We start from the raw sequence: 286,935 nt of genomic DNA, 5'->3' as shown, positions 1-286,935 counted from the left end.
GTAACTTCAGGACAGGAGAGAAATAAGAGAAACAAAGTAGAAGGAAAATTGAAGATCACTTTTTTTAAAATGGGTTCTAAACGTGTTTTTTGACAAAATGGTTAAACATTATTACCTGAGCATCTGTTGTATAATTAAACCTGAGCAATATTACCAGGTTAATTTTGTGGTAAGATACCACAAAAATCATTGCCTTATAAGTATTCTATGCTATCCTTATTAAAGAGCACACATTCTTGCTCTGACAACTGAAACCTAAATTACCACGAGGATAGTTAACTTGTGGTGCACGTTATAGCAGCATGATTGGCCGTAATAACAGGAACAGTGTACATGCTGCTGTATATTAGGCCATAATATAGTTTCCCCAATATAATTTCACATCAGAATTATGTACTTTTTTAACTGTTCTAATTTAATTGTGTTAAAAGCAGAATAAGGATAGGTACAACAGGACAACAATATGTTCATTCTTCAACAGTGGTAATTAGTTTAATACAGTATAAGATGCAGTGATATTGCCCAATCAGTAAGGGAGAGAAATTGAATTTGGATGAAAATGCACAGCCTTGTTAAGATAGCAACTTCCAATATCAGAGATTTTACATCAGTGCTATTCAGCTTCAGCTATACCACTGCATGTGTACCACTGCCTATTCCAGTGAATTTGATTTGATTTGTTATACTAAAAAACACGTTATCCAGTAATTTGCATTGACAGACTTCAAAGTAACAAGTATAGACTGTTTATAATAGGTGCATTTCTCCATTTCACAGACTTTGACCATTTTTGCATTTGTGTTTATACAATTAAAAAATAAAATTTATTCAATCTTTAATTCCTTTCCTTCACTCTCCAAAAACACATTGTTCATGTAAATTCAAGCTGACAAAATCTTTGTAAGCAGGTACAGCTGATTTTTCAATTTAAGAATGCTCAGTAGTTGTTAAAGAATTCCTATAAAGTGTTTTTGATATTTAGTATGTTTTTTTCTAAGTACTTATCAGACATTAATAATTATATTTAAAATATGGCAATAATTTCTGCATCAATTTCCATGAACCTTTGCAACTTGGAAAAATTTGTATCCCAACCAATTATTTTGTGGTATTCTTTGTAAAATCCGTTAAGTTGACCTATGATATTCCTGTAGAAGTACAAAATTATGAAATTATCACTGGGGCATTTGTCTATATCAGAAAGCTTTTTGCATCTGATCTAAATATTTAACATGGTATATTTAAAACTATTTGTACTTCTTTACTGAAGTTTCCCTCCCTCCACCAATGTAACAGGTGAACTACAGTTTTAGTCAGAATTACAAAATATAGTTAACGTTTGCTATATTTTCATAGATTTAGGATTTTCATTGTTTTATATAATGAGATATCTGAATGAATTGAAACAGGAACAGAAATATCCAGTGAAATTCAATATGTCTGGCAGCACATGTGGAGTGAAATCAGAGTTAATGTTTCAAATCCAGCGACTCCTTTTCAGAACTGAAGGAGTTCTGAAGAAGGGCCACTGGACTTGAAATGTTAGCATTGCATTCTCTCCACAGATTCTGTCAGACCTGCTGAATCTCTCTGTAAATTTGTTTTTGTTTCAGATCTTCCCCATTTGTAGTTCTTTGCTTTACTTTAGCTGAATGCGTTAATTTCTAGTAACATACCAACAAAATAATTTTTATCAGCTTGCACAGTATCCTGTAGAATAATGCATTGAGAGTCTTGTTGTTTGTAAGCCCTCAGTCTAGTGAAAGGCAAAAAATATTTATAGCAATTGCCATTATAGAGTCATCAAGATGTACAGCATGGAAACAGACCCTTCATTCCAACCCGTCATGCCGACCAGATATCCCAACCAATCTAGTCCCACCTGCCAGCACCTTGCCCACATCCCTCCAAACCCTTCCTATTTATATACCCATCCAAATGCCTTTTAAATGTTGCAATTGTACCAGCATCCACCACATCCTCTGGCAGCTCATTCCATACACGTACCACCCTCTGCGTAAAAAAGTTGCCCCTTAGGTCTCTTTTATATCTTTTCCCCCCTCGCCCTAAACCTAAGCCTCTAGAAGGTCACCCCTCAGCCTCCGACGCTGCAGGGAAAACATCCCCAGCCTGTTCAGCCTCTCCCTATAGCTCAAATCCTCCAACCCTGGCAACACGCTTATAAATCTTTTTTGAACCCTTTCAAGTTTCACAACATCTTTCGATAGGAAGGAGACCAGAATTGCATGCAATATTCCAACAGTGGCCTAACCAATGTCCTGTACAGCCGCAACATGACCTCCCAACTCCTGTATTCAATACTTTGACCAATAAAGGAAAGCATACCAAATACCGCCTTCACTATCCTATCTACCTGCAATTCCACTTTCAAGGAGCTATGAACCTGCACTCCAAGGTCTCTTTGTTCAGCAACACTCCCTATAGATGAGCATTCACACTTTTCTCCCAAAATCAAGCCGACATTTAAGTTCCCAAACGCTCATAAATAATAAAAATTAGTTTCTAGGATGTACAAAATATTGGAGTGTTTTATGGACAGAATATATAACTTTTACAAATGGCTTGACCCTCACTATTATAGTTTCATGTCTTCTAAAGTGAGATGTGTTCAAGTTTTACAACTCTTTTCAGCGCAGGGCTTTGCATAATTATTATGACTACTGATAGACTTTAAGAACTAACATTGGACCAAATGAATCCTTCCAAGCGTCAAGTACTGTAGCATCAGACTTGATTATAAATGAATTTCTTGTATAAAGGTAAATATGTGAAATGTACCACATAGAGGTTCATTGGAGAATGGAACCAGTCTTGAAATTTGCTTTCTGTTTTTAGAGAGATAACACATGGAATAAGTAATTGAACTGCCAATTAACTATCTTCAGCTCAGCAATCTGAGCCATGCTTCATTGAATTGGGAACTGGAAAATGTATAGTTCCTTGCTATCTCTTCCAGTACAGACATGTTAAATAACAGATGATCATTTGATTGTTAAACTGGTTTCCTCAATGTGGTGTTGCTATGTGTTTATTGGTAACTGTGCTGCACACGAAAGGTAAATTATTGATTGCAACGATAGCTGAACAATGAAAAGTAGGTCATTTACCTCTTTCAAACTTCACTATACTTGCTGAACTATTTTGGTGGATATAATGCACACGACAGGGATTTACATGCTGAAAAATATCTCTGTTCATGAATTATGTTTTTCTATTTTCCATGAAGAAATAATTCTCAACCCGTGGGACTCAGAGATGATTCTTGACTTTTTTAAACAAAGTAATCTTACAATCACCATAAAGTGGCTGGTTCTTCATAGAAAAGGGGCTTAACACCCTGCTTTGTCCAACAAACCTCTTTAAGGACTTCACCTCTCAAAGTTATAAATGAATACAATCCTTTTCCAAAATTCAGTAGTACAGTACAACTTTCAAATTATGATATTCTCTGCCGAAGTTTGGGAAATGAATGGAATGTAAAGCTACTTGCTCTGGCAGATTTCTAAATTACTGGAAGTGAATTTGTTACTGATGTGTCAACATCTCCTGTACTGTGCTTAACCACTATTGATATAACTCTGCAGTTTTAGACAGAGATAAAATTGGTTGGTATCTATTTTAACAGCGTTATGGATCATTATGTGTCTGCTATTAAAATACAGTAATCTTATTTTTGGTTACCTAAATAGAGAGGTTTTCGTAAACAGAAGTCCCCTTTTATTGAAAATAAGTTTTGCCAATCTTTTAAAAAATGAATAAAATGACACAAGCATATGAAAAGGAACTCCTAAGACAAAACAAATACGAGAAATTCAAATATATTTTTGTGCAGAAGGCGATAGTCTGTTGTGAGATATATGCTCCTTGATTGCTGTTGATGGACATAACATTTTGCATCCCTCATTTTTAAGTTGCATGCATTCTAGATTGAGTTGAGTGTGTGTTGCTGGAAAAGCACAGTGGGTCAGCAGCACCCTTCATCAGGCTCCGGCTTGAAACGTCGATTTTCCTGCTCCTCAGATGCTGCCTGATCTGTGCTTTTCCATCAACACATTCTCAACTCTGATCTCCATCATCTGCAGACTTCACAGTCTCCCTGCATTCGAGATTGAGCCTATCTTTTATATTATCATGTTCTTAGTTATCCCTACCATATGTACTGCCAATTTACTTAGTATTGGCCTAAAACTACTTACAATGTCCAACGTGACAATGGTAGTAACAAGAAAGTGTGTCATTAGACCACTCATACTTCCACTTTGACCAGTTAAACCAGAATTAATGAAGTGTATAACCCTGGACACACCAGGTCTAGAAAAACTCTATGGCTATTCATAAAATCTTGCTTCCTTGGGTGAGTAGGGGAGGTGCTGGTGGGAAAGATAGCAACAGACAATAACTGTAATCAAAATTGCAATACAACCATAAAGCTGTTACTCTAATTGCATATAGATTAGGGAGATGATGACCTTAATTTGGAAAAGTTCAGATTTTGAGCTATAGGATACAGGCAAAGTGTATATTGTCTTTCCCTGTAATTTGAATATTAATATTCATTGCACAAGATTACAAAATCAAGATCATCAGTTGCATTTGGCTTTGCGAATTACTATTATTTGGAAAGTAGTTTGATTGTGATTTTAAAAGCCACTGCTTGCTTTGGTGAATCTTACGATTAGGATTAGGTTCCAGTGAAGTGAAGCCTATAGGTATTTCAATAAATATGTTTTTGCAAAGGCCATAACTTGAGTTGTAATGTGTTCTCCTACGTGGTTCATTTTGACCATTTATAAAAGTATTCCTGCATTAATCACAAAGCAGCTTTTCCTTGTTTATAAATATAACAGAACAATTCATAAAACCATCAATCTATTTAGTGAATCTTGCAGCAAGTGTTTTGTGCTGTTTCACATTTGACTGTACTTGTCGGGTTTCATGTGTTGGTTGCCTTAAAGGTTTGTAACCAAAAGCTAAGACTACCTTGAGCAAAAGTCGATTTGATAAATATCCAGGAAGCGATATGTAACAGTACCCATATAAAAACTGTTGCTTGCCCATTGGAAAATTTGGGCAAGTCATTTCTGTGGCATAGATGGGATCCTATGGGATCCCCACATAACAGAGTCCAAGACAATTGCCTGAGAAATTGAAGGTTCCACTGGACTGTTTCCTGTTGACTGGAACATTCTAAAAGTATCCATTTAAATCAGAAAATGGAGAGAGTTCCATTACAGTAAAGTAAATATTTACTTGGGAAAAATTAAACAACTTAAAAACCTAGTGTACCTCCTGAGTATATATTCAACTGCCCCCAACCCCCCACCCCACCAACTTCACCTCCCCAGATCTTGACCATCATCAGGACCTGATCTTCCCCTGCCTTGGACCCTAACACCCTGAACACCAATATTTGGCACTCTATCCCTTACCTACCTGGCAGCCTACACCTCTTTTGTTAGATTGAAATTAAAGAGCAAAGTGCCCATTTTTGTGTGATTGCCATTCCTTAGAAAATCTAGCCTAGTGAGCTCATTGGTTTGGTTTTGTAAGGTTTGGCAACTAGGTTTTAATAAAATTGTCACAAAGGAAAGTGGAAGGGTCGCCATGAATGAAATTGGCACAGCTTTCCTCTCATTCAAACCATTTGGGTAAGAGTGTGTTTGACATCTGAAGTTCTATGTTAACATTAGGGAAGTAATGATCGACAAGATTTTTATTTAGTAGAACCCTGGTATCTATGCTAATTTCTTGTGCATGCCTGATTGCAAAATGGCACAGGGTATGTTTCGAACTTGAATCGAGACTCATCCAAACCCATGGTAAACTCTCCAGGCCATTAACATACTGATAGTTTGGAAAAGACAGTCTTTATCCCCAGAATAAGTTGCTTTCATGTATTATCTTAAACAATCCCTTGTTGCTTTCTCCACATGTTTCTGATGCCTGCTTTGTATTCAACACAAAGCTTGCTAAGAACCCAAACCACTTTACATGGAACAATCAGATATAGCTTATGGTTCATTTAGTCCACCCTTACAGATACATTGAAGCAGTTTTGGCCTCACTTCCTTGGGCTTACTAAGTTAATACTTCAGCACTTTGCGATATATCCTGTTGCAATAAAAGCAAATATTCTCCAGAGACTCATTTAAATGAGTAAACTTGACTTGAGTTTGTGTCTTGGATGTCACATACTGTTTCACCCCATATTTTGTAGAACACCAAAACAAAATGCAGAGACTGGGCAGAATAGATCACAAATCATATCATCTGTCCTGTGAATTTATTCAATCTCTGCCTGAGTAGTTCAGTCAATGAATATCCTTGCTTCAAACCATGGTATGTACCATGTTATCTGACCTTAGGTCAGCAGTACTAGTTAGCCTTTGTGCCCCTAGGTTAGCAAGAAGAAATTAGCCAGGTTTCCCACTTTGGATCCTGGTCCTCACTTACCACTCCACCAGTATCCACATCCAAAGAATCATTAGCTGCCATGCCAGCAGGCTCCCTCCCTGCCCCAACCCAAATCAGCTTCTGCAGGGACCATTCCCTCTGGGATACATTGGTCCACTCCAACCACTTTCCCACCTACCCACAGTACCTTCCGATACCATCACAGAAGGTGTAACACCTGCTTGTTTACTTCCTCCCTCCTCACTATCTAAGGCCCTAATTACATCTTCCAGTTAAAGCATCTATTTACCTGCACTTCACTCCATTCAGTCTACTGTATTTACTGTTCAGAATATGGTTTTCTCAGTATTGTGGGAGATGATAAGCAGACTGGTCAATTGTGTTGCACAGCATCTATATTCTGTCTGCAAAAATGACCCTGAACTTCCTGGTGCCTGTCACTTCAATAGACCACCATGTTCCCTGTCCAACATCTCTGTGTCCAGCTTGCTGTGTTGCTCCAGAGAAGTTCAGTGCAATCTGGAAAAATACCATCTCGTTTTCCGCTTGGGGAATTTGCAGTCTCCAGTACTCAATATCAAGTTCACTAATTTTAGGGCCTGAGCTCCTTCAATGTCCTTATCCCAAACCTCTCACACTAAGTCTTGTCATCACAATTACTAATGTGAAACCCAACATTTCTGCAACTTGCCAATAGTTAGATCTCATAAAATCTGTGCAGAATAATATTAGAATTTTACCTCCTTGGCTTCATTCACTCTCTGTAAGCTAAATCCCTGATTGAAATACAATATTTATAAAATGATTTACCTGTCACATCTCACAAGCACACTTATTCTAATTTCTACCTCTACAAAATTTAGATGAGATTAAAAAACATACTTTTCATATCATTAAACCATCAGAATATCAAATCTCTGTAGTAGTACTTTTAAAATAGTCATTTGGTCGTATAGAATTTACATATTGCTGAAAAAGACCAATTTATCTGAACTTTTCATCTTTAACTCAGCACAATTTCCAACAAAGCTAAAGGAAACACTTATATTGTATGGAGCGTGCTGAATGATTGGCAGGTATGCTCTGGTGGAGCCATAACTAACTGGTGTCTCCAGTGGACTCCACTTGCCAATCAATCAGCACTCTCTTCTCATACAACTTGTGTTTGTTTCCTTTGTTTTGCTAGTTCTTCCTAACTGTGCTGAGAAAAGCAAGATGAAAAGCTTCAATAAAGTGTCTTTTTGGCAACAAATTGAAAATAGTAATTTGCAAATTTTCCAAAGACAGAAGTATGTAACCTTTGCATACTTTTACAGCGCCAGAGACCCGGGTTCAATTCCCGCCTCAGGTGACTTACTGTGTGCAGTTTGCACATTCTTCCCGTGTCTGCGTGGGTTTCCTCCGGATGCTCCGGTTTCCTCCCACAGTCCAAAGATGTGCAGGTCAGGTGAATTAGCCATGCAAAATTGCCCGTAGTGTTAGGTGAAGGAGTAAATGTAGGGGTATGGGTGGGTTGCGCTTCGGCACGTTGGTGTAGACTTGTTGGGCCGAAGGGCCTGTTTCCACACTGTAAATAATCTATCTAAGTATTCTATCTATCTTTTACACATTTAACTGCATTTATTGCTGAGACCACCACTAGATAGTGCGGTGAGTGCCACATTCAGAAAGAAAGCAAGCTGAACATAAGGGCTGCAGGTATCAGTGTGCAGGGAATGGAGAGGGCAAGGGGTGCTTGTACCTGGTACCTTGAGAAGGTGGTGTCAGCAGGCAGCGAGCAATAGCAAAGAGGTGTCACAGTGACCAATAGACGTGATGTGAGTGGGACGGTCACTTGCCATGTCGATTTGCTTACACAATCAATCATGGAACAAGAAATGGTCCTCTGACCTAACTAGCCTGTTGAATTATGATGCATCTTGTATCACAATAAAAGAAAATCTACTCCACCCAAAAGTCATGCAATAATCTCTAGAGAGGTGCAAATCTACAACACAATACCTATAGCCATAAACACATTATATGTAACATTTCACCATCATTGGACAGCAGTATGAGCTGCTTCTTTGTTCTGTGTCCAAATTCATAGCAGTTTAATTTTGAAGTAAATGCCTTGTACAAAAATATTGTTTTAATTTTAATTGAACTAAATTGCAGGTAGTTAGCATTACATAGTTCATCTTTAGTTTGCGCACTCCCAGTTTCTCTTTAAATTGTTTTTCTTCCCTTGTATCATAGAAACAAAGGCTGAACCAGGCTATTCATCCAATCGAGTCTGCTTGACCATTTAATACAATCATGCTGAACAAAAACTTCAATGCCTCATATGCTCACTATCCCCATCACCCTTTATGCCATTGGTAATCAAACATTTGGTAACATCAGCTCTAAATATAGTCAAAGGTTGAGCTTCCACAGCCCTCTGGAGTAGAGAGCTCCAAAGGTTCACCACCCTTGAATAAAAAATAATCTCCTCATCTTATCCTTAAGGACACATCCCTTAATTTTAAATTGTGTTCTTGGTTCTCGACTCACCATCCAGGGGAAACGTTTCACCTGCAACTGCCCTGTCAACCCTTTAAATGTTTTGTATGTTCAAAAAGAACACTTATCATTCCTTAAAACTTGAGAGAATACTGAGCTAGTCTGCTCCACATCTTTCACAAGACAGTCCTATTCAGACAAACTTCCTTCCTCGCTCCCGTTGTGCAATCATACCTTTCCTGAGAAAGGGACCAAAATTGCACACAGCATTGTTAAGTGTGATCTAACCAAGCTCCTCAGAATATAGGGAAGGCTTTACTACTCCAAAACTTAAATCCTCTTCCAACAAAGGCTCATCTTCCATTTGCCTACCTAATAGCTTGCTGCACTTGTAGGTCATCTTTATTATAGCTATCATTATCTCATTCTTAGCTAAAATGATATAGGGTGGGAAATAAAACAAGTGACTTCTCACAAGCCTTCATCAGTAATGTTCTTTAGCCAGCCTTTAAGAATATAGAAGCAATTCTGTACATTGAAGCCTTTGTTGCAAAGTATATCATTTGAGAGAGTACGGAATCATGAGACATGCCTAGATTCTGTTGATTCAACAACCCTCTCCAAAATTGTCAGCTGCCTAAGGATCTTTTTCACACTCATTCCCTAAAGACATTTGTGAACTTAAACACTATTTTGTCTCCATATCAATTTAATATTGCATATCCAGCACTTATATTGGAAACCACTGAAGAGGAAAATAACCGGTGGTTGAGCTATAATGTACTTTGCTATATTTCCATCTATGCATGTATCTGCACTGGCTGTGTTTGAATAATTGACAATTATCTGCACAGGGCAAGGAATGGCAGTCTAATTGTGCACACATGACCAGTGTTAACTTTTAATAATGTGATGTTTAGTCATTTCGTTCACATGTTTGATGTGATAGTAATTAAAATTCTGAATGTTAATATAAATTATAAAACAATGCTGCTGAATTATTTAAAGCAGAACTACATTCTGTATGGAAGAAAACAACACACTGATTCAGTGTTCAGTATGACTTGTTAACATGTCTAATGGATGTAGTCCTCGAATATAGTTATCTAACGATTGTAAATGATCAGAATTTTATGAAAAGTACTAATATTTTGCTGAAGCAATACTAAACTTCAGAATATCTACAAATCTTTGATAACACAATGTGTTATAATGAAGCCGTAAAAGCAAAATGGCAGTGGGGCTAACCATTCTAAGTATTTTACATGTGACACTAACAACAGTTTCTCAGAGCATATAAAGTTATTGTATTCCATTTAAAAGAAATTAGAAGGCACTGGAGACAAAAATAATAAGCTTGTGAATACAAGAGTTCTCCTAGTGCACTGTGGTGTTTTAAAATAAATTGTAAATTTGTCATATTGCATTTGCTCACACTTTATCGCTTTCACTCATTTATATCCATTAACTATTATTCTCTTGTGCATGGGAATTCCAATAGAGTGGTGCATCTCACCTTGTGCAATCAACCATTTGTGTTTCAATTCAATAGTTTTAGAGTTAACTTTGTACAAAGTTGAAAATGAAATAACTTTAAAATAGCATAGACAATTGGAATGCAAGCTGGAGTAAATGGCAGATAAAGTCCTATCTGTTTATCTATAACTAGTTGCATTTATATCCCTTTAGCAGCAGTCAACCACTTGAGATTAAATGATAAGTATTGCTTAGTATAGTATTAAAATGGAGTAAATGGAAGGGAAAGGGTAGAAGAATTTAAAATCTATTAAGTTACAGAACAACCCCAGCTCCTGTGAATCACTTCAGATTTGCATTGTGTTTATTCAATACATGAATAATGCTTTATACTAAATATAGCTTTACATTTAAAGCTAAAATATAAAATAATCTGTTGTTGCTGTGTGAAAGGTGTTGTTTTCTTTAAGTAGCTGGTATTGTAGCAACCATTTCTTTAGATGAATGGTGATGCTATCCTCGCTTGAGATTAAACATGAGATGTAATCAGTTTAAGGTTACCAGAATTTAATCCAGAGTGGATTTTTAGGAAGTAACTCTGCACAATTTTAAGAGTTAATCAGCATTGAGTAAAATGAATCCAGTATCAAATCCACTGTTTTTGTTATATGAAGCTGCTTGCAATATATTGGACCATCTTCTTGTCTTACACTTGGTCATGAATTTCCCCAATTTTGGCAGCCAGCCAACATTACTTCAGAAATGTGAAGAGTTGATTCTAGTTCAAATAACACAAAGAACTTATGGAACAACTATTGTGTGTAATGAAGAGGAAAATCACACAAAATCACCTTTAAATAACACAGGGCCAAATAAAAGTTTCTTGTAGTCTGTTCAGCTAGCCAACAAATTTTGATAGCCTGTCAAAATATCTAATCTATTCACTGATGACATTCCTTGTACATAATGTATTTCCAGTCATTCCTATGAAACAATAAAGTTACAAACATCTGCATGTTTTTACCTTGCAAAGATTTATGTTTCATCAGTAAGTGTACTTGAAATATGTACTATTAAGTAGCCACTTTTAATTTTCCACTTAGTATTTACTCAAAGTAGACTGGGCAGCCAATGTAAAGTGACCATTAATGTTCTTTCATATCAAACAGGGTAACAAGGATTATTTTACATTTTAGCTTGTTGATAACTTGACTTCATTCTGACATCATTCATAATCATTCTGACAATCAGGAACTTTGTGAATGTAACGTATAACTTAAATAAAAAGAAAATCATTCATTTGTGTTTTATCCCTTCTATTGTATAGTGGTCAGTCGATCACCAGTGTTTATTTGTATGCACCAGTTTTGCAATTGACATATCCAAATAAGGTTTTAATGTTTAAATTTGACTCTGCATGTTCTGTCTCTACTTTCTTCTGATCATCAGTATCGTTGTAATAAAAGATAAAAGGTGGGGTTCAATATTGCTGTTTTGTGGTATTGTATAGATTGTACAACTTTGTGTTTGAATTGTTTGAAAATTGTTCGAGATTTTTATGGTGGTGACGTTTATACTGATATCTTTGTGTATTTTTCTTGAGTTTTAACCAAAACGTCAACTATAATGCAATGTTTAATCACTGTGCTCCTATTCTGCCTCTTCTAGCATGTTTCAATGCAAAGCCAGTTATAGTGCTGAAAAGGACCTCTGCTGGACATGTGTTCCTTTCTAAAGTGTAGTTAGCAACATTAATGCTGAAATAGAAATTTAAACAAGATGTGTACACAAGCAGTAGTGCTGACTATTATATTATTTAACACCAGGATTTTAAAACAGTGCATATTTTATATTTTGAGGAAGGCTACTAAAAATGGAGGCAAATAAATGTAACTAATTTTTCATATGTATAGTTTTATTCAACCAAATAATATAACATTTGGAACCTTTATCACATTTCCTTTTCTTACTGTTTTCATTGTACTTTTTGTTGTGTGACATAACATTTTCTGGTAGGAAGAATGCCAGTGATTAGTCTCACACCCTTAAATAATCTCCCATCTTCAACATGTGAAATGAAAACCTGGTACTCAGCCTTGTAGGAATGAGCAAATGTTGAAAAGTCTGAAGTATCGCCCAGCTTAAATTTCAAGATCCCATTGCCCCTGTCCTTGTATTGTTTGGCATCTGAAATACAAGATATGGAGAGAACAGAGATCACAAACTCCGTGTGCTCACATAAAAATACCACTATAACTTTTTTTTGTTTTATAACCTCCAAATATTGATTCAAATATATGACCTTCAGCCATCAGATTCCAGGCTTCTGTGCAGGTGCCATTCCCTCTTGCCCTATTCACAACTGCATATTGGGTCAGCTATCTCAGTTGTACTCCTTGGATTTAATTTATTTCTGTCAGCTTCCATTAATCTCCAACTGATGCTCAGATTTATTTCACCTCTGTGAACTTTCTATTTCATTTTACTCATTCATGGGATGTGCAGATCACTGGCTAGACCAGCACTTATTGCTCTGGAGAAAATGGTGGTGAGCCATCGTCTTGAACTGATACAGTCCTTGGGATGTAGTACACCCTGAGTGCAGTTTGAAAAAGTTCCATGATTTTGAGCCAATGACATTAAAGAAATGGTGATAGTTCCAAGTTGAGATGATATGTGGCTTGGAGGCGAACTTACAGGTAATGGTATTCCCATGCATCTGCTGCCCTTGCCTTTGTAGATAGCCAAAGATTATGTCAAAGGCGCCTTAATGAGCTACTGCAGTGCATTCTGGAGATGCTGCACAATGCTAAAGATTGTGACTGGGGTGTCAATCAAGTGAGCTGCTGCTTCCTGGTTAATGTTAATGTCAGAAATCGCACAATACCAGGTTACAGTCCACTTCACCTAAGGAAGGAGCAGAGCCTCCGAAAGCTTATAATTTCAAATAAACCTGTTGGACTTTAACTGGTGTCGTGAGACTGCTGACTTTGTCCACCCCAGTTCAATACTGGCAACACCATGATGATGTTGATGGCCTTGAGTATTGTTGAGGCTGCATCCATCCAGGCAAATGGAGAGTATTCCACCACACTCCTGACTTATCCATTATAAATTCTGGACAAGCCTGAAAAAGTGGGTGAGTGACTCACTGAAGAATTCCCAGCTTCTGGTCTTCTCCTGTAGCCGCACAGTATTTATATTGCTGCTCCTAGCAATTTTTTTGTTTCCAGTTGCTATGTAAGTGTAAATTGTGGGAATTCAGATTAGCATTTGCAATTCAGTGTATCAATTGATGTGAGTTCTGTTGCTACTAAGAAGGATGTTATCCACAGGGACAAAAATAGAGAACTATCGTCTCTGAACCATCTCAAATTTTTCTTGAAGCTGATCTCTGTTTGACATTTGTTGGGGTGAAGGAGCAGATAAATTGTCACTTAGATGGCTGGTTAACTTAAAAATGAAACACCATTTTAAAGAAAATTTAGCCATTCTTTATTGGCCCACACCCACCAAAAAGTGAAAGACCGATGGTAACAGACTCCTTTTAATAATGTTTGAACTTTAACATGGTTTGTTGAAATTTGGGGCGAGTATTAAACGCTTGTGTTTCAGAAAGGGTTTTGTGTAATAATGTTACCATATTGCCTTACTTGAATGTAATCTTTTTCTTTTTTTGGTGTTAACAAATGCTTTAAATTATACAAGACGCAGCTTTTATTGCTATCCAGGAATTTGAGGAACATAGCTGCCTAAAATTTAATAGAAAGATCTATTTGAACTTTAAGGCTAATGTGCAACCAGTACAACTGCTATATATTGATACAAATCATTGTGTAGGTTATCTATATAACTGATGCACTTCTGCTTTTTGATTACAGTTCAGAAAAATGTATTGCATGAACACATTTTGTTTTACATAAAACTTGGTTTCAATATTGAATATACCAGTGTCTGAAATAAAATTGAAGTACCAGAGGAACTCAGCGGATCTGGCAGCATCTGCAGAGAGAGAAATAGACTGAATGTTTCAAGGTCAATGTGACTTCCTTGGGAATTCCTCAGAATTGTGAAGAAAAGCCATATTAATCTCAACACTATTTTTCTCTCCAAAGATGTTGCCAAAACTGCTGACCTTCTCCAACAGTTTCTGCTTTTATTTTAGATGCCCAGCATCCATAATGCTTTGTTTTCACCTGAACACTAATATTTGAATTGGAGAGAAGCTTGCTGATTTCAGTCCTGTCCTTTTTAGCAAAATAAACTAGTATATCTGGACCGTACAGCTTTGTAATTTGTCTCTATATGGCAGGTATACAATGGTTGCTTGTATTTATTACTTCTTACTGGTAACTGCCCTTGAATAGACCGTACTCTTATTGGATTCTTCATTAAAACATGTTCTCCATTGTTGTATTACACCTGAAAAAAGCAGCACTTGTTTTTAATTGAGCAAATTTCCAAATTGACTAAGTTAAAATTGGTGTTACTTTTCATACTGGCAATCTTGATGCAACTTATCAAATGAAGCACGACAAAAAGTACAATTTTTTTTCAAGTGGCCATATAAATGATAGATTTAAGGGTGTTGAAAATTGTCTTTTTCTGAAGATTATGAATATGAAATAGTTCTGAACATGAAAAACTGATGAAATGACTGCAATTGGCATTTGGTTTGTACAAATTTAATTTTTATTCATGTGATTAAATGTTATCTAATTTATCTTGTCACGTTAACAAAAATGGTTGTGTTCTGCTTGCCTTTATGTATTAGGGTGTATTAAAACTTGACAATAAAAACTATTTTACCAGAAATGGGGTTATGATGGTTAAAACCTATTATGTAACTTTGACAAACACAACATTAATAAAACTGGTGGAAGTAAACTGGTGTCTAACGAATATCACTCAACAAAAAATAGTATTTTCTCCCGGAAGTTACTGCTTTTAGCTCACAATTAATTTATTCTGGTTTTGATTTGAAAGAATAACAAAAGAATCTTTCTTCCATCACAACTAAATGTAGCATCCGCACTGTTAGATTATTCCAAATACATTTTATAAACTATGCCGCTGTTTCAGTGCTCAGAGTTAAATCTAATAACACTAATATTGTTTTTCTTTAGATAATAAGTGTAAATGGGAAAACATGCACCCACAAAGGAGAACATTTACTGTAACTGGGAATGTATTAAGAAATTTCAATGAATTTACAGTAATATCATAACATGAATGTTGAACTCTAAAATCACATTTATTGAAACTGTTTGAATGTCTTTAAGAAGTTCTACAATCATTCATCAATGCATGTATCACTTAAGTACATATCATGCCTAGTGCATTCAAAATACATTACTAATCAGTAGCTAGTGGATATGAAATGGACACAGTTCTGTAGGTGTTAGTGTTCCTTTAGTACCTTGCTGGGTGGAAGACCTATATACTTCAGGGTAACAAATGTATTGAAAAGAATGCAGAGATTTATAGAGTTCATATTAAAGTTCAAAACCAATTGATTTTCATCCCACTTTGAACAGAACACTAGGGTCCATGTTCGTACTTTCAGTCATTTTTGCCTGATCTTAGCCAGGCTAGTTATTGTTTGCCTCAGTTTCTTTTTATTAAGGAGGTCAAAATCAGATGAGTTTCTTCTCTTGATGGCTTTCCAGTAACTTCTGTGAGAAAAAACATTAAAGTGGATATTGATCGGAATGAGATTGGAGCTCAGTTGCTTTTCATTATTGAATATACTGCTAGTCGTCACTATTCTCCTTCACATGTTAACAATGACTATTTGGACGTAGTTGTTTTGTGGATATACTAAAACAAAGAACTAAGGATGCTGGAGAAACTCAACATGTCTGGCAGCATCTGGGTGAGAAAGCATAGTTAACATTTCAAGTCCAGTGACGACTCTTCAAAATAGATCAGGTATTATACATCATGGATAAAGTTTTCTATTGTATTCCTGTAAGAATTAGCATCTTCAGAAGAGACGGGGTGTAAATTTGCGAACACACAGATTATGTTCATGTGACAATTTGACATTCTTTATCATTAGGTATATTTGAGAAACAATAGAGAGGAAGAGGAGTAGGAAGAATGAGGAACAGGAGTAGATTGTTTAGCCATTTGAGCCTGCACTGCCATTTAACAGGATGGCAGATTCAATGTTCCTCACGTCCATCTTCCTGACCTTTCCCCATAATGCTTGATTCCCCCCCTTATCATTAGGAATCTATCTACCTCACAGCTTTGTGGCAAGGAGTTCCAAAGTCACTCAACCTTCTGAGGGAAGAAATTTCTCCTCATTTCTGTCTTAATAGTGTTCCTTTATTCTGAGACAATGCAGTCTGGTAGTTGACTCTCCCATGAAGGGAAGAATCCTTCCAGCATTTACCATGTCATGCCCCTTAAGAATCCGATATGTTTCAACAAGATCACCTCTCATTCTTCTAAACTCCAGTGAGTAGAGTCCCAACCTGTTCAGCCTTTGGTCATTAGACAATCCTTCCATGTCAGGGATCATCCTTGCAAATCTGCTCTTCACTGCCTCCAGTAAAAGGTTACCTTAAATAAGTGGACGAAAACTGCCCACATTACTCCACATGTGGTCTCACCTACACCTTGTACAGTTGCAGTCAGACTTCCTTGCACTTAAAGGGATTGGAGTATAAGGCCCAACATTTTACCTATTTTTCTAATCAATCTGTTCAGAGATGTTATTACGCACCTCTGGAGCAAGTGGTACTTGAATCTGAGCCTTCTGGTCAAGGGGTAGGGACACTACCACTGTGCCACAACAGGGCCTCTACACCAACAATCCATTTGACTTCCTATTTCCTTGATTATCTGTTGCACCTGTGTGGTGGCTTTCTGTGTTCTATGCCCAAGGACCCCCAAGGTCCTTTGTGTTGCAGCTTATTTAGTTTTTCTTTCTTTGTTCTCCCTTCCAAAATGAACAACTTCAGATTTTCCCACATTGTAATCCATTTGCTGACTTTTTGCCCACTTACTTAACCTACCAATATCTCTCATACAACATGCCTTTCCACCTATTATTGTGTTGTCTACAAATTTGATGACAGTACATTCACTTTCTTCCTTGATGTCATCAATATATTCTGTAAAACCTGTTGCAGTCCCAGCACTAATTCCTGTGGAATCCCACTGACTACCTATTGTCAACCTGAAAAAGAAACCCTGATCTCCTCTCACTGTTTCCTGCCTGTTAGCGAATTCTCTATCTCTGCACATCCTCTAATGCACTAATTTTTTGGGAAGTTACGTGGTTTAAGATAGCGACACTGGAAACTTTCCAACTCAATATCTGAATCTAACTCTCCCTCAATAATAACTTAAACAGGTTGCTGCAGATCTTTCATTGCAGAAGTTGTCTGAAACTGTTGGTATAACTCTCAGATTGAGACCCGCACATCAGTTTGTCGAGTCTTGTTGAATGGTGGTACTTAAAGGCCTGAAGATGGCACTGTGGAAAGGAAATGTCTTAAGAATCTCAAGAATTGTTTTCATGTCAATAAACCTTCTGATAACTAACTTGATTTCTGCTGAAAATCCTTGTCATAAACTGGAAGAATTATAATTTGAGAATTGCCTAACTAAACGCCAAGGCGCTATTTGAAATTACTGAGATCCTTCAAACATTATTTGATAAACCTGCAAGTCCCATGTTGTAGTTGAATTTCATCTTCAATGGGACACTAGAGCTTACTGGACCAACCTCTCCAAATGTTTATTCTGCTTTTTACTCATTCTTTTACAGGTTAGGGAAAATAATTATTACCAGAATCACATTCCTCCCCTCATACCAGTAGACTCGAGAGATCCATTCACATGGTAAGTATTTGCAAAGTTTGTAGTATTAAACCTGAATTATCCTCGATGGGTTGCTCTTCTGAGGGTCGGTGTGGATTTGTTGGGCTGAAGAGCCTGTTTCCACACTGTAGGGATTCTATGATTCATTGTTTCCTTGCAAGTTCACTTGTTGTTAAAGTTGTTGATATTTTAATTGACTCCTTTCTAATCTTTTACTGGTAATGCATTCACAGAGCAAGGGAGCAAATATTGCATAAAAATGTTCTAAAACTACAGTACAATCCCATAAAGACTGACCTCTTTTGGAAAGAGATTGTAATTCAAAATGACTGACTCAGAAGATCTCGTAAAATTTCATGTTTTGGAATTTAACAGAAGTAACCTAAAATCAACTTCAGCTAGATACTGCTTAGGGTTTATATGATCATGACTGGCATGGATAGGGGAATAGCCAAGGTCTTTTTACTGTGCTAGGGGAATCCAAAACTTACAGGGCATAGGTTTAAGGTGAGTGGTGAAAGATTTAAAAGGGACCTAAAGGGCAACTTTTTTCACGCAGAGGATGGTGTGTGTATGGTATGAGCTGCCAGAGGATGTGGTGGAGGCTAGTACAATTACACCATTTAAAAGGCATCTGGATGGGTTTTTGAATAGGAAGGGTTTAGTGAGATATGGGCCAAATTCTTGTAGATGGGTCTGGATTACTTTAGGACATATGGTCGGCACAGATGAGTTGGACCAAAGGGTCTGTTTCTGTGCTGTACAACACTATGACTCTCTGTCATAGGACACTAAATTTGCCGAGGATTCATAAGTCAGTAAGTTTTTGGCAGCAGCAAGATCTGGTGCCTTTTCTTACAGGCACAAAATATTCTTTTTGGGGGCTTTTCTTGAGATTTACATGAGGGCTATGTTTGAATTTGTTAAACATAATGCTTTCCTGTGTACATGTATTGTGGATTTTAATTTTTTAGATGCCACAGTTTTTAAATTTGAACAAAACAACAGGCATAAGTCAGCAACAAATATTTCTTTCAAAATAACTGCCGCGTGTTTTAACACAAATAAAAAATCCACCCCAAACATACCTCCCATGGTCTGGTGAGGTCAAAGCTAATATATTTCTATTACATGTGCATTAAACTAGAAAGTTTTATCTTGCCATTTGTTGCACACTTTCCTGCTCTATGATCTCAATTTCAAATTCAAATTTAAAAACTGGCAGACTTCATTACAAGAGCATCAGAATATTTGCCCAATATTGTAGTTCTTGCACAAATAGTGTTATACTAGAGATTTCACTTGCAAGGAATTCATGACCAAAGTGATTTTTCTGGTTCCCAATTGGCTGAGTATTCCTTTGTTTACAAGTTTTAAACACTGTCCCCGTTGCAGCTTTCTTCTGTCTCCAGCTTCCCCCACTCCCAAGGTATCTCTCATGCGACCTTTGTTGAATAGTTAGAGGAGCAATTTCTCACTAATTCATTATTCACCTAGTAGTCAAGTTTTCCTTTCGTGTTTTGGGGCAAACTTGCCTGTTGACCTCGTTATTTTTTTGAACGCTGGTCTCCAGGCATTCAGAATTTGCAACTTTGTTTCAATAGGGCTTCACATGCATGACATCCGAGTCCAGTGCGGTTATCACCAGGGAAAATTAGTGGTTGGCCACACTTGTCCCTTTACTACTCCACTTTGCCTTGAATTAAGTATGAATGCTAAAAAAATCCACCTTAAAGAAGTTTGTGTATATAAAATTGATAATGTAAGTTTACATACATCACATAAAGAAATCATAGAATGCCTACAGTGTGGAAGCAGGCCATTTGGCCCAGTGAGCTCACCTTCCGAACAGCATCCCACCCAGACCCATCCTCCCACCTTATCCCTATAATCCTGCGCTCCCCCTGACGAAACCACCCACCCTGCACGGTGGCTCAGTGGTTAGTAATTCTGCCTGAGCACCAGGAACCTGGGTCCAATTTTAGTCTTGGGTGTTTGTGTGGAGTTCATATGTTCTCCCTATCTCTCTGGCTTTCTGTTGGGTATAATCATCTGATCGGATGATTATAAAAATGAATTGTGAGTGGACTTGTAACAGTAATTAGAACTATTTGCCTGTCTGGAGCAAAATGCCATGCAAAAATATAGGGCTGAATAATCTGTAAAGGAGCATGTGAGCAGGAGTAAGCCTCAAACCATTCACTGAGCTGTAATTCATATGTCTTGATGTCCTTATCAAGCATCTACTGATCGCAGTCTTCCACATGTCAATTAATCAGGTACACAGAACCTTTCGGAGAAGTAAATTCCAGATTTCCACTAAAAGGTATTCAGGGCAGAGAGAGAGGCATGACAGAACAATACCACTAAGGTATTCAAGGAATTTACTCCTAAATAGCCTAGACTTAATTTTAAGATTGTGCTGCCTAGTTTTGGATTTCTAGAAATAGTGTCTTCATATCAACGAGAGAGAGAGGTTGATAACTGGGTTATGGGAGGTGTAGCAAGGTTGGGAATAGTAGAGTTTAGGGCTTATGCAGCTGAAAACATGAAAAAATAGTAAAATGACTGAAGTAGGGAATTATCAAGAAGTCATAATTAGGGGAGTGTGGAGATCTTGAGAGGAAATTTCAGGAATAGGGAAGGGTGAAGCCATGACTAAATTTTAAAACAAGGTTGAGAATTTGAGAATTGTGGTGTTGGGTATTGGGTCTTGGTTTTACAATGTAGAAACTCAAAGAATAGAGTTTTGGATAAGTTCTTGTTTATGCAGAGTGGAAAATGAAAAATTGCCCAAAAGACCATTGGACTATTGTGAGAAAAGATTTGCTAACCCACAATAGGCCCACAAAAGTAAATCGGCCTAGGATACCCAGAATTCCCGAGCAGCTCACAAACTGGGTCAGGTAGCACACAGACAATGGAATACGCTTTAATCTCCCATGGACGTGACAGAGATCTCAAAGCCCTAAGGGCACTTTCACAACCCAGCAATGACAAGCCACACAAAGAGCAGGACAGAGAGAGAGGCACAACAGGACAATGGAAGCACCTCACCACTTCAGAAAAGACTTTTAACACCTACCTGTGAAGATGAATGGAACCATGATACTGTCAGGATGTTGCATTGTGTGAAGGAACAGGACATTCATCCGATAAACTGTTTTCCAATTCGCATCCTTGCAACTAAATTACTCTATTTCCAGAAACATTGTAGTTTCCCATTTCTTAATCAGTGTCATTGTGCAGCATTACTATAAAACTGGTCTCATCCTCAGCTCTGAGAGGAGACATCTGATCCATCTTTGCAGACTGTCCGTTCTGTGTCAGCCTGAGTCAATTTCTCCTCCAGCAATATTGCTTGCAATAAATTGTCAATTTAATTTCGAGCTGTGTTTTGTGATCTCTAATCTATTGGGTAAATTTCTCCAACAACTGTGAAAAAGGAACACAAGTGGACCACTTGGCTCTTCAAGCCTGTTCTGCTTTTCAATAAGATCGTGGCTGATCTGATTTTAACCTCCACTCTACATTCCAACAATACTCTTTCATCTCTTTGGTAATCAAGAATCAAGCAAGCTCTGTGTTGAAAATATTTAAAGATTCTGCATCCTTCCTTGAGGAAGGGCATTCCGAGAATTAAAATTCTCAGAAAAAAATAGTTTCCTTATCTCAATTTTAAATGGGTGATCACTTATTTTTAAACTCTGACCCCTCGTTCCAGAGAAGAAACATTCTTTCAACATCCAGTCAATCCCTTCAGAATTTTACTTGTTTCAATTACATTTCTGGCTTTTTTAAATTCCAAAGGATACATCTAACCTGTCCAGCCTTTCCTCATAAGGCAATCCATTCTTTCTAAACATTAGTCTAGTAAACCTTCTCTGAGTCACTTCCAACGTGTCAACATCATTATGGATCCAATGGGCAAGGCTAGATCTAGCAAAGACATAAGGGTGATAACAGAAGGTGAAATGAAGTAGGTGGGGTTCAGACAATGCTACAGTGGTGGAATTAGTTTTTGGTGAGTGCATATTGTGTGGTAAATTGTTTACCTGGGGGTGGGTGGGGTCAAATACAATATCAAGGTTGTGAACAAGTTGGTTCAGCCTTAAAAAATTGTCAGAGAGAAGGATAGAGTCAGTGGCTGGGAAAATGATTTTGGAAGGGACCTATGACAATTGATTTGGACTACCTATACTTAGAAGCAAATTTTGGCTCATGCATCATGGGATTCTGGATGAGCAGTCTGACGATTTAAAGACAAGGAAATGTTCAAGAGAGGCAGTGTTGAGGTGGAGCTGGGTGTCACCAAAATACATGTGGAATGGGCTGTGTTTTTGAATGATGTCACTGAGGTGCAGGATATAGATGAAAAAGAGAAGGCCACAAATCATTCCTTGGGCAACCCCTGAGGTCATGAGTGTGAGAACTGAAAGAGCAATTGTTGCAGGTGATTTCCTGGCTTCATCGGGAGAGGTTAAAATGGAAGCAAGCAAGTGAGTGAGTACCCAGCTCAGAGAAGTGTTGCAAAGAATGTTGCCATCAAGCAAAAGGCCACAGATGGGCTGAAAGGAACAAGAAAGAATAGTTTTCCATAATCACAGTGACATGGATATAATTTCTGACTTTGATGAAAGTTGTTTCAGTAATGTGGCAGGATGTGAAAACAGATTGGAAGGATTTAACCATGGATGGACCATAAAAATGAGTTTAGATCTGAGGGGTAATAACATATTCAAATTCTGTAGTTTGCAAGTAGAGAGGGTTCAAGGATCAGATGTTTAAAATGGGATGATAAAGCAGATTTGAAGGTGACAGGACCACATCTGAAGAAAATGAACTATTGACAATATCATTTAACATGGAGGGTGCCATTTGGAGGGGATGCATTTTGGTGGGAGTAGGGTTGGCTGAGCAGGAAGTAAGCATCTGAGCAAGCTGAGCTCCAGGACAGTATAGCAACATAGCAGAGAAGCTCAAGGGAGATTCTGGTTTAGGGTGGGGCTCAGTATTTAAGCATAAGGCATAGGAGCAATAGTAAACTATTCAGTCCATCATGCCTTCTGCCGTTTAAAGGTTGATTTGATAATCCTCAATTCTGCTATCCTGCCTTTTCCTTATAATCCTTGATTGCCTTACTGATTAAAATTCTGTCTATTGCAGCCTTAAATATACTTAATGACCCAGCCTCCATAGCCTCTCTGTGGTAAAGAATTCAATACCCTCTGAAAAAAGAAATTCCTCCCCATCTCTGTCTTAGATGAGTAACCTCTCATTTTGAATTGTGTCCTCTGATCCTAGACTCTCCCACAAGGGGGCACTGCATCTTCATTTCTACACTGTCAAGGCCTAAGAGCTCTAATGAGTACAGGCCCAAACTATTCAACTTCTCCTCATAAGAAAATCCTTCCATACCTAAAATCAACTTAGTGAGCCTTCACAGGACTGCTTAATGTCATATCTTTCCTTAAATAGGAGGCCAAAACCGTTCACAGTTTCCTATGTGTATTGCAAGTAACATTTTGTATACATTTTGCAAGTCTCCTCTACCTTTTAGTAAAAAGTGAGGTCTGCAGATGCTGGAGATCAGAGCTGAAAATGTGAATCCTGATGAAGGGCTTATGCCCGAAACGTCGAATTTCCTGTTCCTTGGATGCTGCCTGACCTGCTGCGCTTTAACCAGCAACACATTTTCAGCTCTTCTACCTTTTATACTCCATTCCTTTTGAAATAAAGGTCAACATTCCATTTGCCTTCTCTATTGTCTGCTGAACTTATATGTTAGCTTTTTGTGACCTTTATACAAAGGCAACCAAATTCCTCTGTGCTGCACATCTCTGCAGTCTTTCTCTGATTAAATACTATTGCACTCCTCTATTCTTCCTGCCACAATGAATAACCACTTTGTGTTATCCTCACAACTTGCCTTCCCATTTATTTTTGTATCATCTCCAAACTTAGCAATACTTTATTCAGTTTCATCATCCAAGTTATTAATACATATTGCAAATAATTGCAATACATGCACTGCTCCCTGAGGGAGTCCATTAATTATAAGTTGCCATTCCAAAAATGTCCATATATCCCAACCCTCTGCCTCCTGTTAGTTAGCTATATAAATGCAATGGCTACAAAGGCAGGCAGAGGCTAGGAATCCTGCAGCAAGTTACTCACCTGACTCCCCAAAGCCTTCCACCATCTAAAAAGCAAAAGTCAGGAATGTGATGGAATACTCCCCATTTACCTGGATGAGAGCAATTCCAACAATATTCAAGTAACTTGATGCTATCCAGGACAGAGCAGCCTGCTCGATTGGTTCCACATGCACAAACATTTGTACCGTTCACCACTTATGTTCAGGAGAAACAGTGTGTACCGTTATGAGATGCTCTTAGCAAATTCACCAAGCCCTCTCCAATAGCACCTTTCAAACCCATATCCATTACCATCTAGAAGGACAAGGGCAACAGGAACGTGAAAACTCCACCACCTTAAGGTTCCCTTCAAACCACTCACTGCCCTTACTTCGAAATATATTACCTTCGGTTCCCTCAGTGTAATTGTGACTAAATCCTGACAGTTCACTAGCACATTCTCGGGGCCAACTAAGAATGGGCAAAAACATAGGCCCGGCCAGTGATGACCACATGCCATGAATGAAGTTAAGAAAGGCCAACCCTCCATCCAGGCTAATATATTACCTCTCACACCAGGAGCTCTACTTACTTAGCCTTTAATGTTAGTAATTAGTCAGGCATGATTTCCCCTTCATGAAGCTAAGCTAATTCTCCTTGACTATATTATTTCTAAATGTACTGCTATTACATCTTTTAAAACATTTTCCCACTTACAGATGTTAAGCTAACTTGTGCATATTTACACTTCTTTTTTCCCTTCCTGTATGAATACAAATGTTATATTGATAGTTTTCCAGTTATCCGTTGCTATTTATTTTAATATCTGAGGATACAACCGATCAATTCCAGGGAAATTGATGACTTAGAGATGCTGGTGTTGGGCTGGGGTGTACAAAGGTTAAAAAAAACACAACACCAGCAGGTCCAACAGGTTTATTAGGAAGCACTAGCTTTCAGAGCGCTGCTCCTTCATCAGGTGGTTGTGGAATATAAGATTGTAAGACACAGAATGTATAGCAAACGTTTCTGTGTGATGTAACTGAAATTATATATTGAAAAAGACCTGAATTGTTTGCTAAGTCTCTCATCTTTTAGAATGTTAATGTTGGTTTAAGTTCTTTCATATTATAAATCCCAGAACTTTTTAAAAGTTACATTCGCAAGTAAACTTTAACAATAGGTGACATGTCGGCTGCGATAATGCATTTGCTTATATTTCATTTCTCCAAAAATACATTTCTGGCATGTTTGTTTTCAGGCCATACCTCTGGTCTGGGAAGAGGTCATAATTAGGTGTAAATGCAAGAGTAGGTGATCATGCTACAAAACTAGACTAGGATTTTCAGTTGTATGTGCCTAATGAAGATGCTTTCAAAATGTAATTAGCATGTACAAGTGAAATATAAGTTCATGGAGTTGAAACAGATGACTAGTTTTATGAACAGTTCTGACTATGAACAACTAAATACAGACAAATACCAAAAATAAAACCATTGAAAGTTAGGGTAAGGGTCAAGGATGATATTAATGGAAGTTATGGAGTGATCATAGGAAACATAACAGAATGAGATAAGCAAAGCAGTCTTGAGGATACTATAAAACAAGGACAAAATATACATTTATGGTTTGCAAAATCCATGGAATAGGCAAGATAAAATAAGGGTCAGTTTTTACTTTATGGTTTAAACAAAGAGCTTGATGGACTACTGATGCAGTAGACATTGGAGAGAAACTACCAAGGGTGGATCCATGTTGACTCTGATACTCTTATGTTGTTGGTTGAGGCTTCAAGAAAAGAACAAGGCACAGAAAAGGTAAAGAAGAGAAAATGACAAGTTTGGTACATACCAGTTATGCGATCTGATCTGGACTGGGTTTTGGTACTAATCATGGTTGTATGCTTTGCTGTATAATAATTATTATATTAATCTGAATGATATATTAAAACCCAATCAAAGAACATAAAACGTTACAGCGCTGTACAGGCCCTTCGGCCTTCGATGTTGCACCGACCTGTGGAACCAATCTGAAGCCCACCTAACCTATACTATTCCATTCTTGTCTATAAGCCTATCCAATAACCAGTAAAGTTGGCGAGTCTACTACTGTTGCAGGCAGTGCATTCCATGCCCCTACTGTTCTCTAAGTAAAGAAACTACCTCTGACATCTGTCCTATATCTATCACCCTTCAATTTAAAGCTATGACCCCTTGTGCTACCCATCACCATCCAAGGAAAAAGGCTCTCACTGTCCAACCTGTCTAACCCTCTGATTATCCTAATTAATTCGCCTCTCAACCTTCTTCTCTCTAACGAAAACAGCCTCAAGTCCTCACCCTTTCCTCATAAGGCCTTCCCTCCAGACCAGGCAACATCCTGATAAATCTCCTCTGCACTTTTTCCGACGTTTCCATATCCTTCCTGTAATGGGTGAACCAGAACAGTATTCCAAGTTAAACCGCACTCGCATTTTGTACAGTTGCAGCATGATATCACGGCTCAATCCCTCAATCAATAAAACCTAACATTGCTTTCTTAACAGCACTATCAACCTAGGTGGCAACTTTCAAGGATCTATGTACCTGGATGCCAAGATCTCTCTGCTCATCTACACTACCAAGAATCTTACCATTATCCCAATACTCTGTATTCCTGTTGCTCCTTCCAAAGTGGATCACCTCACACTTTTCCACATTAAACTCCATTTGCCACCTCTCAGTCCAGCTCTGCAGCTTATCTATGTATCTCTGTAACCCACAACATCCTTCATCATTATCCACAACTCCACCGATCTTAGTGTCATCTATAAATTTACTAACCCATCCTCATCCAGGTCATTTATATAAATGTCAAACAACAGTGGATTCAAAACAGATCCTTACGGTATCCAACTAGTAACTGAACTCCAGAATGAATATTTTCCACTAACCACTGAGTTGTTTCAGCTAGCATATTTCTGATCCAAACTGCTAAATCATTCTCAATCCCATGCCTCCATGTTTTGTGCTATAGCCTACAATGGGGAACCTTATCAACACCTTACTGAAATCAATATATCAAGCTTAATATAACAACCTTAGTAATTGTGGTGAACACTATTTGATTATACTCATTATCAACAATATTGTCGACAATTAGGGAACTTAAAAACTAACAGGTAGGGCTCTTGTGGTACAATCCCTCCCTCTGGGCTAGAGGTTTGGTTTCAAGCCCACACCCGCCACAGAAGTGCGTTATGCCAAGTACAAACAAGGTGATTAAAAATAATTATAAGCTAACAAATGGAGTGTTGCAGAGAGGAGTGAGAAGGATTGATGAAACATAAAAGCATCAAGGTAGTGTTCAAAAAAGCAGACACACACTTGCAATCTTCAGTTCTAATGAAATGTTAGCTTGCTCTCTATTGCATGAACACTGCCTGACCCGTTGTTACCTCCAGCATTTTTTGTTTTTAGTGCAGATTCCAGCGTCTGCAGTAATTTGCCCCTTACACATTTGCAGGATGTGTTGTTGGTAAGCACACACCAGTGCCACATTAGTGACGTGGAATCTCTACTCAGACTGCAGACCTCTCCCAAGTCCACATGTCATTGACTGCACTCACTCTATAGACTACTTTACATTAATCCCACTATTTCATGAAATAGTGGGACTAATGTAAAGTAGTCTATAGAGTGAGTGCAGTCAATGACACGTGGACTTGGAAGAGGTCTGCAGTCTGAAGAAACCCAATAGGTTGACATTGCTCCTTCCTCCTGGTTGTTGCAAGCATCAAATGCAGGTGGACTGACATTGCTGATATTCCCTGTGGCTGTGTGGAAGAGTCAAAGAAACTAAGGACCACACTGATCTTGTGGCAATACTGAGCCAATGGGTGGCAGATCCTACGCCAGGATACCTGTGTAATGACTTCCTTAAAGAAGGGCCGCTTCTTGTACAACATTGCTCAGAGAATTATGTGTGCATTCTGCAGGGTCTGCAAACTTTATTGGAAGAATAAGACCCTTCCAGATCAGCTCCCCTTATGCAGCTTTATGTGCTCCTTTGCTGTTATTTTTCTCGTGTACACATGCTAGAGGGACGTAAATGATGCAAATACGTTGCCAGAAATCCTTTAAATATGCAGAATATTTTGATGGCGCCAAAAACATTTTAAAATTATTTATGTAATCAAACTTTACAAACTATGGAAGCAAATGCCTCATGATCAACTTATAAATTTATCCACCACCAAGAATAATCACCATTCCCACTGGTACCAGCCTCGATTTGTTGATCAGTTGAAGGTAAGACAGAGATGTAAGATAGAGAAAAAGAAATTCCAAATTTCAAACAATGTTATTTGAATCTGCTTTGTATATCTTCATTTCAATCTTGCCATTTGGAGGGCTTGAGTGCGGGCTGTATAAGTTGAAAAATTCCAGATAAATTAGACTTCCTGAAACACATTGTCCATGCTTTTCAATTAAGACTTTTATGTTGTTACCAGCCTAATGAAGAGGCAGCAGCAGGTTGAACATGTTTCCCAGTGTGTTTCAGTATCTCTCTGGATTTGGTTAGTTGCCTGTGCTTTTACACAATGGGAAGGTTGAGTATAGTATAGAATATTGGCTAACTTCTAATTCAATACATATAAGGATGCTCTCAGTATGCCCTACTGGTTTTCCAACTTGCTGTAAAGATTCAGTTTCTATCTTTCACATTGATGACCCAGCAGTGAAAAACTTGCTGTGAAAATTCATATAAAACAGCTGACAGGAAATGACAGTGAAGTAATTGTGGTATAGCTTTTGCAGTTCAAGGGCGGAAGTGTTGACAAGCAAAGCGAAAAATATGATTTTTAGTGTGGGAGGGAGTGGAGTGGAATATTACTGCTTCTTTGTAGACGCATCAATTTTTTTCCATTGTGTAATGATTAGTGTTGAGTGATTTTGGCTGAATTTTACCATAAATTGGCTGACTGTCAATTTTGGGGAGTTTCATTGGGGGTTTCTCTCCATGAGCTCGTGCAGGTTGTCCCACACAATTCTCAGCTGCTCACCTCATTATCTATCCATGAAAACTCAATGATGCCCTGCCCTGCCCTATTGTGCATTGTGCAATGGCCTCCCGCGATTCCAGGCACCTATGCAGTAGTGCACAAGGTCAAGTGCAGTCAGCCTGGAGCTGTCCTTTACAGTTCCAGTTTGTGAAAAATTGCCTCAGAGATGGTGAAGAAAGAGAAGTTAGTTTCCTGCTCTGTAGCACAGAGAAGGGCATGTCAGAGAAGACCATGGCACCAGACCCTATCATCCTGGTCAGATATTGCCACCTGAGCCAGTACAGTGTCCATAGTCTGAAGGAATGTCCACCAATGGCCCTCTTGTCTCCGCGAGGGTTAAGTGTCATAATCTCTGTTTTACTTCACACTTCCTCTTCCTCTATTACTGCCCCCTCATCCTGCCAAGGTTCATGGTCTACCATTCTGACTTTGGCCAGCTTGTCTTCCCTCTCTCACCCTCAACCCCCAATATGGCACTGACAAACTTACTTGAAGCTTGGAACAGCACACCAATGCTGTTCGAACCATCCTGATCCTGCCATGTGAACTTCTGACTGCTCCCAAAGACAGGTCAGCAGCTGCAAAGTTGCCTGGCAACAGCATTATAGCAAAAGGTGCTGGAACACTCCAAATCATAGTATTGAGGTGAAGGACAAGATTGTAAATGGATAAGGAATGATGTAGTGAGGTTGGTGCCTGGTCAGTGTTACTCTCCATGGATGGGGTAAATGGGATGCAGGCAGTCATGGAGCATAACCTGAGCTGTTAGACACTGTTTTCTAAGATGGTAAACGGCAAACTGGAGCCCCATGTACCTGCTCTGACTTTCATACTGGGAGTTGTCACTGTCTAACTTTGATCTGGTATGTAATAGAATAGGGTCACTGCCTGGTCAGACAGCTGTGCAGGGTCCCTGCTCGATGAGGCAGCTGTGCAGGTTCACTGCCCGGTCAGACAGCTGTGCAGGGTCACTGCTTGGTCAGACAGCTGTGCAGGGTCACTGCCCCGTCAGACAGCTGTGCAGGTTTACTGCCTGGTCAGATAGATGTGCTGGGTCACTGCCTGGTCAGACAGCTGTGCAGGGTCACTGCCCGATGATGCAGCTGTGCAGGTTCGCTACCCGATGAGGCAGCTGTGCAGGGTCACTGTCTGGTCAGACAGCTGTGCAGATTCACTGCCTGGTCAGACAGCTGTGCAGGTTCACTGCCCGGTCAGGCAGCTGTGCCGGTTTACTGCCCGGTCAGACAGATGTGCAGAGTCACTGCCCGGTCAGACAGCTGTGCAGGGTCACTGCTTGGTCAGACAGCTGTGCAGGGTCACTGCCCAGTCAGACAGCTGTGCAGGTTTACTGCCTGGTCAGACAGATGTGCAGGGTCACTGCCCAGTCAGACAGATGTGCAGGGTCACTGCCCGATGAGGCAGCTGTGCAGGTTCGCTGCCTGATGAGGCAGCTGTGCAGGTTCGCTGCTCCATTGTTTTCACCTCCCACATGGTGTCTGAGTTTTCTCTCTTCTTCCATTTTTAAAGTGCCATTGTTTTGAACTTTTAACCCAGGCCACTTCATTCTGTATTAGTGGTGCTGGAAGAGCACAGCAGTTCAGGCAGCATCCAAAGTGCAGCGAAATCGACATTTCGGGCAAAAGCCCTTCTTCTGTGGTAGAGATCTGACCACTGTGCCACAACAGCCCCCTATTTACTTTAATGGATTGCCACATTGTTTTCACTTGCACCTGGATGCTTTGGTACTGACTATAGAATGATAGTTATTGCTCAGTTAATCAGCTCTCGACGGCAGCCCAAAGCCATCAATGCCATCATTAGTTTATAGCGAGTGATATTTTTAAATCAGGCACTTAGTACATTCCATTGTCAGAAAAAGCCTTAGCTTAAGGTATGCTCCCTATATACTCCTCCACTTGGGGATGGGAACCTGTGGTGTGGCTCCAGTGTACAGGAGGATGTGAGTAGGGAGGACATAGACAGGATTTCACGGTCACAGGAGTGTGCTGGCACACAGCAAGCTAGTTTCAAGTGTGTCTACTTCAACACCAGGAGTATCTGGAGTAAGGTAGGTGAGCTTGCAGTATCGATAGGTGCCTGAGACTTTGATGTTATGGCCATTTCAGAGACATGGATTGAGCAGAGTCAGGAATGGATGTTGCAGGTTCCAGGGTTTAGATCTTTCATTAAGATCAGGGAAGGTGGTAAAAGAGGGGGAGGTGTGGTTTTGTTAGTCAAGGACAGTATAATGGTGGCTGAAAAATCTTCTGACGAAGACTTGTTTACTGACGTTAGATATTGGAAAGGGAGAGATCACATTGCCGGGAGTTGTTTATTGGCCTCCGCAAAGTTCCAGGGATGTGGAAGAGAGGATTGGCAAAACAATTCTGTGTAGGAGTGAAAGGACTAGGGTGGTCATTATGGGGGACTTTAACTTCCCCAAAATTGACTGGAAAAGCTTTAACTCTAGTGTTTAGATTAGAGTGGTGCTGGAAAAGCATAGCAGGTCAGGCAGCATCCAAGGAGTAGGAAAATTGATGCTTTGGGCAAAAGCCCTTCATCAGGAACTTTTGCCTATGCTATAACTCTAGTACATTGGATGGATCAATTTTTGTCCAATGTGTGCAGTGGGGTTTCCTGATACAGTATGTCAAAGGGCCAACAACAGGGGAAGCCACATTGGATCTGGTACTTGGTAAAGAACCATGACAGGTGTTTGATTTAGTGGTAGGTGAGCACTTTGGAGAGAGTGACCATAATTCGGTTACATTTAGTTTAGTAATGAAAAGGGATAGGTACATTCCACAGGGCAAGAGTTATAGGGCGATTATAATGCGATTAGGCAAGACTTAGGAGGCATAGAATGGGGTAGCAAAATGTAGGGGATGGGGACAATCAAAGTGTGAAGTTGGTTTAAGGACAGATATTGCATGTCTTTGATAGGTATGTACCTGTCAGCACAGAGAAAGGGAACCGTGGTCACTAAAGAAATTGTATCTCTTGTTAAGTGGATGAGGGAGGCTTATGTGACATTGAGATGAGATGTTTCAGATGAGGCGATGGAGAGTTACAGATAAGCTGGGAAGGATTTCAAGAAAGAGTTAAGAAGAGCAAGGAGGGGATATGAGCAGTCTTTAGCAGGTAGAATAAATAAGAACCCTAAACCTTTCAATAGGTATGTGAGGAATAAAAGGATGACAAGGGTAGGAATACGGCCAGTCAAAGACAGAAATGGGATGTTGTGTGTGGACTCTGAAGATCAATGAGGTGATAAACCAAAATTTCTCATCTGTTTTCACTCAGGAAAAGGAGAGTATTGTGGAGGAGAAGACTGAGATATGGGCCATTAGACTAGAAAGGATTGAAGTTAGTAAGGAGGAGGTGTTATCATTTCTAGAATGTGTGAAAGTAAATAAGTCCCCTGAGCCAGATGGGATTTATCCGAGGATATTCTGAGAAGCTAGGGAGGAAATGATGGAGTCTTTGGTCTTGATCTTTGAGTCATCATTGTCTACAGGTTTAGTACCAGAGACTGGAGGATTGCAAATGTTGTGCTCTTGTTCAAGAAGGGGAGTAGAGATGACCCAGGTAATTATACACTAGTGAACTTTACTGCTGTGGTAGGAAAAGGTTTGGAAAGGATTATAAGAGATAGGATTTATAATCATCTAGCAAGCAACAATTTGATTAGAAATAGTCAACGTGGTTTTGTCAAGGACAGTTCATGTCTCACAAACCTCATTGAGTTTTTTGAGAAGGTGACCGAGCATGTGGATGAGGGTAGGGCAATTGATGTGGTGTACATGGACTTCAGTAAAGCCTTTGATAAGGTTCCATGTGGTAAGCTTTTGGAGAAAATGCAGAGGCATGGGGTTAAGGGTGATTTAGCAGTTTGGATTAGAAACTGGCTTTCTGTAGGAAGGCAACGAGCGGTAGTTGATGGCAAATATTCAACCTGGAGTCCGGTTACTAGTGGTGTGCCACAAGTATCTGTTTTGGGAACACTGCTGTTTTTCATTTTTATAAATGACTTAGACGTAGGCATAGGTGAATGGGTTAGTAAGTCTGCAGATGACACTAAAGTTGGTGGATTGGTGGACAGTGTGGAAGAATGTTACAGGTTGGAGGGCGACTTGGATAAACTGCAGAATTGGGCTGAGAGGTGACAAATGGAGTTCAATGCAGAAAAATGTGAGGTGATTCGTTTTGGGAAGAATAACAGGAAGACAGAATACTGGATTAATGGAAAGATTCTTAATAATGTGGATATGCAGAGGGATCTTGGTGTCCATGTACATAGACCCCTGAAAGTTGCCACCCAGGTTGATAGTGCTGTTAAGAAGGCATACAGTGTGTTAGGTTTTATTGGTAGAGGGATTGAGTTCCGGAGCTGTGATGTCATGCTGCAACTGTACAAAATGCTATTGCAGCCTCACTTGGAATATTGTGTACAGTTCCGGTCACCCCATTACAGGAAGGATGTGGAAGCATCGGAAAAGGTGCAGAGGAGATTTACAAGGATGTTGCCTGGTCTGGAGGGAAGGTATTATAAGGAAAGGCTGAGAGACTTGGGTCTGTTCTTATTGGAGAGAAGAGACTAAGAGGGGATTAGTAGAGACGTACAAGATGATCAGAGGATTAGACAGGGTGGACAGTGAGAGTCTTTTTCCTAGGATGATGACGTCAGCTTGTACGAGGACGCACAGCTGCAAATTGAGGGGTGACAGATGTTAGGGAAAGGTTCTTTTCTCAGCATGCTAAGGATGTGGAATGCCTTGCCTGCCAATGTAATTAACTCAGCCACATTAGGAACATTTAAACAGTCCTTCGATAAGCATATGGATGATGATGGGATAGTGTAAGGGAAGGGGCTTAGATTAGTTCACAGGTCGGTGCAACATCCAGAACCGAAGGGCCTGTTCTGTGCTGCATTGTTCTATGTTCTATGTTCACTTTGTCCCAGTGGAATAGTTAATTTGCTAATACCGATGTCCACTATCTTAAAAAATGGCCTTGTCCCTTCAAAGGCGAGAAAGAGTAGAAGATGAATTTGTCAACTCAGTCTATCCTAGCTCATATCAATCAATAAACAGTCAATCACAGTCTGAATATCTAGTCTTTCCCAGAATCTTATAAATTCAGTGTAAAATTATATGAGTTCAAACCTTTTAAATCTCTCTTGCTGTTTGCTGTGGTGAATATTCTGAGTGTTGGAAAATGCACAAGTACCATTTATAAGCTTAAAATCAAACAGTTCCAGGTCAGATAGAATATCTTGTCTCATGTCACTCTTGAATGGGAGAGTGCAGAAGCTATGAGTACTTGTCTCTGATGTGCAGTAAAATCATTTCATCTTTTAGAAATTTGATAACAGAAATATTAGGGTTTTTCCACTTGGAAAGAAGTATCACCGCAGGGTATATCAGGTAATTTTAAAGTTTAGAGCATAAGAAAAGCCTGTACTGACTACATTCATAATAAATTGACAACTTCTGTAAAATGTGGCAAGATATTGCAAAACAATGATGTATAATATTTAGGACATTGGATATAGAGTGGAATAACCTTCTTTCAGCATCCACTCCCTTCTCATTTCTCATTTTAATTTAAATTGTGTGAATATATATTCCCAACAAAGCAATCTTAAGTTCTACTGACAGGAAATGATATTGATTCACAGCATAAGCCAAACATAGCAAACATTTCAGATGTACAGTTGCAAAGAACTCAATAGTTTAAAGTCCTATCTGCAACGTGAGATATTTGATTTTGCATAGCTCAGTACCAATATGGTTCAAATGAAACCCCAACTCAAAGAAACTGCTCATTCTTTCCCCAGTACAGTGCCAGTGTCTAATGAATCAGAACGCATTTTTCCACGCGCATTTAAATCATACAATTACCTCTCTAATAGTATTTGCCCTATGGCAATTTGCTTAGTTAGTAATCCAGAGATTATTGCCTTGTGATTCTGCTGTTAATTTAGCCCTGACCTGCTCTTAATGCTCAGCAAAGTGTCTTTCCTAGTGCTAACTGTGTCATTGGTATCTATGTGGACCACAACAGTTAGATTCTTCCCCTTCCACTCCAAGTTCCCCTCCAGCTCAGCAGAAGTGTACTGAACCTTGGCACAGGGAAGCAACAGAATCTTCCGGACTCACTGTCTTTGCTAATGAGAATAGTATCTATTTCGGAAATTTTGCTATCCCCAGTACTACTGCATGTCTCTTTTCTTCCCCAACTTTGCTGTAGTCAGGTTGCTCCTCCTCCTTCTTGCAGTTTGTGCCCTTGTCTCCTTCAGGGACGAGATTTTTGTATCCATTGGACAAGGGTTCTTGCTGAGACTCCTCCAAAGCTAAATTTTGGATCGCACACTTGCCTCTTTCATGGTTATACCCTCCTGTTCCTCATCATGGACTAAATTTGATCCATTTAATCTAAGAAGAGTGTCCGGATATTTCTCCTGCTCCCTGATGTGTCACAATGTCAGCACATGGAGTCCAGCTCAGCAAATCTAAGCCAAATTTCCCCAAGCAGCCAACACTTGCTACAGAGATGGCAACCACGGACCGTACTGGTAATCACCAACTCTCACATACTAAAGCTACAACATATTGCCTGCCCAGTCATCTCTATTTTAGTTAAATAGTTATTTTGGATGTTAAATATTTAAAAGTTGTATTTCTTAACTGTACTCCTCAGCTGTAATCGACCTCCTGATTTAAACCACTTGACTGATCAACACAGACATGGAAGAAATACCCATTTATGACGTTTTCCTGTGGTGTCACACTTTGGTTCTGACAGGTAGAAATAAGTTGAATAGGCTCATTCTCATTGGTTTTATCACTGACCATCACTGCCTTTCCCATGAAGTTCTGCTGTTCTCTTTATGAAGCGGCTATACCTATGCTCCCTCACATCTTTGAAAGGTGCTAACTCCCCCCTCTCCCATTGTTTCTAAAACTGCTGTCCCCACTCTCTGTCACCTTCTTGATGAAGCTTCTGTTGCAGACATTCAGGGTCCTTCTTGCTCTTGCTCTTTTAATTGTTGATGACTGCATCCGGGCTGAAATTTTCTTATCATGGGTTCCAAGGTCAAGTATTAAAATGGGTCAGAGGGGGCAAATATTTAAGAGGCGCTGCTTTAGACATTGTAGCAGTGACTGCAATGCTAGGTCACTTCAGGGACTAGTTAAGCATCAACTACAATGGTAGAACATAGAACATTACAGATGTTGCGGTGATCTGTGAAACCAATCTGAAACCCATCTAACCTACACTATTCCATTTTCATCCATATGTTTATCCAATGACCATTTTAACGTCCTTGAAGTTGGAGAGTCTACTACTGTTGCAGGCAGGCCTTCCAGGCCCATACAACTCTCTGAGTAAAGAAACTAACTCTGACATCTGTCCCATATCTATCACCCCTCAATTTAAAGCTATGTCCCCTCATGCTAGCCATCACCATCCGAGGAAAAAAGCTCTCACTGTCAGCCCTATCTAACCTTCTAATTATTTTATATGTCTCAATTAAGTCACCTCTCAACGTTCTCTGTAATGAAAACAGCCTCAAGCCCCTCAGCCCTTCCTCATAAGACCTTCCTTCCTTACCAGGCAACATCCTGGTAAATATTCTCTGAAGCCTTTCCAAAGCTTCCACATTCTTCCTATAATGTGGTAATCAGGACTGTACACAATGCACAAGTGCGGCCACACCAGAGTTTTGTATAGCTGCAACGTGACCCCATGGCTCCGAAACTTAATCCCTTTACCAATAAAAGCTAACACACTATGCCTTCTTAACAACCTGGGTGGCAACTTCCAGGGATCTATGTACATGGACACTGAGATCCCTGCTCATCTACACCACCAAGAATCTTACCATTAACCCAGTACTCTGCATTCCTGTTGCTCCTTCCAAAGTGAATCACTTCATACTTTGGTGCATTAAAATCCATTTACCACCTCTCAGCCCAGCTCTGTAGCTTATCTATGTCCCTCTGTAACCTGCAACATCTTCCGCATTGTCCACAACTCCATTGACTTCAGTGTCATCCGCAAATTTACTAAATCATTCTTCTCTGCCCTCATCCAGGTCATTTATAAAAAATGGCAAACATCAGTTGCCCCAAAACAGATTCTTGGGGTACCCCACTAGTAACTGAACAGCAGCATGAACATTTCCCATCAACTACTACCCTCTGTCTTCTTTCAGCTAGCCAATTTCTGATCCAAACCACTAAATTACCTTCAATCCCATGCTTCCATGTTTTGAGCAATAGCCTCCCGTGAGGAACCTTATTAAATGCCTTACTGAAATCCATATTCACCACATCAACCACTTTACCCTCATCCACCTGTTTGGTCACCTTCTCGAAGAATTCAATAAGGTTTGTGAGGCACAACCTACCCTTCACAAAACCGTGCTGACTATCCCTAATCAATTTATTTCTCTCTAGATGATTATAAATCCTTTCTCTTATAACATTTCCTTACACTTTACTCACAACCGAACTTAGGCTCTCTGATCTATAATTACCAGGGTTGTCTCTACTCCATTCTTGAACAAGGGAACAACAGTTGCTATCCTCCAGACTTCTGGCACTATTCCTGTAGACAATGATGACACAAAGACCAAAGCCAAAGACACTGCAATCTCCTCCCTGGCTTTCCAAAGTATCCGAGGATAAATCCCTTCTGGCCCAAAGGACTTAACTATTTACACACTTTCCAGAATTGCTAACACCTCCTCCTTGTGAACCTCAATCCCATCTAGTCTAGTAGCCTGCATCTCATATTCTCTTCGACAGCATTTTCTTGAATTTCCAGTGTGAATACTGATGAAAAATATTCATTTAGCATTTCCCCTATCTCCTCGGACTCCACGCACAACTTCCCACTATTGTTCTTGATTGGCCCTAATTTTACTGTAGTCATTCTTTTATTCCTGATATACCTAGAACATAGACATAGAACATAGAACAATACAGCACAGAATTGGCCCTTCGGCCCACGATGTTGTGCCGAACATCTATCCTAGATTAAGCACCCATCCATGTACCTATCCAATTGCCGCTTAAAGGTCATCAATGATTCTGACTCTACCACTCCCACGGGCAGCGCATTCCATGCCCCCACCACTCTCTGGGTAAAGAACCCACCCCTGACATTTCCCCTATACCTTCCACCCTTCACCTTAAATTTATGTCCCCTTGTAACACTCTGTTGTACCCGGGGAAAACGTTTCTGACTGTCTACTCTATCTATTCCTCTGATCATCTTATAAACCTCTATCAAGTCACCCCTCATCCTTTGCCGTTCCAACGAGAAAAGGCCAAGAACTCTCAACTTATCCTCGTACGACCTATTCTCCATTCCAGGCAAATTCCTGGTAAATCTTCTCTGCACCCTCTCCAAAGCTTCCACATCTTTCCTAAAGTGAAGCGACCAGAACTGCACACAGTACTCCAAATGTGGCCTAACCGAAGTTCTGTACAGCTGCAACATCACTTCACGACTCTTGAATTCAATCCCTCTGCTAATGAACGCTAATACACCATAGGCCTTCTTACAAGCTCTATCCACCTGAGTGGCAACTTTCAAAGATCTATGTACATAGACCCCAAGATCCCTCTGTTCCTCCACCTGACTAAGAACCCTACCGTTAACCCTGTATTCCGCATTCTTATTTGTTCTTCCAAAATGGACAACCTCACACTTGGCAGGGTTGAACTCCATCTGTCTCTCCTCAGCCCAGATCTGCATCATATCTAAGTCCCTTTGCAGCCGACAACAGCCCTCCTCACTGTCCACAACTCCACCAATCTTCGTATCATCTGCAAATTTACTGACACACCCTTCGACTCCCTCATCCAAGTCATTAATAAAACTTACAAACAGCAGAGGACCCAGAACTGATCCCTGCGGAACTCCACTTGTAACTGGGCTCCAGGCTGAATATTTACCATCTACCACCACTCTCTGACTTCGACCGGTTAGCCAGTTTTCTATCCAATTGGCCAAATTTCCCTCTATCCCATGCCTCCTGACTTTCCGCATAAGTCTACCATGGGGAACCTTATCAAATGCCTTACTAAAATCCATGTACACTACATCCACTGCTCTACCTTCATCCACATGCTTGGTCACCTCCTCAAAGAATTCAATAAGACTTGTAAGGCAAGACCTACCCTTCACAAATCCGTGCTGGCTGTCCCTAATCAAGCAGTGTCTTTCCAGATACTCATAAATCCTATCCCTCAGTACCCTTTCCATTACTTTGCCTACCACAGAAGTAAGACTAACTGGCCTGTAATTCCCGGGGTTATCCCTATTCCCTTTTTTGAACAGGGGCACAACATTCGCTACTCTTCAGTCCCCTGGTACCACCCCCGTTGACAGTGAAGACGAAAAGATCATTGCCAACGGTACTGCAATTTCCTCTCTTGCTTCCCACATAATCCTAGGATATATCCCGTCAGGCTCGGGGGACTTGTCTATCCTCAAGTTGTTCAAAATGTCCAACACATCTTCCTTCCTAACAAGTATCTCTTCTAGCTTACCAGTCCGTTTCACACTCTCCTCTTCAACAATACGGTCCCTCTCGTTCGTAAATACTGAAGAAAAGTACTCATTCAAGACCTCTCCTATCTCTTCTGACTCAATACACAATCTCCCACTACTGTCCTTGATCGGACCTACCCTCGTTCTCATCATTTTCATGCTTCTCACATAAGCATAAAATGCCTTGGGGTTATCCTTGATCCTATCCGCCAAGGATTTTTCATGCCCTCTCTTAGCTCTCCTAATCCCTTTCTTCAGGTCCCTTCTGGTTATCCTGTATCCCTCCACTGCTCTGTCTGAACCCTGTTTCCTCAACCTTATGTAAGCCTCCTTCTTCCTCTTTACTAGACATTCAACCTCCCTCGTCAACCAAGGCTCCCTCACACAACCATTTCTTTCCTGCCTGATAGGTACATACATATCAAGGACACGTCGTATCTGCTCCTTGAAAAAGTTCCACATTTCCACCACATCCTTCTCTGACAGCCTATGCTCCCAACTTATGCTCCTCAAATCCTGTCTTACAGCATCGTAATTTCCCTTCCCCCAATTGTAAAATCTATCCTGTTGTGCGCACCTATCTCTCTCCATAACCAAGGTGAAAGTCACAGAATTGTGGTCACCATCACCAAAACGTTCACCCACTAACAAGCCCATCACTTGTCCCGGTTCATTACCGAGTACCAAATCCAATATGGCCTCCCCTCTGGTTGGACAATCTACATACTGAGTTAGAAAAGCTTCCTGGACACACTGCACAAACACCGCCCCATCCAATCTACTTGATCTAAAGAGCTTCCAATCAATATTTGGGAAGTTGAAGTCGCCCATGACTACGACCCTGTGGCTTCTGCACCTTTCCAAAATCTGTTTCCCAATCTGTTTCTCCACATCTCTGCTGCTATTGGGGGGCATATAGTAAACACCCAACAAGGTGACTGCACCTTTCCTATTTCTGACTTCAGCCCATACTACCTCCAAAGGCAGATCCCCCTCAAACTTCCTTTCTGCAGCCGTTATACCATTTCTAATTAGCAATGCCACCCCCCCTCCTTTTTTTACCACCCTCCCTAATCTTACTGAAACATCTGTAACCAGGAACCTCCAACAACCATTCCTGTCCCTCATCTATCCATGTTTCCGTGATGGCCACAACATCGTAGTCCCAGGTACCGATCCATGCCTTAAGTTCACCCACCTTATTTCTGATACTCCTTGCGTTGAAGTATATGCACTTGAGCCCATCTCTGTGTCCGCAAGTATTCCCTGTCAGTTCTACCTTCTCCACAGCCTCCCTACATTCTTGGACATCCTGACAAACAGCTAGCTTACTTGCTGGACTACAAGTCCGGATCCCATCCCCCTGCCAAATTAGTTTAAACCCCCCTGAAGAGTGCTAGCAAACCTACCCCCCAGGATATTGGTGCCCTTCTGGTTCAGGTGCAACCCGTCCTGTTTGTACAGGTCCCACCTTCCCCAGAATGCAGTCCAATTGTCCAAATACCTGAAGCCTTCCCTCCTACACCATCCTTGCAGCCACGTGTTCAACTGCACTCTCTCCCTATTCCTTGCCTCACTGTCACGTGGCACCGGCAACAACCCAGAGATGACGACTCTGTCTGTCCTAGCTTTTAGCTTCCAGCCTAAATCCCTGAGCTCTTGAATGACCTCCCCACCCCTCTTCCTACCTATGTCGTTGGTGCCAATGTGTACCACGACTTCTGGCTGCACACCCTCCCCCTTAAGGATTCTGAAGACACGGTCCGAGACGTCTCGGACCCTGGCACCCGGGAGGCAACAAACCATCCGAGAGTCTCGCCCATGTCTACAGAACCACCTGTCCGTCCCTCTAACTAGAGAGTCTCCTATAACTAGCGCTCTCCTCCTCTCTCCCTTTCCCTTCTGAGTCTCAGAGCCAGACCTCACGCCACAGACCCCGTCACTGCAGCTTACACCTGCAAGGCTGTCCCCCCCAACAGTTTCCAAAGCTGTATACTTATTGTTTAGGGGAACGACCACAGGGGAACCCTGCACTGCCTGCTTCTTCCCCTTCCCACCTCTATCTGTTACCCAGCTACGTCTGTCTTCCGGCGTAACTATGTCCCTGTAGCTTCTATCAATCACCCTCTCAGCCTCTCGAATAATCCTCAGTTCATCCAACTCCAGTTCCAGTTCCCTAACTTGTTCGGTGAGGAGCAGGATCTGACTGCATTTCCTGCAGACGAAGTCGGCAGGAGTATCGGTGGTCACCCCTACCTCAAACATCCTGCAGGAGGAACATTCCACTGCCTGCGCTGCCATGACTGTACACTTTGTCTCCAAAACAAGAACACTGAGTCAATAACACTGAGTCGCTTACCTGTGGACTTTAAATTTAGGTTAGAGGAGGAGGATGGGAGGGAGGCCCTACGAAGTAGGGCCTGGGGTCTAGAACACACCCACTCAAATACCAATCACTTACCTTCCCGACCAGCTCTGCGCTCCAACCTCACTTCCGCCCAGCTCGCGCCGCTCTCTGCGGTGAAAAAACTGTTGGCGTCGAGGTGAGTTCTTTAAATACCAATCACTTACCTTCCCGACCAGCTCTGCGCTCAAACCTCACTTCCGCCCAGCTCGCGCCACTCTCTGCGGTGAAAAAGGAGACCTTTAGGGTTTTCTTTGATCCTATCTGCCAACAACTTCTCATATCCCCTCCTGGTTGTTCTTAGTTCTCTCTTTAGGTCTTTACTGCCTAACTTGTAACTCTCAAGTGGCCTAACTGAGCCTCCATGTCTCATTCTAACATAACCCTTCTTCCTCTTGACAAGAGATTCAACTTCTTTATAAACCATGGCTCCCTCGCTTGACCACTTTCTCCCTGCCTGACAGGTACATACTTATCAAGGACACAATGTAGCTGTTCCTTGAATAAGCCCCACATTTCAATAACGCCCATCCCATGCAGTTTACTTCCCCATCCTATGCATCCTAAATCTTGCCTAATCGTATCATAATTGCCTTTCCCCCATCTATAACTCTTGCCCTGCGGTATATACCATCCCTTTCCAAAGCTAAAATAAACATAACTGAATTATGGTCACTATCACCAAAGTGCTCAACTACTTCCAAATCTAACACCTGGCCAGATTCATTACCCAGTACCAAATCCAATGTGGCCTCACCCCTTGTTGGCTTGTATACACGCTGTGTCAGGAAACTGTCCTGCACACATTGAACAAAACTGACCGATCTAAAGATGAACTATAGTATTTCCATTCAATATTTGGAAAGTTAAAGTCCCCCATAACATCTACCCTTTTACTCTCACTCCTATCCAGAGTCATCTTTGCTAACCTTTCCTCTACATCTCTGGAACTATTCGGAGGCCTATAGAAAACTCCCAACAGGGTGACTTCTCCTTTCCTGTTCCCTATTCCTGAGATGCTGCCTAACCTGCGGTGCTTTAACCAGCAACACGTTTTCAGCTGTGATCTCCAGCATCTGCAGACCTCATTTTTTACTCTGTTTCTAATATTACCTCAGTAGACGAATCCTCAAATGTCCTTTCTGCCATCATAGTGCTGTCCTTGACCAACAATGCCACACCTGCACCTCTTTTACCATCTTCTCTTTGTGACTGAAACATCTAAATCCTGGAACCTGCAACAACCATTCCTGTTCCTGCTCTATCTATGTCTCTGAAAAGGCAACGACATCAAAGCCCAGGTACCAATCCATGCCACAAGTTCACCCACCTCATTATGGATGCTCCTGCCATTGAATTAGACACACTTCAAACCACCTTGCTGCTTACTGGTGCACTCTTGTGAGCTTGAAATTACTTGTAGATTGGCAAATTTCCTTTGCAAAGAGGACATTACCAAACTTGATTTTTTTTAATGTCAAATGTTATATGGTGACCCATTAGAGTTAATTCCAAATGTTATTGAATTCAAAATTTCACTTTTTGCTGTGGCGGGATTTGAATAAATGTCTCAGAACATTAGCCTGGAGCTCTAGATTATTATTTGAGTAACATGATCATGACACCATGTTCTCCCTGCAATTACTTTAATCTGAGATCAAGTAAAATTCTTAAAGATTTAACAGTTTTTAACAGATGTCTGGAAATGATGCACTGGGGATATAGGCATCACCAGGTACACAGCCCCCAAACTGTCATGACACATGTAAACCCTCCTGTTTAATTCACTCCTGAGGACATGGGCCTCGCTGGCTGACCACCATTTACTACTCATTCCTAGCCAGACATTGGGTGAGTTACTCGTCGCTGGATTCCTATCTAAAGCATACATAGAACAAGAGAATTGAGAAGGTATTACCTGATTTCCAATGAACGCTCCTTATTTTTGGATTTTGCAAGCATTTTCTGACCTCAACATCAGAAAGGTAGCAAAAAGTGTTCAACCAATTCTGATAAGTAGCAAGAAGGTCAAGAGAAACTAAATTATGCCAACACTGTTCAAGGGGACTTCAGTCAGAGCAAAATCGCCAGGGCACAATTGGTAGAAGATTCATTGGGCTTCCTAGACTCATGGTAGTATCCAAAAAGAAGAAAGAATGTCTGAGATTATGTATGATGGATTAAAATAAATATTTCATATGACTAAGAAGATAAAGTAGCCACAAGAAACTAAAATAAATTCAACAAGAACAAAAAGATGCGAGAATAGGCTACCAGTATTGTGTTGAAGGATGGCCAGACCAAAAAACTCAGTTGTCCAAGAGTAGATACTTTAAGCACCAAGAGCATCATATTGTCAAAAATAACTTATTAATGTATGACAGAAGTTCAATTATCCCAACTTCCCTTTGGGAAGATGTCTGGAAAAAATGCATTGGGGATATAGGCATCACCAGGCACATAGCCCCCAAACTGTTATGACTTGGCTAAACCCTCCTGCTTAATCTAAAACCAGCAACATAGAAAAGATTTATCCAGTGCAGTAATCTGTAAAAATTGAGTGGCCAAGAATTATTTAAATAAAAACTAACAAATTTATTTTTTAAAGGAAAACAGAGATTAATTAACTAATCACTGTTTACAATTTCTTTCTCTAACCTACCTTTTAACTTCCCTTCTATAATACCAGTCTGATAAAACTCACAATTAAATACTCAGCAGTGGTGACCAGAGATCTCAAAAGAGCTTCAAGATCTCATTGTTAACCCTCAAAATCTACAGGGTTGTCAGGTCTGGAAAACACTTTTATCATTGTTGAAAACAGATCAAGACAAAGTTTGCAAGAAGTAGTAAATACTGTGTGCAACAATGCACTGTACAACCTACTGAGAAATCTTCAACAAGTTGTTCAGGCAGCAAAACTGTCTCAAGAAGAAATTGTTACATTAGAGTTGAATTTAATGACAGATAATGAAATGACACATGTTCAAGTAGCACATTGCAACACTTTATCTTCCAAAGCAGTATTATGTGTACCAGTGTGAGAAATAATCTTGAGTAAGCAGCGATGGATGAGAAATGTCGGCTGTACCAATACAACAACCAGAAAGGATGCATGATGATGTCAAACCTACTCAAAGCATTTCAGTCAAGAATTTACATACCTCAACTGGCAGATTGAGAATAAAGATTTGCTTGCACAAACAGAAGATGAGCTACTTTGGGTGTGAATATAGGAGCTGTGGTTAGTAAGTTTGCAGATAACATTAAAATTAGTGGTGTAGTGGACAATGAGGTTTATGTCAGAGTGCAATTGAACTTTGATCAGATGAGTAAATGGTGGTAGGGATTGTTTTTCAGACTGGACGCCTGTGACCAATGGTGAGCTGCAAGGACTGATGCTGGGTCCACTGACTTTCAATATTTATATAAATGTTCTGAATGTGAATATAGGAGCTATGGTTAATACTTTTGCAGATGACACCAAAATAGGTGATGTAGTGGAGAGTGAAGAAGGTTATCTCAGAGTACAACAGGACCGTTATCAAATGGCTAATGGGTCAAGGAATGTCAGATGGAGTTTAATTTACAATAATGTGAGGTGCTGTATTTTGGTAAGGCAAACAAGATTTACAAGAATGTTGCCAGAATTGGAGGGTTTGAGTTATAGAGAGAGGCTGAATAGGCTGGGATATTTTTCCCTGGAGCACTGGAGGCTGAGGCATGACTTTATAGAGATTTATAAACTCATGAGGGGCATGAATAAGGTGAATAGCCAAGGTCTTTTTTCCCAGAATAGGGGAGTCCAAAACTAGAGGGTTTATGTTGAGAGTGTAAAGATTAGAAGAGACCTGAGTGGCAATTTTTTTTTCACACAGAGGGTGGTGCATGTACAGGACAAGCTACCAGAAGAGGTGGTGGAAGTAAGTATAATTATAACATTTAAAAGGCATCTGGATGGATATGTGAATAGGAAGGGTTTAGAGGGATATAGGCCAAATACTGGCAAATGGTACTTGGTTAATTTAGGATATCTGGTTGGCGCTGATGAGTTGGACTGAAGGCTCTGTTTCCATGCTGTATAACTTTATGACTCTACATGTGACTCCATGGAATCCTGGCCAAAATCCTCACATTGAGGACACAGTCAAGAGTAAAACTACCCAGCACAGAGATCCAGGATACTATCAAGAAGAACTTAACTGGTCCAGAAATCCAGAAATGGGTAAAACAAAAAGCTGTTTCATCAAGGCAGCTGCCTTTTATGAAGTGAACTCATGAGATTAAAAGATGGATCAGATGTTGTTTTGGGGTAACTATCGAATTCAACAGGGAAGAGTTCCTTCAAAATGGCTTTCAGGAGATGAAGGATCCTTCAGAGAAGTTAGTAATCAAACATCTGGCATAGCATGAAAAACATCCCCCAAAAGAGAGAGTTTACATGCAAGGTCAAAATCAGGGTTATGGTCAACATTCCCCGAGATAAATTCCTCAATATTTTGCAAAACTATATTCATAAACTAAATGTAAATACAATGAGACTATCACATTTCCCATCTGGGTATTTTCACATATTGCTTCTTCAATCCAAATATAAAACTGGAATATTTACTAAATATGACAAGAAACTATTTATATTGCAATATGAGTCGGGGCCTTCAATAAGTTAACTGGTTTGGAGTATTGCGTGTAATTCTGGTCTCCTTCCTATTGGAAGGAAATTGTGAAACCTGAAAGAATTCAGAAAAGATTTACAAGGATGTTGCCAGGGTTGGAGGATTTGAGCTATAGGGAGAGGTTGAATAGGCTGAGGCTGTTTTCCCTGGAACGTCGGAGGTTGAGGGGTGACTTTATAATGGTTTATAAAATCATGCAGGGCATGGATAAGATAAATAGACAAAGTCTCTTCCCTGGGGTGGGGGAGTCCAGAACTGGAGGTCATAGATTTTGGGTGAGAGGGGAAAGATATAAAAGAGGCATAAGGGGCAACTTTTTTATGCAGAGGGTGGAACGTGTATGGATGAGTTGCCAGAGGAAGTGATGAAGGCTGGTACAATTGCAACATTTAAAAGGCATCTGGATGGATATATGAATAGGAAGGGTGGATGGATATGTGCCGGGTGCTGGCAGGTGAGACGAGATTAGGTTAGGATATCTGGTCGGCATGGACGAGTTGGACCAAAGGCTCTGTTTCTGTGCTGTACATTTCTATGACTCTACAATCAACAGTGTGTCATGGCACTTAGACAATGGCCTTTCTCCACTGTGTCTTGGCGAAGCTGCCCCAAGCTTTAATGTGTCCCTCAGCACATTGTACTGGAACTTGGAATGTACCAGTCTGCAACACTCCATCACAGACAGCACTTTGCACTGGAAGACCAATAGGTTTTGGGCAGACCAAATTAGAGTAGAGTAGAATAGAATAGCTTTTCATTTGTCATTTCTACCATTTACAACTGATACAATAAAAATGACACAGCATTCCTCCAGGACCAAGGGTGCTACATGGACAGCACAAACTACACACTCACACACAGCATAAAGTACATAAATGCAAAACATGCAAGTTAGATTGTAATAGAAGAATGATAAATAATAGGCATTTTTCTAGCAGCAATTCAAAGTTGTGCAAGGAATTTCAGAAGGAAAAGAATCTGATCATACTGTGTTAAGGAGCCTGACGGCTTGTGGGAAGAAACTGTTGCACAGTCTGGCCGGAGACTGAATGCTGGGGTATCTTCTGCCAGATGGCAGGAGGGAGAAGAGTTTGAGTGAAGGGTGTGTGGGGTCTTCCACAATGCTGTTAGCCTTTCAGATGCAGTGTGTGGTGTAAATGTCTGTAATGGAGGGAAGAGAGACCCCGATGATCCTCTCAGCTGTCCTCACTATCTGTTGTAGAGTCTTACTATCTGAGAAGGTGCAATTTCCAAACCAGGCAGTGATATAGCAGCTCAGAGTACTCTAATTGAACCCTCTGTAGAATGTGGTAGTAGGGGTGTGGTGGGAGGTGGGCGTTCCTCAGCTTTCCTGATGATTTCCTGATGAAGGGCTCCTGCCTGAAATGTCAATTCTGCTCCTTGGATGCTGCCTGACCTGCTGTGCTTTTCCAGCACCACTCTAATCTTGACTCTAATCTCCAGCATCTGCAGTCCTCACTTTCTCCTTTTCTCAGCCTATACATAAGTAGAGGATCTTCCAGGTGCAGTTAATATTTGTCTTGGTGTGCAGCCCAGGGAATATTTCTTAAACCACAGAGTCCTACATCATAAGAGTTTCAGGATGAACTGCAACAAGAACCATTGCTTCTCTTTGCAGATATTCTTTGTTAAAGGCACAATCCAGAAAGGGACGTATGACAGATTCTTCATCAGTGCAGCTGGCTCAAGGACACCACACAATGACACACAGAAGCTTTAATCTTTTGATATCCCTTTGGGGGGATGTTGTTCATGAATTTGTTGTTCATGTTCACAGAAACAGACCCTTCAGTCCAACTCATGACACATGAAAAATCTCACAAATAGTCAGAACTCACCACGAGCAAAACCCTGTGTCTTTGTGCTTGCTGATATTGTTGTCCACTTCCTTCTTTAACAAGTTAGAGACCTTCGAGCAGAATGTTATGAATGAATTGTCCCAGATATCCCACAATACCAGAATGGTCTAATCAAAACAAACACAAGCTGATATCAATGCAAAACAGTCCCAACTTTATCAGGAAGAAAGTTACAGTAACGTTTAATGCTACCTCTAATGCAATTTGACTTCTTAATGTTACAATTATTCCTGAGTCTCTTGTGGAGTTACACAGTAGCCCTCTCTCTCTGTCTCTGGGTCTGTGAAGCTGCTTTCTTCCTCTCACCTGATTGGTCAGCTGGTCATTGCCTGTTGCCATGTTGGTTTCCTCGGAAGACTTTTTTTATTTTCAAAAATATATTTTATTCATTCAAAACTCTCTTTGCATAGGTACAGCCACAAATGCAGTTCGTTTCTGTACAGTTGCATATCAATAAAGCAAACAAAACATTGGACATGCAAAAAAAACAAAGACCTCTCTTATAAATGCATATATTTGAGGGACAAGGAGGGTCTGATAGCTGAACAGATGGTTTTCTGAAACTTTCTATAGTTGTGGCCAATCAGGAAGATACATTTAATAGTTTGAAACAGAGTCAATCATTTAGATGGTATGTGACTGTTAGTTTCTTTTTGTAGCAGGACCTGGTGCCTTTCTGTCTGGGCCCTCTTTTGTTTAGTAGATAAGTTGTTGGGGGACTGGCTGTCCAGGATAACTATTGCCTTTTACATTATGCTAATGTCATTAGCACCTGGCTGCTGTGTTTGTACTGTGTCTGGTGTGTGGATTTTGTGATTTCAGAGTTTTACTTGGCCATTGTACCCAGCGTCTCTTGCTGTTTGGCCAGGTTAGCAACCTAGTTGTGTATAAGCAACCAGGAGACTACAGAATGTTCTGGCATTGAGGCATTCTGCTAAATGGGATGTGAAAGTTTCTCAGGAAACCCAAGGAATTCTAACAGGACTAGACAAGGTAAATGCAGGAAGGATGTTGAGGATGGCTAGGGATTCAAGAGGGAAGAAGAGAGCAGTAGGGATTCAAGAGCCAGGGCTCACAGTCTAATCATATAGGGTAAGCCATTTAGGACTGAGAGGAGAGAACATTTAATTGCCCAAAGAGTGGGGAGCCTGTGCTGCAGAAAGCACAAGGCCAAAACATTGAATGCTTTCAAGAAGGAGTTATATGTATTCTTAGGGTTAAAGTGATCAAAGTGTATGGGGAGAAAGTGGGAATGGAGTACTGGTTTGGATTGGCAGCCATAATCATAATGAATGGCAGGTAAGATTTAAAAGGGCTGAATAGCCTACTCCTGCTCCTATTTTCTGTCTTTGCATGATGCATCCAACAGGTTTGAACTTTCCCTTTTCCCACAGGGCTTCGAGGACATTCCTTAATGGAATTGTGGTCAAAAGTATTTTCCTGTACAAACTTTTCCATGAGGAATAGGTTGTGTAAGGGTCCAATTTACAGTCATAGAGTCATAGAGATATACAGCATGGAAACAGACCTTTGGTCCAACTTGTCCATGCCGACCAGAAAACCTAAATTAATCTAGTCCCATTTGCCAGCAATTGGCCCATATCCCTCTAAACCCTTCCTATTCATATACCTATCGAAATGCCTTTTAAATGTTATAGTTGTAACAGCCTCCACCAATTCCTCTGGCAGCTCATTCCATACATGCACCAATCTTGTTTGCATGAAAATGTTTCCCCTTAGGTCCCTTTCAAATCTTTCCCATCTCATCTTAAATCTATGCCCTCTAGTTTTGGAGTCATCCATCTTGTCTATTTACCTTATTCCTGCCCCTCATTATTTTATAAACCTCTATAAGATCACCCTTCAGCCTCCAATGCTCCAGATAAAACAGCCCCAGCCTCTTCAGCCTCTCCCTATAGCTCAAATCCTCTAACCCTGGCAACATCTTTGCAGCAGAGAGTGGTCAGGTCTGCCAATCAAAAGTTGGTGTGGAGGCAGAGCCAAGGAGTCAGACATTGCACAGAGCCGTGGTGATAGGGGACTCCAGAGTGAGAGGGACTGAAAGGGGTTTCTGTGGCAACAGGTGGGATTTGAGGATGGTGTGTTACCTTCCTGGTACTAGGATTAAGGACATCGCAGACAGAGTGCAGGAAATCCTCAAGGGCAAAGGTGAAGAGCCAGAGGTGGTGGTGCATGTCGACACAAATGATGTCGGGAAGAAGAGGAGGAACATACTACAACGGGATTTCAGAGAACTCAGAAGAAGACTGAAAAGCAGGACATCCAGGGTGGTTATCTCCGGTTTGCTTCCAGTTCCTCGGGCTGGAGAGGACAGGTACAGGGAGATAACAGACTTGAATGTGTGGCTGGGGAACTAGTGCAGGAAGCAAGGATTTAAATTCTTGGATCGGGGGGGGGAGGTTGGTGGAGGGATCAAACTGGAAATTTAAGAAGGAAATTGAAGGGAAACTTAGAACAAGAGAAGACAAGAAAGACAACGGTATCAATGGAGCAGAAAACTCAAAAAGGGATCATGCCGTAGGGTCAAGTGAAATAGGGATTGATATGAAGGGTAAGGGGAGTAACAAATTAAAAATACTATATATGAATGCACGAAGCATTAGAAATAAATGAGCTTGAGGCTCATTTGGAAATTGGCAGTTACGATATCGTGGGGATAACTGAAACGTGGCTTCAAGTGGACAGGGCCTGGGAAATGAATATTCAACGCTATACGTGCTATCGTAAGGACAGACTGACTGGCAGAGGGGGTGGGGTGGCCATGTTGGTAAGGAATGATATTCAGACCCTTGCGCGGGGGGACCTAGAATCAGGGGATATAGAGTCAGTATGGATAGAGCTGAGAAATTCTAAGAGTAGAAAGACCCCAAAGGGAGTTATCAATGGAGCAGAAAACTCAATGGATATCAATGAAAGGCCCCCAAACAATAGCCTGGATGTAGTGTGTAAGTTGAATAAAGAACTGAAATTGGCCTGTCACAAAGATATTACTACAGGATATCACACACGTATATGAGAGATGTTCTCTCCCAAATGGGCTTTGGGGAGGGAATCTGCAATTGGATCAGACCAACACTGTGAGTGAAGTCTCAGTCAATGGGTGGGAATCAGATAGCTTCCCAGTCAGATCCGGAGTCAGGCAGGGCTGCCCTCTCTCTTCTGCCTTGTTTGTGTGCTGCATAGAGCCGTTTGTCGAGTCTATCAGAAACGATGCAAGCCTCAGAGGGGTGACTATTCCTGGCAGCAGGCCTCCCTGTACATGGATGACGTCACAGTTTTCTGCTCAGATCCACAGTCTGTGCACAGACTCGTGTGCATACGTGACCAGTTCGAACGGGCCTCAGGGCCAAGGTAAACCGAGGCAAGAGTGAGGCCATGCTCCTCGGAAACTGGGCCGAGCAATCCTCGATCCCCTTCACCGTCAGGACTGACCACCTGTAGGTGCTGGGTATTTGATACAGAGGGGCTGGGGCGTGCGCCATGTCTTGGGAGGAGCATATCAGCAAAGTGAGGCAGAAACTGGGCAGATGGAAGCTACGGTCACTCTCCATCACAGGAAAAAAACTGGTCATCAGGTGTGAGCCACTGTCATTGCTGTTATACGTGGTACAGGTCTGGCCTATTCCCAGAACCTGTGCCACTGCAGTCACCTGGGCCGTCTTCCAATTTATATGGAGATCAAAGATGGGTTGGGTCCAAAGAGACTCAATGTATAAAGATCTGGGCAACAGGGAAAAAATACACCCAATGCCACCCTCACCCTGATGGCCACCTTTGTGTGTGGCTGCATCAAGCTGTGCATGGATCCTCAGTATGCAAACACCAAGTGTCACTACGTACTGAGGTTCTACCTGTTCCCGGTGTTGCGAAGGATGGGCCTGGCCTCGCTGCCACGGAACGCTCCGAGTAGTTGGACCGTTCTATATCACCTGTCCTTCATGGAGAAGTTTATGAAGAAAAATATCTTTGACCACAAGTCCATCAGGAAGTGGTCAGCTCGTAGTGTCTTTGAGAGCCTTCGGGAAAAGGAGAGGGTGGATCCTATCGAGCAGACTGTCAAAGTCATTTGGCAGAATGCCTCATCGCCAGAACTTTCCAACAAGCACCGAGACATGGCTTGGCTAGTGGTGAGAAGGGCTCTGCCTGTGAGATCCTTTATGCACGCCTGGACTCTCAGCCGCACCACACTCTGCCCTCAAAGCGGCTGCGGGGGGGACGAGACTGTCACACACCTCCTTTTGGAATGTGCCTACGCAGAAGTCTGAAGAGGAATGCAGTGGTGTTTGTCGAGGTTCGTCCCGAGCAGCGCCGTGACGCGGGACTCCGTGCTCTACGGCCTGTTCCCCAGGACGCAACCGAGACGAACATCAACTGTGCCTGGAGGATCATCAACTCGGTGAAGGACGCTCTCTGAGCGGTCTGAAATCTGCTGATCTTCCAGCTGAAGGAGTTGACCATGACTGAGTGTTGCAGACTGGCACATTCCAAGGTCCAGGACTACGTGTTGAGGGACGCGCTGAAGCTTGAGGCAGCTGCCGCTAAGGCGTGGTGGGGAAAGACCACCGTGTAACATCTGCCTGCCTAAGAAGAACAGGGGGCCCACGCAGTCATTTGAACTCTGCTGATGCCTCAGCTAAGTATATGGATATATGATCGATAAATGTATAGACCTGTATATACAAATGATAAATTCTGATCTCTGTATGCAAAGAAATGGAATGTTTACATATGTATGGCATGACCAACTGTGCAGACCATCAAAATATTTTATGAATAAAGTATATTTTTGAAATTAAAAAAAGATATTACCACAGTTGTTATGGGGGATTTCAACATGCAGGTAGACTGGGAGAATCAGGATGGTACTGGACCCAAAGAAATGGAGTTTGTGGAGTGCCTCCGAGATGGATTCTTAGAACAGCTTGTGCTGGAGCCTACCATGGAGAAAGCAATTCTGGATCTGGTGTTGTACAACAAACCGGATTTGATCAGGGACCTCGAAGTAAAGGAGCCATTAGGAAGTAGTGACCACAATACAATAAGATTTAATCTGCAATTTGAAAGGGAGAGGGTACAATCAGAAGTGACAATATTTCAGTTGAATAAAGGGAACTATGGAGCTATGAGGGACGAGCTGGCCAAAGTTCAATGGTGCAAAACCCTAGCAAGGATGACTGTGGAGGAACAATGGCAGCTATTTCTGGGTATAATGCAGAAGATGTGGATCAGTTCATTCCAAAAAGGAAGAAAGATCCTAAGGGGAGGCAGGGCCGGCCATGGCTGACGAGGGAAGTTAAGGACCATATAAAGACAAAAGAGAAAAAGTATAACATAACAAAGACGAGTGGGAAAACGGAGGACTGGGAAGCTTTTAAAGAACAACAGATGATAACTAAGAAGGAAATATGCAGAGTAAAAATAAGGTGTGAAGGTAAACTGGCCAAAAATATAAAGGAGGACAGTAAAGGCATTTTTAGGTAGGTGAAAAGAAAAAAAATGGTTAATACTAAAATTGGGCCCTTGAAGACAAAAGCGGGTGAATTTATTAAGGGGAACAAAGAAATGGCAGAAGAGTTGAATTGGTACTTTAGATCTGTCTTCACTGGGGAAGACACGAGCAATCTCCCAGATGTAATAGTGGCTGAAGGACCTGAACTGAAGGAATTTATATTAGGCAGGAAATGGTGCTGGAGAGACCATTAGGTCTGAAGGCTAATAAGTCCCTGGGACCTGATGGTCTACATCCCAGGGTACTGAAGGAGATGGCTCTCGAAATCGTGGATGCATTGGTGATCATTTTCCAATGTTCTATAGATTCAGGATCAGTTCCTGCAGATTGGAGGGTGGTTAATGTTGTCCCACTTTTTAAGAAAGGAGGGAGAGAGAAAACAGAGAATTATAGACCAGTTAGTCTGACCTCAGTGGTGGGAAAAATGCTGGAGTCAATTATAAAGGAAGAAAATTACGACACATCTGGATAGCAGTAACAGTATAGGTCAGAGTCAGCATGGATTTATGAAGGGGAAATTATGCTTGGCTAATCTTCTGGAATTTTTTGAGGATGTAACTCTGAAGATGGACACAGGAGATCCAGTGGATGTAGTATACCCGGACTTTCAGAAAGCCTTTGATAAAGTCCCACATAGGAGGTTAGTGAGCAAAATTAGGGCACATGGTATTGGGGGCAAAATACTGACATGGATTGAAAATTATTGGCTGACAGGAAAAAAAGAGTAGTGATAAACGGCTCCCTTTCGGAATGGCAGGCGGTGACCAGTGGTGTGCCGGAGGGATCAGTGCTGCAACCGCAGCTTTTTACAATGTACATTAATGATATAAATGAAGATATTAAAGTAGGTTAGACGAGGGAAACCCAGTGGATGTAGTCTATCTAGACTTTCAAAAGGCCTTTGATAAGGTGCCACACGGGAGGCTGCTGAGCAAGGTGAGGGCCCCTGGTGTTCGAGGTGAGCTGCTGGGATGGATTGAGGATTGGCTGTCTAACAGAAGGCAGAGAGTTGGGATAAAAGGTTCTTTTTCAGAATGGCAGCCGGTGACGAGCGGTGTCCCGCAGGGTTCAGTGTTGGGGCCACAGCTATTCGTATTATATATTAATGATTTGGATGAGGGGACTGGGGGCATTCTAGCGAAGTTTGCCGATGATACGAAGTTAGGTGGACAGGCAGGTAGTACTGAGGAAGTGGGGAGGCTACAGAAGGATCTAGACAGGTTGGGAGAGTGGTCCAGGAAATGGCAGATGGAATTTAACGTGAGCAAGTGCGAGGTCTTGCACTTTGGCAAAAAGAATAAAAGCATAGACTACTTTCTAAATGGTGAGAAAATTAGTAAAGCCAAAGTACAAAGGGATCTGGGAGTGCTAGTGGAGGATTCTCTAAAGGTAAACATGCAGGTTGAATCCGTGATTAAGAAAACGAATGCAATGTTGTCTCTTATCTCAAGAGGGTTGGAATATAAAAGCAGAGATGTGCTCCTGAGACTTTATAAAGCTCTGGTTAGGCCCCATTTGGAGTACTGTGTCCAGTTTTGGTCCCCACACCTCAGGAAGGACATACTGGCACTGGAACGTGTCCAGCGGAGATTCACACGGATGATCCCTGGAATGTCAGGTTTAACATATGAGGAACGGCTGTGGATCCTGGGATTATATTCATTGGAGTTTAGAAGATTAAGGGGAGACTTAATAGAGACGTACAAGATAATACATGGCTTGGAAAGGGTGGACGCTAGGAAATTGTTTCCATTAGGCGAGGAGACTAGGACCTGTGGAGACAGCCTTAGAATTAGAGGGGGTCAATTCAGAATAGAAATGCGGAAACATTTCTTCAGGCAGAGAGTGGTGGGCCTGTGGAATTCATTGCCACGGAGTGCAGTGGAGACCGGGACACTAAATGTCTTCAAGGCCGAGATTGATAGATTCTTGTTGTCTCGAGGAATTAAGGGCTACGGGGAGAACGCTAGTAAGTGGAGTTGAAATGATTGAATGGCAGAGTGGACTTGATGGGCCGAATGGCCTTACTTCCACCCCTATGTCTTATGGTCTTAATATCAGCAAATTTGCTGATGACACAAAGCTCGGTGGCAGGGTGAAATGTGAGGAGGATGTTAGGAGAATACAGGGTGACCTGGACAGGCTAGGTGAGTGGGCGGATACATGGCAGATACAGTTTAATGTGGATAAATGTGTGGTTATCCACTTTGGTGGCAAGAACAGGAAGGCAGATTACTACCTAAATGGAGTCAAGTTAGGTAAAGGGGCAGTACAACGAGATCGAGGTGTTATTGTACATCAATCAATGAAAGCAAGCATGCAGGTACAGCAGGCAGTGAAGAAAGCTAATAGCATGCTGGCCTTCATAACAAGAGGAATTGAGTATAGAAGCAAAAAGGTCCATCTACAGCTATACAGGGCACTGGTGAGACCACACCTGGAATATTGTGCGCAGTTTTGGTATTCAAATTTGAGTAAAGACATTCTGGCTATTGAGGGAGTGCAGCGTAGGTTCACGAGGTCAATTCCCAGAATGGCGGGACTATCTTACGCTGAAGGATTGGAGCTACTGGGCTTGTATACCCTTGAGTTTAGAAGGCTGAGAGGGGATCTGATTGAGACGTATAAGATTATTAAAGGATTAGATTACTTACAGTGTGGAAACAGGCCCTTTGGCCCAACAAGTCCACACTGACCCGCTGAAGCGCAACCCACCCATACCTCTATATTTACTCCTTACCTAACACTACAGGCAATTTAGCATGGCCAATTCACCTAACCCACACATCTTTGGACTGTGGGAGGAAACTGGAGCACCCGGAGGAAACCCACGCAGACACGGGGAGAACGTGCAAACTCCACACAGTCAGTCGCCTGAGTCGGGAATTGAACCCGGGTCTCAGGCACTGTGAGGCAGCAGTGCTAACCACTGTGCCACCATGCCGCCCACAACACTCTGGAGGCAGGAAGCATGTTTCCAGTGATGGGTGAGTCCCGAACCAGAGGATACAGTTTAAAAATAAGCAGTAGGCCACGTAGAACAGAGTTGAGGAGAAATGTCTTCACCCAGAGAGTGGTGGGTGTATGGAATGCTCTGCCCCAGAAGGCTGTGGAGGCCAAGTCTCTGGATACTTTCAAGAAAGAGTTGGATAGAGCTCTTAAGGATAGTGGAATCAAGGGTTATGGGGATAAGGCAGAAACAAGATACTGATTGAGGACGATCAGCCATGATCGTAATGAATGGTGGTGCTGGCTCGAAAGGCAGAATGGCCTACTCCTACACTTATTGTCTATTGTCATCCATGTAAATCTTTTCTGAACCCTTTCAAGTTTCAAAGTCTTTCCTATAGGAGTGAAACCAAAATTGCACACACTATTCCAACAGTGGCCTAACCAATGTCCTGTATAGCCGCAACATGACCTCCCAACCCCTGTACCCAATACACTGACCAGTAAAGACAAGCATACTTCTTCTTGGAATGTTCTACAATACATGCCATCTGCTACAACACGCGTTTCGACAGCATGAATTGGTTTTAATGCAGTTTACAATTTGTGGTTATTGTTCAGATAATGCGAACTTTCTTGTGAAAGGGTATAGTGATTTTATATTAGCGACCTTCTACAAAGCGATTTTCTGTAGCAGTTTTCCATGGCAGGATTTTCTATACCGAAAGATTGCAGAGGAACACAACTGTTGCATTATAGCAGAATGACCTGTACCATGGCTAAACCCATCATTTGCAACTGGGACACAGAGAACCTCAGCACAAACTTGTTTCTAATCACTATAATCCAATTGTTAAGACATGAGTCTCTCTTGTTAATACCCTGTTGAAAGGAAAGAGAATTAGTGATAGCATCTTTTCATTCCTCCAAGAAAGGGAAAGAAAACGATGTGTAATCTATCAGTAGTTACAATCTGGAAGTGGAAATAATGGAAAATTATAACTAAATTTAAGATCAACCACTTGGAAAGATTTAATGATGTTCTATTCCCCGATGAACTTATGTAAGCTATGATTTGTCTGGTTAGCAGGCAATATAATACTTCTCCCTGTGTCTCAGTTCGTGACAACAATAAATCAAATCAAATTAAAATCAAGATGTGACAACTGATTTATTTATTTTACAGCATCATTGTCTTCATGGTTAGAAGTGAAGTTTGACGTTTTTAACAAATATCATTGATTTGACGGCTGCCTCTTATTGTGAAGAGGAGGAAGAGCAGTGGCAAAATACTTAGAAAACATTTTTGAAATCTGAAAAAAAGGAAATGTTGGCGAAACTCATCGGCGGAGAGAGGAACAGAGTTAACGTTTTCAGTCCAAAATGACTCGGAAGAATTCGTACTGGATTGGAAATATTAATTCTGTTGCTCTCTCCACAGATGCTACCAAACCTAGTGAAGTGCAGCAGCAGCGCCTTGGATATTTTTATATCGGAACAAACAGATAATTGTGTGTAAAAATCTAATGTTGACCATTTGCCTATTAATTATAACAAGGCTCCAAAAGTCCCATTTTGATAAAGCAGAAAATTACAAATGGTAGATTAATATGAATCCAAAGACGGCACAGCTCCCTCTACTGGGACATTCAGGATTCCTGTATCTATTCGGATTTAATATGTAGATAGTCGTGTTGCACGCTTTTCTCGTTAACAATTGATTGTCATGGCTACAATGGTCATTTTAAATGTCATTACTCCTTCCTCGGGGCACTGAGTTGTTGGCATTCCAGTTAGTTACTCTCCGGTGTGATTTCAAAAGATGCAGAAATTCATTTTTGATTCCCACGGTGAAACACCTTAAAATGGTGGATTTTCTCTGCTTTGTGTTGCAAGCTCATTTTTCGCGACAATTGGACTTGCACGCCTACAGTATCCGGTAACAATGCAAACAGCGTCTGTTGGCTGCTACCGAAACTTCACTGCTGAATCAAAGAGCCAAAGCAGATGTCACTGCATTTTCAAAAAAAAATGAACAGAGGGGGGAAAAATGGTGGGACTCAATGCCTTTCAAAGAGACAACTGTTCATAACCATGTGCACTGTAAGGTGTGGGTGTCATAACAGCCAGTCCCCGTCATTAGTGCTAGGGGTCATTGTCACGCCAGATGAAAAGGGCGTTAAAATGTGTGCGTTGGGAGGAAGGTCAAATATCGATTCTGCTTCGATCAGAAGAAGTCTTCACAAAAGGATCACTGCCCATTAATATTAAGGGTGGTGCTCGACTTGCTTTGTTCTCTTCCCCCTCTGGCGCTGGCAATATGAACGGAGCTGTTTATATTGATTAAGTTGCTGTGTAAAACAAAAACCAAAAACGACAGATTAAAAAAAATACAAGGGATGGGGAGGAGGAAAGAAATGTGCTTCTTAAAATGGTGGTATTTGTCGCCTCTGAATCTATCCCTTTAAAACCACGCAATGCATCCGCTCTGGTCAGTTTCACCAAGTCTATTGACGTCAGTGAAGAGCCACATGATCAGGCAGAAACCAACCAGACGGGGAAGAGTTTTTGCAATGTTCATTGCTCTGCTTCTTGGAGTTACATTATCCCCACTCAATTAACCACCAGAATCGTGACGTTTCAGCCTTTGTCTCTCTTTCTGTTTTGGGAATATCTGCTCCGCTTCGGTTCAGAGAGGTTTTGCTTGACCATTTGTTTTGGGGGGGGGGGGTGGAGTGGGGGTCACACCATGGCTTTCTTTCCCAGAACCCAGATCTAGGACCAGAGGAGGAAGGAGCTACTGAAAAGAGGGGGATTTTGTTGTTGGCTGCGGAGGACGGCGCCTCTCTCTTGGTCTCCCGGTGGTTGGGGTGGTCGACTGGGAGTGCTCGGGGTGACTGCTATGGATTTGAACAGCAGTGGCGGAGGAGGAGGCGATCACACGCAGGGCTCCGAGGAGAGGTCCTGCCTGCTAGCCGAGACCTCCGCTTCGGATCTGAACAGACTGGGAGCAGCGCCCTGCAGGCGGGCTACTTACTGTACTAATGGCATGAGGTACAAACTGCTGCAGGAAGGGGATATACAGGTGTGTGTGATCAGGCATCCCAGGACATTTCTCAGCAAAATCCTCACATCCAAATTCTTGCGGAGATGGGAGCCCCACCATCTGACCCTGGCTGATAATAGCCTGGCTTCCGCCACGGTAAGTGTCGATAGCATATACTTATCCTGTTCCCTATGATGAAGGCAGCTAAGACAGATACATTGAAAGGCAGTGTCCAAATGCAGAATCAAAGGGGACTCTGCGTTTTGTCAGTGACATTCTTAGTTAAGAGTGTTATTTGATTAAAATCAACATTGTACAATCAATGCGCAGGAAACACAAGGGCAGTCGTGATGACAAAATGCAAAACCAAACCAATTTTCATTGGGTGTCCGTGACCTTGCTTCATTCATTTGTTTTAACCTTGATGATTGTGTCCAGGTTTTCCTTTTCATTCACTTTTTTTTGTTAAAAACGAATATTTGAACTATATCCAAACGTTAAATGGCTGTCCTCTGATATTGGGATCAAACACCTGGATTCAGATCGCTCCCGGTGGCGGTAAAAGACGGGTCCCAGTGTCGTGTCGAAAATGTTACAGATTGCACGCAATTTAAATCTGTTTCCCCAGCCCATCCTTCACAAATGAAAAGAGAAAGAAAGTAAATATATTGAGCTGGGTATTTCGATCTGAACGTGAAGGTGGTCTAACGCAATCTAATGTGTTACTGTATCGAATTTAATGTTGCTGTTTTCCCCATTGACACCCAAGTTGTGATTTGATGGCAACGTGTGAGCTCATTCCAGGATAGTTTGCCCACCACAGGGGGGGGGAGACGATTCCTGTTGTTACTGATGGACAATGAGCTGGGAAATTGGCGTGGAGGGCAGTGCAGTTTGCTGTGTATTTGTTGGATCCAGGTTTGAGGGAGCAAGGGGTTTTGAGTGTGGGTGTTATTTCCAGTAGGTACATCCGGGAGCGCGCTCGCTCGCTCTCGTTCGGCTAAGCGTCTTTGTGTTTCATTTTTATTTTGGAGCGATACATTTGTAAATTAGCGTTTTGTTTTTATTAAGGGGCTGTGAGAATAATTGATGGCCAGCTCGTTTTCTGAGCAAGTCTCCTTCAGCTCGGAAACATTTCGGGGATGTATCTCTGTTGTTTAGGACCATTTGGAAGTGAACATGCTGTATTTCAGCAGACGAGTGAGCGAGCAAGCCTGTGAAGAGATGTGGGGGCTCATTTCCAGCATCTTTCGTTACCTTCTCCAACTGATTAGTGTTGGGAAGCAAAACGATGGAATTCTTGATTCCAACAGGTCACATTGTAACAAAATAAGCCTCAAGAAACCTAGAGAGGATACAATTTGTAATTTTAAGCTGTTACCGCATTCCTCGCTTCTGTTCTTACATGCATAGATATGACAGCACAGCGGCCAATGGCAATTATTGGGCAAAACGAAGGGTTTTTCTTTGACGCGTTTGTTTCCGATGGAGCCGGTCTTTCTGCTTTAGTGACGGTTGGGGGGGGATTCTCGAGCTTTCGGAAGCGCACGCAGATTAGTGTGCAGTTCATACCCTGAAGTAAATCCCAGTGGTTAATATTACACATTCAGTTCCTGCAGCTGCCTTTTCGGATCGATCATGTTCCAGCCGCATTGCTGTAGCTTTCCCAGTCTTGCCAAGAGCCCGACACTTATACACCACAATTCACACACCACACACACACACAGCTATTGAACGGGGCAAAGGGAAGAGGAAGTTCCACAAAACGTCCAGTTTATTCCGTTCAGTCACGTTTCCTTCAACTCCTTTTTGTTTGGGGAAAAAAAAGATAAATAACTCCATGGTTATGAAACGCTTCAGTTTGGCGTATTTCTTTTTAATATTAAACGTTCCGCACCAGGTGAAGCGAGTTACTTAATACTGGGACATCATCTCCACCGGTTTCAAGGTGACAGCCAAACATTTTTGTTGCAAACCCACTCAGTTTTCTTCGAAGATGGTCAAATATCAACGCTCAGATCAAATCCGTTAATTTAAATAAAAACGAGAATTGTACTGTTGAAGCTCCCTATACCAGTCTATGGGATTTCATCCAGCTTGCAGTGTTAACAACAAGCTTCACTTGGATCAGATAAAGGTTGTGACTAGGAATTGTATCACTCCAGCGAGAGCGCTATCTGCTCCCATATATATATTTTTTAAAAGACCAAATTTGACAAATCAAATACAACTTGTTATAAATTGAAATCTTTTTCTAAATTGACTACCCAGCTTCAAATTTGTATTGGCATGTGTGTACTTTTATTTACTGTCGAATTGATATTTTAACGAATGTCAAGTACAGGGACGGAAATAAAACCCTGTCTCGGTACTTGCTGAACTCTGCTGGACTTCAGGCCATTTTAACATCTCATTCCTGATTCGCAATTATAAGTAGTTAGAATTTAAATAAGAATAAAATAAGCAATTGGGTTGCTTCTGGAGACCTCGACATAATGGTGCTTCAATTGATGCTTTCTACACTCTGTTCTATGATATGGGTTCATTTTTATTGGTGGTCTGATGGAATTGTTGTCGAGATCTTTTTTTTCAAACGAGTGATAATGGACGTTGCACATTTGACACAGTTCCTGGAAGACTCTTATCCCAGTGAAAAATTAACTGTTTATCTCACCATAGATTATTGCCAAACTTGTTGAGTTTTCCCAGCACTTTGTATTTATTTCATATTTCCAGCATTATTTTGTTTTTATCTAATGAAAAGGAGTTGACCAAACAGTGTCTGAACTAAAAGCATATATAAACAGTTTTTAGATGTAGGTTTAACCAGTTTCTAACTCGCCCCAGTTCGATTTGATGAACAATAGCAGAAAATAATTCTCATTTAACCAGACAATGAAACATATCTATACAGGAGTGATAATTGTATTCAAACAGCTTCAAATCTATGTGGCAGTAAGGGAATTCTGCAGGCACTGCTGTTCTCTCACAAAGTAACAGCTACTCATCCTATTTCCACATAACCGTTGGTTCATCATGTTAGTGTACATAGGTTGTCATTGAAATATACCCAGGGACTGGAAAAATCTCATCAACAATTTAGAATTTGGCTGTCAGGATAGGGCCCTATCTTAGTGTCTGACCTTATTCTGAGTGATAAAACACATTGAATTTATAGTACAAAATAAAAGTTCTTGTATGAAACACTAGAACGTATTGTTTCACTTTTCTGTAATTTTCTCTCAATATTTCTGAAATCCTTTGGCGCTAAGATGGGATATACACTGCTTGTAACAATGCTCTAACCTATCTTCTGTCTCTTGGGTTACCTTAACCTCAAATCCCTGTGTCTGGAGTTGTTTTCATTCTTGCGGCAAGTTGAATTAAATAGAGATTAAAATCATTAGCAGTTGTGAAAAAAATTAAGTGGCTTGAATAAAAACATTTTTTGAAAAAGTGAAGTGAAATTAAGCTATGGCCCATAAATACACTTTTGTTAGTTTCTGGTTGCTGTACAAATCTTGACAAATCAATCTGACTTATTATGATGTCAATTTTTATCTTGATTTAACTTTTTAATAAAGTCTACCAAACAAAATATCGCAATTCTGAATGACAGTGAAAACAAAACCTATTTACTAACTACTAATTAATAGTAATTGGCGAATGGAAAGTGCATAATTGTAAGTTCTTAATTTGTCCCATGATTTACCACATTGTACTTCACACACCTAACATTCTTTGGCTTATTCTGGTGGGGGTTTCTATTATTAACTTAAGACTCCATGAGTCTAAGACATAATTTGTCAAATAGTTCCAAATTTTCAGAATGTGCAACCTTTCATTTCCCTTTTTTGATAGGAAGAATAACAAGAACAAATGCTGCTTAGAAAATGTGTTTAAATGAGTTAAAGCAGCAAAGAAACCCAGGGCTAGAATTAGTTAATAAGAAAATAGGGGACCAAGTATTCCGGTTCTTTTCCAGAGATCTGTAATTCAGGAACCGAAGTAATGCTAATGTGCATAGAACCTTTTTTAGACTACACTTGGATTATTGTGCACAGGTCAGGTTTCAATCTTATCAAAAAGATGTAGAGTTACTTGTGAATGTGCCAAAAAAAATCACAAGGATGATAGCAAAACTGCAAGGTTACAGTTATCAGGCAAGATTGAAGAGGCTGGGATTCCTTGGAAATGTGAAGGCTAACATGTTTGAGGTCTTTAAGTTAAGGCACATGTTGATAAGGGAGATTTGGAAAAGATGTTTCTACATTTGGAAAAGACAGAGTCCCATTCATTAAAGATAATCACTCAGATCCAATAGGAATTCAGGAGAAATTTCTTGACCCAGAGAATGGTTAGAATGTAGAACACACAATGCAGGGAGTAGCTGAAGTGAACTGTTTGTGTAAAGAGACACTAGCTAAAACTTGAGCATGAAAGAGATATAAGGAAGTGCTGATACGAATGAGAGAAGGTTCAGGTGGAGCAGAAATACAAGCAAGAACTTGTTGGATGAAATACCCTGTTTCTGTGCTGTATGTTCGATGTCATGTTGTTACTAAATTAACCAACTGCTGGCCAGCATCCTATTTTTAAAGCAATGCATTGTAAATTGGAAAATTATACATATCCCTAGAAGTGATTTATAATTACAATTCATGCTATAATTAAGCTTTGTTTTAGGCTTCAGTTGCAATATGTGACACCTTATGCACTAATTTTAAACAGAAGTTACAATGTGGCAAAAATAATTTAAAATCAGAAATAAGTCTTTCATTCCATTTGTACTTTGTATGCATGGAACATACTAGGGTGGGTGATAATAATAAAATGTCACTGAAGCGTATGAGGTACCTGTGATTTCTATTTTTCCTGGCTGCCTTTTTTAACAACCAACATCTAAATTTAGAATGTCATTTAAAGCAAAGCATGCATGTTTTTGTGGTAATTGTGTAGCAAGCTTGTATAGGTGTATGAGAAATATCAGTGCTAATTTGTTAATGCCAACCATACCGCTTTCTGGTGGAAGAGAATACTCTCTTCAAAATAAATCATGATTAAGATTTTGAAGCTATAACAATTGCGGAATTGAAATTTGTCTTTTTCCACAATAGAAGCAAAAAAGGTAGCATTAGCGGAGGAATGCTTTGTCATCTCCGAAATCTAGTGCCAATATTGACCAAATAGATAAAACTTTCTGATTGTAGCAACATTGTACCTTGGCCCCTTCCACCAAGGGAGTTTATTTGTTTATTTCCATGAAATTAAGGGTAAGTCTATCTTGTAGCTACAGCTTCACAGCCACTAGAAATGGATTTACAATTAACAAAGCCAATTTTACATATTACAGTCAAGACATTCAAATCATAATCCTGAGCTGGATTACACGCAACTCCCTCGAGGGGAAAGCACAAAACGCTAAGTTATTGTACCCTGTAGTACCATTACTTGAGATTTAGCTCATATGTAGAATTGGAAAAAATGATTCCAAGGAAAGAAAAATCTGTAGATCGGAGCTGTCTTCCAATTCCTTGTGATCCCATGTGAGTGTCCGACAATCTGTTTGCAAGCTGCATCACACACCCCGCATTGTTGTAAAAAGAGCTTGTGGAAAGAACTTGTGATTTATGTACATTTACTGAATAAAATTCTCTGAAATGTATTACTCAAGGATATTGTTTAATATCCTGGCTTTGTTAGATCTTTGAAAGATCGTTGCAACAACATCAATCATTTTTTTTTCCCCAGTGGAGACTGAATTGTGCAGACTAGGAAGGTCTTGAGTACAGTTTCTATTCTGAGCATTCTCCCAATTTTAATTGAAATGGCAGGTTGCTGTTGGAAAGGAGCAAACACAAGCCAGAACACCCGCTGAGCATTCCTGATACTTGCTGAACTTTGTGCATGTATGTGTATGCCTGTTGAAGACAAGATTACATTTTGATGCTGTATTCTGTTCATGGTGAAATAGTCCATTGATGTTTGTTGTTCAGTTCCAAACATGAAGAACTGACATTTAGTTGATGTGCAGAATGCTCAATAATAGTATGTGAGCATCTTCAGTAGGGGAGAAAAATACCTGTAATAGTCACTATCTGAAATTGTAAACTAAAGGCCAAATTATAATTAAAGGATAACTGTTAGAAACGATGAGCTTCTGTGTAATTTCATGTTGTGACCAAATATATAGCAATTACTATATAATATATAAATTACTTATGACCTTTAATTAATAAAATGTACTGTTTTGAAAACTAATGAAAAATATATGACAAAGAAGCTGGAGTTGCAGAGAATCCATGCATGTTAGCATGCTAATGTTACTACCATAGAGTTTAGAGTGGACAGGTTTTAATAAACAGTGACTGGGCTTTTGTTTAGTCAGGTTATTACACACCAGAGCTAGTAACAACGATACTGAAATCCCCTTTAATTAAGTGGAACAGTTTTACTAAATATTGTCATGGCTTTTATTAGTTTACAGCTTGTCATCAGCAATCTCAAGTCAGACATTCAGATGTGTTTATATAAACGCATGTTAGAAACCCCAAAATGCTGAATCCTTTTTAAACACAATTCCTCCGATCTAATATTTGGATCATTTAAAGTTAATCAATGAGTTGACATTTTTGTTGGCTACCTTTTGTACCTTTTACTAGTATTATCAACCACACCAGAATTCCAACAGCCACAGTCAAACTTTATATTAATTCAACACTTTCCTTTTCTCTTCCTGAGAAATAACCACATTGTACTTAACATTGACCTACTGTGGAAAGCTGTGATCTTAATTTATTCAATTATGACTATGTGCATAGTCTCATGATTTATTTTCAAAAATGTTTTGTTGTGGAATTCCATCCATTGTATTTTATTCTGGTCTGGTTGTTTTGATAATTAGTTAAACTGTCTGTACTATTTGTATTCCTGAAGGAATACATACTGTGATTACAGTTACAAATAAAACCAGCCTGATAACAAACAAAAAAAAGTCAAGTGTGCTAATTTTAAACTGGCAAAAATCAATGTAAAACCTAGAATTGGTCCCTTTAAAATAATTACTACCCATCGTTGTGAATTCCATTTCTGTTATGGGTTGGTCTTTTCAATTTTAATTCTTTCATGTTTGAGCCAGTGTTGATGTGAATGTTTAGAAAAGTGAAGTATATCAACTGTTAACAAGGACTTTTAAAATTTAGTTCTTTTTAGTGTTTGCTATGTTAAAGACGCAATATAGGGGAAATTCTTGATTTTGTGGTGTGGGTCACATTAGTAGCAGTGATCACCAATCTCTAATAAAATATTCAGGTGCTGGTGGACTTTAACTTGGGTAGTAACTGCTTTTCCAACTGAGGAGTTTTCTCAGCGATGCCAGTGAGTATTAAGAATTCAGCAAATACCTGTAATCGATGATTGGAGTTAGATGTAGGTTAATTTGAATATAAATGGGTAGCTTCCTTACCTTGGAGGATGTGAATGATCGGTTACACTTTTCAAGGATCAAGCAGTTTTTGTGTTTGTCTTTGGTGCCAGTGCTCATGTAGCAGATTTATTTAAAAATGAAATAACCATGGATGCTGGAAATCAGAAACAAAAATAGAAATTGCTGGAAAAACTCAGCAGTTCTGGCAGGATCTGCAGAGAAAATCAGAATTAACGTGTGGATTCAGTGACCCTCATTCCAAACTCAGTTTTAGCAGCAATTTCTTTTTGTTTGTAAATAGATTTTCACAATTTCTCAAAATAGAATTTAAGTTCACAATTTCTTGGTTATTAGTTCAGTATCACGTATGCATAACTTTTTTTTGAGCTAATATATTGATTTGGATTGCGTCCAAATATGTCAGAAAACTGGACTATGTTGGAGACAGGATTCAATCTAGATTGCTTTGCACAGAGTAGGTACGCAGAATTTTCATAATTTTACTGAGTATTTGTACCGATATATGTAATTTTGGTCTCAAGGAATGACGTGCCTTGAAATATTCAGATACTTTGAATATGTTCTAAACTCCTCAATCTCTGAGAATGACCTGATGATCCCTTCCAAACAAAGACCAAAATTTTATCTGAGACTTTGGCTATAGTCCCAAGCTTTGTAAAGACCTTTCTTGCAATTGGTCTTGCTCAGAGAGTCACTTAGAATTGTAATCAGATTTTGATGTGCAGTAAAAAACAAATTCACTTTTTCATCTTTTAAAAACAATTAATTCTTTTCAATTATAATGTTTTATCCTAGCTGAGACACGCATAATACTTGATCTTTCTTTGCAATTTTATAACACCAGTAGAAGTCACATTGATATCTGTAAGTTTGTAGCAGAAAACATAAAAAACATTTCAATGCTTGTTGTGCAGGAATCATGGCGAAGGAAGTTGAAACTTCAATATTGAGACTTAAACCAGCAAAATATGAATGTTAGTTCCAAGCTTTGGGACCCAAACTAAAACAGAAATTGCTGGAAAAGCTTAGCAGGCCTGGCAACATCTGTGAAGAGAAATCAAAGTTAACATTTTGGGTCTCATAGCCCTTCCTCAGAACTTAGCCTCTGTGAAGAAAAATCAAAGTTACCAGACCTCCTGAGATTTTCCCACAGCTTCTGTTTTTGTTTCTGATTTTCAGCATCTGCAGTTCTTTCAGTTTTTCCTTGGGTCCCAATTGTTTATGTTCACTCATGTTTTATTTATGTTTGAGCATATGCCATTGAGATTGACTGGAAACTTTGATATTAAATTGGCTTAATGGGTGGTACACCAGCGATAATTTTGGGTGGAAATTCAGATTCTCAGCTCTCCAGTAAATTCTCGACGCAAGATTTTTTATATCAGGGGACATCTAACGGGGAGACTTTTGGCATGTTTTGCAATTTATTTCTGAAGTAATTTGATATCTTCAATGCTATTTTACCTTTTTGTTTTAAATCTTCTTTCAACTTTGACATTTCTATTTCAGAATTTTTGTTTTCATCATGCAAAATAGATTTCAGTTTTCTAATTGAAGATCGAATCTGCTTATATTCTGAAAGTGTGACTTGCAGTTTTACGGTTTTGTAGTCAGTAAACTTCTAGTATGGGAGGCAGCAAACAGATTCTTGTTTTGGTATGGAATTCACCATGTGGCACAACAACATGTTTATCTGAGCTTGTGTCTGAATCATCCATTCTATTTCCTTTGCATTCGCATTTAACTGGATTAAAATCTTTCTGTGCCACTAGTGCAAAACCAGGTTTCCAGTTGACTAATTAGTTTGTCTCACAGTTTTCCATCCTGTTCCCAGTCATTTTGCTTTTGAACACGCCTCTTCTTTCAGATGACAACCATCTTTTTTGCCAATGTCAGTGGGTATCAGACTTCCCTGTTTTGATACAAGAAATTTGCAGGCATACACACAGCCCAGGACAGACGGTGCAGATGGTACTATTTGCCATAACCCCTGTCTCAGGAAGGGGAGGATGTTTACAGGGCTCTTGCTTGGCTTTGGGTGATATTGCCCTATCAGAGCAACGTTGTCCTTGAACGTAAGAGGTGAGGACCAATCCAAAATTCTATTTGACTTCCCATTCCTCCGATCACCGGCTCGTTCTCACCCATGTCTCCCACGTATGGGGGAGAGAACCAGCCTCTGACTGGAAGAGCAGCGGTGAGGCAAGTGGTTGTGGTGAATGACTCACTGGAATTGCTATCAGCCTAGGCCTAGGCTTCTGGGATTGCTGACCCTGGGTCTGGGCTTTATGGGGTTTGCTGTTCGCCAAGTCTACAGTACTGCGTGTGACCTGCTGCAGGGAAGGGATAGAGAAAAGGAGGAACTTACTGAGGGAGGGGAGTGAGGCTGCAAGGTGAAGGCTAGAAAGAGTTAGGTGGAGGAAGAGACTGCAAGGGAGAGAGGACAATTTTAAAATAGTTGACAAAGCAGTACTTGTTGACTGGGAAATCTTGAAATCACTGAGGTAAGTAATTCATTAAATTAGAAGCATAAAGTCAGGAATTAATATTTGGGAAAAATGTACATAAGAACATTAGAATGAAGAGCCAGGAGTAGGCAATTCATCCCCATTCAATATGATTCAACATGATCAAGGGTGATCTCATCTCGGCCTCAACTCCACTTTCCTGTCTGCTGCTCAGCCTCAATCTGAAATTCTCTCTGTCTTGTGGATTTTATTGGAATGGATTCTGTTAGTAGTTTAATTTAAATCTAAGATGCAATAAAAATGTTACTAGCTGTTTGGTTAAAAGGTTCTAGCTTTGTGAATATGCAATGGAAACATGTTAGCTGTGACCTCAGTGGTCTGTGGAAGGTGATAGCTGTTTTATTTTTGTTTGCGAGTGTTCCTCAGTTGCACTGCAAAAAAACCTTTTGTTGTTAACTTCCACTCCCTCCACCACTGATGCTCAACAGCAGCAATGTGTATACTCTGCAAGGTGCACTGTAGAAATTCATCCAAGATCACTATATAGCACTTCCAAACCAACAACCACTTCCATCTAGAAGGACAAGGACACAAGAACACCATGTTCCCCTCCAAGCCACCCACTCTGCTGACCTGGAAATATAACACTATTCAAAATGCTTGGAGGAACCAAAAGGAAATGAAACAAAAGGGGGCACTTTATTTGATCACACTGACTGGATTTTTCTTTGAAAGTGCTGGACTGAATGGCCTCCATCTGCCTCGCACTGTTTTATTGTTGGATCCAAAACATTTTACAAATTCGATTAGATTACTTACAGTGTGGAAACAGGCCCTTCGGCCCAACAAGTCCACACCGACCTGCCGAAGCGCAACCCACCCATACCCCTATATGTACCCCTTACCTAACACTACGGGCAATTTAGCACGGCCAATTCACCTGACCCGCACATCTTTGGACTGTGGGAGGAAACCGGAGCACCCGGAGGAAACCCACGCAGACATGGGGAGAACGTGCAAACTCCACACAGACAGTTGCCTGAGTTGGGAGTTGAACCCAGATCTCTGGTGCTGTGAGGCAGCAGTGCTAACCACTGTGCCACCATGCCGCCCATTTGCTTAACATAAGCTCTGAAGGGTTAGAAGTGAATGGGGTGTGGGCAGAAATAAAGAGGACTAGAAACAGAAAAAGCACCAGGGCCCATGATTTCCCCCACCAACCTGGGCACACACATTTAGCTTTCTGAGCAATGCTCAGCTGGCATTTGGAACAGAAATAATCAAACACTTGGCAGTGTTTTGACTGGACAACTCATATTTGCTGTAAGTTGCATTTGACTTTCAACATTAATTGGATGTTTCCTTTTTCAAAAAAAAAGGTCTCCTTTCATGAACGAATTCCCTACCACATGAATTAGCAGCAACGATGGTCACATTTATGTCTTACAAACAGCAATCACCAGAGCCTTCACTGAGACTGTCATTAAAAAGTTCCTGTCATGATGTAAAATTGTTGGGGGGAAAGAATTTTATTTTATTTGCAAACACGTAACATGACAGAAATCATTGAAACATGATAAATACCATACATCCCTGAAAGTTGCCACCCAGGTGGATTGTGCTGTTAAGAAGGCAAACGGTGTGTTAAGTTTCATTCATTCGAGGGATTGAGTTCCAGAGCCACAATATCATGCTGCAACTATACAAAACGATGGTGCAGCCACACTTGGGATATTGTGTACAGTTCTGGTCCCCGTGTTTCGGGAAGGATGTGGAAGCACTGGACAAGGTGCAGAGGAGATTTACCAGGATGTTGCCTGGTCTGGAGGGAAGGTCTTATGAGGAAAGGCTGAGAGACTTGAACCTGTTCTCATTGGCAAGAAGAAGGCTAAGAGGGGATTTGATAGAGACATACAAGATGATCAGAGGATTAGATAGGGTAGACAGTGAAAGTCTTTTTCCTAGGATGGTGATGTCAGCTTGTACGAGGGGGCATAACTACAAATTGAGGGGTAATAGATTTAAGGTAAATGTCAGAGGCAGGTTCTTTATGCAGAGAGTGGTAATGGCATGGAATGCCCTACCTGCTAATGTAGTCAACTCAGCCACATTAGGGAGATTTAAATAATTCTGAGATAAACACATGGATGATTTTGGGAAAGTGTAGAGGGACAAGCTGAGAATAGTTCGCAGGTCGGCGCAACATTGAGGGCCGAAGAGTCTGTTCTATGCTGTATTGTTCTATGTTCTATCTGTTTAGCCATCGTACCAACACTGCTAGAAGGAACTCCTGTCTACCCAAGAACAGAGAGGTCGCCAAATGTTTATTTTCATCAAAGCAATGCATTTTTTAAATAGCTGTCATCTACGGGGAATCCTTCCAGTTGTTCTGAATAACTGTTGGAACTGATAAAGCTGTTATAAGAATTGGAAGCTATACAGGAATGACCATTAACTGACCTAGTTAATTGGGAATGCTTGAGACAGGGTTCACATAACCTTAATGGTTTTGATCAATGAATTTGGCAGGTCTGCAACCTTTCATGCCATCTGTAGTCCATTATTAATCTGTCTTGTTCAAAGTAACCAACCAAGTGATTATCTATCACTTCTATTATAAGAACAATTGTTGCAAAGTGCATAACTACACGCAAGATTTTTAGCCAAGGTATACAAGCAAATGAGATCAAGTAGCACTTAGAAAGTCATTGTTTTAGCATCAAAGCATAATCAAACATGACATGACTTGCCCAGCTAAGTCCTGTTGGCATACTTTGAACAGGAACAAGCTTTAAACAGAAATTTCGTGGAAAGCTGTTGAAAATAAGTTGTAACATGACTGATGTGTTTGAAAAATATTTTTGTATGATTTAAGGAGCTTTGTCATGTGCATGGTTTGCAAGAAACTACAATCAATTATAGCTTGATCGGGGCTTTTGTTTTAAATTTGCATGGATGTGGCATTGCTGGTTGGCCACAATTTATTGTCTACCTCTATTTGTCTTTCAGAAGGTGGTGGTGAGCTACCTTCTTGAATCACTGCTGTCCACGTACTGTAGGTAGACCCAATGTGCCCTTAGAGAGAGAATTCCAGGATTTTGACCTAGTTACAGTGAAGGAACGGCAATATATTTCCAAGTTGGGATGGTTAGGAGAGGAACTTGCAGGTGTATCTGCTGCTCTTGAAAGGTGCTGGCTTAAGGATCTTTAGTGAATTTCTGCAGTGCATCTTGTAGATAGTACACACTGCAGCTACTGAGTGTCGGTGTTGGAGGGTGTGGATGCTTGTGGATGTAATGCCAATCAAGTGGGCATCTTTGCCCAGGATAGTGCCAAGCTTCTTGAATGTTGTTGGAGCTACACTCATCCAGGAAAGTGGTGAGTATTCCATCACACCCCTGATTTGTGCTTTGTAAATGATGGACATGCTTTTGGGGAGTCAGGAGGTGAGTTACTCAACACAATATTTCTCGTCCCTCTCCTGTTGTAGCCACTGTGTATATATCGCAAATCCAGATAAGTTCCTGGTTGGTAACCCCAAGCAGGTTGGTAGTAGCAGATTCTGAGATGGTGGCACTACTGAATGTCAAAAGCTAGAGGTTGCGTTGTCTATTTTTAAGAGATAGTCATTGCCTGCCATTTACGTGGCAAGAGTGTTACTTGCCATTGTAGCCCAAGCCTAGATATTGTCCAGATTTGCATTTGAACATGGACTGCTTAACTATCTGAGGAACCATGAATGGTGCTGGACATTGTGCAATCATCGATGAACATTCTGATCTCATGATGGAGGAAAGGTAGTTGATGAAGCAGCAAAAGATGATTAGGCCTAGGACACTACTCTGAGGAACATCCCAGGGGTGGTTATGTTGGTGTCTAGGACATCATCATACTCTGAATCATAGCTTCTAGACAATGTCAGGCTGGTTCTTGACTAGTCTGTGAGCCAGCTCTCTCAATTTTGGCACTAATCCCTAGATGTTAATAAGGAAGACTTGGCAGGGTCGATAGGGCTGTTTCTGCCGTTGATTTTTCCAGGGCCAAGGTCAATGCCAGGTGATCTGTCCAGTTTCAATTCTTTGTTGGCATTAATCACAGCGTGTGTGTGTGTGTGTGTGTGTGTGTGTGTGTGTGTGTGTGTGTGTGTGTGTGTGTGTGTGTGTGTGTGTTTCCACCCCACGAAGATTTATTTATTGAATGTCCGTACAACATCTGCTTTAAGATCAAGTGGTCAACTTGAACTATTGAGTCTGCTTTGTATATTGTTAACCACAGCAATTCTATCATTTTAAACTCAATTCCCTGGTTTTCATAGCCATTAACGTAATTGAAGAAGGTCTAATTTACAGTCAACAGAATGACAACTAACAAAGTATACATCATCCTTTTAATCACCTTAATGAATATCAAATTGTTGTCGTGATAGTCATATACTGACAGCATTTTGTTTAAAATGTTTTCTCTGGATAGGTTGTTAGCCATTTGCTGAAATTCTGAAATTGTGTCCATTTAGCTCTGGATTTCCTCATGAATGTGAAAATCCTTACTGGCCTGTCAGTGTTGAATCAGAAGATTGTTCACCTCCCCTCCAGGAACACAGCCCAGTTTTACTTTGTCTTGTGTCATAACTTAATCCCTTCATCTCAGATATCATTCTGATGAATTGTTGCTGGACTTTGTCCAAGAACAGTGTATCACTCCTAAGATGGGGCATAGGAGGCTAAACTCAATCTATTAAACAAGGTCTGATTATAACACTGCTATCACAGCCTTGTTTTATTTCTCTAAAATCCCTTGAATGAGCTGAGAATTTATTCGTCTTTTGCTTATTTTTCATACCTGTGAGCTATTCTTTAAAAGGAATATACCCGAACCCATGAAAAACTTCGTTTATATGTTGTGTGGTGCTTCCCAGTTTTGATTATACTTGCATTTCCTATTCTTTCTTTCTCTGTACTTTACAATTTTGCCTAGCCACTTAATCTATTAATATTAGTTTGCAAATTTGTGCTCCCTCTCAATTTACCTCTAACCTTTCGTTATTTGTAAATCTCATATGTTCCGAAATAGCATTTTTATAGACGCTACCACTAGCCTCCAGTTGCCAGCATGTGGAACCTTTCTCCAATAATTTCGAAAGCATGTGCATAGACCATCCATTGAACCCCTCTGTTCATCTTAGTGACTCAAATTATTCTATTTCATTTGTTGCACATAACTTATAATTTGCAAAACCATCCTGATTCTCCCTATTCAGATTACACATTCCTATCTTATTCCAGTGATTTTCCTACTGCTATTGTAAATTGGTTTGGCTCTTCCTTTTTAATGTAAGTTTTTTTTTGTTTGCTCATGGGATGAGGGTGTCATTGCATTTATTGTCAACCCTAACTGTTTTGGAGAAGTTGGTGATGAGCTGCAGCATGTATGGAATATTGTGTATTTTATGGTCCCTGGAAAACACAACTGCTTTGGAACAATATAACAAAGCATCCCAAATGGTTTATATAAGACAAAAAGAAATAGGAGCAGGGGTAATGGTCTCAGCTTTTATTTTCAATATCAGACAACATATATTGTGCAGAAAGTATGTTGTAACAAAATGGAAAAAGACAAAAAAAATGTCACCAATCTGAAAGACAGCTGTTGACACTCTCTGACCTCACTAAATTCCATTATTCCGAAAGGACAGAGATCTGTACTCTGTATTTGGCTTCTTCCCGACTGGTAGACTGTTAAGCCATCCAATGATTTTTTTATGTACTTGCCATCTGACACTGTAGAAATGGCATAAATATCTTCAATGGAGCAGAATCAAAGAGGCATGCTTTCATAAATTAGTAATCTACTGCAGAAAACATGCTGCAAGCTTTCAATTTCCTTAATGTACACATTTGCATTGTTTCTTTCCCCCATTTTTACTCACATCTTATGTGGAGGAGAAACATCTCTGACATATTTTTAAAGCTCACAATTTAGCTGCTTCTCCTTTCAAATGCTGAATTAATTAAGCAAGTTGCCCCAACTTTAATTGTTTTTCTGCATTGCACAAACACAGCTGCCTTCTGTATGGCTCAAAATATGGCAGCTTGTATAGTCAGGGATTCCTGGTACTATTTTGTTTTGTTTTTGTTTTGTTGGCCAAGAAACCGGTGACATAGTAGCAATGCACAATTCCTTCAAAAAGAAACTTTGATGACGAAACAGTCTTCAAAGCATTTTTAGTTGCTGATAAGTTATTGCCACTTTTGAATCAATAGGTGTGATAAGCAAGTGGCAAAGGGTGGGGTGTAGTGTGTTTTTAAAGTATTTGTAGAGATAATTAAAGAATGACCAATGGAAGACATTGAATAAAAAGCTGTCAAGTCATGAGTACAGATCCGGATTTCAAAAATAGGTCATCTTTCTCACATCAACCACTCCTTTAGTAGGGGGATGGTGCTAAACACATTAAGAGTTTACTCATTTATTACATCAGGCAACCAGTCACCTAGAGGGGAATGAATGACACTGCCTCTTCAAAAGCCTCATGACCACCCAGAAATTAGATTGGAAGTTCTAATTAGTCCCAATTTTAAACAACATTCATTTTATCGTGTTCCTACTTAATCACTCATGCGCAACAGGGAAAAATAGAAATGGATTATGTTCTAATCAATCTTCTCTGTGTCACTGATCTTAAAGATACATCCATTTGATTCTATAGAGCCCTGAATGATTTGGGCTATCGCAAGATTTCTGGCAGAATCATTGAAGACCAAACTCAACTTTGGGAGAAACTTGTTGCCAGGTATCAAAGGGAGTTTTTCACTAAGCAGCAGCAAGTTATCAATTAAGGGTGCTTTATAGCCTGTTAAATATTGTATAGATTAAATTGCTCGGCTCACTAATATTCAGCTTCCAATCTTTGCAAGCTAGACATTGAGAAATCCTGAGGTGGACGTCAGACCCTGTAACTGTTGATTTTGGTTCACTGTTTGCTCCAGAGGATCTCCCTGTTGGACCCATCCTATGCCCATGGATATTGGTATCCAACACATGCCAGCCTCTAAGAACCGTCATGGTACATCTCCACTCCACTGATTTGCTCTACAGTGCTGCACCTCGGAATGCCCACCACAAAAGGGGAGTGAGGAGCTGAATGTTGGGCAGCCTATCAACTGTGTTGACTCTTACTGGCCTATTATGGGTTGAGAGATACAGGCAGGTATAAAGGAGGTGAAAATAAGTGGCAGAGCTGTTACTGTCAGTGCGTGAAGCGGGGTATCCTGAGCAAGACAGGAGGTAGCACAGAGGACAGTAGTGACGTAAGAAGTTAGGGAAAGTGAGAACAAGTGATAAAAATGTTTGCAAGTAGTACTAAACATTGGTATAGAATGAACCCTGGTGGGAGGTATCGAAGAGAAGATGATGGCTTTTACTCTGCCAAAATGGAGGTCCTCTCCTGACACTATAGGGTATTCCTCCAGAGGATTATGATGGCACTGACTTAGGTGGCAAACATAGACAAGACTGGCATGGTCTAATCTTGTTGCTTCCTCTGCTGGTCTTGGAGTAAGAGGAGGTCCTGTCTCTACACGATCCTGACTTACAGAACCTACAGATCTCTGCCGGTAAAGCAGGGTGCAAGATTTTTCTTGTCTGCCATGTTTGGGAGCACATATCAGGAACCATGTGGATGAATTGGGCTTGTCTGGGCGCACATCAGGCTTGTAAAGATGGTGCTGGTGCCAGGGATGCAGGTCAATTCCCATGATTATCCCAAGAGTGGAGAGTCATTTTGGGAACGGTATGTTATCAAATGGGGATTGAATTATTCAAAAAGAAATGCAGAGTTTGAGTAGGTAAATAGTGACGTGAGTTTGATATCATAAGAAAACTCAGTGAAAACTTGACTCAATTTATACTTTGCCAAAAAGACTAAGAATCGGACCATAATTTTTGCCATTCAAAATGGCTCAATTTAAGCTTTTATTCCTAGTGTTTATTGTTGGTATAGAGCAGATAATAAGATGCAGTGGATGTAGTAATATTTAATCTTTTGTTTCTTTTGAATGATGAAATGCCATATGGCCAGCGTTGGTGCATTTTAAACACTTACATAAAATGGCACCTGTTTCTCAGGTGACCCTGTTTAATCTGATAGTAAACCAGGAAAGAGACTGCACCTTTTGTTTAAGGAGCAGAATTGTTGCATCTGGTCCAATTATTATTCAGTATGTTTCAGTCCAAACTCCAACCTTATTTAAACATCAGGCTGAAACATTCATAAGAGGCTCATTTGCATCTATTTGTCTGTCTAAAATCAGGTGTTTTGTAGTTCAAAAAGGGCATGTTCTTCCTTACTATTTATTGTTGCATATGTATGTTGACTCATTCTGTGTAGTTTTCATTTTGAACAGGCAATGTGTTTTGGAAAGTAAATGGTTGGCAGTGGTATTACAAGGTGGTAATTCAATTAAATTTGTCTTTTGATAAGCCTCGAGAATGCAGCTCGAGCAGTTTATGGGCATCAGTGTTTCCACTCAATTTGGATTACAGCCGTAAAACCACTGCCAAGCATTTTTAACATTGAAATTTTAAAAATTAACAAAATACCTTTTGTTTTTTAGGAAAAGAGAAAAGCATGTTTCTTGTTTATCTGGTGCCTACAAAATATGGTGCATTTAGAGTGATGTGGACAGCGTAGTAAACATTGATAGTGAGATAGGAGCTGGCAGTAGATTCATTCATGGCGCTAGACAGCTTCAAACCTATACTTTTATCAATCTATTCATGAAGACCCTGGACACTCAAGGTTGCAGGCAAACTATTGAAAACACTGCTCTTTGGCTGTACCTGAACCTAAGCAGTCAAAAGGTTTGCTACCAGGAAATTTGGTTGATACTGGCACAAATGATCCTGATGTGATCAGCCTCTATAACACAATCTAGTATTACTAGCATTTTGTTGGTAGCAAACTACTGTGGAACAGGCTAACATTTATGGTTTAATGTAATGTTCAAATGGGATTTGGGAAAGCAGCAACTTTGTGGTATTATCACCAGACTAGAACACAGAGTCAAAACGTATGACACAGGAATTCCTGATGAAGGCCTTATGCCTGAAACATTGACTCTCCTGCTCTTCGGATGCTGCCTGACCTTCTGTGCTTTTCCAGCTGCACATGTTTCGACTCAGATCACCAGCATCTGCAGTCCTCACTTTCTCCAAGTAATACAAAGACCCAGACTAATGTTATGGGAACAAGTGTTGGAATCTTCCCATGCCTGTTGGTGAAACTTAACTTGACCCACAGTATTGTGACAGTCTCTGAAATGCCGTCCAAGCAATCAGTTCAACCGCAGCAGTTACAGATAGGTAGCAAGTGCCAGAAATGCTCATTTCCCATATAAGGATAAAAAGAAGCGCAGAGCTCGAATTTTGCTGAAATGCTTATAGTTGTGCTTAAAAAAATAATTATATAATACTGAAATGGTTACAGCACAGAAGGAGGTCATTTGACCTATCTGTGTAATCATTCAGCAAGAACTTGGGTCACCCAAAAAATGTGAAAATATACTGAGCTATTTGTAGAAATGTCCCAAATGTGTCAAAAATGTACAGCTAACAAAACCAAACTGGCAATTAAGGACATTTGGGTCTAATTTTCAGAGGCTGTTAATTTTTCTACATGGAAAACTGTGGCCAAATTTCAGAAAATTCAGCTCAATATCCCTCTGTTCGGTAATGTTTTCTTGGTATTTTGAAAAGCATTTTTGACTTTGTTCCCATTTTTCTTTAATATCAGAATATTGTTACTCAAGTGACCTATACTGACACACAAACCAACTATTGTGGATGTTTGAAACTGCAAAATAAAAGCAGAAATCGCTAAAATTGCTTAAGCCAATCTGAATCAATAACATTTCACCAAAAACAATGCTGGCATTTAAATGTGCTTAATTTTTTACTATTATATTTGCTTATAGTCAGCTGTGCAATCTTCTGTGATGAAGATGATTGAGAATGATATTCCATTTGTGCTGTTTGGATCATTGATTAACTACAAGTTTAACTGCTTGATTCTTTTTATGAAGAAATGGAAATACTTGTTTTGCTCTTCAAAATATCAACAGATAATGGGAGACCAAAGGTGTACTTCACAATAATACTGCATTGATTCTAGATCATTGGGCAATTCTGGTGTAGAAGATATACCTACTCATCATTCCAAATCCATCTTCAGTTGTAGATACTGAAGGACGAGTGCAATAGGTTGTAACATTTCTATAACTGCATTGACAAGGGACTTTCAGAAAACACTGCTGTAAAATCTTTTTATCACAAATCTGTCTTTAATTTTGTTTTCTAAGCAGCTTTGCAGAGTGGTTACCTATGGCAACAATTCTGAAATTCAGAGCATGGTGACCTGGCACATAGGTTTGTTGAAGAGTGTTGATGTATTTTGTGTGTGATTGAGGTTGATGGGCAGTACTTTAATAATGGTAATGACCTGTTTTTACTTGTTGAAAGCACAGCTGCTGTGGGTTATATATTTTGGCAGACCTTTCGACAGGCTCCACAATGCATTCCACTTTAAGCTTCACTAATCATCTCACCAATAGAAACATCATAAATGTCCTGTACTGAATAAGGGTGGCCATGGATATTTGTAAAATTACATAAAAATGTATACCATCATAATTTATCAAGTTGTTGGTGTAAAATGATTTTTTTTGCTTTGTTGCTGTTATTTGTATTAATTGTTTAAATTATATCATTGTGGTGGATAGGGGAGTGGGGGTGCTAGAGGATTCTGTCTACAGTTACCTGTTCAGCATATCGTGATTTTCGGTGATGTCACTTTCTTAATGCTTGTTGACGATCAAAAAATTCTGACAGAATTGCTCTGTGCTTTTTTGGAAATAAACAGTGGTTATCAGGCAGGAAGTTGTGTTTTGGTGTGTTGGATCATACCAGGCTAACTACATATCGTAGTCCCTTTTGGTGATCCTCGGGGAAGAGGGCATTCATCATCTGTACTGCCCATCCAACAGAACTTCCAGGGCCCTGTCCATAAAGTGAAGCATGAATTTCCCCTTCTTTGCCACGTCAGGACAAATATCTATACACAACGGTCTGTTAAAGATTACATTGATGCCATGGATTTCAACATTCCCCCTGCCAGTGTTGAGTACATCCAGCTGTGGTGAGTGAGCGTGAGTGAGACTAGCACCAGACAGGAGGGGTCCACAGGGGCCTGGTTGGTAGTTAATGAGGCAGGTTTTGGACGATAGTGTCAGAAAACTCACTGGGCCACTGGTCAGAAAATGGCACCGCCGACATATTGGAAGCAGCCCATTATCACTTGACTTTGAATTTTTTTCTAACTCAAGTGAGAAGATTCAAAACATTTTTTGCAATGATGTGCAGACGATGAGCAGCACAAGGTCATGCTGTTCTATCACTTGATAAAAACCGAAGTCTTGCATCCTGCAGATTTGACATGGAGCTCAAATGTACTAAAATGGCTGATGACTTTAAACTGTTTTCCTTCTCTCGCTCACTGCAGTTAGGGGTGGTTTTCTGCCTAGAAATGGCACATGTTAAAACTTAAAGGTTACAAAAAGTCAAAATATTTTCTTGGTGAACTAAGAAGACAACCAAAGATGGCTTACCGCCGCAGAACTTTTTACTGTTACAGGAATATTTTTTGTCAACTCAAAACGAGAGCAGAGGTATTTGGTCTCTGGTTTGGTATAAACAACATTGAATTGCCCAACCCTGAAACTTAAGTGCATCATATCTTCATTTCACCATGTCCGGATCTTTCCATCACAATACTTCCCTTTTATGTCTCACTGGACAGCTTTATGTTGGTTAGCTTTAACCCTTTTGAGAAGGAATCTAAATGAGGAAATAATAACAAGATTATAAAGGCACTTACTAAATTTTAGTAGAATTGTTATGATAAAATGATAAATAAATTATAAAAATACTTTTAAATGAAAGTTAATGCATGAAATGACAACAGAATGGTAATTAGACAGGCATTTGACCAAGTAATGCCTATTTTCACTTAGGTAGTTCCCAGAATGGTACTTCAAGTTTTCTTTTTGCAGAAAGAAAACCCAACAATCTATGCAAACTGAAAACTACCTTAAAAACAAAGCAAGATCTTTCAATTGTACAGTAGCTGCTCTTGACTGCTCCTATCAGAAATCAAATTTCTAAAGTTATGCTGACCCTGATGTTCATGCATCGTGCTAAGTTGCTTTTGAAGGAAGTTTCTGGTGGTCCCATGAATGGACTTGAAACCGTAACACCCACCAAATGAAAGCAAATTGTGTTTTCTTAAGATTCTTATGTTTCTGATGTTGTAAAACAAAATAAAAACTTCTGCTCTGTTGACGAGTGAGGGAATGACTTCTGATGTTTCTAACTATATATAAAAAATATATAAATGTGAAGCCATTTCTGGAAAGTGACGTGGGGATAGTTATAGTGAATTCATTGAAGTATGTTCAATCTTTAAACCATTTGTGTTGAAAGTATAGGCAATTTTCATACAATATTATGAAGGGCATGAATAGGGTAAATAGGCAAAGTTTTTTCCCTGGGGTCACACAGAGGGTGTTACGGGTATGGAATGAGCTGCCAGAGGAAGTGGTGGAGGCTGGTACAATTGCAACATTTAAGAGGCATTTGGATGGGTATATGAATAGGAAGGCTTTGGAGGGATATAGGCCGGGTGCTGGCAGTTGGGACTAGATTGGGTTGGGATATCTGGTCAGCATGGACAGGTTGGACTGAAGGGTCTGTTTCCATGCTGTACATCTCTATGACTCTGAGGTACATAGATGGCAATGGCTACTTTATCAGTAAGAGGGTAGCTCATCACTATTGACAACTGAATTCGGTGCAATTTATAATAAAACGATTCCACCTGATGCTCTGTACACTTTCTCTGAAGTTATCTTTGACAGTAGGACGATACAACTGCCTTTGGTTAATAGTTTATTTAACTGTAAAATAACTTTAATCAGAAGTGAAAATACAATTGAATTGCAGAACACCACTTTTGTTAAACATGCCAATTACAGGGCCTAATTGTAGTTGTGTGTAAATCAATGGGTTTTGAGAGTTTAGAATTTTGCCCACAACAGTATCAGTTCTTGATTTTCTCATGAGATCTCTCAAAACTAGAAAAAGACAATATGCCCACAATGTTCATGATTCTTTTTGACTCCCTGTCATATTTTCCCAATTTGTCCCTTCACCTTTGCAACGTTTTTTTTCTCTCTCACTTCATGGACTCAATCAGCTGGTTGAGGTTGGACAATAAATGCTAGCCTAGCCATCTGGAGATGGTGCTTTCCTTTGTTAGAAATGAAGAAATAAAGGTTTAAGCCCTGTCCCACCTGAGCCCAGAATTTTCTGTATTGAACATTGACCAGCTGACCTGCCAAAAACAAATTGCTCTTGTCGCCAAAGAATTGGTTTCTGATAATTGTCCTTATGCGAAGCCCCTTCCCAAAAAGATTTGTCTTACTGATAGTGTAGGAATGTGAATTTCCAGATGAAGTTGTTAGAACACCTGGTCCCCTGTTGTTGATGGCTGCAGTTTTTTTTTGTCCAATAAAAATAGTCATAGAATCAGATAGCATGCAATTGTCCAAATTGATCATTTGGGCCTTAATAATTGCAACATTGAATCTGAACCTTGTAACAAAAATATAGAAAATAAATCCATTTAAATTGGACATGTGAATGAGTGGTTCAATTGCCTGAAACTACTAATTTTCTATACATTTCCATGTACTGTAAATGAGATGCTCAATAATGACCTCATCTACTTGATATACTTAATCTCAAGCCCACATAGCAGACCTTTAGTACAAATTTTGCAGTAACAATATAGTTACAACCTTTTAGTAATTTTTGACCAGTCCTTCAAGTTGTAACTTGCGGAACACATTTCAATGCACATTTTGAGCTCAAAATGGTAGGTTTTCCACCAGTGTTGATTTGAACTTGGCTAATAATGGCTCATTTTTAACAGGCGCTGCTACAGAGACTTATTCTGCCTCATTTACTATATTTGAAAATTGGATCACACTTCACAAGTTCAATTTTATTGGCTCACTAGCAAGGTATAACATGTATTCTAACTATCAGAAATGTGAATTGCTAAGGTATTGAAAGACTGAAAAATATCAGGTTAATTTTCCTTTGATTTACTTAGCATGGGATTAATTCTGCAATAATGTTTTCAGCAAACCAACTCTATCATGGCAACTGAATGTTCTTATAATAACAGCTTTTTTTTTTGACCAACTTCCTTCATAACTTTGACTAAACCTTTTACAACAGATTCAGCATTTCCACAAACCTTCTCTCAGTTCTTTATTTTGACACAGTCACATTTATTTCTTTATATTTGAAAACATTCCTTTCTATTTTCTCCAACTTTTATCATTTTTAAATCTTTGTTAGAACGCTAGTATGCTTTTCCACCAAAGTTAAATAAATGACAGGTCATTTCTCCAATTAGTCTCCATGCAAAATTTGAGAGATTATTTGCATGCACCCGCTGTTGACTTTTAACTGAAAATCCCAGTCGTAAATGATGCTGACGTAAGGCTTCCTCTTCCTCTTCCTCTTTCTTCTTCAAGGTCAGCTAAATCGTGAGATGGGAGATGCCAGTTTTGAACTTATCAGTTCACATTGTATCTGTTTTGCACAATAATGCCTTGGTTTCATTTGGTTGCCATTGAATCATAGAATCCTACAGTATAGAAGCCTTCAGCCCATTGAGTCTGCACTGACAGTAACTAGCTGAATCTACACTAGTCCCATTTTCCAGCACTTAGTCCATGACCTTTTAAAGCTATGACCCTTCAAATGCTTATCCAAGTGAGTGTTAAAGGCTGTGAGGCTTTCCGCCTCAACTACCCATTCACGCAGTGCATTCTAAATTATTACCATCCTCTAGGTGAAAAGGCTTTTCCTCAAATTCACTCTCAACCTTTCACCATCAAATTATGCCCTCTTGAAGTTGACCCTTTAACTAGGAGGGACCACTGTTTTCTGTCAGCCCTGTTCATGCTCCTCATAACACATACACCTCAATCAAGTCCTCTCTGTCTTTTCTGCTCTAAAGAAAACAACCGAAGCCTGTCCAGTCTCTATTCGTAGCTAAATGCCAAGCAAGGCAGCATTCTGCTAATCTCCTCACAAACCCTGTTCCAGGATAACCACAACCTTCTGAAAATGCAGTGACCAGGACAGTGCATTGTACTCCAGCTACAGCCGAACCAAAGTTTTGTACGTTGACAACGTAACAACCCTGCTGCTATGATCAATGAAGAGTGAGCAGTTTGGAGTATGCAATAAATGCAGTCATTTTGTCCTGCAAACAGTGATTATACAGTGTAGGTAGTGCACAAAATGGACAAGGCAGAATTGTTACATCTTATTAAACCAGTTCTATTCTGCCAGGTTGAGGTTGCCATGGTGATATTTTGCTCTGTGCCTGGGAGAATCATCAAATGAGAGTTTCAATAGGAAGAGACTGGATTACTGTTCGAACTGTTATTGTTCAGTTATCCGTCTGATGTTGCAAATTTATGGAACTAATATTCAGGATAAGGAGGAATATTTGTGTACCATTCATAGTAAATCTCTTAGGAGAAAGTGAGGACTGCAGATGCTGGAGATCAGAGCTTAAAAATGTGTTGCTAGAAATGCGCAGCAGGTCAGGTAGCATCAAAGGAACAGGAGAATCCACATTTCAGGCATAAGCCCTTCTTCAGGAATGAGGAGGGTGTGCCAGGCAGGCTAAGGTAAAAGGTAGGGAGGAGGAACTTGGGGGAGGGATGTTGGGAATACAATAGGTGGAAGGAGGTTAAGGTGAGGGTGATAGGCCGGAGAGGGGGTGGGGGCGGAGAGGTCGGGAATAAGATTGCAGGTCAAGAAGGCGGTGCTGAGTCTGAGGGTTGGGACTGAGAAAAGGTGGGGGGAGGGGAAATGAGAAAGTTGGAGAAATCTGCATTCATCCCTTGTGGTTGGAGGGTTCCTAGGCAGAAGATGAGGCACTCTTCCTCCAGGCGTCGTGTTGCCAGGGTCTGGCGACGGAGGAGGCCAAGGGTCTGTATGTCCTTGGCAGAGTGGGAGGGGGAGTTAAAGTGTTCAGCCACAGGCGATTGGGTTGGTTGGTGCGGGTAAATTTTTCTTTCTCAAAAAAATTACTTAATTTATATTGCATCATTCCACCAGGATGTAACTATTTAGCACCCAAGTTCTTGCATTAAAAGGTGAGAACATAGTTGGCGGTGTTAGAAATTAGTCATGCTTTCTATTCTTGATTGGTGACCTGTTATGAGAGTCTTTCATGATAGCCAGCCATCCAGCCAACTGGGCTAATTGTAATCCCATGTAGATCCTGTACCGTGACAAATTCCTACTGATATCCTAACAGGTAGAAAATGTTAACCCAACTGCTTGAGTTCTAAATTAAAAATATCTTGGTCTACAATCAATGAACAAATTGGAATATCAATCCTCGGTATCCAATCGAAAGTTTATTTTCACTCATGAGATGTGAACTGGATCACCATTTATTACCCATCTCTAATTGCCTTTGAGGTGATGGTGATTAAATACAGTGTTACAGGAGTTAAAAATAATCAGTATCAATTTAAGTATGCAATTGTGCATTTTAAAGGCCTAAAATGGACATATTTATAATACATGCATTCAGTATTACTCCTGAATGTGACGTTAGACATGGTTTGATGTAAAAAATGCTTTGCCACAAAGTGTTCATGCAGAGAGTGTTGCATTGTTTAAAGGAAATTCAGTCAATATTTGACATGGGGAAATATGCAGACTTATTGGAAGAGAGGAGTTAAGTGATGTTAGTTTTAGATTGCTCCAGCAAAAAGCTGGCACAAAAACAGCAGGATGAATGTCCTTTTTGTTTGTTCTGTCATCTGTGCTTCTGCGGGTTGGATGAGTAGGCTAGAAGGATCAGCCACCCGCTTCTGCCATAGCGTTCCTATATAAGTGCATGGTGTCCATATTTAGTAAAGTGTAGATAAGACAAGTAATCTTCATAAGGAAGTAAAGTTTATGAGAGACAAAATTTCATCAGCAGTAACTGTAAACAATATAGCCATTCAATGGAAAAAGGTTTTTTTCAGAAACTTCAATTCCATTATGCCGTCAGTTTGTTGATGCTAAAGTTTGTGTGATTATTGAGGTTCTGATAACCCCAATTTCAATTCTATTTACAATAATGAACCACAAAAAGATAAATAATTAATTGGTCTATTTTTCTTTCCCTGTCTCTCAGTTTCCACTGTATCTTTCTTTTTTGGAGGGGGGGAGAAAAAACTTCCTAAATTCTAGTTCCCTTTGTAGGTGTCTTTCGTGTGGCTTGTGTGAGGTACAAGGAGATATCTTCAACGTGCTCACTTCCCCTTCTCCTTGACATTTGTTAGTCAAGCGCCTCAGGGAAAGATAGACAACAGCAAATGTCATAAAAAAGAAGCCCTGACACTTCATTACTTTCCAACTACGTAGTATCTTGAGATATGCTTGAGCATTTCTTTAAGTTTGGGTTGGTAATTTTTCGAGGATTTGTACTTTTAGAAGCAGATTATTGGTTGGGTTAAAGGGTCTGTTTCCTGTGCTGTGTGACTCTCTGACTCTATCAACTCTATTAATATCCTTCAAGTGCATTCTAAGGATTTTTAACTTTGCATCAAGTCTGTTAAATTTGCTGATTCCTTTCAAATGACTGCATTTTTGACCAAAAAGATTATGATAAACGATTTATTCCCCAGTAGATTTGGTTTTCCACTTCTCCTGAACTCCAAAGCAGACAAAGTGTCCTAATTCACTCTGACAGTCCCATATTGAAACAGCTTCACATTCTTGCAGATTTCTCAACAGAATCAAAACCATCACATTTTAACATTGCTCAACATACTATTGCCTCAATATTTGGTAGTAACTATCAGGGCATTGTTCCTTGGAGTACACATTCCACCAAATAGTTCATCCAAATATAAAGTTCATGTTAATTGATATTATGAATTTTTCAGGCTGAGAAATGTGTATAACCCTCATGACATTTTAGTGAAGAATGATCCCTGCCTTTCAAAAGTAGTCCCCTTAGCTGGTCTTCCTTGTGGATTAAGCATTCACCAGTACAGTGACTGCAAGAGCTTCCATCTCACAAATTGGACACCATTGTTCCTGCGGTGTTCGTATTAAGTGTGAGGGGGCTAGCCATGGCTCTACTCTGGTGATTGTGTTTATCCATAACCATTTGCACCAGAGATCAAAAAGTAATTTTGCAGCAGGAAGTAGAACTCTCAACTCCAATCATCCCAGGGCAAGTTGTAGAAATTACAAGGCCGGATAACACTAGGATACGTTTTGAGCAATGTAGGTTTCCATCTGTAGGAAGCTTGTCAGCTTGACCTTTCAATAGAATGGTGTATGAATTTTTAAGATGGAAAACAAAGTACATTTTAGAGAGTTGCCCTCTACAAATTTGTTTACATTCAACAATATAGATCATGAATGTGTGAAAAACCTTGTTTGCATTCAATGTCAATATTTAACACGCCTGTCAAGTTTTGTATAAAGGACTCTTTTTACAATTACTAGCAAGTACAGGCCTGAATGCACTAATTTGCTTTTGATAATGATGGGACTGACTTTCGAAGAGGCCAAGCTGTATACTTGACATCGTATCATTTGCACGTTCATACGATAGAAGCATTATTTACTCATGTTTACTGGGTCTATTTATTAAAAATTGCGCCTTTCCCGTATCCTACAAATCTGCAGTTGGCAGCAAGATCTGTTGTTACTGTTGGTACAATAGCATGGTTTCAGAAAGAGTGCGGTGAGGCCAGTACACCACAATTCAGTTTCTGAAAAAGGTGTATGGTACTGAAAATGTGTTACTGGAAAAGCGCAGCAGGTCAGGCAGCATCCAAGGAGCAGGAGGATCGACATTTCAGGCATGAGCCCTTCTTCAGGAAGGGTATACAATTTTGAATGAAAAATTATTTCTTTGCATTCTGCTGAACTAAAGATATCAGACTGAATCATCTATTGATGAGGGAGTGGTGGCCAGCTCATTCCTGTCACACAACTATGGTCAGACAAAGTTAATCTGTGTAGTTCCTAATCAACAGGACTTTGTTACTTTCATATTACGTGTTTTATTTTCTCATTGCATTAAGCTATACAAAACTTAATACGAAATCAAGTGAAGGCTCACTACACTAAACTAGTGGAAGCAGTCCAGGGACGTTGCTTCTTAGTTTTTTAATTATCAATGTGGAAAGATTTCTGCACATTTACCTGTTGATTAATAAATATGGCTGTTTACAATCTCCTTTAAAGTTAGTCTTTGAAGAGAACAAACCTTCCCTTTTGTAGGCATTTTCTACTTCAGTGGAATTCACAGATTAAAGATGTAACAGATCATTCACTCAACTAAATGTGCTGTACTTTGTTCCTTTCTTTCCCTTCCTGGCTTTTAATAGAAATATAATTTTGTGTCCCTATCTTCCCCAGTTCCACACTTTGCATCATTTTGTGATTCCTAAATTAGAAAAACAATCTAGCTAAAATAAATCTATTTGTATGCTATCTTGTCTATGCCTAGCAGTAAACAAAGTAGCCAGCTATTACTTGTTATTGCAGAGAAACAGGACAGCCATTTTACATATCCACTGTTGGAAATGGGGAAAGCAAAAAGAATGCATCGTTTGTTGTTAATGATCTATCTATACTTACTTTTCATTCCAATATAATTCACAACCTGTTGAGACTTGATACTTGAAAATGCTTCAGTATGTTATGATTTGATGTAACAGTGCCCATTCAAGTTGTAAGATATTATAGAATTCCTCTCTGTTGTCTGAGTGAAATAAGCCAAATTAAAATGCTTGTTGTCTTGTGTCCAAATGTGAAAATTTTCACTGTTACAAACTTGACATTTTTGTTCCATTTTAGGATTTATATTTGTGCCTTTGATGTTACAGGTCCATTGTCCTTGGCTATAAAGTGACCACTCAGCTGTGGAAGCAATACGTTAGAGCTCTATTTAGGACAAGGATGGAGTTGAAAGAATTTATGGTACAAATGAGAGCATGACTTATTGATCTGAGTGGTCACTTATCCATCTTTTTGGGATTATACAAACATGCTTGGCAAATATTGACCCCAAGCCAACTTGAAATTTCATATATCATAAAACCAAATGCTGGGAAATTCAATAACTGTGCAGCTTTTCTTTAGACTCATACAGCATGGAAACAGTGTTTTCGGTCCAACTCTTGTTGCAATTGTACCCACCTCTACTGCTTCCTCCGGCAGTTCGTACTATTTCAGCTCCACCGTCTGTGTGAAAAAACTGCCCCTCAGGTCCCTTACCCCTCTCACCTTAAGCCTATGCCCTCTAGTTTTGGTCTTAGTGCCACCTGTAAATATCTGCCAAACTGCTTAAACCAAGTAAAAGTGTAAATCCCACACACAAACAGTTTCAGTAACTAACTTGTTTTCAAAAGTACAGCAATTCCTTGCACAATCTTTGGTTTTAAAACTTTACCATTTTCGTCTAAAGTCAAAAATACAAAAAAAATATAATCTTTATATCCTAGAGTTTCCTCTGTTGATATTGCTAAGCTCCCTGACATTTCAGAGCTGCCACCCCTCCCTATAACCCGCAACCTGCAATCTGTCATCCTTGAACCTCCCTCGAATCTTTGACCTGACCTTGTTATTTTCAACTCTTCATACTTCACTAATGATGTTCCCTGTGGTTACCTTGTGTAGTTCAGCTTCCTCCTCCTGTCCCTCCTGAGCCTTTACAAGGCTGCCTCTTCACGTCATTGGTCAGCCATGCTCAGTTTCCACGTTCACAGCCGCAACCATGATTTTACGGCATCAATACTTCCCTCGCTCTTGTCCAGAGTGCCCACAAAAGACAAAAAGCTTCCACTCAGTCCAAATTCAATATGAGGACTACTTTGCCTGCTCCATGTCAGACTTTGTGGATTTAATATTGTGAGTCCATTATGACTTACCTTTGGAACTAGATTACTTCTGATTTCCAGCAATCACAGCGTTCTGTGCTTTTTATTTGAAATGGGTGGGTGGGGGATGTTGTACCTTCTGGGCTCCACCTGTGCATCTGCCATTCTTTTGGAAGGTACACTAAAACCCAGGAAATATGGTGTTGACAGGTGATTGAGGAAATTCACCTTTCGCTTTCGTGAATCACTCATATTTAACTGCTCTCATTTAGTTGTTAGATTTGGTGTCGGCCAAAGTCCATAATAATCAATGTTGGAAAATCTATTTGTTTGCACTTGATGCTGGCACTCCCAGAGAGTTTAAACACAGGAGAAAATGTCTTTTACAAACCATGATCTGCAAAACCCAGCACTGAACAGCATCTCCTCTTTCAAAGTATATCATATGGGCAGAGATGGATGAATTGTTTAATCGTAATGCTGTGACTGTCATAGACTGGGGAAGCTTTGATAGACAAACTAGTCTTTCCCTACACATCAGCTTGTATGATTCCTTTTTCCACGCAAGTGTCTTTCAGGTCTCCTGTGTTTGGTTGAATTCCAGTACAGGGGAAACTGAATGAAAGAAACTTAGATTCATTACATTCTAGACTTTAAAAGCTGACTTGGTTGAGAGAGTACAGGGCTGGATTCACTCTCAAGGTCACATCAATTAAATTGCTCAGCACACATTTAAATATACTCTGATTTGGAAAATTTATCATTTTTTCCACTGCAGAGCAGCATCCAATGTATCCAAATTCATTAAAATTGAATTTAAATGCTGGATCTGCATCAAAAGTAGAAACTATATTTTATGGAGAAGGAACAGTACAGAGGGTGGACTTTGTAATGAGGAGGCACTGTATGAGTAATTGCCATCGAGTGTTCCTGAAAAAACATGATTGAGGCATGCAGCTGCTATCACATCTAGGTTAAATTAACTGCTTGAATGAGATATGATTTTCCAAAATAAAATTGTTCCCTACCAGCATATATTGCATTTGATTGATTAGAAACAAGGTACTCTGTACAGTTTGAGAAAGGGAATTTACAACATGAATATAATTTAGTTAGCTATTCCTCTTTGTGTCTTGACTTTGACAGCACAGCTTCTTTCTGTTGTGGGTTTGAAGGTATCACTGTGTGACTGGCATAACTTTGACCTTTTAAAAGTTCAAAGCGTTCTCACAATGCCTTCATGCTCATTGCTAAGAAGGTAGTATTGAATTTATATGGTGGGACTACTCTCTGTGCCACAAGTTAATCATGCCTGTAGCTTTCAGTGATGCCTTCTATGAAGGTTCCTTAATTTTAGTGGAAGGTATTGATTGTTGTTTTGGTTATCGAAGAAGTTAACATGCTTATGAATTAGTCAGATTTTCCATTTGTCTAAAAAGGTGTGTCACAGATAATTTAAAAAAAAAATTAGTTGACAGGAAATGGGCCTTACTGGCTAGACCAGCATTTATTGCCCATCCCAAATTGCTGTTGAGAAGATGGTGAGCTGCCATTTGAACTGGTGTACTTCATAGCTATAAATAATTTCTACAAATGTTAGATGGAGCTCCAGGAGTTTGATCCAGTGCCACTGTGATATAGCATTGCCTTGTTAAATCATCATCGTCCAGAATACTTTATCGTTGGAAGGACTGAAACTGTTCTCCAATATAATATATTTATCTATCTTGTATTTTGAGTTATAATGCATAAATTGGAAAAGCCAAATTAGACTTTGGATTGTAGCAGAGACAGTATGCGCTGGGCTCTCTGACATGTTTAGGAACTGGCTGATTCTGGAACAAAGCTTCCATCTATTCCCAAATACAGAGGCAACAATTGAGTCTTTCATATATGCTGTGATTCATCAAACATAATAGGATTTCTCCTGACTGTCGTGGTGTTGTTTGCTATAGCTTGGAATGTGCTGTGGCATGCTGGTGATGTCTTATGACTGGTATCAAAAATGCAACATAATAAAGTAAATCAAAAGGAAGAACTAGTTTCACAGATAATCAAATATACTTGAGCTTACAATATTTGTATCCTGATGAGGACTTAGAACTTCTAATCACAATCGCCATGTAATTTTCATCATTATGGTGTTAGTCGACCTGATGATTACAAAATGATTCAATACCTACCCCTACTGTCGACTTGCACTGACTTGATGGGATGAAAGGCCTTTTCTGTAGATCTCTATGGCTTCTAATTTTGATTGAAAAATTAAGGATTTATTGAATCCAACCTTTGGCAAAGACGATCCTTATCTCGCACTATTCATGTTACTTTGGCTTATTGCCCAATATGTTATTACTTTCAGCTTCAAATGTCCAATGCGGTTTGAATACATCTGTATTTTGGGATAGAAGATTAATGACAGTATTTTTAAAAAAAGCATGAGAATTTGCAAAATACGAAGTCTTATCTTAGACTGTGAATAATGAATGTGATTTAAAACTTTCTGAACAGGAATGAGGACAATTTAAATTGAAAAATTATTCTGTTGAAAGGCCTTGTATTGACCACATTCTTATTTCAATCATGGAGTATTCCAAGAAGTTCTGTAACAAAGAGTTCTTGCTTATCCTGGGATTGTGTAGTTGCTTTACTTCCAAAAGGCCTTTGATAAGGTGCCACAGGGGAGGCTGCTGAGCAAGGTGAGGGCCCATAGTGTTCCATGGAATAGATTGAGGATTGGCTGTCTGACAGAAGGCAAAGAGTTGGGATAAAAGGTTCTTTTTCAGAATGGCAGCAGTGACAAGCGGTGTCCCGCAGAGTTCAGTGTTGGGGCCGCAGCTGTTCACATTATATATTAATGATCTGGATGAAGGGACTGGGAGCATTCTATCGAAGTTTGCCGATGATACAAAGTTAGGTGGACAGGCAGGTAGTACTGAGGAAGTGGGGAGGCTGCAGAAGGATCTAGCCAGTTTGGGAGAGTGGTCCAGGAAATGGCTGATGGAATTCAATATGAGCAAATGCGAGGTCTTGCACTTTGGAAAAAAGAATACAAGCATGGACTACTTTCTAAATGGTGAGAAAATTCGTAAAGCCAAAGTACAAAGGGATCTGGGAGTGCTAGTCGAGGATTTTCTAAAAGTAAACATGAGTCCATGCTTAAGAAAGCGAATGCAATGTTGTCATTTATCTCAAGAGGATTGGAATATAAAAGCACCGTTGTGCTACTGAGAATTTATAAAACTCTGGTTAGGCCCCATTTGGAGTATTGTGTCCAGTTTTGGTCCCCACACCTCAGGAAGGACATACTGGCACTGGAGAGTGTCCAGCGGAGATTCACATGGATGATCCCTGAAATGGTTGGTCTAACATACGAGGAACGGCTGAGGATCCTGGGATTGTATTCATTGGAGTTTAGAAGATTAAGGGGAGATCTAATAGAAATTTACAAGATAATACATGGCTTGGAAAGGGTGAATGTTAGGAAATTGTTTCCATTAGGCGAGGAGACTGGGACCCGTGGACACAGCCTTAGAATTAGAGGGTGTCAATTCAGAACAGAAATGCGGAGACATTTCTTCAACCAGAGAGTGGTGGGCCTGTGGAATTCATTGCCGCAGAGTGCAGTGGAGGCTGGGACGCTAAATGTCTTCAAGGCAGAGATTGATAAATTCTTGATGTCACAAGGAATTAAGAGCTATGGGGAGAATGCGGGTAAGTGGAGTTGAAATGCCCATCAGCCATGATTGAATGGCGGAGTGGACTCGATGAGCCAAATGGCCTTCCTTCCACTCCTATGTCTTATAGTCTTTGAAAATGAGAGCCCCAGCTAACAGTGTTATTAGGCATTCAACTTAATAGGGCAGATTACTTGAGAAAACAAATGCTTAAGTTCCATTTGACTTTTGTTTAACACTGAAGTGTTCACAGACCACTGATCTCAAGATGCCACCAAATATGTCCCATTGGAAGCATTAAGCAGATGCTAGATAGTTGTTATTATCGAAGCTTTCAGTATCAATCTATGCACAGCAAGCTTGTTTTTGGAAGCCAGGCTTTGGAACTGATTCACTCTATATTCTGTGACATAGTAAGACTTCAGATCGCTGATCCAGACAAATGAATGAGAAACAAGAGTAGGCCACTTTACTCTTTGTGCTTGCTCTGGTATTCAATAAGGTTATGGCTGATTTGATTTTAACCTCAACTCTACATAGCTGCATATACCCGATAATCCTTCGTCCTCTTGATGGTCTTAAATCTATCCACTTGTGCCTCTAAAATATTTAAAAGTTCTGCATCCACCCTGTCTACTGAGGAAGGGAATTCCAAAGACACTGAACTCGCTGAGAGAAAATATTTCTCCTTGTCTCTGTCTTAAATGGGCAATCCCTTAATTTTTAATCGATGGCTCCTAGCTCTGGATAGTCCAACAAAAGAAAACATCCTTTCCACATCCACCTGGTCAAGTCCAATCAAGATCTGATCATTTCAATTAAGTCACCTCTGACTCTTCTAAACTTCTGAGGATAGATGCCAAACATTTTGAGCTCTCCCTCATTAGACAATCCACTCACTCCAGGTATTAGTCTAGTAAATCTTCTTTGACTAGCTTCCAATACATTAATAATATAATTTTAGTAATTATGGTTATTAAATAATAACTCTGTATTTCAGAAGATATCCTTACCAAGAAGATGGACATCATCTAGGAAATGGGCACAGATGGTATCAGCAAACAAAATCTGTTGTATTTCTTATCACCTGGAGAATCATATTTTCAACAAATTTTAAGATAGTAGTATAAAATTGGTCACATAGGAAGGGAAGGGTTGTGATTATTCCTCTTAACCTTGTGAAAATGTTTGCTATTTGTATTGCCCATTACTGAAGGTAGTGTCAGCAGAATATTTGACATGGTGAAATCTTAACACACCCTATTGCTAGGGATCAATAAAGCCTTTGTTATATGAAGAGTGTTTTACATGACAGTGGAATTCAACACAGGGTCAACAATTCTCCTGTTTTTACTGTTTTATGTGACAATGATTGATAGAAATTGACACCAAATAGTATTTGTTTGGCATCTTTAACACAAAACACCCCAAGATGTTTCTCAGGGGCACTTAAATCAACATGACCCTGGGCTAGATAAAGGGAAGCTAACCAAAAGCTTGGTCAAAGAGGTAGATTTGAAGAAAAGTCTTTGAAGGAGGAAGGTGAAGTACAGAACTTAGGAGAAGGAAGTCTGAAAGCAGCCATCCAATGACCTTAAGGAAAATTATTATCACTCAATGGGGAAAGAGACATTTCACTACAAATGGACAATCAAAAGAAGGTGGGTCTGAAAGGAGAGGTCTAAAGGGAACCTCATAATGTGCCCATGTATGTTTCAGAGTATACCAAAGGAGAATTTTTCTTCATAAATGTTCATCACAATAATGCTTGGCCTCTGAAGGCACTATCTGTATCTTGTAAAGAAAGACTATATCCTTCTTTAACCCAACCCACACTCTGGTCACAATTCAAAGAATGTGTTGATGAAGTTTAGAGGCTGTGACGTCCAGCTGAAATAGAACTTCCTTTTTCTCAATCTATAATACAGTACTCTCCCTGTGTTTGAGGTCATGCACTCTCAGTAACTCAAAATGCCAGAAGAGTTGAATAACAAAGTTCAAAGAAAATAATGTTAGAATACGAAAACAGCTATGACTTAACTAACTTGGACAATATAATCTGGAGTTATACGCACGTTCTTTTAATTTAGTCAATAATTTTCATTAATTCTGCTTATCACTCATCCAGGGGTGAAAGTTACCTGATGTATCAGAAAGATGAATATGATTGAGCTTCAATTTGGTAGTATCTTTTCAAGGAATCCTCTGGAATCACAAAGTGTGTCACAGCTTTTAAAGTGTAGTCACTATTGCAGTGTAGGGAGCAACAACACCTACTTTGTGCACAGTATTTCCACAAACAGCAATGAACTGACCGACCAATTAACCTGGTTTTAATGATGTTGGTTGAGAGGTAAATGCTATCCAGACAACACTTCTCTCAACAGAAATTGTGCTGTATGAATGCGGGTGTCTGCATTTGTGTGTATTTTCCTTGCTATTTAATGTGTTAATCCCCCTGTATAAAGGCTGTTATAGTAGTACCAGGCTGCCCTTCAGCTAATGTCATGATATTTAATTGTTGTTTAAGTAATTTTATTTAAGCCCTAAAACTAAAATGATTAACTCAAAATTAATGTACTTGTGCTAATCTCATGCTGATGTTGCGTAGAATTTCCAGGTCATTGCTATCATCTTAATGGTCATTGAATCCCAACAGTGTTTAAGCTGTCAGAATACAGGAATTGACTGGGTGAGAGAATGTACGCAGCGGTGATATTCAGGAGCTAACTCATTATTATCTACGCATGTTTACACATAATAATATAGTCGAGCAAAGTTCTGAATGCACTTAACATTTGTGACGTTAGTAGCATTTCAAAGTGACCAAAAATTGAGCATTTATAGTACATTACTTGTTGAATTATGTCACCACTCTTGACCAGTCAGCAGTAACCATTTTGTTTAAGTGAAGGCAGCAATGCATGTTTAATCTTGTCGAATAGCTCAGCATTGCCTCTGATATTAGTAGCTGGAATGTTTCAGCTATATTATTCTGACAATAAAGTAAAAAGCCCCTACTTTGTTTTAAAAAGTCCTGGTTTATTTGAGGCTGTTATATTTGCTAACATTAAAAAATCTGAGGCCTTGGAGTTATGATGGATGGGAATAGGTTTATGCTTAACACAATTGGGCAAAATGCTCAAAGCCAAAGGTTGGCAAGCTGAATGTATTCCTGGAGGTTTCATTACATGATCTGCAACTGCCTTACCCTGTCATTGGGTGTTCAACATGTCCATCCTTGTGGATCATTGCAAGTTGGAGAGCAACTAGATTTTTCTATAGCTGATCGGGTAACTTTTGACTGTCAATCAAATAGGTTTTTCTCCCTACATTACCTCTACTATTATAACCTGAGAACAAAAGTAGTTAGAGAAAATGAAAAGCGGCTAATTATTTTCTTCATCTGAAATTGCTCACTGCAGTGTTCAAATTGCAATATTTATGTGTTGGCTATTCTGCTCAGCTTAATGTAAGAACAGAGTGCTGAAGACAACATACGAAGAGTTAACATTTGAAGTTGGTGGCCTTTCATTGGAATTCATTGTCAGATCTATTTTAATGTAAATGGATTAATTTCCCCTATAAAATAGAAAGTAAAAGTGCTGCGTGCACTATGTAATTTAAATACTGGAGTGATCACCATTTATCTGAATGTTTGCTTGTTCTGTTTTCCATACTCTGGGGAAGGCCTAACCGTTAAGTAAAAGCACTCTTGCAAAACCTGATTTTATAATTTTTGGGTGTGTGAACGTGCTAACGTAGAAACTCTTAATTTCATATTATTTTATATTTACTGGTATTTTCTCATAGAATTTTGGTCTTTGAATAGATGTGAAGTGATTTGCCTGTCTGACCATTATTAGTTAAAGATGAAAGCATTAAGTTGTTTCCAGGGTAACTGAGCATGATTTTGTTTCCAAGGTGACTGCTTGGCAGTGTCTTAGATAATGTAAGCTAGTCTGTTACCATTTTTTTTTGTTTCACTAATCACTGTGTAGACCTACCTTTGGATACTTGAAATAAAGAGAAAAAAATGCAAATCAACTGTTACTTGAAGCAACACAAATGATTGAATTATTAATTGCTGCAGCCAAATTAATAACCTTTTTTGTTTTCTCTGTTTACTAACTAATAATGTATTAATTTGATTTGATATAATTTAACCATCTGAATTACTGTCTGTTATTGGTTTCTCATGTACATAATTTGAAAATACATCTGCTCACATCATTCTTAGTCACCAAATAACAAGAATGCTATTCATGAACATTCTGACTAACCTATTGGGTTCTTTGAATTTGAATTTGAATTTGTCAATGGAGTTTGGAACCACAGTCTACAGCAGAGTGGATAGTTGGGTACTGAAGCGAAGTTGTCTTACTGTCCTCCAAGGAGCAATGGATTATTGACCAATTAAGCTGACTCCTTGACAGACCAAGAGAGATGTATCATTGGAATTCATTCCAGCTCTAGACAAGTGAGGTGGTTCAGACTCTACATGGAGCACTAGAATTATCACTGGAAGTCTTCAGATCCTACAGGACTTCTGAACACACATGCTCACACTTTTGAGTACAGTTTAATGGAACAAATGTCCTTATTTAGGTGAATTGACTATGTATCACAAGGAGGAAATCTACTGGGGAGATCCAAATTCTAATCATGTGCATTTTTCAACTACTTAGAAACCAAACGATAAGACCACACAATTCACATATCCAACTGCTTTCTCAAAAACATTTTCCTTCCCGTTTTTCCCACTTACATCTTGAGGTATATACCATAGCAATAGGTTTTCCTGTATGAACCTGCCTAAGTTATCTTTCTACACGCGTGAGCCTAAAACACACATACATAAATAGCAACAGGCAATTTTGGCTCCAGGTATCATGGTTGAGCGATTCTACACAAATATGTTCTGCAAAGATGTATTGAAAGAACCATTCAGTCAAGAGTATGGGGGGGTGGGTGGGGGGGAGGCACCTCTAATACCACCCTGGCTACAGTCCACCAATTAATCATAGTCCAAGGAATGGAACACAAAATGTCCTGGTCTGGATGGCTTGGCAATCATTTCCTCAGTGAATCATCAGCAACGGCTCATGTTTTAATATTTTCATCTTGGTTTTAATGTAATGGAATCTGCAATACTGGTCACCAGTGGATATAGAGTTTATAAATTAAATATCAAGGGCCATTTCCAACACAACATACTCCACAAAGACAATGCTGTACTGTAAGTTCCTTTAGTTATAGAAGCTCAAGTGGCTCCTTGTTCTGAGTCAATGCCAAGTAATACTACGACATCGTAGCCGTAAAGGTGCAGATCTCAAAGCCAGTTATTCTAACGGTTAATGTGAACTTGTTCCCTTTAATTCCATTACTCTCACCTTTTATAGCCTAGTGGCTGGAAATGTTTAATCTATTGTTCTTTTGGTCGGTGAGCTGTGCATGGGCCCCTTCAGGCCATCTGTGTTTCCTGATGCCGTTCACCTCCTATGAGCTAAGACCAGTAATTGTTGCTACTACAGACACAGTTCCTGTAAAGGTTCTCCCTGATGCATACCACAGGTCTGATTTTAAGTAGCACACACCCTTTGTCATAAGGGGTGAAGTTTGCACTCAAACTAGAAAAGGATATTATCTTATGTGCAATGAATGAGAGAATGCAATGGGGGGAATAACTTCTGTAACTTCCACAGTTCGTTTCAGCTTTAGTCACAGCTTTGAGTGCTGGTAATAATTAATGTTCTGGTGATCTTGATCAAATCCTACATTTAAGAAAGGTGTTCATTTTCTTCTGTGGATAATTTATAAAGAAAATAATGTTGTTTATCTGGCAGTCAGAGTGAGAATACACTGTAGAAGTTGATAGGTTGCCTACACCTGCACAGTGCTGTTGTTGCAACTTAAACACATTAGAGGAGTTTTCATCCCAACATAATGGGTGAGGTGGGCATAGCTGGCTGTATCATCATGTGATTTGAGCAAAGCTGGAGGAATGCCACTTGCAGTGTTAACTCTTCCAGGGAATAGAGGAAATGCACAGCACTCGTCAGTTGGTCACCTGGACAGAGGAGCAGTGTTATGAGTTGTAGGGGACTGTGACTGAGGTGTACCATCTGGATCTTGATGATCTTCATGCAAAGCCAAGCATTCAAGATGACCTTATTTGTGAAGGAAATGAGCTGGCTGCTGAAGTTTTTATTTCTTCAGTAGCTCATTGCTGAAACTTAGCAAAAATAGTGCTTCATGATATATGTTTGAGATGTGTTGAATTTTAAGTGAGGTTGGATTCCAGATCGCACCACAATTTGAAGTTAATTTAATTTTTGGGTAACACCCTAGGAGGATCAATTTTTTAAAAAAAAACGCTATGTTCCAGATTCAGACAGAGTCATACAGCATGCAAAGAAACCCTTCGGTCCAACCAGTCAATGCTGACCATAATCCCAAACTAACCTAGTCCCACTTGCCTGCACTTGGCACAATTCCCTCCAAACATTTCCTATTCCTGTACATATCCAAATGACTTTTAAACATTGTGAATGTACCTGCATCCACCACTTCCTTTGGACGTTCATTCCACATACAAACCACTCCCTGTACAAACAAAACAAATTACCCTTCGTGTCTTTGTTAAATCACTCTCCTCTAACCTTAAAAATATGCCTCTAGTCTTGAAATCTCCCAGTCTTGGGAAAATACCCCTTCCACTCGCTTTACATGTACCCCTCATGATTTTGTAAACCTCTATAAGGTCACATCTCCACCTCCTATGTCCCGGTCTTGACCAATCTAGCCTCTCCTTATAATTCTCCTTCCATTCCTGGCAACATTCTGGTAAGTCTCTTCTGAACTTTCTCCAGCTTGATGATATCCTAACAGGGCAACTAGAATTGGACACAGTACTGCAGAAGTGGTCTAATCAACACCCTGTTCAACTTCAACATGATGTCCCAACCCCGATATTTAAAGATCTGAGCAATGAAAGCAAGCGTGCTAAACGTGTTCACAAGAATTTGTAACTGGGTCATTAATTATGGAGAAAAAGATGGCAATGCGTGATGGCGAAGGTAGCTCCATATGGAAAAAAGACAAATACATAAGAAAGATTCTGTTTTTCCGACATAATTTAAAACATAAACAAAATGCTGGATAAATTACTCAGAAAAGAATAAGAGATGTTTGGATGTTCAGGTGCTTAGATAATTGGGATCACTTGCTAGTCTGGAATTTGGTCCACTATCACAACCCTGAAACAAGAGCAAAATAATGTAGCAAAGCACACTGCTACACTTCTACACCGGTCTAAATTTATATTGCTCTTCAACTGCTTGGCTGCTGACTGCCCCTTCCCTGTCCTTTCTAAGTATATGTTGGTGCAGATGTAGAATCCGGATAGCTGCCACATTCTCCTGTGGTCCACAGCTGTTCTCACTGACCACAGGAACTGTCAGGGGATGGGGGAGAAATGGAAGGAGATAGCCATCCTTAGGGTTGAAAACAAAGGTTTGCAGGAAATTCTTTTGGGACCTTTGGGTTTGACTTCAAAAACAGAGAGTTAGCTGGAGAAACTCAGCTGGTCTGGCAGCATCTACAGCAAAGAAGAATCACTGGACCCAAAATGTTGACTCTGCTTTCTCCTACTGAATTTCTGCAACAATTTCTTTGTTTTTGAGGTCAAACCCAAAAGTCTCAAAAGGGGTTCCTGCATGGCACTAAATAAAAGCAAAAACAGAAATTGCTGCAGAAACTCAATAGGAGAAAGCAGATTTAACGTTTTGGGTCCAGTGATTCTTCTTTGCTGTAGATGCTGCCAGACCAGCTGAGTTTCTCCAGCAATTTCTGTTTTGCTTTTATTTAGTGCCTATCTTACATTTTAAAATATTATTAGTTTAGATTGTTGCAATTGGAAGGGATTTACTTTGATTGTCAAGTTTCACTACATTTTTGACCTTAGTTTAATTGAAAATGCTGTCTCATAGAATGTCAACTTGCAATTTTGCTTTTATGATCTTTGTTCACATTCTAGTGACCTAAAATTGTGTTACAAAGTCTTCATTTGCAGCATTCAATTTTGAGTTTGCCTCTTTTAGTTGATGTTAAAGATTTCATGGTGCATAACAAAGATGATGGAAGTTGTGCAGAAGCAGACGGTTTTCTGTAGGTGAAACGTCAAGAACGAGGGACAATAGATACAAGACTATCTTTGAGATCTAGTGGAAATCAGGAGAAGCTGCTTTGCATAGAGGGTTATATTAAAAAGACTTCCTTTCCAGAAGTAGTTGAAGCAGAAGATTTTGTTAACATTCAAAGTTAGATTAGATGGATGAAGGAAGCTTTGAGGACTCTGGGAACAGGGAGCAGAAATTAACAGAGCTGAAGCGGAAAGGAAACATAACACGGACAGGAAGGGCTGCATCCACATTTTAAGCTCTACACAAGAACTGGAAATACTCTGTATGTACCCTGGCAAATATTTTTGTTTCCTTTAACAGTCAACACCAAAATGAGATTGGCAAATAAGATCTTTCAAAATAGATGACAAACTTGTGTTTATATAATCACACATCATTGAGTTGGACTGAAGGGCCTGGGTCCATGCTGTATGATCCTCTGTCAAAGCAACTTGTGAGGTTGGAAGTACTTTCAGATGTTTCTTAGGAGTATAATTTAGGTGTTTGATATAACTTTCAGATTTTAATACTGAAATCACTCAGTTTTTCACTTTTACTGTGTTGCTATGCTAACAAATATTAAGTATGGCTTTCATGGCCATAATGTGTAATGTGCTCCCATAACTTAATATTTTTTGGTGGCACATTGTTTATCTTTGAGCACAGTTATGATGGAATTACTCCATCAGAAAAACATTCAATATTTTCCTTCTGAGGTATTTTCACATTAGGTTCCCATCCCTCTGAGTGAGGATTGATGATTTCAGTTTCTTGGTGCTGTGAGGCATTATGTGCAGTGTGAAACTGCTGTGATGTTTTGATGCAAGTAGTCCTTGATGTCAAACATATCTTTCCCAGAAGGAGAGAAGGAAGAATGGATGATGCACCATATTGCAATCCCAGCCAATAAGGCAAATATCACTGGTGTGAGACTCTTGGGATCTTGGGCTTGAGCAATCAATCCACCAAGTGAAAGGTATGGAGGTCAGATTCAGAGATGAATCTAAACAGCCTTGCTGCAGCCAGTGATGCAAAATCCAATGAGGGTGTCAAATTGGGTCAGGAGTGCTGCAATCCCAAGGCCTAAGAGTGGGAACAAGCAAGGGTGCCAAAACATCATGAGGGCCTGAAACCACAATCAGGCCACCATCAGACAGATTGCATTAGTTTGCCCTGGCATGGATGGACAGTGCAACACCACTCTTCCTCTGGTAAAATACTGGTAGAAGTAGATATGGCGACAGGTACAGGGAGAAAGTGAGGATTACAGATGCGGAGATCAGAGTCGAAGAATGTGGAGCTGGAAAAGCACAGCAGGTCAGGCAGCATCCAAGGAGCAACAGAATTGATGTTTTGGGCATAAGACCTTCATCAGAAATGAGCCCCTGACGATGAAGGACTTATGCCCGAAACGTTGATTCTCCTGGTGTTCAGATGCTGCCTGACTGTCTGTGCTTTTCCAACATCACAGTCTTCGACCATGGTTATAGGAACAGACCCTCAACCCCAAACCATACTACCAGATTTTACCCACCCTCTTCCCCTCCCCTGCTAGCTCACTACTTGCAAGAATTGCAACAGAAGTTTCTGGCTTTGGTATGTGTTTGGGAGAGATTGGGGATGGAGGAAAAGATCTTGAAAACAGGCATAGTTCAAATACATTAGAAAAATAATAATTGTAAGGAGATCATTAGCTAAATAGAAAAGCAAGAAATCATGTTTAACTGGAAGAAAATACTCATGCAGGAAAACAATCTTGATCACAGACCTATGGAATTGATTCATTTCTATTGGCACAGGATGTAACGTAACTCTGCATGAATGTCTATCCTTTCAGCATGCCTTGGTGTTGTGGTGCCTGTTATTTACATATTTCACATAACTTTCTGATATGTTTACATCTACAGCCTGATTGGGGATTCCTTTAATCGGATAGGTTTTGTACAGATACATGCAATACGGTTAGCATCCATCTTGTTAATTTAGCCAAATTGTATCAATTTGTCCATTGCATATTATGTACAGCTCTGATGTGTTAATAAGATAGCTGATTATTGGTGTGCCAGATCCCATTATTTACTTGATGTATTATTGCTGCACAGACAACTGTTTATGTAGCACCTCGCCTTGCCTGGTTGGCACTGCTCCTGACTTTAAGTCCCTTTTTACACACAGATGGAGAGTTTGGATTAGTTGTCTCATCGCCCGGATTAATATTGCCTCAGAGGGTTAGATATGTTTACTCATGTCTTGTAAACAGTATTGTGAGTTGGTTGACATGCACACAGTTTGATGTGCATTTGTAATGCACAAAATTTGTCCAATACTTTTCCCATTTGAGCATTTTTTTCCCCAAAAAAACTGTTGTAGAAATTGCTTGATCACAACAGATTGAGAGTCTTTAACGAGACTCTTTTACATCAGGTCATAGGATCATTTTACTCAGTTTCAGCTGCACTTTGAATAGAACTAATGGACTTTCCTGAACATGGCTCACTGTAAGTCAGACGTTGTTGTTAGTCAAGTGTAGCTTTGTACTGACAAGCAGCATTTATACCATGCAGCATACAATGCATTATTCTGCTGTGAAGATGTCCTGCATATAATCTCTTGACGCTACTGAGCTGTGATTGTGTCAGTTCTGACATCAACTAGAATTGAATGGCTTACCATGAGGTAGTTCTGTTGACTATCTAGTCTTATAAATTTATTGGAAGAATGCAGTTTTGATTCACATTCTTTTTTTTCTGTATTTGACATCTTAATGTGTAATGCTTGGAGTATAACGGAAGCCACTGTATATGTTTGTTTTATATTTTTATAAAGCTGGATTATGGTTGACTCTCTTCAGTCTGCTTGAGTTTCTTTTTGTTGTGTAGTTGGATTATTGAATGGAATTAGTAGAGAAAATGAAGTTGCTGATTCCAACGGAGTGGAAGCTTGGTTAATGTTGATATTTTCCAGTAGACAGGCGTTATTAGTTCTGAGTTATCAATTCTGATGAAGGGTCATTAGACCTGAAAATGTTAACTTTGCTTTCTCTCCACAGATGCTGCCAGATCTGCTGAGTTTCTTCAGCAGTTTGTTATTTTTTGTTTCAGATTTCCAGCTTCTATGCTTATTTGTTTTGTTATAATAATTAGATGTTCCATCTAATATGGATGGCATGGTGGCTCAGTGGTTAGCACTGCTGCCACACAGTGCCAGGGATCTGAGTTTGATGCCACCTTTGAGCGACCGTCTGTGTGGAGTTTGCACATTCTCCCCATGTCTGCGCGGGTTTTCTCCAGATGCTTTGGTTTCTTCCCACAGTCTGTAGGTGTTCAGGTTAGGTGGATGGGCCATGCTAAGTTGCCCCAGTGTCCTGGGATGTTCAGGCTAGGTAGATTAGCAATGGGAAATGCAGAGTTACAGTAGTGGGACAGGGACTGGATCTGGGTGGGATGCTCTGCGGAGAGGTGGCGTAGAGTTGATGGACTGAAAGGCCTGCTTCGACACTATAGGGATTCTATGATTCCATGATCTTAAGCTGTTAAAGGTAACATTTAAGCACATGTGTTTGACATGAATTTGAACGCCTGAATTAGAGTATTCAAGAGTGTACCCTATTATATACATCTAGTATATAGGATAGCTAGCCCAATAAGGACACACTGGTTGATACAGAAAGTTAAGAGAAGTGTTTCTCCTTCTCTCTTTTGGTGTAATTTTATGTTTTACCAATGATGTACATCCAGCAATGCCCAGGATAGATATATTTCACTTTACTGGATGCCCTATTCGTCACTGTCATTACAAAGCAATTTTCATGATTTTATAATTTCAAAATGCAGCTGTTAATTCTGCTACGTCACACTATCAAGCTTGCCTACTTGACTCTCATTCATATCCCCTTGATGATAAACATCTAGGAAAGCATAAAAGTAAGAATTGAATATTAATTATAATTTTCAGACTGTTGTTCAGATCTGCTGGTAAGATCCTCCAGCATTCATGGTGCGTTAATGTACAGTCAGGCTGCACTGTCTATTTTAGATGCAGGGAAAATGTCAAAATTGACAGCAAAATGTGACATTGCCATATAAAAATCAAAAGAATTGTAGATGCTGTAAATCAGAAATTACAACAGAAGTTGCTGGAAAAGCTCAGCAGGTCTGGCATTCAGAACTGAGGAAAGGTCACTGGACCTGAAACATTAGCTCTGCTATCTCTTCACAGGTGCTGCCAGATCTGCTAAGCTTTTCCAGTATGTTTTTGTTCAACATTTACATTGCTAATGAGCTTAAGTTCAGAGCTTAATTGCACTCAGGAGGCTGGGAGTAGAAAAGAGCAAATACTGTCTCACCTGTATGAGTTGGATCAAGATGTTCCTAAGACAATAATACAATAGTTTTCTCCATTTTGCAAGGATGTTCTGGTCTAATGTTGCCATGTTAGTGATAATAGTCTAATGACCATTCGCTCATCAGGGATTAACTCTTTGTGTAAATTTGTTCAAACACATTTCAAAGCAGGTATTACGACAAAACACCTGATCTCTGACTGTGGTATTTGCAGAATGACTAACTGCAGACAAACAGCCAGGCAGAGTTGTCCTAATGTACACACACAGCATGAGGCATTCTTTAGAGGCAAATTCTCTTAAAGGCTAGGTACAGGCAATAAGAAAAATAACTATCCACATAAAACTTAATTTCATCTGAGGGAAACATACTGAGCCAAAGTTAATGAGAAACTGAGATTATTTGCAGCAATTTTGTGTAAACTGTGTGTGCTCTTGGATGGTGCCTGGGAAGGGCACCACATTCTTTTTGTGATGGAACACACAGGTCCCCTGTGCTGAGGGCATTGACATGCCTACAACTACTTAACATGCTTACACCAGCACTGTCATGTTGTAGAGTGAGCACATGGCTTAGCTCGGTTTGTGGGATTCTCCAGGATGTTGAGTATCACTGATAACACACAGATCATTTTGGGGGCGCAACATGCCAACTCTATCCGTTCCCACTCTGTTGCGCAACCACGTACCCAATCCAGGAGGAATGCTGACACATTGATTTCCAGTTTTGGGAAATCCACACGGTAGGAGCAAATGAGAGGGAATGTTGATTTCACCCCCTCCTCATCCAGCCAGTACATGACGATAGTGAATCATGCAGGTCAATGCCTGTATCCTCGTAATAACTATGTTAATATGTGACAATCCATATGCTATCTATATTTGAGCCGCTGCATCAAACCAAGGCATGGCTACCAGGTGACGCAGCTGACTATATGGCAGATTACTTTGATGTGCATGATGTACAACATCATCAAATGCGATAGAGCTGAGCATTAGTGCACTGAAAATATGCTTCAGCTTAAGTTCTCTATTACACCCAGAGCTGATATCAGGATGACTGTATACTGCACAATCTCATCATCGTGAGCAGACAATCATCAACACCAATTATATGGTAACCAACTAAGGAAGAGAAACCCACACAGCCCTCCAATTAAAGACCTTGCTAGCACAGACTAGACACTATCATTGAAATGATCTGGCAAACCAATTTGTCTTCTGCCTGTATTTCAATTCATCAGTGATAGTTAATTCTGCAATGTGATCCCTTTGCCTGTACTTGGGGCTACGAAATTTAGTTCCCACAATTTCCTCTGAGGGAAATGTACTGTACTGAGTGAAAAATCTAATTGCTTTTACAAAAGAAAGTGGTAAATGGCGCACTGAACAGTAATAGGGAAGTTTATTTGATAAATCAAGCATCACGCCCTATGATTTGTAAGATTTTTGAAGTGCTGCCCATATCTTTGGTAACACCCACCAGGTATGAAAAGAATGAATCCATTCAAAGGAGGAGGATTTTCCTTTCTGCTGTATTGGCTCATTGTGACCTTATGGTAACCGTTCTTCCAATTAAAGGTATACTTCCTTTATAGAATCACTTTATTTCCACAGCTTTTTTCATGATACTTTCTAACGTTTTATTTTGCTAATGAAAAGGCTATGTTGCCATGGTGGTGTTTCTCCATATTTTCTTTACAAGGGGAATTTTGCTTGAAATGCAGATAAAATGTCATGAAAAATATGTGAACAATGTTAAAAATGAGATTATACTATTTAGGGAGTACCACACTTGTTATGTTATGATTAAATCAATTTTAGGACTGTGTGAAGATTGAAATATGTGACCTTTTCTTTAAAATAATTGCCTTTTAATACGAATGATCATACTTGGGTCTGAGATGGATATAAGATTCAGGTTGAATTGTGTGAGAGTAAATCAGTTCTGACGCAGACTTCATATTGGCTTTTTTCTGCTGTAAGTCTATAATTTCAAGGTTGCTACCTACATCTTGCCATACTACAATTCTTCTTGTGTGAATCAGACAGTGGGTAATGGCAGGCTATTTGAAAATCAAGTGTTGACCCAGTGAGAAAGTGTATAATGTATGAGCAGGTTGGGACAGAGTTAAATTTTGGATTGTGTGAGATGAAGGCTCAGCTAGAATGACTTGGATCAGATAAGAACTTGCAGTAAACAATAAGGTGCTAGAGGCAAGGGTAGTGGGTTGACGAGATGAAAAAGTATTCCTTATGCAAAGCCATTTAACACGATGAAAAAGCATTCATTATGTAAAGCCAGTTAACAAGGTGAAAAGCATTCATAGAGTCATAGAGATGTACAGCATGGAAACAGACCCTTCGGTCGAACCTGTCCATTTCGACCAGATATCCCAACCCAATCTAGTCCCACCTGCCGGGACCCGGCCCATATCCCTCCAAACCCTTCCTATTCATATACATATCCAAATGCCTCTTAAATGTTGCAATTGTATGAGCCTCCACCACATCCTCTGGCAGCTCATTCCATACACGTACCACCCTCTGCGTGAAAAAGTTGCCCCTTAGGTCTATTTTATATCTTTCCCCTCCCACCCTAAACCTATGCCCTCTAGTTCTGGACTCCCCAATCCCAGGGAAAAGACTTTGCCTATTTATCCTATCTATGCCCCTCATAATTTTGTATACCTCTATAAGGTCACCCCCTCAGCCTCTGACGCTCTAAGGAAAACAGCCCCAGCCTGTTCAGCATCTCCTTACAGCTCAGATCCTCCAACTGTGGCAACATCCTTGTAAATCTTTTCTGAACCCTTTCAAGTTTCACAACATCTTTCCGATAGGAAGGAGACCAGAATTGCATGCAATATTCCAACAGTGGCCTAACCAGTGTCCTGTTTGGCCGCAACATGACCTCCCAACTCCTGTACTCAATACTCTGACCAATAAAGGAAACCATACCAAACACCTTCTTCATTATTCTATCTACCTGCGATTCCACTTTCAAGGAGCTATGAACCTGCATTCCAAGGTCTCTTTGTTCAGCAACACTCCCTAGGAGCTTACCATTCAGTGTGTAAGTCCTGCTAAGATTTGCTTTCCCAAAATGCAGCACCTCGCATTTATCTGAATTAAACTCCATCTGCCACTTCTCAGCCCATTGGCCCATCTGATCAAGGTCCTGTTGTAATCTAAGGTAACCCTCTTCGCTGTCCACTCCACCTCCAATTTTGGTGTCATTTGCATACTTACTAACTGTACCTCTTATACTCATATCCAAATCATTGATGTAAATGACAAAAAGTAGAGGGCCCAGCACTGATCCTTGTGGCACTCCACTGGTCACAGGCCTCCAGTCTGAAAAACAACTCTCCACCACCACCCTCTGTCTTCTACCTTTGAGCCACTTCTGTATCGAAGCCAGTTAACAAGGTTAAGAACACCCATTGAATAATGCCAGATGGCTTAATCTTTACCGTTGATGCTCACTGATTGTAATGGTCACTCAATCAATACAGTTGTTGCCTTATCTGGACGCTGCTCATTGTAAATGACTATATAATTAATTAAGAATCTGCTGTTCGAGAGAAGACTGAGAATTTGTGTCTCTGTGCACATGAGCGATTGTTCTTTCTCCCTCCAGGGCCCTGAATAAAGATGAAGGAGGTAAAGCCATACTGTATCTTTGAGTGTTTGCTTTGACTGATACGGATATAGGGAAATGGGATGACACCAGAACCCTCTCATTGAAGACTAGATATTGAACAGGAGAAAAAAGAACTTTTGGTATTTTCTGCTCATCCTACCCTGGGAACACGAAGCCCAGTTGTAACACTCAACTGCTGTTCCTTCTATGATAAGTTACAGAAACCTGGGTTAACCATTTAGGTATGCATAGCCTAGTGTTTTTCTGTATATTAAACTAACAGTCTGCTGTACAGATGCAAGTACAATTCTGTTCTCTTTATTGATGTTGGATTTATTTTTGCTTTTATGAACCAAATTTTTCTTTCAATGGTTGAAATTTTAATATCCCATTTATTTGCTATTGCAGTGACCAAAAGACTTCCTGTTAAGATTTTGTTTTTACGGAGGCTGAGCTTACTTAGAATAAAATAATTAAGTCTGACTTTATAGTATCTGTTTTAATTTCCCTCAGTCATGGTGCTTTAGTTGACATTTTAAAATTGAGCTTTAGATGTTATTAGTGCTTGTGGCATTTTGTAATCCATTCAGAACCAGTCGGGACCTTTACCTGCCAATTAAAAGGTCAAAACTAGCAAATAAGAGAATGCTGGACATTTGTACAGACAGGAGCCGAATTCTTTGAAAATTCAGATTTCCGATCAGCCTTTGTGGAGCCACTGGATTGATGATGTTTTTCTAACCATACAGGTCTCTGGAATTGATTTACAGCTTTGTGCTAATACTGTTAATTTTAACTAGGTAATTTGCCTAGATGGAAGAAATATAACATCCAACAGACAGGAGCATTTAAGATTTGCATATAAGTAAAATGAACCCTTCTGTCAGCAGCCTTTCTGGCTTTTTAGATATCATCAATGATGCATGCACAAATTTAAGTTTTTAAAAAAAAATTGTTTTCCATTGTTTGTGACTGTCAATGATGCTTCCTGCCTTCGCTCTGGACTGGAAAATATCAAAAATACGTTATTTCCTGTCCTGTGATCCATCTCTAACTTTTTATTTCCTTGACGTTTATATCAATATTTTGTGTGAATATAAATCCACACCTTCCACCAGTATCTTGATTGCTACCTCTTGCTTCTTGTAGGGATTCTATTATATTCTCTCAGTTTCTGTTGTATCTATTCTGATAATATCACAAGTCATACACAAAAGTCAGAAGCTAAAATTTTCAAATGTTAGACATCTGAAATACAAAGTAGAAATGTGGGAAATGATCAGGCGGCAAACGTGGAGAAATGGAGTTCATGTTTCAGCTCAATCTCAAGAGAACTGTGGGTACCAAAAATGTCTTCCCTTTATGAAGACTTTGTTTTCAATGTGACTGACAGGGCTTCAGACAGTGCAAGTCCAATTTACTGCACGCCTACTCTTACACCTGTATCTTTTTTCCCAGGATCACCTTCAGATTCCCCTTGTCCTTTAATTTCTATTTAGCCCCCAAGCTTCATGTTCATGGATGACCTTCAATCATTTCTGCTACCTGCTGCAGCATGATATCACAATGGACATTCCTATGCTTTTCCCTTTCACAATTCTAAAGCCACAGTTGATTTCATTGTGTGCAGATAGACGGAATGAAGAGCCTATCTTTGACAGAGAAAGGCATTTGCACTGTCGGAATTTGCGTTGTTAGAATACCTTTAGCAAAATTTCTAGCTATCTTCAGACTGTCATATTTTTAAGTAAACAAAGTTAATTAAGGTTAACCTGTCATCTTGAGCAAATCATATTAAAACATATCCAAGTCATGAGATGGGTGTAACTTCATCATGAAGCTTACTCTGTTATTTTTAACAATAAAGTACTTCCATTTTTGGATGTAATCAACAATGGAGTTACAAATTGTACTCAGAACTATATCTGCCATGAAACTTGCTTTATTTCCCTCAATTTTTAAGCAAACTCATTTGTATTGCTGAATGCAGAATGCCATGAAATAGGGCAACTGGATAGTACTTTTTTTTAGATTAGGTTACTTACAGTGTGGAAACAGGCCCTTCAGCTCAACAAGTCCACACCGACCCGCCGAAGTGCAACCCACCCATCCCCTACATTTACCCCTTTTAGCATGGTCAATTCACCTGCCCTGCACGTCTTTGGACTGTGGGAGGAAACCGGAGCACCCGGAGAAAACCCACGCAGACACGGGGAGAATGTGCAAACTCCACGCAGTCAGTCGTCTGAGTCGGGAATTGAACCCGGGTCTCTGGCGCTGTGAGGCAGCAGTGCTCACCACTGTGCAGAACATTTTTTTTAAAAATGCCTTATAAACATTCATTGACATATCCCCATGAAAATTGCAGAAATTTGATAAATATGGCTGAAGCATGGCTTGATCACAGGATCTGAGCATTTTCTTAGCAGGTTCAACCTATCACTTATGAATAACCCAGGTTTAAATAACTGACAACTTTTATAAAAGCAGACTAATGCTTGTTAATGGGGATAATAGTCAGTTTCATTGTGTTTTTTTTCAGTGGCATCCAGAGCTTTTCAAACCTGTCTATTGTTGAAGATATGGTGAGGCTTGTGGATGGGCCAGCTTCTATTTCAATATACTTTAAGCAGATAGAAAAGATTGTGGAAACTGTGTATTTGCATTTAACATAATTTAGGTTTAAGATTTTATGACCCTGTGCTCGAGTAACAACTTGGGGCTACTGAGGGGAACCTCCATTCCAATGGATTTAAGATGAAGCAAGCTTTATAACCATAGAATCATAGAGATATACAGCATGGAAACAGACCCTTTGGTCCAACTCATCCATGCCGACCAGATATCCTAATCCAATCTAGTCCTACCTATCTAGTCCTACTGTAAAAATGAACGTGGAAGATATAGAATGTAGGGAAATAGATGGTGACATTTTGAAAAAAATCTCCATATTACAGAGGAGGAAGTGCTGGATGTCTTGAAACACATAAAAGTGAATAAATCCCCAGGACCTGATCAGGTGTAGCCTAGAATTCTGCAGGAAGCTAAGGAAGTGATTACTGGGCCTCTTGCTGGGATATTTGTATCATCGATAGTCATAGGTGAAGTGCCACAAGACTGGAGGTTGACTAACATGGTGCCCACTGTTTTAAGAAGGGTGGTAAGGACAAGCTAGGGAACTATAAACCAGTGAGTCTGATGTTGGTGGTGGGGAAGTTGTTAGAGGGAATTCTGAGGGACAGGATGTACATATCTTTGGAAAGGCAAGGACTTATTCGGGATAGTCAATATGACTTTGTACGTGGGAAATCATGTCTCGCAAACTTGATTGAGTTTTTTTGAAGAAGTAGCAAAGAGGATTGATGCGGGCAGAGCAATGGACATGATATAAGGGACTTGACAAGATTTCCCATGGGAGACTGGTGAGCAAGGTTGGATCTCACGGAATACAGGGAGACCTACCAATTTGGATATAGAACTGGCTCAAAGGTAGAAGACAGGGTGGTGGAGGGTTGTTTTTCAGACTGGAGGCCTGTGATCAGTGGAGTGCCACAAGGATCAGTGCTGGGTCCACTCCTTTTCGGAATTTGTATAAATGATTTGGATGTGAGCATAAGAGGTAAAGTTAGTAAGTTTGCAGATGACACCAAAATTGGAGGTGGAATGGACAGCAAAGAAGGTTACCTGAGATTACAACGGGATCTTGATCAAATGGGCCAAAGGGCTGAGAAGTGGCAGATGGAGTTTAATTCAGATAAATGCAAGGTGCTGCATTTTGGGAAAGCAAATCTTAGCAGGATTTATACACTTAATGGCAAGGTCCTAGGGAGTGTTGCTGAACAAAGAGACCTTGGAATGCAGGTTCATAGCTCCTTGAAAGTGGAGTCACAGGTAGATAGGATAGTGAAGAAGGCGTTTGGTATGCTTTTCTTTATTGGTCAGAGTATTGAGTACAGGAGTTGAGAGGTCATGTTGCAGCTGTATAGGATATTGGTTAGCTCACTTTTGGAATATTGTGTGCAATTCTGGTCTCCTTTCTATCAGAATGATGTTGTGAAACTTGATAGGGTTCAGAACAGATTTACAAGGATGTTGCCAGGGTTGGAGGATCTGAGCTATAGGGACAGACTGAATAGGTTGGGGCTGTTTTCCCTGAAGTGTCGGAGGCTGAGGGGTGACCTTTATAGAGATATATAAAATCATGTGGGGCATGGATAGGATACATGGACCAAGTCTCTTTCCTGGGATGGGGGAGTCCAGGTGAACTTCCCTCGTTTACTTTTTTGAAGTCGCATCCTCGGTGTGGTTCAGCTATTGATAGTTCCAGACAGCATACACAAATTGTCAAGTACCTGGGTAAGGAAAGATGAATTGGTTGCCTTTCTTTATGCAACCCCCTCTTCTCCACACTTACACACAAACACACACACTCCTCATCAATTGGTTGCAGTCTCCTTCCGTGTGGATACAGTGAATCATCGTAGAATCCCTGCAGTGTGGAAACAGGACTTTTGGCCCAACAAGTTCACACCGACTCTCTGAAGACCATCCCACCCAGACTCACCACCTCCCCCCTACCCAATCCCTGTAACCCTGTATTTCCCACAGCTAATCCACCTAATTTACACATCCCTGGACACAATGAGCAAGTTAGCATGGCCAAAGCAGCTAACTTGTGCCTCTTTGGGCTGTGGGAGGAAACCCGCCCAGACATGGAGTATGTGCAAACTTGACACAGTCGCCAGAGGCTGGAATAGAACCCAGATCCCTGTTGATGTGAAGCTGCAGTGCTAACCGCTGAGCCACCATGGCACCCAAATACCTTTCTACCAATTAAATGACTTTTTTAAAAAAAAGATTCCATTTAACCATGCTTTCTCAGTTAACAAAATGTGTTTATTTGTAACTGGATGTAAGAAGAAATATTTACGCAATACGTACAAATGAGAAACAAGAAGCACACCTCCGGGCTTGCAAGATTTGCCTCGAGACCATTTGTAAAGACAAGTTAATGGATGTTGATAGCTGAAGAGTCAATTTTTAGGATTCTTGGCTTAGCAGATTAATTGAAACTCTTTTGCCAGTCCTTTTTGACTGGTTTCTTGGCAGCATCTGGAATGAGAAAGCCCTCATTTTGACCTTTTGACTAACTTGCTTGCTAGCTGACTTCTAGCACTTGGAATGAGACAGGTGGATGATTCTTTAACAGTGACTTCCACTGCGCACGACCTCAAACCCAGGCTCCTAGACATGAGTGCCTCAGCCCAATGACGCGCTCACAAAGCACTTCCGCTTATTACCATACTTTCTTCCACTAACCCAACAGGTTGAACTAGCTTTTAATCCCTGATCCAGTGTGTTCTTGCAAGGGTAAGGTACAAAGCATGTCTCCGTTGTCTTTTCTTCCATTATGTCCACTATCTGAAATAACACCTAGTAGATTTACTCCCACTTGTGTTGCTCCCCATTTAAGTCCATTTCTTTGCAACTTTCTTGATACCTCATCAAGCATGATATTCCAGTCTCTCTCTCTCACACACATGTTTATGCTCTCTCTCCCAGCAACCACTGAATTTAAATCTGCAGAATTGTAGAGAATTTATTTTATTTTTAATTTCCTGTAACAGTTTCTGTCATAGTCAAAATAAGTCCTTTCAGGAACCGCACTTTTGGTAAAGTTGTGTTTGTGCCAAAATGCTTCAATGTATGTAACTCTCTTTATTCAATGTTCACAAGTTAGGAGAGACTGTGCTATCTTTTTCAGCCAAGTACACTCAGTTCCCAAGTGTAGTGGTGAAGATAGTTAGTTAGTTACAGAAATTTTGTCATGTTAAGCCTCCACCTCTAGAAGATTACAGTGGAGTACTTCCAACTGAGATTTTAAATCAAGCAGAGTCAACATGATTTCATTGAAGTTTAAGCCACATTTGGCTAATTTATTGGAGTTCTTTGAGGAAGTAACAAATAGCTTGGACAAAGAGGATTCTGTGAATATACTTTACTTCAGTTTCCTGAAAGCATTTGATAAGGTGCCATTTTCCCAGTTACTATGCAAAATAAAAGGTCATGGATTCAAATGATCCATATGAGAGAGGATTGATTGGCTAACAAGAAATAAAGAGGAAGGCCATGTATGGATCAATTTTGAGTTGGCAGAATGTGAAGAATGGACTTCCAAAGGGATTAGTACTGGGACCTTGACCATTTATAGTTTATTTCATGCATTGGATGAAGGGACCAGATGTACAGTTGCTAAATTTTTTAGTGCATCAAAGATGGTTGGAAAGATGGAGAAAATGACATGGGAAGCTACAAGCAGGTATAGATGGTTTAAGCAAGAGTGTGAAAATTTGGCAAATGAATTGAAACATAGGTAAATATGAACTTATCCAATTTGGCAGGAAGAAAACAAAAGCAGCATATTATTTTATTGGGAGAGAAATTGCAGCTCTATGAAGAACAGTGTGATCTCGGTGTGCTAGGTCACTAATCACAAAAGGTTGGGTTGCAGCTGTAGCAAGTACTTAGGAGGGCAAATAGAATGTTGTTACCTATTGAAAAGTGAATGGAATGCAAATGAAGGTCACTGGAGTTTAAATGTTAACTCTGCTTTTCCGCAGATACCGTCAGACCTGCTAATTTTCTCCAGCCATTTCTGTTTTGATTTCACATCTTCAGCATCCGCAGTTCTTTGTGTTATATAAATGTAGAAATGTTTTGCTTCAGTTGTACAAAGTGATACTGAGTCCACATCTGGGGAACTGTGTACAGTTTTAGTCTCCTTCTTTAAGTAAGGATGTAAATGTGTTAGAAGCAGTTCAGAAAAGGCTCATTTAACTAATACCTGGGATGGGTGGGATGGGGGTGGCGGCGGCACAGTGACTCAGTGTTTAGCACTGCTGCCTTACATTGGAAGTGACATGGGTTCAATTCCAGCCTCGGCAAACACCCTGTGTCTGATTTCCTCCCACAGTATAAAGATGCGCATGTTAGGTGGATTGACCATGGGAAATTGCCCCATGGTCTCCAGGGGTATGCAGGCTAGGTGGATTAGCCATGGGAAATGTGGGGTTCTGGGAATAGGATGGGATTTTGAATGTGGATGGTATGTTCTTTGGAGAGTTGGGGCGGTCTCAATGACCCTTTCCACACTTTGGGGACTCTATGATTCTATTATAGTATGAAAGGTTGGACAGGTTGCAGGTAAAGTTGGAAAATGGAGTTGAGGCCATAATCCAATTAGCTGGAATTGAAGAGTGCAAATGGTCTTCTTTTGCTCTTAATTCATACATTCAAATGATCATGACAAGAAGAGCCTGAGCAGGCTATCACGGACATCTTCTGCACTTACCTTTCCCTTTCCCTTCAAGATACCCAAACAAGAAAAGAATATTCAAGGAGATTTGGTGGTGAGATTTGTGCTAGAACTATTCACAGACTCTAAGGCCTGCATGGATCCAGAAGGAAAACGAGTATTTTCACAAAATTTTCTCTCTGGGCAAGCTACCGTTATCCAATAGAAAACTATTATTGGAGCTGGATTGTAGGCATTGCTGGCTAGGCCCCCTCTTAGTTGCCCAATCCTAATTATTCTTCAGAATGTGGTGCTGAGCCACCCAAGCCACACAAATGAATAAAATTAGACCAATAAACAAAACATTTAACTATATTCTATTTTGAATTATATAAGATTTTTAAGTTCAAGAGACAATAGTTGTATTTAGGCATTTGGATGGATAATTGAATAGGAAGGGTTTAGAAAGATATGGGCCAAGTGCTGGCAAGTGGGACAAGATTGGGTTGGGATATCTGGTCAGCATGGTCGGGTTCGACTGAAGGGTCTGTTTCTGTGCTGTACATCTCTATGACTAGAACTCTGAGTTCTAATTTAGAGGAAGTGGAAATAAAAGTAGAACATAGAACACTGAAATGTTTTCAAGTGCTTTTTAAGGGATATGGAAGTGAAACAGAAATAACAAATACTGTCGTCAGTGTACAGCTAACTAAGAAAGTCAAAAGTAACCTAAAGATGAAGGAGTTTTAATCTGTTTAGATTTACAGCAGCCATTTTGATACACATCTGGTTCACTAATGTCCTTCAGGGAAGAAAACTGCCATCCTTACCTGGTCTGGCCTACATGTGACTTCAGACCCACAACAATGTGGTTGACTTTTAACTGCCCATTGAGCAATTAAGGATTGGCAATAAATGCTGGCCTCACCAGGGATATCCGTCTCCCATGAATCACAGTCTTGAGAATTAGATGGCCTCTTACTTGAATTTTCAGAATAACTATGCTTAGGCTTTCTCAGCTTCAAATAACCTCTTCAGCATTTTAATCCACATACTTCTGGCATAGAACTTTAAGACTAACCTCCTTACACTTGCTTCTTACCATTTTGTAACAGTTCTAAACTATCTCTGCTTCAGGAGAAGCTATGTTACGCATCCAGTTTCACCAGGACTTCTGCAAACTGATCTGAAACCAATGCTTACTTCAAGTTTTGGGTTTCTCCCCCAACCCAAAGCAAAACACATTCCAGCTCTTTCTAACTAAATCTAATATACGACATTGCTTGTTTTGTTTTCTGGCAAAAACTGTCAATATAAACACATTCCCGTTAGCCTCCATTTGCATACTTTAGTTTTAAAGAAAGGCTTCAGAAAGTTTTACAAGTTAATCAGTAAACACCTTCACAGAGACAGACCATAACCCACATGCCATTAGTTAGAAATCAAAACTCTAAAATAAATGGTAATAATATATAATCATCCCACAACTTACATTATAGTACAAAAGGAAGAAAACAAACAGAAAGCAAGCTATATATACATATTTTCATTCAAAAAAATTTTAACACCAACATCAAAGCAAAGTTTCACCTTGCTTCCTAACACCATCCATTAACAGGGACTCAAGTTCAGAGATACTCTATCTCAACTCCAAGTTTCTACTGAACTGAATCCTTTCAATATCTCTTTTCTGAACTGTGAAAGCAATTTGATTCTTCTCCAAGTCTGATCGTGCCAACCATTTTGCTGTCCTGATGGTGCAAACCTTTTAAGGCTAACAATACCAATATTTCTATCCCAAGCTCTTCCAACTTGGGGAGCTTCACAAACCAGAAAGAAGTACTACTACCGCAGTGACTGGCTTCCTTTCAACTGAACTGACTCATGTTCAGAGGTAAAATGTTCTCTTCAGAACTGATCCCCACTGGGAGAGACCTTCAAAGTTTGGGAGAAGATTTGTAGCTCAGGTGCTCGTTGTTGTGGTTGTGTTCGCCGAGCTGGGAGAGACCTAGTTGAGAAGGACTTGGGTTGAGAATGGGTGGCCAGCTTCCAAACTGCAGGAAATGTACACATGACAGTGCCCAGAACAGAGGGAAATATCCAAGGGATAAAAACAAGAAGTTGATGCGTCTTCAGATATACACGCAGCTGTGAAGCAATGCCATCTTTTTTTGCGACATAAGTATTTTTTGAATAATGACTATGTCAAACATTTGTCTTCTACAGCTGATACGTTATACATTCCAGGTAAATTTTACAATACTGACTAATTACTGACAATATAAATTCCTTAACTAAACATCTTGACAAAATGTTTTCCTGAAACTCATAAGTATAGTGCTTAATCAGTCCTTTGAATTTAATTATTATATGAACCTGTTTGAATGATTTTTTTATAATGCATGTAAATGCAAAAATTATATTTGTGATGAATTGGATTTAGTAAGAGAAAAGTGTGTTGACTTTATGTTTACTTGGGAAGGAAAATCCTGGAACTTGCTACATCAAAGGTTTCCATGTGTGTTTTGCAAAGTCAAGGCAAATAGGTTTTTTTGTAATGCTTTTTTGGCACCATAGTGCTTTCTGGTAAACTTATTTATTACTGCAGCTCGTGTGCTGTCATCTTGTGCTAAATTGCTGCACAAGTATTGTTTGGATATACCAACTGCATCGTGAGTTCCCTGGAGTGCTAGCAGATGAAGGCCTCTCTAAGAGTTGATCTTGTAAATATGCAAAGATCTACTTTCTGCAATCACATCTAATCCACATCCCTGAATTTTTCTGTGTCTTGTACTTAGTTGCCTGAAACTATAAAATATTTTCCATCGAATTTGCTTAAAATCTATGTAAATCTACCTTTATGTATGTCATAAAACATTAAAGCACTATTTGAATGATAGAAATACATATAAATGCAATAATAGCACAATTAGTTGAACATTGTTAATATGTTCAGTGGTTTTGTGCATTAATTTCTACTCTGCTCAAGAAACCACTTGCAGTGAGGAATGAAAATATTTGACGTCATTGTCAGCAGCATGCATGGAGCTCTGCTAATTTGTGAATAGTTAGTATTATTGCATCAACCACTGACGATCTCCTTGCTTGGTCTGAGGTAGCATTTGATGGTTCACTGTTAACATTAAAGAGGGCACTGATAGCCGTACTCTACTTTCAGAGGAAATGGTGATTTAACAATGGTCAAGTTATCAGTTTATCAGCCAACCTTGAAAAATCCACATTTAGCCAAGTACAATTCGATGCTACAGCTGCCATAGTCAGTCTTTGTTTGAGGCCAGATTGGTCCTTTTCAAAACATAAATCTTTAAGATCATTATCAGTGCTACCTGGGAACCTAATCAATTCGAAGATAGAAGGCCTAGCGTCCGCAGCTTCAGACATACTACAATTCTAACCCACGCGAGCCTTTTAGACTTTATTAATAAGATAATTATTTTGATTAAAATAAATTACATTTAATGACTGATTATGTTAGACTTGTGAATACAGCACATGCTATAGCATCTAAATGGCAAAATGTGTGTTCTCGTCTGTTTTGATCTATGCACCAACAGAGGACATGGGATAATCTATAATCAGCATTATATTTAATATGTCCACAAAGAAGAACATTTCTGGTGTTTTTAGTCCAGCTCTGCTCCATCTTTTTCTTTTAAGTTGACCTCCAATTCAAAACTGCTATCCATGCTTGCTATAAAATGTATAGTTCTCCTTCTCGAGGTAATGTGTGTTGGTAGGCTATTCAGTTATGAATGTGTCATAAGCAAGTGTGATTTTTGTCTCCTCATCTCCACACACATACGTGTTTTGTATCCAGAGACACAGGGTAACAATCAAAAACAGAAGCATTGGTTGACGTTCCTCTCTCGAAGACTACAGCACACTGAGACCAACTCTAGCATTCCCAACTGTTATCCTATCTGAGATCCAATACTGTGGCCAGTTTTTACTTGGGACCAATGATTCTGTGCTGCATCTGGCAGCATTTTTATCTACTCAGTTATCGGGAATTTTGAGGAAGGCTTACATGTGAATGCATTGATGTGGAACTTTGCACGTTGGCAGTCATATTTAGTTTTGAATTTCAAACCTCTGGAACTCTATGTTAAAGCACAAACACTGATTTCCACGCAACCTTTGTCTTTTAAATCAAACCTGGTACTTTTCTTATAAAACCGCTAAAGCTAACATCCCATATCTTGTTTGTGGGCTGAGAGTCAAATTGAGTTCATGCTCATTCTGTAACCCACAAATGAGCAGATTTATGGATTGCAATTTCAATATTATGTGTAGAGTTTAGGAGTTCATTATTTTTGGATTGTGGTGACAGTGCCATAACCACTGTACTGTCACACCCTGCTCAACTATTACTTTCAAAAGAATATTCCTGAGTAAGTAAAAACTTGAGCATTAGTTGAATTTGCATAGTGATGGTTTGACTTATCAAGAATGGCTAAACGTAAGGGTAATATCACCATACTCCGATCAAATCACAGGGCTGCTCTCTCTCATTAGAGAAAGAGAGAGATGATTGGTGGTTTAACCAGAGGGTCACCATGCCTCAGGTGAGGGAAGAGGTTGAGAAGCAAAGTCCTCCTTGGTAACCTCAGCCGTTGAAAGAATTGAACCCACGCTTTTGGTATCAACTGCATTGCAAACAAGCTGTCCAGCCAACTGAGCTAACCAATTGCAACATATTAGGTCTTTATTCATTAGAGTTTACAAGAATGAGGCATGATCTTATTGAAACATGAGATTCTGAGGGGTCTTGACAGAATAGATTTTGAGAAGATATTTCCATGGGTAGGGGAGCCATAATTGAAGTGGCATGGTTGGAGAAGTGGCCATTCATTTAAAATTGAGGTGCAAATCTTCTCTCAGATGGATGTGAGTATCTGGAATTCTCTATCCCATAGAGTTATGGAGGCTAAATTACTAAAAGTATTTAAATAGGTAGATTTTTGAAATATCAGGGAGTTGTTGGCTATGCTGAGCTGGCACAACAGAGGAGTTGAGGCCTGGAGCAGATCATTCATGATCTTGTTGAATCATAGGGCAGGCTTGAGGGGCCAGATGGCATAATGCTGTTCATATTTCTTATGTTCTTATTGATTTAGACCTAGAGATTTGCTTACACAGGTAGTTCTTCTATAACACCATGGTTGCATTCTTGTGCAATCACACTTTAGAAAACAGCGCTTAGTGTTGGCGATGTAATCATGTTACAGCTGACACATATTTTAAAAGTTCACATTTTAGAAACAGTGTCTCCAATTCATCGATCACATTACAGCAAAGTTATGTTAATGAAATGCAAGACTCAACTGTCCTGTCCACTGATGTTGATTGACCTGTGTGTTTCCAGCATTCTTTGATTTCGTTGCTGAATTCCAGATTCTGCAGTTTATTGTTATTTGTTTGAGCAGAAAGTTAACACCTCTCTAAGAGATTTGACTGACTTATGTAATCCCTTTTTATACCACACACACTGTAGTATTCAGTGTCATATCTAGTCTCCCCTCTACTCTTTTGACTTGTCCCTTGACAACTTGAGTCAGTCTATTTTTCCTTTGAGTTTTAAGTTTCTGATTTGTCTGTTCATGATAATATCTGGATTTGTCTTTTTTCTCATAGGAACTCAGGTTAGAGAGAAGAAGGTTGAGAAGTGACTAATTTGAGACATATAAGATAATCAGAGGGTTAGATAGGCTGGATGGTGAGAGCCTCTTTCCTCAGATAGTGATGGCTAGCACAAGGGGACATAGCTTTAAATTGAGGGATGATAGATATAAGATAGATGTGGGAGGTAGTTTCTTTACTCAGCAAGTAATATGGGCATGGAACACACGCCTGCAACAGTAGTAGACTCGCCAACTTTACTGGCATTTAAATGGTCTTTGGATAGACAAATGGACAAAAATGGAATAGTGTAGGTTAGATGCACTTCAGATTAGTTTCACAGGTCGTTGCAACATCGAGGGCTGAAGGGCCTGTATTGCGCTGTAGCTTTCTATGTTCTAATCAACTTTCATTAGTTTTGTCTTGATTGCAATTCTTTGCGTACCTCAATGTTACACCACAGTATGGTGTTTGTGAACAGGTGGTCATGGAAAGGATTTTCCAAGCGGTTTTAGAGAAGATTTGTAGCTCAGGTTGATGATAAGTATGTAGTTAGCTCGCTAAGCTTGAAGGTTTGTTTTAGATGTTACTATACTAGGTATCATCATCAGTGAGAGTCTCCAATGAAGTGCTGGTGGTATGTCCCACCTTTCTATTTATAGGTCTTGGTTTTTTTTTCAAGGGAAGGTAGATAGGGTCTAAATTGACATGTTTATCGATGGAGTTCTGGTTAGAGTGCCATGCCTCTAAGAATTCTCGTGCATGTCTTTGTTTCACCTGTCCTAGGATATGTGTGTTGTCCCAGTCAAACTGGTGTCCTTCTTTGTCTGTATGAATAGAAACCAGTGATAGTGGGTTGTGTTTTTGGTGACCAGTTGGTGTACATGTATCCTGGTAGCAAGTTTCCTGCCAGTTTGTTTGATTGTAGTGTTTTTTTTACAGTTCTTGCATGGTATATTGTAAAATAACGCTAGTTTTGCTGGTGGCATCTATTGGATGCTTTAGGTTCATTAGTCGCCGTTTAAGTGTGTTGGTAGGTTTATAGGCTATCAAGTAGTCTGGAAGTCATTTCTGATATATCTTTGAATTAAGGTAATGTGGCTATAGTTTTTGGTTGCATTGCGTCTGCTTGTTTGGGTTTCTTTCTGAGGAATCAAAGGATTGTGTTTATTGGGTATCCATTTTTCTTGAAAACCTTGTATAGATATCTTCTGCTTTTTGTTGTTCTTGGGTGCTGTAGTGTGGTGTAGCTTGTTTGAAACAGTGTCTTGATGCAGCTTTGTTTGTGGGTGTTGCGATGATTGCTTTAAGAATTTGGTCTGTGTTTGGTTTTCTGTAGAAGCTGGTTTGAAGTTCTTCGTTAACTGTCACATCTAGGAATAGAAGTCTGTTGTCAGTCTCCTCCTCTTATGAATTTTCTGCCTGCCAGGATATTGTTGATGGTGTTGTATCTTCTAATTTATTCTGTTTTGTGATGACAAAGGTGTCATCTACGTAGCAGACCCAAAGTTTGGGTTGGATAGATGGGAGGGCAGCTTGTTCAAGTCTCTGCATTACTGCTTCCGCAATGAGCCCTGATATTGGTGATCCCATAGGTGTTCCATTGCCTTGTTTGTAGGTTTTGTTATTGAATGTGAATTGGAAGTGAATGAGGATTTTACCTCTTGGGGGGTGAGCACAGAACCAAGGGATTTCCTTTTTTAGGACAGGATAAGGAGAAACTCTTTGAGCATTGTGCAACTTTTGTCTTGGAAGGGTGAGTTTTAGAGATGAAGCATGCAGTTGGATCACCTAACAGCATAATGAGAAACAAGTCACATATTCTTAGCTAGATCTCTAAAATGAAACAGTATTGTTGGCCTGAAAGGATCCTCTCTCTTCATTCTTTGAAATCAATGGAGGTCTGACGTTTATTGAATTTTCATGGGAAATTGCAGCTGAGCTTCAATAGAGAAGAAATATAATCTGATAGTTCAAAATCAATTACCTCTTTTTTTTTCACTGCTGAAGATGATTCAATATTTCAGACAGAATTCCTCTCTTTTTGCCTGGTGGTAATCCCATTGTGATTTGTACCCTTGCCCTGGGCTGTTCTTGGTAGATTTAGATTTGCTATTTCCAGCTAGTTTAGTTAATGTACCCAGAATCCAAACTTCCATTGTTTCCACAATTGGTTTTGTCATAAACTATTGACACACAACAGGGACGACTAGTAGCTGTTCACACCAACTTGTGATTAACTGGTTTCATCAAACTCCTTTTTTTAACTTTTTGAGTTTGCAGTTCCCATGTCTGGGGTGAACATCATATTTGGAATTCTGTAAACATCCAAATAATGGGAACTGTAAATTCCACGAATGACCTTGCATTGTGAATATCTTTTTGAGAGAGTTCACCACCCACATTAATTTTAATGACTTTCAAAGATATGAGGCAGTCCATAACTTTACAAAAAGCACAAAAAAAATCAACTGACCTCCTGTACCCAATCTTGTTTCAAGGTACACTACCATACTCCATGCGGCTTTTTAAGAGTAAAAATATTTATTATCATCTTATGTTCACAGGTATGTGATACATGCATAACAATGATCATCTTTCACAGTATCTTCCAATTAACAAACATTCATTTTGTGTCAGATATTAATAATGTGTCTGTTTGTTGTTCACGTTTCAGCAGCTTCTAAGGGAATTATCCTAACAATCACAGGAAGCCAGGCCGAGGAACTGGCATTACAGATTTTACTTCCAGTATCAATAGAGGTGGCCTTTTATCATTTGAAATTGAGTAACAAATCAGAGATATCAGTTATCCATGTCTATTTACTGTGTAATATGCAGGAGGAGATATGATGGCCAGTCGAGAGAGAGATGAGCCATCTAAAACTCAAAAAAGGAGAAAAGGCCAAATGAGTCACAAGTAACAATCTTCTGAGTAAATTATGGGCATGCATATGAATATTTATAGTGCCTCCTTGTTGAGCTTATTTTTTATCGCCTTTGTTTCATGTTTTTAAAATAATTCTGCCTCAATTTGGTTGTTTTTTTGACATAAGTAATATTGAATAATTCGTCCAGTTTTGCTAAAGCTTACAGATGGCTAAGGCTCTATTTCACTGTTGACAATTTAACCTGGTCATCTATTAATGGTTCGGAGCATTATACAGTTCAGAATTTAAAATTAGAACTGTACAAATCAATCAATGGGATTAGTCGGATGCTAAAAATTAAACTATAATTTATCTGGTAGTTTTCTATATTTTCAAGGCTACAGTCTATGGTTTCCATTAGGATGGCTTCCATTTTAAATGTGAACATTTCCATTTCATAAATATCTCTGATAGTTGTCCACTATATTTTAGACAAATGCCAATCCATAACTAATCAAATTAGACATGTCATTATATGGTATATTAACAACTTTTTGTTCCTTTAAGCCAGTCGAGAAAAAAGAACAAAAATAGAAAATGCTGGAAACACTCAGCATCTGTGGGGAAAATAAACAGGGTTTACATTTTTGGTTAACTCTGTTTCTCTCTTCACAAATGCTGTCTGATTTGATGAATACTTCTAGTATTTTCTGTTTTTGTTTTAGATTTCCAAGATCTGTAATATTTTGCTTTGGCAATGAGAAGGAATAAACTCCCCAAAATATTGAGGCAAAAATTGATACTCCTATGGGCACAACTTTCCCCTTCCTGCTGGTGGCAGAGAAGACACTTGAATGGGTACGTTGGTTATGAGGAGATGCTTGCATCCCTTCAGGCTACCTCTGCAATTAACTGCTGGATGAGAAGGTCCACTGTGGTCTTCTCGACCTGTCCACTTAAGGCCCTTACAGCTGTTAACAGAATCTACTTAAGTGACTTGCTTCATTGGTGCTCTGATTATTTGCCTTCCCATCAGGCAAGAAATGTGGTTGGATTCCTGACTGGAATACTACAGTGGCCAGCCTACTGGATGGAGTGGAGAGGTGGGTCCTCCATTTACCCTAGTCTTAGGCCAATCAGGATCAGTTATGAGAGGTAAGGGACTGGCTTCTGAAAGCCCCTTTGAACTCGCCCCTTCCCACAATGCCCAAAAGATCATCTCACCAATTAGATGCCCTGAAGATTAGACTTCTACCAATGATCTGTAGAACGCAGAAACTGCTGGCTTCTGATTGGATGGCAGCTTCTGATGAGGGAAGACTTTAAAATGGAAGCCTACAATTCACTGAAGACTGTACTGGTTTGCTCTTAAGCTGAGTGGAGATTGTTATGAGAGCTTTCTATTTCTGACAGCCTAGCTACCAATTTACACTCCAAACTGGGAAACGCTATGCCCAGCCAATATTTATTTCAGAATAATCATCCCTTCAAAACAGTAAGATAATTTCATTCAATTTTCAGTGACACATTCTTCAACTTTGCAACAGTAACATTTATCTGTTGGCTTTCAATTGCGAACATTTTTATTTTTGATGTCAGAACTGACCTCAGGCATTCAGTCAAGTTCTGATGAACTGAGAAGGTGATGGGCTAGTGGCATTATCACTAGACTATTAATTGAGAGACCCAGGTAATGTTCAGGGGACCTGGGTTCGACTCCTATCAGGGCAGCAATAGTCAGGAAATATGAGTCTAATGATCATGAAACCATTGTTAATTGTCTGGATAAACCTAACTGGTACACTAATGTCCTCTCGAAAAGGAAATTTAACATCCTTATCTGGTCTGGCCTATACATGACTCTAGACCCACAGCAATGTTGTTGACTCAACTGCCCTTTGGACAATAATTGCTGGCCCAGCCAGTGATGCCCACATCCCATGGATGAATAAAAAATGAACTCACTCCAGCGAAGATGTTCAAGTTGCAGCCAGTCCCAAGAGTGCAAAAAATGTGGTCAATTCTTATTTTCATAGTTTTCTAAAATGGTGAAGCAGGAACTGAAGGTGGTTGATGGATTGCTTGACAAAGTGAATGCCATTCTCTTCCATTCAATGGGTGTGGGTTACTTTTATCCAACCTGTTTAATGATGTTATTACGTACTTCTGGAGTAGGTGAGTTTTGAATCAGGGTAGGGACACTACCACTCCACCGTAACAGACTGAATGGGTGTACAGAATCTTGTATGCTTTCCAGATGGTAATCAAAATCAAAGCCAAGTGGTTTGAGTGAACCACTTTGAATTAATTGGTGAATATCCTATCCTTGAATCCATCTGGTTCACAAATGTCCTTTAGCAAAGTAAATCTGCTGTCCTTATGTGGTCTGCCAATACTGATTGCAAACCCACAGCACTATGGCTGAGTTTTAATTGCCCTTTGAAATGGCCCAGCAAGCCAGTCTGTTGGTGAAGGTGATTCATCACTGTCAACTTGAGCAATAGAATTGTGCAGTTAAAGTTGTCCTGACCAACGATGCCACATCCTGTGAATAAAATCTGTTGCTTTAAGCCAATTGGCAGCGCAAATGCACAAAAGAATAAACTATATTTGCGCACATGGTACTTTATGTCCTGCCAAAAGTTTCCTACGTGTCAATAGCTAGAGATAGTACTAATGACTTTAATGTTTATGTTCAATTCATTCTGTGGCAATATAATGCGTACTGAGGAAAGGAGAGTGTATTACATGTAGTACCGATTAATGTTAATGTGTCACATTCAGTACCTTTTCAGTGAGTGTCAAATCCGGTAGCTATCCGTGTCAGTGTTTCCTTTATAATCCAGGACAAACATAGTATGTTAATTAACCAATGTTGTGGCAAGGTCAGGGATTGGTGATGAAAGAGCCTTCAAAGTTTAAGTATTGTGGTTTTTCTGAGATTTGAATAAGTGTGCTTACAATGGCATTATCTTACAACAATCCCTTCTCCAGACATTGTACTTTTGCTGTTATCTCCATTCCCTTCATGACATCCCAGTCCACAAAACTTGAAGTTCACCATTCTGATCACTTGTGCTGTAGGAAGGATGTCACTGATTGTATTTGGGGGGGGTGTGGTGCAGAGGAGATTTACCAGAATGTTGCTTGGGACAGAGCGCTTTCGTTATGAAGATCACAGCGCCTGAGACCCGGGCACATTCTCCCCGTGTCTGCGTGGGTTTCCTCTGGGTGCTCTGGTTTCCTCCCACAGTCCAAAGATGTGCGGGTCAGGTGAATTGGCCATGCTAAATTGCCCATAGTGTTAGGTATGAGGTAAATGCAGGGGTATGGGCGGGTTGCGCTTCAGTGGGTCGGTGTGGACTTGTTGGGCCAAAGGGCCTGTTTCCACACTGTAAGTAATCTAATCTAATAAGCTTGGGTGGTTTTCTTTGGTGCAGAGAAGGTTGAACAGGGACCTGATATGTTGTACTATATTGCAATTAAATTGAGCTCAATTTTAGATATTCGCTAATGTCTAAGCTTTATTAACATCTGAATTATTTAGCTAATGTTGAAGTGTAGCAACCAATAATTAGGCCCTCTCCATAAAGTGGGACCAATTTAAACAGCCATAAAAATAAAACACAAGGGCAATGCATCAGACTTCAACCTGGGCCTATAAAATTGTTCAATGTACAGATTGTGTACTTTTAACCCTTACTTAGATTTGCCATTGAGATTGCTTTTTGAATCTGCCATTATTAATACTTTATTTGAGAAATTGTAAAGATGAGAGAATAGATCCCTGAGGCTCCTTCTATTAAATGTATTAGATTAGATTAGATGATTAGATTACTTACAGTGTGGAAACAGGCCCTTCGGCCCAACAAGTCCACACCGACCCGCCGAAGCGCAACCCACCCATACCCCTACATTCACCCCCTACCTAACACTACGGGCAATTTAGCATGGCCAATTCACCTGACCCGCACATCTTTGGACTGTGGGAGGAAACTGGAGCACCCGGAGGAAACCCACACAGACACGGGGAGAATGTGCAAACTCCACACAGTCAGTCGCCTGAGTTGGGAATTGAACCCGGGTCTCTGGTGCTGTGAGGCAGCAGTGCTAACCACTGTGCCACCATGCCGCCCACTTGTCTAGAAATTTCCAACAGATTATCAATATTTGGACCACCAAAGGCCATTGCTATGACATTGAAAATTTCCAGTTTGACAAAAATGTGTTGCACCAATATGGTATACAAAATTTGAATTTTGTGTTTTTAAAATGTCAGTTTCCCATAATTCCCCAGCTGAAACGCAAGGCTGAGTCTTCAAACTTCAGGAAATGCTCAAAAGAAAGGGCAGCACGGTGGCTCAGTCTTGGGAGAGAGAAACAGTTAACATTTCAGATCAATGACTTTTCATTGGAACTCTGTTCAAAATTCCAGATATCTGACATACACTGCCTTCTATCTAAATTGGAAACAAATCAACACAAATTAACAAATGACAAATCAGGAAGAAAAAAAAAATTAATCCTAATTGGTCAGGCTATTTAAATTTGAGAGAACTAAATGATTGAAAGTACTAAAGATGCTGGGGAATATGTGTGACATGGTGGCTAAGTGGTTAGCACTGCTGCCTCATAGCACTAGAGTCCCAGGTTCAATTCCAACCTTAGGTGACTGTCTGTGTGGAGTTTGCATATTCTCTCTGTGTCTGTGTGGGTTTCCTCCCACAGTTCAAAGATGTGCAGGCCAGGTGAATTGGCCATACTAAATTGCCCATAGTGTTAGGTGCATTAGTCAGAGGGAAGTGAGTCTGGGTGGGTTATTCTTCGCAGGGTCACTGTGGACTGGTTGGGCTGAAGAGCCTGTTTCCACGTGTTTGGAATCTAATCAAATAATCTGTTTCAAGTTTGTCTCCTCTTTCCCCTCTAACATGGCTGAAATTGTGATGGTACAGTATCGTAGGAGGAAGGTTGTAATAGTGAATGGCAATTTGGGAAAGAAGTAGCTGTTCCTCTCATGTTTACTTTGACATTGCACCTCCAACACATTTGCAGGCAACTTGGAATGTTATAACTGAAGCGAGGAAATCTGGAATGGAGATTGCTTCCAAACCTGAATCCAAAGTAGAATAATGATTAATGAAGGCTGGCGTTAAAGTGTAATACTGATTGAGGTTTAGTTTGTTGGTAATGGCTTAACTTGCTTCCAGTTTTTGGCAGTCATTTTCATTATTGAATGGTTTAATGCCAATATAAACTGGGCTTAATTACTGAAGCCAAAATCTGTGGCTGCTGGAAAACTGCATTCTTATAATGGGCATGAATGTGATTGTGCTCTGGCCTGTTGCTGAAGTCATCTCTGGTCTGCATATGATTCCTGAACAACAGAATGAATTACTGATTTAGATTTGTGCACTTGTGATTGTGTGTTTAGATTGATAATGACAGATCCAGACTGCATGAAAATAAAAACTGAGTCTTTGTATTTTTGTTAAGTGTATACCTGCATGAATAACTGCTACAAAATGTGGTTCCACTTGCTCTAAACAACCATTAACTCTCTACAACTGAGTTCTCAAAGAGGAAGTTCTAATTGGTCACTTCATGCACTGAGCTTTCAGTCCCTACACAGTTTCAATTTTAAATCACACACCTAAGTATTTAAAGAAAGCTTTAAATTTTATCACCTGAAATGTGCCTTTGTTTACCTGAGCCAGTTTTAGCTTTCATTTCACAGTAGACATTCTTATCTGATGTTTTGGATATGGTTGTATAATGAAAGCCCTTGGCCTTATACCAAATAGATTGCAGAGTGCTTTAATGCACAGTCAATACACACTTCATTTAGGATTGTTTCATAATGGTGCTGCAGTTGATCAGTAATTTTCTACTGTTCATAAATTTAACTAATATTGAAAAGTCAAAAAGGATCTAAAGCCCAAGGCTTATATGTAAGATTTTCATCTTTAAAATGTACAAGCCTTTGGCTAATTTCTAACAATATATTTTAAGAGCAGAATCTAATATTTCAAAGTAATTAAAAGTGAAAGATATTTGAGCTCTTGGCTCCTATCTGCATTTACTATTGTATAGTTGCCTTTTTATTGGCAATTCTAATTTTGATGAGGGGGCAGGTGGTTGTGTAGATTTTCAATTTTGCATTTGTTCTTCCAAGATCACCTTTTCACCCAATAAGAACTTGTATTTGCATAGTCCCTTTATTTTTGCGAACACTCCAAGGCATTTATGTACTGCTATCTTCATCAAAATATAGGCTGTTTCAGTTATCTGAAACCATTTCAAAATTTCAGATTTTGGAACCTGTTCAGCAGCAGTGACATGTAAAATAATGGTTTCTTCACAAAAATATTTAAAAAGGAATTCATATTCCTATTATGAAACAAAGAACAGGCCTTCAGCACCTTGGGCCTGTCCCAACATGAGTTAGTTCATGGATGGGATTATTAAATTTAGTTGAAATGCCCATCAGCCATGATTGAATGGCGGAGTGGACTCGATAGGCTGAATGGCCTTACTTCCACTCCTATGTCTTATGGTCTTATTATTCCAACCACTAACCTTAGTTCCATGTGCCATATTAGTTACATAAAATCTGTCAAAAGCAGCACAGAAATTTTCAGTTGGGGTGATAGTAGGTTTGCTTGGGTAACAATGTTCCTACATTTCACTGTCCCTCCTGTGAAGATAGGTCCATATTTAAAGTTACGTCTCCGTTATTGTGAACTCCCCCAGCAGACTAAATAGCATCTCTCTATTGAACCTATCAAATGCTTTAATAATCTTGAACAGCCCAATTACATCTCTGGTTAATCTTGGATACTCGAGGGAATAGAAATCTAATCCATGCCGAGATTAGAAGCTGATTGTCCGAAAAAAGCTTTCGAAGTGTTAAATGATCGTAAGGAATTAATATCGCAGAACCTTATTATTGGAAATGCTAATTTTTCTACATTATTGAAATCTTTTGGATATACATGTGGTAGCAACTTTAGTGTTGAATGATGTGATTGCAAAGTCATGCTCGATGCAATGATCTCATTCCAAAGCTTCATTGAATCTCTGCATTTTTGTTCCTTGATCACTTCAGATTAGTTCAAAAGAGAAAATATTGGAAAATCTCAGCAGGTCTGGCAGCATCTGTAAGGAGAGAAAAGAGCTGACGTTTTGAGTCTAACTGATCCTTTCAATCCATCCGTGTGCAGTGGCAATCAAAGTAGACTCTTCCCAAACCCATGGTATACTTCAAGTGATGTAGAAGTCAATATTTTATGGCAGCTTGGAATTCTTTTTCATAATTTTCTTAATTGCATGCATTGTAATAGAACGTAAGAACTCTGAACAGGAGTAGGCCATTCATTACAATCATGGTCAATCTCATCACCACCTGACTCCACATTCCTGCCCATTGCCCATAAACCCTTTAACCCATTACTAATTAAAAATCTGTCTGTCTGTCTCCTTAAATTTAGTGAGTCCCAGCATCCACCACCCTCTGGTGTATAGTGATTCCTCAGATTCACAGCCCCTTGAATGAAGTAATTCCTCTTCATCTTTGTTTTAGTTCTGCCACCCCATAGTCTAAATCTAAGAGCTCCTAATTCCGGAATACCCCACAAGAGGAAATGTCTGCCCTATGTCTACTTTGTCAACCCCGTTTTGCATCTTGCATTCCTGAATTAGATCACCTCTCGTTCTACTATACTCCAGCAAATATAGGCTGAAACTGCTCAGTCTCTGCTCATAAAACAAGCCTTTCAACACTGGAATTAATCTATTGAACCTTCTCTGAACCACCTCCAATGCAATTACATCCTATACATTATAGTCTGTACTTTCATGTGCTGGTCCTTTTTTAATGACAAAAACAGCATAGTTACTTAGTGAAAATCCAAAGCATTTGTTCACATGTGAAGCATTTTTTAAATGGAATTATATGATCTACAGACATTGATCCCAGATTTTCTTTCTTGTGCCAAACCTCATGGAGTAACATATCCATTGAATAAATTAAATAACTAAAAGTAATATTTATTCAATGTAAATAAAAAGGCTTCTGAAAGCACGTTATGGCTCATTTCTCTCTTAGCAAAGAACTGCCATAAGTCATGTGAAAAAATGTTCTTTCCATTATTGCTGTGGAAATCTCTATGATGGATTGGAAGATAAATTAATTTGAGTTCCATCTATCAGTGATGGATTTTGCAGAATAAAGCATACTCTGGCATTGAAGGACTGCTTTAATGCCAACCTGATCATCTGCCAAAAGCTGACATGATCCAAGGCCATTTTCTTGGTCAGGAATGGTAATTTTCTCATTAATATCAAGAGATCATACGAATGGAAAATTCAATTTGTCTCCTGATCTTAACTGAAGCTTTATTATAGTCAGTGGAAGAGTTTGGTTCTTGATAATGTGACCTGATAATGTTCCCACATGTAAGAACTGCACTGTATGTATAACTCCACATGTATGCTGCTGCTGCTACCATCTATTTATATTGTTGAGATCTGTAGTTTGCTGCAGTGTATCTGACTTGATCATTTCCTGTCAATAATATTTTTAAAAAGGCTTTATTCTGTGAAACACGTGTTTGGAAGGTATCAGATTAGATTAAATTAGATTAGACTGGCCCAACCAGTCCACACTGGCCCTCCGAAGAGTAGCCCACCCAGACCCGTTTCCCTCTTACTAATGCACTGAACACTATGGGCAATTTAGCATGGCCAATTCACCTGACCTGCACATTTGAGGGCGGCACGGTGGCACAGTGGTTAACCTCACAGCACCAGAGACCCGGGCTCATTTCCCGCCTCAGGCGACTGACTGTGTGGAGTTTGCCTGTTCTCCCCGTGTCTGCGTGGGTTTCCTCTGGGTGCTCCGGTTTCCTCCCACAGTCCAAAGATGTGCAGGTCAGGTGAATTGGCCATGCTAAATTGCCCGTAGTGTTGGGTAAGGGGTAAATGTAGGGGTATGCGTGGGTTGCGCTTCGGCGGGTCGGTGTGGACTTGTTGGGCCGAAGGGCCTGTTTCCACTCTGTAAGTAATCTAATCTACATATTTTTGGATTGTGGGAGGAAACCGGAGCACCTGTGAGTCACCATGCCTCAGCTGCAGGGAGTGGTTGTGAAGGCAAATCCTTCGAGGTAACCTTAGCCAGTGTGGAAGTTGATGTCACTCTGCTTCACAAACCAGCCATCCCACCAGCCACCAGAGCCAAATAAATCCTTTATCGGTTACAATTGCAACAACTTGCAATGAAGCTTTCACATAGACCAAGAATAGGAAAGTGAGGTCAGCACTCATAAAATTGCAGACAAAGCTGTTAACTACTGAGTTCTTTTTGTTTGCGTTTTCCATTTTCTTTTTGCTTCTTCTTCATTAAACTCTTTTGTAGATTTTGCAGTCATCTCCATTTCTTGTATTCCATGTGCCAAGAAACTTTGGGGGGGAAAAGAATCCTAATTTGATTAATTTGCTTTTGGTAACACTCTAATGCTTCTGCCTGGATTTTATAATCACTCCAAATTCAATTTATTTTTTGTATATAACTCATTTAACACAAGTTCAGCAACTGGATTTTGTAAATATTAAATTAACTCTGTAATAACACAAAACATCATATTCAAATACTTTGAAGCACTAAATGCTGGGTGTGAAAATGTTTGGTGTGGGAGGAAAGATTTCCCTACTATGTAAATTTTGTATTGTTAATATGACATAAACATGTGCAAAATGTCATCCAGAATTGCTGTTTGGGAACTCTTCTTTATCCAAGTACCCGTGTACACCTAAAAGCTGAAATAAACATTTATTTGTCAAGTGTGACAGATACCACAGTGATATAAACACATAGAAACTGCACTGCAAGATGCTGTAAAGCTGTATCCATGGATACAGTATCTTTTATGTTTCTTAGCAACAATTTAGCATTCACCACACCACCTGTCAGTACATAACTTAAACTCCATTTAATGTTTTAGACTTGCTTCTCAATAATATAATAGTGGTGACTGATCACACTTGAAGAACTGTTTCATGGTTTAAGCTGCGAGTTTGCTCAATGCATTTGTCATGAGGATGTTGTGGGGAAGGGGTTAGCCGGTAAAGTTTCCATCGTCATCATAACAGTGAACGAGAATTTTTGGACAGGAAGCACATTTAAACACATGGAGAACTTCTGCAGAATTACAGGAAATTACAGCTCATACTTTCAATGGCAATTTCTTTGAACCAGGCATGTGTCACAGGATTTGCTCACAGAGGGATGGGCAATTTTTTTTGAGGCAGAGCCAAAAGCATTCTCTTGGCATGTGTTGCTTTTCTCATTGCCTCTCTTCAGAGTTCATGGAGTTAATTGCTAGAAAACTATGTTATGGTGGCCAGAGAACAATCATAGCAATAGCTGGAAGCCCAAAAGTTCATGTCTGTATGTTAATCAGAGGTTAACTGTAGGCTATGTGAAGCCTTTTAGGAGAAACCACTGACTGATACACAATTCTATTCATTTCAGTCTGTGGGCAAAATGTGGTTCAAACGTCCCACACAGTGAGCTAACTAATGGAAGGGTAGGTGCAGTAATCATTTTAATCATTTGCAAACTGCAATTAGGGGGCAGTTAAACACCTGTAATTGTACTGGGAGTACAAAACTAGATGCTTATCCTCCAGAATTACTGTCGAATTTGGCATTACCATGTGTACAGATCAGGGGCTTTATGTCCTGTTACTGAAGGTCATAGAAAGAAGGATGAGATTCCAACCCCTTTCACAGCTCACCCTACCTCCCTACGGAGTCATATCCAAACCCCTGCTGCCCCAGTCATGGGCTAGGCAGCCGCTACTAAGATTGCTTTTGTTAATAATAAATCAACAACGTCACATCACAGCAGCTTGTGAATACTTAAAACATGACACTTTTTAAGTGAATTGAGTCAGTGATATTGTGCTGTTCAGAGGATATCCATTGCATGGCCTTTTAAATTGTGTGCTGACAGGTGGGGCAGTCAGTACAAAATTTATTGGCTTATCCTGAATGCGTATCGTTTAAAAGTTTAGGGCTAGCAGGTTGCCAGCAGGATGTTTAAACCTTCCACAAGGTTTTAGGAGTCACAAATATGAAATGAAGGCACCAATCTGTTACCTTTTCAGGAAAACATAATGAAGGAAATAGCTGTACTGCATGCACATTCTGCTGCGGACTTGCTGATTATAACACAATAGGAGTCGGCTTAAAGTGACAATAGATAGAATTGAAATATGGACAAGGGGTTTTCGGCACCGTTGTTTAACAACTGGAATCGTAATGTGGTGCAGCACAAAAACAGGCCCTTTGGTCCAACTCGTCCATATATTCCAAATTAATCACATCCCATTTGCCAGCATTTGGCCCGTATTCCGCTAAACCCTTTCTATTCATATACCCATCCAGATGCCTTTTAAATGTTGTAATTATAACAGCTTCCACCACTTCCTGTAGTACTCTAAGAAATACTGGCACTTAGGAATGGACTTGGATTTAGTCCTCAATACATCACTCCCTTTGATGCGTTGTAGGTGTCACTGCTAATTACTTGTGTAATCTTCTCAGATCACTATGGATTTGCTGTCCTGGTTGGTGACATCCATGCTAAGACCTCTATTATCCCAAACATAACAAACTCCTCCATCAAGAATGGAGAACCCGAGTGGATATGAAGGAATACCCCACCCTCTAATTTTTCACTTCACTGAACTTGATTGGATGTAATTTTGAGTTGTGAGAATCCAACCTATTCCTTTTTGAAAGGTGGGTAAGATTAAAGTTGGGGCCATTTCAGGAAGACTATGGAGTATAAAGTAGATGGCAATTTTTCTGAAAACCCTGGTGAAGGGGTCATAAACTAAGACTACTCCAAATAGTCCCAACATGTAAACTAACAAAATTGGCTGCTCTTTGAATTGAGGATGATGTTTAGTCATGGCTCTTTATGGCATGGGTCTTCATGGGGGCTGAGCAGCATGATTCTTGAACAGCAGATCTTTGTCAAGCAGGACATCCCCTAGATCGTGCATTGCAGAGTGTAGGATTTGCTTAGTTTTCTTTGCTGCTGTGTTGCCTCATCATTCAAATGGATATAAAACATATTGCAGTTTGATGAACTTGTTGACATCATTTTGAACAAATCATGGCTGACTCCTCCTAATTATTATCATTATGTGGCTGCATTTCAAGGAGGTCCTCTGAGTTGCTTTAAGGTCAGCCTGAAATTTACTTTCTACTGTCTTGAACCTGTTTTCCTTTGTTGTGCTCTAGTAAGTTACATTGAAATAATGTTATGATATTCCTGATTTAGCTTTTACATTCCCCTAACCAGCATGACTTCTAATTGTCCCCTCCCAAGAGTGTAAGTGATTGCTTTTTAGTGCACAGTTCCCATTTCTTTGTTTTGCTCTGGGTGCTGACTATACTTGGGAAAGCAAGACCTTGTCAGGGAGATGCTTCTGGGCCTTCCCAGACATACTGTCCGGATGTCTGTAGTTGATTTTTCCAAGGGTTTTACCTGAATTATTGCAGAAATGGCTTTAAGAAGAAAAATGGTGTTTTCTCAGCAGTCTTCCTAATGAATCTGGACATTGTTATAGAGGCATTGCTGACGGGATTCTCTAGTACTCTTGTGTTGCTGACACACAATCCAGATCTCACTGCACTCATGTGTGGTGATAACAATTACATTCTGTTTGAGGACATTTTTGACTTTCAGCGGTCTTTGCTGGCAAACATACACTGCCATAGTTTGTAGAAGGCAGAGTAGGTAAAGCTAACCCAGTGCTGAATCTCCTTGTTAATGGTTGCCTTTAGAAGAGCCAGCTGCCATGGTATGATCGGTGCTCAACATTTTCCTGAATTGTTCCTCCAACATGTATGGGGAATATTTAGCTGAATAGATTAGATTAGATTAGATTTACAGTGTGGAAACAGGCCCTTCGGCCCAACAAGTCCACACCGACCCGCCAAAGCGAAACCCACCCATACCCCTACATTTACCCCTTACCTAACACTATGGGCAATTTAGCATGGCCAATTCACCTGACCCGCACATCTTTGTGACTGTGGGAGGAAACCGGAGCACCCGGAGGAAACCCACGCTGACACAGGGAGAACGTGCAAACTCCACACAGTCAGTCGCCTGAGTCGGGAATTGAACCCGGATCTCAGGCGCTGTGAGGCAGCAGTGCTAACCACTGTGCCACCGTGCTGCCCACTATAGATGTGCATTGATGTGCAAGTTTGTTTTGGCAGTGTTCTCGGGTAGAAGCCGACCTTCTTCTACTTCTACTTTTCTCTATTTAAATTAAGAGCCAAGTTTAACCAGCCGACAACCCACCTATCACAGAAAAAAATAAACTGGCGTACAAGTTTGCTGTGTGTCTATTTGTTTGACCCATTTCTGACATAGAATACAATAATCTTATAGCAACTCTTGTTTATATTTGATTAATATGTGGAGTAGTAACAATCTTTTTTGGATAGATTTTCATCAGTTTTTCCTTGACTATTAAGTTGCAGATCATGATAAAAAATTGATTTCTTTCACCCTTGAAAGTGTGGAATTTTTTCATTACACTGTTAACATGACAGTTAAAAGTAGAGTTGTTTACAATGCAAGCATTTTTCTGAAACTTTGGAGACTGTCTGTTTATCTGCTGATAGCACACTGACCGCTGCCATTGCCTCCACATGTAAACAACTTGCATCTTTCAGTGAAAGAATCTGCACCCCATTTTAATCTCTAACAATCAAACTATCCAGATTTGCTCTTGGGCAGACTTCAGAACCAATCATACAGTTCTCTTCAGTTTATTTTGGGATTGAGATTTCAGTAATATTATAAACCCCAAATTTACACAAAATGGATGGCTTCCTTTCGGGAGTGCCACCCCTAATTGGACAATAAAAATATCCTCTGGCCACTAACGGAATTCAAGCAAATATCAAATTAAAAACTGAAAGAACTGCAGATGCTGTAAATCAAACAAAATCAGAAGTTGCTGGAGAAGCTTAGCAGGTCTGGCAACAACTGTGAAGAGAATTTAGAGTTAACATTTCAGGTCCAATGACCCTTCTGAGAATGTTTTACAGCATCCACTGTTTTTTTTGGTTTTTCTTTAGTGTTTAATTCACAGCCACATCTCTTCCGTGCTTGCCCACCTTGAAAAAGTTCTGCTGCCCTCACCAATGGGATTTCAAGTTCTGAGGAAGGGTCACCAGACTTGAACCATTAACTTTGATTTCTCTTCACAACTGCTGCCAGACCTGTTGCTAGAAAAGCTCAGCTTCTGTTTTTGTTTCAAGAAAATATCAGTTGTTTATTTACAATATGGTGAGGGGTCAGGGCCACATTTGACCACAAAGCAGGGCCCTGACTTATAAAAAGATAACCATTGCGTTATATTTTGTTTGCCTTCGTTAAATTGCATCAGAATAATTGTTTAAGTGCATAATTCTCTCAGAACTGCAGTAATTTGTACCAAATGAATCTTTGCAAGTTCATTTGCTGTGCCTCTTTTAGCTGAAATAAATTCAAACTATTTCCTGTTTGCTGTACTAACATGTTTTTTCAAATATAGTGTTAAAGAACAATGATACTTCCTTTTAACACTTCCTGTTTCATGCCAGAATACACTTGCTCCTTCAAAACAGTAAAAGGCCTCATTATATCATCATCTACCAAATATCGCACTTTAAGAGTGACTGTCAGGCATTATGGTTAACGTGTGGCGTAAGTCCATTTTTACTTCCAACTGACCAAAAATAGTTCAATTTTTTTACAACTATTATTGCAGTTTATTTCATTCAATCTGATTTAACCTGCCAGGTTGTTGGTGCTTTAAATACATGTATTTATGTCACAGATGTATGAATTATGAAGCTCTTGTGCACCCTATCACTAAATCCACCACCACAAACATCCAGGGATTGTCAATGACCAGAGATCTAACGGGACCAGCCATGTAAATTCTCTTAATTACAAGAGCAGGCCTGAATTTGGGAATTCTGCCACCTCATTTCTTGATTTGTCGCCATTTACAACCTAGGATTGAGATGAAATATTCTACACTTACCCAGATGAGCGTATCTTCCAACAGTATTCAAGAAGTTCAGCACAATCCAGGTCAAAGGATCCTGTTTGATCAGCATTTCATACACCATCTTAAAGATGTTCTTCCTCCACCATCCATACAAGTGAACAATGTAAGATGTATGCCAAAATAAAGTTGTGATTTGGAGGTGCCAATGTTGGACTGGGGTGGACAAAGTTTAAAAAAATCACACAACACCAGGTTATAGTCCAACAGGTTTATTTGGAAGCACTAGCTTTCGAGGCACTATCTCTTCATCAGGTGGTTGTGGAACATGACCATATGACACAGAAGTTTTAGCAAAAGGGTTACAGTGTCATGGAGTTGTAATGATATATTAAACAACTTTAGGTAAAAATCACTCAACACTAGGTTATAGTTCTTAAATTTAAACTTCATGACACTGTAATACTTTTGCTGTAAATTCTGTGTCATATCGTCATGTTCCACAACCACCTCATGAAGAGGCAGTGCCTCGAAAGCTAGTGCTTCCATATAAACCTGTTGGACTATAACCTGGTGATGTGTGATTTTTAAAAATGAAGTTGAGTTTTGTCAAGCTGTCGACTAGGCGCTGCAGGTTGGAGTAAGTGTTTGGATGAGGGTAGAACAGTTGATGGAGTTTGAATGGATTTCAGTAAGATGTTTGACAATGTCCCACATAGGATATTGATAAAGAAGGTAAAAACTCATGGGATATAGGGTAACTTTGCAATTTGGATCCAAAATTGACTGACGAACAGGAGACCGAGTAGTGGTAGAAGGCTGTTTGTGTGCCTGGAGGCTGGTGTGCAATGATGTAACAAAGGCATTATTGCTGGGTCTCTTATTGTTTGTGGTATCTGTAAATGATATAGTTGAGACTGTGGGGGTGGTGAAAATAAGTTTGGCTTGGTGGTTGACCATGTGGAGGAAGGTGCTAGGTTACAGGAAGACATAAACGGATTTGTCATGAGCAGATCCATGTCCGATGGAATTTTACTTTGGATAAATGCAAGGTGATGCCATTTGGAAGAAGAAACAAGACCAGGGAGCACTCAGCAAATGTCTGGAAACTGAAGCTCAGAGGAACAGTGGGATCCTGGGATGTTTGTCCACAGATCCCTGAAGGTGGCAGGACAGGTAAATAGGGTAGTTAAGAAAGCATGTGGGTTGCTTGCCTTTATCAGTTGTGGTAAAGGTTGAGAGCAGGGTGGTCAGCTTGGAGCTGCATGGAACTTTGGGGCTACAGCTGAGGACTGAGTACAGTTCTGGTCACTACACCATAGGAAGGATGTGATTTGCATTGGAAGGGGGTGCAATGTAGATTTCCAGGATGTTGCTTGGCCTGGAACATTGAAGCAATGAAAAGAGACTCGACAAGTGTGGGTTGTTTTCTTTTAGAGCAGAGTAGGTTAAGTGAGGGACTTGGTAGTGGTGCATTTGGTTATGAGGGGCATGAAGAGGGTGAATAAAAAGGATCAATAACAAGGGGAGCATTTTTAAAGTTGAAAAACAGCAGGTTTAGAGGGTACTTGACAAAATAGTTTTCCACCCTGGAGGTGGAAGGTGTTTGGAATGCATTGCCTACAAGGGTAGCCTCACAGTCTTTAAAAATTACTTGGATGAGGACTCAATTTCATAACATTCAAAGTTATGGTCCAAATGCTGGAAGGTGAGACTGGCGTAGGTCCCACTAGGAGAAAGTGAGGACTGCAGATGCTGGAGATGAGAGCTTAAAAATGTGTTGCTGAAAAAGTGCAGCAGGTCAGGCAGCATCAAAGGAACAGGAGAATCAATGTTTTGGGCATAAGCCCTTCAGGAATGAGGAGGGTGTGCCAAGCAGGCTAAGATAAAAGGTAGGGAGGAGGGACTTGGGGGACGGGCGTTGGGAATACGATAGGTGGAAGGAGGTTAAGGTGAGCGTGATAGGCCAGAGAGGGGGTCGGGAAGGAGAGGTCAAGAAGAAGATTGCAGGTCAAGAAGGCGGTGCTGAGTCTGAGGGTTGGGACTGAGAAAAGGTGGGGGGGAGGGGAAATGAGAAATCTGCATTCATCCCTTGTGGTTGGAGGGTTCCTAGGTGGAAGATGAGGCGCTCTTCCTCCAGGCGTCGCGTTGCCATGGTCTGGCGATGGAGGAGGCCAAGGACCTGCATGTCCTTGGCAGAGTGGGAGGGGGAGTTAAAGTCCCACTACACTATTTTTTGACAGTACAGACTTGGTGGGCTGAAAGGCCTTACTTGTATGATTCCATGAACATTACGGACCACTCTGCCATATTTCATATTGTCTCTTGTTGGCATAGCTGTGAGTTTGGTTAAGTGGTTAAATATAAATAAACAATGACGAAACTCATAAAAACAGAGTTAATGAAATTTTCTCCTTTCTGGGACTGGCAGGAAGGAATAATTGAACGAGTTGACTCTAGTGGAAAATGCTGCCTTACTCCTCTGCAATTAAGTGCTGGGTGAAAAGGTCCCATGTGTGACGTTCTTCACTCACCAGCTATTAAAACCCTTAAGAGATCAATTAATAACAGCTTAATGGCCAGGACTCACCACCTCCCTGATCAGCTTTCTCCCCAAAGAGCAAAAAGGAGATCTGGTTTTCTGAATAGGAAAGCGCGGTGACCTACCTTTCAAGTTGGAGGGAGATGTTGGGTCTCTGATTACCTCATTCCTGAAGAAGGGCTCCTGCCCGAGACATTGATTTTCCTGCTCCTCGGATGCTGCCTGACCTGCTGTGCTTTTCCAGCACCACTCTAATCTTGTCTCTGATTACTCCTATCAAATGGAAATCTGCTGCCCAGAGATATGCACGTGTGGCCTTTACAAGCCACTCGCATCCCCTTCCCTGTGTAAAGAAGAAAATTTATCCTAGCTGAGGAGTATATGTTAACTGTTTGTTTGTAATGGCCAGAGGCAACTGGTGACCCATGGGTCCAGTGTTAAGGGCTGTGATGGGATGAGCTTTCTCATCAGTGAGCTTGACACGTTAATCTTATCTTAACATGCTCTATCTAACACTTTGAAAAATATCACAAAATCAGCATTTCCTTTTTCCATTTGATTAAATGTTCTGAAGAAGAATATTTATTTTTAACATTTAAGTTTTTAAAGTGTATCTTCCTTGTTCCATGGACTATCACGTTTTTGAAACTGAATTCAATTGGAATATAGCTGTGCTGTTTGCAACAAAGTGGGAATGAAAAAAGCCAGCATTGCTCAGATTGAGAGGTGCACAGAGAACTGCTTCGGACATACATGTGATGTACTGCATAACATTTAAATGAGGAATCGGAGGACAGTGAATCAAGTCTGTTGGGGTCAACAATAAAATCCATTTATAATCCAACTGATTTCTGTTCATGCTCAAGGGAAGATCTTGTGTGGAGAAGAGTAGCAAAGATTTTGTTGTGAGTGTTATCAGATTTTATATAGGGAAAGCAATACACATCTTAAATCAAAATGAGCAAGTTCTAAGTGTTAGTCAGATTTTAGCCTAGATTTTGACATCCTGATATTGTTTAAGTTGTTGGACAATTCAGCATGGTGTACTTTCTGGATTAAATTGCAGAACATGGATGTTCAGTAAAATCACAGAATGGTTATTGCACAGAAGGAGGAGACAGCTTTTGGCCCTTTGTCTATGCTGTCTCTGCAAAATCCACTTAGCTAGTTCCATTCCTCAGCCCTACCCACATAGTTCTGAACTGTTTTTCTCTCTTGAGAAAATTATCCAATGTCTTTTTGAAAGTCACAATTGAATGTGCCACCTCCACATTCTAAAGCAAGCATTCTGAGTCCTGATCATTCCTTGCACATGATTTGTTTTCCCTCTTGTCACCTTTTGATTTCTTTACCAGTTGCCTTATATCTGTGTCCTCTGGTTCATGAACTGTTTTTTGTTAGTGGCACTGTTTTCTAACTGTCTGCCTAGTTGCCTTATACTTTTTAAACCCCTCTCATGGATTTCCTGTCAACCTGCATTCTTTAGGCAGATCAGCCCGAGTCAATTTATGCTGCTTCCAAAATATAATGAAGTTAAAATAGTTCTACAAAATGATATAAGATTGGATGGAAATTATACTGCAACAAGTCAAATTGTGAAGTTCAGATAACATGATCTGCGTTCTAAGATTGTGTGACACGCTTGAATTCCTTTCCAGGAATTATTTTCAAAAGCTATATTTTGCAATGTTTTGTCTAAAAGCATTGAAAACTCTCTTCATGTTATGGCTAAAATGGTTGTCAGCTTTGTTAAAATGGTACTGTCTTTATGAAAAATGTGTTTGTTTGGAAAAGGCGAAAAGAGTTGGATCATATTTGTCATAATGATGCATTTCAGTATGACTCATTTTATTGTGTGTCTGTAAATAAATTATAAGATGGTTTGCCAGACACTTTTGTAATGAAAACCATATGCCCATTTAATGATTTTCTTTTGAACAGCAAACAAGTGTTATCTTCAATGAGTTGTGTGCTGAACCCAATGCCACAAAACTGACTGATCAGTATACTTAATTCCTTACATATTTTCAACCCTTGATACCAATCTCATCTTGCCAATGACAGCCTGAGTTCTTTCATGCAGGACGTAATGGTAACATCATAACACAGTTAATCATACAATCAGATTTGCACAAACCCAGCCAGTAACACTCATTCCTTTTGTCTCTACCTAACCTACCCTAAACCAACATTTTCAAATAGTTAAGTTGCTAATGATCATAAGAGCCACAGTAATGGGAATAAATTGAACCTCTTGGAATGCTCAGTTGGATGAAAAAAAAAGCCAAGACCTTCGCTACCAGATCTCTATCCTTCCATTAAAATATAAACTTTATGGGACTTTGTGCTACAATCTCCTTTGACCCAAGGAGACTGTAGTGACTGTGCAAACAACAGATGTCTGCTGCCCTTCTGCCAAGTTTATGGAAATTTGTTGGAAACTTAGGGACACTTGATACATCTGTCCCTAGTTTTCCTTTTCACTGATCCCCATCAGACAGGCAAAAGAGCAGAAAAGAAGAGAATTGAAACCACAGAAATGTAAATAGCTTTTTGTGTTAGTTTCTGTCTTTGTAGCAAGAAGCCACATTCCCAATGACCCTCATTGCTGCTGCAGTTTACCTGGCATTCCATCCTGACCTCTGGAGGCAAGCATAGCCATGAGAAAGGTTGACAAGAGGGTGCTGAGAGGAAAGTGGGGGTGGTGGTGCAGTGATGGTAGAAGGAGGAGGGAGGATGGTGGGGGGTGTGGTGATTGATGGCAGGATGGGAGATATCAGGACCATGCAACCAACCTGAACCCACAAACCAAGGTGCCTGGAGCCGAGGTATTGAAATCCAGGAATATCAAAAACAAGATTTCTTAACATTTAATGTTAACATTTGGGCGGCACGGTGGCACAGTGGTTAGCACTGCTGCCTCACAGCGTCAGAGACCTGGGTTCAATTCCCACCTCAGGCGACTGACTGTGTGGAGTTTGCACATTCTCCCTGTGTCTGCGTGGGTTTCCTTCGGGTGCTCTGGTTTCCTCCCACAGTCCAAAAATGTGCAGGTTAGGTGAATTGGCCACACTAAATTGCCCGTAGTGTTAGGTGCAGGGGTAAATGTCGGGGAATGGGTCTGGGTGGGTGTGCTACAGCGGGTCGGTGTGGACTTGTTGGGCCGAAGGGCCTGTTTCCACACTAAGTAATCTAATCTAATCTAATGTATCTCCTAAGGTCCTATTTTTATGTCATAGACATGTACAGCACAGGAACAGAACCTTTGGTCCAACTTGTCCATGCCGACCAGATACCCTAACCTAATGTTGTTCTATTTGCCCAGCACTGGTTGCCCAACATATTGCTCTAAACCCTTCCTGTTCTTGTAGCCATCCAGATGTCTTTTAAAATGTCATCTACCATCAATAAAGCTCTTCAATTCTAGTCCTTGTTAATTGTATTATTAACAAGCTGTAATGTATGCAAATAATGAATACCCACTGGAGATACAGTATAGCCCTCTAAGTAGACTTAGATGATCAATGAAGCAGCTGGGTTCGAAGGTAAATGCTAATAATGTACGAACCTGGAAATAAATGTAAAATCATTAAAAGGTTGGCTTCACCCGGCTTCCTGGAATAAACAGTCTCTTTCATAGATTCAATTGAGGGATCACCATCCCTGGTTTCACATACTGCTGTGGTCACTTTGCAGTCAGTTGACACCTTTCCGTTCACTGAAATGTTATGTGTGGTTGCAGACAGGCAACTCGACTTGCAGAATCCAAACCTCGCAAATATTTTGTAAAAGGACCCATACACTACAATGGTCATGAAGAAAAGGCCTAGTACTTTGTTGTGAGATCATTTAAATGCTTTTATCTATTGGAACGCTGAAGGATTTGTTGAACCTTGAGTTAAACAGCCCTTTTTAAAAAAAAATCTGTAAATGTATACGCTTCTATAATTCTATAATTTTTAGAGCACAAAAGCTTGAGTGCTGCCAAAACCAGCTTCAGTTTCTCATTTCTTTTGGCAGAATTCTCTGTGGCTCTAGCCTCATTGACGTAAACAATGTAAGCCTTTGGGAACTAAATGAACACCAGCTTTTTCTATTTGAATAGTTCTCCTTTATCGAAGCCATAAATTTGACTCTCTGTTGCTCTGATAGATAATCAACACATGCTCTGTTCCTGTGATCAACATTACTAAATGAACCTGAGTGACAAATTACCCTGCTTGTCAACTGACTATTAACATGACCAAGGTCTTTTTGTAAGTCCAAGATAGGATTCCAGTATTTAATTATGAAAGGGGCATTACTTTCCTCAAAATGCGTCAGGCAAATTGTTTATCCCTTAAAAAGTCCACGTTGGTTTCAAATGCTTCTACATGACAATTGTTATCACCTTAAAGGAGACAGATGCACTACGACCCTTTTTTACTTCTTTCCCTCCAAAGAAAATCTGAACCAAATGCATATTCTTGTCTTTTCAATGCAAATCTAACATAGTAAACTTTAATCTATTATTTGATTTATTAAACTGTAAACTATATGATCAGTTAGTTGTTTTCTGCTCAGGGGTGAAATGCTAGATTATATTACTGACCGTTTACTTATACCGGATCATTAAAAGTTCATTTCAGGCAATGAATAGTGAATTGTCGTCGTTGCACTTTCTATAGTTTGTCTTACGTCAAATGGAGAATGCTGGTGTTTATATGCATGTGGTGGGCAAGGATCATTAAATTACCAACAATTAAAGACATCAGGATTTCTTCACTCGTTTCCGGTTGAGCTCAGGCATTACCCCTATTTGCGACCAAACCGATTGAAGTTGGATCCTTTCAGAAACCATTAGGCAAAGCTGAATTGGTACTAGACTATCCCAAAATGTAAATTTGCACATTTGATGAAACTGAGGCACTATAATTTGAGTAACTGGGCACATCTTGTTCAGTTTAGAAATCAGTCCAATGCTAATAGAACTGTGGGGAAGAAAATGAACGAAAATTCACTGGAGACTGTTGAAGGGATAAAGAAGTTCTCCTTGCAAAGAATGTGTACACAGATCAAAGGCACTGAAATTAGTCAACAAAATTTGAAAATACTGGAAATACTCAGCTGGTTAGGCAGCTTCTTAGTGGGGTTATGAACAGAAATTGACTGACCTGACCTCTTGGGGTCAAATTGATTGGCCAGTGGAAATGATGTAGTGTTCTCCTTGGGGTGGTTTGGTCATCTACGAAATGTTTGGTCTTCATTAAATCCAGAAAAGGTCGGTTTGGTGGTGGGTTTGAGTCAGAAAGGAGAACTTTGAGATTTTATCTTTCACCTGACTGAAAGATGTCTGTTTCTCTAGGTTAAAATTCCAGTATTTCAGGGCAATTACTTTTCATTAGGATTGGGCAAAAGCTGGAGATTTATATATTTTTGAGTATTTCCAGAAGCTGGGAATAGGGGACAAAGATGGAGGGATAAAATCAAGGGGCAGGGTATTAGGGTGGCAAATAGTGACCTATTACTTCAGAAAATGAATGATGATGATACAAAAGATCTATTTCTAAAGCACTGATCTCTACTTGCCACCTTCATGTGATGTGGGCATTGCTACCTTGTCAACATTTATTCCCTGTCCGTTTATTTGTCTCTGTGAAGGTACTTGTGAGCTGCCTTCTTGAACTGTTGTGATCCAAATGGTGTAGGTAGACCTACAACTAAACAGGAAATTCCAGGGTTTGATTCCAGTGACAGTGAAGGAACAGTGATACATTTCCAAGTCAGCATGGTGAGTGGCTTGGAGGGGAACTTGTGGTGATGTTACATGTATCTACTGCCCTTGGCCTTCTGGATGGAAGTGTTTGTGTGTTTGGAAGATACTTGTCGAATTTCCATAATGATCCATTCTCTGCATCCATTCTGTTGAATTAACTGGTATCATGGAAGGACCCTTCAATTTTTGAACAACTTAGTTTTATTTTAAAGCAGCACTTGGTTATTTTCATAAAAGAAAAAAACAAGCTTTTGAGAGCCAAAGACCAAAAACAACAGGACTATTTAATATTTTTAAAAATGGCTTTGCCATCCCCCAGGATTTTGAAGGACTCTTTGGATACTTTATTGCTGGAAAGTTTTTTTTTTAAATTTTACTAACGCACATGTTTAAGCAATTAGAATCTGAATCCTTTGGCTGAGTGTTCTTAATTTACAAAAAATCAAGTACTACAGAAGCTACCATCATGTATTGTGCTTATGATCATTGGAATAGGAGGCCATTTTAGTTCCTCAAACCTGCTCCACTATTCAAGTAGATCATAGCTAATTCTTTGTTTACCTTGATTCCCATGCCCTTAAAACTTTTAAAAAATTTGCTCATGGGATCTTCATTGGCAAGGCCAGGATTTATAGTCCCGACATAATTTCCCAAAGGTTACTTAAGAATCACATTGCTATGGGTCGAGAATTACATGTAGGCCAGACCAGGTAAGGATAGCAGATTTTCTTCCCTAAAGGACATTAGTGAACCAGATGGGTTTTACATGGTTTCCATTCGACTAGCTTTTTATTGAATACAATTTTCACCAATTGTCATGATGCCTGAGACAGGGAATTACAAGTCTTATGACAGTCCACCCCTGCTTCGCAATGACATGATGCTGTCTAGTAAACTCAATGCTTTGTTAATGTTAAACTTCATGTTTTGTTGTATTCCTTAAAAAAAAAACTTTAAAGCACATTGAATCCAAAACATTGCATTACCAATTATAGAATGATTATGTTGTAGGCCTTTTCAGAATCGTTAATGTGTGGTGATCTAGTTACAATGTCTCCGATCAAGCATTGCATTGGTTGGAAGCAACATCAGTTACCTCTCTGTAATCCTGCCAATGTGTGGATTTCGCAGCCTTTTGAGGGTATCACTTGTCTATTGCAAAGATGCAAATGTTTCACAAAGGCTGCTAACTTTTTTTTTCAAAGTCCAAAAACTCTCTGTTCACAGTTGCTGCCTGACTTGTCTCGTACCTCCAGCTCTTTCTGTTTTTATATTACAGTGTATAATATTAGTGAAGTGTGGGTTAATGGATTCAAGCTGGCAACACAGGCTGGGAACTATATCTGTACAAAGTTAAAAATCACACAACACCAGGTTATAGTCCAACAGGTTTATTTGGAAGCAGTAGCTTTCGGAGCAACGCTCCTTCATCAGGCGGTTGTGTATCTGTGTTTGCATGTGTTCATGTGTAGCCTTCAATAGATTATGGGTCAGCTCTGATACAGTCCAGATTGAATAGTCTGACTCATGCCTTTATTACCTCCAGCTCGAGCTGTTCTGGTACTTTTTTGATTGATGTACTATCTTCAACCTTCCACTAACTTGGGTTCATCCAATACTCAGCTGCATGTATCCCAAATTGTGTCAGGGCCTGTTCAACCATTGCCCTAGTCTCAAGGACTTCTAATAGTAAATGATCCATCAAAGTTTAAATCTCTGTTTCCAAATGCCAGCCTTGCTTTGCCCTTTCCAAGCTCTGTAACCTCGTGAGTCCAACAACTCCTTTGAGATCGCTGCATTCTTCCCCCAATTCTGATCTTTTACAAATTTCTGATTTCAAACATTTTCACCACTGGTGACAATGCCTCTAGATACCTGGACATGAAGCACTAGAATTTCATCCTTAAATCTCTCCACCTCACATAACTTCTTTAAAGCACTCCTTGAACATTACTTCCTCAAGCAGATATTTGGTCATCTGTCCTGACATCTCTTTTATATGGCTCAAGGTATTTGACAATGCTCCTGTGAATCATTGTGGGACATTTACCACATTATAGGTGCTACTTGATGTTGGCAGGCATATATAAGAGAACACATGGAAAATGGACTTCGAGCTCATAAATATCTCTACTCTGTTGTATGTGTACTTTGCCTTTAAGAGAGCTCACACTTAACAACTCTGTGCTATGTGAGTTGTCACTTTGTGTGCCTACTGTGGGACTGCAAGCTGCATACTCTGAAATAAGTTGGTTTGTTATAATGTCTGCTTCATTACTTATTATATATTTTACTGTTTTAAATAAACTAACCCATAGAGTCAAGTCAATCCGTGATGAGCAATTGATCAATAGATCAGGTCAAATAGAAGTCAAAGGTGCTTTGCACGGACACTTACGAAATGTCACACTGCTGTAATAAGTTAAATGAGCTTTGGAATAATTGCTGAAATGCAGCTTAGCTTTTGTGTTATCAGTTAGATTCTGGTGGGAGGGTCCCAATAGAGGTGCCAACCTGCTGACTGTATTAGAAGTATACCGTGGCGTTTGAACCATGACTCATTCTCCAACAACACCATTTACGTTATTCGCGTTATGTTCGAAAAGCAGCTACGAGTGCATACAATTTGCTGTGTTGCAAAGTGCACTTGAGGCTGGAGCATTGTAAATTACGTATCTTACAAATGAGTAGACAATATGCAACCATTTTTTATATTGTGTTGACAAACGTTTGGAGAGAGTGCAGTACCTTCGCTTGCATCATCAGGACAAATTATTCACCTCCTAGCAACTGTGGTTTAAACCTGGAGCACTCATTACTCCGTGTCTTTTTACTGCCAGTACTGAAATTGACTAGGATAAAAGTTCATTACCCTAGCTTTCTTTCCAATAATACTGTTCTCCCAAATTCTTGTTGCTTATACTTAAAGCCATATTGTATTGCAGATATTAATATAGGGACTGTGTCCTCCTGCTGAAAGCAACCATCTGTAGTAGAAAAAAACTGACCTGAAACTGACATGGTTGTTTGGAGAAAAGGGAGTACTTCTGTTTTTACTAAGTATATGATTAGGTTTTTTTTGTGACAGTTTAGGGAAAAGGTTTCTTATTGTGAGTATAGCACTTGTTTCCGAATTGTGTAATGTTCAGACCACCTAAAGTTGAATTATTTACTTTCACCAACACTCTTTAACATGTGATCAGCCCGCATCACCACCCATTAAAATTAGAACAGTTGGTTCATTTCAGAATGAGATGCACATTTGTAGGTTAACTAGAAAGCTCACTATCCTCAGATGCAAAATGTCACTCCTAATATCAAGGTTACTACGAATTTTATGGCATTCTTCCTGGCAGCTCTATCTGTTAAATGTTGCATTGAAACTTGAATGACTATGGACCTCTGAGAGTGTACAGAGTTAGCACTGGTGGATTGACTGCTCCTTTCTATGGTAGAGCATAGAGCATATGGTAGAGATGGTCAGTTCACAATCACCTGCTTTACACCCTGTCAAAGTTCGAGTTCATTCATTGCCACAGTGCTGGAGATCTTTAACTTTATCTGCAATCATGTTTGGGACTTCTAGTTGGAATTTTAAATGTGAGATTTCCTTGTTGTACTTCATCCTTTAAATCTTTTAATATAAAGTTTTAACTGAAATGAATTTTTAAAAAAAATTCAAGACTGAATGATCCTCACAGATAAAAGGTGTCATGGATTCAATCCCCAATCTGACATGGATTAACGGATGTTGGCTGGAATTTGACAGCTATTCAGTGAGCTCAATGAAGGTCTGGGCTGAGCCATACCGTCTTATAAGGTTGAATAACTTGCCCACAAAAACTTTCTTGGCTCACCAACTATTCTAGGTGGAGGTGAAAATGAACACTGGCAAAAGGAATAGAGCCATTTTGAGAAGAATAATGGAAACATCCTTCTAGGAATACAACGAAGTGGTGGTGTTTTCCTGCTTGAACTTTTTAATTTAGCTGTGAAACTGTTGTCATATCCAGGGGGTCAGTTTATCTCCAAGGGTAGGAATCTGCCATTGCTGTAGTCAGTTACAGTAGTTTGACAAACTTCTGTGATAGGCTTTTACAAAACAGTCTGAGGAACAGAAAGTTTCAATCTTTAACCCTGAAAATTGTATACCGTTAACCAAATATGGAACATGAGAGTTAAAGGGTGAGTGCTTTTCAAATGTGCAATTTAAATTGCATACTGCAGTGTTCATAACATATAAATAGGAATGCCGTAGCTTGAAATGTAGGAGACATAAGAAATTGGTGCTTCATGAAAGTGTGGTTGTAATTATAGACGATAATTCATATGACTGAAGGAACAATAGACTGGATTTTTCTGAGGGCCTTGGAACTTTAATCTGGGGCCTATGAAGGCATTCAGAACTCATGATTGTGAGTAAAACAGACTCCACAATCTTCCTAGAGACAACCTCTAATTGACTTCGGAGGCTTCCAGCTCAATCAGAAGGCCAGCCACTGGATAAAAGCAAATTACTGTGGATGCTGGAATCTGAAACCAAAAGAGAAAATGCTGGAAAATCTCAGCAGGTCTGGCAGCATCTGTAAGGAGAGAAAAGAGCTAACGTTTTGAGTCGAACTGACCCTTTGTCAAAGCTAAAAAAGGGGAGAAATAGCGAGGTATTTATACGAGGCTGAGAGAAGGTGAGTCATGGCTCCAGAAGCAAAGGTAGCAATAAAGAGATGATAATGACAGTGCATAGAGGGATTATAGGGAGATTAGGAGCTGTGAGTGACCAAGGCTGAAGCTGTGGGGAATGGGAGGGAGGGGTGAAGCAGAGGCAAAATGGAAAACGGGGGAGAAGGGTAGCAAAGGGGGAAGAGGAGAGAAAAAGGTGATGAGAGAGTGGAGAGCGAGAGAAAGAGAGACGATCAAGAAATAAGAGGTACAGAACACTGAAAAAAATATTTAAAAAGATAAATAAAATAAATGAAATAACATTATCTGAAGTTGTTGAATTCAATGTTGAGACCGGCAAGCTGTAACATTCCTAATCGGAAGATGAGATGCTGTTCCTCCAGTTTGCGTTGAGATTAGATTACTTATAGTGTGGAAACAGGCCCTTCGGCCCAACAAGTCCACACTGACTCGCAACCCACCCAAACCCATTCCCTTACTTTTCCCCCTTTACCTAACACTACAGGCAATTTATTATGGTCAATTCCACTAACCTGCACATTTTTGGATTGTGGGAGGAAACCGGAGCATCCGGAGGAAACCCACGCAGATACGGGGAGAATGTGCAAACTCCTCACACAGGGTCGCCTGAGGCGGGAATATAACTCGGGTCTCTGGCGCTGTGAGGCAGCAGTGCTAGCCACCGTGCCGCCCAATAGCTTCACTGGAACATTGCAGCAGGCCAAGGACAGACATGTAGGCATGGGAGCAGGATTGTGTGTTGAAGTGGCAAGCCACAGGAAGGTCCAGGACCTGATTGTGTACAGACCGAAGGTGCTCAGCAACGCGATCACCCAGTCGGCGTTTTGTCTCTCCAATATAGAGGAGACCACATTGGGAGCAACGAATGCAATGGACCAAATTGAAAGAGGTACAAGTGAAATGCTGCTTAATCTGAAATGAGTGTCTGGGGCCTTGGATGGTGAGCATGGAAGAGGTAAAGGAACAGGTGTTGCACCTTCTGCGATTGCATGGGAAGGTGCCGTGTGTGATGGGAGTGGTGTTAGGTGTGATGGAGGAGTGGACTAGTTGTCCCGGAGGGAACGATCTCTGCGGAATGCAGACAGGGGGAGGGAAGGGAAGATGTGTTTAGTGGTGGCGTCATGTTGGAGTTGGTGAAAATGGCGGAGGATTATTCTTTGCACGTGAAGGCTGGTGGGGTGAAAGGTGAGAACAAGAAGGACCCTGTCCTTGTTCTCGGAGGGGAGGGAGTGGGTGAGGGTCGTGGTGCGGGAGATGGACTGCACGCTGTTGAGAGCCCTGTCAACAACTGTAGGTGGGAAGCCACGGATGGAGAAGGAGCACATATTAAGAGCAACACTTTGGACAGTGGCCTCATCGGAACAAATGCGGCAGAGGCGAAGGAGCTGAGAGAAAGGGATAGAGTCCTTACAGGACGTTGGGTGAGAAGAGCTGTAGTCCAGATAGCTGTGGGAGTCAGTTGGCTTGTAATGGATATCAGTGGATAGACTATTGCCGAAAGTGGAGACAGAAAGGTCAAGGAAAGGAAGGCAAGTGTTGGAGATGGACCAGGTGAAGGTGATGGAGGGGTGGAAACTGGAAGCGAAGTTTATGAAATTTTCTAGGTCAGAACGAGAGCATGAAGCCGCACCGAAATAGTCACCGATGTACCGATTAAAGCAGTCATGGGAGGGGACCTGGGTAGGCCTGGAACATACACAATGAAAAGGCAGGCATAGCTAGGACCTATGTGGGTACCCATTACTATACCTTTGATTTGGAGAAAATGGGATGAGTTGAAGGAGAAGTTGTTGAGAGAGAGAACAAGTTCAGCCAGGTGGAGGAGAGATGTGGTGGATGGAGATTGTTTGGGCCTCTCTTAGAGAAAGAAGTGAAGAGCTTTCAAGCCGTCTTGGTGTGGGATGAAGGTGTAAAGAAATTGCACATTCGTGGTGAATAGAAGGTGGTTATGGCCTGTGAATTGAAAGCTGGGTGATCGCGTTGCTGAGCGCCTTCGGTCTGTATGCGCTTAGGTCCCGGACCTTCCTAAGGTTGGCCACTTCAACGCACAATCCTGTTCCCATGCCCACACGTCTGTCCTTGGCCTGCTGCAATGTTCCAGTGAAGCTCACCGCAAACTGAAGGAACAGCATCTCATCTTCTGATTAGCCACGTTACAGCCTGCCGGTCTCACCACTGAATTCAACAACTTCAGATAATGTTATTTCATTTATTTTTTTTAATATATTTTTTACTGTCCTGTACCTCTTATTTCTTGATTGTCTCTCTTTCTCTCGCTCCCCACTCTCATCACCCTTTTCTCTCCTCTTTCCCCCTTTGCTACCCTTCTCCCCGGTTTTCCATTTTGCCTCTGCTTCACCCCTAGCTCCCCCCCCCCCCCCCCCCAATCCCCCACATATTTTGTCATACAGCACTGGCTTCAGCCTTGGTCATTCACAGCTCCTAATCTCCCTATAATCCCTCTATGCACTGTCATTATCATCTCTTTATTGCTACCTTTGCTTCTGGAGCCATGACTCACCCTCTCTCAACCTCGCTATTTCTCCCCTTTTTTAGCTTTGACAAAGGGTCAGTTAGACTCGAACGTCAGCTCTTTTCTCTCCTTACAGATGCTTCTAGACCTGCTGAGATTTTTCAGCATTTTCTCTTTTGGTTTCAGAAGGCCAGCCACTCTGGAACCTTGGTCAGAGAGTTGATGCTGCTGAAGTAGGTTGACCAGAGTGAGGGTGCCTCAATATTTAGACATCTTGAATGGTCTGTATATTAATCATCAAATATCTGGCATCTGAACCACTACATGAATTGGGTCGTAGTGGAAGTGCAAATGCAAGATTGGACTCAGCTGCAGTTGCACATATTTCAGCTGTCTCTCTTTATGTCAATGGAGCCTTTGGCTCTAATGATTCCTCTGACATACCATAGTGAGGCCTTCATCATTGAGTTGGCAGACTTCACACCTTCACACTGGACCATTCCAGTGCCAGATGAAATAGCAACAATGCTGCAAAAGTGTCTCAACAAGCATCAGTGCAATTAACGCGCTTCCCAATCTAACCTGGGAAAGATCTCCAGCAGCAAAAGTGCATCAGGGAATGCAACTCATCTCTTTTTAAATTGTTTTGAGATTGAGAAGTATTAACGATAAATGTGTATTGTTATTAATTCATGATATAAGTCAAGTCAAGTTAAAAGTTTGAGTTCAAGGCATGAGTAAAATACCTGCAGCAATGTATCACTGAGAAAGTACTGCCATGTTGAAGGTGCTATCTTTAGGGTGAGATTTTAAACTCAGGCCCTGTCAACTTTCTCACATGCCATTAACGATTTCACTATTTCAGAGAAATCTAGGAGTTTCCTATTGGATGCTTTGTCAAATATTTACTCCACAACTGCTCTCAGTAACACAGGTAACTTAATCAAAATGTAGCTTGTAAGGTCATGCTGTGTGTATCTCATAACCACATTTCCTGCATTAAACCATCAATATTCCTGCAAGTTGTTGGTTGTAAAGTTATTCCAGGGCACCCTAAGATTATGGAAATGCTACATAAATACAGGTTAGGAGGAACTGTTTCAACTAAATTCAATATCACCTAACCTTATATCAACAAACTTGCAGTGTCAGAACTTCAGAAATGAATTCATCCTAACAATGTAAATTACATTCATACGAAGGAATTTTCTATGCATCATTTTAATGGCCTAGCCTGTTCGCATTTGAGTTTTGTGATATCAGAGACTTTGAAAGTAGACCATCTGACAGAGAGTTTATTTGTAATGAGTCAACCTAACATGTGAGTTGATCAACAAAGATTTGTCTTCACAACTGCTTTGCCAGGAATTGTCCGTTAAACTGGGGAATGAAAGAGGAAGTGAAACTGCTGAAGGTTTTCTTGCTCCTTCAGTCAAGACCAAGATGATTTCCAAACTTCCCCAGCGTTTTCAGGAAATGCAGTATTCTGCTGTTGTGTACACTCTGCTAGTAACTTACAGCAGTTCCCTTGTTGGTGATCATTTCAACAATACAAAAATAATGTGCAATTATCTAACTTAATAAAACATCCCAAACTCTCAGTAGTCCTATTAGACAGAATTTGATGCTAGGCTACACAAGAAGATATTAGGGACATAACCAAAAATTCAGTCAAAAGATTAGGTTTGAAGGAGTGTTTTAAAGGAAGAGGAAATGGATAAACAACAAGAGGTTTAGAAAGAAATTCTAATATTGGAGGTGAGGCAACTGATAGCACAGATGCTAATGGTTATAAGTGAGATGTAAAAGTACACTAGAATTAGTAGAATGCAGAGATACAGTCATAGAGTTATACAACAAAGAACTAGTCCCTTTGGTTCAACTTGTCCTTGCCGACCAGATATCCTAAACTGATCTAGTCCCATTTGCCAGCATTTGGTCCGTATCCTTCCTATTCATGTAGCCATCCAGGTGCCTTTTTAAATGTTGTAGATGTACCAGCTTCCCTGACTTCCTCTGACAGCTCATTCCACACCACCCTCTGTGTGAAAATGTTGCTCCTCAAGTCATTTTTAAATCTTACCCCTCTCACCGTAAACTTAGGCTCTCCTAGGTTTGGACTCCTATATCATGGGAAAAATACTCTGTCTATTTACCCTATCCATGCACCTCATGATTTTATAAACCTCTGTATGGTCACCCCTCAGTCTACACTCCAAGGAAAAAAAGCCCCAGCTTATACAGCTTCTCCCTGTAGCTTAAAACCTCCAATCCTAGCAAAGTCCTTGTTAATTTTTTCTGAATCCTTTCAAGTTCAACAGCATATTTCCTATAGCAGGGAGCAAAGCACTGAACACATTATTCTAAAAGTGGACTCACCAATATCCTGTATAGCTGCAATGTGACATCCCAACTCCTATCCACAATGCACTGACCAATTTGTTTGATGGGCTTGAGGAACTTTTGAGCTATAAAGACACTTATTTTTGGTTTAATAATTGCCATCAGACCTTTATGAGGAATTAACAGAAAGAATAATATTGAGAAGGGGTTTGTTTTGGCTCCATTAATATTGACTATTGAAAATGTTCTTTTTAAATCACCCCCACACGCATTTTGAACTGGAGTCTCCAGTAGCTAACCTGTTCAAGATGCTCAGCATTAGCTAATATAGTAAGTTTGCTGCTAGAATCCTCCATTGTTCTCAAGGCACATGTCAAAGATATTGCAGGAAGCTCTATTCTTTATTGTCGTCACTCAGAGAGTCTGTAGTTATTGTTTCTGACAATAAACTCATTATGGAAATGTTAGAACCGGTGTCACCAGAGTGTTGAAAGTTAAATCAATACCAGGTCAACTAGATGGTCTCTGTATGTAAAATAATTGACTTTATCCAGCAGAGATTTGGGGGAGTTTCACTTTCGAGATGCTTTGGCTGAGATACCATTTTGGCAGGGTCAGTAACACCCCTGAAATACCAGAGGAAAGACATAATAATCCAGCAAGGCTTCCATTCTCTTTCTATCTGCAAATCAGCATGTATTTGAGTTGTATTTAGATTAGTGGCACAGCTAGACAAGGTTTTAACAAAATACAATTATTAACAATTGTTATTATTATGAACTGGTAACACACATTGTTTAAACAACATATATTTGTGCCATGCAATTTGGATAGGAATGTGTTAGCATGGCTTAAACTGAAATCTGTAGAAAGTTGACTCTGAGTTTTAAAGTTATAATTGCAGTATCAAGTGTGGTGCCCACAGTTCAGTTTTCAGTTCAAGTGGCAGTCCCCTGTTGAAACTTGTCGCTGTCCTGCCTAGTTTTCAGAGAAAGTGCTGTGTATGTCTGGATAAAGGACTACTTATCATTCTTGTACCTCTCTCTCCTGCCAGCAGTAACAGTTAGAAATTTCAACATTTGGATACTGGGGAAAGACAGAAGCACTATATCTAACATTTCAATTTATCACAAAGTCTACAAAAAGTGTTCACTTGATTCTGAAAGTAAACTTTATAAGTTAGATCCGACACCTTTTTGGAATTGCATTCTCCATGGTACTGAGCTGACGGGAGACTTGCCTGCTGAACAAACTCTTCTAGTCACAGAGGTCGACAACATACAAAAACGCTCTTTGGCTCATTGCGTCCACGCCAGTCAAAAACAAACACCTAACTATTTTAATCCTATTTTCTAGCACTTGGCTCTTAGCCCAGTATGCTTTGGCATCACATCTAAATAATCCTTGAATGTAATGAGGGTTTCTGCCTCTCCCACCCTTACAGGCAGTGAGTTCCAGATTCTCACCACCCTCTGGTTGAATATGTTTTTCCTCACATCTCCTCTGAACCTTCAGTCTCTTACCTTAAATCTGTGCCCTCATCCCCTCCCCCAACCGTCATTGATTCCTCCATCCAAGGGAAAAGTTCCTCCCTGTGTACCCTACCTCCACCTCTCATAATCTTATACCCCTCAATCTCCTCTGTTCTGAGGAAAACAACCCCATTCTGTCAATCTCTCTTTGTAAGTGAAATTCTCCAGCCCAGGCAACATCCTGGTAAATCTCCTCTGCACCCCCTCCAGTGCTCTCACCCCCCCTCCTATATCCTCTGCACTCCATCCAGTGCTATCACCTCCCTCCTATATCCTCTGCACCCCCTCGAATGCTATCATCCCCTCCTATAATGCGGATTCCAGAACAGCACACAATACCGTAGCTGTGGCCCTATTAAAATTCTATACAGTACCAGCATAATCTCACTGCTCGTAAACACTATGCCTCAACTAATAAAAGCAAGTATACCATATGCTGCTTTAACTGTAATAAGCAGCAGTGTTAATACATTAATGGACCGATATGCTTGCACACCAAGGTCCCTCTGGTCCCTGGTGCTTTTTGGGGTCCGACTATTCATCATGCCTTCCCTAGCTTTGTTTGTCTTATCTAAGTGCATCACCTCACATTTGGCTGGATCTAATATCATTTGCCACTGATCAGCCCATCTATATTTTCTTGCAGTCCAATTCTATCTTCCTCACTATTTGCCATCCCACCAATTTTCGTATTATCTGCAAACTTACTGCTCAACACTCCCACATTCATGTTCTAGTCATTCACATTAGCCACAAGCAAAACGGGTCCCAGCACAGTTCCCTGTGGGACTCTACTGGACACCGACTTCTTGATGGCTTTGTTTCAACGTCGGTTTGAATCACAGGATAGTTGCAGAAAAGGAAAGCGTGAGACTTGCTAAATCTTACCTCACACTCTTTAGAAATTACTCCTTCTGTGTGGAGAATTTCCTGATCCCTGTACAAAATGTAGCTGTTACTAGAATCCATGATTCTTCTTGAAACCTTTGTAATTTAACATTTTCTATAGATAATTATTTGTGTACCACTGTAAGGCTAACTCTCAGCCTCCCATTAGACTGAAAAATGCAAAATGCACATTTTCACTACTTAGATCTCTGATATTGCCTTTATAGTTCACCCAACACTTGCTCTGTTCTGTCTTAGTGACAAGTCTCTGAATTTAGACATCAAGTTCAGCAAAGTCCACTTTGCACTTAAGCTAAATCTGACCTATGGTTGCACTTGAAGGAAGGGGAATGGTCGGAAATGATCAGGTTCTGGTGTGAAACCATACCACAGTATGGCAGTATCTTCAGGTTCAAAAACTGAGAAGAAAGAAATTCTGCATAACCTTTATTTGACCTAGACTATCTACTGCTGACTCTGCAGACAGAAAAAAAGTGGAGGAGATGTTTGATTTCCAGCTTTGATATCAGGCAGTGCATTGATCAAAGAACCTTTCCTGACAAGTAATGAATAATTGCATCCTGGAATCTCAGCTATGCCTTGAAATTAATTCTTCGAAAGCTGTAAATTTGGAAACTGATAACTTACTCATACATGCCTCACTGCTGTGAGCTCTGCTTCTCTGTGAAAATAATGCCATTCCTGAAGAATGAAGTAACTGAGGAGATTGAAGCACAGCTTACTTGTAGATGTGAACATTTTAATTCACCCAAATGGTATTAAAAATAAAAGAACTTCTAACCAAAGGATTTGTGCACTGAGTGCATTGTATTCACTCAAAATCCAACCCACTAAGACTTATTTTTCAGTTATGTTGGAATGGACTTTACAGCCATTTTACAGGAACATGTTGTATTCACTAATTATTCACTTGCGTATTATGTTAAAAATATCTTCCATTTGCTCAAATTTCTCACAAACAGATTTATATTGGCAATGGTTATGTAGGCTGGGCATGCTTATCAACTCTTTTCTGCCTACAGAACATAGAACATAGAACAATACAGCACAGAACAGGCCCTTTGGCCCACGATGTTGCGCTGACCTGTGAACTAATTTAAGCCCATACCCCTACACTATCCCATCATCATCCATGTGCCTATCCAAGGGTTGTTTAAATCTCAATGTGGCTGAGTTAACTACATTGGCAGGCAGAGCATTCCATGCCCTTACCACTCTCTGAAAAAAGAACCGGCCTCTGACATCTGTCTTAAATCTATCACCCTCCATTTGTAGCTATGCTGTGCAAGCTGGTGTCATCATCCTAAGAAAAAGAATTTCAGTGTCTACCCTATCTAATCCTCTGAACATCTTGTATATCTCTATCAAATGCCCTCTTATACTTCTTCTTTCCAATGAGAACAGACCCAGGTCTCTTAGCCTTTCCTCATAAGATCGTCCCTCCAAAGCAGGCAACATCCTGGTAAATCTCCGCACCTTTTCCAATGCTTCCACATCCTTCCTGTAATGTGGCAACCAGAACTGTACACAATATTCCACGTGCGGCCACACTAGCATTTTGTATAGGTGAACATGAAATTACAGCTCTGGAACTCGTACCAATAAAACCTAACACACTATGATAATGCTGGAAAGCTTCAAGCAAGTAATGAGCCAATTTCTCATGTTACAGGCATCTTTCCTTCCCAAATTACTACAATTGATCATTTTTCAAAAACAACAAATACTACACATTTGATCCTTACTTCTATATAATATTATGTTCCATCAAATGCCCATATACTAAAGTTTGCTCCAGATGCAAATGCACAGTAAATTTCCATTCTTACATTTTACAATTGCAACATCTAAGCAAAATTCCAATAGGACCTTCAGTGCTAATTTTACAACTTGCCTGCTACAGTTGTTTGTCATTACTGTCTTTTTTTCCTACATTAAATGTTTACCCCACATGTCAACCAATGGACAAAATATTTCATCCATCATTTTCTTTTGGTTGTAGGTTTGCTCGCTGAGCTGATAGGTTTGCTCTCAGACATTTTGTCACCATGCTAGGTAACATCATTAGTGAGGCTCCGGTGAAGCACTGGTGTTCTGTCTTGCTTTCTATTTATGTGGCTTGGTCTGTTGAGGTGGATGATATCATTTCCAGTTCTTTTTCTCAGAGGTTGGTAAATGGGATCCAAATCAATGTGTTTGCTGATGGAGTTCTGGTTTGATTGCCAGGCCTATAAAAATCCTTGTGTGTGTGTCCCTGTTTAGCCTAGTAGCTACCTTCGATATGTCTTAAATGTATGTTAGTGTGGCTAGAGTGTTTGAACGTGTTGTGTCTTTTTGTTTGCTTTTGTTGTTTAAGAATCAGTGGGCTGTGGTTTGTCGGCTATCCATTGTTACTGAATACTTTTCTTCTGATGCTTGTAGTTCCTGGGTGCTGCAGTATGTTGTGATCCATTTATATAATGTCCTGATGCAGCTCCATTTGTGGGTGTTGGGATGATTGCTCCTGCAGTTGAGTATCTGGTTGGTGTGTGTTGCTTTCTTGGAGATGCTGGTCTGCAGTTCATCATTGACTGTTCTTCCCACTGTGACAGCTAGGAAGGGGAGACTTGTTGTTGTTGTGGTTTGCTTCCTCTTTTGGTGAATGTATGCCAGTAAGGATTTGTTAATGATATTATAGGGTTCCTTTAGTTTGTTCTGTTTCATGACGATAGAGTTGTCATCCACATAGTGGACCCAAAGTTTGGGTTGGATCATGGGGAGGACTGTTTGTTCTAGTCTCTGCATCACTGCTTCTGCTAAGAATCCTGATATTGGTAATTCCCATGGGTGTTGCGTCAATTTGTTTGAAGGTCTTGTCATTGAAGGTGAAGTGGGTAGTAAGGCACAGGTCTACGAGCTTGAGGATGCTGTCCTTGCTGATGGAGTTGCTGCTGTCTGGTGTTTGTGTCCTTGATTCGTCAAGTAGTGAGATCAGTGTTTCTTTGGCCAGGCTGATGTTAATTGATGTGACTAGAGCCGTTCCATTGAAGGAGACCATGACTTTGTCCACTTCTATATTAGTGTCTTTGACGTTCAGAAATTCTTGGGTGAATGGATGGATTGGCATGAGTCATCAACTAGGTGTTCTACTATGTTCTCAAAAATCACAATCATTTTCTTTCTCACTAAGAACCAAGGTGAGACAAGTGACAATATAACAAGGTGAAGGCAGATGGATGGCTGGAAGTGGAAGACAGAAAGGTGAAGGAAAGAGATGGCAGAGTGGAAAGCTAAATGAGTATTGAGTATGATGGGATTTCTGAGAACGACAGCCTGCAGTCTTTAGCCCCTGTATAGACATGGCACCTCCCACCTGAAAAGTAAAACAAGTGAATAAAGCAACCCTCAACCAAAGAAATTATCTTATTTATTTATCATTTGTTCTCCCCTTATTTCTTATCCATATAAAATCACCATATTTTTCTTTTGCACTTAATTTCATAAGAACATAAGATTTCAACATTTCCACTGAGATATAATTCATTTCTTCATTAACCTGCAACAAAATGTGTTACATAACCTTAAAGGAACATTAAATCTTGGAAGAAATTAATTTGTGCTCAAGTATGAAATATTTTATACATTCAACAAAAGAACTCAATAAAAATAAATTATGGTGTGTTCCTCACAGTTATGGAACATATGAATCCAATGGAATTGACTTAAAACTACTCTGAATTTAGCTAGCGACCTAGCTGTATTATTGTCATCACAAGGCAGTTCGGAGCAGGCAATAAGTACCTCCTCCATGATATCTCGGTTTTAAGAAGGAATAAAAATAGATGTAATGTTTCCATGTTTGTTATTGTGCCTCTTTGCATATCAGGTTCACTCATTCTGTAAATATTGTATCACACCTTACTGTTTGGTACTCTGATTTTTAATGTTACAAGGGCAAGCAATAAAACTGACAAAATGTTCACCCGTGCTCACTTACAAACGAATCTGGATAGGTAACTCATTTATTTAATTTTGATTGGCTATTTCGAGCAGTTCCCCAAAAATGAGCAGTAATAACTCGGAACAGTCAAATGTAATTCAGCTGTCCTGCATGTCATTTTCTGTGTGATAAAAGTCAGCATATTGTTTACAATGAAATTTTGATTTGACCTGTTGGCATCAGTTTGCAGGATTGGTGTTTTCATTTCAGAAGTGATATAATGTCAGTCAAATGTCTTGGGATAGGATGAGGGCTTAAAAAGGTTCTTTATAAATTCACATTGTTCATTGCAAGCGGTATTTGAAATATTTTGGAAATGGATCATCTGTATAATTATGGATTATATCTGGGCATGTTTGCAGTATCAATTTCAGCCAAAGCTGAAATACTTGTGGAAATTTGGAAAGTAACATTGGTTGGTTAAAGTATATAATCCATTCATCCATGCCTTCGATGGTTCTAGACTTGATTATTCGTATGTAATTCTGACTGGTCTCCCACATTCTACTCTTTGTAAACTACTGATCATTTAATACTCTGCTGCCCATGTCATAACTTGCAACAAGTCCTGTTCCCCTATCATTCCTACATTGGCTCACAGGAGACAGTGAGGTCTGCAGATGCTGGAGATCAGAGCTGAAAATGTGTTGCTGGAAAAACGCAGCAGGTCAGGCAGCATCCAAGGAACAGGAGATTCGACGTTTCGGGCATAAGCCCTTCTTCAGGAATGGCTTCCAAGATTCCTGAAGAAGGGCTTATGCCCGAAACGTCGAATCTCCTGTTCCTTGGATGCTGCCTGACCTGCTGTGCTTTTCCAGCAACACATTTTCAGCTACATTGGCTCCTAGTCAACCAATGGCTTGATTTTGAAGGTCTCACTTTTGTTTGCAAATTCCTTGATTACCTTTCCCTTTCTAACTTCTGCAATATTCTCCAGCTTTAGAGCCTGCTGGGATATCTCTGCTTCTGGGCTGACATGCCTTCCCAGTCCTAATTCCCCATCACTGGTGGCTATACTTTTTAGTCATATAGGCTCAGAGTTCTGCAAGTGTGACCCTGTACATCTCCAGAAAGTAAAAGAAATATGAAGAAATATTGTCACAGTATTACAATGGAGATATGAATTCTTGGCTCCATCAGGATCAAAAGCCTACTTTGGAAAGAAGTTCAACACAATGGACCTTGAGATTAGTTTCCATATAAGTACTTGTCACCTTAGCTGTCGTATGAATGCTTGCAATGAGTTTTCTTTTGTGTAACCAAACGCTTGCTAAAAGTAAACATTTTGTAGCAGATATAATTGGAATGAAATTACTGCACCATGTAATCAGTCAGGTGTGGTAACAATGAAATACAGACATTTAGTCTGTATTCTCAGCGCCAGAATGTCTAATTTCAAGCTTTGATTCGTTGCTGGTTCCTATTCATTGCCTGTGAGCATGCCTTTTTTACCCAGGTCTCACTTCCTCTGTCTCCAAATACCGATGATAAGGCATACTTGTGTCAAACAAAGCTCAGACAAGAGTTGTAGGTCAACTTCATTCTTGAGGCCCCTTGGAAAGAGAAATCTTTCCCAATGTCAATAATTTGAGGGAGAGAATCTGCTTCTGCACTTTCAGAAGTCAGTGGAGACACACAATAAGTTACGAGTTCCAAATCTGGAGTTTTGGTTTGATTGGGATTGTGTGGTTCAGTTCCTTTTTTATATTAAGCAGGAGTCCTAGGTATCTGCTGTTAATATTTATTTAAAAAATGTTTAGGGTGTTCAGTATCTTTTGATCTGCAAATTCATTATAAAATGCTTAGGGTGTTCAGTATCTTTTGATTTGCAAATTTAAACAATGTCTATAACCTATCCAGAATTATGTTGCTGAAGAGGTGTGAAGTTTAAGGAAAAAAAAATCTGTGGGCAAGCATAATTTACAACTTGACAATCCTTAGTAATGTGTGTTAGTGTGTGTGTGTGTATAATGTAGGGTTCATTTTCTACACTTTCGAACATTAACCTATCACAAGGTTCGTGAACTGTCTAGGGTTATGTGTGCCAAGTAAAGGAGTGGGGAGCATATGACTGAAATCTAGTGATTTTTAAATTATTGGTAAATGCTTTTGTTCACACTGTATTCAGTGCATGCTTGTAATTTTAAATGATTTTGAAATTCAATCAAACAGGCCGAGTTGTTTTTAACAGAGGACAGTAGTCTGCTTTTCTTTGGGATTATAAGTTTGTTTTCTGCAGTATAAAAGTAGGGCTTGGCTTGGCATCTCGTTTGTAAATCAGGTAAAATTATCCTGAACATCACATCATTCCCACGCAGTTTCCTTTTCATTTATGTGATTAGTCCTGCCTTATTGAGTAAATTCACAGAACAGAATTCAAACTCTAGGCACAGATTAATGCAGAAGAACACCAAATGACTGCAATTGTTACAGGCATAAATTATTCTAAATTCCTGCTGAATGGGTCTGTTTGTGATTGTAGAATGCCTTGAGAAGTGTTTGGGTATAAAAAGGGTGCAGTGATGTGCCTCTTGATAGTTTAGACACAAGTTGCAGCTGCATAGTCTTGGGTACGGTAAGACAATGCTGGACATCAGCACACAGCACTGTAGCCAAGGGAGGAATTTAATGTCCTCCTCTGTAGTGAGCAGTGGTGTGGGGCTGGGAAACAGGTATTCAATGGGGAGGGAGGGTGTGGGGTGCGAATTCCAACTTTCTTTTGCCTGTGCTTCAATGAAGTCTTTGACACGAAGTCCTTTTGGACTATTGTCCCTTTCCATGGCCGATAGAGGCCTTGAGGTAGACAATTAAAGCGCATCTAAGGGGCTGTTACCGATGCTTTTTAACAGTGGGTGGGAACCCACAAGTTCTCTCTTATGGCATTACTGAGCAATGGTGAACCTCCACCTCTGGTGCCAGCTCTTGGAGGAGGTACTTTATCCCCCGTTGTTCTTGACCAGTTAAGTGATTTGGTATAATTCACGGAGTCTCCCAAAAGAGAAGTTAAATGGCTCACTCACTTGACAACCAGCCAGTGGGCAAGACTCTTGTTACTGTCATTAACTATTGGCCTGAGCAACTCTACTTGACTGAAGTACTGTTATTACAGAGAGGAAGAAAGGATTGCACTGTTGTACTACCTTTAACTTGATAAAATACAAGTGCTTAACAGGAACATGTCAAGCAAAATGAGACATCAAGCCATGCAAGATGATGATAGGGCAGAGGATCAAATGTATGTTCAAAGAAGTAAATTTGAAATAGAGTCTGAAAGTGATCTCCAGCATCTGCAGACCTCATTTTTTATCTGAAAGGAGAAAAGCAGGGTAGCGAAACAGAGAGATTTAGGGAGGAAATTCCATAACCAAGGAGCTATTCCGTCGAAAGCATGGTAGCCATTAGAGGAAATATTAAAATAGCGGTTGAGAAGGTGTCGGAAAAAGGTTGTGGAGATGGCAAAGAGCATGGCCTTTGAGGGATTTGCAAGTAAAGATGAAAGTTTTAAAATTGTGACGTTGCTGATCAGGAGCCAGTGTAGCTCAGAAAGCACAAGGATGAGGGATGTGTTTTTTGTTGTCCTCTCCTTAGATACAGAATAGAAGCTTTGCAGTACAGGATGTTTGCCATACAGTCCCAAGCACTGATAGTTAGGGCATCAATTTAATATTTTGATATTTCACAAGTTGGTCCCAGTGTTGCCAGGTTGAATGTAGAATGTCATCAACATTCTCCTGTCTCACAGGAGACCTCTTTTGTGGGGGAAGGGGAAGGCTGATTGTTCAAGTGGAGCTGCACTGTAGAAGGCAGGCATGAAACAGTAACTGCCTTCAACAGAGCATTTCATGTGAATTTTTTCCTGACAGTGTTATACGTAGCAGCTTTGCAGTGCATTTTGTGATGTAATGCCTATCATTTAGAACTTAAAATTTGTTGGTGGTTTCTGTGTTTATTCCAATATATTTATCTGAGCCATAAATACCTGAAATTTTGATGCATTGGTTTCTCTCTCTCTCTCTCTCTTCATTTAAAACGGTCTGGATATGGGTGCAGCTGGATAGCCTAGTATAGGGGCATGGATCATAAGTGATGGTGGGGGATAAACAGTACATAGTTTTGGAAATGTTGAGGGGCATGGGAGGAGGGTAGGGGCATCACATTGATGATCTTTCATCTCGAATCATATCCTAGCCATAAGAGGTAGGATCGAATAAAGGTTATCAAGGCCAATCCATCAAGCAATGATTATGAAGAGTTTTGCCTGAATTGTGATAAGGAAGTCTGCAACTCCTTTCTGACATCTTCTCAACCACTACTTCAATATTTCCTCAAATGTTAACTGTACTTTCAACTGGATAGGTCCTAGATTATGGACTTGCCTCCCTAAATCTCTCTGCCTCACTACCTTAGTTTTCTCCTTTCAGACCCGATTTCAAACTTACTTCTTTGACCATACTTTTGATCCTTTGCCCTAGCATCATCTAATACCAGCAGGACAAGTACTGTATCTGCAGTGTAAATTTGATGCTCATTCAGGATTACTTGGGAACCCTGCTCGAAGAGTCTGTGGAAGCTTGTGAGAGAAATTGAAGGAATGTTACACTGGCACAGCAGATGCTGGTTGTTCTTCTGAGGTTGGGGCTGAGACATAAGTATCTGAACGGAGTCCAGGGGAATTTACACTGCTTCTGTCTGACTTGTGATTCTTGGTATGGAATGAGGCGAGTTTTATTCCCCAGCACTAATACTCGACGAGTGCAAAAAGCAGAATACTTAATAGACTTGATGCTTGAAGGAAATAACCTCTAAGCTGTGAGTGTTATTAATGACTCCATCGGAAGTTTGTTAGTTACTAGCATTTTTAGATCAAATTTCAGTTTTCTTTCTATTTTTTGTCAAGTGAGTGTACAGGTATACCCTCTGACCTTAAAGGGTTAAAAACATTACCAGTCACAAATAGGTACTGTCCTTTCTATGTATGAGTTTTTTTTTGTATGAGTTTATTGTCTTATTATCAAATTACTACTTACTACTTGCCTCCAGGTTTAAACTTGCCTATGCAGATAGTGCTGAGAATTCTGTCAAAAAAACAAATAATAGCAAAGTAAACCATCTAACTAAACGTGTTCTTCAATTCTCAAACAAGTAGAGAGCTGAATTTATCAGACAAGCACAATTTACATGTCTTTGATGTTGACTGCTGAGGCATTGTTTGATTATTGTTAAGAATAAACAGTAATTTTACTGAGCACTTTACTTCAATGGTATGCATCAAAGAGAATTGCTTTTAATTTAAACAAAGGTTTAACCACTTTAAAACAAAACAGTGCTTTTAATCCTTTTACAGTTTCCCAGTTAGATACTAATAGTGTACCTGGAGGGGATGTAAAATACTTTACACCATTTACCTTATAAATGCAGAAAATTGGAAGTAAGAGTGAGTCTGCTTCACATCACAAAGAGGCCCTTTTTTCCTCACCGTATGTCAATATGCTTATGTTTATTGAGATATCTTGTGAAGCTTTATAATTGCTGTGTAACTTTGATCCTTTAAGAAATTCAGCAGGATTTGAATACCGGAACTTTGTTAAACAGGTGCTTTCTTCACAAGAATGCTTTTGACAAATGCTGTTTGTGTTTATTGAAAAGTAATGTTTATCTGATCAAGGCATAGTTCAGTGACTCGGTTATAAGCTTCAACTCATTTAATCAGCTTGTGATTTATAAATACGTTTTTCACCCACAATGCCCACTACTTCCTTAACTATTTCCAATGCCAAAGTGTGAGAGGGGTTAACCTATATCTTCAGTAGCTGGGTGGTAATCTGGTTCAGTAGATTGTCATTCATAGAACCTATCCCTGTTCAAATATTCACTCTGCTAGATCGTGTTGCAGGTGGTGAAAATGAAAATCTACTCCTCAGTCGCTTATTGAAACATTTCTTTTTTACACACTTAACATCTATAAATTTGTGATTTTCTTTGTTTGATTGGTCACATGCAGATGCAGATTATTGTGTTTGAATCTTCTTTTCAATACTGTCACTGGGGCTATGCCAACTTTATGCCTGCAAAATAACATCATTGCATCATCTATAATTTTTCAGGAATATTTTGCATCTGGTTCTTTGTCGTTCTTTGTAAATTTTAATATTCTTTTATAGCCCCATGATTTTTTGCTCTTGAGTGATCCAGTTTCTGTGTACTTTGTGTGCTGGGAAGAATTAACTTCTCGGAAATGTACAAGTGGAATTCATTTTCTCCCTGGAACAGTAGGCTTATTAACAAAATTGAAGCTAATTTAATCTTTAATATGAGGTTTTTGTCCAATTTTTTTGTGAGAACGCAACTTTCAACATACTAATCTAATTTCTGCAGAATTGCCTCAGAAGAACTGAGTCATTTTATGCACAATTTCTTAAGGATTGTAACACAAACAACTCATGTACGAGCTGTATTCTGGTGTATGTATACTGGCCCTTCCCTTACCTTACAGTGCCTTGTAAACTAAACATGCTGGAACAAATGAAAGCAGGATGCTGTAAAAAGAAAGTGCATTTTAAATTGTGTTGCAATCCAAATTTTACAAAACTATTCCCAGTGCACCCAGTCACACGACCTTAAATTGTTTGAACAAGTTACTTTTGGGTGAATTTTAGCTCTCTTTCTAAGCTCGCTAATGTACTAAAACACACCTTTAGTATCTACAGTTAATGTAGCCTCGTGTACCACTTGAGTCATAGATAAGGCACAGATGAAAAGAATACAGCAGCACTGACAGCCAATCTGTTGTAAGTGATGGTGTCGTTTAGCAATGAGTAAAACAATTAGCTTCAGCAGTCGTAGTCTTGAAAAGAGAAAAGCAGTCAGCTGTGACTATCGTAAGGTCATAAGAAGTTGGATCAGATATAAGCCATTTAGTCCATTAAGCCCAGTCCATCATGCAATGAGATTGTGGCTTATTTGACTGTGGCTGTAACTACATTTTCTTGCCTGCTCCCATAACTCTATTGTCAATTAATAATCTGTCTAATTCAGCCTTGAATATATTCAAATGACCCAGCATCCACTGCTCTCTGGGTAAAGAATTGCAAAGACCGACTACTTCCTGAGAAAAGAAATTCCTCCTTTTCTCTGTCTTAAATAGATGATCCCTTCTTGGTTGTCACTTGGTGATTGCTGTCTACATATTCTCTTGTTTAAACATTGAGGGAAAATAGAATTGAGCTGACTCCATACATCTCAGGAGTGAATAGCCTGTTTGTAGTCTGGACTGGCATTGGGCCATTTAGGTGGCGATCTCAAGGGACATCAATACCAGGAAACTATAACTCCATCAGTCAGCACCTACATGAGGGAAGATGAGAAAGCTCACCATTAAGGTTGACTAATGACTGATAATTACAAAGCAGAAATTATACTGAGCAGTTTTAATAATTTCACAAACTGCATGAACAAAGCTTGTTCTGTCCAAGAATGTCATCAGAATCTAGGCATTGAATTACTGCTTCATGTTCATTCTAACAGTCTATTACTTCATAGTCTACATCAGATATGCCCATGATTTTGATTTTATGCAACTCTGAGCTATGTAGCTTCACAGGCTACATTTAAAGTTTAAACCAGTGTTTCTATTACTGCGCATTCTTTAAGCTCTGAGGAGAAAGTGAGGACTTGCAGGTGCTGGAGATCAGAGTCGAAAAGTCTGGCACTGGAAAAACACAGCAGAGGTCAGGCAGCATCAGATCTGATTTAACATTGATGGTCAATGATGCAGCAGGATTCAGAATGGTGTCTTGAATGCCTCTAAGCCTATAAAATTCAATCAGGATCAATCATCAAATGACAAAAAGAATGGAATTGACCTGCCAGATTATCAGAACTTGTGTGTTATCAGCAACAATGGCTTGCATTTATATAATATCTTTTAACTTAGAAACATCTCTGTAGATGCTGTGGAGGATGAGCCACATACAGGATGATGCTGAGGCAACGTTGGTGTGGGAATATCCAACTGTAGGGCTCAGCTGAAGGTACTGCTATCAACAGCAGGAAAAAGGAAGTGGGTGGGAGGGGTGTGTGCTAAATGCAGTAGCAACCGGAGTTCCAGCGTGTGAAGTTCCTGCAGGGTGTACTGCCACAGGAGAGTACAGTGATTAAAAACCAATCCATTTTAGGCGGCAATTTTTGTTTTATGTTTCGTGATTTGTTGGGTATTATGGAATTGACATGATATGAATGTAATTCTTGCAGCATGGTATTAGATCCCACAAGTATTTCTTCCACAAATCAAGTTCCAAAACTGACGCAATTCCTCTTGTCATAGATCAGTCTAATTGCACCCGTATTTTAAAATTGCATTACATACAGTCAATCAGATTGATCCTGAATTGTCCTGTCGAGTAGTTTTTAGCTGAGTTCTAGTCTAATGGGCTACATGACTCAGACAAAATCAACACTTTCCCAGGCCATCTTCTGATGCCACCAAATATTTTCTAGTAAAGTGTACAAACTGATTTATTTTATTTGCTGTTTGTACAGGTCATTTAATGCAGAGTATTTTGTGCTTTCTTCACAGCCTGCTGGTTACATGGAGGATGCCATTTCATACAGTGCTATTGAGGATGTTCAGCTGTTGTCGTGGGAGAATGCACCAAAATACTGTTTACAGCTCACCATCCCTGGAGGCACTGTTCTACTTCAGGTAAAGTTTTGCACACTGCCTCTGCGATATTCAACCACAGACATCTTACCATGAGCCAATTTGCAATATTTCATTTTGGTAGGGAGGATGGAAGAGAAGTGGGCAGGTATTTGGAAAGATGGTCAGAAATGTCTGAAGGATTTGAGAGGGATTATTTAGCTAAAGCGAGCAATTACCACTTGCCTCTCCCAACACCTGGACATGATTTCTGTGATCAAAAATGAAATGACACTTACCATTGACCTCGAGCAAAACTGCTACAAAGATGTATTGATCCCTGTAGAATTGGATTCCCCTTTTGAAACATTAAGTTGAATCTGGCAATATAGGGGGATTCTTTAGGTACTCAGGATCAGAGATGTTACCATGAAAGAGAAACAGTAAATCACATTGAAGAATTCTCATCGTGTGCAAACCAAGAAATATAGCTGATAGATTTTCTTCATCTATCAATGCTCTAGGGAGCCAGCTCGAGATAAGAACAGGCATTTTATAAACTTTGATTTTTATCATAATGGAAAAAAATAATCACAGATATGAAATTATTTTGACAGGGTCAAGGAGGTTTTCAGCACGACTTGTGAATTAGTTTGCTGTCGAGTATTGAATCTTGTGGAACAAAGATCTTCAGCGTTCATTTGCTTCTCCTTCTGGGACCAAACCAAGAATGCCACAGCTCTCTGAAATTCATTTTAATTATTCCTCCGTGTTCCAGTTAATCCCTAGGATTTCATAAGAGTTCTTCTATTAACTTTTGGCCAAGTGACTTATAACTTGTAGACATTAGACCGTCAGGAGAGAATTATGTACCATAGAATTCCCAGACACTCACTATATGACTGGTCAAGTTCAGTTTCTGGTCAATGACAGTGCCCAGAAGGTGGGGGAATTCCAGGATGTTAATGTCATTGAGTATCAAGAGAAATGGTTAGATCATTTTGATTTGAGGTAGACATTGCTTAACACTTGTGTGGTGGGAATGCTATTTAAACTTATCTGCCCAAGCCTAAATGTTGTCCAAGTCTTGCTGTTACAGGCACGAGCTGCAGTTGAGACTGGTGATAAATTTTGTGCAATTATCAATGAACATCCCCACTTTTGACCTTTTATGATAGAGTGAGTGTCTTAATGAAACAGTGGAAGATGGTAGGTCTAGAATACTAACCTGAGGAACTCTTGCAGTGGTATCCTGAAATGAGCTTATTCATCTCCAATAAACAGAACCATCTTAAATTGTGATAGCTATAATCTAGGACCAGATCAAGTGAATTGGTGAAACAGAAACCACAGAAATCTTCGATATTTTCTAATCAATCTGTTCAGAGGATTATTATTACCCACCCTGGAGTAGGTGGGACTTAATTACAGTTACTTCCACTCACCATTCCCACCTGCTCTTCCTTTAAATCGGCCTGAGCAATTCATTAATAAATTAAACCCAATCACTCCTTACAACCCAATTACAACATTGACAGACTCCCCTCTTTAGATAAACATTTTGACAACATAAACAATCCTTGAACCAAAACAAATGAAAATGAAACAAAAATATTCTTTTGTATTTTAGAGCTTCCCTTATAACCAATCAGAAACATTTTTTCATATTTTGCATAATACAATAAATTTTCCATTTCGCTCTTTCATTTCTTTAAACAATCCAAACAAAAATTGATTCGTTTTCATAGTCTTAAATTCTTTTGGTTTTTGTTTTGAAGGTCTCCAATTATTTATTAGAGCAATCACTTTTTTGTGAAACAATCTGACAACTGATGTCTTGCATCAACCCACTTTATTTTGGCATTTTTTAAAATAATATTTCCTTTCTACCAACAAGGTCTATTCTCAAACATTAATCAGCAATATCGGTTGTCACACTTGTGTTATCCCAAGGAGAGCTATTATCCTCACAACATTCTATGTATCAAACTTTTTCAGATTGCCCTTGTATAGGAATTCCTGTAGAAAATTAAGTATACCTCTGTGTCTATCATCATGCTGAAATTTCAGCACAAAAGTGTTTGTCATTTACTGGGATACCAGACAGCATGTTATTCTTTCCCACCAAGAATATAATAAATTTTGACATATTTGAATAGGTTTCTGGACTAAAAAGGACTAGCTTATCTTGAGTCACTCAAGTCAGGAAATTTGCATGTACATTTTGCTGAATTTAGTTTCTGTAATCTTTCATTTGGTCTCAAGACTTCCATGAAAGGAGTACGTTTCACCACTATGTAAGTGTGCAACAGATTTCACTGTCAAATCAAACTACATAACTGGTCTGTTTCTTTCCTGGATGCACAATTTTCTTTCTGTGAGGACACGTCTCAGTTTATTTTTTCAAGACCGACTATGATGTAAAGTAACTCCAAATTTATTCTGCCTTATTTAATCCTGTATATATAATGCTTCCAAAAGCCTGACTTCAATCTTAAATTCAATTTTTATTTTATTTACCTTGCGTCGCTCATGTGCTTTGGAGCCCATCCACAGTCAACTATTGGCGTGTGTCTTAGCAATGCCTGTCAGTTTATCATTGTGATTGTAATAGAACGTTGCTGGATCCGCCTTTAAGCTAAATGCAACCTACCTTCAGCAAGATGGAATTAATTGAGAAGCAGCATATCTTGCCACTTCATTCAGCACAAATATATTTGTTTCATTTCCAAATCTTTATAAATGCTTGGTACCACAGAACTTAAATTATTTCTAAAACGAGATGAAAAGTTGAAAATGCAAGACCCAAAAGCTTCAGTTTCCTGTTTCCTTTTAATAAAGTTCCATTGCTTCTCTTCGATATCAACTGTTCCTTTTGGTAGCTTCTCAAAAATATCTTCCTTTCAAATTTTTCATCCTGCATCTTTTAAAGTGATTGTCTTAGATTGCAAGGGGTATGTCATTTTAACAGCTAAAGGGATCTTCGAGATCAGTTTTCCTGCATTAGTGGTATCCACTCGAATAGCTTCATCACCAGAATTCTCTTTGAAACTCCAGACCACTGTCTGACCTTAGCCTCATATGTCCCTTCAGGGAGTACATGTTTCCATCTGCCTGATGTGAGGGATTATCTCCAATGTATATATCAAGTTCTTTCCAACATTTTATTTTGGCATCTTTTATCAACTCATCTTCTAACTTATTTGTTGCCACTAAAGCTTTTCAATCATAAACAAGTAGCACAATGGTGAGCAATGCTGCCTCACAGCATCGGTGATCTGGGTTCAATTCCACCCTTGGGTGACTGTGTGTTTGGAGTTTGCACATTCTCCCTGTGTCTGCGTGGGTTTCCTCCCACAGTCCAAAGATGTGCACTTAGATGGATTGGCCATATTAAGTTGCCCATGGTGTCCAGGGATGAGAAGGCTATGTGGATGAGCCATGGGATATGCAGGGTTATAGGGATAAGGTAGGACTGGGTGAGATCCTCATCGGAGGGTTGTTGTGGATGGTGGGCTGATTGGCCTGCTTCCACACTGTAGGGATTCTATGATTCTGTGAACTCTAAGCTTTATATAGTTTATCTATTTTGAGTTTTGATCAAAATTAAGTTCAAATTAGAATTGAATTGAACAAAAGTTGTAAAGAGTTTTGTTTGCTACAAGTGGAGTTGTATATCCTTGCAGGACAATCATGTTTCACTTTGTTTATGAAGAATGTTTTTATATTTTATCCAATATTGGGAAAGTGAATTACAATGGGACACGATGGTATTCATTCTCCATGCATCACAATTTACCAAGTAAATGACCAAAGATTTGTTCCAATATTTCTTCAGCACTTGAGAAAATACTTGCATTTTTTAAGAAATGTGATTACACATTAATTAGGCATGACTAGATAAATGCCATCAAGGGCTTCTTTTCCAAAAAACAGCATGGACAAATATGGACTTGTTAATGGATGAAACATATCCTAAAGTGCTTCAGGGAGTTAGAAGGAGAAAACTGAAAGAAGGCAACATTTCAAAAAGCTGAGATAAAGCAGAGGAAGCTAATAAGGGTGTTAATGGAATTGAAAAGGTGGAGGGAATTAGAAAGTGAATTCCAGAACAAGAGAGTTATGCAGCAAAAAGCAAAGCAAGCAATTCTGGCATATGGGAGAAGGGGGCTGTAACAGTGATTGTTGTTAACATTGGGATCCCTCTTGTAGGGCTGGAGCAGGTTACAGCATTCAAGAGGAAATGAGGCTGTGAAGAGATGGATAACAATAGAATGATAGTTCTATATATAAGTGACATTTGGAGATTGGGTGCCAGTGCATGGTTAATTTTTCACTTGGGATTTGGTGCAATATGGGATACACAGTAAAATTCTGAGTGAGTTGAAGTTTACAGTGAGATGTTGAAAGTGAAGACTTGGGAGAAGATTGGAATAATAGGGAGTGGTGCTCATAAGTCATGGATGAGGGTTTCTGCAAATGGTTGAAGCAATAGTGGAGAAATCCATCAAGATTGAGGTTAAATGGGGTCAAAAGCTCAGCTGGCGTTTGAAAAGAAACTAAAATTGTGAATAATTTTCATTCAGCTTAAGACGGAATGCTTTGCCACATTATCAGGATATCTCAGATGGATTTCAAGGAATGACTTGTTTTTTGACATTAGAATCGGTGTTGGTATGAAGGCAATGGCAGCAACTAACTGTACATAAAGATTCATAGAAACATTCAATTTGATGATTGATGAGTGAAATTAATTTTTGGTGGAGTAAGTTGAAGGAAGAAGACTAGCCACAACACTAAGAAACACTATTTCTTCCTTGAGTAGCAACATGAGAGTTGCCAAATCCAGCAATTTAACGTTGTTTCAGGACTGCTGTTTGATATTATTTTAGATTATCACAGATACAGAGAGGATGTTTTCTCAAATGCACTGGAGCCGGTCAATGAGCAGCTACCGAGATGTTGGAGATGTTTATTGGATCCAGATATGTCTAGTTGATTTTCTAAAAAAAAAACCTAGATTCCAACAGTGACAACATGGGGAGCTATTGGGTATGCAGCACTGGTGTACCGTACAGTTTGGACAGTAATAATAGTTGACTGCATTTCATTCATAAGGTGGGAATTCAAGAAAGAATGAAGCACTCATGACTTATTGGATGTAGATAAATCAAGACAAGTGACCAGTTGCCTTATACATCGGGACAATCTAGATATTTCTGAAATGAGCATTTCTATTTTTGAACATTAAAGCAGGAATAATTATTTACAGCCTTTTGAGGATAGCTGTGTTAATGTGAAACATATAACCATATCACTTCAGCATTTTGTCTCCTGAATCCTCAGACATTTTGAATTTTGCCCTAGATTCCACCTTCAACATTTAAAATGGAAAAAAAAGTGAAAATTGATGGAAAATGATGGTACAGTTTCCATTTAAAAATCAAGCAGCACTCACTTAAAACAGATTTGAGGTGTTTTTTTTCCTGAAGATTGCAAGTATTTGGAATTCTGTTCCTGAAAGGGTGGTAGAACACAGGCAGAGACAGAGAGATTCTTGTTCAGCAAGTGGGTGAAAGGTTATCAGGGTAGATGGAACTGGGATTTGAGGTAATAATCAAATCAGCCATGATCTTATTAAATGGGAGAGCAGGTTTGGGGGTGGGTTGCATGTTCTATTCCTGCAGCTATTTCGTAAGTACACATGTCAAAATGCAATCACCAGCTTTCTGATCCAAGTGAATTTAGAAATTAATGATTTTTTTTGTTGAAGAACTGGCTTTTAAGAAATAAAAACTTGCATTTATATTGGACTTCCACCAGCATTTTGAAGTGAATTGTGAAGTGCAGTCACTATTGCAATGTAACACCCAATCTTTGGCAGCAAATTCCTACCTATAGCAATGTGGTGATGACCAGATACTTTGTGCTTGCAATGTCAATTGAGGAATAAGTAATAGCTACCTGCTGTTTTTGTTTTAAATACTGTCAAATATTGGGATTCTTTGTACCCAACTGAAAGGGCAAAGGGGGCCTGAGTTTAATGTCTCATCTGAAAGGTGGCACATCTGATAGTGCATCGCTTCCTCAAAGTGACAGCTTTAATTTTCATGTTGAAGTCAAGAGTGGGAGTTGGATCCAAAACCTTTGGACACAAAGGCAAACATAATCCCAAACTAAACTAGTCCCACCTGTCTGCTCCTGGCCCATATCCCTCCAAACTTTTCCTATTCATGTATCTATCCAAATGTCTTTAAAATATTGTAAATTACCCACAGCCACCACTTTGTCAGAAAGTTTATTCCACAAGTGAACCACTCTGTGAAAAAAAATTGCCTCATGTCTTTTCTAAATATCTCTCCTCTCACCTTAATGCGCTTCCTAGTCTTGAATTCCCTCAACCTAGGGAAAAGACCCTTGCTATTCACCTATCTATGCCCGTCATGATTTCATAAACCTCTATAAGGTCACCCCTGAACTTCCTGTACTCCAGTGGAAAAAGTCCAGCCTTTCTTGATAACTCACACCTTCCATACCCAGCAACATCCTGGTTAATCTCTTCTGAACTCTCTCCAGCTTGATAATATCCTTCCTGTATCTGGGCGACCAGAACTGGACACAGTATTCCAGAAGAGGCCTCACCAATGTCCTGTACAACTCAACATGACGCCCCAACTCCTATCCTCAAAGGATTGAGCAATGAAAGCAAACATGCCAATGCCTTTTTAACCACCCTGTTTAAGTGAGACACAAACTTCAAAGAATTATGTTCCTGCACCCCAAGGTCCCTCTGTTCTACAACACAAGCCAAAGCCCTACCATTAATTGTATAAACCCTACCCTTGTTTGTTGTACCAAAAAGCAATCCCTTGCGTTTATCCAGATTGAACTCCACCTTCCATGTGAAAATAGACAAGTCTCCTTGGCCGGATGGGATCTATCCTAGGATCCTCTGGGAAGCAAGGGAAGAGATTGCCGAGCTTTTGGCATTGATCTTCAAATCATCATTGTCTACAGGAGTAGTGCCTGAGGACTGGAGGATAGCAAATGTGGTTCCCTTGTTCAAAAAGGGTAGTAGAGACAACCCTGGTAATTGCAAATCTGTGAGTGTCACTTCAGTTGTTGGTAAAGTTTTGGAAAAATTATGAGAGATAGGATTTATAACCATCTAGAAAAGAATAATCTGATCAGAGACAGTCAGTACAATTTTGTGAAGGGTAGGTCGTGCCTTACGAATCTTATTGAGTTTTTTGACAAAGTGACCAAACAGGTAGATGAGAGTAAACAGTTGATGTGTATATGGATTTCAGCAAGGCGTTTGATAAGGTTCCCCACAGTAGGTTATTATACAAAATGCGGAGGAATGGGATTGTGGGAGACATAGCAGTTTGGATCAGTATTTGGCTTACTGAAAGAAAACAGAGGGTTGTAGTTGATGGAACATGTTCATCTTGGTGTCCAGTTACTAGCGGTGTACCGCAAGGGTCGGTGTTGGGTCCACTGCTGTTCGTCATTTTTATAAATGACCTGGATGAGGGCTTAGAAGGGTGGGTTAGTAAATTTGCGGATGACACTAAGGTCGGTGGAGTTGTGGACAGTGACGAAGGATGTAGTAGGTTGCAGAGAGACATAGATAGGATGCAGAGCTGGGCTGAGAGGTGGCAAATGGAGTTTAATGTGGACAAGTGTGAGGTGATGCATTTAGATGGAGTAATCGGAATGCAAAGTACTGGGCTAATGGTAAGATTCTTTGAAGTGCAGATGAGCAGAGAGATCTCAGTGTCCATGTAGACAGATCCCTGGAAGTTGCCACCCAGGTTGACAGGGTTGTTAAGAATGCATACATTGTTTTGGCCTTTATTAATAGAGGGATTGAGTTCTGGAACCAGGAGGTTATGCTGCAGCTGTACAAAGCTCTGGTACGGCCACACTTGGAGTATGTGTACAGTTCTGGTCACCGCATTATAAGAAGGATGTGAAAGCTTTGGAAAGAGTGCAGAGGAGATTTAGTAGGATGTTGCCTGGTATGGAAGAAATGTCTTGCGAGGAAAGGCTGAGGGACTTGAGGCTGTTCTCATTCGAGAGAAGAAGGTTGAGAGGTGACTTAATTGAGACATACAAGATAATCAGAGGGTTAGATAGGGTGGACAGGGAGAGCCTTTTTCCAAGTATGGGGATGGCAAACACGAAGGGACACAACTTTAAAGTGAGGGGAGATAGGTATAAGACAGATGTCAGAGGTAGTTTCTTTACTCAGAGTAAGGGTATGGGATGCTTTGCCTGCAATGGTAGTAAATTCGCCAAGTTTAAGTGCATTTAAGTCCTCATTGGACAGGCATATGGACGTACATGGAATAGTGTAGGTGGGATGGGCTTCAGATTAGTATGACAGAGCAGCGCAGCATCGAGGGCCGAAGGGCCTGGACTGTGCTGTAATATTCTATGTTCAATGCTCTATGTTCCATCTTTTAGCCCACTGACCCATTTGATCAAGTTGCCTTTGTAATCTTAGGAAAAAAAATTATTATCTGTCTACTGTGCCACCAATTTTGTTGTTGTCTGCAAATTTAATAACCCTGCCTTCTTTATTCCCATCCAAATCATTTGTAATAATGAAAAGCAGAAGACGGCCCAGAAATGATCTCTGTGAAACACTGCTGGTCACAGGCCTCCAGTCCAAAAAGCAATCCTCCACCATTACTCTGTCTCCTGTTGTTAGGCCAATTTTGTATCTAATTGGCAAGCTTGCCCAGAATCCCATGTGACCTATCTTTACTAATTAGTCTAACATGCAGACCTTGTAAAAGGCTTTACTAAAATCCAAGTAAACAACGTCTATTGCTCTGCCCATATCAATCTTTTTGGTAACTTCCTCAAAAAATTCAGTCAAGTTTGTGAGACATTATTTTCCTCGCACAAAACCATGCTGACTATCCTTAATCAATTTTTGCCCCTCTAAATTTCCATAAATCCCTCCAACAACATACCAACAACCAGCCAGATTCACAGGTCTTTAGTGCCCCTGTTTCTCCTTACAGCCTTTCGTAAACAAAGATACAATATTAACCACCTTCCAGTCATCAGGCACCTCACCCATAGTTATAGATGATGCAAATATTTCTGCAAAGGGTCTCATAATTTCCTCTCTTACTACTCATAATGTTTTGGGATACATTAGATCAGGACCCAGAGATTTATCCACCTTTATATTCTGAGACATCCCGAATTTCCTCTTTTGTAATGTGAACTTTCTTAAAAAAAAATCAAAGTGTATTTCTGTACATTCTCTAGACTCCATTTCTTTCACCACAGTAAAAACTGATGAGGAATATTCATTAGTATCTCTCCCATTTTCTGGGGTTCAGCATAAAGATGACCACCTTAATATTTAATAGGCCCTACACTCACTCTAGTTACCCTGTTGCTCCAAATGTATTTGTAGAATCTCTTTGGATTATCCTTAACCTTACCTGCCAATACTATCTCAATTGAGATTCAGTTGAACCAAGTTGTCAGTGTCTAAATTGAGATTCCCTTTTATTCTTGACTAGAACCTCAATATGTTTATTCATCTATTGTTTGTTAATCTTATCAGTCTTACCCTTCACTCTAACAGGAACCAAGTGCCTCTCTACTCTTGTTATCACACTTTTGAAAGCCTCCCACTTGTCAACCGTCCCTTTACCTGAAGAAGGGCTCATGCCCGAAATGTCGATTCTCCTGTTCCTTGGATGCTGCCTGACCTGCTGCGCTTTTCCATTTTCAACTTTTGAACATTGTCTCATGCCATTAAAATTTGCCTTATTCCATTTAAAAGGTTTAACTTTTGTGGAAGGCTTATCCTTTTCCATAACCAAGTTGAAGCTAATAGAATTATGATCGCTAGAGCCAAAGTGTTCCCCACTTTTACTTCAGTCACCTCTCTGACTTATTGCCCAAATTGTCTAATTTTGCTCTTTCTGTAGTAGGAGCATCCACATGTTGATAAACCAAATAAACCAAAGGGTCTGTTTCTGTAGTATATTACTCTATGACTCTATGTTGCCAACTGAGCAGTGCTGATACAGTTGAAATAAATATGTTGCATACTATTTTGGTAATCCCATAATGGAAGGATACATTGAATACATACATACTCTTAAAATCTATTCATGATATTTGTCTTTTAGATCCAAATGGTGGAGAGTTATCATTTGGAGCATTGTTTCTGTGGAGATTTTTGGATGGACAGACAGCTAAGATTACAAAGAGAGCTTGATCAGTTGGGTCAGTGGGCTGAGGAGTAGCACATGGAGTTTAATTTTGATAAGTGTGGTGTACTGTACTTTGGTAAAACAAACAAGGGCAAGACTTATACAATTAGTGGTAGTGCCGTGGGTCATGTTGTAGGGTAGAGAGACCTACAGGTTCAGGCACATAGTTTTTTGAAATTTACATCAGAGGTAGACAGGGTGGACAAGAAGACGTTTAGCATGCTTGCCTTCATTATTCAGACCTCCTGAGTACAGGAGTTGGAATGTCATGTTGAGGTTGTATAGGACATTGATGAGACCTCTGGAGTACTGTGTGCATTTCTGGTCACCTTGCTATAGGAAAGATTTTTATTGAATTCGAGAGTGTAAGAGTTTCAGTTATAAAGCTAGGCTGGCACTTTTTACACTGGAGTGTAGGAGGTTGAGGGGGTGATCTTACAGAGCTTTATAAATTCGTGAGGGGCATAGTTAAGGTGAATAGCAAGGGTCTTTCCCCAATGGTGGGGGAGTTCAAAAGAAGGGGGCGTATTTTTAAGGTGAGAGGAGAAAGATTTTAACAAGGCCATGAGGGGAAACTTTTTTTACACAGATGGTGATTCATGTGTGGAGTGAACTGCCAGGAGAAATGATGGATACAAGTACAGTTATAATATTTAAAACACATTTGGATGAGTACTTGAATAGGAAAGGTATGGAGTGGTATAGGCCAAAACAGGCAGGTGGGACTAGTTTAGTTTGGGATTATGTTCAGCTTTTGGATTGGTTGGACCAAAGGGTCTGATTCCATGCTGTATGACTGAGTATATTATCTTTTAGATTGTTTATTATGACAGTTGCTTTGTTAAAGCATACAAAATGCTTTGTTTCCAAAGGCAATGGCATAAGCCATTGAAATGTTCTTCTGTCTTTTGGTTTGGAGGGGAGGAAGGTTCATTACAGGTTGAGGCAACACCAGTAAGTTTATCTAGTGATGCCATAAACTGTTGACATGAGCACTTGCATGATAAAAGCAATGATGTATTGTCCCAATAAAAGCACTGCAAAAGGATGGCTGCCGTGGGTATTTACAAATATTTAGTAATATTGCACACAAATAATTGTTTTGTGACATACCACCTAAGATGGCTCAAGTCAAGTAGTTATTCACCATATAGTGAACTCCAATAACAGGATAGAATGGAACCAATATGCTGTTTATTATTTTCTGAAGGGTTGGCACTTAGCTTGGTTGATTACACTCAACAGTACACTTTTTCACAGCATGGATTTCCAAAACAAAGTACCTTCGCGATAGTAATTTGTAAGTTGTTTGCCAACAGACATCATTTGCTAAAAGCCCTGTGTTTATTGATGATAGTGATAACATTGTTAAATATTAGCAATTGCAAACAACACTGGCCAGTCACTGGTTGGAATGTTAAACACTATTAATCTACCATTCTAAAACCCATAAGTTTAGGTGACCTTTTGTCATGTGCTGGATCAAAGCCTATCAACACTGAGCTAAGTATATTTTGCAGTGTGTATATATAGTGTGAATTTTTATCCAAGAGAAAGTTATTGTTCTCACCTAAACAATGTGCGAACACTGTTTTACAGGTGTTTTAAGACACTTTTGGAAATTTGCTTTTGATTTGGGAAACATGGATATAGCACCAAATGCTGGACTATTTTAATACATAAATCTTTAGTTGTATGCAACCTTCAGACTTGACTGAGACCTAAGTGGTGTGTTTGTTGTAGGATGAGGGAAGATGTTGATTTGTGAGGAAAACTTGGCAAAATTAGCCCGTGTCTATCGAAGAACACTTTTTTTTAAACAAGGAGAAACTTGCCAAAAAAACCCTAGTGAACTGCGAATGTTGGGGATCAGAGAGAAACAAATTTCTGGAAAAACTCAGCAACAATGGCAGCATCTACAAAGAGAGAGCAGGGTTAACATTTCAGGTCCAATGACCGTTCATAGCTGTAAGTTTTTAAACTGTTGTGAAGAGGAGTCACTGGACCCAAAATAAGAAATTTGGTAGGTCTGGCAGCAGCTGTGGAGAGGGAAGGAGTGTTCATGTTTTGAGGCTGGTGTGATTTTTCTTCAGAACTGAGGGTGGAAGCTGAAAAGGGTGTTTCCCCTTGGAGAGACAAGAACTAATAGGTACAGAGGTCTCCCATTGAAAATGTTGAGGATTTTTTATTCTGGAAGTCAGGTATCTTTGGAACTCTCTTTTCACCAGAGAATGGTGGAAGAGGCTTACTGAATACTCTTAAGGCAGAGGTAGTAGATTTTCATGTAACAAGGAGGCCAGGATTATTTTGGGGCAGGTGGTATTGTGGAGTTGAAGCCATAACCAAATCAGCCATTATCGAGTTGAATGGTGGAACAGCTGAAGAAGCTGAATGACCTGCTCCAACTCTTAATTCGCATGTTGTTTGCATGTTTAGCCACCAGTTTTAATCATTTTGAATAAAAAGTTTCATTTTCAGAACACTACTCAAATTGTGGAATCCGTTAATTTATCTTGAAGCCATACATAAAAGATTCCTCTGTGATACATTTGGCTTCAGTAATTATTAATTTTTTTTAAAAAACTCTCATCATTTGGAATCACTTCCTAAAATGGCCATAAAGCTTTTTCAAAAGAAATGCTTACTGCAGTTCTTTTCTGTCTATACTCCCCTAGCATTAGTTACTGTAATAATTACTAAGCTTTCCCCAAGGAAATCTGGAATGTGTGTCTTTATGCTATTTTAAAAAATAAAATAAACGGATATTGGCTCATTTCCCAGATACAGGGCATTATTCATTATGATTTGCTGTGAAGAGACAAAAATAAGAGTAGGCTTTTTTTCTTTTAATGTCTTCAAATAAATTTAGTTTAGTTTCGATTATTTCCCGAAATGCTTTTCCTTTGTGAATGACAGCCAGATGAAGAACTGAGGCAAATGTAACGTTTTTCATTAAAGGAACGTTGGAACAAGGCTATTTCATGTAGCCTCTCTGTTTGATGATACAGGGCAACAGGACTTGTGCTTGGGTAAACTCCCATTTATTAAAATTCCAATCTGAATTGTTCAGTCACAGGAAGCAGAAGGTTAATTCGAGACCAAAAAAGAGAAAATGCTGGAAAACCTCAGCAAGTCTGGCAGCATCTGTAAGGAGAGAAAAGAGCTGACGTTTCGAGTCTAACTGACCCTTTGTCAAGGATGGCTTTTCTTGAGTAATGACAACTTTAGGACATGAGCGGCCACCACTTTTTCACTTTTCCTTTTCTTCCCCAAGTTCATAACTCAGCAACAATAAATTGTAGCTTATGCTGAGTTCTTGATTTAGCTGTGCAAGTATTTCCCAGGGATTGCAGTCATCCCGTTTTTAGTTTTGAAGATTTCCTCTGGTCTCTTACCAATTTGTCAATAAGCTCTTCAATGAGCTTATCAAGTGGTTAACTGGAGTTATGTGCATTGTCAGTTGCCCTTCTCCATGCCTTTACTTTCTTTTGATAATTGAAGTGTGCAATGCAGATGTGGGATGACTGTGCCAACTGAGGGTGCTATTTTCAAAGTGCACATCCAACTGCAGTCACCCACTTGACCAATGGAAAACTCAGTCCATAGTGTGTGTTTCTTAGAAACAGGGATTGTGTTTTTAAAAAAAACATTCCTCAAATAATTTATTATTGTACCCATTGTGAAATGGCCCCTAGGGACCATATAGCCATGGCATTGAATTACTATTCCTTATTTATTTTGAAGCCAGTGTTGTAGTTGGGCTGTATATTTGAATTCCTTACTGGCAGATTCCCTCTATTTTTATGCAGAATGGGATAGTTCTGTGGCAGTCATATGGGTTTATACATCTTACTCACTGTTTGATCCACCAGTTTATAGAAGCCTTCATCATATCCTCAATAATATGTCAACCCTGAAATTGGGAATCTGGGATCTCGAGATGTGAAATTCTGCAGACATTTTCCCAGTTGTAACTTTGAAAGCTCCCCAGAGATATATTTTTCTGAATGTGGTGATTTTCATCAGTGTATTTGATCCCATCCTTTTTCTTGACTGGAAAGCGCAAGTGTGCATACTGTATTAAAGCTTTGATTCATAACATAATTAACTTGGCATTAGTGTGTTTTTAGAATAAGATTGTCTTGATACAGTGTTATTGTGTTGGAGTAATGGAGTACTATCACTCAAATTTAACTAGTCAATGTAATTAGATGTTCATAATATATTTGATTTTACTGCATGATTTAACAGCTTTTCTTCATCTTTTCAGGCAGCCAACAGTTATCTGCGAGATCAGTGGTTTCATTCGTTGCAGTGGAAGGTATGTAGATGGCCAAGTGTCCAAAAATTGCTCATAGCTAAATCTGTGTAAAAATTGACTTTTCAAAGCAGAATGGCACGGGGCAATCTGGTAAGAGGTTGTGAGCTGTACTTAACACTCAAAGCTTTGAGGCTTTGCATATTCATTCTGAAAATGTGCTGCAGAAGAGAGATAAACAGGTTCAATCCCTCAAACTTATGTATAGTAAGTTGTTATTCATTGACAGATGATAACTCTCAAAACAGAGGAAACGTTGATTGGTGTATTGACCAGAAACCACAGCAATGATGATTAGTTAAAAAGTGCACCATTGGCACTATCCCAGGAGCAGATAACATGGCAGCTGCTTCGCCAAGATCAAAAGTGATAAGTGAAAATCACAATGCTTTGATGCAAATATGCAAATCAGACTTCCCCAGTTTTGGCAATTAGTTAGTCATCATCAAACACACCAAACTGATGGGAGTGTGTTTGAGAGAGGTGAAAGTTTTGTCTGAGACAGTTTAAAGACAGCAGCCTGGAATGGATAAATGTGAGACATTGATTTTTAATTTGAACATCATTCTCAGAAATAAACATGAAATTGTTATTGGGAGCTGAAAAGATCTTTATTTTTGTATTTCAACTAAGGTGACAAATAATGCCATTGCAACAGTTATATGGGCTTTCTAACCCAGAATGCATGAAATAAGCCATGCACAACAGAAGCCAGACTTTTGCTATTAGTAAAAAGGCCATACAACAACCAATGGTTGTAATACAGAAAAAATGACATGTGAAACACTTGCTAACTAACATAGTAGTTCTAATATATTAACACTTGTTTGTTATTAATTATGACCTTCCTAGTAAATATAAATAGATGGAAATTTTGATACATCTTTTTCTAACTGAGCATCATTTAAAAGAAAATCAAGTCCTGCTTTTCCTGTTTGAGTGTTCTTTGTCATAGTTGTTACTTGTCCTTAAACTAACAACAAAAATATTTTCGCTACGTTTCAGTTGCTTTGCAAATTCATATTCATTGTACTGGGTCTGATATACAAGACCAGTGAGCATCAGGGCTCACAACTGCTAAGAAAGTCATCCTCAATGCTGTGGGGCAGCCCAAGAAGTAGTATTTATATTCCCCGTCATGTTGGCCTCATGGCATTAAAGCTTTTGAGTACAGTATTGGTGCTTTATAATGTCTGCATAAATACTGCCAGTGTCCAGTACTTATCTTGGTAGTGAAAGATTGATGGAAGATTGGTCAATTGGCTACAACTACATCCAATCCTGCCCTCAACAGGATTGGAGGTAGTTGTAGCCAACCCCCAACATGCACTTCAAATTAGGAGTTGTAGATAAGACATCTGGCAGGGAACTCTAGTTAAATTTTTCCCTCTGAATTTAAAGACTCAGAAGTCAATTACAGTGAAATTAGTAATTGCCTCAATTGACGACAGGTAACTTTGCAAGAACTAGAATAGAACTCTTGGAGCACTGAGATCTATATGATTTAGGAGATTGAGCCTGTAGGGTTAATTTTGACCTTGTATGATCGAGTAAAATGGATGACAGTCAGCCTACAGCCCAGTTTACATCTCATTCTTAACAATTCCCTTGACTTAAATGGAAATAAAACTTTGGAAAATAAGAAGGTAAGATATAGGAGCAGAATTAGGTCATTCTGCCTATTGAGTCTGTTCTTCTATTTTGTTATGGCTGATATGTTTCTCAAATGTATTCTCCTGCCTTCTCTCCAAATCCCTTGATCCCCTTACAAATCAATTACCTATCTATCTCTGTCTTAATTACACTTAATGACTTAGCCTTCACAGCCTTCTGGGGCAATGAGGGAATTCCTCCTCTTCTCATCCCATCATCTTGAGCCTGTGCTTTTGGATCCTAGTCTCTCCTTATGGAAACATCTTCTCCATGTCTACCCTATCTGGGCCTTTCAGTTTCTGGAAGTTTCAATCAGATCCCTGTTCATCCTTCCAAACTCCACCAAGCAGACACCCAGAATCCTCAACTGCTCCTCTTGACAAGCCATTCATCCCTGGAATCAGTGTTGTGAATCTCCTCTGGAACCCTAACGCACTGCAATATCCTTTCTTAGATACAAGGTCCAAAACTGCTCACAGTATTCCTCATGTGGTCTGATCAGACCTTTACATATCCACAGCAGTACATTTCTATTTGTGTATTCTCACCTTTGTGAAATGAATGCTAACTTTGCATTTGCCTTCTTAACTGCCAACTGAATCTGCATGTTAACCTTAAGAGAATCCTGAACTAGGGTTCCTAAATCTCTTTGCGCTTCAGATTTTCAAAGCTTTTGTCCCTTCAGAAAATAATCTATGCCTCTATTTCTCCTATCAAAGTGCATAATCCTCACGCTTTCCCACATTGTATTCCATCTGACACTTCTTTACCCCATCTCTTAGTCTGTCTAAGTCCTTCTGCAGCCTCCTGCACCCTCATCACTCCGTGTCCCTCCACCTATCTTCGTGTCATCTACAAACTTAGAAACAATGTTCTCGGTTCCTTCATCCAGATTGTTAATATATAACGTGAAAAGTTGTGGTTCTAACACTGACTCTGTAGAACATGACTGGTCACTGGCTGCCACCCTGAAAAAGACCCCTTCTGCCTCACACCCTGCCTTCTACCAGTCAGCCAATTCTCTATCCATGCCAGTGCCTTGCCTCTAACACTATCAGCTCTTGTCTCACTAGCAACCCCTGAAAGGCTTCCGGAAATCCAAGTTGATCACATCTACTGGCTGTCCTTTGTCTAACTTGCTTATTGCCTCCTCAAAGAATTCTAATAGGTTTGTCAGGCATGACCTTATCTTGATGAAGCTGTGCTTACTCTGCCCTATTTTACCGTGCACTTCCAAGAACTCCACAATCTCATCCTTAATAATGGGCTCTCAAATTTTACTAACAACTGGGCTGCTGACTTGAGACCATGCATTTTACACAAAGTCATAAAGTCAAAATCAGCTCCCCTGGATTCCAGAGCAAAAGGAGAGAATGTAAAACTGACAAGAGCCATCAGAAAAACTATAGTTACTAATCGAAGATTACTGTGTGTTCTTCCAGGATTTCCGAGGTATGCATGGATCAAGAGAATGATTTACTGCCAGTCTGCTATATTTGTTTGACTTGGTTAGAAAATGCATTGGGGCCATAGAGTCATAGAAATGTACAACATGGAAACAGACCCTTCGGTCCAACCTGTCTATGCCGACCAGATATCCCAACCTAATCTAGTCCCACCTGCCACCAACTGGCCCATATCCCTCCAAACCCTTCCTATTCATATACACATCCAAATGCCTCTTAAATGTTGCAATTGTACCAGCCTCCACTACATTCTCTGGTAGCTCATTCCATACACGTACCACCCTCTGCGTGAAAAAGTTGCCCCTTAGGTCTCTTTTATATCTTTCTCCTCTCACCCTAAACCTATGCCCTCGAGTTCTGGACTCCCTGATCCCAGGGAGAAGACTTTGTCTATTTATCCTGTCCATGCCCCTCATAATTTTGTAAACCTCTATAAAGTCACCCCTCAGCCTCCTACACTGCAGGGAAAACAGCCCCAGCCTGTTCAGCCTCTCCCTATAGCTCAAATCCTCCAACCCTGGCAACATCCTTGTAAATCTTTTCTGAATCTTTTCAAGTTTCACAACATCTTTCCGATAGGAAGGAGACCAGAATTGCACGCAAGCAATGATTTTGCGAAGTAGTGAGGGAGACACTGGTCATGCTCATTTGAGGATAAAGTTTAGACTGGAGAGAATCAGTTCACTGGTGCATTCACTAACACAAGTGCACTGGTATCAGCGGTTTATGAGTCCTGCAGACAGTTTTCCAAAATAGGTGTATGGTCTCTTGAATGTGGCTTCTTCAAGGCCTTATTGCCAAATATACAAGAACCTGAGCAGAAAATACACGTAACTGTAAACTAGCCCCTGGCTTTTGAAGGGATCACTGGAGGCTGCTGAAGAACATTTAAGGAAAACGAAGAAATCTAAATGTGGGGTGAGGAGCAGAATTAACTGTCCTCGCTTGATCCTTTATACATCTGCCTTTCTCCTGCCCGTGCCCCACACACAACTACACTGTTTGTGCTGCTGGACTTATCAGTATTAAAACATTAAAACCAGAAAGTGCTTAATTCAAACATTATGTATTAGGATACATTACTGTCTCACTCACATTTAAAACGTCCCTCATTTACTTTCACATTTTTATCTTGTTGTTTTCATTTCTAATCACTAATGGTTGTAATTTCAAAAGTCATACTAACTGCCGCTCAGTTTACTTTAAATTTCGGCCATATGATTGCCTCTTAAGATTGAGATTGCAATGTGTGGTGAAGCTGTGAACATTAACAAAAATATAATATTTACATTGTTGCTGCACATACTGATGAAAACAATTCCTTTTGATGGAAAAGTATGAACTAGGGTCCTAGCTGAGGGGTTCAGGCATGCACTTCACATTTCTGTCCATCCGTAAAGCAAGTTTCTCTAATTTTGTGTTAGGTGTACTTTACAATGCACTCTCTGTGGCATGTCTAAGTGTGTGGCACCCCTTTCATAGAACTGTCAGTGTTCTAGGTGATGTGCAAGTAAATATGCTGTAGGATGTTTCTTCAACTATCAAAGCAACCAGCTTTTAAAGCAATGAATAAACACTGCATCCTTGCATCTCATAAATTACCTTGTTGTGCATGACATATTTTATTAATAGGCTTGGGTATTGCACCTGAGCCTGTTGATGTGGCTTGTCTCAAGAGATACCGAGCAATGTGTATCCTAGGTACCTAAGGAGCAAATTAAACACCTCTTATCCTCTTTGTTTGGTCTGTCTACACGCTGCTTTTGATAGGCAGTTGACACAGAATTTCCATTCTCATTCTAAGTGTCAAAGGAACCAAGTGCTCAAAGGCATTTGAAAATGTTGTTTGGGACACAAAGTTGTACCATGCCTTTTTCTTACTTTATATCCATATTTCTGAAACATATCAGAGGCTCTGCATATGATGTGGGGTAAGAGGTGATAGAGTGCTAAGTGATTCTTGACTTATGAATTCAAAGCACTCTTGGCTCTAAAATCCTAAGAAATGTGGAATAAAAGGGTTAGGTGAGTAATCTTGATTGCACGTGCAGATATTCTCCTTCAGACATTGAAGGACTCCTGACTGTAAAGCACTTTTGACATTCTGCCAGCAATGAAGATTTCTTCATTCTGAGCTACTGTCAAACTAACTGTCTCCTGTACAGATTAGTGGAATATGTAGCACAGGTTTTAATCTTCCGTATCTGGCAATCTTCCTGGTAAGTTTGCCTCATTGGTCCTACCCTGAGAAGTGTGAGATAGGGGGTCAGTAAGTTGGTTTGTGATGCAAACTTATGCGTTCAATTCCCATTGGCTGAGGTACCGTGAATGGCTTTCCTTCTCGACCTCTCCCCTTACCTGAGCCATGGTGATCCTCAGGTTAAACGCCCATCAGTTGTTAATCTTTAATGAGAGAGTATTATTTCTTCTGAATTCCTTATTTGGTTTGGGGTTACTATCCTGTAAATTGTCTTTAGTTTTGTTGTTCCCAACACTCCCTCTGTGTCTACTTGAACAAAACCATTCATCATTTTAGAGACTTCTATTAGGTCAGCTGTCCAACTCTTCTTTCCAATAGGAAAGAGACTCATTCTATTCTCTCTTTGGCTAATGTGTATGATCTCACAGTTCTTTGTCATTTTGTTTTGCATACTCTCCTGTGTCTCTATATCCTTTCTATGATATAATGACCAGAACCTCTCACTAATTGTGGTCTTCCAAGATTTGGTCTAAGTTTAGTACTGGTTAGTACTGATGAAGGGCTTTTGCCCGAAACGTCAAATTTCCTGTTCCTTGGATGCTGCCTGACCTGCTGTGCTTTAACCAGCTACACATTTTCAGCTTTAGTACTGGTTCTCTACTTTGCAATATTATTCCTATTGAAATATAGCTTTATACTCAGATTTTACTTGTTATATCCTTAATCCTGAGAGTTATTGTTGCACTGCACCTGTTCAGGTAAGTATTCCAACACAACCCTGGTATCTGAATGCCTTGAAACTAATTGGCCCTGATGATTTTTAACAGGCTCTTTAAAAAAGTTATTTCAGATCATAACAAAACCCCCATGGGACTGTTGAATTGGGAGTTTTCCATCATTACACTGACTCCCTGAGCATTCTGCTAGTCTTCAGCAAGAATTATGCTGAAGAAACCTGTAGATAGTCGACAGAGGATTAGGACCATTCTTCTGGTGCAATATTTTAAATACCTACATCTCTACATCAGGTCTGAGGCATTTAATTGCATTTCTTCATTTATTTCCCTGTCTGCTTTCCTAAGCACAGTCCATTTACTGAATGCTTGTTGGCTCATAATAAAACCAATTCAGAAGAATAAGCAATACAAAGAAAAATATTGACAAAGTATGTAAGGGTAGTCTTGAAAGATGAGCCTTCCAATGAGATATTTGAGACTGGATTGTTAGCTGCGGAATCAGTGGTATCTCCAATTTGTGCTCCTGTCTCGTGTGGCTCTAACTTGGGTGGGCTTGGCTTGGATGGTGCAGGTGGAATCAGTAACTTTTATTGATTCCTTTCCCTCACCCAGTGACAAGTTTCCTTCTTGCTATTCAGTTACCCCTTGCTGGAAAGTGTATTTCAACAGATGCTAAGTGGAAATAGGATCAGGCTCAACTTTGGATTCTGTGCTCAGTTAGTCCACGGGCATGCCTTGTCAATGTCTCTGTGAGAAAAATTGCTACTTTGGTGAGGTACAACACTGTTGTTAATTCATGCAGTTGTGCACTTGAATCTGAAGTTTTAAGTATGTGAGAAAACTGGTCGAGGCAGCTTTTGTTTTATAATTTACTGTGACAAGTAAATATATATTCCTGCAAAATGTTGACAAGTTGCAAGATACATGCCAGCACAGTGCTCAAAGGCGCTCCTGTCGTAACACAGGCAGTGCTGTTTCATGGAAGGTCTGGTGAAAAGCCAAAAGGTTCTCTCTTTTCTTCCAGATTCAAGCAAGTATTTGGCTGAAGAATGGAGGAAGAATGATTTTTGCTTTGTACCTTTGCTGCACAAAGCCAAGAATGCCTTGGCTGGACTGTAAACAAGACCGTAACAGTGAATAATAGACTAGCATAGAGCATAAATACCTTGAAAGACATGCTACAACTTATAATTAGAAGACAAAGAAATATTAAGCATGGTTTACTTTACGAAACTTGATAGAAATGTTTCCGGACCTTCGGCCAATGAGATGTGAGAGTTGGGAAGCAATAAGGTTGTTTGAAAATATCCCAAGAGAAAGTTAAACAGAAAGTAAAAATCTTGCGTTCTGAATTGGAAGATTTTCTGGCAAGCATTCTGACAGTTTGAGTTTGTCACAATGTACTGAGGTAGTCTCTGAATACTAGAGTAACTCTGTGTGTGAAATGAGTCAAATTGTCTGCTCCTTGAGAAAGGCTTGAATGTTCTTGCAAATTAGCCACATGTAGCCAAAGTTAACCACAAGAGTGGCAGCCTGTTCAAAATAAATAGAAGGGAAGACTTGATGGAAGGAAAAATTTTTCATAGGACACTACACATTGATTTTTCACCTTTGGCAATGGGGTCAGGTCTGATTTAATGTAATCGTTATTTTCAGATTAATATTGTGCAGGCCATGACAGATGTCCACAAGACAAACTTTGCACATCAAATGGTACTTAGAATCCAAACTTTTCTTGGATCCCTGAAGGACAGGTGTGCGGCACTGAGAACATTTCTTTTCCCTTTCGTCCCTTTTAATGGACAAATTCGAATAAAAAGGGGAAAGGATTGCGTAGATTTAATGCCAATCTTCCAGAAACTTATGCAAACCTTTCGCTGTCAGCTTTGGATTCCCACATGGGCGTAGATCCAGAACCCAGAACTGTTGCCAACTCAGCATTGAATTGCAGTGTTATCATTGAATGCTAGTTCAGAAGGCAGAAGAACGTCCTTGTAATTCAAAAAGGGACTAGTTCTTTGAGGCTGGGTCACGGGAGGAGCACAAATCTTGGCTTACTTTACAACTTATATCTGATCTTGGGAGTGCTTAATGCTGATGGGGTTTAATATCTTAGCATTGCCGTTCCTCATATTAACAAGGACAAAGTTCACTATAAAGAGGCAAACTAGTTTGAGGTGTTAAACACTACTTTGCAGTTTGGACAAAGCAAACTGAAGTTATCGTTAGTTGATGCAAACAGAGGCAGGTACACCTTGTCTCCTCCAGAGAATCTGCTGTCCATAACTGTGCTTTGTATCAGGATAATTTGCCCGGCTCCTTTTTGCAAAACTTAAGCCACCATACATTGCATACTTAAAAATATCTGAAATTGAATGCTTTCGAGCAAAGTTTACAAAATCCAGTATTTCATTGAGAAGTTTTTGCAGCCCACACAATCCGATTCAAGGCTAAAGAGATCGGAATGCCACAGAATGTGAATATTATCAGCATCATGAGATATACCTGCACTTGGAACTTTTTGTTAAAACTTGGTACTTTCTGTAACAGTGTGTTTGACATCATCAAACCACACAATAATATACAGTTGCAAATTTTCTAAGTTATGTTTAACAAAATTGCAATTGCTTCCATATATGAATCTTAGAGAGTACTGATTAAAGCTGTTATTTTCTACACCATTAGGCTTCTGATCTGACGCAAGACTTTAAATGCTTTAAAGATATAGTCCAAACTATCTGTGTTTCAAAGACAATTTGTTTTACAAAAAGAAAACAGAATGCAACATTCAGAGATAAGTTTGACGTGGAACTCTGCTGGCTCAGTAATTATACCATAGAATTAATGCACTTTTGCCTCACTGTTGCCCTCCACATCAATGTCAGACACCACCGTTCAGATATAACATTCAGGATAAAACTCTATTTGCATTGTTGTATTGTGCTTCCATTGTGCATTGCCCAATTGTGAAATACTCACCATTTTATTTCACTCAAATACCCTGTGTTGTGTCAAACCAAAGTCTGTAAATGTCACTTTTGTACCAATGTGTGAATGTGTGCGTATCTAAACTTTCCCATTCAGGATTTAAAATCAATCACTTCTATATCTTGCAATGATTTTAATTTAGACATGGACTGATTTCTTTCATAAGTAAAATGAGCTTAAAAAGTGCTCTTAGGTTAATAAAAACAGACAAAATCTATCAGGATAATTTGATCCAGTCTGAAGTCAGGTTTCAGAGCAAAGCATTTGCCTGGTACCTATTTATATATAGGGGCTTTGGGACAGGGAATGGCCATGTGAGGTCACCTGTAAATGAATAATAATGCACTCATTATATTTGGTCATTTTATTTACCTCTATTATTTAATTGAAATAACTCAATGCTGATGAATTTAATCAGTTATTCAATATCTGCAAGAGTGCACAATAGTAGTAGTGTGTACTATCTACAAGGTACAATGCAGCAAATTTCCAAGCCCCTCTCAACCGTATATTAAAAATATATAATTTGTAGCATCTAGAAGGATAATAGGTGTAGCGACGTAGAATGCTATCACCTCTTAAGTTTCCTTCCAAGCCACTTGAAAATATATTGCTGTTACTTTACTGCTCCTATGTCAAAGTCCTGGAATTGGTGTACCTATGGGTGTACATAAACCAGCAGGACTGCAGAAGTTCAAAAGGAAGCTTACCACCACTTTTCAAGGGTCTTTGGAGATGGCTGACAAATACTTGCCCTAAGGGTAATGCTCACATCACATGAAGGAAAGTTTCATCACCCACACGTTGGCATTTGTCCGATTGGTGGTGGAGTGGAGTCCGACATGGGGTCTATGCCAGGGCCGCAACTTTTTACAATTTACATCAATGTCTTAGATCAGCAGAGCAAAGGAGTGCTGACTAATTTGTAGATGACCCCAAGATAGGCAGGGAAGTATGCCATGAAGAAACAATGGGGAAGTTGTGGACAGAAATAGATAGTTTGAATAAGTGGTCAAAAATCTGGTAGATGGAGTATAATATGGGAAGGTGTGAACTTGTTTACTTTGGAAGGAAGAATAAAAAAGCAGAGTTAAATGGAGAATGACTGCAGAATTCCAAGGTGCAGAGGCATTTGATGTTCTGGTGCACAAATCACTGAAAGGTAGTGTGCAGGGACATAGTCAAGAAAGCTAAGGAATGCTGTCCTTTGTTACAAAAGGAATTGATTGTAAAAGTAAGGATGTCATGCTTCAGTTGTACAGGGCATTGGTGAGACCACATCTTCTACACTGCAATTTTGAGCTGCTTGTTGAAGCAAGATGTATATGCTTTGGAGATAATTTGGAGGAGGTTTACTAAATTGAGAACTGGAATGAGCAGATTGTCTTCTGAGGAAGGGTTGGACAAGCTGTTTTTTTTCCCCCTTGGCAAACAATGACATGAGACAAGTGGGTCCTACAGCAGAAGCACGAAAGTATCTTGATGCTGAAGTCCCAAATGAAAAATAGCCTTGTTGGGTGCAGTCAATGATGCTAAAGCAAAAGGGTATTGGAAGAGAATGGCCTAAGTCGGAAGAGTCAGCCAAGGAGATTTTGAATCAAAACCTGACAGCACATTGTTCCAACCAGCAGACATTGGTGAAAAAACAGACAACCCCATGTTACAAGACACAAACACTTTAAAGATCATATGTGCACTATATGTAAATATCTGCACAAAGTGGGACGAGCTAGAATACCAAATAGTTGCTAACATTTGAAAATAGTACATGTATAAAGTTAGACATTTGGGTAACTAAAAATGTACATGATGTATGTTGTTTTTATTTTTTTTGTACCAATAGCAAGGTGTTTGGATTGAAATGCAACCATGTATTTGTCAATGTAGCCTGCTGTGACCTCTAACGCAAGGCTGTAGTAGACAGTATGTCTGAGTATACTTCAGTAAAATCTTCATGTTAACACACTGCTGTGTTGTATACTCAAAACAGCAGCAGAAGGTAGAACTCCGAACCCGAATTGTGAAAGAAGGAGACTTGGCCAAGGTGATTTTTGGCCTGTCGATGTTGATGAGCAATCCTCTCAAAATACTGAGAGCTAGGATCAGGGTCATGCTCGATTTCAGGCACAAACCTAAGGGTGATCAGGTACCATCAAAATGAATCCATTGTGCTAGAGGACCATGCAAATTTGTTCCTATTGCATTATTGTGTTGGTGAAAGCCACTTATGCTCCAAGATAAAGTGAAAGTGGTGACAGGTCAGCCTGTGCTGATTCTAGACCTATGAGACAGTGAGAGGGAAAGAAGTGGGAAAGTGGAGAACATGTAGTGAACAACAGAGGCTTTAATTTAGATACTGAGCCAGGATAAACTGTCTTACTCCATCTGGAAAGTTATTTAACTTGATGGCAACTTTCCACAGTTTTGATGAGAAAATAAAGAAGTGAAAAAAAGGCACATGATATCAGCAATAGAAATCAGGAAGTGTATCTCAAATGCAGAAATAAGGCTAAAGCTGGAATAAAGAAAGCCACGTGAAAGCATGAGGAAAGGATGGCAGATTGAGCCAAACAAAAAAGTAAGATGTTATTCAAATATGATAATAGTCAGGATTGACAAAGGATAGAGTGAGGCCCATAAGGAACAAAATGGGGGGTGGGGGTGGAGGAGGTGTGAGGGGTTGTAAACTGCTCACTGAAGGAAAAGGTATGGGAGAGGTACAAAATTAATACTTTGCTCCTGTCTTTACCAAATTAGACAACGGTGACAATAGCCCAGTTTAAAGTAAGTATTGAGCAACTAAGCAGTGTAGTAACAGATGAAGAAGAGTTGTTAAAAAGACCAGCAGCACTTCAGGTAGAGAAGTTGCCAGGCCCAGATGGGATGCATCCTCGATTGCTGAGAGAGGGGGTAAGGGAGAAAATTGTGGAGAAATTTTCTAGGTCTCTCCGAAGATAGGATCAGTCCAGGGAACTGGCGGATTGCAAATGATATGACACTGTTCTTTAAGAAAGAGGCAAAGGATAACCCAAGAAACTACAGATATGTCAGTTTGACATCAATAGTGGGGAAACTGACAGAAGCCATAATACACAATAATATAAATATATACTCAGAGAAAAATACGTTAATGCTAGACAGTACATATCACTTTGTCGAAGGCAGGTCACATCTGAAAATTTTTGAGTTCTTCGAGGTGACATAGACAGTGGCTGAGGGTGGTGCTGACGATATAGGGATATTCTATCTCCACTTGTTGGTGCATCTGTAATGAGGGGCACAATGTCAAGATTGTCAGCAAGAGAGCTAGGAGTGAGATGAGGAGAAGCTTCTTTACTCAGAGAATTGTTAGGATTTGGAATGCATTGCCTGGCAGAGTGAGGCAGGTGGATTCCATACAAGATTTCTAAAGAGAGCTTGATATGTAGTTGAAAGTGAGTTTAGAGGGTTACTGCGATAGGGCTGGACAATGGGACTAGCGGTAACTTTTTTTTGAGTTTTTGTATAGATATGATGGGTCAAATGGCCATCTTCTACATTGTAAAACGCTATGATCCTAGTTTCTGTTAATACTGCTTGTTTAACTTGTGTGCTTAGGAAACTCGAACCTGTTTTATAAAGGAGCATAAATTAGACTTTAGGGCCTTGAATTAGCACAGTCAATTGGTCTTATGCCAGTTTCAGGTAGATACCATGAGTGACTATGGGCATTTTGTAGATGATAGTTTGCATATCCAATACGCACTGAAAATGTGCATCCTTGACTTTGAAAGCAGATGTTGTGAATCCAATTTCTATATCCACATAGCCACATAATTTTCAAATTATCACAACCACCTATGTGCATTTTTCACTGTAGTTTCTTATTTTGTGTTTTATCCTTTAAAATAGTTCACAATGTTGGCCAGAGAGCATCCATAGGCTGTTGTCTTTCTAATTTGCTGGTATATAACAACAACAAAAAATCAATAAGACAACTGCACTTTTAGTATGTTTGTGGAAGGTCATCAATATTGTAATTGGCTCTCATTTGTAAGTATTAAAGCAAAGAACAATATTACCTATTTGACACAAGGTCATCTTTAGAAATTGTTGTTTGGAAGGAAGCTATTGGGGATGTTCCAAACTTCCTGGAACCAGCTCTGTTAAATCATTCCAAAGTCCAGGATAACCCACTTAATCAAAACTTAAACAAGATCACTCGGAAAGATTATAAATCATAAAATAGAACATATTCAAAGCTGGAGAATCACTGTGTTATTTCAGGGAATTGAGATGGAGCCAGTCATCCGTTTGGTATATCACCTACTCTCAGAGCTACTTGAATATCTGTGTCAACAAAATCAAAACTGCTGGAGAAACTCAGCAGGTCTTGGCAGCATCTGTGGGGTGAAAAACAGTTAATATTTTGAGTAATGTCCAAGTATTTCAAGTTCATGTTGGACTTGTAATATTAACTATGTTTTTCTCTCCACAGATCCTGCTGGACCTGCTGAGTTTCTCCAGCACTTTCTACTTTTATTTCAAATTTCCAGCGTTTGCAGTTCTTTGTTTTATTTGAACGCTGTGTTGTATTCTTTATGTAGATTGAGGCACCTCATTTCAGCGGCATTTTCCAGTCTTGCAATTCAATCGCTGTTATTTCCTGTCCCAATGAACTGAAAAGCCCAATGTCACCACATTGCCATTCACCGAACAACAATATTTTATGTCTGAGTAGCTTCACTGCAGCCATCTCTTTAATTATAATATGCATATTTAGCTACTCAGCTTGGAAGTGAACAAGATTTATGGCAGGAGAATGTAGGAGTCCTTACTGGACATGTGCAGTTGGGTTAACTGAAGTGGGGTGGATGAGGGAAAGATACTGGCACAACTAACATATTTACGTTCTGTAAATTCTGTGTTTTTTTCATAATTATGCATACAGTGCAAAAATTAATTTTTATATGGAGACAGAGGGTTGTGGTGGAGGGATGCTGTTTGGACTGGAGGCCTGTGACCAGCAGTGTACCACAGAGATCAGTTTTTTTTCATTTATATACATGGTTTGTTTATGAATATAGGAGCGTGGTTATTAAGTTTGCAGATTATATTAAAAAAGGTGGTGTATTGGAAATTATCCTTGAGTACAACACGACCTTGATCAAATGGGCCAATAGCCCGAGGTGTGGCAGATGGAGATTAACTTAGATAAATGCAAGATATTGCATTCTGGTTAGACAAACTGGGGCTAGACTTATATAGTTAATGATAGGGCCCTGGGAAGTGTTGCTGAACAAAGAGACCTAGAGGTTCAGGGTCATTGTTTCTTGAAAATGGAGTCGCAGATAGACAGGGTGTTTGGCACATTTGCCTTCATTGGTCAGAACTTTGGGTACAGGAGTTGGGGCATCATGTTGCAGCTGCACAGGAGACTTGTGAGGCCACTTCTAGAATGCGGCACACAATTCTGGTCGCCCTTCTATAGGAAGGATGCTGTGAACCCTTGTGAAACCTGAAAGGCTGCAGAAAAGATTTACAAAGATGTTCCCAGGACTGGAGGGTTTGAGTTACAGGGAGATGCTGATTGATTGGGATTATCTTCCCAGAGCATCAGAGGCTGAGGTTATAGAGGTTTATGCAATCATGAGCATGGATAGGCTGAATAGCCAAGGTCCTTTTCCAAAGGGAGGGGAGTCCAAAACCAGAGTGCTTAGGTATAAGGTGAGAAGGGAAAGATTTTAAAATGGGCCTGAGGGGTAACTTTTTCACACAGAGGGTGGTGTGTGTATGGAACAAGCTGCCAGAGGAAGTGGTAGATGTGATTGCAATTACAATTAAAAGGCTTCTGGATGGGTTTATAAATAACAAGGGTTTCGTGGGATTTAGGCCAAATGCTGGCAAATGGGACTAGGTCAGATTGGGATGTCTGATTGGTGCAGACAAATTGGACTGAAGGGTGTGTTTCTGTGCTGTATGACTATAAGTATCCCGTGGATCCTGCTGTGACTTCAGTTTTAACATAAACGTACACGCATTATTACTAGAAACTCCCATTCTCTCAATCTCTATCTGGTGGCAGAGTTATTTTAATGAGTGACCGAATGGTTTTTATGATGTTTTCATTGGATTAGTGCGAGGAAATTCAGTTATGGTAGAAAAATGGAGCAAAATTTCTTGTGTCCAAATTTTCTTGAAGCGTGTCTGCACAGTTATTCAATGCTTTTATTTCAGGAAATTTGGAGCCAGTGTCTTTAATGTAATGACTAACTTGTGGATGCCATTAACATTATTATGTTGCATAAATGGCTGTTTGCAGACCTTCTAATTGTAGCAGTGGCCTTTGTACAGTATCATCTTGGTTGTTAGACTTAGGAGATCAATAAGTCCCGTTTGGACTGTTCACACACCCTGTTCTCTGTTGACCTGTAATTGCAGCAATTATTCAACAGATCATAAAACATATTACCCTCTGAAAGTAGTAGTCAAGCCAACTATTGTGACCCACACTACATACAGCAAAGCACAATTCAACAAGAATGATGCCTGGGTCCTCCCAGTCCCCAGGCAATGCATTTGCCATTTGATTTAGTCCCGTTAAGTGCAGAATGAACACTTCCACAGTTGTTTTCCACCTTCAATGACATTATAATTTTGAGTGTAATGAAAATCAACATAAATGAATGACTATGTAGGAGTGGTTTAACTAAGGATACTTTTTCTGTGTTAGTCATAGCTTTGGTTATGGATTAAATCATTTCATCTGTAAATGTGGTGACGTGTTCTACATCAGGAGCAAAGGTCAAAGCTGAAAGTGATCATCCCTTCCTTTTGTTATTTTCATTTCTCCAAATTGAGAAATTACTAAAGTGAGGCAGAACGCGAAAGAACTTGGGCAAATATTCTCTCAGCAACCTAGAACTCTAAACAGCAACCACTGGTTCATTGTTCAGTCCTTTTTTTTAGGAATAAGGGCTGCCACAGTAAACATTTAAATTTTCCTCCTGTTAATAAAGCCAACATCACTTTTATGAAACAATAATGAAACTGCTAGAAAGGCTCAGGTGGTCTGGCGGCATCTGTGGAGACAAAGCAGTATTAACGTTTCAGGTCCAATGAAACCGCCCCCCAAAGAACAACCTTTATGAAAGGTAGCTCACTCAAGAGTAGGATTTTTGGGGTGCATTTTCTGAATCGAGAAAGGAGGAAAGAAAATCTTTCTATTTATCTAGTGCCTTTTGTATCTGCAAGATGCCCCAAAATTCTTGACAGTGAAGCGCTTAGAATGTGTCAAATATGGTTCTATTGTAGGGAATGTGGCAAACTGTTTATAAGCAGTAAAGTCTCACAAGCAGTAAGATAACAATAACCAGGTATAACAGAGTCAGTACTTGATTTCAGATATAAATGACCTGTATGAAATTTGTATATGTTTTGGTTTGAAGCATTATGTAACTGTGCATTTTGACAGAGTATTCCTTTCGAAACTAATGGAAAAAACAAAAATGCTCATAACAGTCAGAACCATTTCAGATGGAATGTAAATTTGATTCTTTAGAGTATTGTGAACTGGTAAAATTATCATCAAATGTACACTGTTTTCTGGCTATTCTCTTAACCAGAACTGTTGTTGGACTTCTGTTTTGTTTTAAAACAGTTGCAGATAATTTAAAAATCCAATTTGTGAAATTTTGCAAAAGCAACTTCATCCCTACTCCATTCTAAGTTTCACTTTGTGTCCAGTGAATTCTCCGTTGATGAATACACACATTATAATTTTCTTCGACATAATTAATGAACAGAAGTCATCATTAATCCATTTCTAACAGCTTTCCACTTGTGCCTAACAATCGTTTTCACCAGAAACCTGAAGATTGAGGTTTTAAATTTAATAAGAGGTTTTGATAAAGTAAACAGGGAAAAGAAGATTCCCTGTGGAGATTAGTCAGTGACAAGTTATTTATTCAAAATTATTTGGAAAAAAGATCTAGTGAGGACATTAGGATGCTTTTGCCACTGAGTTGTCAGGTTCTGGGACACTCTATGTCCAAAGATGGTGCAAGTTGACTTTCATATACAATCTTAAATAAAGAGTTCATAGAATAGAATCCCTATGGTGTGGAAGCAGGCCATTCAAGTCCACATTAATTCTCCGATGAACATCCCACCCTGATTCTCACCCCACCCATGCCCTCTACCTATAACCTTACATTTCCCATGGCTAATATATCTAGCCTATGCATCCCTGGATGCTACTGGCAATTTAGCATGGTCAATACACCTAACCCGCATATCTTTGGACTCTGGGGTGAAACCAGAGCACTGGAATAAACTACGCAGACATGGGAAGTATGTGCAAACTTACAGACAGTCGCCTGAGGGTGGAAATGAACCCGGGTTCCTGGTGCTGTGAGGCAGCAGTGCTAACCACTGAGTCACCATGCTGCCAGTTAGACAGTTTACTTTAAGAGGAACTTAGTAGAGTTAACAGGAATGAGGGACTCTGCTACACTGCTCTTTCAAAAGGCTAGCATAGATATGATGGGCCAAATGGCTTCCTTCTGTAATGTATGTTTTTTCATGTGTGAAAGATAAAGGAGTGCTTTGTAATTGTATGTCCTCAAAACGTTTGAATTACTTTACACTAAAATGGTAATATGATTTCTTTAAAGGAAGCTGCCCTAACAATATAGAGCTCCCCTTCTGATTAAGCCCCAAATTGTAATAATGCAAAAGGATTTTTGTTAACTGACCTGCTCCCAGTTATTGTCTACAATCTTGGTAATACTCAACATGGCTCAGTGTGCATCAGAAAATAAACAAATACATGTGGGTGAAGATTGGATTATCAGTCCACGGCTGCTCAACACTCTGTGGTGATATGCACTGCTGATTGCAGTTAGTGATGCAGGGAAATAGTATCACATTTCAGTCGCTCTTCCTCTGCCCGTCAAAATAGCTCACTTTGTGTTGCATTAACTTATGTTGGCACTGCTTTGAACTATTTCCAGAAGATCAGTGTCTGCGAACTGATTCCTGGCGTTCATTCTGCCAACTTCCTTGTGGCTGCCTCAGACCTGAAGCCCATATTTTATAATTCCACACCACTGCTGCAGAGATCAAGTAGCTGAATTTGGCAACATAAGCCTGGAAACCTGTTCACTTGCCGCCTTGTATCCAAACTAACATGGAGGTAAGATAAAAGCAGCTTTAAAGGAGACAAAGGAAGCCCATGACCAGCATGTCCAATGCAGAGTTTGCAGCTGTGGAGGCACTTTAATATTGAGCTGAAATTGGTGCTGTGGAAAAGCAAGGGCCAGAGAGTTGTACTGCAGAGGAATTAAAGCAAGAATTAGCCATTTTTACATGAATTGAGAAATGAACTTCAAAGCAACTTTTATCCTCCTGTTAGCACATTTCTGTTGTTAACCTTGGTGGGGAATGGTTGTGTGGAGGAGGGTGATGTCAGTGGTGAGGGCAGTAATGAGTGGTAGCAAAAAAGCCTACTTATAATAATGCTACTATTAGTTGATGTTTGTCATCATCTCTCCTGTATCAATTGCACAGATACAAAATTGCAGTAAACATCCTTAAATTAGAACTTTGAGATTCAATCATATGCTTTGTACTTTGCCACTCAAAATACAGTTAATATTATTCACAATGATTGACAAATATTGCTTAACTGTCAGCCTTCGTTTGCAAATTCTGTGGAAATTTAATAAAATTTAAACAACATGTGAAAAGCACAGCAACACCCCCATAACAATGACTTGCAACAGGACTGCTTCTTGCAGTTGGACTTTCATTGAAATATTTAATTTCTCTAAGTTGTTTAGAGCATTCTGTCATTATTTCTGTTGAGATTGATAAACCTGGCATGCTTTATTCATGCAATTCATGTTACTGTGTTAGTGCATTCCTGGTCCATATGACACTCCTAATTGCATCACCTAGACAGCTATCAAGAATAGAATGTGCTGGAGAACTCAGCAGGTCTGGCAGTATCTGTAAAGAGAGAAATAGATTTGACGTCTCAAGTCCATGAGAAGATGCATTGGATTCGAAAGTTAGCTGTTTCCCTATCCACAGAGGCTGCCAGACCTGCTGAGCTTCTGCGGCACTTCCTGTTTGTATTTCAAATCTCCAGCATCTGGAGTTTTTTTTTGCTTTAGCTGACAAGAACGTGTTCATTTGAAAAGATTTGGTCAAGTAAATATATATGGATAATTTTGCAAGTCTGTACTAATGGTGAGCAACTTTGCCCACTGACGTTGCAAGTGAATAATTTGACATGCACTACAAACATTCTTTCCAACCCATGGGTCCTATGGAATTAACCATTTGCTTTTTTCAAACTGGTTTAGAAAATTTTCATAATTGGCCTCTTTTTGTAGAGCAGCAGTTCAAGATCTCCTGGTGAACACAAGGCACTTTTGCTCTGGTTAAACAACATGAAGGATGAACTGATTAGATCAGTTTATGACAGTTTAGGTAACAGATCTAACTGCAGCGATCACAAAAGAATTGTTGGAGCACCAGCCTTGACCACATCCTGCCGTTGATTGGCATTAGTTGTTTGGCTTGTTACTGTCAGCACAGCTGTAACGTAGCACAGCCTGACTCCAGATATAGCACTGTTACGACAGAGCAACCTTTACAAGGTCAGTAACCAAATCAAGAAACAGGGTTTAGCTTCAAAGGAATAAATATGTTGTTCATATCCTGCGCAAAAATATTCTGGAGAAGACATGTTGCCAAGCATTTCAGAACACAATGAAAATGTAGTATCAACACATGTTTGCATTTATACCATGTACACTTCCATGGAGGTGGGTACAATTATAACATTTAAAAGACAGCTGTTGGATATATGATTAGGAGGGGTTTAAAGGGATATGGGCCAAATGCTAGCAAACGGAACGAGATCAGATTGTGATGTCTGGTCAGTGCAGATAAATCTGTTTCCGTGCTGTATGACTCTATGACTTGACATAAACCTCCCATTGATATCTTACTGTTATGCATCAAAATGCGAAAGATGGACTTGTAGCAGAATTGACTCATTTGTAACATATTGATTCAGGTACCTGGAAAGTTCCAATCTGTAATGGTTAGTATGGTATATCTGTGTGTGAAATGTGGAGAGAGCAAGATGGATTAGCCAGCCCGTGGTGTATTAATAAACACCTTCCAAGTTTAATTTCTCTCACAGTCTGGGAGTATTCTGAAGATTTTTAATTGTATTGCAACAGCATCCACAATAGGTGTACAATGAATATTGTCATATAGTAATTCATCAACACCATCCTCCCCAACATGGTCACACTGTTGCTGTCACGCTCACTGTCTCACTCACACACTCACGCTCGCTGTCACTCTCACTCCACAGCAGACTCAGTTAAAACTCCTCCTTTCTGTCTTTGCTAAATAATCCAATATGAAAGTAAAATACTAGATTACAGCCAAGGGCAAAATTATGCACAGGTTGTAAACTGAGCAGTGTCTTTCTGCCCAGAGTCCACACTTGGAAGGAGATAGAGTGGTAATTGGTGAACAAATGCAGTTTTAGTAACTGAACCTCTTCCCAAGCCTGCAGCACTGTACATTGCTAAACTACTCTAATATTTTGTTTTTAAAAGGAGTGCGATTGTCCTTTAACAAAAATTAACTAAAATTAGCCTGGTCATTGCAGAGCTGTAGTGAGCTATTGTAGCCAATTACTCCAAATAGAACTTGAGCATATACATTAACCATGTTTAAGCTGTTCCTCATGCTGCACTGATCAACATAGTGCATCCTCAAAGTCAGTACTTTACTCATGTAATCTTTACTCAGCATCAGGGATCTGGGTTCTATTACAGTCTCTGTCTGTGCACATTCTCCCCGTGCCTGTGTGGGTTTCTTCCCACAGTCTAATGATGTGCCAATTAGGTGGATTAACCATGGAAAATGCAGGGTTACAGAGATAGGAAGTCAGGGGCAGGGGGTTTTGGATGGGATGTTCTTTGGAAGGTCATTGTGGAAGATGGGTCGAATGGCCTGCTTTCATACCATAGGGACTCTATGATTTCTATGAACCTTGCTGATTAATACCACTTCGATTATACAGATTGTTGAAAATTTGAATTGCTAATGTGAATATACTGGAGAAAAGAATTACATGCCAACCAACTTTTTCCTTTCTTAAAAAATGCAGCACTGTGTTGGTAACAAAAATATTAGCTTTTCCTGCCTCACCCTTTTATCAAAACAATGAGCATGTCTAATACTTTTCATGTGAAAATCTGTATTAGGTCAAGTTAAGTAGAATTCTCTACATTTCACTTTTGACTGTCACCTCAAGTTTCAAAGTCTTCTAATTTATTTATTAATTATGTCCTTTCTGCTCCTTTCAGAAAAAGATCTACAAGTACAAAAAGGTACTGAGTAACCCAAGTCGCTGGGAGGTTGTGTTGAAGGAGATTCGGACTCTGGTGGATATGGCACTTTTTTCACCTCTTCAGGATGATTCCATTCACCAGGCACCACTGGAGATAGTCTCTAAGCTTCTCTCAGAGGTATGGACCAACTGTTCCATTTTGGCATGTACTATTTTAATCAAATTAACATCATTTCTGAGCCTTTTTTTTTAGTACCTACCAATTCTCTGTAGCTTTGAACAAAAGGTACAGAGCACTGGTTAACTTATTAACTTTGTATCTTGTTAACTCTTACTAACATTCAAGAACAGATTTTGATAAACAATGTTCTTGGAAATTCCTATTTTTGGTTTCTGTCCCTTTTTGGTTATGATTGTAACAAGGTCAGCCAGATGGACCTCATAGAAATGTTAATCTAGTCCAATCAGGGAACCTGGTTGACTGATCTTCTCAGGAGTGTCAGCAATTCTGCTGATTCTGAGAGCTGACTCTGAAGGAGCTGGATGAGTGTCCAGGACTTTTCACATCTAACTGAAGGGGAATTTGGCGATTGGCCTCTGTGGAGTTATTTCAGGTTGTACATTGCAGCTTCCTTGGATGTAGTTAGAACTGGGCCTGAACCTGTACAAAAGGCAGGCCTTCAAGGGCTGTTCCTGGTCTCCCAGCTTACTTGCCTCATACACATCTTACCAGGTACCGATGTTCAATTAAACAAGGGCATGATTTCTGTGAAAGTTTCAGAATCCCAAAGTGGGGACCAAATGGGGGACCCGAGTCTGCGTCAGCAAGTCCAACACTGCAGTTTCCCAGAATCAGCCTGCAGTCTCTAGGTTGCTCACGCTCTAGAAACTTGATGGGCCCACTGAGAGAGAGATGGACACTGCTGGGACAGGTGGTCAATGTGAAGGTGTACAGAGATATAATACATTCGGTGGGTGAAGCTGGTCGCCAGCTGGGAGCAGAGGAAGAAGTCTTCTGTTGGATTACTGTGGGCCACTGCAGCCCTGCCAACATGTCAAAGTATATACAGCTTTCCCTCAAATAACTAAAATATATTGACATCTCTATTAAAATAATTGTTGTGCAGAATGTCATTTACAATCGCCTGCAATACCTTTACTGCATTCTTATGTTGTCCAGAATCGAAAGCTGGCTGAGTTAAATTAAACATCTTTGTTAACTGTAGCCAGTGTAACTTTTAAAATATAAGCAGCTAATTTTAAGTTTCATTTTCCTTTTGTGTATCCTTCCAGAACCTCAAGCTAACAACCCAGGAGCATGAAAATATCATTGTGGTAAGTCTTTATGTAAGAGTGATGTTCGGAGAATTTTGTAAGTATAGAACCTGCAGAACCTTGAATATGTCTACAAGTTTGGTGCAAACTTTAGAGGTTAACACTTCCCAGCAAGGTTCCTTGTTTGCTTAAAGAACTGATTAGATGTCTAGGCATGGTCTTCAGTGCACCTAATTCTCAATTCTCTCGTTTCTACTTCAATTAAGGGAAAATCATTAGGGATTATTGGTTCAATACACTGAACCTCAATTTTTTTTTTCATCAAATTTCTTACTTCTCGTGATGTTTCATGCTGGACTCCTTTACCTGAGCCTTTCTACCTTTTAACTAATACAAGACAGATAAAAACAAAGTTTACAGACATCTAATCATAGTAGTTATCTCCAAACCGATGAGTATAACCTACTTGCAGTGCATTGGGCCATCTCTTTCAGAGCAGTGGGAGAAAGTGGGAGTCTTGATGATGTGTTTGATCATTTTGTAAGATCCAATGTGTCAAATCTGCTCCTGGGTATTTGCTTATCATCATATACATCATGCTGCTCAGTTGTCATTAAATGTGCAGGTAATCTTAATTGTTCCTCCACATTTAGAAGTTTTATCACATTTTCTTATGCTTTGACAAAATTAGACATTGGCCTGAGATTCCTGTTCTGGCAGTTTTGATTTGAATAATACTTTTCTGATATTTTATAGTGAGAAGTACACAAGTGAAAGCTGAAAATGCTTTTAAAAGCACCAAATTATGCAATTCTTGTTGGACTGGTTTTGTCTCAAAGGAGTGCACCATATTCATCCAACTGTGCATTATCATCGTTTACATTTTCATTTGCAGGAAAACAGGGCAATATGATTTGCAGGAGTGTAGTCCAACAAAAATTATATCTGAGTGGAGAAAGGAAGTATTAGGGGAAAGCAACTAAGCACAATATTTAAAGAGGGTGCTGAATGCAGGGGAAAGAGGGGTTTTACAGAGGACCATGGGACTTACATGGCCACTAGTGGTTAACCAGAGAGATTGATTAGTATGGTGGAGTGGGTGGTAATTTGTCCGAGTTAGAGGAACATAAAGTTTGAGCTGTATAAGTGGCATGTCATGGACTGTTATATTGGGGAGAGTCCAGGCCATGGAGGACCTTAAACTTAATTTGACACATTGGTGGACAGTGGTCCAATGTGATTCAGTGACAATGGGGGGAATGAGTGAACAGGATCTGGAACAGATTAGGACAAAGCAGAGTTTTTAATCAGCTCATATTTGTGATGAGGAGACATGTGATGCCATCAAGGAGAATATTTGAATAGTCAAGACTGGATTTCTTGAGGGTTTGTGACAACCTGTTCCTTTAACAAGGTGATGATGTTCTTGGTTTTAAACAGAGAGGTCATAAATGATACAGACTCCAAGTCTGGAGGTGAGGGGTTTTAGGACCATTTTGGTAATAGCTAATAGATACTGCCTCAGGCAGAAGGCTTTCAAGGTTTTAAAAAAAACACTTGTAAATGAAAGTGGAGTGACCAGTTCTCCCAGCTCAGCTTTGGTTTTTTAACAGCAGTGTGGAAAAAGCTATTGAACCCAAAGAAGTAGGTCCAGGCTAGTTCTCTTTCTTTCTTTCTCTCTCTCTTTCTCTCTCTCTCTCTCTCTTTCTTTCTCCCTCACTCTCTCCCTCACTCTCTCCCTCACTCTCTCCCTCACTCTCTCCGACTTCTCTCCTATAAGAACCTGTGTTTGATTTTACCTTTTGTGCCAAGATATTCTGTATTCTGTTCTCTTTTGTTTGTGTTTCATTTGATAATCGTGTAAATAGATTCTGTTTTGTTTAAAACTAAGTGGTGTGACCAGCTGATTATCTCCTGGAATATCCACTGTACACCTGCTTAAAGCAACTAGCAAAATTAGGGTCTGGGCTACCTTCTTTAAAATGTTTTGAAGAGAGGCTGGGGGGTGTATGGCCTAGTGCATAACAGGTTTCACCAGCAGATCAGCTGACATGGAGGTGGAGATAGGCTGATAGTGTTTAAAGATGAGGTAGATAGATTTTAACAAATATTGATAATTTGAAGGTTACAAGGAACTGTCTTGAAAGAGGAGTTGAGACCTGGGGCAGATGAGCCTTCGTCTTATTGAATGGTGGGAAGATTTGAGGGGTTCAAAGGCCTACTCCACTCCTTTACCTATTTCTTATGTTACGGATATTGAAGTAGGCGGTCCTTATGATGGAAAACATATTGTTCCAAAGCCTAGCTTGAGGTCAAACAAGAGTCCACATGTAGTAAATGTCTGGTGGCATCTGAGACAAAGGCTGGGGAGGGATTAGAATTGACTGCAAAGCAACAGATTTTGTGGTAGGGGCCAAAAGTAAAAGTTTTGATCCTCTCAACACTTCATTGGAGTGAAAACTGGTTCATTGTTGTTGCAATATCAAATTAACAAGATGGAGAATGAAGAGAATGTGTAGATCTGGGCTTATATTTTGTAACGTGTTCACATCTATGGCAGAGAGCTTTTCATTTCCACCAGTTGCAGATCTCTGCAGGAGTAGAGTTACAAAGCTGTTTGAGATCCTATTGTTGCTTAATGGCTGCTGTCTTTGCCTACATTACAGTCATTGCCTTCAAAGTTGACTTTTTGCCCGAAGTGCTTGAGATGCTTCAACATGATATCTCAGTCTAAGTACAAAGAACATGCAGTGCCATTGGGAAACTGCAATGTGAGCAACATATCTGGGCATTTGTTTAATTCACCTCCTTATTCTTAAAGAAATTAATCTGGCAATGTAACATAATGTTCAGAATTTGATGCCTATCATGATTAGGTGACATTGAGGGGAGTCAGTCTACATTGAGTCGCATTAAGCCAGACACATCCATATTGCTGGTTCATTTGTATGTTTCATATCTTCACACTTAGTGCTTTTCATTTGGGGAAAGATGTGGAAGTAGCAGGCTGAGTATCAACCAGTTTGAACCACTTTGTGGACATTTCTTCCATGGCTTACTGAGTTCTAGAGTGGGACTTGAACTTGGACCTCCTGCCTGGTCCAGCAGTGGATATTGCTGGGGAAGATGTGTCACTCAGAATTAACATTTGCCTTCCTGTGGGGACACACTGGAAGGCAAAATAAAATGTTTGAGGACTACTGCTATAGCCTGTGTTATGGAACGAAGCACATTGAAGATATTTATACTCACATATTTTGTTGTGATGTCATTTTCAGGGTGAGCCGGTGAGCAAATGGCATCAGACTGAAAATACTTTGCTACATGATTGCCTTTTTAAACCAAAAGCAAACCGACTTAAATGTTTGATTTGCCCAAAGCAAGATTGTAGAATAATTTGAATGCCTTATTTCTGTCCCTTAGGCAATAGCACCTTTGCTGGAAAACAACCATCCTCCTCCTGATCTCTGCGAGTTTTTCTGCAAGGTACTTATTTATACATCTTTGTTTGTCGATACTTGTTCGGATAGAGGGCAGAACAGGTCTTTTGCATTCAAATTTGCATTTGCTGCCAATCACTGAGGCGAGCGGCATAATTTTTTTTGTACTAGACTTAGCTGTTAATTGAAGCAAATTACGTGGAAATATACATCTTGCAAATGCAAAATTTAATCTCCGTAACCATCACTACATTATTAAACAAGTACATTCTAAAGGATTCCCTTGGGGTGTCTGGTTGTACAGAAGTGGAGAAAGCAGGGACTCTCGGATCGCTCACCTTAGAGTAAAGAAGATTAAGGGGAGATGTTCAAAATGAAGAGCTTTGATGGCAGAAGGGCCAATAACCAGAACTTATAGATTTAAAATATTTGGTAAAAGAGACAGAGGTAAGATGAGTAAGCAGTATTTTAGACAGCCAGTTCTGATGATCAGTAGCATACTCTCTGTGAGGGCAATGGAAGCAGATTCAGTAGTAACCCTGAATTGTAAATTGGATACGTACTTGCAAACGAAATCTTGATAGCAGAATAGGACAAATTGGATAGTTTTACAAAGGGTCGGTGAAGAACAAAGAGCCAATAGCCTGCACCTCTGCTTTCTGGTTCTATGATCGCATGCTCCACGTAGATTGAGTTTCAAAGATGTTCTTCTTTTGCAGCATTGCAGGGAACGGCCTCGATCGATGGTTGTCATAGAAGTGTTCACACCTGTGGTTCAGAGAATTCTCAAGCATAATATGGTATGTTTTGTACTCAATCCATATCACACATATTCGGAGCTTCCATGGTTGAAAAATATCTCTCCTGATTGAGAAGTATAATGATTCTTTCTTAGTCTGACCTGATAATGCAAATGAAACTTCTCAATTCCCCCGAATGAGCAAATACACCTTAGAATACACGGCAGAACTAATCGCTCAATTGTGGCTGAAACAGATTGGTTAGGTTTTGTAGCTTGAAAAGATAGTGTCTTCAAGCTTCAGCAGACAAAATTATAGTGTTGACGGAGAGACTTAAACATGGTCAGCACTTTGATCTCACCGTGTCATATAGGAATCCCAGTGATGTTCTCATGCTCGCTAAATTCAGAGCTATGATTAGATTAGATTCCCTACAGTGTGGAAACAGGCCCTTTGGCCCAAATAGTCCACACCAACCTCCCGAAAAATAACCCACCCAGACAGACATCTCTGCAACACTTTGATTCTATGCCTTCCAGCAGCGTAGCCTCCAACTCTACGTTGCAGGTGAAGAAAATTCTGGCCCAAGAATCAAGTGTGTTGATCTCGGTCAGCAATCTTACTGGATCAGATTGGATAAAGCTGACTGGTTTCTTTCCATGAAATATGATGGCATGTTTGGGTTTTTAATCTGGATTCATAGTTTCACAGTCACTTATGGCAAGCTTTCACTTGAATTTATTTTGTCTGCAATTGGACTGTGACAATGCTGTCAGAGAGTCATAGAGATGTACAGCATGGAAACAGACCCTTTGGTCCAACTCGTCCAGATATCCCAACCCAATCTAGTCCTACCTGCCAGCACAGTCCCATTTGAATAAGTTGATTAAGGATAGTCAGTATGGTTTTTTTTGAAGGGTGGATCATGCCTCACAAACCTTATTGAGTTATTTGAGAAGGTGACCAAACAGGTAGATGAGGGTAAAGCAGTTGATGTGGCGTATATGGATTTCAGAAAGGTGTTTGATAGGTTTCCCTGGTAGGCTATTGCACAAAACGCAGAGGCATGGGATTGAGGCTGATTTAGCAGTTTGGATCAGAAGTTGGCTAGCTGAAAGAAAGCAGAGGGTGGTGGTTGATGGGAAATGTTCATCCTGGAGTTCACTTCCTAGTGATGTACCCCAAGGATTTGTTTTTGGGGCCACTGCTGTTTGTCATTTTTATAAATGACCTAGCTGAGGGTACAGAAGAATAGGTTAGTAAATTTGTGTGAATGATACAAAGATCAGTGGAGTTGTGGATAGTGCTGAAGGATGTTGCAGGTTAGATAGGGACATAGATGAGTTGTAGAGCAGGGCTGAGAGGTGGAAAATGGAGTTTAATGTGAAAAAGTGTGAGGTGATTCACTTTGGAAGGAGTAACAGGAATCTTGGTTAAAAATCACACAACACCAGGTTATGGTCCAATAGGTTTATTTGGAAGCAGTAGCTTTCAGAGCACTGCTCCTTTATCAGTTGGTTGGTAGTTTCTTGGTATTGTAGATGAGCTGAGAAAAAATTTAAGGGCATTTAAATGGTCATTGGATAAACATATGGATGAAAATGGAATAGTGTAGGATAGATAGGCTTCAGATTGGTACAACACCGAGGGCTGAAGAGCCTGTACTGTGCTGTAATGTTCTGTGTTCTACTTGGCCCATATCCCTCTAAATACATCCTATTATCATGGAGTTGTAGATTCCCTAAAGTGTGGAAGCAAGCCATTTGGTCCAACAAGTCCACACAGACTCGCTGAAGAGTAAGCCACCCAGAGCCATTCCCCTACCCAATTACTCAACATTTCCCTTGACTAATGCTCCTAGCCTACACATCTCTGAACACTATGGGCAGCCTGAGGCAACCCACCACAGACACAGGGAGAATGTTCAAACTCCATATAAGCAGTCGCTCACGGCTGGAATTGAACCCGGTCCCTAACGCTGTGAAGCAATGGTGCTAACCACTGAGCCACTGTAATTTTAGAGTAATAGAGATGTGTAGCACAGTAACAAACTCTTTGGTCTATCTTGTACATGCTGACCAGATATCCTAAATTAATCCTGTCCCGTTTGCCAGCATTTGGCCCAAATCCCTTTCAACCCTTCCTATTCATCTAACCACCCAGATGCCTTTTAAATGTTATAATTGTACCAGCCTCCACCACTTCCTCTTGTAGCTCATTCTACCCTCTGTGTGAAAACGTTGCCCCTTAGGTCCCTTTTATATCTTTCCCCTCTCACCCTAAACCTTTGCATTCTAGATCTGGACTCCCCCGCCCCAGGGAAAAGACCTTGTCGATTTATCATATTCATGTTCCTATCTAATAGGAAGGAGATCAGAATTGCATGCAATATTCTAAAACTGGCCTAACCAATTGTCCTGTACAGCCACAACATGACCTTCCAACTCCTGTACCCAATACTCTGATCAATAAAGAAAAGCATACCAAATGCCGCCTTCGCTATCTTATCTACCTGCGACTCTACTTTCAAGGAACTGTGAACCTGCACTCCAGGGATATCTTCGTTCAGCAGCACTCCCCAGGACTTTACCACTAAGTGTACAAATCCTGCTCTGATCATTTTAATAAGGTTATTTTGTCCTTGGTTTTTTTCTAAGAGAGATCATATGGCAAAAGTGTCGAAATGTCTGGGAAAGAGCCTAGTTGAGCAATGGCAGAGGAGTGGTCAGTTTTCCCAGATTGTTTTAGTTGTAACGATGAGAAGCTGTTGTACTCCAGAGAAAGGTTCCATGCTGATTCTTGCCTGAACTTTCTCTCTGAAATCTCTCCTGCCTGTAAGAACCTGTGTTTGCATTTACCTTTAGCCAAGGGGTGTGTCTATGGGATGTTGGAATTGGAACAGCTCCTTAGTTAAGTTGTTCTATTGAGACGGTCGAGTTTTCAAATAGTTGTTATTCTAAATTCTGTTTCCTTTTGTGCATGTTTAGATATTGTATTTAAATAAATTCTGTTTTGCTTAAAGCGGAGTGGTTTGACCAACTGCATCAGTTCTGGAATATCCACTGCACACCTGCCTCTTAAAATAAGAAGAGTTAGGTTCTGGACTACCCTCATAACATAATTTGACGTGGGTCTGACCTGATCCATAATGGGGAAAAACTGAAGTGACATGGGCAATTTACTTGTTCACTTTAAACCTTGCTTGAGTGTTACCTATTATACAAACCTATAAAATTTCTAATTCTCGAAAAAGAAATTGCTATCTAAATTGTTTGTCATGTACATTGCAGGGTTCAGAATTTTATTTTTAAACTATAATTCAATGCTCTGGCTGAACTGGGACACTGTCATATTCGGAAGTTTGAGCATGCCTCCCTGAGCCTAGATTAGATACACTGAGTCATGCATATGTGTAAAACAAAAATGCAATGATTCGGGACACTCCCAAAGGAAAACAAAAGAGCCAGTTCCCATACAGCAAAAATTGCAACAATATGTGAACTTTAACAATAGAGAGGCATCAAGTCTGCAACAATGGTTGAAACTAGGGACATTGGGAAAATTGGAAACCATAGCAGAACCCTCTGTTCTTGTTTCATGCCAATGGAAGATATTCTGTTTTACAGGCCTTATTTCATACACAGAATAATGCCCTTAATGGAAGGGGGATCATGCAGATACAACCTGGTCATGATTCCTTCTGCCGCAGTTCAGTATTTGCAATGTGTTCGAATTGCTCATTACCTTTCCATCATATCAAATCATTGATATAATCATGGAGACCTGAATTTGGGATGCAATAAATTAGTGGTTTGAGACAAGGTGTGTGTAGCATGCTTAAAAGGACAGAGTCATTTTAGATGTTTGATTGCAACGTTTTCTACCATTGGGTTTTCCTTGCCACGTGAGCAGGACTGTCAAATTCTAATAGATAGAGATTGATTGCCATAACTGATCGATAGCTCCAGTATTATTTGTATAATTTAACCGTTAGGATAGTGAAAAGAAGACCAGATGCACTTAAAACATGTGTTTTGGGGGCTGTCAACAGCTGCTTATATGTTTGCGCAAAAGAGCAATATGTTCAACAATAACCATAAGAAGAAACATAGCCATAGATGGGGTTCTTGTTTTTCTCTGAGGTTTTATAGTTATAAATTAAATAGTTTATACTATCATCAAATTTCAAATAATGGTGAACTGGGTACTTAAATCTTTAACAAGGGTAACGATGCTAGAGGTGAAGTCAGCGTGTTGATTTAATGGAATATACGTAGGTGGACAAGACAGAATACAGTAATGCTGCAGAGGCCAAGGATTACATTTTCCAATTTTTTTTTGTTCTGTTGTTATTGGCAGTGTAGCTGTGCAGTTGGTTCATAGTTTGCCGGCAACCAAAGTAAAATATGTCCTGGTGGAATTGCTGTTGAATTTTCTTTGGCATTGAAAAGAAGGAATATTTATTAAAATGGAAGAGTTTCATTTGCCCTTTCCTGTATAATTGAATATAGTTTGACCACAGTGGTATTAAATTCCAGAATTCGAGAAACCTAATGTTAACTGTGTGAAGAACAGCTCAAAAATGGATTGTATTTTGAATGTTACATGGAAGCTATTTTAAGTTTCTTTGCACAAGTTGCATTAAAAAAGACCATATAAAACCCAAGTGATATTTAACAATTTCTAAATCTTGGAAATCATTAGGAATTTGGCCCAATGTTGGCAGTCACAAGGGAAGGTGCCTAAAGAATGACTGCTCATTAGAGAATTGATGTAAGATGTAACATTGCATAGTCCATGGTTTTCTTAGTTATTTATCTAGCCTTTGCTATGTTTGATGAAGTAATATTGATGGTAAAACTTTTTTTTTAAAAAATGAAGTCAGAAGTGTAGTAGATTACACTCCACTTACCTCAATGATTGCAGCTCCAACAACACTGAAGAAGCTTGACACCATCTCGGACGAAGCAGCTCACTTGTTTGGCACCCTATCCACCACCCTTACATTCGTTCCCTTCCCGACCAATGCACAATTGTTCCAGAGTGCACTATCTGTGAGATGCACTGTATTACCTCACCAACATTCCTCTGACAGCACCTGTTAAATCCATGCCCTCTGGCATCCAGAAGGACGAGCATTGGAGCACCATCACCTACAGTTCCCTCAAAGCCACTCACCATGCTGATTTGTAACTATATCTTTCAATGACTGATTAGGCATTTCATAGCAAAGGAAATGCTAAAGGTTGGTGCTAAAAGCCATGGTATATGGGTACCAATCCATAGGACCTCAAACACTATTTGATGCCATTGTTAGTGACAGGCTGAATTGCTAAAATGGTTATAATGCTGCTGGACATGTAATGCAGAGGATTGAAATTATGAACAAGATGAGTTCAGATCTCAAAAAAAGCACCCTGGAGTCTTGAACTAAATTAGATGATTAAATAATCTGATATGAAAAGCTACCACTGGTAATGAAGGCCTTGAAACTACCAGATTACCAATAAAACTGTGAATATAGCTCACCAGTGTGTTTAGCTATATGGCCACTCGATCGGGTGATGGTCAATGAGTGTTCGCCTTACCAATGATGTGCACATTGCAAGAATGAATTAAAAAATACAAATACTTCAGGCCCATCTGAAGTAAAGTATATGGTTGCAGAGTAAATTGCACCCAAACTACACTCGATTTTGCATTTAATGAGAAGTTTCAATGAAATAAATTCAGAAAATTACAAACCGACACATCATCAATGAATGCAATCTTATAGGGGTCTGAAGTGCCCAGGCTATGCCAGGATTTTTGGCAGAATTGATTGAGATATCCAGTGAGGCCTGTCTTGAACATCTCACTTTATCTTTTGACAAGCTGCGAAGTGGATTTCTTACCAGGCAGCAATGATTTGCCAGTTGAGGCGGTATAACTTGTTAAATGCCTTTATTAACAGTGCAACCCGACCTTTTGCCCACCTGTGGCCTGTTGTCTACTGTAAACAGAAATAGGGAGGGATTGAGTAGCGTGAAAGTTGTTGGCACCGCGGTTGCGGCTAGTGAAGGTTGTCATTAAATAATGAGATGCTCTGGGCAACTGAGTCCCCAATGCAGAGGCCATGCTGAGTTAGTGAAGTGGGGAATCGCAACTGAGTGAGGGAAGGTGTTGCAGGCAATAGCGAGGATGACAGACTAGTAGGTGGTGGGTACAACAGCAGAGAGAGTGAGGTCACAGGGAAAAAGAGTACATCACTCAGTGACCTCATTATGGCACAGCTGTACATTCCTCCATACTGCACAGGCAGAACTGACCCATGGGGTGACCTCAGACCAGGCTGCCAGGCTTTGATGGCTTGTCCTTAGGGAAGACAATGCCCCTCCTTTGCACCAAGCTCTCCTCCAGCACCTCCAGGTCCCTAATGGAGAATAATGCCACCACCTTCTCAAACATTAGTTTCTGTCTTTGACTGAGCAGGGATGCCAGTGCTTGTCTGCATACACAACAGCCTTTTAAATATGGTGTGGGTACCAACGTTGCTGCTCTTCTTAGTGGGAATGCAACGAGTGGCCAGTGGTCCTGGGAGTGGTGCATGATGAGATGGGGCTAAAATTGAATGTAAGAGAATTCAGAGGGGTGGGGTATATAGTTAATGAGTTGGCAAAATACAATGAGGAGTCTTGTCCAACCTCATGGCAAGGATCTCTCCAAAAAATACGATGCAACTCACACTTCACCAAAAAAAATGATAAGGCATAAGCCTGTTTTTTTTTAACCCCCTCTCACTCCTTTCACTGAGAATGTAATCCCTAATGTATTTAAGAACAGTGACCTAGTGCAGTGCAATTTTATTACTGCAGCTGAAAATAAGTATAATCATCATTGTATGCTCCTACTTTGTGTACTGATGTTGACCAGTTACCATAGGACCATAAGATGTGGTAGGAAAGACATAAGAATTATGAGCAGGAATAGAGTATATTTAGCCCCTCAAACCTGCATTGTTATTCCTAAGATCATAGCCTGTCTTCTAACTTGACTCCACTTTCCTGCTGGATTCCCTTATCCCTTGATCCCAAAGATCTATCAGTTTCAGCTTTAAATTCACTCTACAAATTTACTCAATGTTTAGTAAAATATTAGATGATTAACCACAGAAGAATTCATACATGTCAGTGCTGGCTTTTCTGAGAGCAGCAGCGTTTACTTCTGAAGCAGATTTGAGCCAGTTGAAGTTGTGGTTTGGCTTGGAAGACATGATTTGCCGCCTTAATTTTTCTGGATGGGAATAGGAGAACAGAAGAATTCAAACGCACCAGGCCAGCTTGCTTAAGGCCATTCCTTTTTCTTCCAAAGCAGCAATGGAGTAATAGAAGGTTTACAATACTCCAAACAGGAAATTGCATATTGCTCCAAAAATTGATTAGGTTGGTTAATCAGTCACTATAAACTGTGTGATCCATTAAACAGTGCATAATTGACAGTTAAATGGTGCTTGTTTTTCCCATACTTTAACCTTTTGTCTCTACAAATTCAGTTGTTTTATTTTATCCCTTCTATACTCTTGTTCCTCATTAACTTTAGAAAATATTTCAGTTCCTTTGCTCTTAGCATACTACATTCAGAGATAAAGCTACTGTTTTTCTGATTCATTATTCTTTCCCTTCTTGGATGAGATATTTCTTTTTGACTTGTTCCAATTAGCATTGCTTTGATCTGTGGAATAGTCATGGGATGGAATCTTCCTGGTACCTTGGAGTCAAAGGATGTGAGGAAAATAGCACAATACCCAGTCAGGATGCTTCCCTGATGGTCTCCTCCATCTGGGTAAATGTCTGAAGATGATCTGCCACGTGAGTTGGCCGCTTCCTCCATGCCATGGAGATGGTAGCCAGTGGCTCCACATATTGCCACAATCGAGGACTATTAACCCAAGCTGTCAGAATTTCCCTGATGATGGATAGGTTCCTCTCTGAGACTAGAGCCCAGCAACTATTTTGGGGAAGTCTACAGTCAGCAAGTTGGATAGCTGCCATATGGTCTTTCCAAACTCTGAGTAACACATCCATAAGGCCACAACAGCTGCATTTGTAGCCACAATCACTTCTGTGGAGCAGTTCTGGTCCCAACATCTCTGGGCCTTTTGCCTTGACCATCCAAGAGCATCTCCATTTTGAAGTGCCCTCAAGCTGGATTACACCTTTAACATTGTCAACCCCTCTTCAGAGTCATGTGTGTGTGGGTCATGTGTGTGGAGGTGGGGGATGGGTAGTTGGGGTGTTCAGTGTTGCAGGCCCCAATTGCATCACAGTCCCACCCTTAATTGATTAGATTAGATTACTTACAGTGTGGAAACAGGCCCTTCGGGCCAACAAGTCCACACCGACCCACCGAAGCGCACCCATCCAGACCCATTCCCCTATGTTTACCCCTGCACCTAACACTAAGCCAATTCACCTGACCTGCACGTTTTTGGATTGTGGGAGGAAACTGGAGCAGACACGGGGAGAATGTGCAAACTCAACACAGTCAATTGAACCCGGGTCTCTGGCGCTGTGAGGCAGCAGTTCTAATCACTGTGCCACCCTGCCGTCCACAATTAGCAATTGCAGAAGCATTTATATGACCAGTTCCAGTAAGATTACGATATTATGTGGATTATAGACACTGGCAGAGCATGGAGCTAGAAATGTTCCCAACCTTCCATGATCTTCTGTGTTGGGAATATTCTACCTACACGGAGGTGTAACCTGTAAGGAACGTAAATCCATCATAGAACTGAATCTCCCTTAAATGGGTCCATAGATGAAGTTGCAGCCTGCAACTAGTTCTATTTCTGGTTCTTTTTGTTCATCACAGCCTTTGAAAATTATAGGACTATGCATAGATGAATAAATTCAAGAATTGGTATGACCAAAATGGACTCTTCTCTGTTGGCTACACAGAGAGGTGTGGTCTCCATAATTTTTATTTATTAAAATTAATGAACTTACATATTTGAATATGACTCCAGGTTGATGTGACAACAGAAAGCAATGCTGCAAAGTCTATGGATTTCAGTGAAATAAAGAACAACCCAAGCAGATTAGTAGATGTGGAGAAAGTGTGAATGCTTGTACCATTATAGTTGGGTCATCGTGTAAAACCATTGGTATAAGAAATAGTACATTTGGTTACCACACTAAAAAAAATATATTGTAATCTATTGGATCCTTTTAATACATAATACAGGAAGGGTAACTTATGAATAGATTTGTTTTGCAATGTCTTATTAAATTGACAAACTCTAAATACATGGCTGTGACTATAACGTCTAGCCCCAGTAAGTAATTACTTCACATATTACAAAGATTTGCTGTGCATGAGCAGACTTTCACCTGTCACTGCAATCAAGCATGAGCAGTGAAGTTGTATTTGCAATTTCAATTACCTCGAGGCATGGATTATTGACAAATACTTGACTCTGGCCTGAACAGTTGCCACTTTGAGTTCAGACAGGTTCACACCCGATCTCTGATAGTATAGCGGTGATTTGGCAAAAGTTTCAGAAAAATATCAAGCTCCCAGATCCAGCCAATATAGCCTTGAGTGATTCAAAATTTTTTAAAAATACGCAAATGTAAATGTAAATTTTCTAATGGGCTATTAATCAGATAATATAACATTAGTACTAGCCAAACATCTTCAATACAATACATATCCCTTAATTGCCTTGTGGTATGGGCAAGCTGTGAGCCCACTTGGAGCCTGACATTAGAAGTTTACCACTTGAGGTAGTGAGTAGGGGGTATACTTTATGGAAGTATATTTCAGTGCTGTTTACAAGGGAAGAGGCACATTTCAAGGTTCAATTAATGGTGATTGGCTATGTACACAATAGGATTAATGATAGGCTTTACAAGGATTGCCAGAATTTTTTTAAACATATGTATATAGTCCAAGCAAGATGTTGGCTGAGTGACTAAAATTGCTGGTAGAACCAAATAGCTGCTGCAGTCTCTGTCGAGACAGGAAACCGAGGCCATTTTCTGGATGTGGGTGTCATTTACAAGGCAAACTTTTATTGATCTTATTAGTTGACCTAAAAAGGTGGTGATGGCAGAAGATCTTGTTGAACCTGTGTAACCAGATTGATAATCAGTGGCTTGCTATGCTGTTCCAGAAGTAGGCTAAGCATCAAGAGCATTGGTGTTACAGTGTTGTGTGTGTATATGGACCCATTCAGAAAAGAACAGCAGGTTTTCCCTTCTAAACATTAAATTACCAGTTTGGTGGCACAATAGTCCAGTTTAATGACTGGTAAAGTGGAGATATTAACCAGGAGAATAGTTTTGTTTGCCACTCCTTGTTTGCCAGTCTTGTTTTTGGTACAACATTCAGCATGTGTAATGGGAGTGGAGAAAGAGGACGTGATTGAATTACTGCCATCGCCATTCCAATCCTCCAGTGTGTATTAGCCTCAAGCCATATTGGAGAAGCTGACGGAGCTCTGGCTTCTGAACCAGAACCTCTGTGACAGTCCCATGCAGCCTTCAGGAACTATAGGAACCTTAAGCATTGTCTTGTGTTCATCGGGCTGTGTAGGCTCTTTACTGCAGTAGTCCAAAATTAATCCTGTTGTAAGGAAGATTGAGATCTCGGCCATTTTCTGAGGTAAAGCTTCCATGCTGTAACAACTCTGCACAATGAAGAAACAACTCTATAAATGCTCCTCGGCTTGTAAATTTGCAAGTTTCAGTCAGTGTTGGATGAAGTTTCACTTGCCTGCCACCTCTCCATTGTTTTTTCTCCTGCTTTCTCCAGTCATTATAAAGGAAACTTTTCGTTTAGAAACTTTTGGTCCAGTAGATTGATACATATCCTTTAGAAAATGTTAGTGAGCTTGGCTCAGAACCTTCTGAGCAGCACAATGGAAACAAGGAAAAGCATTTCTGAAATTGCCTCAAGATGTAGCTATGTATTTTATTATGAAAGAAAATTAAAAATCCCTTGTAAACACACATCCTTCCAGTCTGGATGCCTGTTCTATCTAGGCAGCTTGATGTCTGAGTACTGGGCCAATATAAATGCTGGGAAGTTATATGAATGTCTGGCTCATGTAACTGGAGCTCAGGATTTTAATATAATTATTAAACAAGTGGCCGTCGCTTCTGGAATCAGCAAAAAGCCTAAATAGACAAAAATTAAGCATTGGTGAGCTCTACCATTCTTCTCCTGAGATAAATCTATAGAATGCCAATAACTTTGAGGGTGACATCCATTTTAACGTGAACATAATTGTTAACTTAATACAGTGCCCAACCAAGTTTTCTCTTTGTTTTTGTTTTTTGATGTGTAAACACAAAGCACATCTTGAAACTGACAAAATCGTCCATTGATCCCTGCAGTCTCTCAGATCCCAACCCTTCACCCATCACCCCATCTCATCATCTCTGGGCCTGCTAGAGTGGACCAGTTGGGATCTACAAACACTGACTGAAATATTGATCTAGTGCCTCTGTCCCAAAGTGCCGGAGAGCTGCCGGTCTGTAATGGGACTTGCTAATTGAAAAAGGCAGAAATCCCCCCATGCTGTCTTAATGGCTGTTAAATGGCTACAAAGCAGCTGGTGTTTCCATTGATGGATTTCCCTGAAGCCCATCCTCCTACCCCCAGCATAGAAATGCCCTAAACCAGGAAAAGAAAACACACAGGCAGCACCTTGTCTGCAGCACAACAAGACAGTATTGATTTAAAATAAACCACAGTCAAGACAACAGAAAAGCTCCCTTGTCCATCTTGGAATAACATAATGGGATCTTTCACAAACACTTGAAATGACAAAGCCTTAGCTGAACGTCTCATACAAAAAGCATGACCTTCAACAATACGACATTGACATGGCATAAACTACTGTAACCTCATTAGCTAAACTGTTACTTACTTCTATTATTGTTTGCCATTAATTGGATGCTAATGTACTGATGGGTCAATGATGCCTTTTTGACATTGTGGTAACAGAATTGACTAACACAAATGCCATGCTATAAGGAAAACAAACCCCTTATACAGTACGCCATCAGAGCTATCACAAGTCCTTATTCTAAGGTAACATAGTTTTACTGTGTTCTCCCATTCTTCGGAGCAATGGTCAATACAAGCTTCTCAATGCAAGGAATTGACAGAATTGCCTACTCAGACGAAAACAACGAAAAATTTACTTTTTCACCTGAGCTGTGAGTGTTTCCCTTGAACTTAAAAACTACTCCCAGTCCCAAAAATACCACTGAAAACTTGAAATACAATTGTCTCTCTTGCTCCATTCTAAAATCCTGAAGTAAATCAAAAGATTAAGCTGCTAAAGTAGCCCATACAACTTATTTGGAAGTAACTGACCATGAGTAGAGAAATACTTGCAAGTTAATTATTAACTTCATTCACTCAGAGAAGCCACATGATACTGAACAATAATTCCAAATCCAAATTTACAATATATATTAAAAGACATATAAATCAGTTTATATCAGATTATAGGCAGATTAATTGGTAGTTTGCCAAAGTTCAAAGCTCCAACTTCTTATTACAACAGGTTATTTGAGTAGAAGACAGTGAGGACTGCAGATACTGGAGAATCAGAATCTTAAATGTGTGGCACTGAAAAGCACAGCAGGTCAGGCAGTATATGAGGAGCAGGAGAGTTGATGTTTTGGGCATAAGCCCTTCATCAGGATTATTTGAGTAGTTTCTTATTGCAAAAAATTTCATTTAAATTAGACATGACGTCAATTCAAGCTGATTCTAGGTACGATTGACATCACTTAACGTTGCAGTCTTGATCATAGTTTCATAAGAATTTCGGTTTTCTGTTGCTTAATTCAAGCATAATAGAGCTTAGATTTCCCTAGCAAAGCCAACATTATTTTGCAGTGAGAAGTATTATTATCTTGTGAGAAGTCGAAGTGACTTTGCTAAATTGCTATAAGCATGAGTGTGATATGCAAACAAAATATTATCAAAATAAATGGCAGTTCTTAGAACAAATGTATTTTATACAGCAGTGAGCATTGATTTAGTATGGAACTCTCATTCTCCTATCTGTTAGTTTGTACTAAATATATTTATTTGTAGTGATAGGAGAGTCGTTAGTTAAAGGAACAGACAGGTGTGATGATGCTTCTCCTTTAACAAGATTATGTTGTCCTTGTTTTTTTTCATAGGGGTTGTAAAGTCAGAGGTTCTGCTGTGTCTGGGTTTATGTATTTGATGAAACGATTTAGGTGCATTGAAAGGGGACGGCAGTTCTCCCAGTTCAGGGTTTGGTTTGGTTTTAGCAAGCTGTTTATTTGCAGCAGCTGGTCAGGTTTTAGCTGGGAACCCAGAGAAGCTGCTGGGCCCAAAGAAACAGCTCCACGCTGATCCTCTCTCTCTCTCTCTCTCTGACATCTCTCCTGTAAGATCCTGTGTTTGATTCTACTCTTTTTCTTTGCCAAGGGAATGGTTATAGGGATGTTGCAATTGTTTGGAACAGCATCATTAAGTTGCAATAGATGCAATTTAAATTTTCAAATAGTTACTTTATTCTCAATTTGGTTTTCTGTGTTTGTGTATAAATAAATTCTGGTTTGTTCAAAGCTGAGTGGTTGGGCCAGCTGCATCACTCCTGGAATATCCACTTTACACCTGCTTAAAGCAACTAGAAAAGGTAGAGTCTGGGCTACCTTCTTGAAATGTTTTAAGGGGGTCTGGCCTGGTCCATAACACAGGTGCTTCTGCAGTCACAGACATGACTGCTGGATGGTGTGTTGCCTCCAGGTATGCAGGGCATCCTGAAGGGAGAGGGTAATGAGACAGAGGTCTGATGTACATTGGTTCAAATGATGTAGATGGAATGATGGATGAGGTCTTGCCTCAAGAATTTAAGGTGCTAGGTAGTAAACCAAAGAGCGGGACCTCAAAGTTGTAATCTCTGGATTAGTCCCAGTGCCACATGCTAGTGAGTACAGAAGCAAGAGAATAGGGCAAATGAATGTGTGGTTCGAGAGTTGGTGGCAGAGGAAGAGTTTTAGATTACTGGCATGAATTCTGGGAAAGTGCACCTGAGCTAGAATGGTGTTGCTGTCCTTGCGGGTTTGCTAGTGCTGTGGGGAGGATTAACCTATTTGGCAGGGGGAAAGGGGACACAGTGTTTTTGTACAATAGGGACTTTAGTAAAGGAACCAAGGAAGAGGGAGTTCAGCAATATTGAACTTCAAAGAAGTAAGGTGAGACTGAATGAGCCTCCAATGCTAGGAGTATTGTAGGCAAGACCAATAAGTTGAGGGTGTGGATTGACAGGTGAAATTGTGATACTGGTGGTAACACATAGGTGTTCTTTTTCAGGGTGGGTGGAGGAGGGCTATGCGCAGAGCTGGGAACTTGATATTCCGGCGTATAGGATCTTCAGGCAAGTGAGGGAGAGTGTAAAAGAAGCAGTCACATAATTAAGCAGTCAGTTACTGCATGAAGGAAGGACAGTATCTTGTGAGGTTCTGTGGGTGGAGCTTAGAATTAAAGATGGCTGTCGCACTGAAAGAAGAATTATAGACTCCTAAACCATTGATGTTCAATAGAAGAGCAGTTATGCAGTCAATTCACTGAAGTGCATAAAAACAATAATAGGATAGTTATATATGGGGATTTTAACTTCTCGAACATTAATTGGGATATTTCTGGCGTAAAAGGTTTAGAGAGGCATATTTCTTGGACTGAATACAGCAGACATTTACAGTTGAAACTTGGATGCTTGAGCACAGATCCCTGAAATCAGCAAGACAGAATAATAGCGTAGTTAAGGCATACGGGACACACAGCTTTATCAGTAGTGGCATAGGTTATCAGAGTAGGGAAGGTTACGTTAAATCTGTACAAAGCTTTGGTCAGGCTACAGCTGGAGTACAGTGTGCAGTGTGGGTCACCACACTATAAGTTGGATGTGATTGCATGGGCTGGGGGGGGTGCAGAGGAGATTTGTTAGGACATTCACCGGGATGGGGCAATTTAGCTATGAAGAGAGTCTGGTTGTTTGCTTTAGAGCAGAGAAGGCTGCAAGGTAACCTGTTTGAGCTATATATGATTATGTGGGGCATGGACAAGGTGAAGAGAAAGCATCCGATCCTCCCAGTTGAAGGGACAGAGATGACGGGGACATAATTTTAAGGTGAAAGGTAGGTTTATAGCGGACTTGAGGAAAATGGTTTTCATCCAGAGGATGGTGAGGAGTTTGGAATGCATTGTTTGGAAGAATAATTGAGGTAGAACATTCAAAAAAAACTTTGCAATGTATTTGGATTAGCACTTAAATTGCCATAGCATTTGCTGGAAAGTGGGCCAAGTGTAGATTTAGGGTAGTTTTTGTCTGTGCAGACTTAGTGGGCTAAAGGGCCTCTTCTGTATTACATGGGACTAAATCAATTTTAAAATGACATGATGAGATAAACACTTGCTTAAGGTCCTAGTTGATAAATCCTTTTGATTTAAACCCTAATAATCTATACAAGTCTGAAAAAAATCAAATTCACCTTGAAGTACCCAGTACCCGCTCTGGCTTCTTCCTGTAGTTAAAAGGGAAGATTGGAGGAAATTTCTGAGTTCTCCTTTATCACCTTCTGATTGGCAAAACCTAGGAGGTGCATTTCTCTAAAGTAAGATTGGGTTAATTCTTATTTATTTTCCTTTTGGTTTTCAGTGGGTGATGATAAGTTTTTTTTGTCTCTTGGGGGCCCTCAGACTCCATGTATTTAACCACAATAGTTTACCAGATTATGTTAGTTTTAATGTTAAATGAAGGTGGAATTTTAATTTGTACCTTTCCACCATTGATTGCAGCCATAGTCTGTCCATGAACACTGGACATGATGATAGTGCTGGTTGTACTATTGCCGATTTTTTTGATACGACAAAAAGATGCTGGCCAGTTCAATTTTAGTTTCAGTTAGCATTTCACTGATATTCCAATTTTGCTAAAAATATATTTTTCTGTGGTACTAGAAGGCATGTAAATTATATTCTGAAAGTTATGGTTACACATGATTACATGTTTCAAGAGTTAAAAGAGTTCCTGCATAATAACAGTTATTGGCATTTTAAAATTGATATTGGACAAATTGTTTCATCTAACTGTTCACTGCAGTTTTTTTTCCAGCTTGGAAAAAATATGCAAAGAGCAGTTTACTTCAATTTGGGCTGAAAGTTGGTGCATACTTTTGTCTCAATCTCTTCTGTGAATTTTCTATAATTTTAACACCAGAAGGAACTCCAGTGATTAGAAAATCATTAGTACAGACATTGTTAATTCAATGATCAAATTCCAGGAAGACTAGGCAAAAGCAAATTGGTTTCTTTTTAATGTATTGATCTGATACTTAATGGTTAACTTGTTAGCCCACTGTGTGGCACACTGATTTGATTAATGGCCAGTGACTGTAATGTAAGAATTTCACAGCCATTAGAAACAGTTATTAAATATCAATAAACCAAGGATGGCTTTGGCTGAATTTTATTGCAATGTTTTTAATAATAAGGCAACTGATATCCCATGAGTTATGTGGCACAGGATTCTATGTTAACTAAAGCAAATGCTGGTTAATATATTTTGAATTCCTTTAGGGCAGACATTTATTTAAAGTATTTGAGAGCAGTAACTTTTGAATGGCATTTTGCCTAAGTTATCAGGCGAACCCTGAATGTCTTTTCTAAAGATGTTAATGATAATGGTGCTACATCAGCCAAGAGATTTCAGTCTGTACTCTTAGGCTAGACTTGCTTTACAATGTGTTTGGTGGGTTCTTAACATTTGGCCAAGATCAGACTGGTGCTGGAAAAGCACAGCAGGTCAGGCAGCATCCGAGGAGCTGGAAAATCAATGTTTCAGGCAGGAGTCCTTCATCAGGAGTGAGGCTGGAAGCCTCTGGGGTGGAGGGTCCCAGCCTCATCCCTGATGAAGGGCTCCTGTCCAAAACATTGATTTTCCTGCTCCTCGGATGCTGCCTGACCTGCTGTGCTTTTCCAGCACCAGTCTTGACTGCATCTGCAGCCCCCACTTTCACCCTTAACACTTGGCTCCGACCCTTTCTTTGTCCTGGTGTAACAGCAGCAACTGTGTGATCTAAGAATAGTTCTTCCAGTTCCACCTCTCTTCTGCCGAAGGGACTGAAGTGTGAGGTATGGTTCCCTACTCACCTGGCACCCTCTGGTGCATTTCACAAGTGGCTGTCCTTCATGTGCAAGTCTGCACATGCTTTGCAGCAGACCAATTGTGGAGATGTCACAACCAAGCTAAAACCTGTTCCCATTTAATGTAAAACATGTAAGTACTAGGTCACGAAATCAGAAGCAGAATTTCCTCCATTCTCTGAGTGACATTGAACTCAACTACAGCATCCTCACTTCTGAGCTGAGTGAGATATTTGTTGGGACTAGGACTTGGAACACAGTCTGTCTAGTTCAGTGCAACACAAGTCAATGTATTATCATCAACAAAGATGCAGAAGAATAGTATCAAATTTTAAACAGAAAGCACAGCTGGCATTAATGCTTTTCATTTGTAACATCAATTTTTCATAATTCTCTACAAAACAAGACTTTAGAAAAACATCACCTTAAGTGAACATTCACCTGCTTTGTTTTCTGATTCTAATTGGTGGTCTTGACCCTTTTACAAAGAGATCAGGTCGAGAAAGCCAAATCAAGTTCAGTTTTTTACATTAGGTCCAAGAAAAGTTATTCAAGCAGGGATTTAACATTAAGTAAAGTGAGAGAGCAAAATACCGTGATGCTGAAAACTGAGAGAAGCAGAAAATGGTGAAAAATAAACAAGAGTCATTAATCTGGAATGTAAACACTTTTTCGATCACCAATGATTTGGAAGGCCTGTTCAGTATTTCCAGCATTTGTTGTTTTTCTACATGAAATCATTTATGTTTTCCACACTTGGCACTTTGCATTTTGTTAGGTTTTTGTTTGCAGCACTCTGAGGTATTTAGTGGAGCTGCACCGTTGTTTAAATGATACTAGACCTTGAACCAAACAACATTATATTCTCCTTTCCTCAGGATTTTGGCAAGTGTCCCCGTTTGAGACTTTTCACTCAGGAGTATATTCTTGCTTTAAATGAACTGAATGCCGGAATGGAAGTCGTGAAGAAATTCATTCACAGGTATCCACAATTTTACATTCTTCCACACTAACTGTTGAAATGACTTAAAAATTCTTAAACTTAGTTGAATAAGCTAATACAATAACATAGGACCGTTTTATTTTAACTTAAACTATCTAAATAATTGACCAGGTATCATGTTTGTTTGTTTGTTTATTTATTGTTTTGATGAAATTTCAGAGTGAATATTTTTAGAAAAATGTAATTATTTTAGTTACATATTTAATTTATACTGGATATAAACTGATTTGAGCTAAATATGGTTTCCCTTCTTTTTATGTTATAGTATGCATGGTCCAACTGGCCAGTGTCCCCACCCAAGAGTCCTACCAAACCTTGTAGCTGTTTGCTTAGCTGCCATTTATTCTTGTTATGAAGAATTTATAAACAGGTTTGTACAAATATTTGATATTTGTTTAAGTTTTAACTCAGAATTGGATTGATTTTAATAATGAGGTACTGTCTCATTAGGCTGTTTAGGATCTTTGGCCTCCCCAGTCTTCCAAGTAATATCTATTGAATACCTATCTAATTGAAGCAAGAACAGGTTATTGGACACAATATGTTCACTCTATTTTTCTCTCCATGATACTGTCAGATCTGCTGGGTTTTTTGAGCACTTAGGTATTCACAATACAAACATTCAGTGCAGTGAGATCGAGATGATTTCAAAAATCTTCCTTGCTTTTAATTACATCTTCATGATGAAATTAATCTATGGCTTGACTTCCACAAACAAGAAACTATTTGCCAGATGTCTTTTGATGAAGTCTGTACTGCTTTAAAGTATAGCATATGCCCTTTAATCCTCAAAGCTGAAGGACAGAATGTGCACTTGCATCAGAGATTGAAAATCTAAAGCGTTTGTCTGCTGGTCAGGGTGACTGATCCATAAAGAAATATAATCCTCTCTATAGTTAAGTAGGAATCTGCAACCCGATCATACATTCCAAAAGCCAGAGAATCAGTGCAAGGTCCAAGCAGGCTTGTATTGAAGAGTACATAAAACGTGATGAAAGCTATGACACAAGGAAGATACCAGGACAGGTGTTTTGTAGACCTCCATCAACAATGCAAAAGCTATGGCTACAGATTTGTTCTGAAGTCAGAAGATTCCTAACCAAATGGTTTGAAGTCTTTGTTCTGTAAGTTGTGGAGTGTACAGAAAGTGAAGTGGATTTTGAGCAAAGTCCAGTAGATCAGAAAGGACTGTTGCCAATAATTTTAGAGAAACTCAGAAGAGGACTAAGATTGGATTGAAAATATGATCTTGTGATGCTTTAAATTAATACATTTGCACACATTTCTTCCTCTGGTACTTGTTCAGTAATTTGTGCTGAAGATATAAACAAATAGATAATGATATATTTAATAGCCCAAACACTTCTTTGTGTTCTTCTGTAGTCGTGACAACTCGCCCAGCCTGAAGGAAATACGCAATGGTTGTCAGCAACAGTGTGATCGAAAGCCGAATCTACCCCTCCGGCTGCTGCATAGCAACCCTGACCTTGTGTCACAGGAGGTCACTACTGACGCCAGGATGAAATCTATCATTGTGAACTCAACCGAGATCCACGTGGAATTGGAACGGAGCAACATGGTTAATCAAAAACTGAAAGGAAGCACCAGCAGTAGTAGCAACAGCAGCAGTAGCAGTAGTAGCAGCAGCAGCAGTGACAGTGAACCCAGCCTGATTGACTGCTTGCTGGTCAGCCCCACCTGTAGCACCATGGTCATTGAACTGAGCTCGCAGGCTGAACGGGTCCTCAGCTGCTACGTGGAAATTCTCAAAATGCTGTAAGTAGATCCATTCTAAAAGCATGTCTGGATTATGCTAAGCTGCCTGTTCTGAATCACACTAAGTCAAGGATTGGCATTAGCTGAGAGGATTTGAGGAGCATGATAAGGGAGATGCTCCTGCTGCAAAGAGAGTGAAAAGTAGCTTAAAAACACAATCACTGCTCAGGTTGTGCTGCCCTGGGATTTCCTGATGCTTTATCAAGTTACATTTGGGAATTCACCCTGCACTGTCAATATGCTGACATGAAATTGCTTCCCTCAGGTCATTCCTTTCCCAGATATTCTCATTCAGTGATGCATCAGATGAGCACTTGATGACCTTTGAAGTGATGGTTTTTCCTTCATGTAGCATCCTTTGGGCAGACCATAAATGTGGAAATCTTGTTTAGCCAGTTCCTTCTGAGGAAAGTTTCCACATTCTGGAAGCCTCTGGTGGATACTGTCACCAGAGTTTCCTGATCTCTCGTACCAGGAGTAAGCAGGACTGTGAGGTCCTGCAATGACCTTTACTGCCAATTGATCTGACACCCAAGATAGATCAATGACCAGGAGCACAAAGCATTCAGCTGTTTCCTGTTGTGGATGCCATGTCTGTCAGGCACGAAAGAATCCCAGAGAGGAAAGTTTGCTTTATTTTTAAGGATCAACGTTGTCTTTGCATGTACATATTTCTATAATGCTTTCTATTTAGCATGTTTGTAAGAAACAACAAATATGGTTCTTCCAACATCATCTTTTTGTCTAAACTTATATTCTGAAGAATTTCAACAACAGAAAGGTCATGATGCATAAAAATTGTCAGCGTAATGAAATGTGTATGAGAAGATGTTTAATTGTATGTTGCTTGTTTCAATGGAATTCTTGTTTTCCTTGTTGTAATCTATATCACACAAGATACTGACAGCAATAATTCTCCAAGCATCTCAGTTTGACAGAAAACTGAACATGTTACTTTGGTTTTGCTGAATAAGTTTTACCTGTTGATGCATAATTTATTAGTGGAAATTTTGCAAAGATTAGACACATCCTCAGTTGGCACATATTTTTGTGACTGAGGCATTAACAATCAAGTATGTGCTTATGGTACACCAGTGTTTTAGTGAAGAGTGTAAAGTGATGGCTGTGTATCAGTGAGGTAAAAATCACAAAAGTGCCCTTCACCATCTCTGGAATAATTGATTCAGTTGCAAATGTTTAAACTCTGGCATAATTCTACAAATTGCTACAACTTAAATACTGTGATTTTGGGAATTATTTGATGTTTATCCCCTCAGTTTACCCAAGGTTTCTGTGTAATATTTTCTAATAATTAGTATCTTTTAATATGGGTATGAAATTGGGCACAGTAGCAGTAGAGTTCCAAAATGGCATCCTCTTTTGCCACTGCCACTTCCTGATGTTCCTCTTCCCTCTTTTAGTAGTCTCCATGGCTTCTGCTCACCCAATCCTGCTTGATTTTCAGAAGAATGCCATCCATGACTGGCAGCAACTGGTTTGTGCAGAAGGTGTGACGTCAGCATTTGCCAATCACTTATGAAACTTGAAGCAAGTGTAGGAAGCATCAAAAACATACAGAATTGAAGCAACAGCCAGAAGTAATCAACCAGCAACTAATCTGTAAGTTGTTGATGATCACTTTAAACAGCGCTGGTGTGGCTTCCTCCATGCTACCTAACGTATGTTCAGCTATACAAGGTTTAAAAAATAAAGGTGTAGCCTGAAATGTGAGACACCAAAATAGAGCTGCTGGTTTCAAATCAGTGTTGCATGCTGATCGATGCCATGACCTGCGTGCTTCATGTTAATCAGAGGAAGTTAAGTGAACGTGGGATCCTTTACCCTGCTGTCTTCAGACATTTACTTGCATACCATGGTTGACATTTTGGAATCCTTGAGGTCCTAGTGCAGTCGTCTTCCTGCCTGGGTGACTGCAGCATGGATGGTGGAAGGAAGTCTTTGGCCTTGGGCGATGTGCTCGAGCAGCTCTGATGCCAGGAAGGTCTAGTTGCAGCTGCTCTATCTCAGCATGGGCATCGATGGGCACCAAACAGGGCACTGGTCGAGTGGTATTGGTGCAGTCTGACTTCTTAAGAGAGGATAGCCAGTTCCACACTGCTGATGCCACCTCAGCATCTCTAGGGATGGCTTGGAGGACAGATTGCTGGACAGCTGTGAACACTGTTATCCAAAGCCATGATGGCAGCGGCACTTGGGTTCTAGTGGAAACTGTTTGTGATTCAGTGGAAGCTGGGACTTGCGCATCAGGTGCTGCATCGTGATTGGATCCACGAATGCAAAGACAGGTATGGCCACCATGTAAGCTCCAAGGTCTGATCAAAGCCCTGTGCCCAGTTTCCATTAGATCATTCCACAGTCTTTTCCAATTAAATCAGGAAGGCTTCCTTGAGCACAAAATATTTTATTGTGTATGTTCATAAGCCTTCCAGCTTAGCTTGCAACATTTGAAGATCAATTTAAAAGCTATGCAACAGAACTCCTTTTGCGACCATGCTTTCACGTGAACCTGCAGTACTCTTGTCCACTGTCCTGGTTGCCACACAGTTGAATTTCAATCTGACTGCATGCAGATCTATTCACCCATGATGTTCGGAGCTACCTGTACCAGTGACTGCGATTGCAACATCAAGTGACTGTGCTGTGTCTTCATCATCACTCTCCTCTTTAATGTGCACCCACTGTTTGGTCAGGTTGTACCACTTGGATACCCGAAGAAAAAGGCACAGGGTCAGTTTATGTTGAGGGAAGAGTGGATAAAAGGAGGTTGGGCACACTAATGCTATTTGCAGCTTCTCAGTAAGAAGAGATTATCGAATGATAGGAAGTGGCACCTGAGAAGAATACCAACACCTGTTGGTTTCAGCTTCACTCCTGGCTGCGCCTCATCATTGGCTGTTTCAATAGTGGATGCTTGGATACTGCCTGACCTGCTGTGCTTTTCCAGCAACACACACTTGGCTCTTTCAATAGTGGCCAGTGTCACCTGATATTTGGTCATACTGGCGTGCCTGTCCCTCTCCAATTAATTCCTGCTGTCCCTTTTTAAGCAGGGAGAGAGAGAGAAAAAGAGAGAGAGAGATATGTGTCCCTGAATGATGTGCAATCTGTTTGGATGATATGGTTGTCATTATTGAATAGCTAGGAGTGTGTATAAGCTATGATGTGTTCGATGTTTTAGCATGGCTAAGTGTGATGGAGAGGTCAAGCTAATCACATATGAGTCATAATTGATTGCGTTTGCTGATCAGTGAGTGATGAGCATGTGGCGCATTGAATATGATGCTAGTGCTGTAGTTGGTGGGATATGTCACTTGAAAATGCATTCTGTAATCTTGGCCACTTGTGTGAGGTCATTAACACTCTGCTGCTTTGCACCCAAATCCAAACTGCTGTTGTCAAACTGTGGCTAGCTGAGCTGCCATCTCAGTGTGTGATTAGAGGATGGACATAGGATTCGCTACTCCCTTCTATGTATTCCACTAAGATTCCAAGTGCATCATCTGCACATGTCTGTCTCCTGTTGACTGACCATTGGTGATTAGTTCTAAACATTCAACTTCCACTGCACAGCTTCCTTTTATGAAATGCAGACATGACCCATGTTTGCGAGCAAATGATGTTTTTTTGACACCTTCAATATCCCAGTTATTATTAAAACCCATTTTGCTGTTTCAAATTTTTACTGGTTCTCTCTCACACTGCACTCGTCTCTACCCCTTAAGTCTAAGAGACAGAAACATGAAGCAACTTGGCAGATATTTGGTTTTAGCTGTTCACTGCCAGATCTGCCAAAACTCGCTAAAACATTGTTGAGTCTATTCTCATCTGCCAAAGCTGTCTTTAATTATGGATCATTCAGCAATGTAAAGAGAACCTCTGTAGTGACATCACAGGTGAACCTTAAATTCATTGGTTGGAAATACTAAAATTTGACTGTAGTATAGATTACTTGCACATTGAAAGTAAACAGCAGACATATTTATATACAACATAGTAAAAGACCAGCACGAAACTTCTAAAAATCAAATGAACTGTGTAAGTGAAACTGAGATGGTGAGTCAGCTGATGTGTTGTACCCGCATGTTGTGGGGCTATTGGAACTTATTATGGTTATTGTGTTGGTTGGTTGAGGAACTCTGGCTCAGAGTTGATGAGCTGGAGTCTGAGCTTTGAACACTGTGATATATCAGGAAGCGGGGAGAGTTACCTGGATGCTGCGTTTCAGCAGGCAGATCATGTGCCTTAGGTTAATAACCTCTAATTCAGTCAGGGGACAGGAACAGGAGGATGTGTTAACAACGAGTCAAGTAAAGAGATCCGGGAGGTAGTGCTGAAGGCACCTCATCTTGAGCTTATCATTCCTGTGTGGATGAGAGTAGGGGCTGTAGGGTGGCAAAGCAAACTGACCATACCATCGTGGTACAGGAAGCCGTTCAAGAAGTGGGAGAAAAGAGAAATGGGGTTGTAAATGTGGATCATATAATCAGGGGAATAGACACTGTTCTCTGTGGCCAAGATTGAGAGTCTTGATATCTCATCTGGAATGCAAAGGATCTTGGAGTGGGAGGGGCAAGATCCAGTTATCATGGTTCACGTGGGTACCAATGATATAGGTAGAAAGAGGTCCTGCTGAGTGAGTAAGAACAGCTGGCAGCTAAATTAAAAAGCAGTATCAAAAAGATAACGATCTGTGGATTACTACTTGTCCAACAAGGAAATTGGCACAAGATCAACAAGATTAGATATTAAAATGTGTGGTTCAAAGATTGGTGTGGGAGAAATGGTTTGTATCACATTTCACAGTAGGAGACACCAGCAACTTACCAGAATCTCAAGAAAGTTGGAGCCAGAGGTGAGTGTAGTGGCCATGACTTAGGAGAAGGTGTTGGGAAAGCTGAAAGGTCTGAAGGTGGATAAATCACCTGGAATAAGAGAACTAAATCCCAAACTTCTTCCTGAAGGAGACAGACAAGGAGATTGCAGAGACATTGTTTTTTTTTCAAGAATCACTGGAATCAGGGAGGGTCCCAGCGGACTGGAAAATGGTTAATGTAGATGGGAAGGAGCAGAAGATGGGAAATTATGGGCTGGATGTCTGACTGTAGTAGTTGGTAAGATTTTGGGACCATTATGAAGGAAGAGATTGCAGACTACTTGGAAGTACATGATAAAATAGGGCTGAGTCATAAAGGGGATGTCATTGCTGGACAAATCTGTTAGAATTCTTTGAGAAGGTAATGAGCATGTTAGATAAAGGAGATCTAGTGGCACAAAGATAGGTGGAGGGACAGGTAGTATTGGACGGTTGCAGAAGGACTTGAGGCTAGGAGAGTGGCAAAGAACTGGCAGGTAGAATACAATGTGGGGAAGTGTAAGGTTATGCATTTTGGTTAGAAGAAGAGGCATTGATTTAGAAAAAAAATAGGAAAGGCTTTGGAAATCTGAAGCACAAAGGGATTAAGAGTGCTAGTTCAGAATTCTCTTCAGGTTAACCTATAGATTCAGTTGGCGGTTGGGAAGGCAAGTGCAATGTTATCATTCATTTCAAGAGGGATAGAATACAAGAGCAGACATGTTTTGCTGAGGTTGTATTAGGTCCAGCCCTGTGCTGTACTCCAGGCAGGTGTGCACTAATAGCCATTTTTTCTCTTCATCCATTGAAGATCTCTTTCTGGTTCTCTCCAGGCTGTTCACTAACTCTACATTGAGCTTAATGAGCCATTAATTGGAAGCGTGTAGTATACTGCCCCCCCCAACCTGCCCTCATTTTAAAAATTATGTGTGCACTATAAACACTGGATATAGCACTCCAGGTGTGGTCAAATCAGGGCTTTGCATAGCTGTAGCATGACTTCCAGCATCTTGTAGTTCACTCCTGTTAGTACAAAGGCCAACATTTCATTAACCCTTTGAATATATATTTTTGACCAGGCCATGACAGTTTAACGATTTCTGTTAATGAACTCCCAAGTCTACTGGAACTCTACTGTTTTGAGCTTTTCAGCACTTAAAGCATACTATGTTTGATCCCTTCCAGGTCTAACGTTGATAATTTTGCTTTTTTTCTTTATTTCATTTGGTATATCTTTGCCCTTTTGTTAAATCAATATCTGTTTGTAATTTATTGCTTTCATCTTTGCTGCTTAACTTTGTGCCAATTTTTTTGTGTCATTGGCATACTTGGATATGAAGCTCTTCCTCTTATAATCAGAGTCATTAAATATTTGAGGCGACAACACAGATCCTTGTATGACATGAGTAGTCAAAGCTTGCCAATTATAGTACCTGTCCATTTCTCTTTCTTATGCTGCTCAACCATTTACTAAGCAGGTCAATCACTTGCCTTCAGTTCCACGACCTGCAATTTGAGCTAACAATCTCTTATGAAGACTTCATTGAATGAACAGACTCCAGTAGAGTAAGTTGCAACTCAGTGTGGTGGTGAATTGAATAACCCCTAGGTTGGTTTAAACTGATAAGGAACAGGATGGGCTTATTTAAGGATTTAATGTAGTAGCAGAATCCCACTAGAAGAATCCATCACAAAGGACAGGTTTACTAATGACAGTCCTACCATCCAGTCTAAAACATCAATGGCTCACTTAAAATAGAAAGTGGCATCCTATCAATTTCCCAATTACTTGTATGACTGGAAAATGTAATATTTTAACAATGTTTTGTCAAATTAGTATCAATAAAGCAACATTTCAGAATTTTATATGAAGCAAGGTGATAATCTTGTGATTTTCTGCTGAGATTTTGATGTTGCATCACTTTTTTTCCATTGTAATCAGTTGCACAACTCAACTAGCAGAGCCAGAACTCTGTCCACGTCATTTCAAATAGAGTATCAGAAATCAACGTAATAAGCTGCTGCATCTTTAAAAATAGTACCATAGAAAATAAATACAAAGTTGCAAGTATGTCATAACTTTTATGTTTCTAAACTTATGGTCTTAATAATAACTAATGGGGACTTGGCAAACCAGCATTGCCAGAGGCAATGATTGCATAACTGTTCTACAGTGTCTTGTGAACTCATTGTCCTCCACTTTGTAATTCTTCATACACAGTACTGAAGCTTTTCCAGAAAAGACAATGGATCAGTTAGTGAAGCTGTCTGGAAGAATTTAAATAAGACATCTTGTTTTGAGGTTAGGGTCATACCGAAAAAAAAAAATTTCTTAAACAGGTGAATTACACATTTGACGCACAGGATCAGTACAGCTTAAGCCAGATAATTCTGAAAGGACTTGATCATTAATTGAATTTCACGCTGCAGGGAAGTCCATACGTAGAGCAAACATAAAATTAGATAAAACCTGTTCTGGTCAGACTTATTGTTGATTAGTGTGGACTATGTAGCATATTTGACAAATTTGCTGATGTTTTGAAAGTATAAAATGACTGTAATTTACACGCAAGAGAGTGAGGTCACTTTTTTTTATTATGGTCTGCTACATAAGTGGAAAGCATCCAGAATTTTCTTCCACTGATAATTTATTATTAGGTGGCATAATTCAGTAAGGGCGCTGACCCCTTGAATCTTATTGTGCCTTTTAAATCCATTCTAGAACACTGTGTGCAGTTGTGAGTTATGTCTAGGTTATTCATATCAATGTGTCAATGATTTTATTTTTCGCTTTAGCGTGTGAAATATTTACTCAAGAAATAAATTGTTTCACACAAAAAAATTGCAGAACATTCCTAACCATCAGAAATACTTATGGGAATAATGGATATAGAGATAGGGTAGGAAGGTGGAAATTAATTGAAAGATCACTCTCGATTTTATTAAATGACTGAGCCAGCTCAGAGCATGTGACCAGCTATTTCTTGTGTTCTTCTACAGTTTTTGAACCTTATTGGTTGAGTACATGTAAAATTGAATAGTTCATTTTTTTGGGAGAAATTTTTGAGTTGTTGGGTAGAGTGAAGTAAGTATTGGACTTTTGGATATTTGTTTTGATTTTTAGGAAATGTGCTTGTTAATTCTAAACATACGTGTAACTGGTGCAGGAATTGATATTTGTCTGTCTCTACTGCAGGTCAGATTACGATGACTGGAGACCTGCACTTGCTAGTCTCCTTCAACCTATTCCCTTTCCCAAAGAGTAAGTATGTTAAGATGGAGAACACAAATATTGCTTCTAAAATGTATTCCTTTTCATGTGAAAATCAAAGCTTTGTCTCATAGTTGTCCACTAAAAGGATGTAATGCGGTTGGTAAAATATAAATTGGGGTGGAAACCTTTGCAGAAATTATGGTTCACACAAATCAATGGCATAGGAAATAATTAAGATTATATAGATAAAGTTTGATTCGTTTCGGTTCTAGACTCAAAAGTGCAAGATCTTGAAATTAAAGCAGAAAGAGAGTGCTACCCAAGGGAGTATAATGACAAAATAACTAAACACATCTCTCTACGAAGGGATGGAAATAGATGCTTTGAATGTTGGAAGTTTAAGGATTAAAATGGAGAATTCAGATTTCCGTCCTGAAGAGGGAAGCTGTGGAAGAACAATCAGAACTGACATTTTGCTCAATAGTCACAAAGCTGAACAAACATACATGACTATACAGAAGAATAGATTAACTTGAGATATAAAAATGTAAACATGAGAAACAGTGCAATTTATTTGTGAAATAGAACTTAATTAAAATTGTATTTTACTTTGTTAACTGGTGAAGTTCTTTATTACTAATTGTTCTTGTGTACCTTGCTAGGCCATTTAAAAGGACCCAGTTATGAATTAATCAGATGGCTGAGGGTCTGGAATCAAATATAAGCATAAACCAGTGATAATGATAGACTTGCATCTCTAAAGGACATTAGCAAACGATTCAGTAGTTTCATGTTATTATTACTGATTCAAGCTTTTCTTCCAGATTTATTTAATTTACTGAATTTAACTTCCCAGTTGCTGTGGTGAGGTGTGAACTCTCGCACATGGTTTATTGGACTACTAATATGATCACTTTGATACCATATCCCTAATGCCAGGAATTCTATAGATCTGAATGACAACACAAAGGAAGCCAAAACATTTATTGACATTGGCTAAATACTACCAGATCAGGGGAAGGCTTTAAATCAAAAATGGTTTGAAATGCATATCATTATAGTTTGGAACTATATCATCATTCCTTCCCTGTTGATGGGTCAAAATCCCTCCCCAACAGCATTGCATTGTACCTTCATCACATGGAGTGCACCTCATCACCATCTTCTCAAGAACAATTATGGATGGACAATAAATGCTGGTCTAGTTAGAGATGCTGATGTCCCATGAAAGAATTTTGAAAAGATTTTGAGTGAGACATCAGTGGTCAGTTATCCAAAATTGAAAATTAGTTCTGTATCTTAAAATAAATAACTTCTCAAATCTTCTCTTCCTGTAAGCAGAACATTATGTTAACCTTCTTGATGTAGACTGCATTGCCTAGCTAGGGGATCAAATGAAATGTAGCCTCCACTGTACAGTAGTATTCTTTGGGACCTTTCTTTGAGTAAACAGTACAGTAGTTTCAAAAGTACAGCCCAAAGGGTCAGAATTAGCTTTAATCAAGCTTTCAAGATCATATTAGCACCTATCACCCCGACCTGACATGCACATCATTCAATTAGCACAGCAAACATTGATTGAAGCTCATCAACAAGGCAAAGAAAACAATGGCTAACATATTGCTAATTTATTTTGTTTTTCTACCAACCCAGCGATCGGATGCTAGAGTTAACAAAATAAGCTGCTAATTTGATGTAACCAAAAGAATGATCTTTAATAATTTGCTACTGTATTCTAATCATGTATGCTGAAGTAAATTTCCATTTATTCTCTTTAACATTGAAAATGGAAATAATAAAAAATTGTGAACAGTTATTTTGGATTACAATATCCCGTGTATCTAATGTATAGATTGGAATTTATGAAAATTTGTGAAAATATTTTAAAATTTATGAAACCACCTACATTTAATGAATAAATGTATTAAGGATGAATGGATGAAATGTTTGTCCATTTTATCAACAGGGCACTTGCACATGTGAAGTTCACAAAGTAAGTAATACATTTTATATGTTTTACCAAGATAAGAGTACAGTTCAATTTAATTTGTAATATTGAATACAGTGAAGTACATGGAAAAAACATACTGAACTGTGAGACATTTCTTTACATTCTGTCTTCCAAGAAAAGACAGCATAAACAGCATTTACTGGATGTTCCCTCAATCCCCAACTCCAGCAAGCAAACCTTCTTCATTAATTAATATAAGAAACAATTGTAAAATATATGGAATACAAATGTACCTCTTAACCAAGAGGTAAGGTGCACAGTTAAATCTGACCCAATTGGCTCTTTCAACTTGTTTATTCCTAAACCATTGACCTGTTTTATTGGAAAATCCTTAATCGTTGATGTTCATTTTACAAAATCTGTTTCTGACAATGGATGTATCTTAGAATACATTAAATTAATCATTTCCCTTAGCTGGACAATATGAAATGATAAACAATGTTATGTGCATATTGTTTAAATATGATTGAATTCTACTGAAATAGAATACTTCAGAAATTTGGTTATTGATCGGTGTAGAAGGTCGAACTCCTAAGCTTTATGTCAGCAGTGTAAATCATACCTTATCTGTTGGCTACTAGTGTGCGGTGGATATACACTTTAGTGTCTATGTATGTAGTCCATGTATATCTACAACTCTGAGGTATTTTTTAAACAATTCAGTTCTTAATGCTTGAGTAACTTCAATGCAATTGTGTGATTGGTTTGTGGGTTAGTACAACATTTTTAAACTGCAGGAATGATTATAGGTCCACATTTCCAAACTGCCTTCTGGGCATTTTCAGTAATATTTTCCTCAGCTATTAATATGAGGTAATGCACTCCAGTAATCATTCCACTCTTAATGACCAGAGGAAAATATATCTAAATGTAAGTGCAATACATTAATCAAATTTGTCAGCTATGATGTAGAATTCTATTCTAAAGTGCACAACTTAACAGATGATAAATCTTGTTTTCAACTAATACAGTGCTTAAAAATGTGTTGAAATACGTCATCTTCTCACTTGGATGTGATGAAAATAACAGAGCTCATGTTGCTTCAGTCACTCCATCACCTTAAAAAGTTTTAATTAAATACAGTCTTCACAAAAGCAGTGCTTTAGTGATGTTAACCTGGCTTTCAGTCAGTATCTGCCGAGAACATAACAGTGAATTGACTGAGTTAAAAGTGCCACTTTATACTAATCAGTCACAAGAACAGCACTTGTAGAATTTCCAACTCAAAAGCAGATAAAGGTTTCAAAACTAGCCTTTTACATCTGTGTACCAAATAAATCTGTTTTGATGAATTTAGCTCTTCAGATATCTTGCGTCTTGCCCTTAGTTTGGCAAGAGAACAGGCAGGTGCAGTTCCAATAACTGGGATCTCTTCAAGCTTTTATCAAGAGGAAAAAATATCTAACCATGGTGTAATGTCTTTTAGTCTGCTGTGATTCCTCATTCCAATTTCACTGACTGCCAGCAGCAAAATGAGCTAGGATAGAAACTATTCCTATTTTTAACCAAACTTCCTAATATACTTTGTAAAGACAGTAGGAGTTGGATGGTTTCGAGTTACCTATTTGTACTTCTTCTCAGGGAACTAAAGTATGTCATACAGAGATTTGCAGAAGATCCAAGGCAAGAAGTGAGTAAAATCCACAAAATACCTTGGTAAAAATCTTGGTATAAACTAGAAGTTACAGGTAATCAAATTAGCAGACAAATATGCATTACATTCTTTGTTATAACACAGGAGTTAATCATTTTCTTGTACTCTGTAAAGATTTATATCTGCCATAGGATATAAAGCAGGAGTGAAACACAAGAATGCATAACGCCTCCTCAGCATAGCAGATAGGCACAAACATATAAAGTATTTGTCTGTGTGAGCCAACAATAATAACATCTAGGCATATCTTTCTAAACTACATTTAAGCACGCTTTGCATTTAGTACATCATAGAATCACAGAATGGTACAACATGAAAGGGGTCCATTCACCCACTTGCCTTTGGAACAGGCCCCTACTGCTCCACAACGTTAAATCATAAGGTCCTTCCTCCTGCACCATATCGCTCTTATAATCTACTTCACATTCTTCTATTTCTACCAACTCTAGAAACAAGCACTGTGAGTTTTCAGTGTGCTCTGAGCAAATTTGGGACTTGTGTGATCAGGAAAAAGTACTGTATCCCTCCTTATCCAACCAGTTTGAAATATTATTCATGAACAGCACAGGCTCAAAACAAAGAACTGACATTTACAACTGAGCTTAACATCAAATCAGGCACAGAAAGATGTGAAGAGAGGAAAATATTAAATGAAGAGTGAGAAGACATAAGCAAAAAAAGGAAAAAAAGTACAAATCATTTCAACAACTGAAATCAGATTCCAATCTTGTAAAAGTTGGTTTTCATTGACAAAGGGGTTATTTTGCTTAGACGGAAATAGTTACTCCCTTATGTATTTGAGTTGAATTTAGTCTGCATATATGACATCAGTTCAGGAATGTCTCGCTGATCATGTACAGCTTACAGGCCAGGATTTAACCTTGCATCGACACTCACCTCCATTTTTTTTCAATTTGCACAGAAATAGCAAAGTGCTGTTCACCTTTATATTATCTTTGTAGTAAATGTTGGCTCAGTATCTTTTGAATGCATTCAAATCCAATTTCAGTCTTTGATTAAGTTAGCTAATTGGCATCAGGTAGGCTGCAATTTATTTTCTTATTGCTGGGATAGGGAGGGGGACAAATTAAGAAGACTATCCATTGCTCACCTATTAAGTGGGGCCAGACTTTGATAATCAACCAACCCCATTATGACATTTACAGAACAACTGAAAATTGTGGCTAGCAGTTGACCTCACACTTTTGTCACACTGACCATAAGGACTAACTTTTATTTTGTTTTGTTTCTGTGTTCATTCACGGGACTTGGACATCACTGGCTGAGCTATCATTTGTTGCCCATCCCTAACTACCCTTGAGAAGGGAATCTTGAACCATTGCAGTCTAATTCATGCAGGTAGACCCACAATGCTATTAGGGAGGGAGTTCCACAATTTTGACCGAGTAGCAATGAAAGCATTATATTTCCAGGTCAGAATTGTGTGTGGCTTTGAGGTGAACTTGCAGGCAGTAATGTTTCCTTCTAGATGGTAGTGGGTTTTGGAGGTGCTGTCTGAGGAGCCTTGGTGAATTATGGAATAGCTATCTTTGATATAGGTGTAGAAAATTAACTTTTGCTTTGAGGGTTGGTTTCAACATAGGGAATCATTGATTATTCAAGAAGTAGACCATAATGAAAACATCAAACAAAAACACAACAACAAATCAAGCTATTAACTCTCAGCATGTGGATTACTGTTGTAGTTTTTGACCTTTTAATGCTCCCATGTTTTTTTGGTTAATTCAGATGGTTAGATTAATACCTGATTTCACAAGTGTCCCTTTGTGCACTGAGTCTAGCAATTTACTCAGAAAACACCTCAGCGAAATGATGTGCCAATAATGTGTGTGTGTGTGTGTGTGTGTATCTATATATCTATACGTGTTTGTTTTTTTTCACGAAGCAATTATTCATTTCATGTCTTTTTTAAAATTAAAATTGCATTCAAGTAAAGTCATTCATTTGTCCACAACTCCTTGCTTTAAATGAGACACAGTACATAGAATGATTGATTCACTGGTTGTGAAAATATTAAAATGACCTGGATTTAAACATAGATCTCTGGGTAAGTCAAAGTCATCCTGTACCGATGTAATATGGGTCACTGAGCATACTTTAAATACAAGGCATGGCACTCAAGCTGATTAATTGTATTCTGGCAGGTCCATTCCTGCTTGTTGAGTGTTCGAGCTGGCAAAGATGGTTGGTTCCAACTTTACAGTCCAGGAGGAGTCGCTTGTGATGATGATGGGGAGCTTTTTGCCAGTATGGTACGTGTTTGCAATAATGTGAGTTAATACCTTCTGTTTATGTTACAAATAAACCTAAGATAACAATTTGTTGCTTAAATTGAGTTAAAATTGCAATATTCTATCTAGTAAATAATCAGAAACTTTGCTCTCTACTGCTGGAGTTCTGTTTCAGCTATTGGAAATAAATGATAGTATGTTTCCTTCTAACAATCCCATTGTGAGCAGATAAATTGTAATCTAACCTGCTTATTGTCAGCACACTGAGTGTCATGCGTCATTTCAGCTGGAGGTGAAGCACTTTTCAAGCTGTACTTGTACATATGGATTGTATAGGATAGCTGCAAACAAACAGGCCAGTGTACCTAACTAATCCATGCCAGTGTGCCAGTGTTTATGTTCAACTTGAATCCCATTGGGGCAGCATGGTGACTTAATGGTTAGCATTGCTGCCTCATAGCACCAAGGACCTAGATTTGATTCCACCCTTGGTCGATGTGGAGTTTGTAGGTTCTCACCATGTCTGCATGGATTTCTTCTGAGCGCTTTTCCTCTTACAGTCCAAAGATGTGCAGGTAAGTGGGATGGACCATGTGACATGCAGGCTTAGAGGGAGAGGGTAAGGAGGTGAGTCTGCATGGGATGCTCTTTTTGGACTTGATGGGCTGAATGGCCTATTTCCACACTGTAAGGATTCTATGATTCTATCTTCTCTCAGCTAAGTTTATAATCTTTTTTTTTGTTCAAAGTTTTATTAGAGCTTGCTTACGTGTAATTGCTGGGGAAGAATAAAGCAACTGAGATTCTGAACCTGTAAATAAAGATTCAAAACTGATGAATGAAGTATTGCTATTTATCATTGTGCAATTGTAAACTAGAGACTCTTTCTGTAAACAGACTGTGATTAAACCTTCTTTAAAGCCATTTACTTTTCTACTCAGCTTACAACACAACTTTATTGAATCTGGTGCTCTTCAATTCAATCAGAAAGGCACTTTAAAGCCAACAATTTTCTTGGTGATTAAAAGGAGGAAGGACATTCTTGTCAAGCAATTTTCTTAATCAGCATCAGCTTCCATGCACATGAAAGAGCATTCTTGGACTGAAGTGTAGGTTCAGTCTTCAATTCTCTGGGTAGTTTCGCTGATTATATCTCCGCCTCTGCTCTCAATTGTTTTGATGACAACATTCTTCCTTGACATTTGAACATCAGTTGGCTGCTGCTCATACATGGCATCAGCAAGACTCAGAGAACCAAATGATTGCAGAGGCATAGAAATCCTGTTTTCCTCACCCTCCAGCAATTTCCTGTAGGTTGCAATCTCAATATCGAGAGCCATCTTTACAGTCAGTAGCTCCTGGTATTCTTGCAAATGACGGGCCATCTCATCCTTCAAGTTACCAATCTCATCTTCAAGGTTGGCAATGGTTTCCTGGGCATTATTTGCCTCCAAAGCATAACGTTCTTCCATTTCCTGCATCTGGCGCTCAAGAGATTCATTCGTTCCCTTAAGTGCATCAATATCGCAGGTCAGTGTCTGGATTTGTCTGCGGTAATCACCATTCTCTTGTTTCATTGTGCGAAGAGCATCATTATTGCGAGCAGCAGAATCATTCACATCCGCCAACTTGGACTTGTACCATGCCTCAGTTTCAGCAATGTTCTTAGCAGCAAGCTTATCAAACTCAGAACGAACTTCATGGAGTGCTGCAGTAAGGTCAGGTCTGACCATATCCATCTCAACCTTGACCTGTGATTCTTGGATTTGAGCTTGTAATTCACTAACTTCCTCTTCGTGTAGTTTCTTTAAGAACATAATTTCTTCCTGCAGTGATTCAACTTTACGTTCCAGATCTAAGCGTGCCAGACAGGCATCATCCACATCCTGTCTGAAAGCTGCCAGATTGTTTTCAGCCTCCTCCCGCTGAAGAATTTCATCTTGCAACTTTTCCCTCAGCTTTTGGAGATCGTCGACCAGGTTGTCTCTTTCCACCTCGATTCTGGACTTCTCGTTGTTGATCTGGTCAATCTGCTGCCGCAGTTGCCTCAGCTCCAGTTCGTACATGTCCCCAATCCTGGACCGGGGTTTCCCTTTCAGCTGTTCGAGCTCGACCAGCAACATCTTGTTCTGGTGTTCGAGCCCTCTCACCTTCTCCAGGAAGCCGGCCAGACGGTCATTCAGCTCAATCATCTCGGCTTTCTCATTGCTGCGATTGGTCTTGAACTCCGAGTTCATGGCTTCCACCAGGGAGAAGTTGAGGCTGTTGCTCATGGCCGCTGAGGGAGCGCTGCTCCTCAAACGCCGTGTGCTCTGTGCCTTGATCGGTACCGTGTAGCTGACCCTGGAGTAAGAAGGAACGATGCTTCGCCCCGGTTTCACAGACGAGTACGAGCGAATCCCCGAAGTGGTCCGGATGGGTTTTTCTACGAACATCTTGCGGTAGACACTTGTTTTGGAGGTCATTTTGTAATCCTTTGTCGGACTCTGTCCTCTTCTCTGATGGATTCTTCACCAAGTAGAACTCCTCGGCTGTAAGAGCAAGTTTATAATCTTAACCTTCTTTTTGCTTCTCTCCCACATCCTTATTGCAGCCATATTTTTGGGATCAGTTTGGCCAGTACCCCAGCAGACCCCTTTAGCAAAGGAGTTTGGCTGTTAGAATAGTCACAGGGTGCCTCTCATCTGATGGTGTCAAGGAGTCTCCAGTCCACTTTAAGGGCCAGACCACATTCATTGGAAAACCATGGAGTGGCTGAGAAACAAATGTTGGGTATTCCAGACCCCGGTAAAAACAATGACTGCAGATGCTGGAAACCAGATTCTGGATCAGTGGTGCTGGAAGAGCACAGCAGTTTAGGCAGCATCCAACGAGCAGCGAAATCGATGTTTCGGGCAAAAGCCCTTGCCGAAACGTCGATTTCGCTGCTTGTTGGATGCTGCCTGAACTGCTGTGCTATTCCAAAGCCCGACCTATCAACAGGTTGGGGGCCTCTGATGAGACAGAAACCCAACTTTATTTGAAACACAAATGCTCATCTTGGCCCCAACCCCAAAGAAATGAATTTTCTAGCACATTGATATCCTAAATTGATAGTACCCACTAGAAGAACCCAGTTTGTGTATTATTGTTATTATATACCTCAATCAATTTGGGCTGTTTAGTAACCCAAACATTGGACGCTTAAAAGGTGGTGCCAACCACATTTGCAACAAATGATAAGCCACTTTTGTGCTGCTAAGTCCCCTTTTAAACCAATTAAAATCTAATTCTGAGTGGAATCTGGCTGAGAACGGAAAGGGTTTGCATTTATTTAGTTATCAAGAGCTCATTGCAAATCCCATTTGGGTATAGGTTACAATTATGTTGAAGTTACCTGGCAGCAGCCTTATGCTCTATCCTCTACTTATACCACGGCTCGCTTGCCTGATCCTCTGTGATGCTTACCATCCCATGCCTCTCACTGAGCTCTCTGCAAAGATTGAGCTATTGTTAGTTCCATTGCAGCAGATTCAATAACACAGGAGCTTCCACTGAGTTTAACTCCAAATGCATAAAATAATTTAATTATTCCCCAGGCTTTACATAGACACTGCTCCAAGTTAGTTTCTGTGCTAGGAGGTATTAAATTTCTTGAATGACTGATGTATTATACCAGCCTGTTACAAATATCTGCCTTTATGGCCATGATTTACGGAAATAGCTAAAAGTGAGAAGTATTACTAGACCGATAATTTGAGTAAGTAACTTTTACATTCTGACTTGCTCTTTGTCCTCTAGTTGAAAATTCACCACAAATTAAAATTTGCAGCTACGATATGAAAAGCTTGAGGGACTGAAACACAGTGGACAAATGGGGCCATTGTGTTTGTTGTCATAGGCAAGTTCCAGGGTTGCTTTCACATAACGTCATTCTGTCTGAACTTTAGTTGAACCATTTGGAGTCCACAGTCAATCTCTAGCAGAGCCAATGAGCCTGCTGAGGCTTTCTTGCTGGAATTCTTGTAATCCTGATTTGACCAGGTGAAGGAGATAGGGGAGGACACTGCCATATGATCCTCTTTCTGTTTTCTCTGGTAGAAAGAGTAAAATAACATTTATTTAAGCCAAGAACAAGTCACATTGACCTGTTTCATCCTCACATTTTTTTTGTTTACTCGCAAATATGGCACAGGATGCAAATGCTTCGAATTAACGAAATAGTAAAGGCTTTATTTAGCAAGAAAATTACCATTGAAATGCACTTTCACAGTGAGGCATTTTCCTGCCTATTTAGGTTTATGAAATCTCGCAGCATTCGATACGTGGGTTGCTGCCAGTATTAAAGTAAATGCGGCCAGTGATGGATTCCAGGTTGCTGCTCCTTACAGTTTCCTTTTCTCTGTCACTCAGGTGACAAGGCTGGGGGGATGGAGGTTGGGTCCAGAGGACGGGAGGCTTGGGGGAGTAGCAGAGATCTTTGTGTGCTTTTGCTTTCCCTCTTTGGGGGCCCTTTTGAGATTTAAAACATACCATGCGGGGGCAAGGAATGCAAATATGTAGCTATTGGTGCATGGCACATGTGCAACTTAATTATCTCTGAATTATATGGTCAGAATTGAATGTCCCCAGCCCACCCACTGAAGTGGTGGCATTGGAAGAATGTGCTGGGTGAGAGGGTCACGAGTGGGGACCGTGCTGTCTTTCTACGTTTGCAGTGCCCTGTAGTGACCAGCCTTCCCAACCCCTACTACCACTGAGGCCTTTTCATTGGGTAATTAATGTTGGGTGGGGGAGTAACCTGGAGGGAAATCTGAGAAGCAAATTCTGTTGGGTTTATGTGAGGGCTTCCTTCACTGCCAGGCTCTCAGAGCCTAACCGAAGGATTAGGAAGTGGGAGCTGCTGAGAGCATGGCCTTTAGCCTTGTGGCTGATTCCCTTTCTTGCCTTCCTCTGCAACCCGTCCTTCTGTCATCACCTACATGCAGCCTGACTCACTTTGTATTCTGGGCTTAGGTGGGTGCAATACTGACAGCTGCCAGGCCTTGCCTAGTGGCAGTACTGAGCAGTAATGCGCTGAAGTTGACTGATTGGCTAGCCGCTCTTGGGAGTAGAAAAACAACTATTTGGCACTTAGTTCATGTCCTTCTGAAAAGTGGGCAGTGCTGGTTCTCCTAGCAATAGATGAGATGGACATCACCAATATCGCATTGCACAAATGGTGTCCTGATAAAAATGCGAAAATTGTAAATGTCTGTGTATGCATCATGATACCTTGCTTGTCACGCAAGTACAGTCATTTTTTTATTTCTCCTCAGGTGCACATTTTAATGGGTTCCTGCTATAAGACAAAGAAGTTCCTGCTGTCACTGGCTGAAAACAAACTGGGACCTTGTATGCTGCTGGCTTTGAGAGGAAATCAAACAATGGTAGAGGTAAGACTCCCACATTGCAATGGATTATATAACCTCATGAATAGCATACCCTGCATGTATCCTAACTGCATATTGCTTCAATATATTTTGTTTCAGTTGTCAAGAGCAACATTGCATTTTATATGCAAGTCTTTGTTTCATAACATGGTTAGAAAGGAAGATAAACTTGTACATTTCCAGTAAATAAAATCTCTGCTTTCAAGCCAGTATAGATTATTTTGATCAGGCAATGCAATAACCCTATAATAAACAGTCACATGCAAACTGGATTTGTGTTAAAGACTGATACTTCACTTTACTTTTCCTCCCCAACATGGTCTTTATTGTCTTTTGTTATTTGAGAGAGCCAGAGATTCAGTTTTTAAGATTTCATCATGGATCCAGCTCCAGCCTAGTGGGAATAGCTTTGAACTTTCAGAAAGAGATAGTTCATGCCATCTGCTTCCAGACCAGTTGGTGGAAGGGGAAACCCACTCCCAGATGTTGACATCCAAATCTGAATCTTGAGTTTAGGAGTTGAGTTCTCTGGAATAGACACAAGGCCCATGTTTTCCCTCAAAGCAGAGGTGGGACATTTCTCAATTTCACAAGCCAGATGTCAGCCAAGTGCCGTGGAAGGTTTTATATTTCAGGGCTGCAGGGCTGCTTGGGTGTGAGGCTTGGTGACCTCCAAACTAAAGAAGAAACTGTTGGCTGCATACTTGGGTTGGGTGCAACAGTTGCCTCAATACACTGGCGCTATACTACAGTTTGATTTTAAAAATAGAATAAAACCAAAAACCTTTTTCTTGCTAATGTCCTCCCTCTCTCATCTCCCCATCCTCCCTCTCTCTCACCTCTCCATCCTCTCTCTCTCTCTCTCTCTCTCTCTCTCTCTCTTGTCCTCCATCCCAGGCCAACCTGATGCTATCTCATACCTCCATTCTCCCTATGCCCCCCTCACTCTTCAATCTCTCTATTCCCACCAAATGACTGTCTTCGCAGGCACTTGGCCCCTCTCACCTCCGGTACCTCATCGCCAAGCCTTTGTTAACAGTACCAAAGCATGTCACCATCTAACCCCATGCCAACTCACCTGATATCCACAATAATCAACCCCAGAAACTCTTTTGACATGAAATAAATAGATATATCAATTGATTATATAATTTTAAAAAATACTCCAGTTGTTAAAAAAGATCAAATTTCTGCAACTAATCTCTTATGAAAACATAATTGGTATTCAAATTCTTTGACAACTACTTGATAATTTTGACAGTCCGTGTATGGTTTCATTCCTGTGTAGGTTTCATAACCTCATTTTTTTCCCCTCGATCCCACCCTGCAACCTACACCACTGTCCCAATCCCACACCTCTTGCCCCAACCTCTCGGAGACATCTATCCCTCCCACTGAGGGGTCATCCGCACACTTCACCAAAGGTCTCCCCGGCTATCCAAAGGAACTTCATTAAATCGGACTTCCTTGACTTAGAGTCCTTCTGTTTCTTCAGGATGTTCACTAGAACAGAGAGACTCTCTGCTGAGTTGTAAATCTGTGCAATTGTGAAGTTATATTGACGAGTGACTTGAAAAGCATCAGTTTTTAAATAGGGCCAAAACATTCAGACAACATACGTCTGTCATGACTAGCACAAACATTCTTTTACTTTCTAATTTAGTTTTATAGGAGTGGGAAAGGGATTCAATGACTGTTTACAATGTGAAACTTTCTAGACTTGAGAGCTGTACTCTAGTGAAATATCACCCCTAACAACAGTGTTGTTTGCACGGATCTGAGTGTCAGTTAAATCTTACATTTACTTTGTATGCTATTTAGACAGTTTGACAATGAACAGATTACTGGATCCAAACATGGAAGCAACATATAATTAGAGGAAAATAATAAAAAATATTTGCAGATTGCATCGAGTGTTATTGTCAAGACTCGAGGGATAAAAGAGTACTAACAACAGAAAAGTCACTCTGTTGAAATCCGAGCTGCTACAGTCTTGTACCCCAATGACTGTCATTAAATATATTGTAATCGGTAGCTGGCAGTGAATCAAAATGCTGTAATTCAGTTGAGGATTTCTGATGACATTCATGAACCGTACAAGTGAAGCAGAGTTTGCCCCAGAGACTGAATCACAGCAATGAGTTCACTGCCAAGAGTTTGTTTTTTGTGAGTAATATGTATCTTTCAAAATACTGCAGAAGCCTCTTTGAAAATATTATTTGCCTACTGGTCATGCAAAGGTAATGATACAATGTACCATGAACATTGGTCTCTTCATGAGCTGGTATTTCAAGAGTGTGTCATTGAAAAATTTCAATTTGAAGGGAAAGTTGATCATACAACAGACATTAGCAGTTGCTCTCATTGTAATTACTTGCTGTCAAATCCTATTTTAAAAAGTCTCTGCGGACACCCATTAATAAACTTGAATGAAGAATTGGCTGCATCTGATTGGAGTAAATGGAAGGATAATAAAAGTTACAATGGCAGTTGTACCAAAGTTATATTAAGTAGTTCTTTTTTATTAACACTATATTTAAAATCTAGGCTGTGGCGCACCAATATGTCTCTACCTGTCGGTCTGTTCATCAATCTTACTATTAAAATGATACATGAACATGCATTTCTAATGTTTTGTGACATTTTCATTTTATTTAATTGTGGACAAGTTTATTCTAGGCTAATATTTTGCAAGTTATTGGCTCATGTGAAATGTACTTCATAACCTTGACATTTTCTTTTGAAAAGAGAAAAGAAGCAATATTTGTAGATTAAGAGGAACAAGTCCAGAGATTAACACAGCAGTCAGAATGTCTGCTTTAAAAAGTAATCCTGGGCTACTATACTTTAAAGACAACAAGTGAGAGAGAATTCCAACAGTTTCATTCTGAGTTTTGATTTTCTGCCAGAAATGTCCTCCAGCTAAATTTTGGGAAGACTGAAACCATTGTCTTCAGGCCCCCGTGCAAAGTTCATTCCTTAGCTATTGACTTCATCCCCCTCCCTAGCAACATTTTGAAACTCAACAAGGCAATTTGCAATCTTGCTGTTATGTTTGACCCCACAAAGAGGTTGTCACCACATTTTTCTTCTGTGGTCAAAACAGCGTGATTCTGAACCCATTGAAATGTTACCTAACTTCACCCCTGCCTCCGCTCATCCGATGCTGAAACCCTCACCCATACCTTTGTAACCCCTTGATTTCATATTCCATTCTTGGACTGGGCAGCCTAATGCCTCTCTTCCATGACCTCAACTTCAGTTCCCAACAGTGGCTCCGTGGTTAGCATTTCTGAATGACTATCAGTCTGGAGTTTGCACATTCTCCTGTGTCTGTGTGGGTTTCCTCCCACAATGCAAAGGTGTGCTGGTCAGGTGAACTAAATTGCCCATAGTGTTAGTGCATTAGCCAGGAGTATTTTTGGGTCAGGGAATAGGTCTGGGCGGGTTCTCTTTGGAGTGTCAGTGTGGACTTGTTGGACAGAAGGGCCTGTTTCCACACTGTAGGGATTCTTCTAATCTAATTCTTCTTCATCTTCTTCTATCCAAAATTCTGCTCTGTATTATCCTACCTGTTACTAATTTCCTTAACCCATCATCCCGCGTTCAATAGTTTTCACTGGGTTCCACTCGAGGTTAATTTTAATATTTTCCTCATTATTTTCAAACCCCTTCATGCTGTTACCCCTGTAGGACTATAATCCAATAACATCTCTATGCTCCTCCAATTCTGATCTTTTCTGATCAGAATTTAATGGCTTTTTAAAATTTATTTGTGGGATGTGTGTGTCGCTGGCTGGCCAGCATTTATTGCCCATCCCTAGTTGCCCTTGAGAAGGTGTTGGTGAACTGCCTGCTTGAACTGCCACACTCCACCTGCTGCGGGAGAGGTGCCATTAAGGAGGGGATTCCAGGAAATTCCAGGCTTCTCCACAGATGACTGTGTGCTTTCAGTTGTCTAGGACGTAAGCTATGGAATCCACTCCCTAAACCTATTATCTTCTCGACCTCATCCATCTCTTTTAAGATCTTCCTTAAATATTCTTGGATTGACCATGCTTATAATATATCATGTTTCTTCATGTGGCAGCATTGAAGTTTGTTTGATAGCACTCCTCTGAAGGAACTTGGGAAGTCTTGCTATATAAATGCAACTTGTTGGTGTAAAGTGAATATTTCAATGACTGTACACTGCACTCTGACCTCTGAACCACTTCACATCAACTAATCTTTGTGGATGTAGGACACAGCTGTACCTTCAAACAATACATTCTCTGTCACATTCCATAACTCCTGTCATGTGACATTCCCTGAACGGCAGCAAGAATCAATTACTATTTTAGCAGAAAAGTATGCTACTGATGACCTAATGGGATGAAGTATTTATATTCCCCTGCGTTTAATGGTGTGAATATGGGTGAGCGAGTAAATTACTGGCATAATATGAAGAAACAAATTGTTCCAATTGGGTGACGACTTCCCCGTGTCATTCATCAGCCACCATATTAAATCAGGCAACTTTTAGTCACCAATGGCACCCATCTGAACCAACTGTTGAGCTGATTGTTTAACCAGAGAGGTACCACACCAGATTTGTAGTGCTGGAAAAGCACAACAGGTCGGCAGCACCCGAAGTCGACATTCTGGGCATAAACCCTTCATATGCCCTCAACGTCGATTCTCATGCTCCTCGGATACTGCTTGACCTGCTGTGCTTTACCAACATCACATTTCCGACTCAGATCTCCAGCGTCTGCAGTCCTCACTCTCACTACTGCAGATTTGTCAGTTTGTGCTGGATTTTAAGCAGCCTTGGCAGGGAACCTTGGCAAGGTGCTACTGTAAAAAGGCCTCAATGAAAGGTTAGCTTTTTTGGAAAGGGGCAGGAGCAAACGAACTGTGAAGCCACTGACACAGTTGGTTTTGGTGAGGAGGGAGGTGTGGAGAAGATTTGGGGAGGGGTGTCACTTTTTGGTGTAACATTTAAATTAAAAAAACTCTTCAATTTCTGTAAACTCTAGATCCTGTGTTTGATGCTCGAGTACAACATTATAGATAACAATGACACACAACTTCAAATTATCTCCACGCTGGAGAGCACAGATGTTGGAAAGAAAATGTATGAACAGCTCTGTGACCGACAAAGGGAGCTAAAGGAGCTGGTAGGTTTCATTTCAAGTTTATTTCACCATGACTCAGTTTTCTCTGTTTCTCATGTCCTTGTGATCAAATCTCAACCTGAGTTATCTAGCCGATGATTTGACTAGTAATACTTGAAGCTGGGAAGTCTTTAAACTTTGCTTGGAAAAGCTCTGCAAGTCTGGCAGAACCTGTGGAGAGAAATCAGAATTAACATTTCAGGTCGAGTGACTCTTCAGAACCTGAAACATGAACTCTCCACAGATGTTGCCAGATCTGCTGAGCTTTTCCAGCAATTTTTTCCCCCTGGTTTACAGCATTCGCAGTTCTTTCAGTTTTTATTTAAAATTTTCTTAACTCGTTGCCGTCTCCTTCGGAAATATGTAGTTTCCTCTGATAACCTTTCTGAGGATTCTGCCAGCCATAATTCAATATTTAATGATGACCGAAAGGTCTAGAAATCTGACTGATAAGGCAAATGGAAATGTTACTTTGGATTTAAACTTCAGAGGTTTTGGGGCAGGGCAAAATAAGTGTTATTGTATTTCTGACATTAATAATAACTGATTTTGAATCTCCAGTGTTAAAATGTCATTCTTTATTGAGATGACCAATGTCACAGATAAGGGCTTTTGTTTTGCCAAATAGTCATTGATAATCTGAGTTGTTATGTCAATATGCATTTTTACAAGCATCTTATAGGCTGACGTTATGGATAACGATGGTAGAGGTTCCAACTGCACAACACATGGCTGATCTCCTGCTATAGGTCTATGTGAAAAAACTTACAAATTGATGCTCAATCTGTCTGGTATTATGATCACACCTTCCTTGGCCAGTAAGCCCTAGCATGGAACTCCAAACCTCGAGGTTCTGACTCCAAGATAGAGAGAATACCCAACATAGGGTAATGAGACATCATAATGTATAATAAATGGTGTCAGTGTCACGTGATCATAGAGTAATACAATGTGGAAACAAAGCCTTTGGCCCAATCATGTTGAGGCCTGAAAGGAGTCAGAAGTTTTACCAAAGTCTTAGAGAATATTTGTACCTATTATGCTGTAAATAGAGTTTGAAGAAAAACAGTTTGTATTCCAGAAGTAGGACTTGGGAGACTAAAGCTAGTTAAACATCTTACAACAGATAACATATCCATTGTTCCACAAGACCTCCTCAGCAACTATTTAACATTATCCTAATTAAAGCCAGCTTTAAGTACACTTTCATTCACTCAAGCCATGTCGCTCAAGTTATATTGAGCAAATAACGAGGCACTCCCTAAAGAACAGAGTTATAAAATACTTTTTAGTTTGGTTTTAGTGCTCTGTGCACTAAATGATGAGTCAATGACTTCAGGGGTGACTAACTCCCTGCCCCACCAGTAAGAGGTCTCCAGATCAAGTAGGTACATAGGTGCTAACTAATGAGCTTCTCCTCTGACCAGGATCCTTCCCATTAAAGTCCTGCCCAACTTGAGGTTGCCACCCAAAGGCTCTTAGCCTCATGGAGCTGGCTAGTTCTAAAGAAGGATCACTGGATCCAAAACATTGATTCCTCTTTCTCTGCACAGATGTTGCCAGACCTGTTGAGTTTTTCCACCAATTTATGTTTTGTTTCTGATTTCCAGCATCTGCAGTTCTTTGGGGGTTTTTTTGCCCCTCATCGCCGCCTTTGTGACCTCTGTTCAAAGTGTTTCAATTATGTCTGAACGAAATATCTCTTTATTCATGTGAAATTATTTTTCTTCACTGCAGCAAAGGAAGGGTGGACCCACACGCCTAACACTGCCATCCAAATCCACAGTAAGTTGTAATTTAAACTGATGTTTTCCAATAATAACTATTTTTTTTACCCCAGTCCCATCATACGACCATGAATAAGCCTTCCCTTTTCTGCTTTAGTCATTTCTAGGTTCCTGTTGACTTCAATTTGAGCTCTCAGTTCTGTAATCATGAGGAGCCAGTCACTTGGAAGTTTTGTGGTGTAACCTACCTGGCTGGAAATTAGCAGGATCAGCCCTGACAGCATGGAAAATTAGGCAGGGAATAAAACAGATCATAGAGTCATACAGCATGGAAACAGACCCTTTGGTTTAACTCGTCCATACCAACCAAGTTTTGAAAGCTAAATTAATTTTGTTTGTCTTCTTTTGGACCATATCCCTTTCCTATTCATGTACTCATCCAAATCACTTTTAAATTTTGTAACTGTACCTGCATCTACCACTTCTTCTGGCAGCTCATGAACCATTCTGTGTGTGACAAAGTTGCCACTTCAGGTCTCTTTTAAATCTTTTTCACCTTAAAATAATGCCCTCTACTTTTGAACTTTCTAACCCTAGGGAAAGGACCTTTGCTATTCTCTTTATTTCATGATTTTCCTTAAACGAGTTGGATGATCCGATTCTGTCAGTGTGCTCCAAGAGGAGATACAGAAGACAGTCATTTCTTTGTGAAGTTCTCAGAAAATGCTGCTTAAACAGAAAACAGAAACTCTTTCAAAGGAGATTTAAATGTGTGGAGCAGACTGGCAATACCATGAATTGCTCATGTAAAAATAAATACCAGCCAGTTTTGCTGTTCTAACATCCAATGATTTCATTCTACTCTGCAATAGTTTGGGAAACCGCTGCCTCATGTTCCTAACCAGTTTGGAGACAATGAGGCATGCAGTAGAACCCTGTTTGCTTACTGAGGTTGGCTAATTCAACATCATTTAGAGATCAGTCTAGGACCTTCTTGGTCTCTATGACTCAGCATTGCAACATAATTGTACGTTGATTCATCAGGGCCCTGACGTATTTCATTTCCATTGAGATGACTGCTGCAGTCCTCCTCCAATGCCTATCTTTTGTTTTGTTCTTGTCTCTCAGCCGGTCTTTTGAACAAAGCCTACTATTTTGAAATTGTCTTTCTGCGAGAAAGAACTGCTCTCAGAAGAAAGTGAAACTTTGTGCTCAAGTATATTTCCCAATCCGACAGGAAAACCGATGTATAATGATTGGGATGACCTAAGGAGATAGAGTGAAAGAGACCTTTCGCACAGTTGCACATTGAGTCAGATTGATGCATGCTGAGACATATTCAACATTGCACAGACTCAGACTGTGACGTGTTAGAAATTGCAGGCACAAGTGTTGCTAACTTCATATCGGCTGACAGTCACAGATTTCTGAGGCAGGTTATACAAGCTTCTCAGAAAAGCCAAAGGCTTCCTGCAGCAATGAGTCAATCACGGTATATTAAAATATGAAGATGTTTGCATAGGTCATTATGACTCTATTGGGAAATACGGAATTTTGTATGCCTTGTATATTTCAAACTTCATTCTTAACATAGCAAGTTTAGTTCCTTAGAAAAACTTTTCCATAACATATCTATATAGAGATGTATATTTCAGTAACTTTCCTCGGTTTCTAATTTCCTTTGTTGAGACTCTTCTCAGTTTTTAATTAAACAGCCCTAATTTCATAATTCCTTTCGGAACATGAAACTTAAGTCAGTGATGCAAAACATATTCCAAACATACAAAAGAACTCTAATGTGGAAGACAAATTGATTAAAGGGAGTGTTTTATGAATGCTGGTGTGCAATACAAACTTAAAGGCCTGTTACTGTTAATTGCACATCGTCGGTTTTTAATTATATTCAGGTGGTGGGCATTATCTGAGGTACTGTACTGATTCTTTTCAAATGAGTAAGGTCCCTGGTCCAAAACTAAGTAGAAACATCCTTGTTCAAACCAAATTTCTGGTTGCTGGATCGATTTTGGTAAATCATGTCTCTGAAAATAAAACTTTGTAAATGTATTCAGACTATACTTCAGTCACTTCCTGGCTTTGAGTTGTAACGTTTAAATTCATGGATATGACGTGGTAGGAAATCTTTAAGCTGATGAGAGGAAGTTACTCAATTGAACTGCAGCTATTTCCAGAAAAAAGTTCAAAACTGCAAAGGGTTTGAGAAGGAAAAAAGGATTTTTTAAGTGTACAACCGTAGAAAACCTTTTTTGTTTGATGTAATAAGGAAAAGATGGTTTTATGGAAATACAAATTGATTATGCTCTCTAATCCCAGGTCTAACCTTAGTTAATGAATGTAATCAAAAATTGGCTTTCTGCTTTTCCACAGTATTTGAATTTTGAAAGAGTTTGAAGTACAGAGTAACAGTAAACATTTGCACACAAGGAATGATTTTTACTAATGCTTGCTTTTCTGCTAAAATAAGTAAAAATAGAAATGTTCCCAATAGGATACTTGAAAAGATTGCTTAAATTTTGATTTAATTTGAATCAGCTATACTTTGTAGATACTCAGAAACAAGAGATAACCACAACAGTTTCCCTTTTGATTTGATGCTGCATGTTTTTCACATTTTGAAGTGACTGCAATATACATTAAAAAGCTGTAGCCATGGCTGACTTTATTTTATCACAGCAGAGTTGACAGTAGCAAATAAGCACTATGCTGTCAGACAGATCACGCTGACATTGAGGAAAGATGTGCAAGAAGATATAAATCCTCCTGACCTTCTAAAGGTCATTCATTCGAAAAATGCCCAAGGCATGACTGGTTTCTACAATGACTGCCATGCAAAAATCATTTGTGTGTTTGTGCCATTAGTCACACAATAAATGAGAGCAATCAATTGGGTAAGCAAAGAGGGGCAAATTGGGAAATAACATGCATATGTAAAATGACATTAAATGTAATCTGCACCACAGATATGAGAATTATAGACTCCCTGTAAATGGTGTCGGCACATTTTTTCAATGCCAAAAATGGCTTTGATTGATGTACCAAATGCATTTCAGTCATGAAGATTTGAACACATGCACACAACAATGAACTGTACAACCAATGTACTTGCAGCCATTATCATTCCAGGAAGTTGTTTAAAAAAAACAGTTGAGTTATCAGCTGACAGCGTTAGGCAAACTGAAGAGGTTGAGGAATGAAAGATCAGGAAAGTGTTTGTCCCCACTCCTCTCCTGAAGGTAGAATATGTGTTGGATAACTCATTTTAGTAATTTACCTCAAATGGTCAACTTTCCTGTGAGTGTCAGCAATGACTATTAACACATTGTTTCGCTGCAATGATGATTGCAGCTGAGCCTGGCTGTCTTGCTCACTTGATATTTGCTTGTTAAAAGTGGGGAGCAATCAGAAGCCAAACATCTGACTACTTATTCCCTCCCGGAAATGGTTGTGTCTAAATTAGCTGCTGAGAGACCAGAGAGCAGTTGGGGGTGGGTGGGGGTGGCGGTCGTGGTCGCTTTGATCGTACTTAATATCCAGTCACAGAATCCCTACTTTCACTGCGTTTCTGATTTAAGTTAAAAAAAATCACACAACATCAGGTTATAGTCCAACAGGTTTATTTGGAAGCACTAGCTAGGGAGTTGTGAATCCTGCTCCACAACAACCTGATGAAGGAGCAGCACTCCGAAAGCTAGTGCTTCCAAATAAACCTGTTGGACTATAGCCTGATGTTGTATGATATTTAAGTTTGTCCACCCCAGTCCAACACTGGCACCTCCACATCTCTGATTTAAGTCAGCACAAACTTAATTCACACATTAAATCTAGGATCTTCTTGGTTAAAATATTCAGTGCCACACTGAACCATTTTTAAAGAAGTTAATAATTCAATAGGAGAGATCCCTATTACATACTTACTACAATTTTTATTGATTATGTTTGATTAGATTAATTACATTGTAGAAACAGGCCTTTTGGCCCAACAAGTCCACACCGACCCGCCGAAGCGCACCCACCCAGACCCATTCCCCTACAGTTACCCCTGCACCTAACACTATGGTCAATTTAGCGTGGCCAATTCACCTAACCTGCACATTTTTTGGACTGTGGGAGGAAACTGGAGCACCCGGAGGAAAGCCACGCAGGCACAGGGAGAATGTGCAAACTCCACACAGTCAGTCGCCTGAGGCGGGAATTGAACCCAGATCTCTGGCACTGTGAGGCAGCAGTGCTAACTGCTGTGCCACCATGCCGCCATGTCAAAACTTAGCAAATGTGTTTATGGGCATGAACAGAGCAGTTGTCAGAATAACATGCATATGGTGAATTCTGAGTAAAGCTAATTTGTAGTTTATGCTTTTGGATCAAGTTCTGGAAGCTGTTGATGTGGATAGCAACCACTGAAACAACATACAATGTCATCATATGGCAATAAATCCTTCTTTAGACTATGTGGTAGGATCATCCTTTGATCCTCTATTAGAGCTCTAGCACATTCAATCTAGAGCTTCTGTCTAAAGCAAAATCCAAGCTGAGCTACAGTTTGAGGATTTAATCCCTATCATCTCCCAAAATCTAGCAAGGAGTTTTAAAATTTTGCTGCAGCTAAACAGATGAACATTTACATGTCCAATAGAGCTCAGTGTGGATCACTGAGATGTTGTTTGCATTTACTTCAATGGGGCCAAATATTCCCCAGATTGAAGCTATCATTTTTCAACTTGTTCCACACTAATTTCTCAAAAGAGACATCAAATAATAAGTGTTTATAGATTGTCTCAAAATACCTGTCATTTCAATTTTACAATATCTGGAAAGAATATGTTCAATTTTTCATAATTTTAAGGAACACCAACATTTCAAAAAGGTTTTAGGGTTAGAAGAGATGATTGAGACCGGGAGAGGCAAAGCAATGGATGAACTTACAAATAATTTCATAATTTCCACCTTTGTTTCCAAAGAATAATTATATTGGACTCAAAATATTAATTTTATGTCTCTTTCTGCTATCCACACCTGATGAGGTTTTCAGCACTTTCTACCTTACTTTTAGAATTTCGAGGAAGTTTTACAATAACAGCAACTTGTAATTATTGAAACACCTTTGGCATAGTGAAATGCCCTGAGACACTTCATGGAAACATTGGGACAAAAGTTCACACCAACCCAAATAGAGAGGTAGCAGGACAGATATTCAGGAGTCTTTTAAAGGAGGGAAGAGAGGCTGAGAGATTTAGGTATAAAGTTCCAAAGTATTAGAGACCCAACTGCTGAAGGTAACACCACCAATTGTAGATTAATTAAAATCAGGGATGCTCAGGGAGAGAGAATGAACTATCTCAAAGCATTGAGGGCTTGAAAGATATTATCAAAATAGAGAGCGGTCAACTCATGGTTGATTTGAAAACAAAATGTAGGATTTTAAAGTGGAGATTTCAATGCTTAACCAGAAAACAATATAGATGAGCAAACAGGACTTACTATAAACCGACCGACTCCCACAGCTACCTAGACTACACCTACTCCCACTCTGTCCCCTGTAAAAACGCCATCCCATACTCCCAATTCCATCGTCTCCACTGCATCTGCTCCCAGGAGGACCAGTTCCAATACCATACAACTCCGATGGCCTCCGTCTTCAAAGACCGCAATTTCCCGCTCCTCCGCCCTTGAGCCCCACCCCTCCAATCGCCACCAGGACAGAACCCCACTGGTCTTCACCTACCACCCCACCAACCTCCATATACATCTTATCATCTGTCGTCATTTCTGCCACCTCCAAACGGACCCCACCACCAGAAATATATTTTCTCCCCTCCCCTATCAGCGTTCCGAAAAGACCACTCTCTCCATGACTCCCTCGTCAGGTCCACACCCCCCACCAACCCAACCTCCACTCCCGGCACCTTCCCCTGTAACTGCAAGAAATGCAAAACTTGCGCCCACACCTCCCCCCTTACTTCCCTCCAAGGGATCCTTCCATATCTGCCACAAATTCACCTGCACCTCCACACACATCATTTACTGCATCCACTGCACCCGATGGGCGGCACAGTGGTTAGCACTGCTGCCTCACAGCGCCAGAGACCTGGGTTCAGTTCCCGCCTCAGGCAACTGACTGTGTGGAGTTTGCACATTCTCCCTGTGTCTGCGTGGGTTTCCTCCAGGTGCTCCGGTTTCCTCCACAGTCCAAAAATGTGCAGGTTAGGTGAATTGGCCATGCTAAATTGCCCATAGTGTTAGGTGAAGGGGTAAATGTAGGGGAATGGGTCTGGGTGGGTGCGCTTCGACGGGTCGGTGTGGACTTGTTGGGCCGAAGGGCCTGTTTCCACGCTGTAAGTAATCTAATCTAATCTAATTGATGTGGCCTCCTCTATATTGGGGAGACAGGCCACCTACTTGCGCCCACACCTCTGCGACACCCCGACCAACCAACCCAACCACCCCGTGGCTCAACACTTCAACTCCCCCTCCCACTCCATCAAGGATACACAGGTCCTTGGACTCCTCCATCGCCAGACCATAGCAATACGACGGCTGGAGGAAGAGCGCCTCATCTTCCGCCTAGGAACCCTCCAATCACAAGGGATGAACTCTGATTTCTCCAGTTTCCTCATTTCCCCTCCCCCCACCTTGTCTCAGTCAAATCCCTCGAACTCAGCACCACCTTCCTAACCTGCAATCTTCTTCCTGACCTCTCCGCCCCCACCCCACTCCGGCCTACCACCCTCACCTTGACCTCCTTCCACCTATCACATTTCCAATGCCCCTTCCCCAAGTCCCTCCTCCCTACCTTTTATCTTAGCCTGCTGGACACACTTTCCTCATTCCTGAAGAAGGGCTCATGCCCGAAACGTCGATTCTCCTGCTCCTTGGATGCTGCCTGACCTGCTGCGCTTTTCCAGCAACACATTTTCAGCTTTGATGTGAGTTCAGACATGGAGAGCATTATGTTTAGTTTAGATGGAATGAACTTGGAAAAGTGGGAAGGATTATGTTGATGTGGTCAAGTTTAAAGTTAATAAAGGCACGGGGGAGTTTCTAGTCACTTACATGAAGCAAAACCTGAGTCAGATAATGCTATGGACAGTACTAATGAAACGTTCAACTCATTTGTAAAAGGAAGAAATATTGTATTTTTAAAAATGTATGTTCCCATGTGTCATTTAGACCAGTATTTAGCAGGAAATGAGCACTTGAACACTTATTTTGCTCACAAGATTGTTAATGTTTCTCAGAAAAGAGTGTAGTTGTGTACATTTGCAAAATTATGAATATTGGAATGTTCAGTTAAAGAATGGTGAATTGGATCTCCTCCTTTCAATGTCCTTGGTCAGCCATAACCAAAGTTTTTAATTCTTTTTACCACATAGCTATTATCGCACTTCATTCAAAACTAGCACTTATTGAATTTAAGGAGCCAATTGCAAGACAAGCCAATTGAGTGAAAGACAGGAATTCTATTAACTATTAACATTGAACAAAAATAAAATATGATGTCAAACACACACATAAACACTAAAGTAAAGTTTAAAAAGGGAAAGAGTGGCTGGTACAATAGGAAGATAAAAGGATATGCAGTTTAAGCAGTTCTTGGATTTATTGAGTTGTTCTGGTGGAACCTGAGACCTTGGCTGTCTTGTATCCTCAGCAGTAATGAAATTTATGGGACTCTTTTTGTTCTTGGTGCATGGATGTTTCTCTGCTCTGTTGTATCGCTGATGCTGGCTTTTGAGATGTTAAGAAAGAAACAGGAAGGACTAAAGTTTTCCAGTCCCTGCTATTACCTATCCACTTTCTTTCCTTCCATCTTTCCTAACAAAATATCATTTATTGATGTATTTCTGAGTCTAGCTCAGTTGCAGGTTAGGAAGGATTGTTGCAGATAAATAACCCTTTCATGTCTGATGTGTGCACTTTCTCAGACAAGTGCAAATTAAAGCAGGAGATACGTGTCACTTGAAGCGTAACTCCAATAGCTGGTTTCATTGCTTTACATAAATTATTTTAGTTCAGATGATTCCATTTGTTCAACATTGGTGTACTGGATCCGCCTCAATCAGTGGTCAGCTAATTTCTGCTGCCATTGCAAGGCTACGCCTGTTTCTTTTTAAGGTACTACAGTCTAGGTATTAAAATCAGATGACAGAAAATGCAAAGCTTGCTTTCTACCTGAGAGTTTGATTTAAGTATAAATCAGGCACTGTTAGGCTGGAATTGATTCTGCAAACACTGTCTGACTATAAGCACAGGTACCTCAAAGGAGGTATTCTGAGGTGTCAGTTGATGAAGGGCTTATGCTCGAAACGTCGAATTCTCTATTCCTGAGATGCATCCTGGCCTGCTGTGCTTTGACCAGCAACACATTTGTAGCTGTGATCTCCAGCATCTGCAGACCTCATTTTTTACTCTTATCTCTACTGTCAGGTTTTAGGAATGAGCCCCAGTGCAAAGATTAGAGCCATAATCTAAGTTGTGTGTACCAAAGGAATCAGAGATCTTTCAGATGATACCCAAAGCCAAGGTTCCCTTGCTGTTGCAGGTGGGCACAAAACACCCTGTCACACTATTCCTAAAACGTAAGAAAGTTCTCCTCGTGTCCTGACCAATATTTACCTCTTAAACAACACCACTAAAGCAAATAATCTGGATGTTTGTCTCGTGACTGTTTGTTTGTTAATGGGACCTTTCCACATAGGTTGCTACATATACTTTCAGAGGTGACTGCACTTGAAAAGAAAATATATTTGATTGGCTGTAATTGGGGTGTCCCGATGTGGTGAAAGATGGTAAATAGGTACAAGTCTCTTCCATTCTCTCTCATACACATTTCCAGAGCACCTTGTGTAAATCTTGCATGAAAGGTCTTCTAGAAAAAGATGAACTTGGACAATAATTTGAAACATTATTTCTCATTCACAACCATTCATCCAGCTATGATTTGGTGCCATTCCTTGTACTGAATACCAATAGAGGTACTGAAAACACTCACTAAGAGTCATTAGTCTGTGACTTTTATCACAGAATAAACTGCTGCACAGGTTAGCCCTGCTTTACAAGGCTCTTATCTTTGAGAAAATCTGCAGGAGCCAGTCACTGAGTAACTTATTTCAACTCAAGACCCAAGCGAAAACCGAGATTAAATACACCGAGAGTAACTTTTAAAATCTAGTTAGGCATGACTCAAAATATATGCGGAGGTTAACTTCTATTACTTACTGCAATGGCCATACATTTCAATATTTCTCTACGAATTTGTTATTTCCAGGATGCAGACCTCGCCAGACTTCTCAGCTCAGGATCTTTTGGAAATCTGGAAAATCTAAGTCTGGCCTTCACCAATGTAACGAGTGCCTGTGCAGAACAACTAATCAAACTGCCATCTCTTAAACAGTTAAACCTGTGGTCTACCCAGGTGAGGAGCTTGTATTTCTCATATTTATTTATTTGCCATTATATCCATGTTACGGAGAATCAAATGTTTCATTAATTGTTCCTCACCATAGGATGCACCCGGTAATATAACAAGTGTGTTGCTTGCTTTTCATCTCTGCTTTTGACGTTCAACATTAGTTAAAGCTGGAGGCAGTCTTTGAGGCAGCTGCAGAATGCCCCGTTGAGGGGCAGTTGCTTCACAATTGTGTCTCAGCTAGAAAGGTTACGCATTAGATTAGATTCCCTACAGTGTGGAAACCGGCCCTTTGGTCCAACAAGCCCACACTGACCCTCTGAAGAATAACCCACTCAGATCCATTTCCCTCTGACAGATGCACCTAACACTATGGGCAATTTAGCATGGCCAATTTACCTGACCTGCACATCTTTGGACTGTGGGAGGAAACTGGAGCGCCCAAAGGAAACCCACACAGACACAGGAAGAATGTGCAAATTCCCACAAACAGTCCCCCGAGACTGGGATTGACCCCAGATCCCCAGATGCTGCGACACTGAATGAATTTAAGAAGAGAGACAGATATTTGATTACTAATAGGTTATGGGGAGTGGGCAGGAAGCCCTGATAAGATCACAACCAAAGTCCCCTCCGAACCCGGTTATACTCCCTACTACCCTCTTCCATCAGACAAAAAAGCCAGCTGAGTCATTTAAGCTGATGGTTGTGTGGCTTGGGGGAGAGGGAAACACATTCTGCATCAGAAATTGCATTTACTGTTCTAGCTGGGGTTGAACTACTGTTTTATGTCAATTTTGAATAACTTCCTGGGTTTTTTACTGATATGCTTTTTTTCTTAATACCCATGACCATGTTACCACTTGTTTCGTCAACCTATTCCACCCCAGAATACAGGACACCACTAATCACTGATCTCCAGGCAGAATACTTTCCACCCACTACCACTCGTTGTCTTCTGTTGACCAGCCAATTTTGTATCCAGATAACCAAATTTCCCTGTATCCCATACCTTCTAACTTTCTGAATGAGCCTACTGTGGGCAACCTTATCAAATGCCTTGCTGAAATCCATATACACCATATCCACTGCTCAACTCTGTCAACTTGTCTCGTCATATTCTCAACAAACTCAATAAGGCTTGTGAGGCATGACCTGCCCCTCACAAAGCCACGCTGACTATCTTTAATCAAACTATATTTTTTCAAGTAGTCATAAATCCCATCTCTCAGAATCCTTTTCAGTAGCTTGCTTACCACAGGCTGGTCTGTAATTCCCACTGATCTCCCTATTCCCTTTCTTGAACAGAAGAACAACATTCACCTCCCTCCAATCATCCAATACTACTCCCGTGGAGAGTGAGGATGCACAGATCATTGCCAGAGGCACAGCAATTTCATTCCTCGCTCCCTGGAGTAACCTTGGATATATCTGGTCTGGTCCTGGAGTCTTACCTATCTTGATGCTTCCCAGAATTTCCAGCCCATCCACTTTCTTAATATCAATCTGTTCAAGCCTATTAATCTGGTCTATGGTGTTCTTACTGTCAACAAAGTCCCTCTCTCGGTTAAACACTGAAGCAAAAAACTCATTTAGGTGATCTTCCAACACTTTTGGCTGCAATGTACAAGTCTCAGTGTCTACTACTGGAGTGAAGAATGAAGAAATTGTATTTACACTGCCTTACATCATAATATGAATTTTTAATGGATACCCTTATCCCATACAACTATGTATATAAGGATGAAGTGAATGCTATAAACAGTTGATGAAAGGTAAAAGAAGCATCCTATGAAAATGTTGAAGTGAAAGAAACAGTCCAACACTTAAAAGATTTTTTACAAACAAAAGATCCAAACAAAATGCAATAATCTTGTTCAAAAATATCAGTGATGACCTTCATGCTCCGGCCTGTGGAAATGATCACTCAGGTGAACAAAGCGTTTAACTTTAAAGCAGAAGGGCATTAACTTTTGTTAATTTAACATTTAAATACTGCACATCTGCACTTTTGGCATATGCTTATTGCAGAACTTTGCATTCTGTAGTTTTCTGTTCATTAAAAATCACTGGGTGGAAGATAATGGGAAAGGGATGAACAGTTTTGCAATATGTGCTCACAGCCTGTGACAATTCTCACTCCATAATTTTTAAAATTGTGCTCGCCAAAGCTCCAACACAATTAAATTGCCCAATACTAGACAGTGTTCAGGTGCCAGCTGCCACTAAGTTGTTTAATTGAACATAAGCACACCAATCACTAACCAGGACTCCAAGGAATACTAAACCCATGTGTTATTAAGATGAAACATCCAAAATGTAAGATCTATAGCAAGCCACATTCTCTTACTCACTGTGAAAACACAACAATCTGTCTCGCAATCAGCCTGAGACAAATATTTTTATGGGGAAAACGTTATACGATGTAAATTGTTAGACAGATTGCATTTCACATGCATAATATGTTCTGCCTGGCAGAGACATGTCACAACTCAGACCCATTTTTGAAGTGTGTTGGAGAAAAAATTTTAATATCACTGCAACAAAGTAAATTTTAAAATGGCTGTAGACTCAAGTAACTGTGAAGAGGAAGAAATATATGTTAATGGAAATTCTGAAGAAGTTAAGTGAATCAGCAGTTTCTCGTGATACTTGATGTGGTCAGGCTGTTAGAATCTGGTTTTATTAACTGCATTTGCGTCTTCTTTACAGTTTGGTGATGCAGGGTTGCGGGTTCTTTCAGAACACCTCACGTCGCTGCAAGTTCTGAACCTTTGTGAGACACCAGTCACAGACGCAGGCCTCCTGGCACTTAGCTGTAAGTGGAAGACAATTCTCAATCCTATGGGATTGGAAAACCAATGTTTGTTAAACCGCTCCGTTGACAGGTTTCAAATTGAACCAGGAGCAAAAGCTCATGCACCCAGGCAACATGAACATGCAAAGGTACAAAAAGTGTGGTTGCATCATTCCATGACACTGGGAACACTAGTCAATTTTGTACTAGTAGAAAAAAATTAGCAAATTATGTTTATTAAAAAATTGAGCAGTGATCACTTGCAAGTGGTGCAGAAAACATCCCAACAGTCTATTTGAACAGACAGTTCAATACTGTGGGGCCTGATAACCTATAACAAAACCATTGCAGAACATCACAATATCACTTTGCTTGGTAGCTGCAGGCTCTTTGATTACATTGTGCTTATTAAATATTTACCATATGAAACAAGGGTAGCATGATTGGGAGAACCAGGTTGACTTTCAATCTGTAACTCTTAAAAGTTCTCCCATCACTGGGAATTTCCTTATGTCATATCTGTCTCACTTATAGATTGTTAGCAATTGATGCCATGATCCATTGACAATACCATTATCGTTGCATCAAACACCAGGATGCTAAAAGCTGAACAAAATTGATTTCAGTCCTTTTGTCTAACAATCCCTGTTCTTTTCATTTTGACAAGTTCACCCTATTTTGATCCATTTTGCACAGGCAAACCTATTTATGTTTTACTCCCAAAGAAAAAGATTTGAGAGGGGCAAGGACTTTCTCTCTGTTGATAATTGTAGACAATATGTCATAGTTGGTTTTTGGCTTTCTTCATTCACACTGCTTTGGATCATATCCAGCACCACACTGTTGGAAAACTGGGTTTTTACTGCCTGATCTCTCAATCAGTGAAGAATACAGGTGGATTTTACTATGGCCTCTGCAGACTTGAGAAGGTCAGATTCAGGGTCAAATGCTGGACCTCGAGCCTATATTTGCTGTCGCTGTGTCCCTCTGACACAGTTTTCCTGGAGGCAGTCACCTATTTGGTATCCTCAGGCGAGATGCCGATAGTCCAGCCAGTGATCAGACAGTTTTGGAAAGCTCTGTGTATATGGAGTCCTGAAGGCATGTCTTTCTACTCAACGTGACAAAGCCATTAGGTCCTTAGGAACAGACAGAAAACCCTGCTGATGGATCATTTTGGCAGCACCCCTCCCCCCCACACACTTTTCTCCTCAAACCTCCCCTGATCAAAACCTTAACTATCTCCAGTATTTCCTCACTTTCGTGGAGCAGACAGAGCCACCTCATTTGTCTGTGGGAGAGTCCATGGTGGAAGACGTGTGGAGAAACCATTCTGAGCTGGCATTGCCTTCCCCACCCCACCCCATCCATGCATTCCCCACACGAGATTGACTTACCCATAGGTACTCTCTCAGACTCCTCGGAGTCTGTTTTCAAAGTAGCTTTGACTAAGGGTCAGAGACCAATCTTGTTCCTCTGTGGAGATGTAACTTGGTGAAGACAAAGCAAACAGGAGCTCCTTTGCTCTGATGTAATAATGCCTGAGAGAAAGAGGAAAGAGGATCCTTGGTGTAAAACTAAACTGAAATTGGTGATGGTGGAAAAGGCTTCAAAAACTCTAACATTATTTGTTTGGGAAGAGGTTTCACGATCGGAAAGCTTCTTGAAAATGCATTGACATGTCAATAATTCAATCTACAGGCCTGCAGCTTAAAATTTGTGATTTGTTGTTGAGAATTCTGACGAAAATATGTATATTTTATCTTTTAGCCATGAGAAGTCTGTGCAGCTTGAATATGAACAGCACCAAACTGTCAGCTGATACATATGAAGATCTGAAGGTAAATGTCCTGTTCAAAGCAGCATCTTCAAGTTGTTTTATGATTATTACGAACTTAGCAACTGGGAAACAGAATATATAGGATTATAATTGGCACCTTTCCCCGCACTGGTAGATAATTCTCAATGAGTGTCAGGGAGGGAATTGAGCTTATTGTCCAAAGGTGGGAAATGTGAAATCAATGGGCCATAATTTGCTGTTAAAGGCCATGTCAAAGAATCATGCTACTAATTAGACTTACCTTTGCACATTCAGGCTCTTTAATTTATTCTGTGGTAGGCCACTTTTAGAATACGGTGTTCAATTCTGGTTGGCCTGCTTTAGGAAAGATGTTGTTATACTTAAGAGTTCAGAAAAGATTTATGAGAATGTTGCCAGGATTGGAGGGTTTGGATATCGGGAGAGACTGAGTAGGCTGGGGCTATTTTCCCCAGAGCGCCAGAGGCTGAGGGTGACCTTATAGAAGTTTATAAAGTCATGACAGGGATAGATAGAGTGAATAGTCAAGGTCTTTTTCCTGGGGAAAAGGGCATAGGATTAAGGTGATAAGGGAAAGATTTAAAAGGCACCTAAGGGGCAATGTCTTCACACAGAGCGTAATGTGTATATGGAATGAGCTGCCAGAGGAATTGGTGAAGGAGGCTATAGTTATAACATTTAAAAGGCATCTGGATGGGTACATGAATAGGAAGGGTTAGAGGGATGTGGACCAAATGCTGGCAAATGGGACTAGATCAGTTTAGGATGTCTGGTTGGAATAGACGAGTTGAACAACAGGATCTGTTTCTGTGCTGTGACTCTGACTCTATAAGTCATTTATAGTATCACAAACCTCATCACAGTGATCAGGATGGAGTATATGATCTTGAATGGCCAAGTTATTCAACTGAGTCATGTGGTCTCCAAATTATAGATTATGTTTTTTTAAGAAATGGATGATATTGTCTTTCACCTGATCGCATTGAACTCCTGTTTGGACACACTCATAAATCTCAACTGGAACTGCTGGATTTTTGTAAGGCAAGGGTGTTGAGAGTTAATGAATCAAGGTAGTAGACAGTGTTTAGATACAGATCAATCATAAGTGGTTCAAATGGCTGAATGGCCACGTCCTATCCCTGTGTTCCATAACACCAGGCCACAGTACCAAACAGAATGTTTGCATTAAGATGTGTAAAAACAACAATTAAAAAAAAATTGCCAGTTTTTTTTTGACTATCTTTAGTTGCCTTTAAGGAGGCGGTGGTGATCTGCCTTCTTGAATTACTGCAGTCCATTTAAAGTAGATAGATTCACAATGTCATTAAGGAGGGAGTACCAGGATTTTGACCCAGCATCACTGAAGGAACAACAATATATTTCCAAGTCAGATTGGTGTATTGATCATTGGATTGTAAGTTGCTGTTCCAAAAAGCCTTGGTGAATTTCTTCAGTACATCTTGGCTGCTGTCCTGAGCATCAGTAGTGGAAGGGGTGAATGTCTGTGCAGGTAGTGCCAAGTAAATGGACTGCTTTGTCCTGGATGGTATCAAGCTTCTTGAGTGTTGTTGGAGCTGCGCCATCTAGCCAGGTATTCCATCACACTTCTGACTTGTGCTTTGCAGATGGTGGACAGGCTTTGGGGAGTCAGAAAGTGAGTTACTCACTGCAAGGTTCCTAGCTTCTGACCTATTTTTCCAGTCACAGTATTTGTGTTTAGTCCATTCAGTTTCAGTTCCTCTCATTTGGTATTTCAATTCCAACATCTACTTCTGTGTTATCCATGCCACTTTGGGACATATTTTTCTGTGAAATATACCATAGCAACACAAGTTGGTGATGACCAAGTCCCTATTATATACAGAAACCTGTTTCTAGTTGGAGAGATGTATTCCACAACATGAAATCAAACACTAACTGTATTTTTATTTCAAAATCAAATAGGCAAAGCTGCCAAACCTCAAAGAAGTGGATGTCCGTTACACGGAAGCCTGGTGAATTCCTTGTTTGATGGTCAGTGATAAATCATTCTTTTGTAGAAGAATCAGAAAAAGAAACTCTTTTCCAGCATTTTTACCTTGGGCCAGGGATTGCGGAGATCGCCAGCTCGGGTTCTTTCACCAGAGGCCTGTACACTGCTGGGCTCAATATGGACCCTGCTTCATTCTTAATGCTTTTTGATTTCTGAAGATGAAAAAAAAATGTGTAGCAACAATCCAGCTACAAAAGGAAACTCCCTGCTCATTAATTGCCTTTGTGTTCATGCTGTGTATAAAAAGATATCTTTTTCTCTTGTTCACTTCATCTACTTGAACGGACCAATGTCAAACTGATTTGGAAGTTCTCTGGCTGAAGATATCAATTATTCGATGGATACATTACCTTTGCCATCCCAAATCCTTGCAGTGACATGCAAAGTGATTTTGTTTTTTGTACATAAGTTTTACATCACACGCATATTTAAAAATTGTTCACATAGCAGGTCTGGGACCTGATTCTTATTTATGGATTGTAATTCTTTTACCTGTTTTTGCATATAGTACTGTATAAACTAGTTATTTTAGCTGTCTAGTAGCCTGGAAGCTCTCCTTTAAGTGATTTTATGTTGCCTTTATGAACTTCTTTTGTCTATCCTGTTGGATCACTGCGACTTTTACAAGATACAGAAAACAACAAAACAGCTGGGTTTTCTGCTTCACCTCTGACCAAGAAACTGAAACTTTGAAAGAAATTAAGAGGCGAACTTTTATTTACAAAGACCAAATTGCCAATCTTTTTCTCAAGTCGTGGTGAGGTTCCACCAAAGTTAACGGAGTCCAAACATTTTAAAAGAAACATCACTTTATATCTTTGTTTTTTTCTTAAATGTTTTGCCTAATTTAAATTTGCTTTCCTCCCTCTTTACCGAATTTGTGCATAGTTCCAACATGCATGTGTGATTTGCATGGTCCTAGTAGCAATCCTCTTGTCAAACCCTGTAGCTTGACTTACTTTGTGATAGCAACCACTATGAGTGTTCCATAAGGTAATGGAACACCTTGATTATTTTCTGTTCTGTTGCCTTTATTTCATATGAGCCTTTGTTGTATAGAGCAAAATTATCTTTGTCATTTTTAGCATGGTTGCTGCATTGCAAAATTTACAGCATCTCAGAAAAAAAACAAAAAAAAATTGTAACATGTACTTTTCATTTTGTTTTGTATGCAACTTATCCAGGAATGGAGGCCAGGCTTCTTTGTTTTATACCTTGTAGTTTTTTTTTTCACTTTCCCTTTTGTTTTGAACTGGTTAAGTCTTAATCAGATTAGTGTGCCAGAGTTCTGCATCGAGTCTCAAACTGCATGATGATGCAGACGTGGAAAATAAAATTGAAAAAAAATACAGCCGTTGTTTATCATCAGCACTGTTGCTTTTATCAGATGGTTTACTACTGTTCTGTAGCTGTTGTACAAAGAGATGTGAAATAATTTCAGGCAAATAAACAGTAAGTGAATATCTTTCACTTGTGTAGTTGGTTTCGTTTAATCGGTACTCATGAATCCAGGTCAGGTGAATGGTAAATGAAGACAATAGACTTCCCATATACAGTACTTACCACTGCATGTCTTCATTGTTCCATCGTTAATAAGAACATAGCAAGTTTTCACAAACAGCAATGACCTAGATGAACAAAGATTATATTTTGTTTTTGGGGCATTGATTGACAGGTAAGTGTCGGCTAACAATACCAGAGAACATCTCTCCAATGGGTAGTATAGTGGAATCTTTAAGCCCATCCAAGTCAGCAGACTGAAACTTAACATCTCATCCAAACATTTTGCATTGTTATCCCCTACTCCATCAATACAAAGATCAACATAGGTTAGTAATGACATAAAGTCTCAGTTTTTACCCTATTGAGTTCATTTCAAATATTTATTTTAATGGATGTCTTTGGACATGAGCATGCTTGGAATTTCAAATTGAAGTAGTGTGTGAAAAATCTCTTCAGTTTTATGGAAATGGCTGCAGAGAATTATAAATAATCATGAAGGGCAGAGATAAAGTGAACAGCAAAAGTCCTTTCCTAATTTTAGTGAGTTTAAAACTAAAGGACATAATTTTAAGGTGAGAAAGATTTAAAAAGACCTGAAGAGGAACTTTTTCACCACAGGTTCAAATGTGGAATGAACTGCTAGAGGATGTGGTAGATCAGGTCGGGTTACAATATTTAAAAGACATTTGTACAAGTACATCAATAGGAAAGGTTTAGGGGGATGTGGGCCAAATGCAGGCAAATGAGACTAATTTAGTTTGGGAAACTTGGCATCGATAAGTCAAACTGGAGGGTCTGTTTCTGTGCTGTTTGACTCTAAAACACAAGTTTGAATTGACAGAAATTAACCACAACATCAGGAGGGTGAGGTCTTTGTATTTACTCGCAAAAAATAGTTGCAAGGAACAGCAGATTAGTTATTGTGTAAATGATGACATTACCTATGTTACTAACAACAAGTTGGTGCAATACTTCATGATTATGTCCCAGCATTGAAATGGTGATTAGAGATGGATGAATATTTTACTACTTAACATCCACATTATCAATACATTCCAGAATCTCTTAAAATCATTTTCTTGTGGGTTTAAACATCTTATTTTGAAAATTGAACTCAAAAAAGTGAAATCTCCAGAATTAGCTTTTGGTAAATGAGATGTGCTTGACAATTGCATAGTGCAGTGCAACTAGGTTTGCATGGGGCCTCATCAGTTTGATCTGTGTATACCGCCTTGCCAAAGGTTGTTGGTGGTAAGCTAGTTCAATGTTGAGCCATTCAAATCATAAATGTCCCTGTTGCTTTTCCACTGGTTGTGTCACTTAATAGACAGCTATTACAGGACAAATGTATGTAAGCTGCTATTGGATTCCAAAGTAATGATTAATAACTGCAGCAAAGGCATGCGCTTCTGAACTTTGAAACAAAACAAAATGCCATCATTTATCAACTGGTGAGAAATAAGAACTAAGAAACTAAGAATTGAAAATTCTCAGCACCATATGTGGAGGGAGAAATAAATTTAACATTTAAAGTTAATGTGACCTTTTACTCAAAATGATAAATCTAAAAGGATTTTGAATTGAAATATTTGGATTTGACTTGCTACAGAAATATTTTCTTTTCCTAATAGGTTAAATAATAACACCATTTCACTTTGTCTTTTCATTTTGATATTTAATTAAACTTAACAAGGGATCAGATCTGAAAGCAAGCAGATGTGCTGTTGTCTACTTTATCATGAGATGGCTAATGATATTAACTGAATAGAATTAATACAATAGCTATTTTCTTTAGAACCAAACGTTTTCATTCTCTTTTGATTTATTGATTTTTTTTCAAAATATTTAAACAAAATTGTGTTAAATAATTTAATGGTGTTCACAGATAACATGGTAAAGCCGAGAACAATCAATGTTGATGTGACTATGTTCAGAGTAGGGGTGTAAATGATCCTCGACAACGGCCAGACTACAATGATTTAGCAGCCTATGTTACACATCATTTATTTTCCTCTACAATCAATAAGAATTTCGGATTTGATGATAAAGCAGTGCCCATTTGCTGGTGCCCAATTGCAGTGATCCCCCAGAGACATTTCACCTGATGTTCTTGGCATTTTAGCACAGCTTGTTGCTATGGCTACTGCTAACAACTATGTTGTCAAGACATTTTAAGATCCTCTGACTGGAGAGGACAAAATGTTGAGAGAGTTCTATTTCAGCTTGCATTATTGGGGAAATTACTATTTCCATTAAAATGTGTATGAAGAACACAAAAATAGTTTAAGAAGAATTTTCCACAAGCAAAAGCCAAAATGAATAAGTACAAGCAATGAAAGGTGACTTTTTTTGATGTAAAATACATCAATGTACAGGATTTTGGAAATGTTTCTGTTCTGTATTTTGGCATTTTAGGGCATTTGTTGGTCTTTTTGATGGAACAAAGTTTTATACATGTATGTAAGTATATCTCCTTAAGTGTCTCGGAGAAGAACAAAGCTTCCTGTTTCCTTCTGAATTACTAGCATGGACAGTAACTGAAGGTTGGTTGTGTAGACAGAAGTGGAATGAGATATCACATGGGAGTTGGATTTCCCTGTATCCTATGCGTCTTTAACCCTGCTACCTGCATCTCTTGTTTGTCACAGTTTCCCTACATGATAGTCAGCATAAGTGAGGGACTTGATTTTAAGCTGTATAAGAGCACTCTGAAAAACACCACCATATCTGATTCACAATCCTGACTCCTAATTCTGATGTGGAAAGGGTGTTCTAATCACAGAGTGCAATGTGATACCTGATTCCCTCTGGGGTCTTTGTATGGGCAAGTAACCCTGCTCCTCCTGGCACACATACAGTGCTGTAAAGGCACTTGTCCCCTTCCTGAAGCTGCCTCAGCTCATTTAAGCTGCTTTCTTTCACAAGGCCTGACAATTCTGAATACCCAGACTTGAGATGCAGGTTAAATCAGAGGCTGCCTTCATTTCAGTACCGTGTGTATTCATAATGGTCAACTTGTGTAAAGGCTGACCCCAACAATTAGCCAAAAATAAAATTTTTGAACACATCGTGTCAACATCCCTGGAATTTTAACCAAAATATCTAAACTTTTTAGACTTACCAACCACTTTTAGCTGATGTCAAAGTTACTTGACAGAAGCACACCATTGAAGATGGCTTTTCAGCTCCTCATGTTTGTGCTTGTGTTTTTTGCATGTTTTACACTTTTATTATAGACGAGATTAATCAACACAATCTCCCAACTGGCAACTCTGCAAAAGCAAGGAAGTGTGGATGTAACCTTGCCAAAATGTTACTCATGTAAAAGTTGACCTCTTACATTTTTACCAAATATTTAGTTTTAGGAATTTGACTTTTATGCAAGCATATACAGAATTTAAATTTTCAAGCCAACTCCAAAGAGAGAATTGAAACCCTCCATCCCACCTCTTTAAAACCTACAAGTTGGTGAGTTGGAATCAGAGTTCAGACAGATAAAAGTTTAAAGTCTGACCCTGAAGCCCAATGCACCTAGTTTTGTGTTAAAATTCTACTCCACTGTGACTATCTTTTTTGTGTGAGTACTTGTGCCTGAGCACCAGTGTTCTTCAAAGTAATCCAAAGTTACCCTCGGGTGATCTCTGCAGTCAGTCCACCAACAATGGTACATGTTTTGAATAAAAGGAAGAATATGAATGTTCACATTCTCCTGAATTGTTAGAGAAGGGTAATTATCTGTATTTTCTCCTGTCTCACTTGTCTCTTGTTTCTTGTATTTGTTGATAGTTGAGAAGAGTTTCCCCCAGGTAAAGCGTGAGGTTCTGCTCCAGAGATACTTTTCTGGTGGTCACTAGTCTCTGACCCAGATTCCATTTCCATAAACAAAAAAGGAAGAAATAAATATTAATGCTATAATATGAAGGAGGTATTGGTTTATTTCCATGCAGCTACTACACTACCTTTCACAGTTCTGTAAGTAGTTGAGCCAATAGGCAATCATTGAAGAAATAAACTTGGACATGAAGGTGCACATAAGGAGTGGATCGAGGCTACATTCATTAAGCCTGGATCTACAGAGGTTTCCTACTGGATGGTTAGCACACCATTCATTTGTCTCACAGCAATATCACATCATGGTTAAGCCTGGATTTCACAGCACCATCCATTTGTAATCAACAGGAAAATGACAGTAAAAATAATAGTGTCTGAGATGAATCTAACATAGTTGCAATGCATACTCCTCATTGTCCAAAATTAGTTTTAATATTCATGAATGCAAACAACCTCTACAAACCTGTATTTTCCACATGTGACTGAATTTCTATGCATTAAAATCTGCATTAGATCAAGAATTAATACAGCTGGCAGAACAGTTAATGTATTAGTTGATTCTTTTGTGAGATTAAATTCCTTGTTTATTGTGTGTACGTTGCTGATGTGACATCAAGTAAAACAATTATGGGTTACCTATTTGGTTTATTTAAGTTGATGAAATAGTCCAGAATAATACTTGTGGTACCAAAAGAGGAAATGCTGGAAAATCTCAGCAGTTCTGGCAGCATCTGTAAGGAGAGAAAAGAGCTGACGTTTTGAGTCTAACTGACCCTTTTCAAAGGATGGGAACAGTCCTGCAGTTAGACTCAAAATGTCAGCTCTTTTCTCTCCTTACAGATGCTGCCAGAACTGCTGAGATTTTCCAGCATTTTCTCTTTTGGTTTCAGATTTCAGCATCCACAGTGATTTGCTTTTATTCTTGTGGTATCCTCTTGCCATAACAAATAATGCCTTTTCTTTTATTTTCCCAATAATTAAAGAAGTTGAACTCTATTTGATTTGTTTATAGCAGCAAGAGAATGTTGTAATATAAAAGATCATAATATTTATGACCAAATTTTACTAAAATTGTACAGGCAATTATTGCTGCAGGACTGTCCCCATCCTTGTAGATCATAAACATGATATTTTGTGCAGAGTTACAATAAGGTTTTAATATTGGTGATTTATATTACTTAAATATTACTTGGCTCAGCGTACCAAGATATATTTGATTTTAATAAAACATCAAATGAACGTCTTTCCCCTTTCGCTCGGTGTTTCATTGGTATTAGGATTTATTGACAAATTGTGGTTAGTTCTCATTTACAATTTGCTTTCTTTCAGTATTTATTTTCTAATTCCAGTCTGTTTTTAATTTACATTAAAACTCCCAAAGAGCTCCTCAGAAACATGCATCACATTCAGGTACAGTAGATGAAATAAAGTGTACTTTATTGTGAGGATAACTAGACTGCATCTGGGAATGGCCTTCACATCTAAGATGAACCGTCACACTTGTGACACATCTCTTTTCCCAAATCCCAGTGAACTTAGATATGGGTCAGAAATGGGAGGCACAATGGCTCAGTGGTTAGCACTCCTGTCTCACAGTGCCAGGGACCCAGGTTCAATTCCACCCAAGAGTGACTGTGTGGAATTTGCACATTCTCCCATGTCTGCATGGGTTTCCTCCCACAGTCCAAAGATGTGCAGTTTAGTTAGTTTAGCACTGTCAAACCATCTGTGGTGTCCAAGGATGTGCAAGCTAGGTGGATTAGCCAAAGGAAATGCAGTTTTACAGGGTTGGGTGGGTCTGGATTGGATACTCTTCAAAGAGCTGAATGGTGTGCTTCCACCCAGTACAGATTCTATAATTCTCAAGGTCAAAAACTCTCACCTCCAAGAAATGCTGGTCAATCATTGTCTGGTAACACCACAGTGAACAGTGGCCACAATGGGCGCTACTTTTGCATTACATTGGAATCTTAAGTGGCTAGGGGAGGGGAAGGGTCAGTGAGACGTTAGGGCAGAGAATGTCAAATCTGCAAGTGTAACCTCCCCAGGTGATGGGGGAAGGGGAAGCTGGGGAGGTTACACCTTGGGGGAGGCCCTTGAGAAAGAGCACCCAATCTTGCCTGGCATCAGCCTGGTCAGGGAAACCTGTTTGGCTGGCTTCTTGGTATGGTCATTGTTGTAGTCAGAGGGAGCTCTAGTCTTTGCACGGCAGCATGAGGATGAGGTCTTTAATGCCCAGTGGAGGATATCAATTGGCACATTGGCAGGTGAGTGGCTGCACTGGTAAAGTTGTAAAGGATGTGTGTGGTAGACAATCAGCACAACACTTGCAGGATTTGACATTCTTCTCTGCATTAAAATCCAGTGGCAGGAGAACATTAAACCCCCCGCTCAGTATTTCAGGTTGATAAAGACTCTTCATCAGTATTTTGGTGGGTGAAATCAAAATACAATGGGCGAAATTTCAATTGGAATTCATGTAAAATGTTTGGGAGGTCTTAAGGGGATGTGGCAGCAGGTTTTGTTAGATACACCAAAGAATTACAAGGCAAAAATTGAAAGCATTGAAGATGAACAAGATGGAAGAGACGAAGGGAAATCCTGTTTGAGCGAAGAACAGAGCTTTGTCAAGGGGGTGTTCCGAGAGGTGAATGTGCAGTGAATTAGATACCGGTACAAAAGCTGTCATTTTTTTCGACAGTGTTCTCTTTCCAACATTATTTGTAAAATCTGATATATATTTTTCCTAAACAATTGTGGAACATTTTCAGTCTTCACAATTTGATTCTCTCCATC

At 39.8% G+C, this 286,935-nt stretch overlaps 2 protein-coding genes across 3 annotated transcripts; one reads left to right on the top strand and one right to left on the bottom strand.

Annotated features, from left to right (window-relative positions):
• Positions 1–59,971: 59,971 nt before the first annotated feature.
• On the top strand, positions 59,972–280,261 carry cmip (c-Maf inducing protein). Of its 2 annotated transcripts, none has more exons than XM_060838000.1 (21): positions 59,972–60,622; positions 174,973–175,098; positions 189,559–189,609; positions 211,031–211,192; positions 212,308–212,349; positions 215,713–215,775; positions 216,449–216,529; positions 234,532–234,635; positions 234,922–235,026; positions 236,040–236,432; positions 244,502–244,567; positions 246,486–246,512; positions 248,112–248,160; positions 250,350–250,457; positions 255,734–255,850; positions 260,869–261,009; positions 262,744–262,791; positions 272,017–272,163; positions 274,870–274,975; positions 276,725–276,795; positions 278,718–280,261. In XM_060838000.1, the coding sequence occupies exons 1-21, from the start codon at positions 60,323–60,325 to the stop codon at positions 278,769–278,771; spliced, it is 2,361 nt and encodes a 786-aa protein (XP_060693983.1). In that variant the 5' UTR covers positions 59,972–60,322; the 3' UTR covers positions 278,772–280,261. The 2 variants fall into 2 exon arrangements, with proteins under 2 accessions (XP_060693983.1, XP_060693982.1); XM_060837999.1 differs by having other exon boundaries at positions 250,350–250,475.
• LOC132823896 (type III intermediate filament-like) lies at positions 251,169–252,916 on the bottom strand. Its single transcript, XM_060838001.1, has one exon. It carries the CDS (start codon positions 252,899–252,901, stop codon positions 251,552–251,554), a length of 1,350 nt encoding a protein of 449 aa, XP_060693984.1. The 5' UTR covers positions 252,902–252,916; the 3' UTR covers positions 251,169–251,551.
• Positions 280,262–286,935: the final 6,674 nt, after the last annotated feature.

This window comes from Hemiscyllium ocellatum, chromosome 17, assembly GCF_020745735.1.
Source record: "Hemiscyllium ocellatum isolate sHemOce1 chromosome 17, sHemOce1.pat.X.cur, whole genome shotgun sequence".
Taxonomy (NCBI): domain Eukaryota; kingdom Metazoa; phylum Chordata; class Chondrichthyes; order Orectolobiformes; family Hemiscylliidae; genus Hemiscyllium; species Hemiscyllium ocellatum.
The sequence above is the reverse complement of the archived record's forward strand: the minus strand, read 5'-3'. Positions and strand labels throughout refer to the sequence as shown.

What these genes read in the sequence shown, in the direction of transcription:
- LOC132823896 (XM_060838001.1), bottom strand. Translation starts at nt 252,901, where the DNA reads ATGACCTCCAAAACAAGTGTCTACCGCAAGATGTTCGTAGAAAAACCC.
- cmip (XM_060837999.1), top strand. Translation starts at nt 60,323, where the DNA reads ATGGATTTGAACAGCAGTGGCGGAGGAGGAGGCGATCACACGCAGGGC. An exon ending in GAAATCAAACAATGGTAGAG is followed by an intron (nt 255,851 to 260,868) that starts GTAAGACTCCCA and finishes TGTAAACTCTAG; the next exon opens with ATCCTGTGTTTGATGCTCGA. An exon ending in AGGCCTCCTGGCACTTAGCT is followed by an intron (nt 274,976 to 276,724) that starts GTAAGTGGAAGA and finishes TTTATCTTTTAG; the next exon opens with CCATGAGAAGTCTGTGCAGC.